The following is a 265,305-nucleotide window of genomic DNA, read 5'->3' on the forward strand; positions in this document are numbered from 1 at the left end:
TCCCATGGAAATCCCCCCAAATCCAGGTTGTTGCTGAGACAGTGGGTTGCTTTCTTCAAACTGACAGCTGGGCCATATTGCTGAGGACAACACCCAATAACACAGTGAACATAGAGAAGTTGAGCTGGAATCATCACCCCTATATTCTAGTGTCTTTGTTATTGGAAGGTATTTGGCATGCTAAAAAAGGACAAACATAAACACCAACCCAGTCATAAAACCTTTAGTTTACAATCTGTCCTGCCTGCAAGATATGTTAGGACAATGGCAGCACAGAATGTGTAGGAGTAACCAATCAGTGTCTGATTTGACTTAAGGTCCACTCCATGAGACAGAACCCATACCCAACACTGCTTGGGTGACCAAGAACCAAAGACTAGTCCAGAGACCAAGGGTAAAACCAAACACTACTTATCTATCTATCTATCTAACTATCTATCTATCTATCTATCTATCTATCTATCTATCTATATCTTACACACACACACACACACACACACACACACACACACAATTAGTCTTCAAAAAAAGCAAAATTGGATACCCATATCTTAGAGTCCAACTCCAGCATTTAAGGACTATGCAGGGCTTGGTAAAGAAGGGTGAGGCCACTTATCCTATGTGTGATCTTGAGAGTCTGTGCAAAACAGAACTTAGTTGAACCGGCTGCCTACGTATCAGGTTCTAAGCCAGCCAGGGCTACATAGTTTGACCCCATGGGAAACAATTTAAAAGTGTGTAAGTCAATGGAACACATTTTATTAAGTATACTTGAAGACAATTAGACTGAGCAGTAAGCTAATAACAGTTAGATAGGCTGATGTATAATTCTAGGATCTTAGAGTGAATTTGAGGACAGTTTGGTCCACATATTGAGCTCCAGGCTACATAGTGAGACCCTATTTTTTCTTTTGATAAGTTACTAGAAAGATAGGATGTTACCATCCTTCCACTCCAGAGTCTGAAGTAAACTGAACACAGATTTATCAGGCTGGTGATATGTATTTGCATGATATTGACAATGAATAAAAAAAAAACTTATGGAAACAACATAAGCAAAACAATAAAGGTAAATCTAAGCATACATTATGTAACAGTTTGTTCAGAGGTTGAAACATTCCATCTGGTAGGGAAGCCCCTTAAGCAAGAAAGTAAATTGCTCAAAATAGCTTCAGGAAGTCCCTGAAACTGACCAGATTTGCTAGGCCCCAGAATAAGCAATAAAGCCGCTAAAAATCACTCTCAAGTAAGCCAAGCTACAAAGACTTAGACTAGACCATCTCCCTGAAGAAGCAGAAGCCAGCCGAGTTGCCTGGAAGAGTTGTTAGAAAGGACATTCTACAACTTGTTGAGCTGTCTGCAGGCTGTGTAGCGCACTCTAGGTTTCCAACTTTTGTGAGCTGTCACCCATGGTAGAGTATGCTCTGGTGATGTAACTGTCTTTGAGTCATTTCTGCTTCTATAAGTAACTCCTTACCCATACGCCTGTGAGTTGTTAGGGCCTGTGAGAAGTCCCATAAAAGACCACCAGTTGCATGTGCCATCAGCAAGAGTATTTAATAAAAAAAATTCCAGTATGCTGGGGTCAAACCATCTAACAAAGTGGCAAATGGTGACCCAGAGAGAAACTCACAGGCTCCTTTTATGCAGGATTAGGGGAATTCCAGCTGTGGTTAAGTGGACTTTGAAGTGGTTGGGTATAGACTCTTACTGGTACAGGAATCACTTTATGATTGGCTCAGGACATCTGGTCAGCAACAGTGCTTGCAGTGTGAGGGGTCTGTCTGTTGTGTCAGGGGTCTGTCTGAATGAAAATAGCAAGAACAATTCCTGCTTGTGGCTAGGAAGGAACCTGATTGGCTACCAGACTGGATGTACTTCCTAAGGGTCTGGTTGAAACTACACAGGAGTCAACACAGGATAGTGTGGGATTATTGGGTAGAAGTCTTAACAAATTGGCTCCTGGGAAAATTTTTTTTTTAAAAAAGCAAAACAAAAAATCAACTGGCCTGGTTCGGGTCAGTCCTGTTATAAGAGATGACAGCCACTAATGAGTAACTCCAATAGAACTCACGGTTTACCACGTTGAATTTGGCTGGTATTTACTCTGGTCCATAGTGGGCTCCACATCTGGGGTAAGTAGATGTGTATGTTGCATCTCCCTGGAAAAATCTTGACACACAGCACCATAACAGTTATTTACCATAGCATAGATGTGGTGATTACCAGAGCACAGGAAGTCAAGAGCATCTGCTATAGTCTGTCACCATCATTAAGGATGTTGAGTTATGCTATGAATGCATGCAGCTTTAATTCTGTTCAACACTACCTACCAAAATAAATTTCATTGCCTTTGTTTTAAAGTATGTCTGTATGTATAAAACTATGTTTGTATGTCTGTACAAAAGTCACTGACTGAATGTGTTTCAATTTGTTTTCAATTAGAGAACTTTCTTGAACTTAAAATCAAATGTATGTCAGGTGTTATGTTGCATGCCTCTAATCCCAGCATGAGGGAGTAGGGTGGGTCTTATAAGCCAGCCCGGTCTATACAGTAAGACCCTGTCTCAAAAAACAAACAAACAAACAAAACAAAAACATAAATTGAACTAAATGTATTTATGGAGTCTCTAAGCCACGACTTAGTATGAAACACTGGTCAACCTAACCTACCACTCCCTGGAACCCTGTTAGCTACACAAGTTAAGAATTTTCTTCCTAGCACTAGTGCAGATTCAAATTGTGCAACGGACAAGAACAGTGTACATCCAGGCGTCAGCATCAAGGACATCCCAGAAGTCACGACTGTTATGACCTTCCTAATTTACAGATCCTGAAACAGCATATTATGTTTTTGAAAAGCATTTAATTACAGTAAAGATGATACATTAAGCCATTTTCTTGGCGTTATTTAAAATTAACAATTTGTGGCAGTTTCTTCCAGGATGAAAACCAACCAACCATAATGGAGGAACATCATTTTCCTTCACGGCCAGTGGCTTTTCTCCATATCAGACCTCTAGTGTGATGTCTAAAATTTGCCATTATTATTATCTTTTTTTTTGGGGGGGGTAGAGTGTCACTTTGTAGAGGTCCTGCCTAAAAATGACAGAAAGTATACATTGTAAAGAAAAATTAGGGCGCTAAGAAAAAGAAGAAAGAAATTGATTTCTGATTTACCCAGCTTCTTTTGCCATGGCTTCCCCTTCATGTTGGACTGGAGCCTCTTGAACCATAAGACCACATTAATCCCTTCTTCTTCTTCTTCTTCTTCTTCTTCTTCTTCTTCTTCTTCTTCTTCTTCTTCTTCTTCCTCTTCCTCCTCCTCCTCCTCCTCCTCCTCCTCCTCCTCCTCCTCCTCTTCTTCTTCTTCTTCTTCTTCTTCTTCTTCTTCTTCTTCTTCTTCCAGTCATCGGATGATGGTCGCTCCATCGTGCTCTTTATCGACAATCCAATGGTATCACTGAGCTCAGTGAAGAGACAAGCACCGAATGTCTGTGGTGCCTGCATGCCTGAGGGAGAAAAATCAGCTGAATGTCTAGCTTGCAGTTATGGATGCCATGGAAGTCATAAACTATTTGAACTATACACAAAAAGAGATTTTCATTGTGATTGTGGAAACAGCAAGTTACATTTGTAATGCAAATTATTTCCCCCAAAATCAAAGCTAAATTCTTGCAGTATGCACAATGACAACTTTTTGGGGTTATCCTGCATTTATAAGAGACTTTATCCTAGTCCTGAGACGAGGTTCTAGATGAGGTGATTCAGCATGCGGTCATTGAGGACCGGTTCCATAGCAGGTAACTCAGCGCCATTCCCCCTGAGAGTGAGGATTTCCAAGAGACGGTGTGCCAGGCTCATGTGAAATGCTCTTCTGTCTTGTGGGCTTATGCTGGCCACTTGGCAGTCACATGCATATCTGCTAAAGATGATGGGCTGCTGCTCAGTGTTGACAGGATGGGTGATCAAGGGTTTATCAAGCCTGAAAATGGAGTCACCAAGATAACACCCTCAAAGAGGATGTTCCAGAATAGGGAAGAAATGCAGACAAGGAAGCTAAAGCTGGGCAGAACAGCCAGCCCTGTACCAACTCTAGTTCTGAGTCTGGTCTCTAGACAGTGGTTAAGCATGGAAACACCAAAGCAAACCTTCAGGAACTGCAAGCTCGCAAGCTAAGCAGTTTGTAAAAGAAACATGCTGCCACCTACTGGCCTGTCAACTGTACAGCAGCTCTTGCACCTGCCAAGACTAAGAAAATGTGTGGCGAGCTAGATGTCCTGTTTCTGACAGACAAGAAGATACAGTTGGGCGTTTGAGTAACCAGGCAATGATAGAGGGACCCTTTAACGGAAACCCCTAGCAGCTTGGACAGACTCCATCACGTGCAGCTCCTTTGGGAATACAATGACTTGAAGACTGAACTTGAAGACTATCTGGAGAGACTTGCTGGTGAAGGCACGGTTGTTAAGAGAGGGGAAAACCAGCAGCTCTTTGAAGAATTTCAATCAAAAAAAGAGAAGGAGAGTGTGGACTGCAGTATCGGTAGCTAGCGTGGAGCGCAATGTTTTTTCATTCAGGTCCACAAAAATGCCACTGTTCTGCAAGAGACCGGTGTCACACTTGGTCCCCTTTCTGTCCTCCTGTGGCCTCAAGCTCTCTTCTCCTTCTCAACTGCCTTAGTGTTTATGCTGGTCTCCCAGTAAGCATCCTTGATAACTCAGCTAAATACACCACACATGTAGACGTCACATCTCCTGTCCAGGATACCCAGAGGGTTTTGCTTACATTTTAAGAAGTTCGGTTTGATCTTGAGAAAGCAAAATGCTTTCTTTTTTAGCAGTTTGTTCCATGACTCCCAGATGTGTGTCCACAGGCCTGTTGCCTCCTGAGTCCTTTGTGTCTTTCAGGTTCTCTTCCTGTCAGCAGAGCCTCTATAGGGCTGGTGGTGGGGGAGGAGAGCCCATACGCTCTGCCCACCATTATCACAGTGCCTTGGGTCAAAGCCTCCTTAGGCCTTCTGTATGAGTCCTCTCACTGCTTTCTGAGGTTCCATCATGGCTTAGAAGGGATTTGGGAACTTTTCTCCTGACCCACCTTCAGAGTACCAGGACAGATGTTCTGGAGTTGATGTCGGTGGTAGGCAGGGAAGTTGACTCATGGCAGGATTGAGGAGGCAAGCCTTTGTTCTGAATTTCATTGACGAGTTTAAAGTGAAATTTTGCCACCGTTCCTCTGGCTCAAATGACAGTGTTAGTTCTGTAGTGGCCCTAGGGTCTCCAGGGACCCCACCCATATCTGAGTCCCTTTGCTGCTGTTAAAAATAACCAGATCCCATGCTGTGACATGTGGGTGCTTTACAGAGTCCTCTGGTTTCTTACATTATCAGGACTATGTATACGCCTGTATTAAAAAGGAACCTAATTGGTTATCGTTCTCTTAGGCAAATATTTTTGGAACCCCAGTAAATTATTGTTCCCCTTGAATCTGTGCTGAAGGCAGAGATAATGATTGACCTTAGTGGTAGTGAGTGGAGCAGTGGTACTGCCCTGGAAGAGACTGAAGATTCCAGACAAAGCCTTCAGCTACACACGTGTTGAGTCTTTGTGTAAATCATGTACACAACCACTCCTCTGCTGATGGAAATCTGAAGAGCTTCACAGAATCGGGTATAAAACCCCACATTTGAGGGCAGTCTCTCAGATGGTGTGAAATCTCTTTGAAGCTCCCTCAGTCTCTGTGAAAAACATCTTTTGATTCACAGAGTCCTAAGGTGCACCCTCCAGAGAAACAAGGCCTTTCGTAATACACTGTGAGGTATATTAAAGGCATTTTAGGCCGTATGTTAGGGTGCATATTTGTGTGTGTGTTTATGTGTGTGTGAGTGTGTGAGTGTGTATGTGTGTGTGTGTGTGTGTGTGTGTGTGTGTGTGTGTAGAGGGCTCAGTTAAAAACTTACAGCTTGGGGATCTTCCAAGTCTGAGGGTATTTTAAACTTGAGAGCTGCACTTTCTGTGTGCCAGCATGTCCCCGAAGTTTTTATCTTCTCAGATGTCTGACTTGACTAGCCCAAAGTTCCTGTCTGCCTGTGACAGGTCGGAACCACGGCTCGCAGCCATGTTGGCAGCAGCAGAAGCTAGAGCGATCCATACTGAAGGGCTTGTCCAAGAAAGACTCTCCTCTGTGTTAACCACAAAACCTGTTGGTGCCTGTCCACAGCTGGTTTTCTTCCTGTCTGTATTGGCCGTCTCTTCTTGAAGAGATGGTTTGGGCCAACATGTGGCAGCTGATATTAATGTATATCTTATGCAAAACAAAAATGTGATACTAGTTGCTTTTAAGGAATTCCGGTACTGTATGATGAATTTCAAGTGAAATTCTACATTTTGTAGACATTATTATTGGACTTACATACTTTGATCAGGTTTCTATAAAATCCAGATAAAACCAATTACAAATTAACAATTTGTGGCAGCTTCTCCCAGGATGAAAACAAACCAACCATAGCGGAGGAACATCATTTTCCTTCAAGGTCAGTGACTTGCCTCCATATGAGGCCTCTAGTGTGGTGTTTAAAATTTGCTATTTTAATCTTTTTTTCCCCTTGAGACAAGGTGTCATTCTAGTAGAGGGGTTGCCTAAAAATTACAAAAAGTAAAGAAAAATTAGGGAACCACAAAAAGAAGACAGACAGACAGACAGAAGGAAAGAGAAAGAAAGAAAGAAGAGAGAAAGAGGGAGGGAGGGAGAGAGAGAGAGAGAGGAGAGAGAGAGAGGAGAGAGAGAGAGAGAGAGAGAGAGAGAGAGAGAGAGAGAGAGAGAGAGAGAGAGAGAGAGAGAGAGAGAGTGAGTTAAGGCAACAATAGGACTTGCCTTGCTTCATTAGCCTCTGTCTAATGGTCTCATGTTGGGGGCGGTTGTGCCACCTTGTGGTCATTGTATGCAACAACTACAATTAGGTTTCTGGCTGTTGGTTCAGTGCCTTTGCAGGAAAAACAGGGAGCCCTCTCTTAGACAAGTGAACATGGGAACATGGAATCCATGTTCCCCAGCCATGGTCACTCAGAATGGCTCCAGAATAAACCAGCTCTTACACCCTTTAAGGTGAGTGCTGGGCGTGGCGTGGGGGGTAGCCACCAGAGAAGACTGCTCAGACGTGGGTTTAAGCCAATAGAAAGTCTGTATTAGCCGGATGGCGACTATATTGGGTGTTCAGGAGCCCTGTGTAGCCCCAAGCCTTTCTCAGGATGAGCTTTTAAGCATGAACATCATGTTCCAGGCTGACATACTTCAGTTTACAAGAGCAGTTAACCAGAAGCAGAACTACAAAGCCCCAAAGCAAGGTTGGTACATTTAGAAACTTTCCTACAGCTATGGACGTTGATGGATTAGGCCTTTGTTTTTTGTTTTAGCAGGTGGTGCTATGTGCTGAGTCTTATGGCCTGAATGGTACTTCATCATGGTGTCAGTTGTGTTAAGGTCTGGGAGCCAGTTACAATAGAGATGTGGTTTCTATGTGTACAATTATGATGCCACAACATGGGACTTACAGGGCCATCCACTTTTTACCAAAGTGTGGAGGTGTCTGGAGGAGCACCACATGACCTGCAGTGGCCTCATGGGAAAATGCAACATTAATACCCTGTTTCTGGGTCAGAAGGAACTTCATTGGATCGACTAGGAAACTACACATGGTGGATTGGTCACTCCCTGTTTTGAGCTCTCTCTCACTTGCAAAAACCTGCAGGTTAACCCTGAGACTCAGTGGGAGAAGAGGGTCTTGCAAAGGCAGAAAAAGCTGATCCAAAAGCAGCACATAGAACTACTGACCCCAAATACAAATTCCCCTCCTCTCCTCTCCTCTCCCCTCCTCTCCTCTCCTCTCCTCTCCTCTCCTCTCCTCTTCTCTCTCTCTCTCTCTCTCTCTCTCTCTCTCTCTCTCTCTCTCACTCACACACACACACACACACACACACACACACACACACACACATACACAGGAAACAAGGTTTCCAAAAGGGAGATGTGGCTTCATGTGTGATAGTCATTGACTTGAAAGTATTTGGACAATCTAAACATTTACTACATCCAAACTGGTTTACTTTGCGTGTTTAACAAAATCCTGGGGGTAGGGTTGTTAAGGGTTAGGTGTTAAGGGTTACGGTTAAGCTTAGGGGTAGAGTTAGAGTCTGAAGGTTAGGGTAAGGGGTAGTGTCAGTATTAGGGTTAGAGATTAGAGCTTGGGGTTTAGGGTTAGGGTAAGCGCTAGGGTTAAACCAAGAATGAGGCTGACTGCATGGAACTACCTACATGGTTGTGGCTAGGATTGTGGTTAGGGCTTCGTGTTGGGGTTGGGTTAGCTTTAGAGAGATTCAGGGTTGGGATTAGAGTCAGAGGATTAAGATTAGACTTTGGGTGGGAGGGTTAGGGTTTGGTTTGGGGAGAATTGATGTCAAATCATATTATATGATTTTTATGTCGTTTAAGCATGTTCAACTCCAGCCAATTTCTTTTTTGTTAAGATTTCATTATTGGGGCTAGAGTGATGTCTCCGTGGTTAAGACCATTGCTGTTCTTACAGAGGACCCAGTTTCAGTTTTCAGCCCCAACATGGAGGCTCACCACTGTCTGTTGCACCAGGTAAGGGATCTGACTCTCTCCTTGGTGTTGGGAACAAAGCATTCTTGTAACACACATACATACATGCAAGCAAAACATTCATTCCCATAAAAGTAAAATTAAAAACTACATTGCCCGCACAATCCCAGTGCCTTCAGAAAGGAGCTTCTGGTGCTGGAGGCAGGAGTCAATGTCAGTTAAAGGTGATCTCAAAGCAGCAGTGAAAGGCCAGGATCATGAATGTTTGGGACCTTGTTGGGACAGTTCACCATGTTCAAGGAAGGACTAAGGCTGATGGCACCCACGGCTGATGGAGTTACCTACAGGGTTGTAAAATCAGTGAGATTTCATCTCACTTCTTGCCGTTTCCGCCCCCATACTCATGGTATTCATCCAACTCACCTCACTGTCCTAAAATCATACGTTCACCCCTGAAATATTGTGAGTTCAAGGTGTGTCTTATTCCTTGATGACAGCTCAGCATTTGAAGCTTGATCTTTGTTACAAGATGGGATATCTTTTGTTACAGCATATCTAAAACAAGGTTCATGGTTTTCTTCAGAGCAGAGAGAGTTCAGGATTTCCCAAAATGTTTCTTTCTTTTTTCTTTTTTCTTTTTTTTTTTTTTTTGAGATGGAGTTTCTCTATGTAACAGCCCTGTCTGTCCTGGACTCGCTCTGTAGATAAGGCTGGCCTCAAACTCAGAGATCCACCTACCTCTGCCTCCCAAGCGCTAAGATTATAGATGTGTGCCACCACCACCTAGGTATGTTTCCTATTCTTTCCAAGCATGATTGTAGCAGGTAACATTCACTAGAGCTGAAAGCAGAAATTAGGTTTTGTGTACTAGCTCCAAAGTTAGATTCCTTTGCAATTTGTAAATAAACAAAATGGTAAGAGTAACTGGGTGCCCAGGAAATAGAGATTTTTAAAAGCATAGAGGTAAGGATAATTTTACTTGAATATTTCACATTTTAGGGAATATTTTAACAGTGTTTGGCCTCTCAAGTGGTCAGTTGACGTTGAAGCCTAGCTTCCTTTTAAACCATCCAAATTGTCTTTATCTGTCTGTCTATTAATGCAATATCTCGAGAGATGGCTCAGCAATTAAGAGCATGTGTTGCTCTTCAAAGGACCAGAGTTCAATTCCTATCACCCATGCTGGGGGGCTCACAATTGCCTGCAACTCCAACTCCAGGGAATCCAACTAATCTGGCCTTCCTTAGACAACATCTGTACCCAGACACACACACACACACACACACACACACACACACACACACACACACACAATTAAAAATAATGAAAAACAAATATCTTTCCTCATTTAAAAATAATTCATTTCTGATTGATGTATTTGTGTATGTACATCAGTGTATTTTGTGGTTTGGTTCATGTATACATTAGGTAGTGATCAGCTCATATCTATCTTCCTAAACTGTGATTTCTCATAGTGAGTACGTTTCTAATTCCCCTCTCCTGACCTTGACACTAAAATGTTCTTCCAGCATGTTGCTGAAAGAGTTAAGGAGGTTGCAGGAATGTAGGCACGGCATTCATTTTATACAAAAATCACTTAAAGACATTGAAGCCAGCGTATTTTTAATTTAGGATTTACACAAATTGTTTCGACTTGTAATTTCCATTGCATCTCTCAATCACTCTAGCTTCTAAACCAGTTGTATTCTTTGTCATTTTATAAGTAAATTGAACAAGGCTAGACTCAGTGGTACACACTCACAGCCCTGGAACTTCTGAGGTGGGCAGAAGAGAATCACTTGAGTGCAAAGGTTCCAGATCAGTCTGGGCAACGCAGTCCAACCCTCATCTCATTAAATCGTTCAATACATAGACTCAGCACCAGTGCTGCTGCTAAAAGCCATCTCTCCCCTTGGAAAAGGGGAGCTGATCGGTCTAGTTCCAGCTTCCAGGGAAGTTGGATGAAGCCACAAGTGAGGGACGAGGTGGGTACAGCTCACGGCAGCACTGAGGCTGGATCCCACAGCCCTGAACAGAACCTGGAAGTCCCGCAGCACTGTGTACTAATCACTGTCTCTCCATCCGCCATCACCTCTTGCTGCTCAACAGCCTTCGCTCTGAATCATGAATTCATTGTTCCTTTGATTTTTTTTTTTTTGCTTGTGTGATTTTCTTATATCTGAGCGTGCACCTCAAAACAGCACACAATTGAGTTGCTCTACTGTCACTTTGTTGATGGGACAATAAGTTAACCGCGTCTTCAGCTGCTTTCCTTCTCCATTCTCTCACATGGGATTCTTATCTCTAAACACTAAAGTCTATGTCTTTACTTCGAGGTGTGTTTTCTATTTTTATTATTGTGTTTTATATTTTGGTCTTATTATTTCTTTCAACCAACAAGAAGCAATGTTTGATCACCTCTATTTTACAAACTTTTATTTGTTTAAGATTTTACTTTATTTGGGGTGTATGAATGTCTGCTGGCATGTATTTATGTGCACCACATGTGTGCTCTGTGTCCACAGACACCATAAGAGGGTGTTAGATGCCCCAGAACTGTAGTTACAGATAACTGTGAGTTCCATGTGGGAGCTGGAAGCCAAACCTGGTTCTGCAAAAACAGCAAGTGCTCTTAACGCTGCTGTGTCTCTCCATCACTAACGTCTCATAACACGTCTCTTTTGCAGGTGGGATGAAGAATCTTGAAGTGGAAGATGATTCTGGGTGATCCTGGTAGACCCTAATGTGATCACAGAAGTCTTTATAGAGGAAGGCAGAAAGGCCCAAGAGTGAGAAGGAGAAATGAGGAGAGAAGAAGGGAAGAAAACATGACATAGCATGAGGCCGAGGCCAAGGAATGTGAGCAGCTGCAGAAGCCGGAAACTCAAGGACATAGGTTCCCCACACGTATTCCAGAAGGAACCAGCTTTGCCAACACCTTGATTTTAGTCTGTAAAGCTCATTTTGGCATTCTGACCCCAAGAATTATAAAAATTTTAATTTGGAATATTTAAAAATCTTAATAGGAGACTAATATAGCAAGTGGCAAAGATAGGAAAGTTGGATAAAGTAAAATGGCTTCTTATTACAAATCCCTTTCTCTTCTGCTGAGGCTGTGTTCAGACAGAGTCTTCATAGAGTGAATGTATGTGACAAAATACATTTAACCACTCCAACATACTGAACATTCTAACTCCATCTACCTGACTTTGCTGTGCTCACAGCACATTAGGTTACCATTAGGAAAAGTCACCAAACACCATACACACAAACGCAGATATACATAGGAACAGATATATAAACATATACATGTACATATACATAGTTATACATATGTACACACATTAACATATACAAGTGCACATACACAAATATACACATGTAGACACATACACATGTATACACACAAACATAAACACACAGATGTAAACACATAAAGCACACATGTAAAGAACGCATAGATGCATGTACATAAAAATAAATATATGCATGTAAACACTTATAAACACACACATTTACACATACAAATATTAAAATTCACCCCTATGTAAATATATGTATGTTAACAGAAGTATTCACATGTACATGCACATAAATATATATGTATGCACACCTAAATATATATATGTACATCATAATTATAGCACATGTACACACACTTAAATATACATAAAAACACATCTATACAGATATAGATATACACATGAGCACACACAAAAATACACACATGTACACATACCTAAATACAAAGATGTATACACATATTAACATACATAAATAGACACAGGCAATACACATGGACATTTAAATATACACATATAAATACACAAATAAATATGCACATGTACATACATTGTTATAAACATGTACACAAATATTAACAAACATGTACACACAAACATACATATGTACACATACACCTAAACATACATATATACACACAAAATAGACATATACATGTACAAACCACAGAAATAGATATATACGTGCACACATACATATATACATGGACAATATAAATATACACAACAATTTAGTACATTATTGTCATGACAGGAAACATGGCAGCATGCATGCAGACATGGTGATGGAGAAGGAGCTGAGAGTTCTACCTCCGCATCTACAGGAAGAGAGGCACACTGGGCCTGGCTTGAGCTTCGGAGACCTCAACACATGCTCTCCCACCCCAATGACACATTTCCTCCAACAAGGCCACACCTCCTCCCTCTCAAGTAGTGTCACTCCTTGATGACTAAGCATTCAAATGTATGAGCCTATGGGGGCCATTCTTATTCAAACCAACACACATGTACACAAATGTATACACATAAATACATACACATAACAATAATTATACACATGAACATATGTGTATACATACATTAATAGACACATGTACACATATGTACACACAAAAATACACATATACACATGTGAGCATACTTAAATAGACATATGTATACAAATATATACATATACACAAAACATACATGAGGCTGGGTGGTGGTGGCTCACACCTTTAATCCCAGCTCTTTATGAGGTCAGCCTGGTCAACAGAGTGAGTTCCAGGACAGCCAGGGCTACATAGAGAAATGCTGTCTCAAAACCAAAACCAAATATAGATATACACATGTACACACATATACACACATTAACATCATTAACATTCACATGTAGACACACATAAACACACAGATGTACACACACATATATACACATGTACACATAGACAAACACACACATAAATTGTACATGTTCACACACAAATATACACACATAAATATAACATACATACAATATTAAACATACACATGTACATATATAACATACCTATGTACACAGATGTAAATATCCACACATATATATATACATAGATAAACACATATACATACAAATAACTATACAAATGTGCATACATATGAAGATAAACAAGTGTACAAATGTACATACACATAAAGACACACAAATATACAAATATACACACAGATTAGTATACACATATTCACACATAAATATATGCATGTGCACAAAAGTAACTATACCCATGTACATACATGTACACACATGTCATATACATGGGCATACTTAAATATATGCATGTATACACATAAAATACTCATGTACACACAAAAGTATATACATGTATACAAATATAAACATGTATCTGTGGAGGACAGGACAGAAAATTAAGGTTTTGGTCACTTTTATTTTCAGACTTCATAGGACGTCCTGTTGCTTATGCTGGCACAGCGTGTGACATGCTGACACAGTGTGAGACATGATGAGACAGCGTGAGGCACAGGCACTGAGCACCACTGTAAAGTGTCTTCCTCTTGTCCTCACTGTGGTACTTATGAGAAGATGGAGGACAGACCGCACCTGAACGTTTCCCAGGCGAGCGCCCTGGGTGGAACCTCCAGCTGCCTCCTCGAAAGCAAAGCATTTTGGGGGATGTTTGCAAGACCAAGAGCGGATCCAGCTGGAGGCAGCCAAAGGTGTGGACACTGAGAAAACCTCAAATTGCAGCACATGGGTCAAACATGGCGTCAAACATGGGGTCAACGTGTCCTAATCTCAGGCGCTCACCCTAAGAAGAGCAGGAAACAGTGGGGAGCAGAAGGCTGCTGGAGGTGACATGCTCTCAAGAACGAAGTCAGAGGAAACTGCTCACCTTGGAGAGAGGCCTTGGGATGAAACCACAGAGGTACGCTCTGACACACCTGACCGCCAAACACTCTAGGTACAACCTAACATTCAGGGTTTGTTAGCCACGCAGGGCTCTCCTGTCTTCAGGCCTGGTTTGTCTTGAGCAAATCCTGGACAACATGTGGGTCTCACCTGGGAGCCAGGCAAACCCTGTGCCCGAACAATCTTGACTCACAACATGGTTTCCTGCGCCGAGGACAGACATTGGGGCAAAGGCCACATCCTGATGTCAACACTGACTGGGATGTTCCTCGACCATCAAGGATCCTACACACATCTCAGGTCCAAGTGTGTGTGGGCTGAACCTTGTCAAGAACACACTATGGACTTAATGCTGTCCTGGCTGATATTTCAAGCTGTACCTTGAAATCATCTGTGCCCAGATCTGATCTTGACTTCAGGAGAAGACCACAAATTGTCCTTAACTGTGATCTACTCTAGATGCTGTACTCTAAGAAGGTAGCATCAGTCTTACCAAAAATGACTGGTTGTCTGAGACTGTTATCAGGATAAATGTCATATCCTAGTATTCATGACATCAGGTTAAGAGGTGAGTAGTGAACTGCCAATAGCCTGGGCCCACCTTAACTTTCAGAGTGTGTACATCCTACCAAGACTGAGCTGAGACCATATCCTTATCTCAAGGAAACCAGGAACATATCAGGCCCTAAATGGTAGCTTGTCCTCAACCTTCTCACAAAGCAGCTGGGGCTGTTCTCAAATTCAAGACTTTGTGTGCTATAACCTGTATCATTTCAGTGTATATAATGTCCTTACCTCAATGGAGCCAGGTCCATACCAGGGCTCACATGATGACCTTGTAGCATGCTCAACATCAAGGGTGGTTGGACTAGCCTGAAACAGTATGAGTACAGACCTGATCCTGAGCAGTACATGGTGGATTACATGGTGGATACATCTGCTCCAAAAGCTTGACACAATTGATCTTGAAAATGTCTTTGGTGAAGACTGACATCAGGACACAGGCTGCAGGGCACCACTGAGTGTTACCTTGGAGCACCATGTCAGTTGGGTCCACATTGACATTAAGGGTGGCACATCAATCTCCCTTCTTAAGGGTCAGCCATGTCTCGGCTCCACCATCCCTTCATGAAAGACAAAGCAGAATTCTGGAGGCAGAGAGAATGCAGCTCCAACCATAGGTGAACCATGAACTTGACAGAGAGCCCCAGATCACTGCAGAGTTAAGAGCACCCCAGACTGCATAACCTGAAGGTGCATGGGGACAAAGAGCTTGCATATTTGAGTATGGCAGGATCCTTCCTTCACACACACAGTCATTAGGAGCCCAAAACAACTCACAGAACAAGTAAGAGAAGCTTCTCCCATGAATCTATGCACCTCACAGCTGGGTGCTCTTTGCAAAAGCTACTAAAGATTCATCCACACTTTATCTACCCATTCATGTATTTACTTATGCATTGAGTACTTATTCACTATTAGTCTGTGAAAAGCTGAATGCATGGTCATTTTTAGAAAGCCTTAGGTTGAAGTACATGAGGTCAAGGTGTCCTCAACAGGATGGCTGCCTGCCATCGTAACATCCATGGTCTTTGCCTGAGAGCCATGCAGACACCACTGGGCTGGATTCAAAGCAGGACAAAGTGTCATGGTGGGTTTTGGCTGTTTTGTGTGGGTTGAACACGCCCTGAAATTGATCATTTGAATGACTCCTCAGTGAGAGGTACTTCTTATTTGGGACCTTAAATGGGGACACTGAGACATAGTGAGGTGCTGGATGTGTCCTGATCTAAGACAGCTCGCCCTAAGAAGAGCTGGAAACAGCAGGGATCAGAAGGCTGTTAGAGGGTGACATGTTGCTCCACAGAGTTAGAGGAAACCTTCTGCTCCCATGAGAGAGTCCTTGGGATGAAGCCACACAAGGTGTAGCTGGACCAGGACTCCAGCCTCCAGACCTGAGAAGGTGACGTTCTGCTTTTTCCATCCCTATATTTGACCATTATTCATAGTGTGGCCAGGACAGGTAGGCAAAGCATTTGTAGGTCCAGATGGCCTCTGTCCTAATAGTAGCAATCTCCTTGACTCAGAGGGTTGTCCCAATATAGGAACAACCATCAGTGTCACTGTAGCAGAAAACACCATCACAGCACTCTCCCTCTGAATTTCATATTTAATTTGTTTATATGTTATCATTTTAGGTATGTGTTGTATGCATGTTCATGTATGGGCTCCTGTCTGCATGCCCATGTCCATATGTGTAAAAGTGCACATAGATGCCATCCAAGATGTCACATGTCTTCCTGTGTCAACATGCACAAAATTGTTTTGTTTTGTTTTGAGATAGGATGATTGTATGTTCACGCTTTTTCTAATGAAACCAGATCACTATGTGTATAACCTCCCACTATGCTGGGACACTGGGCTCAGAACAGTGTGAAAGCTTCCTTGTTCCTCCTGTTACTTTTGTGCCCTGAGAAGCTAGGCTAAGACAGGAAAGACAGGAGCTCCCCCATGGGTCCATGATCTTTACGCCATGGGCTCCCTATGCATAGAGCTCATACTTTATTTCAGTCTGCATCCACACTTCATCTGTTTATTACCTGTGTACCTATCTGTTCATATCTGAGGTGCTGGTGCTTCAAGTTCAGGCATCCAGCTATCACGCTACACTAGGACTCTCCATGGATCCTCAGCAGAACTCAACACTGAACTCTAATGATGGAACATCTGCAATCTGCTCTGTACCCCAAATCCCAGATGCAGTAAACGGCACCCTCCAGGCTAACTGGCAACAACGGATCCTTGTTGGCAAAACCAACAGCTGAAGTGACTGGATAGTGTGTGGGCTCCTTCCACTGGAGCCAAGGAAGGGGTGTCACCACCTGTCTCCCTGTTCCTAGAGCCGAAGTGGTCTACTGTAGGAAGAGGACTGGACGTGAGGTGGTTCTCAGGGAAGAGTGTTCGAGCAGGATGCAGGCTACACCTGCAAGGTTCTCTGAGGACACTGATGATGGGCTGACTCAAAGGAAGGATGAGCAATGTAGGGTGGAACATGAAAGAGTGGACACCTTTAGAGATGCTCAGCGTGAGACAAGGGCAGTCCTCTGTGGCCTCATGGGTCATTGCCATGGTGAGATATGTGGCTGAGGATTGAGAGGGCACAGAGTCCACTGGAGTTGTCAGGGATACACAAGTAGGAGCAATTGTGTGGTGGGTAAGGAGGTCAGGGCTGTGTGGTGGTGAGTCAGGAGGTCGGGGCTGTGTGGTGGTGAGTCAGGAGGTCAGGGCTGTGTGGTGGTGAGTCAGGATTTCCCCTTTCCGGAATGAAGACCTAATTTAACCCCAGTGTGATGGACAGTGAGGAAGGAGCCTTAGAGGCTGAGTCACAATGAGGACTCAGAAGTATCTGTTATCTAACAGGACAGGGCAGTGCCTGTTTTAAGGAGAGATGGTGGCAACGTGGATCAGAGAGATGTGTGCCGAGGAACCAGGCATGGAAGGACACAGGGAGATGACATCCACAAGTTACCAGAGAAAGAGGCCGCAGAATGACCACACCTAGCCTGCACAACCTGAAAAGACTTTGGCTCCAGAGAGGTTGAAGATGAAGCTTTGCTGTGCTGCCCTGATCCAGGAACAACTGTGGGCTATGGAAGTCCACAGTGTCCAGGGCAGGTGGGAGATGCTTCACAGAGCTCTGTTGTTTGGAGAGGCCGAGGGACTTTGTTCTTTACAGCAGCGATCTTGTTGTTTGTGCCCATGGTTTGTCAAGAGTGTAACTGAAGGCAGGGACCCAGCAGTAGACCCCACTGCAGTGCTACACCTAAACCCTGTGCATTATTTATCCCATTTAAATTATATGTTACCTAGCTCTGGTGATTATATGTGGGTGTAGACGTCGAGGACATAGGCATTTGAGTGTGAGTATAAGCAATGGCCAGATATCAGTATCAGGTGACTGTTGTTCGAATCTTAGATGGTCTTTTAATAAAAAAAACCCAGAGCTAGATATCAGAGTGAAAGCTGAAAGATCAGAGAAGCAGAACAGCCAGCCACTAGTTCTTACCTCAGTTCTTACTTCTATGAAATTCTCAGCCTCAAGACAGTGAGTTCCTGTTTCCTCACACCTTATATACCTTTCTCTGCCTTGCCATATTACTTCCTGGGATTAAAGTCATGTGTGCTTCCCATGCAAAGTCATGAGATCTCAACTGTTGGGATTAAAAGTGTATTCCACCACTGCTTGGCTCAGTTTCTCTCCTATACTGGATCAATCTCACATAGATTGCAGACGGATCTCTGCCTCCCGAGTGATAGGATCAAAGGTGTGTGCCACTACGGCCTGACCTCTATGTCTAATCTAGTGGCTGGCTCTGTCCTCTGATCCTCAGGCAAGTTTATTAGGGTACATACTATATCACCACAGGTGATTTTCTCGATTCCATTTCTCCTTATTGTTTTGAGACGGGGTGACTCTGGGCTCAGCGCACTGCTACAGAGAACACTCTGGCACAGTAGCAGAGTCCCTGGGCTTGGGCAACGGGCTCAGCTCACTGTGGGGATGCATGGACACTCAGTGCTCCCCTCCGCCTTCATGAGGAAGCACAGCTGTGGTGGTAGCAGGGAGGAGCACAGCTGGGCTCTCTGTTGTGCTAGATGAGCTGTCCGACATGGAGCCTGTCATTACTTAAGTTTCAAATGGAATGGTGTTGACGGGCATGCCTATGGATCAAAGATTTCATTACCTCTATCCAGAAACCATAGATGGCAGCCTGGGAGTAAGGGAACCAAGCTGAGAAAGCCTCAGCTGACATGGCTGGGCAGAATGACGCTCGGAATTGTGAGAGACAGCTGAGGCACCGTCACCTGGCCTTCCCTCCCGTGGCTCAAGGTACTGACTGAGAGGAAGGTGTAGGCAGTTCCCAGGGAAGCAACTGAGACAAGTCATCGGCTAATAATTGCCTGAACCTCTTTTAGAGCCCTTGAAATCAGTAGTTAGAAAATGTGCATGGTCTATAGAAATTGGAATGCCTGGGCACCCTTTCAGATTCTCAGAATCAGTGATGTCAGGCCACTCTGACATAATAGTAAGGAGTCATTGCCATGGGAAAGCAGTAGGCCTTGGTGTGAGGGCAACACAGTGTCCACTGGGTTTGGCGGTACACCTGTTAAAAGTTGGGCAAGATGGCTGCTTGGTGGGCTGGGAGACTCACATACTTTCAGACTGAAAGCTACATCCATATTCCCTGTGATATACTGTTCATAAGTTGGCCTGAATGGGGTGATTGGTTCCTGGGATGTCTGTGATCTAACATGACAGGATTCCTGGTGAGATGTCAGAGCAGCAGAAATGCAAGAACATCTGCAGAGTGGCATGCCATATCAAGTCTCAGGGAGAGAGAGGCCTCTGGAGGAACCTGTCCATTCAGCACCTGGACTGAGAGTCAAGGCTCTGGCCCACAGAAGGTTGAAGACCAGCTATTTACACCACCCGCCAGTGACATGCCCTTCGGGAGCACATGCTCCCCGACACAGATAGGTTTGTTCATTGGGACCTTCCCTTGACCTTCTCTAGAGATGAAGTTTCCTGGCAACAACCATATTTATTCTACTCACAGAACCACTGGTCTTGAATGACTGATGCTAAAGATGTCACAGAAAACACACCAATCTGGCATGTACTTTCCATGCTTATACTTTTACTTATTGAACATGTGTTCATACATTGAGGACAATTCTGTGTGTACATGTGTATGTGTGTGTGTGTGTATGTGTGTGTGTGTGTGTGTGTGTGTGTGTGTCTGTTGTTTTCTTCCACTAATATTCACCTGTATTTGTTAGAAAAGGAGACATCAGCTGATACAGAGCCAGCACCTGACTCCTCTTTCCAAATTTAAGCAGGGTGAAGCTCTACTGTTATGCTGTTCTTCAGTGAGTGACAGTCTCAGAAGTCATCAGCGCCATGCGGGGTCAAGGAGATAAAACCTCAGGGCATCTTGCTTTCTGGAAAGTCCCATTTCAAGTTGTCTTTAATGATGGTGAAGGAACAGGTTAGAAGCCAAAATTTTCCATCAGTTCTGTACCCCAGACCCACGGTGCTGCCCCTGGTGGAAGGTATCTTGGCAGTCGGGAACCAAGGAGTACCACAAAGTTATACCGCACAACAAACCTCACACAAGAGATTTAGTGGGAGGGAAACACCCTGGAGAGAGTCTGCCTCTGCTCAGATGAGGCAGCAGAGAATCGAGCAGAAGGCGGGGGTTTTTATAGAGTTTCTTGGGAAGAGGGGGCATTTTCAGGGTTAAGCTTTCCAGGGTGGGGATTTATGGGATTTCAAGTCCAGACCTTGGGCTTTTTGCTCTATAGGGTGGGGACAGGGTCCAGCCATTAGGGCAGTTAGAGTGTTCTGTAGGTGGAACCTGGCAGTTGGAATCCTCACGGGAGGGACCTGGCCACTCATGTGCCTTGAGGGGCTTAGAGATAGAGCGCTGCAAGTCTCTTGACAAGAGAATGCTGGTAAACTGAGCAGCAGAAATGACAGCCCAAGATTTGAACTTTGTCCACTTGGGCTGAGTGTGTCCCGTCCCCACCAGCCTTCCTCATCTCCGAGGTGAAGTTCCCTGCTGGAGGACCACTGGATGTGAGTTGTTGCCAGGAAACGATTATAGTTGAAACCTTCAGATACTTCCCCCAAGTATGAGTCCAAAACATACCTGTGTTGGTGCCTAGACAGCCTTTAAGCTTCCCTGAGCAGAGTGGGGCCTGGCCTCTGTGACCTCACATAATGATGTCATAGTCACGTGTGTCCCCTGGACCTGTTGGAAGCACAAGTCCATTTTAGTGGTCTGTGATTCGAAACCAGAATAAAGTAAGTAGGTATCTCTTTCCAGTAAGTTGGTCTAGAAATTCTTTGTGGGAAGACCTGATATTAAATCAGTGATTGTACTTGGCAGGTAGCTTTCTTGAAAGGGGCTACTAAGGCATAGTTCATTGAGGGGTTTTTGAAGTACAACACATGTGAAATCTTGGGAAGATTTGCATTAGTAAGGACCAGGGGAACACCCTCACATTGTATGGCCATCTATGACACACATGGAAAGGATGCCATCTGCTGTTTTATTTTTGTCATAATGCTGCACCTTAATCTACAGATTTCAGCCTACAGTTGCAATTCCACAGTTACCAGCCTGCTTCACAAGCAGCAGCATGGCCGCTCTGGCTGCAGCCTGGCGGAAATTCTGTTCCTGCAGGCATGGGCCCTGTTGTTGCTGCTAAATGTAGCTTTAACGACGACATCTTCATCATTCTATTTATAAATAAGACTCAAGGGCTGGGGTGAAAACCCCTGAGCTCAGAGAGGCTGAGTAGCAACTAGCTAACCCTTTCTCCTTCCTGGTGTCTCTGAAAGGACCCATGCTTCTCCACCAAAGGAGAAAAAGCCATGGCACTCCAAATCCTTCCCTGCTACCTCCTGTGCCTCTCATCTCTCTTGGACACCCTCTGATGCTTTGATGCTCTAATTTCTGTCAACCAGTTTCTAACTCAGCCTCCTGACCCAAGGTTAATGTTATTTAGTCAATGCAAATGAAAACTTGGGGTCCACAGTGTGATTGAATATCCCCCAGCAACCATTGCTATGCTATGGAAAGAGCCATGTGAAGATCTATAAAAGCTGCATGTTCCTCACTCAACAAGACAGCCTCCAGACAAATGGAGGATTGGGCTCTGCTGTTTCTATAACTACCTGTGATATTCCCTCATGGTATCAGAAGGGAGGAAAAGTTGAATAGCACCCTGTTGGGACACCCTTTGGGGCTCTCTACTTGGAAACAATATGAGTTCATAAGGACTCTCCATGACAGTCAGTCACCTACAAAACAGGAAGACCTTTCCCAACCACCTCTCTCTCCTACTTATTTCATCTTTATGTTTGTTTAGTTTGTAATATTTCATCTTGACTGGGTGCTGTATGGGTTGGTGTCTGTTCACATTTCCCTGAGGACATGTCAATGTTCTGTGTGCATTTGAGATCCCAGTGAAGGACAATCAGGACTCTCCTCTATCAATATTCACCTGTTAATTTTTTTCCAGAAAGACTGAATGAAGATCAAGGTCAGTGACAAAAGAGCTTTGGGTAAATCTGGACTCAGAAGGACCCATAGCCTCAATCCTAAAGAGAAGAAGGTGGTGACAGTCCCAGGTGATCAAGGTACCCACACTAAACCCCAATCACAAAAGAACCTGGGTATAGCCATACAGTGAAAGTGGCCCAGGCTGAATGAATTCTGAAACAAACAAACAAACAAACAAACAAACAAACAAACAAAAACATGCTAACAACCTAAAGAGAAAGTAACCCAGAATCCAAAGATGTTAAGAAGTATGCTTGGGCATAAGGCTGAACCTGATGAAACCTGAGAATGAAGCCAGAACTTTAATAAGCATTGGCTTTACCTTCACCCAAAGAGGTCTAGGTTGAAACTAAGAATAAAAGTGTGCATAGAAAAAACATGAACTGAAAGAGGGCTGAGCCAAAACCTGACCCTGAATTGAGAAGAGAAGTATGAAATGAAAGATCCCCAGCCAAAGCAAGAAAAGGACAATGCCCAGGAATAACCCTTACCATAACTGAAGTTTGGGCCCAAACCAAGAAGAGAGGTTGGCCCAAGCCCAGCCCTGCTCCTCCAGAAGCCCAGGCACAAACCAAGAAGAGATGTGGGCCTGGGCTGTTTCTTCAAGTGAAAGAGGCCTGGGCCAAAGCAGGAAAAGGAGTGTGCCCAGGCCTAACCCTTTTTTTGACCAAAGCATGGGCCCATACCAAGAAGAGAAATGGGTCCAGGCCCATATGTGACCCTGAAGAAACAATGGACCAAAAAATGAGAAGCTGGCTCAGGTCAATCCCTCAAATGAAAGTGAGGAAAGTGAAATGCCTTGGGTAACTCTCACCATGAATAAACTTGGGCTCAAACCAAGAAGTCAGGTGAGTTTGGCCTACTCCTTTAAATGAAGGATGCCAAGACAAAACCAAGAAAATATGAATGCCTGGCCCTAATCCTTATTCTGAAGAAACCTGGGCACAAACTAAGAAAATGAGTGGGCCCTGGGCAATTACAGTCTCTGCATAAGTAATAGCTGAGACATTGTTTAGAGACTAGGCAAAACCAAAAGTGGAAATGTTACTGGGCCAACCACTGACCTTGCTGGAGATAGGCCCTATCTTAGTTAGTGTTTCTATTGCTGTGAAGAGATACCATGATCATAATAGCTCTTATAAAGAAAAACATTTAATTGGGGTAGCTCAGTTTCAGGGTTTCAGTCCATTATCATGGCAGGGAGCATGGTGGCATGCAGGTAGATGTGGTCCTGGAGTAGTAGCTGAGAGTCTTACAGCTTTCAGGCCACAGGAAGTTGACTGAGACACTGGGCAGTATACTGAGCATAGGAAACCTCAAGTTCACTCCACAGTGACAAACTTTCTTCATGAAGACCATATCTACTCCAGCAAAGCCACACCTAATGGCGCCATTCCCTGTGAGACTCTGGGGGCCAATTACATTCAAACAACCACAAGTCCAAAATCCTAAAATCAAAGGAGCCCCAGCCAATGCAATTAGAGAAATGGGCCAGACTAAATGTTGGCTCTGTGAAGCTCAGTTTTAAGAGGTAAACTAAAGGGAGCTTAGTCCAACCTCATATGAGAAATCTTCCTACTCCAAACATTGGCCTTGAAATAGCCAAGGACCAAGCTTTTTGCATAAAAGGAGTCCAGGTGAACCCAGACAAGAAATGTTCTTGACCATAAAACTAATTATCAGTAGAAACCTGCAACCCACTGTGCAGGAATTAAATTTATAAGTCCTTGATGCATCCTCACCAGAAGGGGGCCCAAACTACCACAGTCTTTGGTTTTAACATTTAATGCTGTGAAGACATCATGGTCACAGCAACTCTATATAAAGGAAAACATTTAATTGGAGCTGGCTTACAGTTTCAGAGGTTTGGTCTATTATTGTCATGGCAGAAAGCATGGTTGCAGTCAGGCAGACATGGTGCTGGAGAAGGGGCTGAGAGTTCTACATCTGAATCCATAGGCAGCAGGAAGAAACATTCCCACTAGGCCTGGCTTGAGCTTCTGAAACCTCAAAGCCCTCAGTGACATTCCCCTAACAAGGTGACACCTACTCCAACAAGGCCACATCACCAATAATGTCACTCTCTGAGTTTATGGGGGACCATTGGCCAGAACCTGGCTGTACTTCCCATCCTTCATGTCCTTATGTCTGTTCAAGAACCAGTCTGGGATCTTGTACTGTCATGGATTCTGCATGATGGTGATCACACGTTCCACCTCATCCTCTGTGAGTTCTCCAGCCCTCTTAGTGAGGTCAATGTCTGCTTTCCTCAACACCACATGAGCATATCTCCGCCTCACATCCTTAATGGCAGTGATGGCAAAGGCTACTTTCCACCGCCCATTGATGTTGGTGTTGAGTACTCGCAAAATGTGCTGGAACTTCTCAGGGATCACTAGAGACATGACGGCGGCACAATCTGCAGCGGGTAGGCCTCCTGTCAGATCACCACAGTCTTAATGGAGCCCAGTGTTCCCTTACTGATGAGCCCACACCTTCCCTTATGATGAGCACCTTGAGGTGCTTGAGGCTTTGATTTCACTGGATGCTTTACAATTAAACAAGGCCTCCAAGGAGACACACACCAGCATGCTCAATGAAAACTTAGACTCACAGGAGTTTCTGTACTTGGGACTGATATAAGCTGACATCCTAAGTATCAAATGTATGTATCACACACTATTTATCCCAGAGAACATCCTCATGACATGTGAGCCTTAAAGTCTCACCACAAGGAGCCAAGCTCTCACCGAAGTCACCAGTAAATATGGATTGTCCATAACATAAAGGGTGTTATAATGAGCCCTGTAATGGTCTATGACAAGTCTTAATCTTGACTTTGGTTTTCTTTTTTTTAAGAACAAACAAGTCTCAAATGTAACTCAGACACTAATATGTTTACTAAGACTCTTGGACTAATCCAAAATTATCTTATTTTAACTAATTGACATCTGGACTCATTCCATCCTTCAAGAAGAGGGCTTTGTTAATGATCTGATTATTAACACAGGTGCAAGGCCATAAACAGACCTAAAGGAACCTGGAAGTTCCTTGACCTTCAAGTAGCCAGAGCTCTTATATCATCAAGAGTGTGTGGTCTGCACCCTCTCTCCATACAACCCAGGGAACAATCTCTCTACAAATGAGCCAGGCCTTAAAGGGACCAAACTTCACCACCTTAATGACCAAAAGAAATGGACATATCCATGATCATGGCCTGTTCTGACACCAGACATTATCTTCAATTTATTTTGTTGGACAAACCAAACCCTCATTTGTGACCTAGGCCACACAATATTCACCAAGAAATCTTTACTCACCCACAACCAATTCTGTGCTGATGATTGACATTAGATCATAAGCCATGAACTTTCACCAATGCTAATCTGGCAGCTCCTTAGCCACCACGTAGCCTGAGATCATTTAAACTATAAAGATATGTGGGCAGCACCCTCTTTTCATCTAACCAAGGATTTTCCTCATTATAGTGGAACCAGGACCACACCTTGGCTTTCACAGTAAACCAGACTTGATCATCAAATAATTTAGAAACCTCAGGAATGAGGGTGTGTGGGCCATACCCAGTAGTTGTCCATGTCCAGTTCCTGGGTTAATTTGAGGAAATGCAGGACAAGTTAACCTCAACTGTGAGTTAGCCACCTTCCTCAACAAGGCTCAAATCACTGTAATGACAAGAATTGGAAATCTGATGAGAGACATCCACCCCCTTAAACTCAAGGGTCTGTGGGCTGCACCCTCCATTCTTCCAACCCAGGCAACCTCCTCACATCAGGTGTGTCATGATAACAGCATGGCTTTGGTGTAGTCTGGGCTACACATGGACATCCAAAGACAGGAGCACAACTTGGAGTCAAGGTTGTGTGGGTGGCACCCAGAAATCCTCTGTGCCCAGCTCTTATCTGGATTTCCAGAGACTGAGGATAACAAGTTAACCTTACCTGGGGCCTAGGCCACTGCCACTACTCCAGGAAGGCTGGATGCAGCTGGAGTATTCCTGTGTCCACCCAGCTCCTGCAGCTGCTCAGACACAATTAAATACACAGAGACTTATATTACTTATAAACTGTATGGCTGTGGCAGGCTTCTTGTTATCTAGTTCTTATATCTTAAATTAACCCATTTCTATAAATCTATACCTTGCCTCGTGGCTCATGGCTTACCAGTATCTTACATCATGTTTCTCATGGTGGTGGCTGGCAGCGTCTCCCTCTCCCTCAGCCTTCCACTTCCCAGAATTCTTCTCTCTCCTTGTCCTGCCTATACTTCCTGCCTGGAGACTTGCCAATCAGCACTTTATTTATCAATCAATCATCCATAGCAGCTGGACACCATTAACTCCAAGGGGTATAAATCTAATGAGTCACATAGGGAAAAGGCCATAACACCATAATGTGACATTAATGGTTGCCTGGCAGCTCCCTGACTGGTAAGTAGCCTGAGCAAGTTTAATTTCAAGAGTTTGTGGACCCTCTCTTCATATGTCCCAGGACAATCTTCATTACAAGAGAGACATGACCACACCATGGTCCTGCTGTACCTAAGGGCCCACATTAGTGACCAAACAAAATGGACATACCTAAGTACAAAGAATGGTTCAATTGTACCTGGACTTATCTTGACTTCAGTAAACACTTTCCCCAATCTAGACTCTGTTCAACACCAACAACAGAAATCATGTAACCAATACACAAGGTTTCCTAACCCAATGATTGGCTGCCAGGTGATAGCTATGTAAGTTTGTGAATCCTTGACCACCAAGAAGCTGAGACCAACCTCAAGTGTGTTTGGACCATACCCTCTCTTCATCCAACCCAGCCCACATCATCCGTTTAGAGTAGCCAGGGTGAAATCAGTCTTTCATGATGTCTGGGCCACAAATGACAATCCCACAATCTGCACAGTCTTTGGTATGAAGGATGTGTGGGGCATATCCTCTAGTCATGATTGACCATGTGCTATCTGTACTTCAAGAGATTCAGGACAAGTTGACCTCAAGTGTGAGTTAACCAACACAAAATCTTTAACAAGGATGGACCCACTATAGTAACAAGGGATGGTGATCTGATGAAGGAAATCTCACATGTTACCTTCAATATTTTTGGGCTACACTCACCTTTCATCCAAACCAGGAAACATTCTCAAATCAGAGGAGTCAAGACCACATTATAGCCTTCATGTAACCTGGGTCACACTTGAATATCAAATAACATGGGCATACCTTGGGATAAAGGGTATGTGAGCCACACCAAGGAATACTCCATACTCACATCTTTTCTGGACTACCATAAATCAAGAACAAGTTGACCTCAAGTGACCTAGGGCATATACACTACTCTAGAAAAGTTGGACCCACCTTAATGCCAAGAGGTGGTTATCTAACAGATGACCAAAGCTTGCCTGTCAGGAGGCAATTAAAAATGCAAATGCCACTTGTCAGGCCACTTTGGGACCCTTTAGAAATTAGGGCTCATGGCAAGGGAAAGCTATCAGAAGAACACTGGTAAGTTGCTTTGGGTGTGGAAAAAGCTTAAGGGCAAATAAGAAACCTGGGTTGTGCCTGAGATGCAAGAGGGAAACATTGGATTAATAAAAGTCTATCAAGGACAAGGCATCATTGAGAGAGCTCATGACAGTCTTAAGATGCAATCTGGGGAAAGCAGGAGACTAAGAGGGTACAGAGCTGTGATTGGCTATGGCTGAGTTTCCTATCAGACCCAGAAGGGCTGCTTGTGAACTGCAACTCATAGTGTCTGGGTTTCCTCCTGGAGCCAAGGATTCTTAAGATCTGTGGCTTATATCAGTGATAAGAACCTTGAGCCCCTGGGTTGAGAGACAGCTGAGAATTCTCAGGCCTCAGGACTGGGATTGTAAAAGCCTGAAAAAAGCTAGCAACTAAAGTCATGCAGTTTCTGTTTGCTGGATGAATAGAACGTTTTCTGAAAGGAGCTCTAACAGTTCAGTTACTATGGTAATCACCTTTTCCCTGAGGCAAGGTTCATGGGAAAGATGGTCATAAAATACCTCTTCAGGTGGGAGTGAAGTTTCAGCAACATTTGAATTGTTGCATTCAGGGGAACTGCAATGAATTTGGGTAAAGGGACTGCCCCACAAACAGTGACTGGCTGCTGCTGGGTGCACTTCCACTGGTTCTGGAATGTCTAGGAAGGCCCAGCAGGGAAGTTGGTTCAGGAGAGTATCATCATCCCAAGTGTTACAGCTCCCTAGCAGCAGCACTCACTGAATCCTGGGGTTGAGGAGCTGGATACAAAGACTCTAGAGCAGCTGACAAATTAGGCTCTAATTTCAAACTTTCAGGGGAACTATAAGACTGTTATTAGAACTGACTTTTCTGAGCTTTTGCAAACCAGAAATGAAACAGTTTTGAATTCACCTACAATTTTAACTGTGGTAACTCGTGATTTATGTACCCTCTGTCTTGATGGAAGAAAATGTAAATAGTTCTGTTAAGAAATCTCTTTTAGATATTTGTAAAGAAGTCCTAGAGAGAATTTGCTTTTGAATGTAAGTTTGTAAGAATTGTAACTATGTATAGTAATATTCATGCTAGTTTTAAATATGTATAGTAATGGTCACACTAGAATTATGTTAATATGTTGATATTAATGTGCCATGGTTTGGTGAAGCTAAGGGGGTCTTTAGGTTTGATGCAGTTGTATTCACAGTTTATTGATTTATTTGATGCATTTGCATCAAGAGTTTATTGACTTAAAAAAGGGCTTGGCACAGCTAAGGCTGTTATAGACATCTTAGACCCATTCATAAAGGACTTTTTTGGTCCATCTTGGTCATTCTCTACTCCTTTACTGGGCTGTGTGGCAGCTCTAGGGACTGTTGTGGTTGTTTCAACTACTCACAAGCTCTTAGTAGGGACCTGAGTCAGAGCTGAGTTAAACTCTATACTTCCTCTTGCCAGAGGCTGGTAGTCAGGGATGGTCAATGTTCTTCTTGCTAACTTCCAACGTAAGATAGAGTACGCTTGATGAAACATTTATCTCAAGGATGGGGAAGATTGACAAGGGAAGAAGAATGACCTAAAGCAGGCACAGTCTATCTGAGGAGCCTGAAGGGCCCTTTAATATATTAAGAAGGAGGAGCTGTGGAGACCCACAGAGATTTCCTAGTGAGATCTGAGCTTGCTTTATCCACTAGGGCTGCATAGGAGAATAATTGGATCATTGGCATGGTTACCAAGTGTTTGGAAGGGTCTGAACTTGGCTGTGTGGTATGCTTTGATTTAGCAAGGGGAGATCTTTTGCCTTGCCCCTTGATATTGTTATACAAAGCCCTTTTGAAAAGACAGAAGTGGCAGGTGGATTTTGATCCAGGTCCTCCTGAAAGTATCATGTGTTCTGTCTGTCTCCTAACTACTATCTTTCTATCTAAAAGTTTCTCATTTCTCTCTCCTCCTCATAGGAACCCTTTAAAAGGTGGAACCTAGCCTCTTACATCAAACAAAACCAAGCTCAAACTCAAATCTCTCCCTTCTACTTCCCGTGCTTCTCTATTCATCCCCCTGACTTCCTCTTACTCTCTCTGTTTTTTTTTTTTTTCTTGTTCACTTCCTGTCAACTGGTTGCTTGTTCTGCCTCTTGACCTATGGTTGACTTTATTTAATCCTGTTTACAATATTCAAGCAGACAGCTTTTGGATTAAAGGTGTTTGCTACGGCTGAGCCACACCACAACTAGAAACACGTTTTTTCAGTAAAGAACACAATCTTGGGGTTCACAGTGTGAGCAAATATCCTGCAACAGTGCATCATGTGATGTTTTGATGCATTGCATAATGTTCAAATAAGGCTAAACATTTATTTCCTCAAATTTTCATTTCTCTGTGGTACACATAATCAAAATTTTTTTCTACCCATTTTACAGAATATGTAATATGTTACCTTTATCTACTGTTACCTTACAATGTAATGAAACATCTGAAAGTACTTTTTCTATCTAAAAATAACATAGAATGCTTTTATTAACCTTCCTCTTCCCTAGCCCTCCCAGCCTCTGACAACTATTAATTTACTTAAAATTTCTAAGAGATTCACTTTTAGACTGCACATTTGTGATATTGTACAATATTTTTTATTTTAAATCTTTGTTATTTAAATTTTTTATTGAAGTTGGGCTCCGATGGTGTACACCTTTAATTACAGCAATCAGGAGGCAGAAGCATGCAGATCTTTGTGATTTGTAGGCCAGCATGGTGTACAGAGTGAGTTCCAGGACAGCCAGGGTTACACAGAAACCCTGTCTTGAAAAACTAAAAAAAAAAAAAAATTACTGAAAAAAATTTTACACTTCATCACTTGTCCAAATAGCCTCTCTCTCTCTCTCTCTCTCTCTCTCTCTCTCTCTCTCTCTCTCTCTGACAAAGACATCTTAATAAAATAAAGTGAGATAAAATAAAAGTAGAAAAGAACAGGACAAAGCAAACCTACATACTACCAACGAAAAAGCTCAAAAACAGTTATAAATGCAGAAACACACACTTAAATCCCATGAAACACAATCACAGAAACCATAATATGTATGCAAAAGGCCTATAAGGTTAAATAAAGCCCTTATAAAGTGTTATGCATCAAAGAACCTCCAAAATGCCATTGAGTTTGTTTTGTGTTGGCCATCTACCGCTAGGTATGGGGCCTGGCTTTAAGAGTGGTCTGTATACCCAGAGAGAATCCTCTGGAGAAAATTGATTTTTATTATGCAAACTGTTATCAATTGGAGATAGTTTCTGGGTTAGTGATGGAGGCTTGTGTCTACTTCTTCTCTCAGTGCTGGGAACCTATCTGGCCAGACCTGTCTAGGTCCTGGGTCTGCTGCTACAATCTCTGAGAGTTCATATGTATATGAACTTGTCCTGCTGTGTTTAGAAGATCTTGTTTCCTTGGTGTGCTCCATCCCCACTGGCTTTTAGAATCTTCCTACCTTCTCTTTTGAAGAGTTTCCTGAACCCTGAAGGGAAGTATTTAATAGACATCACAATTAGGAGTGAATGCTCCAAGGTCTTTCACTGTCTATGTGGGTCTCTGTATTTGTTCCTGTCTGCTTCAGGAAGAAGCTTTTCTGGTAATCTGAGCAAGGCATTGACCTGTGAATACAGCAGGATGTTGTTTTGAGTCATTTTATTGTTACACTCCTTTAGGAGAGAGTAGTATTTGGTTTTCCTCTAGGCCCCTGACCTATCTAGTCTCAGTCCTTGACCACCTTAGCAGTGTTAGGGATGGGTTCCATCTCCTGGAATGGGCCTTAAATACAATCAGATACTGGGTGGTTACTCACACAAACTTTGTGTCATTATTGCACTAGCCCATCTTGTAAGCAGGTCACCATTGTAGATCAAAGGGTTTGTAGCTTGGTTGATGTTTACCTTTCTCCTTTGGTAGCATGCAAAGTACCTTCCAGTAACATGAACATTAGTCAGTATGGGTTACATCTAACTGAGTTCTTGGCTAATGGGGTACCATAAGAAACATCAAACAACTTAGATATTGCTAAGGCTATAGGTTTCTTTCCACAAAATGATAGTAAGACCCCATTGTTGAAGATAACACCTACACAACTCATTGAAAACAGAGGAGTCAGAGCTGGTGCCTACCTACACTATGGGTGTATGGACTTATATCTAGGTCTTCAATTTGATTCTGTTGATCAAAGTGCCTGTTTTTAAGCCAATACCATGCTGTAATTATTACTATAACTCTGTAGTCCAATTTGATATTGAGGATGATGACATCTCCAGCAGTTTTATGTTTTGTTTTGTTTTTGTTTTGTTCAGGAGTGTTTTGGCTATCCTCGGTCTTTAGTGTTTCCATACGAAGCTAAAAACTGTCCTTTCAACTTCTGTGAAGAATTGTGTTGGAATTTTGATGGGGTATTGCATTGAATCTGTAGATTGCTTTTTAAAAAAATTATTTATTTATTTTACTATATTAATCCTATTGATCCATGAGCATGAGAGAGCTTTCCATTTTCTGATATTATCTTTGAATTCTTTATTCACTGTCTTAAATTTTTTATTATGCAAGTCTTTCACCTCCTTGCTTTCACTTGCCCTAGACGTTTTATTTTTTGAGGCTATTGTGAAAGATATTGTTTTCCTGATTTTTTCCCAGTCCAGTTGTCATAGGTATATAGGAAGACTACTGATTTTTATGCATTAATTTTGTACCTTCTGCTTTGCTGAAAGTTGTTATCAGCTGGGGGAGTTTCCCGGTGGAATGTTTTTTAGGGTCACTTATGTGTGAAATCATACCATGTGCAATTTAAGGTATTTTGACTTCTTTCCTTCCTATTTGCATCAACTTGATCTCTTTCAGTTGTCTTATTGCTCGAGGTAAAACTTTAAATACTGTATTGAATAAGTATGGAGAGAGTGGACAACTTGTCTTGTTCCTAGTGTTAGTGGAAACAGAGTTTCTCTCCATTTAGGTTGGTGCTAACTGTGGGCTTACTGTAAATTGCTTTTATTATGTTGAAGTATGTCCCTTTTATCTCTAGTTGCTCCAGGACTTTTATCAAGAAAGAATGTTGGATTTCTCAAAGGCCTTTTCTCCATCTAATGAGATGATCAGGTGGTTTTGTCTTTCAGTCTCTATAATTGATAATTACATTTATCAATTTACATATATTGAACTACCTCTGCATCTCTGGCATGAAGCCTACTTGATCATGGTGGATGATCTTTTGGATGTTTTTGTTTGCAAGTATTTTATTGAGAATTTTTGCATCTATGTTAATAAGGAAAATTGGTCTGTACATCTCTTTATTGGCTCTTTATGTGGTTTAGGTATCAGGGTAACTGTGGCATTTTAAAGAGAATTGTACAGTGCTCCTTTTGTTTCTATTTAGTTTCTATTTGACTAGTATTGGCGTTTAATTGTTCTTTGAAAGTCTAATCAACTTCTATACTAAAATCATCTTGCCTTGCACTGTTTTTGGTTGGAAAATTTTTAGTTACTGCTTCTATTTTAAACTTATAGGGGTGATAGGTCTGTTTAAATTACTTTTATGATCTTGATTTAACATTGGTAGGTAGTATATACCAAGAAAATGATTAATTTCTTTTAGATTTTCTAGTTTGGTGGATGTAGTAGTTTGAAAGAAAATGGCCCCCATAGGGAGTGGCACTATTAGGAGGTATAACCTTGTTGGAGTAGGGGTGGCCTTGTTGGAAGAAGTGTGTTATGGTGGGGGGCAGGTTTTGAGGTCTCATATGCTCAAGCTATGCTAAATATGACACATAATTGCTTCTGCTACCTGTGGATCAAGATGTAGAACTCTTAGCTCCTTCTCTGGCACCATGTCTGCTTACATGCTACCATATCCTATGAAGAATAATGGACTAAACCTCCAAAACTGTAATCCAGCCTTAACTAAATGTTTCCTTTATAAGAACTGCCATGGTCATGGTGTCTCTTCACAGCAATAGAAACCCCAACTAAGACAGAAGTTGGTACCAAGGTATTGCTATGATAGGCTGGACCATGCTTTTGTTTAGAGGAATGTGGACTTTGGGAATTTGGATTAGAAAAGCAGTTGAGGGCGGGTGGTGGTGGCACATGACTTTAATCCCAGCACTTGGGAGGCAGAAGCAGGCAGATCTCTGTGAATTCGAGGCTAGCCTGGTCTACCAAGTGAGTTCCAAGAAAGGCACAATGATACACAGAGAAACCCTGTCTCAAAAAACCGAGAGAGAGAGAGAGAGAGAGAGGGAGAGAGAGAGAGAGAGAGAGAGAGAGAGAGAGAGAGAGAGAAGCAGTTGAACAGTTTAAGTAGGGCTTAATGGGCCATACTGGTAGGAACATGGAAGACAGTGGTGCTGAGTGTGATTCAAAATGTGGGTCCCTGGCTCAAGATGTTTCAGAGGAGAAGAATGTTAGTATGCTGCCTAGAGATCATTCTTGTGATATTTTTGGTGAAGAATGTGGCTGTTTTTTGCCCTTGTCCAAAAAGTTTGTCTGAAGCTAAAGTGAAGAATTTTGGATTAATTTCATTGGTGGAGGAAATCTCAAAATAGCCTAGTATTGACTGTGTTCTGTAGTTATTACTATTTACTCTAATGAAGATTTATAATGAAAAGGAGCAGGCTGAGCAAGGGAAAATACAAAATGTACAATTTGAAGAGAAAAGGAGCACCAGGAAGTGGAATGGAACTAAGTTCCATATTCAAGGAGATAAACACATTAAAAAATGGAATAAAGGGAGTGATGACCTCAGGGCAAGACCCTAACCAGCTAAGCTTCCAATGTGTGAAAAGGGATTAAAGAAAAGCTCAGAGCTGGGTGTAGTTACACATACCTTTAATCCCAGCACTCAGAAGGCAGAGGCAGGTGAATCTCTGAGTTTGAGGCCAGCCTGGTCTACAGAGCAAGTTCCAGGACAGCTGAGCTCATCCAGTAAAGGTAACCATCAAAAACAGTGAAAACTGGTGAAGATGTAATTGAACAAGAGGGCCATGTTCTAGCCTCAGCAACCAGAATTTGGCAGCTTTAGTCACATGGTTCTGGCTATACAGTCAAGAATATAAGAAAGGGGCAATGGAATCTCCCTCCGTGACTAAGGAAAGCCACTGAGGCAAGGCATGTGTCAGAGATGTCCCTGAATGGAGGCCTAGAGAAGTCATTGTGTGTAGTTGTGAAGGTGAAGCCTGTATTGTATTGGAGACCCCAAGATGTTGGTGATGTCAGAGCCATGGGATACCTGCCAAAGAGAGCTGCTAACAGGGAGTGAAAGCAGCCCAAAAGAAAGAAGTGTGTTGCAGTCAAACAAAGCTGAAAGGAGTTGGAGATAGGCAGTGGTAGTTCACAACTTTAATCCCAGCACTTGGGAGGCAAAGGCAGGTGGATCTCTGTGAGTTCAAGGCCAGCCTGGTCTATAGAGCAAGTCCAGGACAGCCAGGGATACACAGAGAAACCCTGTCTCAAAAAAAGAAGGAAGAAAGAGAAAGAGATAAATAAATAAATAAATAAATAAATAAATAAATAAATAAAGGAAGGAAGGAAGGAAGGAAGGAAGAAAGAAAAGGAAGGAAGGAAGGAGGGAAAGAAGGAAGGAAGGAAGGAAGGAAGGAAGGAAGGAAGGAGGGAAAGAAGAAAGGCAGGAAGGCAGGAAGGAACTGGATATTTGAAGAGTGCTTTGACATCAGATATGGAGATGCGGAGTTTAGAATTTGTCCAGCTAGTTTTGGGTCTTGCTTTGGTCCAGTATTTTTTCTCTATGATCCCTTCCCTGTGTTTTGGAATGGTAATGTATATCCTGTGCCATTATATGTTGGAAGTATGTGATCTGCTTTTTGATTTTGATTTTACAGGGGATTGCAGTTAAGAGACTGCATGAATCTCAGAAGAGACTTTAGACTTTTAAATAAGTTTGAGACTATTATAGACTTGGGGATTTTTGAAGTTAGACTTCCATTTTTCCATTATGATATGGCCACAAGCCTGTGGGGGCCAGGGAGTGGAAAGAAAGAAAATGGCATCTATAGGGAGTGGCACTATTAGGAGGTCTGTCCTTGTGGGAGTGGGTGTGGCCTTGTTGGAGGAAGTGTGTCACTGTGTGGGGTGGGCTTTGAGGACTCCTATGCTCAAGCTGTGCCCAGTTTGGCTCACAGTTGCTTCTGCTGCCTTTGGATCAAGATGTAGAGCAGCTCCTTCTCCAGAGCACCATGTCTGCCCATACACTGCCGTGTCCTGCCATAATAATAATAGACTGAACCTCTGAAACTGTAAGCCAGCCCCAATTAAATGTTTTCCTTTATAAGTTTCCATGGTCATGGTGTCTCTTCACAGCAATAGAAACCCTCAGATAGTGGTGTACAGGTTTTTAAAGCATGTCTTTATTCTTCTCTGGGTTTCCTTTGTGTCTGTTTTTTTTTTTTTTTTTTTTTTTTTAATCCTTTTCTCTGGTCCCTAATTTTGTTAATTTGGATCTTTGCCCTCTGACTTGTAGTTAACTTGGGTTTGTCAATCTTATGATTTTCTCAAAGAACCTAGTTGTTTTACTGATTCCTTGTGTTATTTGTTTTTTTGTCTATTTGTTTCTATTTTATTGATTTCAGTCCTGAGTTTGATTTTTTTTTTTTTTTTTTGCCATCTACTCCTTTTGTGTATTACTACCTCTACTTTTTCTAGAGCTTTCAGGTGTGTCATTAAGTTACTAATGTGAGATATCTCCAATTCTTTAATGTAGGCACTTAGTCCCATGAACATCCCTCCTTGAACCGCCTTCATTGTGTCCTGTAAGTTTGGATATTGTCTATTAATTTCATTTTTATTAAGTTTATTTAATGTCTTTTGTAATTTCTATTTTGACTCATTTTTCATTCAGTAGTGATTTTTTTTTTTCAGTTTGCATGAGTCTGTAAGCTTTCTGTTGCTTCTGTTGTTGTTGATATCCAGCTTTAGTCTGTCGTGTTCAAATAGGATGCAGGGTGTTATTTCAATTTTCTTGTATCTCTTGAGACTTGCTTTGTGTCTAAGTATGTAGTCAGTTTTGGAGAAAGTTCCATGAGGTGCTTAGAAAAATGTATATTCTTTTGTGTTTAGGTGCTGTGGTGGTTTGAATAAGAATGTCCCCACCCCACCCCCAGCAACTCATATATTTGAATGCTTAGTCACTAGAGAGTGGAACTGTTTGAAAGGATTAGAAGAATTAGTTGTGGCCTTTTTGGAGGAAGAGTGTCCCAAGGGGTGGGTTTTGGTGTTTCAAAAGCCCATGCAAACCAAGTCTCTCTCCTTTTCTCAATCTCTCTCATCTCTTTCTGCCTATGGATCAGGAGTTAGCTCTCAGCTACTTCTCCAGTATCATGTCTGCCTGCATGCTGCCATGCTTCCTGCCATGATGATAATGGGCTAAATCTCTGAAACTGTAAGCCAGCCACAATTAAATGCTTAAAAAAAAAAAAAAAGAGGTGCCACTGGGCAGTGTTGGTGCAAGTCTTTAACCCCAGCACTTGGAAGGCAGAGGCACGAGGATCTCTGTGAGTTCAAGGCCAGCCTGGGCTACAAAGTGAGTTTCAGGAAAGGAGCAAAGCTACACAGAAAAACCTTGTCTTGAAAAACCAGAAAAGAAAAGAAAAAAAAAAAAAAGAGGTGCCTTGGTCATGCTATCTCTCCACAGCAACAGGACAGTTACTAAGACAGGTGAAACATTCCATAAACATCTGTTATGACCATTTGGTTTATGATGTCAATGAACTCCAGAATTTCTGTTTAGTTTCTGTCTGCATGACGAAAGAATGGGGTATTGAGGTGACCCACTATCACTGTGTGAATGTCAGTATGTGAGTTTAGCTGTTGCAGTGATTCTTTTTACGAATTTGGGTGCCCTTGTGTTTGGTGCATTGGTGTTTAGAGTTGTAGTATCTTCTTGGTGAAATTTTCCTTTGGTGAGGATAGAACTCATTTTTGTTTGAGGCCTATTTCATCAAATATTAAAATGGCTACACCCACTTGCTTTGTAGGTCCATTTGTTAGAATATTTTTTTCCTTCCTTTTACCGAGGTGATGTCTATCCTTAATGTTCGAGTGTGTTTCTTGGATGGAGCAGCAGAATGGATCCTGTTTTCATACCCGATTTGTTAGTCTGTGTCTTTATTGGGGAATTGAGACCATTGATGTTGATACTTATCAATGAGCGGTGTTTGCTGGTTCCCATTATTTTGTTTCTTGTGGGGTGGGTTCCCTGCTCTTCTTTTGATTTACTGGTCTGAGATTATTTGTTCCTTGTGTTTTTGTACAGGTGGCTAACCTCTTCAGTTGAAGTTTTTCCCTCCAGTATCTTCTGCAGAGATGGATTTGGAGATAGACACTGCTTAAATTTAGTTTTATCGTGGAATGTTTTTCTCTCTCCATCTATTGTGATTGAAAGTGTTGCTGGGTATAGTAGTTTGGATTGGTTGGTATCTTTGGTTTCTTAGAATTTTTAGAATATCCATTCAGGCCTTTCTGGCATTTAAGGTCTTTATTGAGAAGCTAGGTGTTATTCTAATGAGTCTGCTTTTATAACTTACTTGGTCTTTTCCTCTTGTAGCTTTAATATTCTTTCTTTGTTCTGTACATTTAGTGTTTTGATTATTATGTGTCATGGATAATATCTTTTCTGGTCCATTATATTTGGTGTTCTGTATGTTTCTTGTACCTTGATAGGCACCTTCTTCTTTAGGTTAGGGAAATTTTCTTCTGACTTTGTTGAAAATACTTTCTATGACTTTTACTTGGGTTTCTTCTCCTTCCTCTATTCCTGTTATTCATAGATCTAGTCTTTTCATAGTGTCCCAGGTTTCCTGGAGGTTTTACAACTGGATTTTTAATATTTAACATTTTCTTTAACTGAGGTATCCATTTCTTCTTCGTCTTCAATGCCTGAGATTTTCTCTTCTATTTCTTGTATTCTGTTGGTGAGACCTCTGAGGTTTTGGTTTGACTTTCTACATTTCTTATTTCCAGTTTTATCTTGGTTTGAGTTTTCTGTAGTGATTCCATTTCCACTTTCATGCCTTCAACAGTTTTCTTCATTTTATTCCACTGTTTGTTTTTCATTCACGGACTCATTCATGTGCTCTTTAAGGCCCGTGAGCATGTTCATCACAGCGATTTTGAAGTCCTTGTCTTGTGCTTCAGCTGTGTTGCATTTCTCAGGGTCTACTGCAGCAGGGTGGCTGGGCCCTAGTGAAGACATTGTCTTGGCTCTTACTTGTATTTTAACACTGGTGTGTAGGCATTTGGGTTTGGGATGATTGCAGTTGTAAGTGTTGATACCTGATCTTGTCTTTATTAAGTGGGTTTTCTGCTTCTTGGTTTTTGTTGCCCTCTCTGGATCTTAGAGAATGTGGTGGCTGTGGTTTGCCTGGTAGATGGTGTTTCCGAGCCTTTGCCAGGTGTGGCCACTGGGGGTTTTGTGTAGCAAGTGTTTCTAGGTATTGGAAACTGACAGGAAGGAGTGGGGATGGGCTGTGGGGGGGTGCTGAGGGGGCTCCAGGAAGGAGGAAAGCTGGGTGTGCCAAGATGATATAGCAGTCTCCTATGAACTGGGGCAGAGTAGGAGAGGCTACATCTGGTAGTCTGCTACAAAAGAAGGGACAAGACTGGGGGCCTGGAATTGGAAGACTGGAGAGAGAGTGATGATGCCTACCTGATTTCCATGGTGAGTATGGCTAGCAGGTTTCCCAGGAGTGCCTCCTGGTATTGGCACCCAAGACAAAGGGATCTCGTATGGGAGGGACACTGGAGAAGACTATCTGCTAGTCCCCTGGGGACGAGGGCAGAGAGGGCGCAGCAGACGGTCTGCTACTAGGTTGGGGATAATATTGAGGAATTGGAGGAGAGGGGGGGAGATGAAGATCAACCAAATGATTCTGAACTCTATTCTTCATAAGTATTAAAAGTTCTTACTGGCTCGTACTGTTCCAGATGCATTGTGGAAATCATAAATTTCCGGGAAATTTCTCAAGACGACAGAGAAAGGAGGGAAAATTGTCACTTCACTGTCTTTCTTTACCTCCCCTCCCTCCCTTTATTTTTTCCCCTGTTGGAAATAAGGTAATAACAAATTCAAAAGACTAGGGAAAGTGGAGCACTTTTTGTTATATAACTCTGGAGAACAGGACGAGAGTACAGGGAAAAAGTAAAAAATGGCCTCTGGTGTACTGATCTGGAGCTGGGCAGTGGTGTTTAAAATCTAACGATCAGAAGTTTCTGTCCTCTTCTCCTATAGGTCAGAAGTTGTATCCTCCCTGAACTCCTCATCTTATTGGTCTAGGACACAAAGCACTATTCAGTGAACAATTTGCAGCTTGAGGCAGCCAGCCCCCTTTTCCTACACTGGGCTCAGTCACATCAAACTTTCTAAATCTCAGAGTCTTGAGACAAGCAGGTGCTAGGAGCTAGCTAGAGGAGGGAGGGGCCAATACCTCCTGTTTGTACCTCTGATGAACCCTAAGCACACATCGTATAAAAAATGGAACACAACAATCTATTTCTTATACATTCCTTTCTTTTTATTGATAAAATCTCATATATCTCATGTTGGTCTTGAACTAATTCTGTAGCCAAGGGTAATCTTGAACTTCTTCTTTTTTTTTTTTTTTTCTCCTCAGAGACAGGGTTTCTCTGTGTAATAGTCTTGGCTGGCCCCAAACTTACAGAGATCCACCTGCCTTCCCAGTTAAAGGTGTGCACCACTACTGCCCAGCTGACCTTGAACTTTTGATCCTCTAACCTCCATCTCCACACCACAACGCTGGGATTATAAGCATGAGCCTCCATGCCCATCTTATGGAGTGCTGTAGATCCAAGGCAGAGCCTCATGTATGCTACATATGCATTCTAACAATTGAACCACACCCCAGCCCAGTGGAACAAAATGTGAGCACATGTAACTTTAGCCACTTAATATTTGACTAAGACACCAAAAATATATCCCAAAGAAAGCATCTTCAAAAAACGGTGCTGGGAAAACTTGATATCCGCATGCAGTAGAATTAAATTAGACCCATATTTATCATATTGCACAAAAACTGACTCCAAATGGATCAAATACCTAAACATGAAACTAGAAACACTGAAACTTCTAGAAGAAAACACAAGCAATACCTTATGTGGTATAGGAAAGGACTTTCTGAGTAAAACTCCATTTGCCCGAGAATTAAGCCCAACAATTGACAGCTGGGACTTTGTAAAACTAAAAGGCTTCTGAACACCTAAAGAAACAACCAACCCAGTGAAGAAGACCACAGAATGGGGGAGAGTCTTTGCCAGTTAAACACTGACAGAGGATTGATATCCAGAATATGAAAGAACTAAAGAAAATGACTCATTTGAAAATTCTCAAAAGAAGAGAAAAAAATAGCTAAGAAATATATATCTCCATGTTTATAATCCCTAGAAATGAGGGAAATTAAATGAAAACAACTTTGAGATTTAATCTTACCCAAGTCTTAGAAAGGCAAAGATCAATGAAACAGCTGACAGAATGGTGGAGGGCTTGCAGGGGAAGGAGAATTCTTCCTCACTGTTGGTGGGATTGCAAACTGGTACAGCCACTGTGCACATCAGTGTGGTGCATTCTCAGAGAACTAAGAATAGCACTACCATGTGACCCCACTATACCACTCCTTGGCATCTGCCCAAAGGACTTGGCATCCTACTGCACAGATGCTTGCTCAGGCCTGCTCATTGATGATGTGTTTACAATAGCCAGGAAATGGAAACAGCTTAAATGTCCTACAACTGATGAATGAATAATGGAAATGTGGCCCATATACATTATGAACTACTATTCATCTGTAAAGAAAAATGAAATAATAAACTTTGCAAATAAATGAATGGAACTAGAAAAGACCATATTGAATATGGTAACCAGAATTGAATTCTGATAACCCAGACCCAGAAAGACAAATGTTGTACCTCCCTTCTCACTGGAAGCCCCCACCTTCAAATCTACAGATGTGAGTATGGCCTATAATAACTACAGAAACCAGGAAAGGAAAATGGGACCACTGCCTGGATAAGGAGGATGAGGAGCAATAAAGAGGGGATAACACTGATCTGACTAGGGGAGGGAGGCTCTTTAGGGAGGGGAAGGGAAGTAAATACAGAAGGAAGAAGGTGGGAAAAGATATAATCAATCTCTGAAAAAGCCCCAAGGAACATACTATACAGTTTAAATGAGCTTTTCTCATCTAGGCTGATGGTATTCCCTTCAAGAGCTGAAGACTAAATAGAGACCTGACACCAGGCATGAGAAGCTCTCTTCTGAGTTGTTGTCCAGGGCTGTCCTGTACAGCCTATTGCTATTGCCCGTGGCTGCCTACCTAGAGGTGGAAGGTAAGTCCCTATTGCTGAAGACACTATGTACTTCAGAAAGAGGGCCTAGAAACCCCTGAATTGGAACTGACCTGAATGACCTCTCCATGAGGACTAGCTTTGATGGTACCAGAAGGTACCATGCAAGCTTCCAAAGGAAGGAGGCAACTAATAGTTCAATCCAGCTTTGAGAACTATGATCCACACTGATGACCAGCATGGCCGGAGAACCCTAAGGGCACAGTAGTGGTACACATACTTACTTTGGCGCTAACCAGAAGCTTTCTAGTTAGACTTAAGACTTGCTCAACAAAAAGGAAATCATGCCTGGCACGGAAACCTCGCCAACTAGGTTAGTGCTAGTGAAGTCATGGTTATTGGAGCAGAATCTAAAACCACTAGTTTAATAAATCAGCGCAATCTGTGACAACAATCTATAAACATTTGTCCTTATATCTGCAGATATGTGTGTCTTCATCCCTCACCAAATAAACTTTTCTTTGTAACAGATGGAGACCACTACAGAAAACCACAACCAATCAATATGCAGTTGTGGGGCCCAGTATCAATGGATACATCTACACAATACTCCGACATCGGAAGTTCAGGAAACACTCTGGAAGAGGGAGCAAAAAGATTGTCAGAGCTGGAGGACCAGGTAGTTACTATGAGATTGTGCCTCCTAGTAACATCAGAAAATATACCCATAAAGTATCACCAACGTGACTGTCCAAACGTGAGTTAAACAAGGACGACACTAATGGACATGCCAAAGTGGATGAGAAGAAGCCCACAAGGCCTCACTCAACCCTACAGAAAGAACTACAGGCAACTGAGGAAGGCTGGAAGTGGAAGAGGTGGTCCTCCCCAGGGAAGAGCACACCAATTGGTTGTCCAGTGTCAAATAGTCAGCCCTGAAAATATATGTGCAAGTGATATTATATGGACTTAGCAGGTTGTATTTAAGAATGTATATGTGTATCCATATACATATATGCATGCAATAGCAGTTAGTCAAAAAAGAGGTCATGAATTTGAAGGAGAGTGAGAAGGGATGTGTGTGTGTGTGTGTGTGTGTGTGTGTGTGTGTGTGTGTGTGTGTATAGAATGAGAGAGTTTGGAGAGAGGAAAGGGAGAACTGTTATAATTACCATCTAGAAGAAGTGGGAGCTCCCAGCTGCTGCTCCAGCCACCTTTTGCTATGTCTTCTCTCCACTGTCAGAGGCTCTAACTCTCTGGAACCGTGTGCTGTGGTTTCTCCATCAGACAGCCCAGTCTACCCAGTTCCGGCCTTTCTCTCTGTGGGTATACCTGCTCATTCTTCATTCCCTTACCACCCCAGTCAGGTCCAAGTCCTGGAGGCCATGCAAAGACCTAACATCTATATATCAGATCACCACCAAATTAACATTAAGTTCTATGGTAAGAAATGTGTGTAAGGACACTAGTCTGCTGGGAAGCTAAACTATAGACCTATTGTCTAATTGGAAAGCTGTAATAGGATAAAGGGATTTAGTTAAAATTCAAATGTGTCCATGTGTGCATTGAAACAAATTTTGAATTAGTTTTTATAAAATTAACAATTTTCCTTTTATTGACCCTTTGCCAGGACACTGCAGGCTGGCGAACTATTTGTTAAATAAATTAGGCGTGTAAAGGAGACAGACTAGAAGGTGGCTATGTAGCTTTTATTCATGACATTTGAATCCTTAAGCTCACACAAAAATTTATTTCATAAATATTCTTTAGATTTATCTAGCTCTTCTAATTGATTTAATTATGTTAGTCTGCCTTCTTGCAGTCAAACCCTTAACTGAATCACAAATGAAATGACAATATAGTTAACATTTTTCAGATGTACTTAAAAAAGAAACAGGAAAACTTTGAAAGCAGAATACTAGAAGCTAGTAAAATAGCTTGCTTCATTAGAAATGACTCACCCTCTATGTTACACAAATTTTTACGTATCACTGAAAATTTTTTACCCATATTTAATATTGCCCAGAGGAAAATAGCTTGTTATAAAAGTTTTTTTATAAACATTTTTAAAACCAGGAAAAAAACATTACTTCCAAAATATACTTTGTTTGGCTAATTCTAGACAGGAATCAAAGTCAAAATAATCAAAGCCAGAATGACATTATTATCCAAATGATGCCTTTGCCATTTCTTGAAGACATACTGTATTTCTTTTCCTTAGTGTAGTATCATTTAGGCTAAGAGATTGGAAATGATGTGCTTTCAGCAGCAACAACGGACTGGGTAAATGATGGGCTGGCATAAATCAAATTCCTTAATGTTTTCCAGTTAAGGAAAATTTCAACCAGATCCAGAGTGTTGTGATGAAAGATGTTAAAAAGTAGGAAGAAAGGAAGTTTGGAATTGCTCAACATAACCTGGTTAGCATTTCATACAGTCAACTAAAATAGGGAAGAAAATACAAAGATTTCTCTTATAGCAAGACTAGTGGAAACACAGCAGGGTCTGGAGGAGGCATGAGATACCTTATCAGATTCACAGTGTGCAGTGTCTATACCACAGACACAGGGAGAGCTTTGGAGGAGTTTCTAGCTCAACTATAGACATGCTTAATGGTAGAAAGGCAAACTTCTGAGAGGATGCCACAGCGGGGACGATTCTGAAGGAAGGCTGAAGGACCACTGGTTTAGTCTTCAGACATGAATGTGTAAACCATGTTCTTGTTAAGCATGTGCTGCTGCTGTACAGTCTTTGGACCTTCCAAACACAGGGCATGAGAAAAGCCTGGAGCTGGAGGGGACTATGTGGCCTGGGTTGGACAGAAGGTTGGACAGAAGTTTCAGTGGGTCACACAGAGGATTCTGTAGAACGTCTATACCTGAATACCTGTAAAAGGAGAACAGGTTCTACCTGGAATGTTGCTGGCATGATTGGGAGATAGGAAGAAGAAGTTAGGAATCTTTGAAGTTCCTTCCAATCATCCTAGCTCCGAGGAAAAGCACTAAGAAGACACTCAAGGAAGAGAAGATCAACAGTCTAAGAGGCAGAAAAAGAATCGAGATCAGTAATTTAATCCATCCCTTCCATTATTGTTTGAAGGAAGAGCTTTGTCCGGCTGCCACCAACTGGCTGAACCCAAAAGGAAGCCAGAGGCAAGGGGGGCCTGGAGGAGGTGCTGGTAGGTCACTTTGTGACAGAATTGGAAGGACTAATGTTCTGTTTCTTCAGTGCATCCCAAGTTCAAACCTTTACCCCAGAGGGCAGATTGGAAATATCTTATTAAGATGGTTGATATCAGTATCTATTAGGATAAAAATGTGTGGCTTGTGACCTCAGAGTGTGCTCAGGCTTGTGGATATGTTGTTTGTTTAAAATTATCAAGATCTAAGAAAAAAAACAAACAAACTTCATTCCTAATCATCTCTTTTGGAGAGGCACAACCTATTGTGAAGGTTAACATGTTTGCCTCCCAAAAATCATTAGTAGTCACCTCAACCTCAACAAGAATGTATGAATAGTCGGATACAGTGGTGCATGCCTTTAATCCCAGCGCTTAGAAAGCAGAGGCAGGATAATCTCTCTGAGTTCAAGGCCAGCCTGGTCTACAGAGTGAGTTTCAGGACAGCCAGCACTATGTAAAGAGACACTGTCTCATAATATATGAGCTGAGCTCAATGAGTAAACTAGGGGTCTGAATGGGAAGTCACTAAAGAAACACACACACACACACACACACACACACACACACACACACACACAGAGCACCCACTCACGCACCCACGCATGTACACGTGCATACACACATGCACACTTTACCTCTGGCTGTAGGCTCATATGCACTTCCATGAGCCAGCATTCTTTTTTTTTTTTTTTTTGGTATGTGGAGCTGAGGATCGAACCCAGGGCCTTGTGCTTGCTAGGCAAGCCCTCTACCACTGAGCTAAATCCCCAACCCAAGCCAGCATTCTTATGTATTGTTTGCAAATGAAAAATTCCTGCTCCTTTTCATCTTAAGTGGACAGGACAGACTCCTTTCATACTGCTTTACCTTCTACAGCAAAGGATTTAATGTTGGGGATTGCAGACTTCTGATAACATGAAGAAGTGAAGTATACACATTGAACTTCATATTCCACAAATGATGTGTGTGTTGAACCTCAGAGTTTAAAATGAATTATGGAACTTAATTGGCTCAGGCAGATAACCCCTGAGCCCACTGATTAATCTTCAATCAGACATTCACATTTTCTAACATGATGTAAAGGGAATACATCATCACTGTGAACATTCTTACCCTTGACATGTTATCCTAAATCTCAAAATGAGCAGAATATAATCCTCCAGAATGTGGGCATATCCAATAAACAAATCAGCTTAGGTTCTTTAGTAATGCCAGTCATAAGAGACCGAAGACACACACACACACACACTCTCACACACACACACACACACAGAGGAAATGATCATCTATTGGTGGACAATTAAATACAACGTGTAGTTTTTTATTATATCCTAGATTTTTTTAAAAGAAAAATCAACTACAAAGAATTTGCTGAGGCAGAATTTGAACATCCGTTTCAGGCTCTTGGAGCTGATGATGCTGAAGCTGGATGGGATAATGTTCTCATTGCTAACAGGAGGGCATGATAACATATTTTAAAACTTTAAGATGACTGTAATTTGGTTTTTTTGATGGTTCAGCCATGAGTGCATATACAGTGAGAAAGAAATGAGGCAATGTGCTCCTGACACTCGCGACATTTAGAGGACATAGGGCGCTCGGAATCTTTCAACTGCGAATTTTCCCAGAGTTCAAATAGATGTACAGGAACAAGGTTAGGAGACAGAAACAGGTCTGGAGCTGTCCTAGGGCTGCAAGTTTCTTCTAGTCACACACAGATGGATGGAAGACGAGGTCAGGCCAAAGGCTTAGAAACAGCCCAGGAAGATTTTTTCTTTAGAATTTGCCAAACAAAGTTCTGTAGAAATATGAACACCTTATACTTTAAAAAAGCAGAGCAATTGTCTAGACTTTCCTCCAAGAGCTGATTAGTGCAATTAACAATACAAGCCAGAGAAAAATCATTCTAAGAAGTTAAAAAAATATTTAGATTTTTTTTTTTTAAAGCTGGATAGAAATTCCACATACACAAACAATTGATAGAAAATAACTAGAAATAATTGCCAAATGCCTTCAGAGTCAGGCTTCCCCACAGGCTGAGCATTACTGGAATGTAGGTGCACACTCAACTTCCGACTGCATGAGTCCTGCAGTTGGTTGGGTGGCAAGGTACAAAGCAGCAGAGGCTCCCCAAGGCCATGGCCTGTCATTTCTCATTGCCACCATCCCGCTCACCCATGAAGTGTGTTACTACTGTGCATTGCCTAGGTCAGGAATTCAGGGCTTTGTCTCTCTGGACCCTTAGCCAGATACACTTGAAGGCCAAATTGCCTATCTTGGTCTCTAAGAGTTACTTAGGGAGAAAAGGGAAAGTTCCTGTAGATCAGAGAAGTAGCAGTGTTGGGTTTCATAAGACAACATCCATGAAACAGGAAGTAAGGGTTGTTCTAAGCATGGTTCCATCATATAGAACATCACTGTCCATACAGTCAGCCTTTTCATCATTAGGCAAATATGTCACACTTTCTAGGATTTTATGGCAGTCACAAATGGCTTTAACATATTATATATACTAAATAACATCAGACTAGCTTAGTCATCTTTTGTTATTACATTAACTGCAAGAATACATTCATATCTACTTCCCTCCACCAATAGATACTTCATTAAAATCAAATATCGTGGGAAGTATGAGTATTTCTTAGTCAATCTGTCAGAACCACAGTTTTGTGAATGAATCAGAGAAGGCAACATTTCATTTACGAAGGCTTCCAAAGGCAGGAGATAACACAGGATGGCTACTCTGCCTGCTGGAAGGAACACACTGAACAGATAGAAGAGAGACCTTAGCGACTGCAGCACACCCACTAGACAGAAATGAACTTTGTGTCATCATCTAACACGGGAGACGGAAGGACAATGTGGTGGGGAGAGAAACAGATACAGAGAGAGAGGGGAACACAGAGAGGGGGGAGAGGAGAAAGAGAGGAGAGAATACCGAGTGGAGATCATAGAGAAAAGAGAACGATAAAGAAATAGAGAGAGAATAGGTGGGGCAGGGAGGGAAACCAGGGATCAGACGAAGGGACAATGGGAAGGAGAGAAAACATCAGCTGAGTTCAGAAGCTCTGGGGTCAAGCTGGGCAGGCTACAAGACAATTGTATTTGATCCACATGTACCAAATACCAACTGTCTGGTCTTGTCACTGAAATCCTAGTACTGTGATATGTCTGGGTAGCCAGGACTCACTACCCCTCAGTGGAGAACAAACACTGCACTAATCTGGCTCAAGATCCCAGGGGTCATTTGTAACTTTATTTCTCTCTTCTGGGAAATGGGATCATATATCTTAATGGAAGAGTTTAGAAATGACAGTTAGAATCCATCCTGACCAGGGCAGAATCGTAATGCACCAGCTCATTTCCAGTCCCAGATTCTTCCCAATGGTTAGCATGTGAATGGTCTGCCTGGGACACAGATCACGCACCCCATCAGGTGGTCCCTGGTGAAACCGCCTGTGAGGGAAATGCCATGGAGGCTGCCAGGAGAACGCCCTCCCAGCTCCAAGCCCCATACAAGGTTAAGCCACAGGCCCAGAGGCGGGGTCTGCAGGGACTCAAGGAGAGGTGGGATAGGAGGTGAGACAGGAAAAGGTACTGCTTATATGGTAGTCCCCAAATTTGCTTGGTACTTAGAAAAATAAATGACAGAGAAGTTAATGACAGAAGTGGAAAAGAAGAATGATAAAAAACCTCTCAGTCTCAAAACCTGAATTCCAGTGAAGCCTAGGGGGCAGGTCACAGGCGGAAGTATGACGTGGGGGAAGTGCAGTGGTCTTTCCCACACTGTCCTCAGCCAAGGGGTCGAGGCTGGTCCTTCATGCTGCGGTCTGCCTGGCCCACAGCCCTGTCTAGCAGCACTTAGAGGTTTAAGAGCACACGAAGTGGGTTAGGAGACGTCTCTCAGAAGTCCATGTGGGGCTCCAGCTTAACTGCTTCTGGAAGTAGGGACCACTTCAGACAGGGAGGGCCACTTCCTGTCCCATGGGGACTCCCGGGAGAAACAGTGTTCCTTTCTTCCGGAAGATGAGGTGGAATGTTAGTGACACATCCTGGTTGTCATCTCTTTCTGGAAAGCAAGGAGAGAGGGGCTGTTAGGAGACAGTAAGCAGAGAATGATGGACATGCATGGGGGGCATTTACAGGCGCCTTTAAAGCAAAGGTTGCAAGCCTGAGCCGCCTTCCATTTAGTCTGTAGGCTTGAGTGAGCTCGCGCTCTCTCTTGTATTAAGACACTGTTTAAAATATTTTACTTTCTTGCCCAAAATCCAAATGACTTGTCTTTTCTGGAAGGAAAAAAAAAAAAAAAAAAAAAGCAAGATCTGGAGCCAACGAGCACTGGGAATTGAAGAATGGCCTCCTAGTTCATCCCCACCTCTTCCGGTTGTCTCTCCAGGGAGAGCTGAGAACCACTTGCCAACTGGTATGATAACAGTTTGGGTTGCTATTTTTAGACTAGAAAACATCTTCCATTTGACTAAGTTTCAATCAAAGATAGGGAAAATGAAGAATGCAATCTTGTACAAGTCAAGAAAAGCAGGAAGAGGAAAGGAAGAAATCCCAGAGTCTAGCTTGCAGTCCACCTATGCATGTAATGATACTTGCCTGGCTCTCGTGGGGATTTGTGAATCCCAAATGTGCCAGACTTTCTCCTTGAGACTCTGCACAGGCTGGCCCATTCCTATCCCATCTCATCTCTACCCTCTTTACCTGGCTAATGGCCATTCATCTTCCCAATTCAGACATGATGACATCAATTGGCTGAAAGACCTCCTACCCACCTTTGGAGGTGGTCATGCCTTTCACCTATGCACACCTTGACTTTTGTGTAAGGCGTACTGACTCTGGGTGTGTGGTAGTTTCCATGATAATGGCTCCCATAGGCTAATATGCTTGACTATTTTGTCCCAGTTGGTGGAACTATTTGGGAAGGATTAGGAGATGTGGACTGTGGCATGAATCTTAGAAGGTCTTATTAATAAAAACAAACCTGGAGCCAGGTACTGGGGTCAATGCTGGAAGATCAGAGAAGCAGAACAAGCCACAGCTGCCTCACCTTGCCAATTCCTCAGCTGATCCTATTTCCTCAGACTGGAGTCCTCATCCAGAATGAATCGCAGCTGAACTGCTGCTACTCACAGCCTGAAAGCTTAACCAGGCTCTAGGTCCTCATTCTTATGCCTTAACTACCTTTCTGCTTCCTGCCATCACTTCCTCAGATGAAAGGCTCTTGTTACCATGCCTGGCTGTTTCCAGTGTGGCCTTGAACTCACAGAGATCTAGGCAGATCTCTGCCTCTGGAATGCTAGGATTAAAGGCGTGTGTGCCACCATTTTCTGGCCTTTATCTAATGGCTCTTCTATTCTCTGACCCCAGATAAGTTTATTAGAGTGCACAATATTTTGGGGAATACAATACCACCACAGTGGACTTGTTGGAGAGGTGTCCCCACTAGACTGAGACTCACTAAATGGCAGGAAGAGAAAGCACTCATTGCAATTGTACACAGGCTTTCACCTTGGTTTGTCTCCTCAGTCTTTCTCATAATGCTGGCCCAAGGGAGTTCTTGCTTCACTTTAAGAACAGTGTGGGCTGCAGGCTGAAAAAAGAGCCTTGAGCTTGTCAGCATTTGGGGAAGATAAGACTAAGTAATTTTAATTAGATGAGTGAGTTCTGAGTTCCACTTGCTGCTGAACTGAGTCAGCTGCTCCATCTCTTGAATGCTGACCTGGATCATCCCAGACAATAAAACAGCAAACAGTGGAGTCAAAGGAGTTAGTGTGGGAGTGCCCCAGTGCTCAGAACACTGTTTGAAAACTATGCACACTGTGTGGGGTAAAGAAATAACACACAGTGTGAAATCTAGGTACTCTCACATTGCTTCCTAAACGTGGGCAATTTCCTACTGCATTACAGCCAGTAAACAAATGCATGTGCAGAACTCCTAATGATCATTTACTTGTGCTTACTAATTGGACCACATAGTAGGAGACAGGGCTCATGTTCTCAAGGACCTACAGTCTCCTAGGGAGGAAGAAATGTGGTGGATCACAAGCTGGAATAATGTCACTGCAAGTATTTCTTTACAGAGAAAGACTTGAAGCATGTTGGAACCTGGGTCAGACATGCTGAGTCTCACTTCTGCCTCCTTACTGTCCACCCTCAGGAATTCTAAGAGCATCTTGTTTCAGGTGAAATGTCTGTTTGGGGGGACATCTTCTGTAACTCCAAAAGAAGGCATAACCCTGTCTTCCCCCTGTAATAGCCACAGCACCCTTCTTCACCAGTGGAATAGTCTTATCGACTTCGTTTCTGCCTCCTGGATCATCCTGTGCAAGATCCTATAGAATCCGAGAGAGCAGGGCTGTGCCTGCTGTTTATTCTGGCATCACCAGTGCCTGGTAATCCTGCTTTAGGGAATGTTGGCTTAATTAAGCAATGCACAGGTCCCCAGTCTCTTCCCCTGTAAGATGTACTGTGACAGTCAGTAGACCAAGGGAAGGTTGAATGGATTCACATATGCGCAGACTCAATACATGTTAATTCCCCACTCTGATCTCTTCCTATAGAGATGGGGTTCAGAAGCACAAACCTGACAGCAGCCACTCAGTCCTTGCTGGCCAGTAGCCACCTGGGGAAGAGTTTTCTGTTGATAAATACCCTAGCACTGTGGGCGGGCGCTGAAGTTTAGAGGCAGGGGAGGCTGCCCAGCGGGAGCAGAGAAGTGAGATTAACTCAGGAAGCTGGATGTGAGCTGGAGCACAAAGCTCGTGACCACAGCAGGGGTGGACAGCAAGAATATAGACATGCAGAACGAGCCAGGCGCTTTCTTCGAGGAAAGGAAATTACTCAAGAGACGCCCAAGAAAAAGCTGCTGTTCCCGCCTCAGGTTTCCAGAGGCTCCCATGAACTGGGCACAGTGGTATAACAATGGTAATCCCAACAGTTGGGAGGTTGAGGCAGGAGGATTGTGAGTTTGAGGCTAGCCTGGGGTATAAACAAGGAAGGAAATGAAAACAAAACCAAGGGTTCTTGTATTTTGAGTTAGCATTTGACGACAGACTGTGCATTTGAGAGAGAGAAGAATTCCAAGAATAAACGTGACTGCAGTTGTATAATTAACCCTGTAATTACTGGCAATGGATCACTGCTCCAGGAAAGAGAGAAAGAGGCTTTTAACGAGAGCCCAGAAAGTGCTCAATGCTTTGGGGTGGCTGTGTCATGTGTACGCTGATCTCCCAGAGGGTAGCTGTCGCTCGACAGGAGAATCCTACTCTTGGAGCTGAACTGCTTTGTTCCAGGTGAACTGCAGCTTAGCCAGGGACGGGTGCTTCTAAACGGCTGAGGTCTCGACGGCCCGTACTCGCTGGTCTGCACGCACATCTGCAACCCTGGCTGGAGCCTTGAGAGATGGATGTGCGCTGCACTGACCAGGCAGGAGATTGAAAAGACAGGGCGACTTACCAAAGCCCCACGGAGAGAGGCAGGCGTGGGGCTCAAACTCAATCCTGTGTGAATGTGAAGGCCAGAACTTTCCACACAGCGCGGGGTTTCTGAGCCAGTAATAAATACATAAGCACTTGAATGATAACTTGGAAGTTAAGTGACTCATGTATTATAGATGGTGGCAGGCCATTTCTGAATTTTCCACCCGTCCTCATTCCCCCACCCTTGGAGCTGCAACCCTGCAGTTTCCTTGGTCCAAATCAGGCTATTGCGCCCCTTCCCACCCTCTTCTCCCCCCCCCCCCCCCACGGAAGGCTTGGTTCTCCCCGAGTCCCGGGCACGCCCACGACTGCAGGCTGCAGTGACATTTTCCTTTACCGTCACCCATGGGAACGGGTCAGAATACTGGTGTACTTTTCCTTCAGCTGGACTGACATCAGTTTGAATTAACATGAAACAATCAGCGTGAGGAACAGTCGTGTTTCTCAGTGTGTTTAAAACACGGAGGAGGTTTTGAAAAAAGTGGAGAGAGAAGGTGACCACATTCAGAGACCATATGGTCTTATCCAAGGCCCTGGAGTTAGGCTGTGAAGAGTTAGGGCTGGGGCTTTTCTCACCACAGTGGGAGCCCCCACGTGTGGAAGAAAAGCTGTTTCTGAGATGCCTCTTAAATTCCTGCAGGGAAGCAATGGTTGTGACCAGACCAGAGCTCACAAACTGAAAGATACTGTCCTTGCATCTGCTCCTTGAAAATCTACAGGCCTGGGCCGGCAAGACGGCCCAGCAGGCCAAAGTGCTTGCTTCCATACTGAAAACGTGAGTTGGAGACTCACATTGGTGGAAGAGAACCTGACTCTTCAAGTTCTCTGACCCCCACACGCACGCCACGCTCTCACATTGGTTTTTTTTTTTTCTTTCGAGACAGGGTTTCTCTGTGTAGCTTTGTGCCTTTTCCTGGAAATCACTTGGTAGCCCAGGCTGGCTTCGAACTCACAGAGATCCACCTGCCTCTGCCTCCCAAGTGCTGGAAATTAAAGGTGTGCGCCACCACTGCCCGGCTCACACATTGAATTTTTTAAAGTACAGGCTCCAAGGCTGTATTATACTATTTTGCCACTTGGTGGCGCCATCGAACCGTTTAAAGAAGCGTTCATCAGGCATCCTCATGACTTTCCTCACTGATCCCTCAGGCAGGATAACCAGCAGGGCATTCCTTCATTCCTTCCTCAAGGGGAGCGGGGAGCGGTCTCAGTATCTTCTGCTTTTTAAAGGAGACTTCTCTATGGCTGGTCATGCGAAATGCCATTGTATAAGGCAGGCCGCCAAAACCTGCAACATGCTTAGGTTTCTGCAGAGGGGCATTTTTCTGGCAGGTCTCTGGCAAGACACCGTCTTTGCCTTGTTTATGAAGAAATCGCGGCATTTGGAGGTTTGTTTGTTTGTTTGTTTAGTGACCCAGCTATTCCACTCCTGGGCACACACCCCACCAGAGACACAGGCACAGTCATGTTCCTCCTGCTCTATTCACAACAGCACGGAAATGGAACCAGATGCCCATTAGCAGAGGAAGGGACGACGGCAAGGGGCACATCTATGTACAAGTGGAATTTTATTCACCTGTAAAGAAAAATGGCACTTATGAAATTTGTAGGAAAATGGGTGGATTTGGGAAGTAATTAAGCATGTCAGAAAGATAAAAACTACATGTTCTTCTCATATGCAGTTCTTAGCCTGTAGTGTGTGTGTGTGTGTGTGTGTGTGTGTACAAATGTGGATAAAGTCTAAAAGACACCAGAGAAGGTAAAAATGGGTGATTCGGCAGTCAAGGGTGGGTAAAAAGGACACTTAGGCTGAATTCAACACCATACAAACAGCCAGGCCAGCCAGCTTCCCCAGGTCTCCACCTCCCGGGTACCTTGGGGTTTCTTACAGGGTGCTGCTTCTACCCAGTAAAAGGGCTCCATTCCTCTATGCCTAGCAAATTCTCACAGCTTACGTGATGCCCCAAAGCATTACTAGCTCCCTTCTGGGTCCCCATGGCCTGGCTTTCTGCTAGCTTTGGAATTCATTGCACAATTAGCCTTAATCTGAATTGTATTCTGTGCGCCTCTTAGTGTATATTGTTGTGTGATGGAGGATGTTTTTTCAAGTCACATGCAGTAAATATGATTTGAGGCAGTTATAAATAAAACCTATATTCAACATGAGTAGATAGCTGGGCAAATGAGATTATGTGTGTTTTGATGTTTTCAGTTTCTGATATTTTGTCCTTGGCGTAGTCTCTGGGTTTTTAGATACTTTTAATACTCATATTATTTCTTGCTTAAAAAAAAAAGCTCTAAAAGGGGAAATAGAGTAAGACACTCAATAGAAGTCACATTTAATTTTAGAAATGAAGTTTCAGTGCGTTTGCCTGGTTTTTGCAGGGGGGGTGGGGGTGGGGAAAGAGCCTGAGCTTTGTGTAAGTTATACAACGCCTTGTCTGATCTCCACTTTGAAAACTGAAAATGCCTCTGTTAAATAGCATTGTGAGGTGATTTTGACATCCATTGATCACATGTCTTCTATGACTTAAATATCATCATCATCATCATCATCATCATCATCATCATCATTTCACTGAAACAAAGTCTCCCTAAGTGGCCCCAATTGGTCTGGAAATTACCTGGACATCATGAGTCCCAAGCTAGCAGATAGCTCACTTGGAAATTGAGTTTACATGAAAGGGGTACCTCACCCTGTCCCCCCTCCTTCCCTACCTCCTGCCTGGGGATCAGAGATCCTGGCTACAGGCTCCTGATGTGAACCCCTCAATTCCCCAAAAGTGTAAGAGACCCCCCACTATGTGTTCTGTCTCTGGTGCTGGGGCCTCAGCTTTCCTTGGAGCTCCTGACATGCAGCTGCCACTCTGTCTGTCTGTCCATCCATGGTTATAACAACTCTTCTAAAATAACTCCTTCGTCCTCAGCAATGTGTCTTTTTTGAACCATCCACCTCATTCAAAACTTAAGCTAGAATCGACTGACCCCGAGCTGGAGCCACTGGCCCAAGTTCACCTAGCTTCCAAGTGGCTTTCAATCCAGACAGAGGTGACTGAAATACAAGCAAGCAGACCCTCTGCTCTTCCCATTATTCCACTTGGGGGAGATGCGGCTAACAACTTCAGTGGTAAAATGCCCAGGGACACAAGAGCAGCAGCATCTGGAAGCCAGGCTTTCTTTTCATCCACAGCGTTCTGCTGACTGCGGGCAACAAGGAATATTACCAATAGCGAAAGCAGCTAAGTCAGAGAAAGAGCAGAGATGGCAGAGAGGATCGTGGGTGCAGAGAGTCCAGCACGTGGCAACACTTGGGGCCGCAAACTGTGAAGGCGGCCTCGGAGCAGATGGCCCCTCCCCAGCTCACAGCCTGAGAAACTCCACGGCTTGCACCATGTCGTGTGAGAAGCCTACAATACAACAACGTTAGACTTGACCCAGAGGGAAAAGCTGTCAGCAAACTTGGGACCCACAGAGACGCCAGCCTCCGCCTCTCTCACACACTCCTGAAGTCACAGACACGGCACGGAATGGAAAAGGGGCCTGACACGCTGTGCCCCGTCTCCAGTGACAGATCTCAGTCAGCACATGGTGAACCTGATATGTGATGATGGCTGCCGAAACTATCTGACCCAAAAAAGCAAAGGCTGTGGGGGTGTGGTTTTCCTATCAGGCGCTTCCATGCTGACCATGTGGCAACACTGCCCGCACCCCAGCCCCTGGCCTATGCAGGTGTGGCCCCTTCTTCCCTCAGCGGTCTCAGAGGTCCAGTTCTGGGAAAAGGCCTGAGGTGTGCAGAAACACAGTGTAGACATTCTCACAGGACTGTGCTGGACTGCTGTGCAGACATTCCCACTGGACTGTGATAGACTGTTGTGTAGACATTCCCACTGGACTAGCTGGACTGCTGTGTAGACATTCCCACTGGACTGTGCTGGACTGCTGTGCAGACATTCCCACTGGACTGTGATAGACTGTTGTGTAGACATTCCCACTGGACTAGCTGGACTGCTGGGTAGACATTCCCACTGGACTAGCTGGACTGCTGGGTAGACATTCCCACTGGACTAGCTGGACTGCTGTGTAGACATTCCTACTGGACTGTTGTGTAGACATTTCCACTGGACTAGCTGGACTGCTGTGTAGACATTCCCACTGGACTGTGCTGGACTGCTGTGTAGACATTCCTACTGGACTGTTGTGTAGACATTCCCACTGGACTAGCTGGACTGCTGTGTAGACATTCCCACTGGACTAGCTGGACTGCTGGGTAGACATTCCTACTGGACTGTTGTATAGACATTCCCACTGGACTAGCTGGACTGCTGTGTAGACATTCTCACAGGACTGTGCTGGACTGCTGTGCAGACATTCCCACTGGACTAGCTGGACTGCTGTGTAGACATTCTCACAGGACTGTGCTGGACTGCTGTGCAGACATTCCCACTGGACTGTGCTGGACTGCTGTGTAGACATTCCTACTGGACTGTTGTGTAGACATTCCCACTGGACTAGCTGGACTGCTGGGTAGACATTCCCACTGGACTAGCTGGCCTGCTGTGTAGACATTCCCACTGGACTAGCTGGACTGTTGTAGTGACATGGAACCACATAACCTGCTGGGCGTTGGTAGTACACACTTTTATCCTAGCACCTTCCTTTAATCCCAGCAGAGGCAGGTGGATCTCTGTGAGTTCAAGGCCAAGCTAATTTACACAGTGAGTTCCAGACCAATTAGGGGTTATAATGAGACCTGTCTCAATAGCAAAACAAAATGAACCCCTTATCCTGGAAGAGTTCCATTCTGATGGCAAATGGGTGCTTTGGGTAGAGGGTAGGGTGTAAAGATGGCCTTTCATCTTACACAGTCCATTTCTTAGAGACTTGAAAGTCTCTACACTGTGTCCATATTATACTTGTTTACTTCGTTTATTATGCGCTATCCCTCCTCTTCCTCCCAAAAGCATGTGGACTAGAAACATGGACCATCTTGAAAATCCCATTTCCGCCATGGTATTATTCCTTTCCCTGCCTTATTGCCCATTGCTGCCCGGGTGAGGTCTCTACTAAGACTGACCTACTTTCTTCCTGAAGCTGGCTCCTGGCCACACCCACCCATCCATAGCCGGAGCGAGGTCCTTCCTGTCTGCAAACACAGCTAAGGGTGCATCTGACTATGTGAGAACCATGGGGACACTGGTGTGAAAGCACCACAGAGAACAGGCAGATGTGGTGGTGGGTGCTATAAAATCAGAATAGACTTGCTCTTAGCTCCAAAGACCCAGAGGCCTTGTTTTGTCATACTACATTGCAGCCATTCCAGTGTGCACCCCAGAGTAAGAAGCGGTGCTCTCTCCTCAGCCCCTGCTGGTTTCCTCAGCAGCACTGGCAAGGGTGGCACTGTGGAGGCCCAAAGAGATGGAAGAGCGGTCCCCACATGCCTTCCCGCTTTCCTGTGCGCTGTACTAGCAACTGCACACCTGGTCTGCAAGGACCTCAGTCTCTACATCCATCCTATTCCAGCGCCTGGCACGTGCGGGTTTCTGCACTTGTTCCTTTAGCATGGGACGCCCAGAACACTCCAGCTCATCCTTCCAAGCCCTGTTCAGGGGTCTTTGAAGCTTCCAAGACATCTAGACAGGAGACAGAGCAATTCTCCAGAAAGGGAAGAAGGTGGAGAAGAAGAAAGGGTGTCAGGGTTGCTAACCATGCCTCCTGGAAGCTCGTTCTCCCTCAGGTGCGTAGTAGAAATAAAGAGAGCTGGGTCAGAGGTTGGCTGCTGGCTGGAGTAACATACGCAGAGAAAAAAAGAAGTAAACAGGCAAAATATAAAACATCTCGAACAATTCCCCAGCCAGCTCCCTGCAGAACAGTGGGGCTGCTAAAGATGTAAGAGCTGAGAGACAGCCCCCACCCAGCCTGGAGGCAGGCAGAGGCTTGGTGGTGGGACCATAGCTGTCCCGATAAGGCTAGCTTCCATTTTTCCTGTGGTGATATTTTATTTGTATATTAATAAAGTTGCCTTGGGGTCAAGCAAGCCATAGCAGAAGCTGGGCGGTGGTGGTGCATGCCTTTAATCCCAGCACTTGGGAGGCAGAGCTAGGCAGATCTCTGTGTGTTTAAGGATACAGCCAGCATGGATACACATGCCTTTAATCTCAATACCAACCATAGAAGACCTGGAGATCTGTACAGACAGGCAGTGACGAGGAGGTCATATGGCTGGGTTTACAACCAATGAGAAGGCAGAACAGAAAGTCTATATAAAAGACAGGACACAGGAAGTAGGTCTCTTTCGGAGAGGAAAGACAGAGCAGCAGTGAAGGGTAAGGTTTTCAGCTCTCAGCTAGTGCTCTGACCTCCTGGCTTTTAACTCTGCAATTGGCTCTCTGTTTCTTATTTAACAAGACAGTTACATCTACAGAGGACTTCTTTTCCCACTTTCCAGAATCCAAGCAGCTGTGTGGACCAGGGGGAAATAACATTGGTCCTTGGGCAGATGCCCTTGGCAATTTCGGAAGCTAAGCTTTTCCCACCTCACTTCTGGGAACAGATGGGTGAGTCCATGGGACTTGCTTGTCCACCACGCTGGGTGAGTCGTGCCCCGCTGTTTTCATGATATGGAGTGAAGGCTGAAGGTCAGAAACTCTGCGAGCCACCTGGGCGAACGCAGATTCATCAGGGTGAATATGTCATTTCCTCCCCTGAGCTCAGAGATCTTCCTTCCGGCCCCCAAGCAGGCAGACTTTCTGGCGGGAAGCTTCTGTTCAATTGTGGTCAAACTGACCAGCAGGTAATACCAGATTATAAGGTCTATACATTTTGCACACAACTCTTTTTATAATGCAAGTGTGCCCACTGAACAAGAACTTGGGGGGTGGGGAACTCTAGTAGGAAGCTGACAGCAGTCACTCTAACATTGTACAGCTACACACTCACAGACCTCACTTTGTAACAGTGATGGGTGATGCATAAAGTGGTGTAAGAAAGACGGGGTGAACTGAGTGGTGGTGGTGGTACACACCTTTAATCCCAGCACTCAGGAGGCAGAGCCAGGCGGATCTCTGTGAATTTGAGACCAGGCTGGTCTACACGGCGAGATCCAGGACAGGCACCAAAACTACACGGAGAAACCCTGTCTTGGCAGCAGGGGTGGGGGTGGGGGGTGGGGGGTGCGGTGGAGGGGTGGAGGTGGGTGGGGGGGGGGTGGGGGGGAAAGAGAGAATGAATGATGGGGTGATGATACAAGGACCTGGCAAGCCAGCAAGCATCTTGTGTCCTCACCACACACATCTATCTTTCCCTATGTGCCAGACACTGTCTGTACTATACAGCATCACTCAGGATGTCACTGTGTGTGGTCTCCATCTCAACCCTGCAGAAAGAACCTAGGGTCAGCATTTTGGCATAATCACTTACACAGTCGTCAGGACAGCAAGTCTGAAACTTCCCAGTCTGTCCTTCTATGGTGTCCATCAGCTACATCCCCAGGCATCATGCCTTCTGAATCACCCGTTCAATTAGCATGTACTTTCCAGTGGAACCTGAATCAGTGGTCACACTACATCTGCACTAGCCACAGGGTGGGACCACTCCCAGGAGGCCCAAGGACAGGGTTGCTCCCTGGGGAGCGTCCCAAAGTCTGAGATGATTGAAGAAGGCAGGAGAATAGTCAGACTACAAAAATTAAAAAATGAAAAACAGAAAAGACCAAGAATAGATGAGATCCAGCCAGTGCATGAGAATTAAAATGTCCTCTCTGGTGCCTTGTAGAGATGTGGGTAGTGAATGAGCCAAACACAGAAAAAAGAACAATGTTGCAGGCCAGAGCTTCTTGACCGGAAAGGACAAATACTTATTTGATTAATTCTGTTCCTAGACACCCACAAAGGGTGTTCCTTCTGTGTAAAGGTGGGAATGAGCATGGACACATACATGCAGGCCCACAAACCCATACATGCATAAGTATGGACAGATAAACACCCCCTGCCACCCACCGAGAAGAGGTACTCATAACCGATACAAGAATGAAATTGCCAAGCCCTACAGACATTAAAAAGATGTCACTTTATGTAAACACAGTCAGTGCTCGGTTTAAACTGATTCACAGGAAGGAAGAGCTGCAGAATTCTGAAGTCTTCCCATGGAACCACGGGGTTACGGGAGCATGGCAGGGTGCCTCTGCCAGGAGAGCACAGGTTCCAGGCGTGATGACCGCCGCGCCAATGAAACGGGTCTTAGAATCCGCAGGAGAAAAGAGGCCCATGAGCATCATGCCCGTGGAAGATGACCTAGATTAGGTCAGGGTGATCCAGATTAGGTGAGCCTCTGGGGATGCCTTTGAGGGATTGTCCAGATTGGGTTAACTGAAGTGGGAGAACCCACCTGAACAGGAGAAGTCATCACCCTCTGCTTCCTGACTGAGGGTGACCGCCATGTACCCAGCTGCCATGACCCACCCTCCTACCTGGTGGACTACACCCTTGAACCCTTCTTTCCTTAGGTTAATTTTGTAGAGATTTCATCACAGCAATAGGACAAGGCGCTAATCCACTGATGTCATCAAGCTCTGTTCTCAAGGCCCCCCCCCCCCACCAAGTCTGTGACTTTCTCTGCAGATTCACCCACTGAGACACTATTGTTCCCTGACCAGGACAGGACAGCGACCCAGACACAATCTTTGCTCTGAGCAGTGCTACCTGTGATCCAGCCTAGCACAGAAGCTGCCCACTGTGGCTTTTATCTATTGCCCCCTCCCGTTCCCATTTGCTCAGTTTCTTCACGGTTCCCTAGAGGTCAGTGTTGTCTGGTGTTTATTCCTGCAGTCATGACAAGATGCCATCTTGGACCCTGTCCTGGAGCCATGGCAACTAGAACAGAACAATGCAGTGGCAACAAGGTCTATGTGGCAATAATGGAGCTACTGACCCAGGGAGGAGACCCCTGCCTGGGATCCTAGTTCTTACTCCCAGCTACAAGTTGGGGATGCTCAACTATACATAGGAGGCACTTCTAATTAAAGGCAGGACTCCGAGGTAGCTTTCCTAAATCTGCCATTCATGATGGTGTGGTACTTTGGAGCGATTCAACTGCTTGGCTGTCACTGATGCTCCTGTAAGTGACCCCTCACCCACGCTCTGTAAGAAAGCTCAATAACCTTAGCAAGTGTTAGCAAGCTGGACTTTGGTGAAAGAGTACTTTGGTTTGTCACTGGTTCCCTCCTGGGATGACTGGACATTTGTTTTTATCTCCCCGGGAAAAAGGAACACAAAATCCGGTGTCTGTCACAAGTCTAGTTTCCTCCTCCCACACCCCGAATTCACCCCCACAGCTGGATTGGCTCCTGCAGATGCGCAAAATGCCCCTCTGTTTTGAGGGGTAAACAGATTCTTGCATTGCTCAATGTTTACCTACAGGGCCTCCCAGCTCCCGGGAGCCGGACATAGGCATCATAATGCCTTCTCCTCTTTGCTTCCCTGGCCTCCCATCAGCATCCAGAAAGACACTGGAGGGAAGCAGACTTCCGCTCCCTGAGGGGCGGCTGCAGGCACTAGGATTTTCATGAATGGGATCAACTTTAATGAACTTCAAGAAGCCCTGGTCAGTCATTTTGGAAGTTTTCTGAACTTTCAGGGCATGGGTGCCTAAAGGGAGAATTTACCTCCCTTGGAAAAACAAAGAGAAGCCAGTCAGTGCCTTGAATGCATCACAGGATGGAGCTGGCTGCCACATAATAAGACCTGAATGTGTGCTCAATGAACTGTGGGGGATGGGCCTCTTCCTTGGCGAGCCTGTAATTTTGGAAGTTTGCAGTTTCTTAGCGGGGGCCCATGCCTTTGGCAGGCACAGTGTTGTTTAGACTGAGTAGAGGCCCAAACCAAACTGAAACTCCATCTTCATAAAGTACGGTTTGCAGCTACTTCTCAATTTGCTGCGGGGTTATTTCCCAATAAGCCCATCCTAATCTGTAAGCAAGGTGCAGATAACTTCACACATCTGACCTACTGAACATCTGGGTGAGCAACACAGTGCACTACAGAGGGCGTGATCTGTGTGCACTGTTGCTCACATGCGTGCAAGCACACACACACACTTGTGCAGAGTTGAGGCTCCCGCTGCCTAGCATCGAAAGAGACTATCCTATCACCAGCCTGGAGGAAGACCAAAACTCGGAATTCAGAGCATGGTTCCTAGCATAAAGCCAGGAAAATTCTAAGCTGACCCACTGCAGGTTATGACTAGTGGCAAATGCAATGTTTCAAGCTCCCTCCAAGGGCCTTTTGCTTGTTTTTATATGTGCAGTGTGTTGGCATGCATGTATACATGTTATGCATGTGTATGCATGTTTAGGGTTTCCTCATTCATTCTCCACATTATATATTGAAGCGGGCTCTCTTGCTGAAGCACAGCCTGCCATCTTGGCTGGAGTGGGATAGCCAGCCTGCTCTGGAGAGCCCCTGTTTCCACCTCTGCCTCCTACGTGCTGGGATGACAGCTGGCTGCCGTGCCCACCACATCTTTACGTGGGCCCTGAATCTGAACTGCGGGTCTTCACACTTCAACAAGTTCTTTAACCACTGAGCAGTCCCCACCCTGGAGCCTTGGGAGCCAATCACCATTTGGTCTGACATCTGGGCATTGATTCTCCTCTCTGTGGAGAGCCTGGAGAGGCCAGTGACTTGTCTGAGGTTACATGGTCAGAACTTGGCAGAGCAAGAATTTAAACCCGGATCATTCAGAGCTTATGGACAAGCTTCGGAAACCTGATTTCCCTCTATATTAGGGGCCAGGAAAACATAATGTGTGGCCCAAATCCAGTCCATGCCTGCTTTTATATGGCCTACCATGTAAGAATGTTTTTATTTTTTCAAATAGTGAAAAAAATTAAAGGACTGTTTCACGACATGTGATTATTATATGGAATTCAAATTTTTAAAAGATATATTTTTTTAGGTGTATAAGTGGTTTGCCTACATTTATGTAAATATGGCAGTGTGTGTGTGTGTGTGTGTGTGTGTGTGTGTGTGTGTGTGTGTGCAGTATCCATGGTGGCCAGAAGAGGGTTATGGATCCCCTGGAACTCCAGTTAGGCAGTTGTGAGTTGCCATGTGGGTGCTGCAGCTGAACCCCAGTCCTCTCAAGGAGCAGCCAGTGCTGCCGACAGCTGAGCCAACTCTCCAGCCCTTGGAATTCAAATTTTAATGTTCATGAATCAGGTTTCATGGGAACCCAACCATACCCAGGTATCTGTGATGTCTGAGACTGTATCCACGCCTCAGTAGGAGAGTGGAGACAGATACCACGTGGCCCACAAAGCCACAGCATTTCATTTGCAGATCATTCCAGAAGTTCACTGCTCAAACTCTGTTCCATGTTCCCACCAGCCCTGGGGAGACTTTGTGGCTTGTTATAAGCAGGTCCCCAACTTGTCTTTTCCAAATTAGCCTGGCAATAGATATCAAGTAGTTCTCTTGTCTGTAGAGACCAGTGAAGTCACCCCTGTAGGAACACACATCGGAAGCAGGAATGGAATGACCAGACATGTATTTGTGGCCTGCAGGCACCCATGGCTCAGAGAGTGTGGGACGGGCCCTATTCTCGGCCTCGCCACTAATGAACTATGAAAGTGAAATTATGTGTTCTAAAGTGTTAAATAATTTTTACTTGTGGCTTTGTTTGTTTTAGTTTTTTGTGCTATTACAAGGCTAGAAGACTTGTTAATAAGGAGGGGAAGTGAGTGGTATTGAGGTCACTGTTTTAGTCCCCACAGAAGAGAGAAAGCTGGCAGCATCAAATGCTTCAGTCCAAGAGAGAAAGAAACGACATTTCTCCTTTCCTCTCCACACATTTCTTCATCCCCCAACAAACAGTAGGAAGACTATACATCAACAATTTTCTGATTTAGTGTTTTAATACAGGGTCTTTCTATGTGAGCCAGGCTGACCTCGAATGCTTGGTCTTCCTGCCTCTGTCTCCTAAGTGCTGGGATTGTAAGAGTGTTCTACGTTGGGTCCTGAAGGGTCCCAGAGAGAGTCTGGTCAGTCAAGTGCCTGCCGTGAAATTGTGAAGACCTTAGTTCACATGCCTAGCATCCATGTAAAACTCTGGGAATGGTAGCACACTGTGGTAACTCCGGATTTGGAAGGCATGGGAACTGACCGGTATGATCCAGGTAGCTCACTGGTCAGCCAGTCCAGATGAATCCATGAGCTCCAGGTTCAGAGAAAAAAACCCGTCTCAAAAAATGAAGGTGCTGGGACTGAGGCGGGCTGGGGACACGACCCAGTATTGACAGCACAGGCTGCTCTTGCCGTCCCAGGATCGACAGCTCCAGATCAGGGGATGCAATGCCCACTTCTGTCCTCTGCAGGCACCAGACACCCAGCTGGCACCTGCAGGCACCAGACACACAGTCACACATGCAGGCAAAACACTCACATGCACAAAATTATTGCAAAAGTAAGACAGAGATAAAGAAGACACCCAATATTAATGTGTAGCTTCCACATGCACACACATGTACCCTCACACACGATACACACCCAGATGGATATAACACACACACACACACACACACACACACACACACACGCATACACAAGAAACCTATTGATTTTAAAACAAGGTATAGAGATGGATATCATAATGGTTGTACACCAGTGAGCATGAGTAATGAGTTTAATTCATTACACTGAACTATATATTTGAAAATAGTTAAGACATTATCTGATGCATACTTTACCACAAAACAATTGAAATAGATACTAATTTTGAAAAAAAATTCTAAAGTCTTCAAATATATATATATATATATATATATATATATAAATATATAAAATTTCATTAGCAAAACAAACAACAACAACAATCCCCAAGGAAGGATTTGAAGGTTTGTTGCTAAAAGGTGAGCATGTATATGTGTGTATATGGCGTGTGTGGAGTATATGTGTGTATATGGCGTGTGTGGTGTATATGTGTGTATATGGCGTGTGTGGAGTATATGTGTGTATATGGCGTGTGTGGAGTATATGTGTGTTTATATATATGCACATTTTTCAGAAAATATTCATGTTCTACCAAGTAACCCCTCTATTATTGTTTTAAGTTTTAGGAATGTTTTCAAGAATTCTGACAGTTAGAATGCAATACACCAAGCACTTTTGCAGCAGCAAAGAAACCAAAATAATTATGCCCGAGAACCTGTTATAACTCCAGTATCTCATATTGGTGTCACCAGAAGAAAAAATCTGCAGCCCTGAGCATCTCTTAGCCCTCTGCAGTGCACATGCAAAGGCTGTTGCACCCTGGAGGAAAAAAGTAGTGCTAACAAAAGTCAAAACCACAGCAGAAACCCAAGGTTAAAACAGAACTAAGGCACAGGCAGGTGCGCCAACCATAGTGAAAGTTTTCCTCTCCAATCTGGAGGCTGCAAAATTAAAGCCGAGTGTGGATATCCTCAAACATCTTTCTCTAATCCTATTTGCTAATGTTTTCCAAAGATTATTAAGATAAAACCCCTCAGCATGTGCTTTGAGTTGTCTGGTAATTTCCACCGGCTCCTGAGGGCAGAAGTGGTGTATGGGGCTCCTGAAGCCTCTTCTGTTTGGAATACACACAGCAACAGCAGCTGCTTATGGCCTGGGCCTGGCAGCCATGGGGTCAACTCTCTACGTGCCAATCGGCAACAACACTGGGCTTCTTAAGGGAAGCTGAGGACTAAGGAACAGCATGCTCCTTGTCCTCTGTCATCTGCAGCAATGCAGGCATTGCAGATCAGCAATGCAGGCATTGCAGATCAGCAATGGAGTTCTAGAATGAAACAGTGTGGTGTCTGCAGATACCAACGTAAACAAACAGCCATTGTCATGGTGCTTCATGTAAACCCTGTATACTCAGTCATCACAAGCCTTTACCACACCCACATCCCACACACACATGCAGACATTGGATCATCTTAGAAGTCATGGATTTTCGAGAGAAAACTCTAAAATTATTAACATTGTAAGTACAGATGCCAGGTATGTATTACCAAGTTGTAACAGGACAGAATTTGTTTTTGTCAACCACAGGCTCTCTTTGAGTAAGTGTGCAAATGGATGGCTCCCAAACAAACTGTCATCCTCGGAGTGAGTTCGGTCTGAGACCTCAAAATAGAATGACTACCTTCGTGAGTTGCTGCTACCTAAAATTCTGGAGCATTGACAGAAAATGGTGTGGTCTCAGTTTTCTTCAGTTTGGAGACAATGGGCTTTCGTGTCTAGAAGCCTCTAGTGGGAGCTGCACTGGAGACAGAGTATAGGGAAAGGTAACAACAACCTGTGTCATAGTGGTGCCGCAAACAGAGGGAATCTAGACTTTTCTCCCCCAATCCACGTGATTTACAAATTGTTTTAGCAACAGGAAGCATTTCTCCTACCATGAGTCTACACAGAGGCCATTCAATACTAAAAGGATGAGGCCGCTTGAACAGAAGAGGAGGTGAGGGCCCTAAATTGGACTCAGGCTTCACAGAGTGTAGCCAGAGAACTTGTGTGCTAAGAACTGTGATCTGGCTCATGCAGACCATGTCCTATATGGCAGTTTGGATGAGAACGGCCCCTAGAAGCTTTTAGGTTTCAGTACTTGGTCCCCAGTTGCTGGAACTGTTTGGGAAGCATTAGGTAGCCTTGTTGGAGGAGGCATGCCACTGAGGCTGAGCCTGGAGGTTTATAAGACTCATTCCCCATGCTTTTCTCTTTGTCTCAGAGTTGGGGCTCAACAAGTGAGTTCTTAGCTATTCCTTTGCTCCACCTAACTCTGACCCTCTGAAACTGTTAGTCAAACTAAATCCTTTCATCTGTAAGTTGTCTTGGTCAGAGTGTTTTATCACAGCAATAGAGAATTAACCAAGACATTCTACCATTTAAAAATATTTAAATTATTTTTTACAGTTTCAGATGTGTACAGAACACATCAGACCACTTTCACCACCTCCTCCCAAATCTCTCTCTCATGTTCATGTCCATTATTTTGGTTTGTGACTGACTGAGAATAACCAGGGCCATCTGTGTGACCACGGGTTTGGAGTTATCTACTGGAGCCTGGTGGGTACACAAGTAAAGACCGTGATTTCCCCTCCCCCAGAATCTATCAATAGTTAGTGATTCAGAGGTTAAGGGTAAGGCCCAGTGAGCCCTTCCTTGACTGACTGCCAATGGGCTGATTTTGTGGGCCCAGTGCAGGTCACTATAGTAGTTGTGAGTAAATGATGACAGTGGCCGTAATAAGTCTAGAGAATGACCATTCAACCTATTTTCTGGCTCTTACATATTCCCTCCTGTCTTATTATTATTTTACCAGATGATAAGGTAGGATCATTCACATGTTCACATAGTAGTAATCAAATTATGCTGAGGACGAAGCCTGGCCCCAAGTGCTCTGTTATTCCCAAGACTTGTATGAGGTGGGGAGATGTAGTGTAGGTGAGGACCAGAAGCTTTGAGGCCTGAGGATGGGCTATTAGGGTATGATTATGATAACTTTCTGGCAGCAGAAAGTAACTGAAACACCAGTTGGTCTAGACAAGGTATTGGGTGTAGGGTTGACTCTGAGGGAAGAGACAGAGAAAAGGAAAGTAAATGTTAAGTTTGAAAATAAGAGAGATGGGACCAGATATCCTCTTTTAAAAAGTGAATAGGCCCTCCTCAGGCTCAGATATCTTGCTGACCTCAGTTTTACTAAGTTTGGGAATAGTTGCTGTTAGTTCTCTAGTGGGATGCAGGTATTACCTGCACTCAAGGATCTAGGAGCTACTGAAAATACAGAATCATGACCAGCAAGTTCATTTGGTTCAGTTGGTAGAGTGCTTGCCTAGCATGCATGAAGTTCTGGGTTCCATCCCCAGAATGATATAACCTGGGTAGGGCAGCTCAAGTCTGTAATCCCAGCACTTGGAAGGTGGAGGCAGGAGGATCAGAAGCTTATGATCTTTCACGGTGGTGTTAAGGGAGATGTTTCAGTGGGCAGAGTGCTTGATATATAAGCATAATATAAGCCGAGCATGGTAGGGAGGGTACCGGGAGACAGGCAGGCCTGGGGGCTTACTAGCAAGTCTGTCTAGACAAAATGGTAAACTCTAGTTTTAGTGAAAGGCCTTGCCTCAAAAAACTAGACAGTGGTAGAGGAAGATGCTGGATATTCACACACAACCGCACCTGCACACGTGTGCACACCCTCCTTGCCTGCACTCACACACAAGATGATCCTCAGCTATCTAGGGAGTCTGAAGCCAATTACCCAGGCTTCATGAGATCCTGCCTCAAAAGCAAAACCAAAAACCACTCAGGAAGGCAGTATCATGAGCCCCATCTCCAGCCTTCTGCATCAGAATTCTTAACAGTGGCCCCATGCATCTGTCTTTTATAAGCTCCCCAGATGCTCTTACACAGGAAATGTTTGAAATTGCCGCACTCAGTCTCCCTGGTACTCACCCTTAAGGCTCCACTATGTCTGAGCCAGCTCTTGGAAATTCTGACTTAATAAATTGGAGATATTCCCAGGTGATGCACCATAGAAAGGTTTACAGCTATTGCCAGAGCCCAGGATAAGCCATCTGTAAACACCTGCATGCACACCTGGATCAGCTGTGGTGGATGAGAACTTTGAACCCAGGCCTTGGGGACATAATTCTCCTGTATGGCATACACTGGGGCTGACAGAGGGTGGAGACAATGAGAGCCCTGACCAGAGCTTAGCACCCTCTGATATTGTCCACAGAGGCCTTTCCAGCCAGGCGCTACAGTACCTGTCCATGGTGTCTGTTTTTAGCTCCGAAATATACATACACATGAGAGCCTGAAGCCGAACACACTGGAAAGTTCATTGCCAGAGGGTTCCTCTTGTCTTTGACTAACACGTGAACATTTCTGTTGTTATAACGAACCCAATCGTTTTCTAATCGTCCCTTAGAGATAAGATTTTACTCTTCTGTTAGTCTTGCTAACCACCCAGGAGGCAAGGACGTCAAAATCTCTGAGCAGAGGCCTGTCAAAACATTGTTCTTGTAAAGACTGAAGTTTTAAAAAACACGTTGGATGCGTTTACCGAGTATATTCTTAAAATAAAATTGATTCAGGCATATTTTATCTGCAGTAAAATGCTTCTATTTAAACATACAGTGTGATAAGTTTTGACAGGTGTTTGTTTCCCTGTAAACATGCAACCGTGCCACAATTAAAACATTTTTAGCATTCTTGAACATCCTGTTATGTCTGTGCCATCAATCCCCTGGCCCGAGTTGTGGCCCCGGCCAACCACTGATCCACATGACCTGACACTCTGCGTTAGACTATTCTGGAGTTTGGGGTAAAGGGACTCAAACTACATGTACTTGTGGTGTCTGGTTTCTTTGGCTCAGCACCATGTTCTAAAGATCTGCTGATAAGCATGAATTACCAGAGAATTTTCCTAACATCCACTGCCTCTTGTGCAAGCAAGCCTGCAGGATCCTACCTCAGTAGGAAGTGCAGCATTCTAGAACGGAAAGCAAGTTACTGTGCAATGAATGGGAAGTGAGATGGTGAGTTCTTTATGAATGGGAAGAGAGACAGTGAGTTCTTTATGAATGGGAAGTGAGGCGGTGAGTTCTTTATGAATGGGAAGTGAGGCGGTGAGTTCTTCACACCGGCGGTGCACCGAGACTGCAGAGAGATAACTGGACCTGAGGATTTCTAAAGCAATGTGCTCAGTGGGAGAAGAAAAGGGAAGGTCGAGGTTAATGGCAGACATCACCAGCTTACAGTTTATTAATAACTGTGACAGCTTAAAAATACATCCCCAAATTCTTCTCTTTAAGTGATGGGGCTTAAGTGTGAGCTGGGTTTGATCATTCACTGCTGATAAGCAGGAAAGGGTACCAAGGCCAGGTCCTCATCTCTGATACTAATCCATGGTGACTTTTGTCTTGGCTGCTCCATATAGGGGAAGAACAGTTGTTCCCAGGGAAGTGACAATTAAACCAAGACCTGCAGAGTGAACAGGACTTGGGAGGACATGATGCTGAGAGATTTGCATGTACAATAACTCACAGGTAAAGGCATGTAGCCCATGCAAAGGACTCTGGGAAATTCCTTTCAGATTCACACAGCTCTCTCTTCATCCAAATCCAACTGCATGCATTTATTTGCTTATTTTTCCATTTACACTCAAAGTCACAATGTAATGACATCTATTCATTCTAATGTGGAGGGCTAATATCAGTGAGTACCATGTTCCAGGCCTGTGCAATGGTTTAACCGTATATCTGACCTTAATGTGTGCAATTGTTTCATGGGAAGAGGTCCTCAAATCTCAAAGTGGGCCCACAAGAGTCCCTAGGTTAGGGACGCTCTGTAATCTTATCTTTGTGGTTTTCTTGCAGTGGGGCAGACGAGTGATGAGTGATGATCCAGAGTTATATTTCCTTAAGTAAAATCTTTCTTCATTCAAGTCCCAAGTTGATATTCACTTGACACTTTTTCGAGCCAAAGAATCTAGTCTTATCTGGCTGGGAAATTTGAACTAGAGCAGATCACACAAAGCAGCCAGCATCTGGCAGGCTTGTCTATGGGCATCGAGCCACACTGCCTATCCCATTTTCACATAAATGTTGAAGATGATGAATTAATCCCTGCTGTGACTGACATCTGCAGTAATTTCCAGCACCAAAGAACACAGAAGGGAAAAAAAAAGCAATAACTGTTTGATATCCCAGAAACCAATATTTCGAGCACTTCTCTGACACGGGAGATTTGATGGGAGACTCAGGGAGTTGCTGAGCACATGGTTTTGAGTTTCATCTACAAACGAGGAGAGAAGTGGCTTAGCAAAAACAAACAGACCATATTAGGAGCTTAAGGAACCAAATGGCTCACTGAGGCAACGTAGGGACAGTTCTGGGCACAGCTGAGAGCCATCGTGTAGGGAGAGGTAGTAACAGGTGCTGTTAGGAGTTAGTCTTGAGGACAGAAGCTGAGCCATCGATGCCTGATAGATTGTTCTGTTGCCGCGACAGTCATGGCAAGAGCCACTAGACACGTGTGCCCTCTGATCCCTTGAAATGTAGGTGTTACAAGTAAGGATATATAGCCATAGTCACCAATGGCTGGTGACTACTATGTTGCTCATGACATGTAAAGCAATGAACTAAAGAACATTCCTCTTTAAAACCACGAGCTGCTAGCTTCTCCTGGTTAGCTTTTAGTGTGAACCTGACACATTCAAAAGTCACTTGGGGAGAGAGAGTCTCAACTGAGACACTGCTTAGATCAGACTGGCCTGTGGCCCGAGTTTGTGAAGAAGTGTCTTTATTAATAATTGACATAGGAGGATCCAGACTACTGTGGGCGGCACCATCCTGTGGTGATATTGTGTTCCCCAAAATATTGTGCACCCTGATAAATTTATATGGGGTCAGAGAACAGAACAGCCACTAGATACAGAGGCCAGAAAATGGTGGCACACACACCTTTAATCCTAGCATTCCGAAGGCAGAGATCCATGTGGATCTCTGTGAGTTCAAAGCCACACTGGAAATAGCCAGGCATGGTGACTCCCGCCTTTAATGCCAGGAAGTGATGGCAGAAAGCAGAAAGGTATATAAGGTATGAAAACCAGCAACTAGCCTGGTTAAAAGCTTTTAGGCTTTTGAGCAGCAGTTGAGCTGAGAGCCATTCGGATGAGGACACAGACGCTTCCAATTTGAGGAAACAGAATCAGCTGAGCAATTGGCGAGGTGAGGAAGCTGTGGCTTGTTCTGCATCTCTCATCTTCCAGCATTCACCCCAATAACTGGCACTGGGTTTGTTTTTACTGATAAGACCTTTTAAGATTAGTGCTACACCATCCCTAGGCAGGTGAGCCTGGGCTGTATCAAAAAGCTAGCTAGCACGAGCCACAGGGAGTAGGCCAGAGATTTGCCTTCCTGCACGGTCTCTGCTTCAGTCCTTGCTTTCAGGTTCCTGTTTTGAATTCTTGCCCTGACTTCCCTCGGTGATGGACAGTTATGCTATGGATATCGCTCTGTACAAATAAAGTTCTGATTGGCCAGTGGCCAGGCAGGAAGTATAGGCAGGAGAAGAGAATTCTGGGAAGTAGAAGGTTGGAGAGAGACACTGCCAGCCACCGCCATGAGAAGCAACATGTAAAGACACTGGTAAGCCACAAGCCATGTGGCAAAGTATAGACTAACAGAAATGGGTTAATTTAAGATAGAAGAAGCAGATAGCAAGAAGCCTGCCATGGCCATACAGTTTCTAAACAATGTAAGTTTCTGTGTGCTTTCTTGGTTGGGTCTGAGAGACTGTGGGACTGGTGGGTGAGAGAGATTTGTCCTGACTGGGCCAGGCAGGAAAACTCTAACTACACAGTTACTAGGAAGTATACGTGGAAATAAGCCCTTTTCTTCCTAGGTTGCTTTGGGCCAGGATTTTGTCACAGCATCAGAAAGGAATCCAGGGCAAACTAGATGCATAATCCTCGTATTCAAGAGGCAGAGGCAGAAGGAACATGAGTTCCAGGTCAGCCTGAACTACAGAGTGAGACTCTAGCTGAAAAACATCAAGAAGCCAGCCAGCCAGCCCTCTGATTTTCTTAAAGAATGAAGACGGGGATCTTGTTTAATTATTACTGTGCTCAGCTTGGTGTCTGACATGCAGCTGTTGGTTAAAAAGCTTATTAGCAGACATTCAGTAGAAGTCAGATCACATAAGACACTGGAGTTAGTATTTCCCGAAGGGTCTTCATGGAGCCTTATACCCACAAATTGCTCTGTACCGAGCATGCATATTAGTGCATTAAAGAAAGCTGGCCAGCTCTGTAAAGTGTTTCCTATAACTCACTGTGGAACCTCCTCTTGCATAGTAACATTTGGCATCCTTTAGATCTAGCAGCTTCTGACAAGTACACTTTGGGAGATGCTGTAATAAGTCACAATGGAACTGAGAGGAAACCTTCTAGGTAGTTCCTAGAAGATAGGGACCCTTGTACAAATCAGTTGGTACATGTTTACCAGCTGGTGTAGAAGGTACCCTTTCCTAGCCCAAGCTAGAAGTAGTTGCTAAACCATTTCCATCCAGAGAACAGCAGCAGCAGGGCATGTGATTCCAGACACTGCCAGGCTGCTATCATGGACTGAGTAGGCCTACAGAACTGGAAGACCATTAGCATCTGAGAAGCAGAAGAAATCAAAAGCTTAAAAAAAAAATAGTTACAGGAATGTATTAGTGTTCAAAAAGATTTTTAATTTATATTTTAAGCCAAAAGTTTAAATACTGAGAATTTGTTGTGATTAGAAGATCATCCTCCATAAAAGGATGGGCTAATCTGAGATATGGGGTACTGTGAATCAGGCCTGGCATGCTTGCTGCAGGTAGGAAAGGAAAAATGATAAAACATGAATCTGATCGACACCAGGGTAGAGACAGCACCCTTAGTCACTCCTGGTTTTGTGTTTTGTTAATGTCTTAGTAAAGAGGGATGAGAATCAACAGCAATGAAGAATAATTTCGGCAAAATTTTCTGCAGCCATTGTACATACCCTTATGCTTAAACTTGATAAACTTTGCAGAGGTCAGCCCACGATTTAGATGAACTGTTTTTAACAAATCCCTTTTGTCCTCTTTAAAACTTGAAGTTGGAAACAACAACAGAGGTCTTTTCAGAGCAAGTGGAGGAATCTGAACCTTTTATTTTCATTTACTTTTAGTTAATGAGTTGGCCAGCTAGGAGAGAGGCCAGCTCTGTTCTTGGTCCTGGCACAGGGGCTGTGAGCAGCCTCAGTCTTTTGTGTTAAGGCCTCAGTGGCATAAGGATTGATTTTCTTTTCCTGATACATAAATGATTCATGCTTGTGATAGAAAGCCTGAAGAACCCAAGGAGTTATGTATAAAGAAGCAGCATTTTCTGTAACTCCATTAGGAGAAAACCACTGTTGTGGAGCTGGTGGCCTGCACCGATAGGTTCAGTACATGATGGGCAAAGGCAGGGAGAGCCTGAGTTTGCAGGCAGCCTAGGTACACAGCAAGACCCTATCTCAAAAATAAAACAAGTCTCCCCCAAAACCAAAGCCAAGTCTATCAAAGCAAATAATGATGAAAGAACTACTTGACCTTTTGCTCTTTCTTCCTTCTTTCTTTCGTTCTTTCTTTCTTTCTTTCTTTCCTTTCTTTCTTCCTTCCTTTCTCTCTCTTTCCTTCTTTTTTTCCTTCCTTCCTTCCTTCCTTCCTTCCTTCCTTTCTTTTTTTGTTTTTTGAGACAGGGTTTCCCTGTGTAGCTTTGAGCCTTTCCTGTAACTCACTTTGGAGATCAGGCTGGCCTCGAACTCACAGAGATCCGCCTGCCTCTGCCTCCCAAGTGCTGGGATTAAAAGCGTACGCCACCACCGCCCAGCCGTTCTGTTTCTTTTTAACTTTATGGACATGTGATTATTAGTGATTCTGGAGTATAGTTTCAAATCCTGTTTTTATTGTTGAATATCATATACCGATAATTCTTCAGTTTGCATCATTTTAATTCTAACAAAATAATTTAGGGTATAAAATAAACTAGACCCCATCTTACTCATGACTCGATTAAAAACAAAATGTGACACCTCCTTGCCCCCCCACCCACCCAAGATACCAACCACCTACCATCCTACAAACCAGAACGCAAAGCTCCCTGGATATCAAGAGGGAAGAAAAAATAGGTCTGGCAAAGATGTGTGACTGATTCTGCACAATGCAGTTAGTTGACAATAATTCTTTGCTATTTTTCAAAGACACTTGAATAAGTCTGCCAAAGCTCCTAAAATGTTCTCTGGCAGGCCTTCTGGCTCACCTCTGGGCACTTGGGTCGCCGTGAACAGATGGATGTCACCCTGCACACACACACACACACACACACACACACACACACACACACTCTCCTGCATGAATTCATGCACACATATACCTGTGTATCATCTGAATTAGCAAAGTCAGTTTCATGAAGGCAGACTCAGCTTTTCTCTGGGCCAAGTCTTTCTCTCTGCGGCCGTGGTGAGCTTCCAGGCAGAAAGGCCTCTCTAAACAAAGAGGGGAGGTCATCTTGGACAAGAGATGACAAGCCCGGTGATACACAATGCCAAAGATCAGAATCTCAGTCCATCAAGCCCTGTGTCACTCCAGAGTTGATGTCCTTTGAAAATGGGGAAACTGAGACCCAGAGGCATCACAAGCCTCACTGAGGGCCAAACAAGTAATGTGGTAACATGAGAGTGGAAATACAGCCCAGATTGTTGGCTGTGGCATTTCTCCTACAGTGGCTGTGTCCAAGGCTGAGAAGCCCAGAACCGCCTGACACGCGGCTGTCTGGAGGCTTCCATCCAGATGATGCTTGGAAAGAAAGGATCCTTTCAAAAGCCCCACAATGGCTCTTCATTGCCAGCTATTCAAGGAGCAGCTTGGCTCATGCAAAAGGCTCTGCTGCTTTTCACAGTGCTGACCTGATCTTGCCTTGCAGGCCAACCTTGGCCAGTGGACTCTGCCAGGAGAAGAGCAGGCCTGACCTGACCACCTCCTCAAGGGAAGAGGGTCAGCCCCTGCGTGCGTCCAGATGACTCATGGTTAGACTTTCATGAGACAAGGCTTTCTACAACCTTGGTCCTCACATTGTTTTTGACGCTCCCATGTTCATGTGGTAGTTTGGGTGCTGAAAACTATGAACAATTGTTAGGCAGCAGACACCTACCCGATAAGGATGGGCTGAGAGACCTGCTTTGGTGGAACTAAATGTCAAGAATGAGGGATGGTGAAGAATGTGGACCACATGTTGTCCTGTCTCAGGTAATGGTAATAAGCGTGAAGAGATAAAAGAATACATATATCAAGCTCCGTAGAGGGGCCAGCGAGATGGCTCAGCAGATGCCTGCCACCAAGCCTGACAGCCTGAGTTCGATGTCTGGACCCCATATGGTGGAAGGAGATAACCAGCTTCTGCCAAGCTGCCCTGCAGCCTCCCCATGGGTACTCTCCAGTCCCATCCTGTCAGACCCACAGAACCAGAATTTGTGCTTTAGCAAAGCTGACTCCTCTACACCATGGGGTCTGAAATAGAGAGTGAATTAAGGAATTAAGTCCTAATTTCAACAACGGTAATTCATGTAGCCAGGACCAGTCTCATACACACGCATTTCAAAACACCACCCCAGGAGGTGATGGTGCAGGTGGTGTGGGGACTACCCTCCTGTCTTAACTGAAGATCTCCTGGCCCCAGCACTTGGGGTAAACTTTGCTTTTATAGCCTGTACCTCCTGGATGCATCTTTACCTTTAGAGATAAGGAAATGGAGTCCTGGTGGGAGACTCGGACAGCCTTGGGCCAGGTCACCCAGGGGTCAGCACATTAGGATGAATGAGTTCCCTTGGTCACTAGTCTTTTCCTTAAGGTAGCCCCACCAGCTCTTCATTCACAGTTAGTACTGCGCTAACCCGTCCTCTTTGAATTTGCTTTTGTTTTTAGTGAAAGGCCATCAACACACTGAAAGCTTGCTAGTCTGGCTTGCTAATGATAATTCTGATTAGATCAGTTCTGTTAGCTGACTCCCAGGCAGCCAGGGCCAACAGCAGCAACCCACTTATTCAATCAAGGCCTGGCCCATTTTCCAATTATCAGCATCACTTGGGCACCCTTTCCTCCCACCGTGAACGTGCATGAATTTGGTCATCTTCAGGGGCTGCACGTACATGAGAGATGGATTATCTCATCATCCTGCCAGCCCCCTGCCAGAGAGCAAGCAGAATGTGTTTCTCTGGGTACCCTGGCTGCTGGCTGGCTGCAGAGGCTGAGTGAGGTCTCAGTGGGACCATAAGGCAAGCCCTGGAGGCAGAAAGTCCTGCTGGCCTTCACTGGACTGTCCAGGGTGACCTCTTCCCAGCTTTTGAATTCCAAATTGACTTCCTACTCAGAGGCCTGGCAATTGTCTTATTTCACCGGAGACCAAGGTTTTCCCAGGACATGGGACTTTCCTTGCTAAGATGCAGAGGGCAGACTACCTTGTCTTTGGTATTAGGATACTGAGTTGGTATGAGTGTACTCAACATTTCCTGGGTGAATCAATCTGTAATCTGGGGCAGAGAATAGCTAGATGATGTAGCCCTACAGTATGTTGTCAGGTCTACAGTTTAAACACATCCCTTCACTGCTCTGCATCTTAATTTGCTTTGAATCTCTATTATAAATCAGTCAGGATGACGCGTTAGTCCCAATAAATGAGTGGCTAAGTTCCAATTATGAAATAAGTGTAGTACCAAGGAAGAATGACTACATGTAATCCTTTTGAACAGAGGTACATCATCCTTAAACTACTCTGCCCAAATTAAGAAAAAATATCAAGTATTTATTATGTTCCAAACCATGGACAATTCAGGTGCACATCTTATTTACTGGCTGCCCTCACTGAACTGACAACCCCAAGGGAGAGACCAATACAAATAGAATTAAGTACGTTTGCTCTGAGGCCACCTAAGGAATCACTAGGATGGATGAAAGGCCATGAGGACCAGGAAAGGGAGAAGTCGGGTTTTCCTACTTACTGAGTACTAATTACCGTAAATTCATTATCTGACTTAATAGCTAACATTTCTTATGTACTTACTGTGTGCCTAATCTCTGATTTTTATAATTACATTATGGTTACTCCATGATGAGGAAATGACAGTTTCAAAAACTAAGTATCTTGTGAAAGGTTACAAGTTAGTGAGTGAAGGTTTGGGGTTTGAGCCCTGGGGCTGAGTCTTATGGCTGGCTCTGGGTGATACTGAGTCTCCTACCCTTGTGGGGTTCTGGATCCTCCAGATAATCCATGTGCCAGATGCTCAGCCAGCACTGCTCCAATGCAGTCAGGTGAACCTTGACCCAAAAGACTGTCATGGTAGATGCATGGAGGGGAAGACCCAGGTGAGGCTCCAAGTTCCACACTGTGGGATTCTAAGCGTGACTCTGGGAATGGCCCCCTAATGGTGGGGGACTTCCAGGAATGCTGCTTTGAAGGAAATTGGCTGAACAAATGCTGCCCTTTGGTCTCTAGCTGATTACCCTATGAAGAATGCATGACCAGAACCTGAAGGCAAAGTCCTGAGTATTCATCCTCTGGGGATGAAGAAGATACTCATAATTGTGTATTTTCTAGGCTGTGTTGTAAGTTCACCCCAAACATATCCTTCTTATACAAAACATAATCTCTGAGCGATTTGCTTTGAACATATGGAGTAGTAGACTGCACAAAATAAGAATACATGGATTTTGGGTCAGTGAGCTGGCTCAGTGGGTAAAGGCCTTTGCCACCAAGCTATATGTCCAGGTCCTGGGACCCTGTGATGGAAGGAGAGAACTGACTCCCACAGTTGTTGTCTACCCCCCCCACATGCACATGCACTTGTGTGCAGCTGCATGCACAGAGACAAATGCAAGTCTAAACCCAAGCACACCCCACACAATAAGTAAATGTAAGAAAATACTTGACAAATTTAAGTGTATTGATTTGATATGCTAGTTCTGATTGCAATATATGCTTTGTAACATTAATCAGTGAGCACAATGTCATCAGTACCAATCCACAAGTACAACACTCTTAGTGATGCCGGATATGCTAAGCAATTGAGCCTGGCATCATATGATTGTGGGTTTTTAAAATTATTTTATTTCTGTATGTGTGGGTATTTTCCCTGCATATATATCTGTGCACCATGTGCATACTTAGGGGCCACAAAAGCCAGAAGAGGTTGTCGAATTTCCTGGAGCTGGTGTTATAGACAGCTATGAGCTGCCATGAAGGTGCTGGAAATCCATCTGGGATCCTCTGGAAGAACAGTCAGTGCTCTGAAGAGCCCCTGTTGTTGCTATTTTGGGGACAGGTTCTCTCTACAGATCTCTGACTTGCTTGGAATGTCCATGTAGATCAGGTTAGACTCATCATTGCAGCCATCCTTCTGAGTATGCCTCTAGAGTGTTGGGATTATAGGCATTTATCACCATGCCTGGCCATCATAGGATCATTAAACTCAGAAACATTCACAGTATCCAATCCTGTGATTTACAGGTTTGAGCAAACACATAATTTCACATAATTATTTTAAGATTACTTACTACTTACTACAATTAATTTTCCTGTCACTATGATCAACAAAACAAAAATGTGGGAAGAAAACCATTTTAAGTACGAGTTAAAGAAGTACGAACTTGGGGTGGGGGCACCCACTGCTTCTCTTGTTACTTACACTGTTAACAATTCCTGGTGAGGATAATCATGTTTTTCTTCCAGGCCCCCAAAGAAGTTCTTTGTAGAATCCTGGCTTGTTCAGGGCCTGGCTGTGAGGCTGGGACTGCAAGGCAGCTCCTGGTACCACCAGGTACTCCAGCTCCTGGAGCCTTTCTTCAGTAACCGAATACAACAGCGAGGTTTTATATAGCAAAGAAAGGCTTTCTCTCCTTGCTGACTTGCCCCCAGCTTTACCCCACAATAGCCTTTATGCTTCTGTGCACAAAGGAGAACTCGACATTCAGCCCTATCCAGCTAATGTTTATGTGTTAACTCAGCAAAACGCAAAGTGTGAGTGTCTAGTAGAGCTCTTACTTCCGGTGGCCTTTGGGGACTTGTTCCCATTTACCTGGGTGTAACCCCGATGGGAACTGGACTCCATGGCACAGTGCTTCGCGTCTCTTCACTGACAAGGCCCCACTCTTTCCACTGCCCTTGACATTTTCTGAGATTGGCTTTATCAACAGTTTCCAGTATTTATACTACCCTGAGCTGTTTGTACAACCTTTCACTCTTCATGGTGGTTATTTACACTCAGCAGTCTTTGCACAGGGCAAACTAGTAAACCCACCACCACTGATGCCTTTAAGTTTCTTTCTGTGTGAGTCCTATAATGATGCCCAGAGATAACTCAGGGGCTGTCCCCCAAAGCTTTCTAAGAATCCAATGGAAAGAAGGTGAAGATGACCATCTCTCTTCATTAGCCAATGATGTGAGAGACATCTCAACTGTATGCAAAGTAAACTTCTTGGTGTGTATTCCATGGTGCAATTGTAGACCATGAATTAAACTCCTAAAGGTAACATAAGATCACCAACATCTTCTTTAATAATTATAGATACAGTATATGTATAGCTAATATGTCATTATTTGCTTGTTTGTTTATTACTGATTGATTTATTGATTTATTATATTTTGCTTCTTTAATCCCTGGGACCTTGCTAACTCCAAGAGGGACCCCCCCCGCCGTCCTACCCCTAGCTAGTTAATACCTGAGGTGGCAAATGGTTTACTCATGAGTTGTTCATACATAGCTAATATAAACCAGTCAGTCTAGAGCCCACAGCCAACCACCTCCCACATTAAGCTGTCAAACCAAAGACAGTGAGGCAAGGTAACAGAGGACTGGAACAGCCTGTGTGCCTTGAGCCTACTGAGATCCTTCAAATGAGTATACCTATGCCTGTTTCTCTGCCCACTTGGCTCCTCTCTGATCTGCTGCTTCTCCACACAGCTGGGCTCAGCTCTTATCATGGGGATATGTGACTATACCACAGTGTCTTTCCAGTGGTAGTCATGTGAACTGTTGACCTCAGGTACCCAAATCCTAATAAAACATCATTTCAGTTGTGCGGACAAAGATGGGTAAACAGTAGAGACACCTGGGCTCTGTACTTTGGTCAATATTCAAAAACACTTGTACAAAACTGCCAACTATATTTAGCAAAACTACACTTTAACTCTCTCAAGAGAAAAAAAAAAACCTCATGGTTTTAATATAAAGCCATGTATCCTATTGGGTACTCACTAGTGCCACTGGAGATAGCTGTGAGGCAAGCATCCACATTAGAGTGAACCTACAAAGGTTTTTGAGCGTCCTTGATTTCTCAAGCATATAGTAAAGCCAACAGTGAAAGGGACTTTTGAAGAAAATAAACCCAGGGGATGGAGGGATCGCCCAGTGGTTAAGAGCACCAGTTGCTCTTTCAGAGAACTCGGGTTCGATTCCCATCACCACACAGCAGCTCATAACCACTTGTAACTCCAGTTCCAGTGGATTTGAGACCCTCTTCTGGCTTCTACAGGTACTGCATGTACTACATGGTACACAAACACACACGCAGGGAAACACACATACACAAAATAAAAATAAATCTCTTTTAAAAACAATAAAATAGCAGACTCCACTCATCTGTATACAAAGCTATAGCTTACTCTCAAATGTTTTTAATCTCAAATGTTCTTAATCTCAAATGATAAACCCACAACGGCTTCACCCCAGGGGAGTCAGTAAAGAGAGCAAAATTCCCTATGATACAGAACTCTTCCTTAGCTTACTGTGTCCTTGGAAGTTTAACTTGACTTTCCATGCCTAGCAGCTGATATACAGTGAGTGTTAAATGTTCATTTACTGACTAAGAAAATAAATGTGTCTGACCATCACTGATTATAGTGATAGATCAAAAAAGTGTCTCAGACGGGCAGTGGTAGCACACGCCTTTAATCCTAGCACTGGAGAGGCAGAGGCAGGTGAATCTGAGTTTGAGGCCAGTCTGGGCTACAGATCAAGTTCCAGGACAGCCAGGGCTACACAGAGAAACCCTGTCACTGGGGAAAAAAAAAAAAAAGAAGTGTCTCTAAGAAACTGAGTAAATGATTTTTTCCCCCAGAGTTAAGCATTAAATCTAGCTTCCTTGGCCCAAATCATTATATAGGAATAATGTCACCACATTATCTCACCTCCTAGAGAGCAACTTAAGACAGTATTCTGGTTGCAGTAGACATTTGGATGCACCCTGGTCCTTTGCTGATCGAACGCTGTCTAATTCTGCAGCCCCTTCCTATACCAGCTTCCCACAGTTCTCACAGTGTACGGTGACATACTGCTGAGACACTTACCAAAGGCTCTAGCTCCTTGCGGTCTATGAGGTTCATCTCCGTGACAAAGTAATAGAAGTGTTTGTAGCAGGTGTTGACATGAGCCTCTGCACCCATCACAATGACCCGGTCAAAGTGGTGGATGTAGACATGGACGAAGACCCGAAACAGGCGGCACAGGATCTTCTTGCAGATCTGAAGGAAGTTCTTTGGGAAGGGAACACCTAGAGGAACAAGAAGAAAGAGCTATGAAGCCACTAGGAAGGATCTTTTCAAGAGGAGAGAAAGGGTGGCTGGGGATACGCTGTGGCGAGGGGGAAGAACTGGTGGTCCTTTCCACACAGGACCCAGGGGGAAAGGACTGTAGCAGATTGAAAAGCACCATCTCACTTCCAGGTCCAAGTGGGTGGCTACTCCACTCTAGCGACCAGTGGCCAGAAGGGACTGGAGGCTCAGAGATACCTGAACTTTGGATTTTTCAAGGTAATTTCAGAACTCTGGTGCTTTGTGTAAACCTGTTGTCTTTGAAAAAGGATAACAATCTGAAGTTCTGAAAATTCCTGCCACTGAAACAAAACATCTCTCTACATTAGACGCACCCCACAAAGCTGCCCCTTTGCAGATTTTGATTGAAAGTGTTTGATTGAAAGGTGTTGTCGCCAAGGTGGACAATTCACAGATTGCATGTGCGCCATCACTCGGCTCCATGTCTTTGAGGGGTTATGTTTTCATGGAGAGGAAGGGCAGGTGGCTGGAAGAGCCATTCAGAATTCCCCATCTGATGACCACAACTTCCAGCTGGGTGGAAGCAGCAGGTAGCAGAATGGCAAGGCCACTTCCCCTCTCCCTCTGAAAAGCTACTTTACACTCTTGCTATTGACCCTGCCTTTAATGGGAGGCCAGTTGTAAGGACTTCAAAGTTAAACAGACTTTGTTTGAATTCCTGGTTGGTCCTCTTTTCCAGCTCTATGACCAGGCCCAGTTATTTACTCTTTGGTTTCTTGGCTCTAAAGGAGGGGTCAGAGCAAGGCTTTCCTTGCACCGTAGGTGGGTGGGGGGTAATCACAACGTGCAAGATCTTCCTATAGTGCCTAGAACATAGCAGGAGCTCACATATGGGGCTGGACCCCATTTCTCTGCATCTAGCCACTGTTACAAGAAAAATTTACTTGTCCAGAAAAGACAGGTGTAACCACCAGCTTCCAGGTCACCATAGAGTTGTGACGTAAGGATGTCCCACGCCCTCAGAAGCCTGGGGTTTCGCTGTTCTTAGCTCTGCAGGGATCTGGGGCAGTTATCTGCCATGAGATGTTCTGTCGGATGAATCTCCCGGTATCCTTCTCCCTCCAGGACAGAATAGGAATCTGTCTGGCAGTCGGCTGTGATGGGATCTGCCTCTCCAGGTCCCTGCATGGATACCAGCTTTTCTTGAAAGTCAAAGGCAACACACTGAACAAGCCCAGGGAGAAAGTGGGTGCAGCATAGTGCCCAAATGATGTGGCATCCAGGAATGAGGTAAAACCAGAGCAAAGATGGGGTGGGGGCAGTGACTTGAGTTTTGGACCTTTCTCTGGTGAAATGAGGCCACTAAACCACCACTGAATGTTGACAGGGGGCCCGGAATCTTCCAAAGAGTGTCCTATACAGATGACTGGACTCCCTCTAAGACAAGCGAGGCATGCTGCAGAAGGTTGACTATGTTATCTTTACCTGTGAAATAGTTTTATTATTCCCATTTCACAGATGAGTAACACAGAGGCTCTGAGGCATGGGCTATTGTCTTACACAACAGTGGGGCTGGGATATCAAGTCAGCCAAATTCTAGAATCCAAAGTACAGGTACCTTGGCAGTTTGACTTGCCTTTGGGCCTGTGTGAGAGACACCGCTCAACAGCTCATCGTAATGAAGGATTTGAAATCCCTCTTTAACAGCACAGGGGCACAAACAAGGGTGATGGAGAGAGAAGGACGGGAGAAGAAGTCACAGCATCGGGCGGTGCCTTCCCAGGTACAGGTCAGCTAACAGGTACTTAGCTCCAATGGGGAGGAATGCTTTTAGAAGAAGGGAGCATTTCATAATGAAGAACAACTTTATCCAGCCTGCAGGGCGGGAAGTAAGAATCTGAAATCATTAACTACCTGGCATATTTTCCATAAGCTTTTCACGTGTATGTCTTGCATTGTGGTTAGCTCTACGAACAGTGGCCGTCTTTCATACTTCTATTTTTAAAAAGTATCTGGGACAAGTGAGGCAGGGAATGTATCATCAATCAAAACTGATAGAGAAAGGACAGTAGTTTTATTTCAGTAATATGTGAATCCAGCACCTCCTGCTTTGGAAAGGGGGAAAGCCCACAGCAGACATGAGAGCTTTTTGCCAGTCTTGGTATAGTTTTGACAAGGGATGCTGCTTACTGTTTTTGGTAGAAGGGAGAACTCTGTAGTGAAGAATGCTATCTAGCCTATAGAATAGGAAAATAATCTGAAATTCCTTTTTCTTAATCATTAACTAACTCCATTGTTCTTTCAATCTAGGTTTCCAGGTGGTGAAAGATAAGCTGCAGCCACTTACTCAGTCAGAAAGTTATGTAGGACAGTGTCTACCCAGTCTCCACTGCAGCAGACTGCATGTCTTAGGACAGTGTCTACCCAGTCTCCACTGCAGCAGACTGCATGTCTTAGGACAGTGTCTACCCAGTCTCCACTGCAGCAGACTGCATGTCTTAGGACAGTGTTCACCAACAGTCTCTGTTGCAGCAGACTGCATGTCTTAGGACAGTGTTCACCAACAGTCTCTGTTGCAGCAGACTGCATGTCTTAGGACAGTGTCCACTGCAGCAGACTGCATGCCTTAGGACAGTGTTCACTGCAGCAGACTGCATGTTTTAGGTGTTTGGAATTAAACTCTGATTAGTTTAATTCATGACAGTCATCCTGAAGAGGTAGATAAGAACTGAGAGAGAAAATGAGGAAGATAACCAGCAGATCTCTAAGTGATGTACAGTTGATAACTAAGTCTCAAGAGTATGCCTTTCCTCTGTCCTGCCCAGTCTACCTACCTCCTGTGACTCTCAGATTAAAGCTGGGAAATTTTAAGACTCCAAGGGGAAAACATATTCAGATGAGTGACCTACAAAGAAGTGACAGACCAGAACCCCCAGGACTTCAATGCCCTGGGGTCACGTGGCTTGCCTTGGTCTCTACAAATGGGCCAGTACTAAAACAGAATTAGTAACCCAAAGTAGGGCTAGAGTGAGATCAGATTCCAGAACCAGAGGAGGGAAACATGTCTGGGCAGAGGTCAGAATCCAAGGCACTCACTCAGGAGGTTCCAGCAGGACTCTGTTCCAGCCTGGGGAGGAGGCAGGCCAGGGACCTGGGGCAAGGGTGAGGTGGGTCTGAGGGCTGGGTGCTGACGAGACAGCTCCTCAGCTCCAGCTGCTGCTCCAGAGGTCTTGGTACTCTGTCAAGAGCCAGCATCTGAACAAAGCCTGCTGCGTTTATGAATTGTCTAACCACAAAGTTCTGCTCTCCAAGCCCCATTCAGCGAGAGAGCTAAACCCAGCACAGAATGTAACTTCTCAGGGGCCTGGGCAGACTTCCTTTCATCTCTGACTTAGTAAATCTCTTTTCTCCCCAAGAAAATTAAATAAAAATTCCATGAAATTCTGAGCTTTTAACCCATTTTTTTCTTGCTTGCTTTTTCTTTCCTCTCCCTTCCCTGCCACTGGGCCCGCAAACACCCATGAATATTTACTTTTCAGACTCTCCAAAGAAAAACAAATTTGTGGTTTGTGTGATTCCTCTTATCCTGTTATATAGACCAGAGTTGGGGGGAGGAGAGAGCGCTTCAGAGAAGGCAGAGGTTGACAAAGTTTCCAAAGCCGGGCAAGACTTAAAGGGGCAGTTTCTGAGCTGTGCCATGTTCATTTTTTCCCCTGGTGAGAAGAACCAACACTTGGCAATGAGAATGTGGCCTGTGGTCATGCTGGGCTGAAACCTGGGCTCTGGAGGCGCAGAGCAGAAGGACCTGTCTCTATGGACTTTGGAGAGTGCACCAAAACAACCTGCTGATTCCTCAACCCTTGGAGACACCTAGTCGATGACTGTTCTTCCCTCATCCGGCGTCAGGGCTATGACATCTGCTGCCTTTCTCCTGAGGTCTTCTTATGCAGGCCACAGACATGGCACAGCTATTAAGAACCCTGCTTTAGGACTATGCCCTACATAGGGGCTGCGTCAGTCTCCTCACAGAAGACTCCTTATTGCCCAGCATAGAGCCTGGGCAGGATGGATATGAAATACCTGTTTTGATTACTCTCCGAGTAGGGTGGAGCTCCTCTGTCATCAGCTGACAGTAACATCAAAGCTCAGAAAGGGAAAGGACCAACTCAGGGCTTCCAGAGCGTCCAGGGCTTGTGATGAAGGCTTTGAATGCAAGTGTGCAAATTCTAGAGACCACTGCTTTCCACCCTGCTGGGGAGCTTTACAGAGTTCTCACGGCTCCTTTTATTCCATCCAACTGGCAGGATCAGAGAAACAAACTTGTTAGAAAATGAAGGTGGAATATGGTAGGTAGCCTGGCTCTTACTTCTCCAAACCTAAGTGCCAGGGCTAGGGCACTGGTTAAACATCGGATTGGGCATTGATCATACCTGCGTCAGATTCCAGCTGTGGAACCTCCATGCTGCTCACCCTGGGGCAGGTTTGCTATTGTAACTTCCAGGAGGTCCAGTGTCCTTAGCTGAGGAATGTTGACATTGAAATGCGGGGCTGGAGCTCAGACAGACATACAGAGGCACACAGCAGACGGGGTCAGCTATTCCTATTGTTATAGACTGCTCTTCCTTGTCACAGCTGAGACGGTGCCAGGGGGCAAATGAAAGAGGGAAGACAAAGATGCCCTTTCCTCATGACAAAGAGTTCTCTGAAAAGTCGGTACAGAAGAAAACTGGTATGGGGCACAGCACGTGAGCTGTCCAAGGAGCTGGCCTTGGAAACCTAGTGACACAGGAAACCTAGTGCCCCAGTCCATTCTTCAGGGACCTCGATCTCACGTCAGTCACAACAACTGGAAATGTCCATCTCTGTCCTTTAAGCCGCCATGCAGACTGGAGGGCATCTGTGCTGTCCCTTTTGTCTTTGGAGTCCAGCAATAGGAGTGTGCATGTGAAAATCCCTAAACAAGTCACAAAAATCACTCATTTTTAATAGCTCGTGAATAAAAACAGTATCCCACACACGTGAGAAAAGAAAACAGACTTCTGGCAGCGCTGAGGACATACCATTTCCAGGACTCTTGCAAGACAAAACGCAGTTAGTTGGGTCGCACAGGGAAGAAACAAACACAGATGTTTCTTAAGACTTTACATCCCCTCCTCTTTGCTTACTCCCTCTTACTCTCCCTCCCCAGCCACATCGCCCTGCCTCCCAAAAACCATTCTAATCTACAGAAGCTTCGTGCTCGCTCTCCGTGATGCTGCGGCACACTCAGCTGTAGAGAAGAGTCCTTTCAGCAGATGTTTTGCGTTATCTCGATGTGCGCCTCAAGAAAGTGTCTGTTCGCCATGCCAAAGAAAACAATTGCGTGTAGCAGGACTTTGTTCCTCTGCCTAAAAAGAAAAACGTCCCCAAACAAGCTGACAGCTGCAAATGGTTAGAAATAAGCCGGCCACCCCTCTACTCTCCATCTCCCTTCCCCGGCCGGTCCCTTTGTGTTGCCCTCTAGTCTCTCACAGTGGTTGCCGCAGAAGAAAGGGAAAGATTAACATGTGATTATATGTTCTAAACAGATTATTAATTCGTTCAGACATGCTATTTTCCGGGCATAGAAAGTACTGTTTCAGCCACACAAAGGAGCAACTGTAAATGCAATATGCGGCTTCTGCTTCTCTGGCATCACAAGCCAGCTGCCACAGGCTGCCCCTCACCCACAGCTCCTGGATGGTTGCCTCTGTTCTCAGCTGTCACGGTATGAACACAGAGGTGCAAGCTGACAGAGGACGACCCAAGAAAACCAGAGTCCAGTATTCCTTACGGATGGACAATAAAGGCAATTGGGAAGAAAAGAAGAAAAGAAAGAGGGAGCGAAGGAGAGAGGGAGAGAGGGAGGCAAGCAGGCACTCAGGCTAACCTTAGTCATCTGGGACAAGAGTGGTGGCCTATGAATGTAATCCCAGTATTCAAATAGGACCAAGACACTTTTCTTGGAAGTGATATTTTGAGTATCTTCACAAAGAAAACTATCCTTTGCTCATTCATTATAGTCTTCGATTTTTTTTTTTTTGTTTTGTTTTTTGTTTTGTTTTGTTTTTATGAGACAGGGTTTCTCTGTGTAATTTTGCACCTTTCCTGGAACTCACATGGTAGCCCAGGCTGGCCTTGAATTCACAAAGATCCGCCTGCCTCTGCCTCCTGAGCACTGGGATGAAAGGCGTGCGCCACCACCGCCCGATTTTTGTGAAGGGTCATGAGTCTCACCTCTTGTCTGGACTATTTCTCATCTACAAACCACCCTTTAACCACAGGGCCCTTCCCCCAACCCTCCCAACCCCGTTCACGCTCTGCTTCCTGTAGCACCTCCTGCAAGGTGCATGCACCTTCCCCTCCCAGGCTCCCTTATTTTATTCCCACAGTTCTCTCTCCACCTGCGGGGGGGGGGGGGGGCTTCCTAATGTGCAAACCTAACCAGGAACTCAGTCTGTGTAGGACTCCAAGGCCACTAGCTTGCTGCTTCCCGGGTGGCAGTAAAGCTACTAAACATGATTTCCCACACATGCATCTCTCTATCTGCAAAGATTCTCCTGGATCTGACAGTCTGCAGCTGTAGATTCTCCTGGATCTGACAGTCTGCAGCTGCTATAGATTCACCTGGATCTGACAGTCTGCAGCTGTAGATTCACCTGGATTTTACGGTCTGCAGCTGTAGATTCACCTGGATCTGACAGTCTGCAGCTGTAGATTCACCTGTATCTGACAGTCTGCAGCTGTAGATTCACCTGGATTTTACGGTCTGCAGCTGTAGATTCACCTGGATCTGACAGTCTGCAGCTGTAGATTCACCTGGATCTGACAGTCTGCAGCTGTAGATTCACCTGGATCTGACAGTCTGCAGCTGTAGATTCACCTGGATCTGACAGTCTGCAGCTGTAGATTCACCTGGATCTGACAGTCTGCAGCTGTAGATTCACCTGGATCTCCCAGTCTGCAGCTGTAGATTCACCTGGATCTGACAGTCTGCAGCTGTAGATTCACCTGGATCTGACAGTCTGCAGCTGTAGATTCACCTGTATCTGACAGTCTGCAGCTGTAGATTCACCTGTATCTGACAGTCTGCAGCTGTAGATTCACCTGTATCTGACAGTCTGCAGCTGTAGATTCACCTGGATTTTACGGTCTGCAGCTGTAATGCAGCCATTAGGAGCCAAGATTCTCCCACGTGTGTCTGACTCCGGGTTTAGGTGGATCTCTTGTCACATACCAGAGTTCTGTTTGGAAGGCAATTACTTTTATATATAAATGTTTGCCTACATGTGTGTATGTACAGCATATGCACGCCTGGTATCCATGGAGGCCAAGAGAGGGCACTGGATCCTCTGGAACTGGAGTTAACTGAAGGTGGCGAGATGCCATGCAGAAGCTGGGAACTGAACTCAGGACCTCTGCAAGAACATCCAGTGCCCTTAACCACTGAGCCATCTCTTCACCACCAACCCTTCCCAAATACTTTTAAAAGAATGTATTAACGGTAGAAGCTGCGCTAGCACCATAGTGTCTGAGGAGTGTCATTGAGCTGGAGGTATAGGGAGCTGGGAGCTGCCTCACATGGATGCTGAGATTCGCACTCAATCTCTGCAAGAGCAGCGTGGGCTCTTAGCCTCTGAGCTGTCCCTGTAGTTCTCCATGGATTCTTGTCTGGCCACCTCCCATTTGTTATCCAAACTTCAACTAAACGGTTATTCCCTCCAGCATGGTCTCCTGGCTCCTACCCTCAGTCTAGTTACCTAACAACCTGTATTTCTTCTGCGATGGGACTTTAACACAGTATCTTATATTGTCTTTTTTTTTCCCTTTTTCCTGCCTTTGGTTGTTGTTTTTTTTCCCCCAGAAGACTATGACATTTGTAACATAAGAGAATATCTCTGTTCCAGGTTATATCCCTGTCAGCTACTGTACCCAGCATACGAAGGTTCTCAGGAAGTATTTATTGGGTAAATATAACTTATAACCCTCCTCACATTCACATGTCAAGTCTTCACTACCCCGCAATGACAGTATTGGCTGGGAGTGGTGACAAGATCAGCAGAGCAGCGATTTCATAGACGGTCTTAGCCCCTCCCTTAAGAAAGTCCCTGTAGCTGGATGTGGTGGTGCACGCCTTTAATCCTAGCACTCGGGAGGCAGAGGCAGGCACATCTCTGAGTTCCAGGACAACCAGGGCTACACAGAGAAGCCCTGTCTCAAAAAAACCTAAAAAGAAAAAGTAAGGAAAAAGAAACCCCCATGTGATGTCACAGCAGACCGCTGGCCACAAACGCGGCCCTCATCAGATCTGCATGTGCCACGCCTGGCTGGATTCCCAGCCTCTGCCACTGTGGACACAAAGACATGTTTACTAGCCCCAGTTTCCAGCTCTTCTGCTGCAGCCGCCTGAGTGGTGAGAAGTGAAACAGCTTCATGGGTGAGCAGGTAAGCTGGAGGAATATGCCGGTGACGAGCACTTATTGTTGCAATTCCCAGCTTTGGCCCTCAAGTCACACTCGGAGAATCATCACTAATGAAAATACCCCAGGAAACCGCTACAGACTCACGTACGTTAACCTTGTCACGTCTAAGGCAGTTGGCCGCGGTGAAAACTAACCCACATTTCTCTCTCAGTATCTCGGAGAAGTACATCTTTCACTCAGCTTTTCACTTCCTTCCACAATTCAGGCTTCACATGTATATTCAAGTGCCTATTTGTACCTAGACAGAAAAGCCTCTACATGCAGAAACTCTGGAGTTTCTAATGTTTGCAATGATACATACAGGGACACATAATGATGGAGGGGCAAGGGGGAAGATGGGGGAGTGGAAATAACTAATATTAGTAATTTATTCTGTGGTGTTAAGGACTGGACCCAGGGCCTTTGGATGTGCTGAGCAAGTTTGATCACACTGAAATATAATTTGACCTTCCATGGGAAGTGGGGAGGATCCAGAAAGATTGGTGAGTAGGCCCCAGTGTGAAAGAGAGCTTTCCAGATCCAAAAGGCAAGAAGTTAGTCTGAAGCTGGAACATAGCTATTGGGAATCTTTCCAGATGGAACAGGTCTAGGAAAGTTCAAGGCAGACTCATGGTGCACACAGACACACACTACAGGGCACAGGCTGAGACCGCCTGGTGTACACACTACAGGACACAGGCTGAGGGAGCCTGTGACCGCCTGGTGCACACTCACACACTACAGGACACAGGCTGAGGGAGGCTGTGACTGCCTGGTGTACACACACACTGCAGGACACAGGCTGAGGGAGGCTCTTTCCACCTGAGATAAAGCAGAGCCTAAGCAAGCAATGGTGTCTCTCAGTCTGCAGATGGGATCAATCAAGGTAAACAGGTGGGAAAGAGGAAACCAAAACCACCCTCTCCGATCTGACTGGGGGATCACAATTGGCCTAAATTCGGGAACTAAACTGTTAGTTTAACTAAGTGATTTGCTTGGATATGTTTTGAACCAAGAGTGACATATTAAGAAGATTTCAAAGATTATAAAGGAACACTAGTCAAGTGGGAGGCTGAAATGAGTTGGAGTGGTGTGTACTTGGATACTTGAAGGGAGAAGAACTAGAAATCTAGATCGTTAAGTATTGGTTAATATTTAAAAAAAAAAAAACCTTAAAAATATTCTTGGTATTTTATGTATCATCATTTACTTTTATATAATTGATTCAGCCTAGTTAAGTATAAGCTTTTGACCCTATTTTTAAAAAATAAATTAATATGGGGCTATGTAAGTAATAACAGCATGCAGGAAACAGAGGCAGAAGATTATGAACTCAAGGCTATCTTGGGCTACACAGAAAAACCCTGTCAAAACAAAAATAAAAACCCCCAACTCTTCTTGAGTTTGATTTCCCAGAACCCATGATGAAAAGAGAACCATCTCCTGGAGGTTTTCCTGTGACCTGCACACACACACACACACACACACACACACACACACACACACACACATTATATAATAATAATAAAAAAATAAGATTTCAACAGCAACATAACAGTTTGGGCATGAAAGGATCCAATGTAAAAGACCTCCCAAATGGCCAACATTAGAACCAGCAAAATCAATGCAGTGGCACTGGATTATAGCCCAAGGTATAAAATAAATATCCACAAAGCCATACTGATACAATACACAGTGGAAAAATAAATCAGGAGCTTGCAAAGTATCTGTGCTGCAAGAGTTGAAACAGTTTATGCAGATGCCATCTGGAGGCAGAAGAGCCCGGGAGTGTGTCCTGGGGGGTGACTTGCTTCCTGGAGAGTGTGGTCCGGAAGGGGTGTGACTTCACACAGGAGAAATCTGACAGACATGCCCCTGGTCAAGCCATCTCGGCCAACTCGAATGGGAGTTAACGTGGTTCATGGAGTATTCCTCTGATGTGATGTGATGAAAGCCACTCACTGGTGAAGTCTGTCACCCAAACCCATCAGGCCCACTATATGAAGACAAAAAACAAAACAAAACAAAACAAAAAACAACAAAACAAAACAAAACCCACCCAAACACAATAACAACAAAAAAGCAAACAAACTCAAATTAGAGAACATGTTACAAAATATTGGACCAATGCTCCTTCAGAGGTTGACGTTCGTCAGAGACAAGGAAGGTCTGCTCTGCCTGGGATTGTTCTTTTAAACTCTGATAAGTTATCTTTCCATGTATGCATGCACATATACACACATGGGCACATCTGCATCACAGCTCAGAGAAGTACAAGGAGACAAGACGACAGATGTAACAGGTAATTAGATAGAATTCAGAAACAAAAGGACTCCGGTGACAACCAGCAAACTTCAAATACAGAGTGGAGTGCGGGAGCAGCGAGGCTCCAGGCTTAGGTCTTCACCTGTGGCAAATGTGTGGCAACCTCATGAAAGATGTTACAATACGGAAAACCTGGTACCAGGTGGATGGATGCTCAGGCCTACACTTTGCGACTTTTCCATAGTTCTAAAACTGCTCCATATACATTTTAAAACACCCTATGAGTCAAAATAAGTGTTGATTCCAGGGGCTATGAGTTTATGCCCTTGTACATAAAATATATTTACTGATAAAAATATCTGATTGGAGCCAGGTGATGGTGGTGCACGCTTTTAGTCCCAGCACTTGTGAGGCAGAGGCAGGCAGATCTCTGTGAGTTTGAGGGCAGCCTGGTCTACAGAGCGAGTTCAGAACAGCCAGAGCTCCACAGAGAGATCCTGTCTTGAAAAATACAAACAAACAAAAATATCTGATTGGAACTAGTTTGGCAAGCCCATTATTCAATAATTATCCAGAATTTCTAGATGGCAGCAGAATATTAAACTAAAAGCAGGAGCCTTTGGAGTAGAGTCCTACTACAGCTTATCTCTGACTACGTATTGTTCTGCACAGAGAGATTTTGTCACCTGCTCAGGGATACTGGTACAGAACTGGAATTTCAACTCAGAGCTGGCCCACTCCAAAACATCCATTGCCCAAATGATATACCCTCTACCTCTCAAAACCCAAGGCAACACTTTAAAGTTTATTTCATCCTCAAGAGAGTATCTGTTGATAGCTTTTAAAAATTGCTACTGAAATAAATTTGTTATGTCAATTTGAAGGTCCTCATGAAACACCACTTTTGAGGAAAGTCTGAGAGTTCAGGAAACCTGTCTTTTGGAATTTGATGGAACAGGGATGAGAGAGGAGATATGAAAGGAGCCAGATGGCCGAAGAACTTGCTCCTTCATACTGAATAATAAACGCAGAGGTAAGATGTTGAAGGCAGCTGGCCAAGGTTAGTCAGCAGATGTGTTTACTTTGGACTACATAATGTGGAAATGTCGCCAAGTCTGAAGGAAAAGAGAGACAGGGTACAAAGGTCAAGAATGCTGGCTTCCTTCAGACCTGGAACAACTGGGGACTGATGTAGTTACATGACAACAGCTCATCCAGGCCTGTTACTGCAAATGGAAGATGCTGCACACACCTGGGCCGTCCCGTCCACTTCAGGTATTCGCTCTACCAGCCTGGCTTTCTTTTCTTGTAAACGTTTAATTATGTATATGACTTTGTGCATATGTGCATATGTGAACAGGTTTCATCAGAAGCCAGAAGATGGTGTAGGATCCTCTGGAGCTGGAGTTACAGGTGGTTGTAAGCCACCTGATGTGGGCACTGGGGTTGAACTTAGGTCCTCTGAAAGAGCAGTACATCCTCCACTACTGAGTTATCTCTACACACACACACACACACACACACACACACACACTCCAGAGAGAGAGAGAGAGAGAGAGAGAGAGAGAGAGAGAGAGGTCTATGTGTAGATGTGTGTGTGTTTGCATCTATGTAGATGCATGTATATGCAGGGGCCTGTGAAGGCCAGAAGAAGTTATTGGACCCCTGGATCTAGAGTTATAGGCTGTTGTTAGCTGCCCTGTGTAGATGCTGAGAACTAACCTCAGGCCCTTTGGAAGAAGAGGAAGCTCTCTTAACTGCTGAGCCATCTCTCCAGCTCCTGATTATTATTATTTTTTCTTCTTGTGGTTCTAAGGTGTTGAATCCTGAGCTGGGCAGATGGTAGACAAATGCTCTACCATTGAGCCACTAGACTGAATTCTTTAAAGGAAACAATGTCCGTGGATGCAAATTGACTGTAGCTGATGGCAGGCCCTTCTTTTAGACACGCAGGGAAGGAGGGTCTCTATTTACCTTATCCTTCAGTTCATTAATCTCACTATTGTGGAGACTCAATTCAAAACCATTTTGTTGTGTTTTATACAGCTAGGTGAGGCTTGATTGCATAGAAAATATCTATTGACCTTGCTGGAAAATAATTTCACTAGTAATGGTGCCTCATGTACCTCATACCTTCAGACTTCTCTGAAGCACCATTGAGCTCTTAGGAGACGGTTCCCTTTTCTCACACTGTATCTGAAACATCTGCAAACATCCCATTTGCATGATTTGTGAAGGCAACTCTAAGTATTATGGGCAGACTTCTAAGACCGATGAAGGTAAATGGGTTCGGAGCTTTTCAAGATCGGAATCGTTACCGATGCCTTCCCTTTAATCTGTACAGGCCATCCTCCAGTTACATATGCTGAACTTTCTATCACCTGCATATCTACACTGAGCTCCTGGATTTCCTTTGATATAGTTGATTTGATCTGTGATATAGTAACTGCAATGATGTTTTGTGATGTCTCACAGAAGCACTGTTAGCCAGGTGTACCCTCCCCCTACACCCCACATGGCCTCCCGCCTCCTCACCAAGGGAGACCCAAGCACAGCCAAAGTCTCCTTGCTCTCTACTCTCCGCTAGGTTCCCATGAAGTTTTCCCACACTTTCGGGTGCGAAGGCATAGCAGCATCCTTTGAGACCATAATTAAGAATCTTAAAATGTTTCTAGTTCTGAGAAATTTTCCAACTTACCAATCTACACTTCACTTTACAGCTATGTTTTGCGTAACATATTTATAAAAGTGGGTGACTGCCTAAATAATAGTAATTAAATATTTAATCAACTAATTCGTAAAACAAATTAATTAATAAGGTGTATTAATAATTATTACCATTTTGAGACGATATAACCCTGGCTGGACTGGAATTCACTGTGTAGGCCTCAAACTCAGAGAGATTTGCCTGCCTTTGCCTCACAAGTACTGGAATTAAAGGCATGTGCCACCATGCTTGACCTAAATTATTTTTTTTATTCTAAACACAATAATAATATTTTTGAAATGTTAGAAAAATTATATCAAGTATAAATTTCATTACTATCCATAATCCCACCAGGAAACAGCTACTGAGCAATATTTTTTTCTTTTTAATCTTTTTGTAGTATATACATGTATACACACATACATATGTAGTTCTCTAAAAATAAGATTAGCCTCCTATATTGAGTTTGTACCTTTCTATATGTAACATTCATTATATTGTAAGTATTAAATATTCCTTCAACAATGAGCCATTGCAAACTCATCATGCAATGATCACTCAGACAAGGTGGCTAAGTGACTCTGGGCATCTGTCAGTCTCTGACAACTCTCCTTGACTAGATTTATAAGGGTAGATTAAAATCCACTATTTATATAAACAGCTCATACACATTTTGTACAGTACTTCATGGTAGAACTGTCTGTTTTATAGACAATATTAGAATTTTCATCCTGCAGTGCCGACTCTCCCCTCACAACACTGAGTTCCCCGACAGTGTACATATGCCTCAGATGGAGAGACAGGGAGACAGGCCTAAGAAACTGGAGCTATTCACAGCATCCAGTCCTTGAGTCTGACAGTGGGTCTCGATGCTAACTGTTCATTCACATGATCAATGAGACAAAAGAACAAACTGAATGGCCGTGGCCCACGTTACAGTAGCCAAGTCTGAAAGCCCCGGTTTTGTATGCTGCCTGGTTCAGAAACACGAGCCCAGAGCAGTGACTTTTCAAGCATGGCCTCGCAGCACCAGCAATATCAAAGAACTTGTCAGAGCTGAGAGTTCTCAGGTCCTGATCAAGCAGCACTGCATCAAACACTCTGGAGCCAGAGCCCAGAGACTCGAGTTGTAAGATGTCTTCCAGTAATCCCCAGCCATCAGAGTGAAAAAAACACAAGCTTAGAATGTGCCTTTGTTCACACGTGGCCTAAAGAGATGCCTGCATAACCCGGCAAGGAGGATGGCTGGGGGTGGGGGTGGCGGGAGTGTCACAGAATCTGCTCACAGATTTGAGTCCAAATCCCTCATCTGTTGTTTTACTAGTGCCAAGACCCTGGGAAAATCATTCAGGCTCAGTTTCCCTGCACGGGACACAAATATTAACAGTATCTACTTCATTGGGTGGTTGGGATAAGTGAATGGAAATAAATAGAATAAAATAGTGCAAGGTGTGTTCCAAAATACTCGAGAACTTATGTGGATGGTAAGTTTGCTGTTATTGTCTTCAGAGAGCTGACCAGTGGCCAAGAGACCAGGAAGAAAGCTTCATAGATGGAGGAGACTGAACATCCAAAGCAGAGTTTTGCTTCCTAACTCCTCTTTAGGCCCTTCAGGGATGAGGCGGTAAGTCACTCATAGCATTGTCTTTGAACTGTGGCTAGGCTGACACCACAGGGCTAGAGCGTTGACGTGGTCACCTGGGCCTGAGCACAGCTGGGATGGGGAAGGGGAGAAATAGGAGGCGCCATCCTAACCCCTACACCAGCGGTCTCAAAACAGGAGCCACACAAGAAGTACCTGCAAGGATCTTGGGAGGTTCTTAAAACACACACTGATGGCCTACATCTCCAGAGCTTGGACCTAGTGTCTAAGAACCTGCACTTCAAGCAAGTCTTCGTGGAATGCTCACATAGATCAACCACATTCACTATTCTATATTGAAAACAGTGGCAGTTTGCAAACTGGAAAGGCAGCTGAGTCATGAACTATGAATGTTCAAGAAATGGAGAGCTGTTCTTTAAGACTTCAAGAACTATTCAGGTTCACCCCAGAATAAGACAGATCAGTTTTAGTCCTGTGTTTGGAAATGTTTTCACTGGAACTATAGGTCCCTGTGCAGAGGACTGGAGGGGCAGAGAAGATGGGTGAGGAGTTAGTTCATCAAGTCCCCAATCCACTGGCATCTCCTACCCAACCCCAAAAGTGGACATAGGCCAATTACTTAGAAGATTCAGAGTTAAACTCATTAGTTTAAACTCATTAGCAATAAAGATCTTCAGGTCAGAGACCAGACTTCAAGATCTTTGCATTGCATATCTTGTTCTGTCCCACACAATGAGTATAAGAGTCCTTGTTTCCAGAGTGGAAAACAACAGTGCCTAAGAACTGCTGGTACTAGATACCCACATTCTGAGATGAAGTAGAAAAACAAGGATGAATTCTCAATGTCATGAGTTAGAGAGGCCGCAGTCCCCATTCCAGCCCATAGCAAGCTCTTAGCATGTGCACAAATTTACTAGAAGGGATGCTTGGAGCAGATTCTACCCTGTGTCCTCAAGGTTAATTCTGGCTACTACACCTAACACAAGGTCTAAGGGACACAGCCTGGGTTTGGCCTGAGAACTATCAGAAGCAGATGTTAACCAAATGATTATGGGGGGAGGGGCTGGGAATGGGTATGTCCAAGTCTGTTCCCTTCTACCTGCCTTGGCTTATTCCTTGGTTTTTGGTTGTTTCCTAGCCCTCAGTCAGGTAGACTCTCTGATGCAGAACCACAGCCTGGGAATCCTGTGTCTGTGTGTCATGTGATTGGGTAGGAGCAGAGACTGTTCATGACTAAAGTGCAAGGAAAATGAAGTTCATCCCATAGGGAGACCGGGAGAAACCTGGAAGGACAGGGTTCAAGTATCTGAAAGATGGTCATTTGGAGGAGAAGAAAAATAGCAATCCAGTTTTCCAGAGTCACACAGCTAACAGGCGCTATAGAGGGTCTCAAGACACTGCTAAGCTTCTTCGCTTTCTTTGCCTTGCTCTGTCTGTTTCCTACAACTGGAGGCCAGCCTCTTCCATCTTTGGCCAATAGGAAGACAGACTTTGCACTGTTGTAGGTATACAAAGGAAATGCATTCCCCCAGGTGACAGTGATCTCTCTATGCCAGAAGGTGTCAAGAGGAAGATTGGAACAGGACAAATTCCTGACTTCAGAGTCACTGGGTCTTAGATACAGGCTGGGAATGAAGATTTTTAAAAGCACTGTTGGGGAATCCCTTGTGACATTAGGAAATTCTGGGGTCTCTTTCAACTCCAGAACGCTATGGCTGTACATTGTCCATGCTGGTGATAATAGCACCAACTGGGTGTTGACTATGACTCAGAACCAACAAATTACAAATTCTTCACAAGGACCCTACCCTAGGAAGGTACTATTACGGTCTCCATTTTGCAGATGAAGAAATGACAGAGAAGGCAAGTTTCCCATCCAAGGTTGTGCCACAAGTACCAGAGGCACCAGGGGTGCTAACTAACTGGCTGCAGATCTCTCCTAGCAACTGGACAGTAAGCTAGAGCACCTATAGAAAGTGGTCCAAAGCATCATACCCACAACACACTGTGAGCAGAAGCTGCCTGCCACTGTTCTCCCAAGTAACAGAACCGTCCAACAGACTCTTAGACCAGTAAGAACCACAAGAGTGTGAGAACTCTCAAGGCATTTGTTGTGTTATTTTTTGTTATTGCCTTTGTGGGGAGGGCAAGGTCAATCCCTATACCTTGCATGTTGTGTTCAAATATCAACCACTGTGAGGTCTAGAATCCTCACCAGGAGTGACATTTTAGTGTACAACCCTATGTCTTTGCTTCCTCTCTTGGGGCCAGTCTCAAGGTTCTATGAGGGCTCAACACAGACAACGAGATATTTCTCTATCATAAGTACTGAAGGCAAAGGGGACTGTTTCATGCCAAATACCTGATTACACTAAGGCTCTCAAGGAAGCTGATTGTGGGGAAAGTGGTGGGAACAGTGCAATCCTTTTGGTCTTGGTCTATCTCCCTCTATTCCCCCTTTTCTCCCTTTCTCCTTCTCCTCTCTCTCCCTCCCTTTTCCCCTTCCACCCACTCTATCTCTCCTTTCCCCCCTCAATTGAGAAAACCCAGAAAAGATAAACCAGTTACAAAAGACATCCTCATTTTTTCATAGTCCAAGGTAGTTAAATTTAACCTGTGTGTAAGACATAGCTAAAATCATCTGTGTAGAGCTAGAAGTTGAAGGACGAACCCCAGTTTGCTACCTGTGGTGGTTTGAATAGGTATGGCCCCCATAGACTTATATGTTTGAATGCTTGACCCATAGGGAGCAGCACTATTAGGAGGTGTGCCTTGTTGGAGGAAGTGCATCACTGTGGGAGTGGGCTTTGAGATCTCATATGCTTAAGCTATGCCCAGTGTGGGATACAGTTCACTTCCTGTTGCCTGTGGATCTAGATGTAGAACTCTCAGCTCCTTCTCCAGCACCATGTCTGCTTGCACACTGCCATGTTTTCTGCAATGATGCTAATGGACTAAACCCTGGCTGAGGGTTTCTACTACCTCTTCTAGGCTGATAGTCCAGTGAACTATGAACTTAGTTAACGTCTCAATTTCTGGTCCTTGAGCTGAAAGACTAGAGCTGTTGTGGGATCAGTGTGTCTCAAACCACTTATTGTAGCACCAAGATGCTGCTGAACTGGTAGGAGGCATGAGGGATGCTCCTCTCATCCTCTGTCAACAATCAATGCTCAAGTTGACAGAGTATAATTTGCAATCTCCTGGCCAAGGTAAATTACAAATGGACCTATTGTTTTATAAACCTGAGACTTAAGTGGATGGCTGTGGCCTCAGAGTATTGCTGCCCAGCCCAAGCCCACCCAAGGACTGCTAAACATCTTCCTTAGTGTTAGAGTATTCCCTGGGGCTAGAGTCCTTGAACTAACCTCTGGCTCTGCCCACAGACTAAGAAGCTGCCTCCATTTCCTGTCCACTCTGGGATCTGACAAGGACTCTCAGAGAACCAGAAACTCTGCCAAGTGCCTTTCTGAGACACAAGCTATACCAGACATGGATGGCAGAGGTCTGGGTGGAATCTGGGCCCCTCATATCAATGTCTGATTCATAACAGTATTAAATAGGCTTGCTTGTCAAGTATTGGCCCTGACTGTCCAGGACTCTGAAAGATAACATTCAGTTGTGAGGACAGGTTTGGTGAGTGTTCCATAGCCTGAAGCCTTGAAGTTAGAAAGCTCTGGGTTCTTGGGCCTCAGGGAGATAGTTCAGTAAACGCTTGCTGTGTGAGCCTGAAGACTTGAGTTCAATCTCCAGAAACAATGTGAAAAACAAACAAGAACATAAAACAGTGGCATGTGTCTGTAATACCAGGGCTAGGAAGGTGGAGACAGGCCAGAAAGTTGAGCCAGACTCCTGAGCTCTGGGTTGGCAGAGACACTTTCTCAAAATACAAAACAAACAAACAAGACCAAAACCAAAAACATGTAATGTGATTGCGGAAGACACCAGACTAGACCTTTGTCTTCTACATGCATGTATACTCTGCCACCCAACAGACACATGTCCGTACACACACACACACACACACACACACACACACACACAGAGAGAGAGAGAGAGAGAGAGAGAGAGAGAGAGAGAGAGAGAGAGAGAGAGAGAGAGAGAGAGAGAGAGATGCTCACGTGTGTGTGAGCATTCTATGCTTATAATTCTGCTTCCCTCATTCTCATTCTGGCTTTGGAGCCTGGTGCATGTTACCTCAGCTTTCTGAGTGCAGCTTCTTTTTCATGGTTCAGATGGCTGCAGAAATCACACCATGTGTGTTGACAGCTTAGCAGAGAGTCTAGCTTTGTACATGTTTGTATTTGTTCTTGCTGCTGCTGTTGAGGACTAGGTCAGCTCCTGGATTGTTCCTGGACTGCTTTACAATATGGTGAGTAAGAAAAGAAGTAGGAAAAAAAATCAAGAAAGAAAAAGAGAGAAAAAAAAAAAAGGTCAAGGCGCCCAGTCACTCTCACAGCTGTGGGACGCTTGCTCACTAGCTTCAGATTCCAGGCCAATCCTCGTTCTACACTTCCTGACTAAAGCCCCAGGCGCAACATAATAATACAGTGTGTGCTCAAGTTGGTTATTCCCAGTGCCCTGATTCACCGTTTCTCCCAGAAGCTAAAAAGTATATACGGCTTTCAAGAGATCCGAGCCAAGGCTTCCCTCATCTCCCCTCCACACTCCCATAGCTTATGGCAGACAAAAAACACCTAATAAATCAGTGCATATTATGAGTTCCTTTATGCTGACTCAGACAGACAACTTCTTGGCTCCTACCTGAGCTAAGAAAAGACAAGACTGAGAATTCCCTGGACCTTGCTTTCCTGAGTCATGATTAAATGAAAAAAAAATAAATAAATAAATGTGAATCTGCAGTGAGAGATGGCTCGCCAGCATGCCAGATGGAGAGGTCAGGCCCAGTGCTAGGCACCGTGAGCTATAATGACAATCAAACGCAGGAGGTGAGTCAGGAGGGATCAGTGGGTTTTAAACTGTATTCTCCAGGTTTTACAACAGTGCTTAAGGGGGTGTGGGGGTGGTGAGGTGTTGAAAATGTGGGGTCCTCCACCTGCCCACCTGCTCTCTCAAGCTACCCACTACACCTCTCCCTGTTCTATCTGTTCTCTGTGTTACCATGTATGGAGTGCGGCCAGGGCACTTAAGTTACTGATGGCTGTAAAGCCCTTGAGAATTTTTGAAGGCATTTTCTGCAGGACAGGCCTAGGATCTTATTAAGCATGCAAAGGCAGATGCCAATATTGATTGTCCTAATGGGTTCTGGCACAGGAAACACACTTAGAGTTAATTGCTGTCTGAACCCTTTTGAGCCAGCACAAGAGCTGGCCAGGCCTGGCACTTCCTCAAGCACCTACTTACAGGCACTGGGATAAAAGTCTAGCACCCTAAGGGGTGGGTGCTGCCCATCAAACATCTTAGAGAAGGGTGCCTTGTGGCCTGCACATGGCAAATGAAAAGGGTTTTCAGGCATGTCTGCGGCAGCTTGCACACCATGAGCTCTAGACACCTGGATGTCTTTACAAACATGTGCAAGAAGTGCATGGTGCATCCACCCTGCCGCCTTTCTTCAAGTGTGCATATGCTCACAGCATGGTGGCACCCAAGGATGAATGCAAAGTTGGAGTGCTTGCCTGTTACCACCACACTTGAAGCATAGCAAGTGCTCTTTCAATTTCTATATCTTCAACTGCGAAGCAGCAGCATTCACTGTTCTTAAGGAGCGAAGTTCAGAAAGGAACATATCTAGACAAAAGGGGAGGTTTGTACACATTCAGCTCCCCCCCACACCCCACAGGGTTTCTCTGTGTAGTCCTGGCTGTCCTGGAACTCGCTTTGTAGACCAGGCTGGCCTTGAACACACAGAGATCCGCCTGCTTCTGTCTCCAAGTGCTGGGATTAAAGACGTGTGCCACCGAGGCCTGGCTCACAGCCATTTTCAAAGTCACTGTGTTGTGGTAACTACCTGACACATTAAAGCATTTCTGGTCATTTTCATTTGTGATAAGTATCTTTTTTTTTAATTTTTGAGACAGGGTTTTTCTGTGTAGCCCTGGCTATCCTGGAACTCACTTTGTAGACCATCAGGCTTGCATGGAACTCACAGAGATCTACCTGCTTCTGCCTCCCCAGTGTGCCGCCACCACCCAGTAATCTTGCCATTCTTATAGACACATCTGAGAAGAATAATTCCACAGGGCAGAGGAAATTTCTGTTAACAGCAGTTACCCATTTGGGCGCCAGGTCTGGAAGTAACACTGAGTGTCAAACTGGGAGCCAAAACAGGCCGAGGGAGCTGCTTTGCTGATGGCACTTCCGTCTCAAGAGTAGCATGAAGAATTATTTATTTCCTTTCAGTTGCTAGGATGTATAAATACCAGAAACTTCTATCCTTTGAGAGATTCACCACATGGAAACTCTTTTCAAAGGAATTTATAAATCTATGCACGTAGCACACAAGGATCACATGCAGCCTCGAACTGGCTGTCATCACATTCTTGATGGCCCTGAAGGCTCAATCAGCCTGAGTTCCACAGATATTTTATTAGCTACAGGAATTATGTTTTGAAGGAAGACATCAGCTTATCTTTTCCAGGGAGCAAGGCAGCAGACAGAGTGGCAGCTCACAGCTCCTGTTACATCTCTTATCTGTGCACACTCCAGTTGTGGAGGATGGTTGGGGAAAGTGGGGGCTCTCAACCTACCCAGCCCTGAAAATTCAACACACCTGTAATCTCACAGCTGCCTGTGGCTGCCACTACAAGACAGATGCCTGTGTTGGCTTCCCCACAGTCTGGAAAGAGCAGTAGAATGTGGCACAGTTGCTTCTGGGTATCAAAAATATAATTACAAGCCTGGGAAAATGAATCATTGTCATTTAATGGAAATCTCTAGACTAAATGTGCTTGCTAACATAAACTGGACTTGGATGCCTCCATTGAACAGAATGAAAGGAAAGGGATGAATGAAAAATCTTAATTTAAAGTGTTTATTATCAATTCATACAGTGATTTGTGAATTCTATAGGAGTTCCTTTCTCCTCTTCCTCTTCCTCCTCCTCCTCTTCCCCTCCCCCTCTCCCCTACCTGGTTTTTTATGTAGCTAAGGTGGTTTCAAACTCACGATGTAACTGAAGCTAGCCTTGATCCCCTGATCCTCCTCTGTCCATCTCCCAAGTGCTAGGATTATAAGTCTGTGCCACCATTCAAAGCTTTCTATAGGAAATTCCCACAGAAAGAATTTTTTTATTGAAAGGATACTATAAATTCTTAAATATGTTGAAGGATGAAAAACGATGAATCAAAATCAAAATGTTTTACATGTGCTGCTGTAGCCCCCACCCCATATTACCTCTCACCAGGTGTCTACCCCTCCTTTGGAGACAGTAGAGGTAACAGCCTGGACCTGAAACAGCTCTGCTGCTTTACTCCTGTGTGATCTTGGGTAACTCCCTAGACTTCAGCAGCCTCAGCTTTAAAATGTGGTGATGACAGTTCCAAAGTCACAGGGAGGACTAAATGAGTGAATAGTTTTGAGACACTCACATAGTCTCATGTGAGTACATGTCACATTCACACACACACACACACACACACACACACACACACACTCAAATGAGCTGCTACAACTCCTATTATTAGCATGACATTCATTGGATTCTCCTGTCATACCCTTCCTCCTCCAGGATGTCCTCAAATCCCCCTATCAGCGACACTGATGGGAACATTTAAACCCAGAGATGCCATCATCAAGACATTCTAGGGTTTTGTTAATTGTTGACTTGGATTGACATCTTAAATGGCTTGAACCTCACCTGGGAAGTCCACTCTGAGAGGCTGGAAGAGACTACATTAAATGAGAAAAGGAGTCTTGGGGCAAGGGTTACTTCGTTACTTCAAAAGGGTTCAGATGCTAGAGGGGCCTCTGGGGTATGTGCTGCTCAAATGCAGGTGCTTTGCTCCCCAGATGTTGGTATAGGGAAGGAGAGATTATAGCACCTGTGAGTAGAGCTATAGCTGACTCTAAACACCCTACAATGCACATGACAGCACCCCTCCCCCATGAAACCCTGTGTTACACTTCGATAGAAGCCCATCACAGGGGCCTGGGAGGTGGTTCAGTGATTAAGAGCATACACTACTCTTTCAGAGGATCAAGAGTTCGGTTCCTAGTACCCACATCAAGCAGCTCATGACCACTTATTACTTCAGCTCTGGGAGATCTGACACCCTCTTCCAGCCTCTGCAGGAACCCATACCCCTACACATACATGTATACATATAGACACAGATACATATACACAAAAATAAATAAATGAACAAGCAAATTGTGCTGGCTAGTTTTATGTCAACTTGACACAAGCTAGAGTTATTTTGGAGAAGGGAACCTCAATTGAGAAAATGCCCTCAGCAGACTGGCCTATGAGCAAGCATGTGGTGCATTTTTTTTTTTTTTTTCTTTCTTGATGATTGATGGAGGGGAGGTCCATCCCGCAGGAGGTGACAGCACTCCTGAGCTGGTGGTCCTGGGTGCCTAAGAAATCAGACTGAATTTCAGAAGATTAGCACCCCTCCATGCCTGCTCCATCAGTTCCTGCCTCCTGCCTTGAGTTTTGCCCTAACTTTGCCGGAAGATGGGCTACAAGGACTAAACTGAAATAAACCTTTACCCCCCAACATGCTCTTTGTCATGGCATTTTATTATAGCATAGAAACCCTTAACTAAGACACATATACTCTCAAAGCAAAACACAAAAGGCCCACCACTCGCTCTTCATGTTGGATGTCCTAGTAATGTTGGCCACCCAAGAGCTAATCCAGCTTCCCAAAGCACCTCACCTACTTCTGAAATGGCTTGTGCAGGGTGCTTCTTCCGGAGTACAAGGGTTTATTAGAGTACACTCTCTGGAGACTGAAGACCTGCCATGGTCTTCCAACACCCATACAGTTCTCAGCTGAGCAAAGACCAGGAGGTTAACACCACCAGTCTTTTTAATTCACTCACTGAGGCATACATACATGGGAGGCCCTGAGCCCACAGAGATGTGCCTGTCTAAAAACCATCTGATTTCTTCCCCATCCTCTCTCTCCTACGCTTGTGACCCAGTGTTCCCCTTCTCAGTAGATCCCTTGACCATCGCTCCTACTGCTCAAGCTAGAGACCTAGGCGATGTCCTCCACTTCTGTTTTTAGTTTTTTTCTCTCCCTTTGAGATAGTCTCCCTCGGTAGGCCAGGCTGACCTTGAACCCAGGGCAATCCTCCTGCCTCAGCTTCCCATATGCTGGAATTACATTCCCGAGTCTGCACTCCTGGCCCCACTCCTTTTTCTACCCATCACATCCACACACAGGCAGATTCTGTCATTGATGTTAAATGCCCCCTCTCCTCTCTCCTGCCACTGTCCTCACCTGACAGAGTAGCATCTAAATCACCTCACTTGCATTCTTGACCATTGCTAGTTAATTCTCTACACAACGACATGAGTCATCATTTTAAGAATTATTAAAACCTATCATCCTTAATATCCTTTGATGGAACCCACTATTGCTTCAAATGAACTTCAAATCCATTACAATGTTCTGCAAAGCCTTGTGTTGGGTTCTAAATGATGGTCCTTTGCCAGCAGCACTACCTAGAACTGGTCTGAGGACCTTGAACTTTCTGGATCTGAGGCTCTGGGGTGGGGCGGCCATCAGGTATGTTTTTAGTACTCCTGACACATGCTGGAGCTTGAGAACCAAAGCTTGATGGCCTCGGATGCTGCCCATCCATCCATGCTCATGGTCTTTCCTTATTTGTCCTACTGAGTCCACCCCAGGCAAACAAACTTCCTGCCAGTTCTTTGTACAAGCCATGATCTCTTCTCAGGTCCTAGCTTATGATACCTCTGACCACTCCTGCAAGTATAGCTTTCTACCTCTCTATCTCTATGGCTAGAACCAGATGGTTTTCTAAAATCTCCAAATTCCCCATCACTAGACACCTGCTGTGTTTGTTTTCTAGCTTACTTGTTAGGCTTAGAATTCTTTACCTGTCGGTAGGAGTTAACAGGCTAAGGACCATGCCTCCTTTTTTCATTAATGTGTATACAACTGCTATGACAATGCTTGATGTAGACTAGTTATCAATAAATTAAAGGCAGGGACAGATTAACAACCTTAAGGTACTTTCTTTCAACCACAAGTAGAAAGAGAAAATGCATGGTTTGTGCTCTGACTCCAAATCTTTACGGGCTTTCTCCCTTAAGCCTGGGGATGGCCTCAGTCTTCATGCAAAGAGGAGGGGAGGGGGGTCTCTGCCGGACACTGCTAATGTTTCACAACCACTTCTTCCCACGCAAGACAGTTGTTAGTGAGGATCTAGAAGGTAACTCAGCAGTTGGACACAGAACAGGGCATGCCACTCAGTTTCAGGTGCCAGAGAGTGTTCTGATGTGGATGCTTGTGTGTCCGCTGAATTACGACCTTGAAATTGTCACCCCTAGGATGTGGCTGTAGTAGGCTGGGAGCCTTGAGAGATGGTTATGCCATGAGGGTGGGGCCTCATGAATGGACTACTCCCCTTATATGAGAGACCCTGAAGAAAGGGAGTCCCTCCTTGCTTTGAACCATGTGAAAATACAGGTTAGGCGGGGACAATACTCCAGTCACACTTCGTTCAACATTAATCATGTTTCAAGAAGCCAAGCAAGTGGTGGGCCTGGGCAAAGGGAGACATGTAGACAAATTCCACAAACAGCTGCCAACATGGCCCTCCGAGGAATCTTTAATTTTCTAGTTTGCATTTTAAGTGTTTTGTTTTCAAGCAGTTTTATATTGTCATGCATTAGCCTTCATAGCAACCCTATGAACATTGTCCTCACTTTCCATAAGAAGAAACCGAAGAGTTTTAAGCAGTCGTTTGCTCAAGATCATCCAGCCTGCCAATGCACAGGCAGAACTGGAAAGGAAGTCTTTGGAAATCCATAGTCTACACTCTATACTTCTATGCTAAGCCACTTTGCATAGAGAAAAAAGAAAACACAGAAGAAAGACCTTACACTGTCAGGGCGGGTTGTCTCTTTCCTCTTGAAGTGCAGTTGGCCACTTCAGGCTCATATTTGACTTCTAGAAGGTAGAAAATAAAAGCTTCCTGAAATACTTGGATCATTGGTCCCTCCAGATATGGCACCCCTGCTCTGCAGGAGTGGGGGCTGGGGGACTTTCTACATTGGAGCTTCTCTCAGAATGGGCTGGTCACTGTATTCCCTGAAGGGATATGCTCCTTCTTCAGCTGGTCTGCTGAATAGGATAGAGAGTAGTAGCCAAGAGTCCTGTCATCAGGCCTTCATGATCAGCCTGGTGAGTGGATGTCCTGGAATCGGCTCTATTAAAGCCCACTTTATTAGTTACGAACAAGAGCTAATAAAACATGTCAGGAAGTCTCTGTGAGCTGTAAAAACACTTCCAAAGGTCACTGCCAACACTCTGGACTTCAATGACTTTTTAAAGGAAAAGAAAACAAAAGCAGGGTGCTAGGATTTCAAAACACATAGTAGTGATCACAAATGGCCTAGAGGGGCTGACAGATCCATCCCACAGCAGCTGTTGAATGAATCAGGTCTAGGAGTCATGAAGAAAGGATCCAAAAACCTCAGTGTGGCAGAGAGGACAGTGGGAAGGGAAAGCAGGACATCCCAGGTTTGATCACAAATGAAGATGGTCATCATCCCTCAGTATCCTAGGAGACTATCTTCTGAACCTCTGCAGATCCTAAAGGCTGATAGTGTTCAAGTATCTTATAAAATGGCATCACATCTGCATGGATCCCATGAAGATCCTGTATGAAGTTCGAGTCACTCGTATATTACATATAATACCTAATATAATGCAAAAATTATGTAAATAGCTGTATTGTTTAAGGGAAATACCTGTGCATGTTCAAACAAGTGTAACTATTATTGATCTGACCACATTCTCCTCCACGACTAGATGAGTCTACTGATCCAGAAAGCTAACTGTGTTTGTTTTGCTTATTTACGTTTGATTGGAAGTCATCTATCAATAACAGTTATATCTACTTATACATCCATTGCCTACAATAGACCCCTTTACAAGCAACAGAGTATGTGGCACATAAATGATTAATTTCAGATTAACCACAGTGGATCAGACATTCTTCTTAATATATGATCTTTCATATTATAAAGGAAAATAAAGTTTAAAATTTTTTTCATTTTATTTTATGCATATGGATGTTTTGTCTGCAAGTACAACTGTGCACCATGTGAGCAGAGCCCGAGGTGTCTGAAAGAGGGTGTTGGATCCACTGGGACAGTTGTAAGCTGCCATATTTGTGTTGGGAATTGAAGCTGGGTCCTCTGGAAAAGGAGCCAGTGCTCTTAACTGCTGTTGACTGCAGTTCCACAGTTTAATTTTTAAGAGAAGACAAACATAGAAAGGAGGGGGAAAAAAATCACATCATTTTAAAGCTGGCACATGGTTTGATGCCTACTGTTTAATTCTTGTGTCAGGAGTCATACTTTGACATCTGGGTGTCTCAAGACAAGTGACTGCAAGCCACTGGTTCCACGGGGTTGGAAATGCGATAATCACTGAGGTTCCATTTACTATATTGTTCAGAGAGCCCAGAAGAGAAGATACAATAATATCTTTTATCCTGTATTAGGATAAAATTTGAGTCTTGAAATCTGTGCTTTGTTTTGGGGGTGATGGGTAGGTCACCTGAGGATCCCAAAGTCTTGCAGAAGTGGCAGGACTCCTGAATGGAGAGATGATGGCCAAGGGATGCAAAGCTTCAGTTAGACCAGAGGACTAAGCTCCACAGACCTGCTGCACAGCACAGTGGCCAACGATAATGGAAAGAACATTTGGAATTCCTAACAGAGCTTCGATAATTTTCTCGCTACAAAAATGCTAAGTAGGAGGCTGACGGATGTGGTAATGAACTAGATTTAAGCATTCCATGGATATGATGGTGTATAATCAAAATATATATAATTTTACTTGTTGATCAAGTAATTATCTTTTAAAAAGAGGTCACTATCCCAGGCAGAGTGAGGCAGGTTCTCGCCCGCCCGTCCTGGGGCACACTGCATGTGGCCGTCTCTCGACGTTTATTTCAGACCTCAGTAGGGAGTAAAGGTGAGTCAGCATGTGCTGGGATTAGTCAGTAACTGGAGACGCAGCCACAGGGCAGAGCCGCTCCTTCCATTCTGCATTCCTGTCTTTTCCTTCTCCTCCCCTATCTGTGATCAAGATGATAGAGGAATACAAGAGCCTGGGTGTGGAGCTCGGGATAGAACTCAGTGGCAGAGTCTGTGCCCAGCATGCCCAGAGTGCCTGGCTCTGGGTTCGATCCTGGAGTGGCTGGATCCCTCCAGGTTCCCTCTGGCTGCATCTTCACAAGGATAACATAGGACCTGTCTTGGGAACACTTGGAGGATTAAATGAGACAGGCACTTTCAGAAGTCAGGTGTTCCCAGCCTTTGTGCAGCGGGTCTGAGGATCCTGAGCACAAGGTTACTGGAGCACCCACGGGAGAGTAAGAAACATAGTTGAATTTTTTTCATTTTTGTATTTCCTTTTCTTTCTCCAAAATGGTAAACTGTACTTTCCCCCACTTCGGTTATGGTGCCAGGCAGTGGCGGCGCATGCCTTTAATCCGAGCGCGAGGGAGGCAGAGCCAGGCAGATCTCTGTGAGTTCGGGACCAGCCTGATCTATGGAGCGAGATCCAGGGTAGTCACCAAAACTACACAGAGAAACCTTGTCTCAAAGAAACAAAACAAAACAACAGTTACATTGAGGATATGAGTACATCAGTAGGACCAGATTCTCCTGTTTGTTGTTTTTGGTATCCTGCACTCCTCCCTCCTCTTCCTCTCTTCATGGTTTTCATCCCTTTGTCCCTGGAGTTCCAGCAAGCACGTCCATTTTACCCCACCCACCCTGGCGGATTCCAGTTCTCACACTTAAAATCCCTCTTTGGCTGATGCATTTTCTTCCTCCTCAGGTGACCAGTTCAGGAGGCCAGTTGTGATTGCTGGCTGCCACAGAGCCCTACCTGATACATACAGGGTTTTTTTTTCTTGCCTTTCTAGTCATGTTAGAGTTCTGTTTCATGGGAACAAATGCAATCTCCTCCACCAAACACAGTAGACGTCATCCACTCTGAGTGAGGATGTCACCTCTTTTCACTGGGCTCAGCTCTCCTCCTCCTCCTCACTGGCAGCACAGCTTGACGAAATTCAGTTACAATCAAGGCAGCCTGTGCCTGATGTTTTCTGAGCAGTAGCTGAGAGCGAGCCTAAGCCCCAAAGACTTGGCTATTGCAGCAGTAATGTGCTGGAGGCAGCCACCACCCACGCCAATACCCTCCATCTTAGAGTGAGGAAGAAAGAGATGAGGCTAATGCCTTGAGAGAGGCTGGACTGCCAGGGAAGGGTCATCATCTTGTTCAGCACTTAGAAAACATAATATTTGATACTGTTTCTAAGCAGTTTTTCTTTGTGAAGCAGAAAAGGATAGTGATTTCTATAAAATAGTCTCTGAATAAAACATCTAAAAACTGTTCAAAGTAAAGGGAATTTAGAGAGGTAAAGAGTCCAGGAAGAAGGCAGAGAATTCTGGGAAAATGTCTGATGCTATTTCCTTGCAGAGCTGAGACCTTCTCTAACGGAAACTTCCGGGTCGTGGTAGGCTGTGATGAGACACTGGGACTATGGGGCTCATGGAAGTGGGGTAGGTCACGGGGGAGGGGTCAAGACTGTCTATACATACTTCAGAAAGCAATTCCCAAGTAGACGAGTCGATAGCTCAATAGCAGCTGCACCCATCATTATAGAAAGCAAAGGATACATTGAGAGGAATAGAACAGTAGTGCCTGGAGGTGTCTCACTGCCCCCTAATTCTGAGTGGTTGTCAACCTCCCTTTGCTCGACCAGCGCAATCTGCAGCTGACACATCACTTCCCTTTGCAAAGTATACTTCTGCTGTAGCTTCTGGAACCCCCAGAAGACTCTCATAGTGATTTTTAAAAAAATGTTCCCTTTTGCAAATTACCTTCATGATTGGTTGTAACTCTTGTTTACAAACAGATGCATGGAATGCTGTAGACTTCCGATATACTTGAGAGCTAGCTTATCAAATCAGCTTACTTTTCAGGCTCAGTGAATGATTTTCCAGGCAAGTGCCCTTTAAGACGAGGCTTCTTCTCCACAGACAACCCACATGTGGGGCAGATAACTGTTAGTGTGAGAGGCTGTCCTGCATTGCAGGATGTTTCGTTAGATCTATCCACTAGATGGTCAGGGCACTGTCCCAAAGGTGACAGGAAAAGTGCCTTTAAACAAGCCAGTCACTGCAAAAGCCACTCTTGGTTGAGACTTTGTGCTTTAAGCCACTCACTGACTGCTCATTAGCTGCTCCTCTCTTTTTGACAGGTAATCCAGAGATAAATTTTATAGTACACCCCCAGCCTGTGTGCTAGCTGAGTGGAAATTACACAGACACCCCCCCCCCCCGGGAGGGGCCCTGCTGTCATATCCTTGCTTCATTGTTGAGAAACAGAAACCGGTGTCACACGGTGAGACAGAGATAGATGTGTCTCCTCAAATGTCTCCCCATTTACCATCTGGGCGGTGGCTCACCACCTCATCTGGGCCTTCTGCCTTGGCAGATATATGGTTTGACTCAGAGGGTTTCCCTGCCCAGAAAAAAAGAACTAACCAAGAGCATGGCTTTGTGCCTCAGACATCCTTCTCATAAAAATGAAGACAGTAATTCTGACCTTAAGGTTCTTGCTCGTAACTGGAGGATCTGGCAAGCATAAATATTTAGTGCAGAGTCTGGTATGGCACAGGTGTGCACAGTCAATGTGAGGTCCTTCGTTCTCTATTCATAAGGAATCTCAATTGGGGAGGGGATGATCTAATTAGAAAGTCAAGATGAATATAAAAAGAAGTGATGGGCTAGTGTGGCCATACACGTAGAGTTTGCTACTGAGTTTGAGGCTAGCCTGCTCTATATATCAAGTTCTAGGCTAGCCACGGCTACAAAGTGAGGACCCTGTCTTTAAAAAAAACAAAACAAAACAAAACAAAACAAAAAAATGAGGGAGGCATGGAAGAGGAAGCTGCTTATATAGCCACCCCCTGCAGTTGAAGAACAGAGAACAGCTGGTCAGAGGAAGAAGAAAGTTTCTTGGACTAGATGAAGAACAAACAACCATTCACCACTAGGGTGCATTTTCAAAGCGATTTGTGAATGTCTGGAATTAAGATATTTGAGAGAGCAATGACAAGTTATTCAAAGCTGCCTAAAATGTCTTCCACTTTTATCTCTCACCTCTGCTGAGAGTCAACTGGTTCGTGTGTGTGTGTGTGTGTGTGTGTGTGTGTGTGTGTGTGTGTGTATGCATGTCTGTGCACACGCATGCCCACATGCACACCCTTGCAAAGTGGCAGTCTCTTAGAGTTCCATCTAAATTTAGGGGAGGAAACGACTCTTTAAAATATTTAAAATTCTTCAGGAGAGGTCAAATAATTTAATCTTAACGGCGGGAGGAAAACTGTAAGAAAAGCAGCATCTGAAAGCCCACAGGAGATGCGTTACTATAATTTGCAAAAATTCCGTTCTCCCTCACCTTTCCTCCATAAACCCAAGATGCAAATTTATAGAGCTCCCAAAAGACCCTTCAGCCAAAGAGGCAGGTGCTTTATTTCAATTCCCAGCAGGGCTCTGAATTAATCATAGGAAGAAGGTACATCTCCTCTGCTAATAAGCTATTAAATAAGACAGCGTGTATGTGTCACACTGAGCAAGACAAGGGAGGAGGCCATGCAGCACAAAGTGGCAGGTGGAAACGCAGGCTGAGTTGTTAGGGACTGGGTGCCAGTGGGTTCCGCCAGCTCACTCTTCCATAGCTGTTATGTTAGGGAAAGAACTGGGAAGACAAGTTAGACTCCAAGGAACTTAGCTAGGAGGCAAGTCACTGAAGGACTGATTCAGAGTATTTTATTTGATAACTGTATCTTTACTGATGTGGCCTGGAGAACCTTCTGGGAATACAAATTTTGGAAACCACCTTATGTGCCTTTAAAAACCCATCCCCAATCAGAAGGACAGGATAAACACTCCTGAATTTGTAGATTCAACCTTATCTCTTTCCCAAGCCTCAGGCTTCCTTATTGACTGCCAACAGATCATCTCTGTCTCCATAGCATATGCATACAAAATTTGTTATGCTCCAAAATGAAATCATCTCTTGACTTGGTTGCTCCCAGATGTCAGGGTGACTCATGTGTTGACTTGCCTTCCCAGGAACAGGTGTGATACTACTTATATCATCAAGCTGTCTGTAGCATAAGCCTAACCTGAAGATGGCTGTCATTGTGGGTCAAAGGTACGGCCAGGGTCTGGGTGTAGAGACAAGCCTTCCAAATGCTACAAGAAATGTGTTATTACTCTACTCAGGTACTTACTTCTCTCACTTGCTTCCTTTTGCTTACTGTTGCGTTTTACCTTACCTGCTTGGGAACTTGTGTTTTGACTTCTATGTGACAAGTAACAAGTCTACTCCTGCTAGAGAAGTCACTAGGGCATACTGTGACAAAGCTTGATACCCTAGAACAGTGGTTCTCAACGTGTGGGTTGTGACATATCAGATATCCTGCATATCAGATATTTACATTATGATTCAGAACAGTAGCAAAATTACAGTTATGAAGTAGCAGTGAAATAATTTCATGGTTGGGGGTCACCACAACATGAGATGCAGTATTAGGAAGGTTGAGAACCCCTGCCATGACGAAACAGCGGTAGAATACTAGAGGCAAGCAGCCCAAGGGTGGGGACTGAATGCTCTTTTTTTCCCATAGGCCATGTGACCTCGCTTCTGAGCACTATCCCAGTCCCTGGAGGTCTTCTTTTCTCTTTCGCATTCCTTGAGATTACAGTCCCTTTCCACATGACAGAAAGGCAAGCCCTAAGAGCCATCTCACCCTGCACTCAATCACTTCAGCTCTTCTTCTGGGTGGCACATAAGTCACACAGTACAAGCCAGCCTACTGCTGGACTTGCCTCAGGTCAGGGTGGGTGGGCTCTTAGGGGCAGATGCCCTGCCACTTGGGACTGTGCATAGACAACAAGCAGATTATTGATTATTGGGGAGGGATCACTGCCAGCAAACAGTCTAAATATCTCTAAAAGGGTATGTCCCCTCCACCCTATTGGGGAAACCTGCCATATACACTTTTTCCTTACCCCTCACCACTGGAAGCTCTCCCAGCTTTCCACTCTACTAGCATCCAAGAGCCAAACACAGCACATCCAGATGCCAAAAATTAAATCCTCTTTATACGGTAATGAGAAGTTGAAACCATTAAAGGCACTTCAAACCAAGGGAAGCAAAGGCAACCACTGGGTAAACCCCATGGTGGCTACAGAACTCTAGTGCCCATCTGATAACAGACTCTGAAATACGAGCAACACAATACTCTGGGAGGCAAGCTTCATTCATCAGTGATATCACAGGACAGGTGGGATATCACAGGGCAGGTGGGCATACACTCTTCCAGCTTCCTCTACCCCCTTCCCATAGCCTGGTCCCTAATGAGCAGGTGCTGCTCTGCTGTAGATAGGATCCGTTCTGACACCTTGTATTTGTGGCCAGTGAAAGTGCACCCAAATTCTGTGCCAGTTTTCTCATCTAGAGAATGGAAATGATAGAAATCCTGCAGGGTTCTTGGGAATATTATCAGTGAATTTATAAAGCATATATCCCTAGGTCTGGCATATGTGTGTTGTAAACAAGCAGGAATTACTAGGTTCAGTTATATGAGGTTGATATTTCAGTAGGTCAAACTAATATTATACATCCTTCCCCTATCAGAGGAATTACCATTTTTATTATTGCCATGTATTTATGTATTTCTCCCACTAAAGAGTGAGCTCTTTGACAGCAGGCACAGACTTGGCAGATAGTTCGTATTTCACTATATCTGCTGAATGAATGAATGTTATGCTATGAGGAAGCTGGTGATGATGATGAGGAGGAGGAGGAGGATAATGGAGGTTGTCTTAGTTAGAGTTTCTATTGCTGTGAAGAGATACCATGGCCCTGACAACTCTTACAAAGGAAAACATTTAATTGGGGCAGGCTTACATCTTTGATCCATAGGCAACAGGAAGTGAGCTGAGTGTCACAATGGGAGCAGCTTGAGCAAAGGAGACCTCAAAGCCCACCTCTACAGTGACATACTTCCTCTAATAAAGCCACACCTCTAACAGTGCTACTCTCTTTGAGGGGCATTTTCTTTCAAACCACCACAGAGGTACTTCTAGGGATAACTGCAGAAAATATAGTCCTTTATCTCATTGTCTGGTGTATGTTATCAAATAACAAATGTGTTAAGGGAAAAGGTAAGTAATTTAATGAATATAGAAAGTCCAAAGAAACCATGAAGTCAATGAAAACTGCTATGAACCTGGTTTGGGGTTATTGCCATTCGCTTCATTTTCACTGTTCTAGAAGGCTGTTTGGCATTAGATGAAAGCATTAGAGTCCCTTTACTCCCATGGGTCTTCCAGGTAAATGAAAGACATGATGACAAGCCAGAACAATAAAGCGTTGTAGTGTGGAGACCCAAGCACCTGTTCACTACAGTCTGCCCAGGTACAGACAACAGCTGCCTTTGGGCAGGAAGACTCTCCTGAGGTACTGTGTGTGGCTCACAACACTCACCAGGCTTTGTTCTACGGACCTGTGAGGTTGACTCCCTGAGTCTCGCACCAAGCATTCAAGAAGGGAGAACGGTCCTAAAAATAGAAGTAAATAAAAGATCCTGTATATGGCTACCGGGAACTAAGAGAGGCTTAAGGGCATGGATTAAGCAAGAAAACAGAAGAATAAGGAGAGAATTATAGTGAAAAGGGAAGGTTTGGCCCTTCTATATGAGATGTTGACATTTCAACTCAGATTTAAAGACGGGGATATCTAGTTTTGACAACACGTGAGGAAGAGAACAATGTAAAAAGGCAAAACATTCATTTAAAATGGAAGCATTACTTCAAACTACTTAAACTTGAGAGATGGTAAATGTATACACACAGGGATAAGGGAGAAAGAATTGCCAAGGCCCACAAAGACCCACCAAAGTTACCTCTACCACCGCTCAATGCATATTAGCCCAGTGGTATCTGACAGTTCAGGGAAAAGATACGGCTAACCCATACTTTGCCAACTGAGTTTAGACTTCAAAACGGAGAGTCAGGGAACCAGACAGACAGAGGTTTGTGTGATTTCTCATAGTACTGGAGTGGGCCTTTTCAACTCCAGCTAGCGTTTACAGAAGTGTTACCACAGGATTATAATTACAGGGTTTGCTCAGTTACAAAGGGTCTGAGTCTTCCATCAAAGGAAGAAGGAATAAGTTACTCAAGTGTGTCCTTTCACACTTGCTGGTCAGTGGAAATCCAATGGCCTGCAGTGGCCTGAATAGCTAAAGCAGAAGCCCCCAGGCGCAGAGAGCCCGAGGGCTGAAGTTCTCATCTTCCTCCTACTTTGCTTGGAGAAGTGAGGGTCTGGGGAGGCAGCAAGTCTTGAGTTCTCACTGGGTCAGCTCTGCCATCCATGCAGACTTCCACCTGCTCCAGGGGACATGATAGGTCTCATCTTTCTTCAGATCATGAAACCAGGAGTTCGCAGGACCTCAAAATGAGGCCATCTTGGCACTGGGAAGTTGCCAGACTTCAGGGGGCATCTCTGGCAAGACAATGGGATTCTAAGAATGTCTGTTTATGACCAATATTGCTTCCTCTCAACTTTGTTCCCTCCCCCATCCAGGGCACAACTCTGAAACTTACACAGTACATCCTTTGATAATCTATTTCGTCTCTGGGACTTAGGACCTGGGACCCAGCCCTGATCCTGACATCCCCTCTTTGCTATGCTCACTGAGTACTTGCAGACATTTTCATCTCTAGAAGTTTTTGCTGGACACTCATCCTGGTACACAATACAACACAACAGCTCACAGTAGACATGGCACTTCTGAAAGAATACAGTGAGCAGAGAGGAGACTCTATTGGACTTCTATCTATTCCAAGAAAGCTTCACAGAAAAACACAACACAGGTGACCCAGCCTCTGGGATAATACATGTACAGTTTCTGAAATGACTCAACATGTTCTGCCAAGCTGACGAGACAGAGAAGCTGGGGATGAGAGCATTATCTTCCACCTCAAAGAAATCTGTCCCAGACCAGCCATCATCCATTCACTGGATACACAGCGGGTTAAATTAGGACTTAGTCTTGACTGGTACTGAGTACCATAGAATCTACATTTCTATACCTGGATAGGTGCATTTTACATTACTGTCTAGGCAGAGGGGAAAACAGAGCCTTGCCTTCTTGAAGTTAACTTCATTTTATACCTGAAACATTAGCATCCCGCTAACATTTAAGGCTAATTTTCCCAGTAACGAAGTGGTAGCTGTACTCATAGGCCCACCATCAGCCACCAGTCACTAACCATGACTTAGTGTCTTCCATGCAGCAACCTCACTGTGCCTATTCTGGTTAAGGTCCTGCTGTCTGGGCACTGAGAGTTTGAGAACAGCTTCCTCAATCTCCTCACTCTGCGTTTCCTCCAGAACTGTTGCCAGGGAGTTCACTGGCTCCAGGATGCTCGAGGCTTAATGGATTTTTGTAGCATTTCTTCTTCCTTCCTGCTACAAAGCCCTAGCTTAGCATGAAAGCCACCCAGATTCCTGAACCAGTACTGACTGCCTTTCAGAACTCTCCACCATGCTGCAGACCCATGCTCAGCATGGACCTGCTTAGCCACAAGTAACTCTGGGTGGTTTTGCATATGTAATCCTCATATGCCTTTGGCAGACCCCATTATTTTTCTTCCTGTGTTACAACTGAGGTTAGTAACTTAAGTCAGTTACATAGGCAGAGAGTGGTGGGCTGGAGTTCATGCATTCAACAGACTTTAACTTCTTACTGTGGTCAGTTACTGTTCCGGGGAATCAGGAAATATTTACGAACAGCACACCTAAAATGTGTTCCCACATGGAGTTGACTCTCCACTGGGGCTTGAGCCCAAAGCTCTTGCTGATTCTCAGCTCTTGAATCTCAGAGCTACTGTTCACAACCACACAGAAAGAAATCCTTCAGTGTTAGAAAATTTGGGGGCTGGGGAGATGGTTCAGTGACTGGAGCACAGGAATTATGCAAGTGTGAAATCCTGAGTTTAGGTCTCCTGAGCCCACATAGAGCCAGATGCTGTAGCATATGCCTGTAATCCCACTGCTCCTAGGGCCAGATGGAGAGTGGAGGCAGGAGAGTCCCTGGTTTACAGGCCAACTTGCGCAGATTGCCACAGCAACAACAAAACTCTTCCTCCAAGGTGGAAGGTAAGGACCTATACCTGAGGTTTTCCTCCAGCCTCCATAATGTATACACTGTGGCAAGTGCATGCCCATTCTCTCTGTCATCTCTGTCTCTCTTCTGCACATATGCACACACAGGCAAAAATAGAGAAAAAATTGAAAGTAACTGCACTGAGATACCAGTTCACATTTATTAGGATAGGTACAATAAAAAGTGGATAATAAATATTGGCAAAAATGTAGGAAACTGGAATCCTACGCACATTATGTTCAGTGATGTGACATGAAAATTGGCTTGGTGGTCCCTCAAAAATCAAATACAGAAGAATTGTGTGTTCCAATAATTCCACCTCTAGATACAAAGTCAAAATTGCAAGTGAGGACATGAACATATATTTGCATACCAAATACTCAACACAGTGTCACCTACAATTGCCTACAGGTGGCAATACTCCAGAGTCCATCAACAGATGAATGCATAAACAAAAACATGGTGTAGGTACACAATACAATGTCACTCAGTCATTGAAAAGGAAGAAAATCCTGACACTGGCTACGACTTGGATGGACTTTGAAATAATTATAATTAGGAAAGTAAGCCAGCACACAAGGGACAGACACTGTATGAGTCCTTTATATACAGTGTCCAGACCACACACACTTTTGGAGACAGAATGTAGACTAGAACAAGGCACGGAGCAGACAGGGATAAGTTGTGATTATTTAATGGGTATTGACTTTCAGTTTGGAGGTGATGAAAACATTCCAGGACTAGTGGTGATGACTAAACCATGATGCATTCAACATGTGAATTATACTCCTAAAACAGCACATCTCATGCAAAATGTATTTGACAATTAAGTAAATGAAAAATTTGATCACAGATGAAATTACCTCAAGAACAAGCCATCAGCACTCAATTACAACTCTATAGTGTCATTTAATTTCAAAATGAAGAAACATTTCTTCCCAAGACAGGGAAGATGAGGCTTGTGTAATCTTACCCCATCCTTTATTGAACAGGTCTTTCATTTCTGACTACAGCTGATAGTAAAATGTAGTGAATACAGCTTGATAAAAAGATGTATGGGGACATTGGAGCTGGCAAATTCAGACACCCAGTTCAATAGAACTTCTAAATGTGCCTATAAGAAAGCTGTAGCTGGCTAGGAAAATGCTTAGAGAGTAGGATTGTTATTGGCTTGAGTTTTTGGAAAATAATTTTTTAAGAGTCCAGTTGCAAGGCTGGGGGATGGCTCATTGGGCAAAGTGCTTGCTGCATAAACATGAGGACCCAGGTTTGATTCCCAGCACTCACAGAAAAGGCTAGGTGTGGCTTTTATGAACCAACAGGAGGGCTCTGGCTCTGGTGCATAAAAAAGAAAAGAAAACAAAACAAAAAATAAAGAGCAAAATCTAAAAAATAAAGAGATGAACAGTTGTGTGTGTGTGTGTGTGTGTGTGTGTGTGTGTGTGTGTGTGTGTGTTTTAAGGAAATGGAATTTTTTTTTGTATAAGGTTATGCTGGTAGATACATGATCATACACATTTCCCAGAACTCAGACCCACACATCATAAAGAATGAACTCTGTTGTAAACTATAGACACTAATTGACATGATGTGTCAAGTACCATTCAGAGCCTAATCCCATTGCTTTGGAGGCAGGGACAGGGAGATCCATGAGACTCTGTCGTCAGCCAGTCCAGCCTAATTGGTGATCTTCAGGATATTCAGGTGAGCTCAAAAACTAATGTAGAGAGCAATCCAAGAAGAAATTTTGTTTACCCCCCCACATATACGAACACACTCACGCTCACATTCACACACATCACCACACACATACACACTCACGCTGACACTCTACACATTCACACTCACACCCCCCCCCCCCCCACACACACACAGTTACTTTTGAGATGAATGCATGTTTTCCACCTTCCTGGAGTTAAACACAGGAAAGTGCTAACTCCAGGGGCCAACATCTGGTCAGGGCTTTGCATCTCCTTGATGCTCACTTGGACTTGCTGAGGTAAAGAAGGATGTCTGGCAGCTCTTAGACCCAGTAAGTCTCCCTGGAATCATCACCATACAGAACACTATTGTTTTCTTTAATTTTATTTAAAGTTCTTTTTCTGATTATAAAAGTAATGACATTCACTGCAGAAAATTTGGACGTGGAAACAAAAACGTGGAAACACACACAAAAAAATTGTTCATGGTCAGCTCAATAATACCCTGTATTTTAAAATAGTCTGCAAAACTATCAATGTTTACTAAGACTACAACATGTAGATGTATAAGTTAGCATTATGAATGAGAAAGGAGAACTAGGTAGAAACATGACTAAAGAAAATGTATTAGGAACTGGTCCTTTTGTCCTAAATGCATGGAATTATTATATGGATACTATGCTTAAAACGGGGGTTGCTATGGTTTTTAATTAAGGTGAGTATCAAGGACAGAACCTTGACCTTGCGGGAGGGAGTTTTCTGAGAACTGCTGGCCTTCCAGTGTACTTCTGTTAGGGAGAGAGCACATTGTTCTCCCAGGCTGCAGTCTGTGGCCTGGGGTTGGGAGCATGGGCACTGTTGCTGTGGTCAACTCTAACACTTTGTATAAATCCCATAGGAGGTTCAAAATTCCTAAGAAGACTCAATCTCATGAAAATGAGTGTTCTCCAGTTTTTACAGAAAGGTGCTTATGGATCTGTGCCCACCTGTGGGATTACACTGCTGATTGGATGCTAGTATGAGGACTTGCATGGACCAGAGAGCCTGGAGGTGTAGGGCAGCAACCTCAAAAGACACACAGAACCTATTTTAATGTTAGACTTCCCAATTGTCTGTTTCCCAGTTGGTTTTCCTAAGGATTTGGCAGAGATTTTCAAACATTTGAAGGAATAGAAGTGTGCTAGATGAACTAACAGGGGGCTCTTCCTCACCCTTAGTGCATAACAAAGAAGACAAAACACACAAATAGCTAAAATGAAAAAATAAGGAAATCCAGGTAATGGTGACACACACCTTTAAAGCCAGAATTTGGGAGGCAGAGGCAGGAGGATCTCCGTGAGTTCGGGGCCAGCCTGGTCCACAGAGCAAGTTCCAGGACAGCAAAGGCTACACAGAGGAACTCTGTCTCAAAGAACCAAAAAGAAAAAATAAAGAGATGAACAGAATGTGTTTTTATCTTTTTTAAGGAAGTGAAATTATTTTTGTATAATTCTAGACTGATAGATACATGACCATACACATGTCCCAAAATTTATGTCCAGAAAACAAAAAGAATGAACTCTATTGTGAACCACAGACACTAACTAGTTAACAAGACAAGTCAAATTTTGTTCAGTAATTTTAACAAGCATACCACACCAATGCAACACATTCCTAACAGGAAATGTGTACATGGGGAGAGGCACATGAAAACTCTTCACTATTCATTCACTTTTCTATAACTTCTCTACAAAGAATCTACTCATTGAATAAGAAAATGGAAATGCTTATAGTTTCCAAATCATTATTCCTGGTGGCATTTTACGTGGTCTTATCAAACTGAATGAGACAATTCACAGGGTGTGTGGCAAGATAATATGGGGTGCAATGATTATTTTTCTAAAAAGCCAGTCTTGTCTAGAAACCTGCCTTTTTCATTAAGAAGACACCAAAAAGTAGGGCCAGGTGTGGTGGTACATGGCTTTAATACCACCATAAAGGAGGCAGAGGGAGGTAGATCTCTGAATTTGAGGCCAGCTTGGTCTACGCGGTGAGTTTCTTGACAACCAAGGATATGTAGGGAGATCTTGTCTGAAACAACAACAACAAAACTAATGAAATAAATTAATAAAGGTAGCCCTAGCATAACCATCATCCAGAGTGATGTCTACAGGGAAGAGATGCGCTTCTCGGGCAGATCTCTCTCCATACCTAGAGGGAACAGGGCCATCTTAAAACTTCCTGGCAGGCCTCTCACAACGGGTGCAGGAATCTCATTATGATTTCCGGATTTCCCAGATTTCATAAACACTGCACCAAAAGCCAGTTTCCTTCTGGCTTCTGCACTTCTGGGACTTACCCTTTTTCTATGTCTTCTCAATTGCCTTCCTTTTGTTTTCTTCTTCCTTCTTCTTCCCATCATTCCTTGCTTGTTATGAAATTTAAGCTTGAAGCAAGACGGCTATCTTTACAGCTTCTCATCAGAAATGAAGCAAACACCCTTATCTCCCTCTGCCTGGAAAGAATGCAGACTGTTGGTGCTGAGGGTCTATGCCGAATCACCTCGGATGGAGATGAACTGGAATCACCTCGGATGGAGATGAACGGAGGGTGGTAACCTATCCTGCCTTAAACAGAAATCCTGTTCTTGATCAGTTACACCCAGTCACTAACAGCCTACAGCTAAGGAGGCTTCCAACCCCTTCAAAGACATGGCATCCTCTCTTGCAGTGCCATCTGTACATAACAGTCCATCCAGGGACAGAGCTGATTGAAGCATGGCCAAGGTGAGGGACCGTCGCTCTTCAGAGGGAATCCCCTAAGAAAGACTATCTTTAAAGAGTGAGCTTTCAACGCATAACATGAACTTCCAATCCGACACTAATACAATGATTACATGCCAATGTAAAACATCTAAAAACGCAATGACAACAGCAAAAACAGAAGAAATAGAAGAGACTACCAGAAGGGAGGAAGGAGTCCAAAGGAAGGGGGAAGGCAGGGATAAAAGAAGATAATGGTGGGAATGAGACAAAAAGCGCGTGTTTTCTTTCACATGCAGAACCTAGATTTGATAACATATGAGTATTTACATAAATCATGAAAGCAGATGGGCAGTGATTGAAGGTGTGGAGAGGACCAGCAAGCAGGGAGGAGGGGGGGGGAAGGGGGAGGGGAGAGGAGGGGGAGAGAGGGGGGAAGGCAGTGGGGAGGATACGAAGTACTATGTATAAAAATGTCTTCAAACCCATCATTTTGTAAGCAAGCTAAACAGTTAATAAGAATAAAACAGTAGCTTAAAAACCAGTTAGCTGTCTTTAGAGCCAGACACCAGAAAGCCACCCCAGCAAGTGACAGCGTTTCTAGATGTAACACAATCAGAGGCCCAGGTCAGCTCTGGCAGAAGAAGGAAGTCCTGGAAGAGGAAAGAAACCTCGCCCGGTCTCCTTTGTTCCATTCCCTAGCGGCAAAAAGCTCAAAGGTAAACCCTGGCCTAGCAGAGAAGTAGGGAGCCAAGGGGGAGAGATTATTCTTATCTCCAGAACGTTATCTTTACCTTGAGCTGGACTCTCGTGCTCAATTGGGACTCCGGGTGCCTTAAAGTCACACTATCACCTCAGGGTAATTAGAAAAGCTTTCAAAAATGTTAATAAATAAGGGAAGACAACCCCACTACACTTTCTAAAGCATAATCAGAAAACAAGACTGAAATTGTATCTGAGCTGGTTCAGTAATAGAACCAGTTTAGCTACACTGCTAAACTTGTTTTAAAAGATTATTTTGAAGAGGGTAGATTAGAGAAGGCAAGAGTGACCTCGAAATATTACAATTGTTGTTGCATAGGTCCACAGTGTTCCAACAGATGACTTCAGCAATGCAATGAAGAGAACAGAAGACTCTAACAGATGTTAGTTAGCAAGTACAAGCAACAGGTTTTGAAGGTGGGCTGGAAGCAAGTGAGGCAAGACAGGTATCAAGGATGTTTTTAGGTTTAGGGCCTGAGGAGTGGGCAGAAGTCTCAGACACAGCAGCGGCTATAAAGTTCTCTTGGGGAAGTGAGCTTGGCATAAAGAAGAAGGGCTCCTAGTCAATCGGGGCTTTAGGATGTTCCCAAGGCTATTTCAGCACAGTTCCTAACAGCTTTGGCTGCTTTGAGGTGTCTCAATGAACAGAAGTCAAGGCAAGAATCTGAGAGTTCAGAGACTGAAATGCATGTTGGCTAGAGTTAAATGTTCGTTTAGTTCAGGAACAAAGAATTCCATAATATTTCCACACAGTGCCTAGCTCTTCAGCACCTAGGTTCTGAGGGAGAAATACATGTGATCTTTCCCACTTGCTGTTTCCCAAAGGAAGGCCTTCACTTTTCTAAGCTGAATGTGTTTGTCTACCCTTGTCAACAGATGCCAACTTCAGCAAACACAGCCAGATGGCTTCCCAAGACCTGAGAGCAAGACTGAAGAAGCACCATCCTTGGGAACAAGCAGGGAACTACATTCATTTCTCAGTGTTCAGAGTACGAACATCTGTCTAAAAGGTAGCTGAGAATGGAAGCGGAGGGTGGGGGGTGGGGGTGGGGGTGTGAGAATAGGAGCAGGGGTGGCGGGTGGGAGTAGGGTGGGGGTGCGTATGAGCATCTATCCTTAAACTCAGGGCTGGTCAGTGGGATGACTGGAGACTCACATCTCACTTCAGCCAAACTAATGGGAGGATCTGGTTTAAGATGCCAGAGACTTATACAAAAGGCAGTTTTTCTTGCCTCTTACTCTTGAAGCTGTATGCCCCAACGGCCCCAGATTTGGTGATAAGGAGCCAGTTACACATGGTGTCTTTCAAAGTGTTGCCTCGCTACTTAAACCAGCAACACAAATATTTGGAGAGGTGTCAACAGTCAAAGGCCTATGGGCCTTCCAAGCAGCTGCGTTGTAGGAACTGCCATTCAGATCTTCAAAACGCTTATCTAAAATAAAGACAAAGTCTGTGAGAGCGTTTGGCTGAGCTGTTTGAACTGTGGGTTTAAGGAGCCTGGAATAAGGGAAAGGCTGGTGACCGTTTCCCAGGTACTATTTGTAAACACACAATGCCGTGTTTTCCTCCAGTGCGTGCCGCAAAGCGGCTTGAGTGTTCTCCTCTAGAGAAATCCTGAAAATTTATGAATTAGACTATGTCAATTTCTTTGGTTTGAAAATGGCTCTAAAATTATGCAACCGCAGAAACATTAAGAGGAGAAGCAGGGTGAGTGGCACATCACGTTCTTCACACTATTCTGCAGCTCAGCTGTAAGTCCGAAGTTACCACAGGTTCTAAAACACGATTTTTCAAAACTAGGAATTGGTTCTGCAGTCCCTGAGTTTTTGCTGCTATCATTCATCTTTGAAATATTCTTTTGTTCATGAAAGAAAAATTAATGTGATTTTTGAGTAGGCTTATTAAAACAACAACAACAACAAAACCCAAAGCATTGCATTGGATAGCGACTGAAACATCACAGCAATTGTCTTCAACCCGCCAGCAGAACACCATCCACTGTGTGAAAAAGACTCTCATGTTTCAATTCCAAGTGGAAAAGAACCTGGTGATTCAGAAGGATTTGGCTGTGCATCTGAAAACTTGCATGCTTTGGGGATAACCAACAAAATTCATCTACTCAACTAAAGAACCATGTTGCTGAAGAAAACAAAATTTCATCATGTTTTATTCTAAATTGCCAAACTCATGCATATCTGAACACAGAGTTTGGAGCACTATGTGTTTAGCTGATCCATGCAGCCAGAGAATCCTGTTTTATCCTTTGATACCACCCCTGGATTATTCATGGATAATCTTTTTTTTTTTTTTTTTTTTTTTTTGGTTTTGGTTTTTCGAGACAAGGTTTCTCTGTGTAGCTTTGCGTCTTTCCTGGAACTCACTTGGTAGCCCAGGCTGGCCACGAACTCACAGAGATCCGCCTGCCTCTGCCTCCTAAGTGCTGGGATTAAAGGCATGCACCACCACCGCCCAGCTACGGATAATCTTAAAGGGAGAAGCATTTAAATTTTGTTGATTTTAGAACTGGCCTTTACACGCCCCAAACTGAACTTGGGGTTAATATAATATTCTGATTGACAAAAACACTATGTAACTATATGTCCGTACTCATAATTCCAGCACTCAGGGATCTTAGGGATCAGTCAGCAGGAGCTATACAGAACGTGGTATATCAGAGGAAAACCTTCTGTTGGATTGAGTATTGGCAAATCTGGCAAAATGGCAGTAGTGCAGTCACCTCGGGGAACATTTAGTCTAACCCTCAGGTTTCTAGATTTTTTTTTTTTACAAGTTTAAAATGACTGGTGCTTAGTTTCCAAGTGCGGATGCTGGACTCTTGACAATCTAATTATGCTAAAGATATCCTGTCTATAAAACATATTACTAACAAATTAGGTATAATTTGAAGGATTCTGTGAAATGCCTGGAGTCATTTTTCTCTTCTGCAACACAAACGACAGCCGCCACCACCAGCCCCTGTCTCACTGTCAGAGGACAGAGGAAAGCTTAAAGGAAGACACACACCACGCCGCTTCCTTTAGTATGGGTGGACTTTGAAAGTGGGAGAGCAGAGGGGAGAAAGAAACTTTTATTAAGGCTTTAGGCACTTGGTATCTCTGAAATTATTATTATGGGATACAGGATGACGCTTTCAACATCAGCAGCCGGGATGAAAAGGCAGACTGCTTTAAATGGAGCAGTTATTTTGAGTGATCCCACTGACTGATTCCCTTCCCTAGAATGTTAGTGAAAGCCAGGGAAGTTTCTCCTGCTGAGTCTCCAGGGAAGAAGAAAGCAGTCAGGCCTGGGGGCTCTGACAGCAGCAAAGGAGTCCGGGCTGACGGAGTGTCTGCTAGGCACTTCTCATTTATGAAGGTATTCTCACAGTGTCCTGATTAGAAGCGTCTGCGGTGAGAAAATGGGACGGCCAGCAACAATCCCTGACCCAGAAGTCAACAAGAATGATTGAAACCGAACCATGAGCCCTTTCTCAAGCCATGCTGATGCTTCACTTTTTTATTCTTCTCTCATATAATACGTTCCCAACCACAGTTTCCCTCCCTCTGCCTCTCCCAGCCCCACCCCCAATTCCCCCATCCCCAAGGTTCACTCCCCAGCTTCATTTCCCTTCAGCAGAGCCGTGCTTCTTTTTTAATATATATATATATTTATTTATTTATTTATTAAAACTTTTCCATTTTACATACCAACCCCAGTTCCTCCTCCCTCCCCTTCTCCCGCCTCCTCACCTCCCTCCCACTCTACCCCCATCTACTCCTCAGAGTGGGTCAGGCCTCCCATGGTAGTCAACAAAGTCTGGCATACCAAGGTGACAGAGAGCCTAGCCCCTCCCCATTGTATCAAGGCTGATGAGCAAGGTATCCCACCACAGGGACTGGGCTCCAAAAAGCCAGTTCATGGAAGTTTGCTTCTTTTAAGAGATCTAGAAATGACTTCACCTTTCAGCTCAAAACCTGCCACGGGCTTTCTACCTAACTCAAAATAAAATAAAAAAAAAATTTTCACCCAAGACTTGACTTCCTCCAACCTCACCCACTTCAGCTGCAGGGCTCCCTTGCAGCTCCTCAAAGGTCATCCCACCTCAGGGCCCCCTGAGGGAAGTACCCTTCCTCTGTCCTCTGCCTCCAGGGTATCCTTAGGTATCAACTGTTCCCCTCCTAAAACATTCAGGTACTGCTCGGTCTCAGCACATTTCAGAGCTGCTTTTCTGCCCCTGCTGTGTAACTAACACCTTGGTTACTTCTTTGGTGCCAATCCCCACCTACTTCTATATTTGATTATGATCTTCTCCCCCAGAACCCCGACTCAGGTGCCAATGCAAAGAGAGAGGATTTAGTCTTCATTATTTTTGCTGCGTTCCTAGAAAGTGTTAGAACCTGACTGGGGTTCCATCAATATTTGTGGAGTAAATTAATGAATGAATATATTAATAAGTTACAAACGGAAAACTGTGAAGATCAAATATTCAATCCACCTTGTAGTGTTGATCTTCCTTCCTTCTGTCCGTCTGTCCTTCCTCCTTTCCTTCCTTCCTTCCTTTTCTTAAGATTTATTTTTTAGTATTTTAAAAAGTATATGTATGGGGTATATGCATGTGAGCTCAGGTGCTCAGGGAGGCCAGAGGTATCAATACATCCTTGGAGCTACAGTTATAGGTAGTGTGAACCACCTGATTGTGGGTGTTGGGAATCAAACTTCAGTCTTCTGGAAAATTACTGCATACTTTTTAATCTCTGGGCCATCTCTCTGCCCTTGCCTTCCTTCTTTAAAAAAAAAAAAAAAAAAATATTTGGAGAGAAAGTGTTTGAAAGTACTGGCTGCTCTTCCAGAGGGCCCTGGTTCAATTCCCAGCACCCAGTATGGCTCACAAGTATCTGTCACTCCAATCCCAGGAGAACCCAGTGCCCTCTTCTGGTTCCAAAGGGCAATGAAGTATATGGTACACAGATGTATGTGCCGCAAAATACCCGTACACAGAAAAATCAATAATTTTTAAAGGACTTTTTAACTTTTGTGTTTGTGGGGACAAATATCACGTGAGTGTGTGGGGTGGGGGGGGGGGTAGGGCAGAAGATGGTGTTGGAGCTCTGGAACTGGAGTGACTGGCAGTTGTGAACTTCCAGATATGGGTGCTGGAACTGAGCTCAGGGTTTCTGAAGGAACAATAAACACTCTTAACCACCAAGTCCTTGCCCAGTCCTAATTCTGCTCTCTCGGTAAAACTGGTTGGACAGTATCTCCATCTGCTTTCTTTACTATTACTTCCTGAGCTGATTTCCTTGATCGTCTCTACATTCAACTAAATCAAGCACTCACCATTTCATGCATAAATTACATTCAATACATTCAGCTTTTACTTCCTGAGCAGACTTTTGCAACATACGCATTTTGGAAGGGTAAAACATGCCCAACATCTAACTTGGTGCACTTCTCAAATTCTGCTGACACAGTGTGACAGAGATTGGCATGAGATGCACTGTAGAAGTTAATATAACCAGTGTCCTTGAGAAGCAGGACAGCTAGAGAGATTTTTATCTTCGTGTTTCCAGGCACTTTAAATATATACTTTTGTATCTTGTCAACTATTTCGGAGAGCAGTGGGCCTATGCCATTCAAGTTTTTATTGTATGATAATCCTTGTGACAGAATGGATATTAATGATGAATTTGGAGAATGTTAATGACTTTGAAAAGATCGTACATTGAAGACATAGTGTAGGACTGTTTGACACATATCTACCTCTAGTCCACTTTGCCTTTAATTTCCAGTTACAGGACCAAGTAGCCTGGAAGCCTTGTAATGGGATTAAAAACATAAATGATCAATCTTACAAATTAGTTTTGTCTTGAATCTAAAATTCTTTGTAAACATTATATATCTGCTATGTCTTGGTAAATTTAGAAAATAAGGGTTACTCTATTGTTATCTAGAAGGATGTTAGATACTAGATAAATGATCCCCATTAACATGAAATGTGAGAATTCTATACATCTGAGGTTTGGTTTGTATTCCAAGCAGAGAACCAGAAAGAGTCCTCCCCAGGAGTCAGGATACCCACAAACAGCTCTATCCAACAAACACTGCTAATCAGGATACCCACAAATGGCTCTCTCCAACAAATACTTCTAATATTAACTGTGTCTGGCACCAGCTGGACCAGTGACTCAGGGTCAGGCATTTGACTACTTTGTAAACCCTGGTCTCCTTATCTATAAATCAAGAGAAAATCTTGTTCTGTTGACTTTACATTATAGCTACGACCATTAAGAGGAAGCAAGAAATCGCTAAGCCATTGGTTATGATTAATATAATTATTGCAAGTGAATATACTAATTTCTCCTGTTCCATAAACAGCTTTGACCCTCCCCCCAACACACACTTGTAAGAGCGATGGATTCTTTATCTCTTTTTAAAAACTTATTTTCTCAAGCAAGCAACTATTGATATAACTGCCATTCTAAGCCACCCTTTGCACCTTCTCTGATCTCTGAGAAATGATGAGGTACTTAATGTGGAGTATTAAAAGAGAAAAGACAATGGGGTTGGATTTATGATTATTTAACTCTGCTGATTTCTTCAGAGATTAGTCATGACACTCATTATGCACGGAGTAACTTGTTTAATATTTGTTTTCACAAGAACAGAAGATACACACACTGTTGACCTTTTCAAACATGCTGTCTTTGCATGGCAGACACGACACTAAAGAAGAGTTTTTTAATGACAAGAGCTGTGCTCATCAGATGAACATATGAAACATTTAGCTAGAATGCTATATGCCAAGTGCTTTCTAGATGTTTTGTGGATTTTAATCCATTTAACCCTCATGACAACTATGCCCAGTCTGAAGTAAAGAGCTGAGGGCACAGAGAGGTCACTTTCTCAAAGTGACATAGCTAGCACATGGTGGAACTATAACACAGATCCAGGCAGGGTGGCTCAAGCGTCTGTACAGGTCTCTAGCCTCCTGACAGTTAATCGTCATCCATACTCCCGACAGTCCCCAGGTGTATGAATGAAGAAAAATGATGAAGGGTATTTAGAAATGTTTCTGTGGTTTCTTACATACACTAAGACTTAAGACAACACATCTGGAAGAAAAAGGGTTGTGTTGATTTAGAGGTTCATCTCAAACATCCCAATAGCCAGAAATGAATAAAGCCAGGTCTCACAGCCTGCTGGACTGATGTGGTTGAGCTTACACTGGAGAGGACAGGACAGGTCCTTGGGGGAGAGATTCAGGTAGAATCTATTTCTTTTTGTTGGTTTTCCAGCCTTTCATTCCTCACTTTTTGTTTTTGTTTTTTCAAGAGAGGGTTTCTCTTTGTAAAAACCCTGGATGTCCCAGATCTCACAGAGATCTGCCTGCCTCTGCCTCCCCAGTCCTGGGATTAAAGGAATGCACCACCACGCCTGGCTTATATTTTTTAAATGTAGATCAAAACTGAAAAGTATGGGGAAGATCAGCTCCTCCGTGATTCTTCAACCGCTGATTACAATGAATTACAATGATTACAGAGCTCACTGATGCTCTGAAGACCCCCACAAAGAAACTCCACAAAGGACAAATTCTGGTGCTAGGATTAATCAGACAGGGCAATTTGAAATGGTCAGAAAATCAAGAATATGCAAGACCAGAAAGCCCACTTGCCGATCAACATCTTCATATTCATCCTACGATTTGCCCTTGAATGGGCCATGATGGTTCAAATGATGCTTCCGTGGCAGCCCCATGTTCATATTCATGCTGTAGGAACAAGAGCATGCTTCTAATCTCCATTATCTCCCACGTGTTAAAAGCTTATCTCCAGGGTGGTTCTATTGGGATATGGTAGAATCATTAGTAGGTGACGCCTAGAGAGGTCCTGGGGTCACTGAGGGCATGGCCCTGTAACGGTACCTAGGGATCTGAGCCCCTTTCCTTTTGTTCTCCTTTTCTCCTTGGCTCATGGTACAAGAAGTTTTGCTGTAATTTGTTCCTGTCATGATGTGCTGTTCTATTACAGACTCCAAAGCAATGGATCCAGTAGATCACAAACTAGAACCTCAACACAGAGAGGCAGAACAAACCTCTTAAAAGCTTCTCGTCCTGGGTAACTTGTTACAGTGACAGAAAGCTGACTAAGACAACCTAGAACACTAGAAGTGGAACCCAGATCCTCAAAGGCCAGTTCTAATGCCTTCTAAAGACAGCTGCATCCATTCTAGGGTTTCTGAAATATGCCGTCAATTACTGATATGAAGACCGCTCCGTGGCACTCTATTATTTGCTTAAGTTAATCTTTGTTAGAGAAATCTCCTGCTTCAAAGTCACTGGAGGCAGACTTACTTTTAGCTCTCAGTATTTAGAATTGGGACCAAGCGCATTGATGTCCTTGCAGGGAAATGTAAGCGTCTTACACTCTGTTGAGTAAAGACTGTGCGTTAGCTTTGTGCCAGATAAAGAAACTTGTGACTTTTCAGACCTTTTCTTGACTTCAAAAGGGTTAATAGTAGATTACAGGCCTGAATTTATAACTCAAAGTCTAACCCAGTAGACACTATAAGTCTGGAAGAGGTCAAGGAAGGATGGAAGACAGAGCTCAGTGAGTTCGTCAGAAAGCCGGCTGGGTGTGAGCACACCGTTACCCCAAACTTGGGAGGCAGAGGCAGGCAGATTTCTGAGTTTGAGGCCAGAAGCATGGTCTGCTGAGCAAGTTCCAGGACAGCCAAGGCTACACAGAGAAACCCTGTCTCGAACCCCACCCCTACCACAAAAAGAAAGCCTATGAACCTACTGCCCATTCCCCTCCGTTCATTTCTCTTTTCCTAGTACCTTTTCCCTGAGGTCTTTTCAAATTTACTTCTTCCATACATTTTGTCATCTGCTCATCAGTCAAATCACAGAAGCCCAAAACATCCTCCTGGAAAATCGTAGGTGTCTCAGTCAGGGGTTTCTATCGCTGTAAAGAGACACCATGATCATGGCAACTCTTATAAAGGAAAATATTTAATTTGGGCTGGCTTACAGTTCAGAGATTTAGTTTATCATCACCATGGTAGGGAGCATGGCAGCACACAGGCAGACATGCTGCTAGACAAGGAGCTGGGAGCTCTACATCTGAATTGGCAGGCAACAGGAAGAGAGCAAGTGTCACTGGGCCTGGCTTGAGCTTCTGAAACTTCAAAGCCCACCCCCAGTGACACACCTCCTCCAACAAGGCCATGTCTACTCCAGCAAAGCCAAATGTCCTACTCTTTTTGAATAGTGCCACTCCCTATGAGCATATGGGGGACATTTTCATTCAAATCACCACATTAGGTAAGGAAGAGGGGTAGCTAGAAACTGACTTGTCCATTGGACATTAGACGGCATAGTCCAATTCATCCAGCAAATGAGGAAGGTGAGCAGCTTCTCTAGACTCTAGGGGGTAGCAACATTTACACCATCTTTACCATAGCGAAGCACTGTGCTAAGCCTTTGAATACAGGGTCTCACCCCATCCTCTTAGTAACTCTCAGGGGGCAGGTGTTAGCCACATCACCATGTTTCTATGGCAACACAGAGGCTTACTGAGGCCGGTGTCAGGACTAGGATTTCAACCTAGGTTGATATTACAGCCCACAGTTGGAACCTGTTGAATTTGGTATAAAGCTACCTACCCTGAGTGGTATTCAAAGCCCATTTTCTCAGTGTTAACAAGTTCCACATAGGAAGGGAAGAGAGAAAGCCGTATGCTTGCTGGTTGTTTTGTTTCCATTCGTACTTGGCGTAGGAGGGCAGGTAGGTACGCACTTTGCGGGGCAGTTTGAAGTGGTGTTAGGGCGGAATATAGTTTTCTAAGCCTGCATTGCCTGAGATGTCACATATGTTAGCAGAACTGATTCACACAGAGGGCCAGGCAGGTAACCTAACCACTGCAAGAGACTTCTGAAACCAACTGGAGAATGTCACTGCCGAGGCTTGCCATGGCATCTACTTTCCATCCAGACAGCTGCTGCTCCTTCTGCATCCAGACTCAGTGGCTGAGTTGAGAACACCCATGCCAGTCTCCCCCGTCTCAACTCAGACTCACAAAGGCATGGGAGGCGGTCCAGGTTTCCTGGGACTCCTTCCCCTCACTTGCTTTTTTTCTGTCTAGCATTCTTCTGCTTTGGAGCACTGGTTTAAACCAGAATAAACTCTCCTGGTGTGTATGTGTGTGTGTGTGTGTGTGTGTGTGTGTGTGTATACAAGGTGAAGTCATTACAAGCACAGAGAGGTGGGAGGAAATGGAATGAGCAGGATACTTATTTTTGCTTTCAGGGTCCCAGGCTTGTGCAGGCAAGATGGAATTTGCAAGCAGACACTGGATGATCCTAGGCACCGGACTTTGGTAGAGGAGGCTAAGTTTGCCAGGAGCAAGGACAGAGTGAGGGCAACAGGCTATCCTGAAAGCAGACCACAGCATTCTGGGGCAGGGAGTGCAGAAAGCCCCAGGGCCTGACCTCTCACTACTGTGCAGAAGAAGTTAGGCTCTTCGATGCTATCTCAAGATGATGCTAGTTCCAGTTCCTCCTCCTACCATGAATCTAGTGGCCTGGGTAAAACAGAGTTAATATCCAACAGAAGGAAAACTCATAGTACCTGGTGTCCAAAGAGCTTCTGGTTACAACTTAGGGAAATGGAAGGGCCAGCACTGGGGTATCGCTTCACTTGCAGACAATTCCCCTGTGGCTAGTGCGAAGCATTCTTTAATAGTGACCAGTCTGAAGAGAGGTGTCTGTACAGACAAGCAGTCTTTTTATAGCTAGCCACTTCATAGCTTAGTTACTCTAATAATGCCTTAAAGTCAATCTGAGCTGGCATGTCTTTTGACAAATAAGTGTATAAAAGCCGCATTGCCTAACGAATTTGAGCCATGGGTTTAATTTATCGTCTTGACTCTTCTCTACCCTACCCTCAGTTGCAAAGAATAAAAGGGATGTGCAGAATAATAAAAGTCCAATCCCTATTTTTCATCTTGTCTTGGATACAGTCGGCGTTTGTGTTTCAGTAACGGGAGGTGCGTCAGTTCCTCGTTGCTGCATCAAAACAACCAAGGAGAGCAGCGTTGGGAAGGAAGATTATCTTGGCTCACAGTTCTAGAGCACAGCCCATCAGGCAGAGGCAGCACAAGCTGTGGTTACTGGTTGCACTGTATCCATAGCCAGGAAGCAGAGAGAGAGAGAATGCTGGTGCTCAGCTCCCACCCCTCCACCCCCTTTATCCAGTCCAAGACTCCAGCTTGTGGAAGGGAGCTGCCTGTACTGATGGGGGTCCTTCTTCCTCCCTTCAACATTTCTAGAGAAACCTGATGTGTAGAAGTGTCCTCCATCTTGGAGAAAAACTCGTTTAAGATATGGACTACAAAAGGGGGATTAAACAACAGGATATTTTAAGACAGTTTACTTACAAAGAGGTGAAACATCAGGATAGTCTAAGAGGAAAATGAATATACTCCATCCTGCATGAAAGCTTGTTAAATCTTGAAAACTAGTTAGGACAGGAAGTAAACAACTCCAAACAACTTCAGGAAGTCCCTGAAACCAATCAGATTCACTAGGTGTCCCCTTCTCCAACAGTACATAAGCCATAAAAACTGCTGAGAAAACTCAGTTTCCAAGCCCAGCCTCGAAGAAGCAGAGACCAGTTGAATTGCCCAGAAGCAACCAAGACCAACAGAGCCACCTGGAAAGGACATTCCAGCTTATTGAGCTGCCTGCAGGCTGTGCAGTGTGTTCCAGGTCTCCGGCTGTGATGCGCTGTCATCTGTGTTGGAATGGGCTTTGGCAATACAGCTGCCTTTGAGTCATTTTCTGCTCCTGCAAGTAACCCCTGACCCATATTCCTACAAGTAACCCAAATAAAACTCTTTGGCTCACCAAGTTGGGCTCCCTATCTGAGAGAAATAAATGTTTGGTCACACTCAGGAATAGTGTCTCACAACAGCATCCTCACAGATTTGCCCAGCAGTTTGTCTCCTAGGCAGTTCTAGAACTTGCCAGGTAGGAAACCATAACAGGTAGAAAATGGATGTCTCTGGAATGTCGGCCTACCTGCCCCAATTTATTTTTCCTCGTGCCATGAGAAAGCCTCACATAGGCTGACCTATCCACTCTCTTGCTTTTCTGGTCCAGTCTTTGCTCCCCTAGATGCAGGTCATGTTCTTACCAGGCCTGCTAACTCAGCTCACTTAGCTCCACATTGCCTATTAAAATTGGTTGTTACCTTCCTGGACCTGGCCAGAGCCCAGCCCAGCAGGTCTAGCTCTACCAAACGGATCCCAGTGTCTTTTTATCCCTGATTTGGTCCAGTTTACTACCATGTGGATGGCAGTTGACACAATCCCTCCTGTGATAGAGCCACTGCCAACTGCGTATGCGTTCTATTTGATTGTAGTCTGTTTGTACATGCAGTATGTAGGGAGGCGTCACCACAAACCAGGCACTGTCAAAAGGGACAAACCAATGTCCTCATTATTAAGGGACTGTTGACCTAGCAAGCCATTGGTAGGTCATTTGCTGGGCATGGGATCACCAGAAGGTATTGTCAAAATTTACTTTCTTTCCTTGTAAATAATCCGAGGTGGGGCTTCCCAGCATATTTTTTTTTTTAACAATCTTCCAATTGGTCACAATGTATCATACTTGAAGTAGACAGTAAGCAGGGAATTTCATGGGCAGGTAGAGAGAGGTGAGAGTGGCCAAGCAGGCACCTCACTTTGGCAAGGGAGACTGTAGCTAAGAAGGAAAGGATGAGCAAGAGCTGGTCGGAACCCAGTGATTACGTCTGTTTGGAGACATGGAGGGCAGCAGAGGCAAAAGATAAACAAAGTAAAAACATTGTTTCCATGCTCCAAAGTCCCCAAACTTGAATTGAAGGAAACATTTTGCGACAATTTGCTGATGTGACTTAGTGACAGGGAGAATGACAATGTAAGAGACATGATGGCCACTGAGTGCATCCAAAAGAGCTGGCTTAATACTAGGCACCAGGGTTCTCGGCAACGTCCAAGGCTCCCACTTCCTCCTTAGTTCAATGCGGTAAACTCAAGGAGACTGTGGAAACTAGGACAGTGGTCATCAGTGCAGATAAAGGACTGCCTGGGCTGCTTGGCACTCTGACACTGACTCAAGTCCTGGGAGCTTTGCCAAACTGGGAAACAGCAGAAAGTTTTTCTTAGGAATATCAGGGCTGGGTCCTCTGTCCCTTCATGGGATGGGACAGTATGAGTTAAATTTAAGTATATCAGATGAAAGAAATGAAACGTGATATTCTGTTCACTTTCAGACTTTTGTCTTGATTCATATATGTATTAGGAATTCAAAGTGGTAACGTCTGTACAGGACAGTCATCATCTTTAGGAGACACCAGCATTAAATCTGGGTTATGGATGCCGTGACACACAGGAAAAGGCCCAGAGTAAGAGCTCAATGCCAGTCAGGCTTGGTAGCGGTTGATTGTAATCCCAGTAGTCAGGAAGCTGAGGGAGGAGGATTGTGGGTTCTACACTGTCATTGGCTACATAAAGAGTTCCCGGCCAGCCTGAGCTACATAGTGAGACCCTGTCTCAAAAATCAAGCTAGGGGGTGGAGAGACTGCTCAGTGGGCTGGGGTGTTTAATACACAAGCATGGGGACCTAAGTTTGGATTCCAGTACCCACATAAGAAGCCTGGTGTGAGCATACAGGTGTCTGACCCCAGCACTGTGGGGGATTAAGATAAGACGATCACTGGGGGTCTGTTACCTGCTTGCCCAGCTCCAGATTCAGTGAGAGACCCTGTGTCAAGGGAATAAGATTGTAAGGAATAGCACATCATTTTCTCCTCTGGCTTTCACACAAATATGTATACCTGCAGACACAGGTGAGAATATGACACATACATTACACTCACGCACATTCATATTCTCTCTCTCTCTCTCTCTCTCTCTCTCCACACACACACACACACACACACACACACACACACACACACCCCAAACCAAAGTAAATTAAACCTCAACAATTGGTATGGTTTACAACTCTCAAGACAACTCAAGGCGAATTATTTGGAAAGTCTAATTAAATTAAGGTAGTCAAAGTATTAATGCAAGCCACCCTTAGCCCCACACGGAAGCATGCCCATGGAGGAAGATGGAGAGTAGGTATCTCACAGCTGACATCAGCTGCTACCATTGCAAGGCAGCATCAGAACCAGGCAGACTGCCCTAATAGTATTCTAATCACAGAGTAATTCAGACTGAGAAGCTGGTAGGAAAAACTCCATCTTAAAGCCATTAAACAGAGTCAATTCTAAGAAACCAAACACCATTCATTTTCTTGGTTTGCTATGGCACTTGGTTAGTAGCAAAAGGAAGAGTCTGGGCTTGGCACTGGAGAGTTAGGATGTGGGAAAGGGAGCATGGGATTCTATGGCTGTTGCATGATGGGAATCGTAGGGTAGCCTACTGACGGCTCTCTAGGAATGTACTCAGTTCGAGGTCATGAACTCAAAGCTTCATAATACTGACTCCAACCTGATCACTCTGGACCCAGAACATGAAGGCCTTCCTTCTCTGAGGATTATAGTGAACTCAGGAGTTAGGGAAGAGTAGGAATGTACCAAGGCTCAGGTCTAAGATGGCCCAAAGCAGGAGACCAGAGCCTGCTGCCCAGTAGTGACCCCCAGAAGGCTCTCTGAAGCTTTTAGTTCTAACAGTTTCCTGAAGAGGCCCTGGGGGTGTCAATAATCTGGACACAGCTTCCCAGAGCTGTGGTACTTAAACTTACCAGCCCTTTTTGCCTCTCTGGATTTAAGGAGCCAGCGGTATTTTGTGAACATCCACATCCTTTGACAGGTACACCTTCTCACAATGGAAGTCAGAATGGCAAGCCTTCTGAGGCTAGCACCCGAATTCCCAGCCCATCCTTCTTGGGCGGCAAGGTCTCAGGAAGCTTCTCAGCCTCCTAGACTTGCAACAGAGAAAGCAGGCTCCAGAGGAAGGTGCATTTGGCGCTTTGGATTTCAGACTGTGCTCATGCAAGCCGGAGGAGCAAGCCTCCACAAAGTGAGGTGTGTGGAATGCACCCCACAACATATATTGGCCAAAGCTATTTACTTGCTTTATTTAAGATCCTATGTCCTTTTCAGTTGCTATTTGAATTTTTTTTTTTTTTTATAAAGCCAACAGGCTTGGAAACATGGAAAGAGTACATCTCCATCTATCCCATCATACCATAGTTTTTGCAGTTATAAAAATGACTGACAAGTTGAGGCTGAGGCTGAGGCAGCCTGTGTGTCCAGGTGGAACTCAAAGGAGGATGGAACATTCCAAAGCGGTCACCGTGAGACACAAAAGCTTGCTGAGCCACTTTTCTGGCCTGCAGAGAATTTTTGTGGTTGTTAAGTATTTTCTGTGAACACAGGCTTAGCTCCTGGTTCTTGCCATGGCAAAGCTCACCTTTTGAACTCTCCCCTTCACACCATTAACCTCATGAGTTCTGTTGCAGTTTGTTAAAGGCTTTCCAGGCTGCCAGTAAAAACAGAATTTCCCGGTAATGGATCAGATTTCACCTGACCCTCTTAAACCCCAACAAATTGGCTCGCGTTAATTTAGCCATTCCTAAAAAAGGTTCCTCCCGTTGGGCACGGCTGAGATTTTTGTATATAAAAAAAAAGAGGTAGAAAAATTGACTTCTGGGACCAGGAAAAATTCTTTTTTTTTTTTTTTCCAAAGGGAGAAATTTTTTATTTTAAAAAATGCTTTTTTACCCTTGCTCGCAAGGCCATTCTCTATCTATTCTCCAGGGAGGTGATGGTAGTTCACCCTAAGATTTAAAAATATACAAACAAACCCCATGAGTCACATTCAAAGAATCAAAAGTTAAACAAACAGCATTATTTGTCTCACTTAACTAGAGATGTTACATGTGGGCTTATTTTGGTGTTAAGTCACATTCCCAACTTCCAAGTTTGTCTAAGGCTTAAGTACTGAAGTTGAAAGGAAGCGAGAAAAAAATGGGGACTGAGACAGATGGACCCCCTTGGGCTTCACAAATTTCAGAGGGGATCCAAGGCCATCAAGAGGAGAGCTCTAAACTCTTTCTGGAAAAACAGGGCGTCCCTTGGGAGGGCCAGCTTGACCTCAAGTGACAACAGGCGTTAACTACTACAGATAGAACACCAGGCCACCAATAAATCTGTCTCCGAGAGCAAAGCACAGGACAGGTGGGGATACTTGCCCTGCCCCTTCTCACCCCGTCTTTTCCAGGTCTCTCTCTCCTCTCCTTTTAAAGTTGAGGGATCTGGGGCATGGGAGGTGTGAGGCTGGGAATCTAGAGGGTTCCGAAATGCAAAGCTCTAGAGAGAGCCCCAGAGGGAGAAGAGAACATTCTTTCCTGAATGACACTAAGCAGATTTAACTAAATTTATTCCTACAGAAAAGGTCAGTAAAGTCGTGCTTTTCCCATTAAAAGCTGTACACAACCAGTCAACATGAGAGACACACACAATCTCATGTACTGAAAGATCCCAGGCATGCTCAATGTGCTTGCTGCCCCACACCCCCGGCTTGCCCATGCAGCAGGTTGCTGGTGCACACCCACAGCAGATGAGCGGACAGTGTGCGCCTCACAGGGCACTGTGGGTTAGAATCCGGCCAAATGCACTTCTGAGGGCTCGGGAAAATGAAAAGCAGCTTGGAAACAAAGGTAATAGCTTAATATCCATTAGGAATGTGCTTCAGAAAAGCAAACAACATCAGACAACCAGCCACCGCTTCCAGAGAAATAAAGCAGGACTGGTACAGAGAAGAGAGAAAATAATTAAAGAGAAGAAGGCAACCTGTTATTAGCAGGGTCAAAGAAAAGCGTGGGCAATCCAAGGTTCCACTCCAGTCATTAATGTAAAATACTACGAACAACCAGCCAGAGAGGCGCGCTCTTACAACTCTATAACCTGCCTGTCTTCCTCCCTCCACTCCTCTGCTCCCCTCTTGCCTCCCCCCCCACTTTTTCCTTCCCATCTCTTCCTCTCCTTCTCCCAAACCCTCTCACTGAGTTTCTTTCCTGTGTGGCAGAGACAGTAATAACTCCATTGCAGGGTTATTGTCATATGGCATGTTAGAATAACCTGCAAAATTAGAAGTCTAATTAGTATCGCCATATTGGCAAGCTTTTATTTTCAATTGATTTATTTATTTGTTTATTTGTTGTGTGCACATGTGTGCAAACACATGTACTCCACAGCATGCCCATAGAGGTCAAAAGACAACTTTCAAGAGTTGCTTCTCCTCCATAGCGTGGCTCCTGGGAATGGAACTCAGATTATCAGGCAGCAAGTGCCTTTACATATATCTTGCTTGTCCCAGCATTTATTTGAATCCACCCCACCCCCCTTTTGAGAGGACGATGTCCATGAGGAGCACTTCAGCAAGGCCTCACCCAGTATTCATCATGAGGTAACCATCAATATGTTTCTTGAAACTAAACCGAGTCTCAGCCAGGAACTAAACCACAGAGTTCCGCCCCCTAACCCAGGTCTCACGCTCAGAGCAGGTGCGTGTGGTCACTGGCAAGCTTCCTCTGTAGTGGAATGCTGGAACTGCATGGACTCTGGTTCTTTTCTCATCCATTTTTCTCCAAAAACAGTTTGGGAAAAGCAGATTCATGTGAGATTCAAGTCACAGCTCCACATTATCCAGTATCCCCGGAGTGGATCAGTGCCTTTTTGCCTCTTCAAAAAAGTGTAGAAGTGTGTGGAGTGGGGAAGGGTTTGGGGGGGCTGCCACAAACTTAAGACTCCAAAAAGGAAGTAAAACAGGAATGGGAAAACCAAGCTATTTTTCCAAGTCTACTGAAAACAAAAATTACTCCCCAAGTACATTACATTCTCAATTTCTGGAGCACAGAGAAGATGTCAGAGCAGATTTAGAAAGACTTCTTCTCTTTGAGAATACTGTCCTTCCTTTAGAAAAAGTAGCATTTTCCTTTTAAAAGTATTTTTAATCAAATTTTCTGGTTTTCAACCAAGCATCCCCAAAGTTTTCAACCAGAAATCGTTCTGCTCCCATCCATCTCTTCCAGCTCCAAACACATTTCTACCTATGTCAGGCCTGAGTGATTGATAGCTAGCTAGACTGCCTTCACTTATCTTAAGCAGCAAGATGATTTTACACCCAGACTACATCACAGTCAGATGTTCAGTGGATACAGGGACATAAAACCCAACATAGACATCAGGGATGTGAGGGCTGGGGAGATGGCACAGTGGGAAAGAACACCTGAGTGTTGCTTTCTAGTATCCATGCAAACAGCCGGTATGCCAGAGGGTACCCGAAACCCCTGTGCTGGGGGATGGGGGTGGGGAGACAGAAGGATTGCTGGAGCTTGCTTGATAGCAGCCTAACTCCAGGTGCTGTGAGAGACCCTTTCTTAAGGTAATAAAGTAGAGTGATGGAGCAAGACACATTCTTCTGGCCTCCACTCTTACTGCACACGCATATCATACACACACACACACACACACACACACACACACACACACACACAGAGAGAGAGAGAGAGAGAGAGAGAGAGAGAGAGAGAGAGAGAGAGAGAGCTTTCTGCAATAAGCCAGCCCCATGCTTTCCACCTCTACCTTAAGTGAGAATTATGTCCCCCTATCCTTCACAGAACCAAGGATACTAAGTGAGCCTACAGAACACCACCCCTACCCTTTAAGCTAATCAAGTCATAAAAAATTCCCAGAAGCAAACAGTGAAGGGAAGTAACACGGTGAACTGTCAAGACCTTTAGAGTCACTGTGATTTATGGATGAGAATGGAGCCTTTCTGTGCACGCTGAAGGAACATGGGAGTTGTAATTTACAGTTTCGGGGCTGCAAGCTATAGCCGTAAACCCGCTAAGCTACCGAATCACTGTCAGGCTAACCTTTGCACGGTCTGCGGAGGCCAAGCAGCCTTTTCTTTGCAAATCAGAGTTCTCCACTAACCCCAGGCTCTTCTGGTTGAAGGACAGAGAAAGAGCCACATGGACCAACAGGAGCTAATGTAGATGGTTAGAAATACACAAGAAGCCAGGACTGTAGCCCCAGATCTGAGGGGGATGGAAAACTACTGGAAAGCCAAGGCTCAGGGTCAAAATTTAATGTCTTTGCAGATGCTTGGCAGCCCCACGTCATCTTCTGCAGATGACTTTCCTGTTCTGAAAACAGAGTGAGAGATTCTAGCCAGACTCGGATGGACTATTAATTGGACCAGACTATCTCAAGAGGGAAATGCTCCCTTCCATCTCTTTAAAACAGTTTGGTGCCCTTGTCAGTGTTTTGTCCTGTTGTCTGACTTGATCTATCAACACCCTACTCTCTACAGCACACCCTTCCCTTGCCTCCTATGACACCACACTTTATTGGTTTCTTGTGAGGTCTTTGACTCCATCCAAACCCCCTTACAAGTGACTCCACCTTCTCTACTCCACCATTAAATGTGCAGTCCCTAAGAGTTCTATTCTAGACCCTCTCTTTTTTAAAACGTATTTTAATTTATATAGAATTATATACGTTTCCCCCTCCTTTTCCCCTCCCCAGCTACCCTCTCCCCAATACCTCCCTTTCCTCACATCAATTTGCTAGTCTATTTTGCTTTGATTAGCATTGTTACATACAATAATAATGTATGCATGTGCACACACACACACACACACCCTGCTGAACATGTTTGTGTATACACACACACACACACACACACACACACACACACACACACACATATATATATATATCTTCATCAGGGCTGGCCACTCTGCATTGGACAACCAATAAGGGGGCTCCCTGGGGGAGGCTAATTCTCCACCCAGCAGTCACTAGTTGACTTTAGTTCTCTGACTGGGTATGTGACCCCATCAATTTTTCCTCCTTCCCCATTGGCATGTCCACTAACACTGCCACTGATCTAATCTTGTCTCTGCAGCCATTTTTAGGGAGAGACTGTTTCACAGCAGACTTGCGGGCATTCTGGCTCTGAAAAATCTTCCCTTCTCTCTCCTGCAATGTTCCCTGAGCCATGGAAGCTGCAGTGTATCTTCTGGTACCGGGCTCCCCACAATCCACCGATCTCCGCAGTGTGTGCGGTTGTGGTCTTCTGTGATGTAGACACTCTTTATTCACTAAAGTTCTTCAGTGATCTCAGCCATACTAGTGATTGGCACTTAGACCAGCTGAGACCTCTGTGCTGAGTGCCAGCCTTCCTTCTTGAAGGCCTCAAACTCAATTCACCCAAACTTCTGACTCCTGCTGTCCTTCACAAAATCCTTCCTCCCTAATTCTGAGCAGTAAGAAAAGGAAACAGCTGCTCAGGCTGGAAACCTAGAGTTACCCATTACTCCCTCTGTGACCTGAATATTCTTCGTTCCTTTCCTACCTTAGCCTCCTTATCCTGTCTCAGCCATGTGATTTCTCCACACTGGAGATCAGACTCTTTCTCCATCTTATCTGCAATGGACTCTTACTTAGCATTAAGGCTGGAATTCCAAAACATGACTGTAGGCGATGCCCACCCCATATATGCCTTTTGGAGTAGTGATTATTTGGGGATGGCTAGCTGGAGATACTGCAGATACAGGAGCAACACTCCAAAGTTACTTTGTATAAGAGAAACTGGCATCTGTAACGATAACCCCATGTGTGAGGATGTCTCTCTCTAACCAGGAAGAAGTGAATGCAGCTTGCACTGAGATATGTGGGAAGAACCTTACCCCAATTGCTCTGCTTTTCATGGCTCCTCCACAGTTTTTAATCTTTGTCTTAGCAGATAACAGCGTTTAAGCCTGAAGGATAAACTCTTTTTTCTTGGAGATTTCTGTGTTTCGCCCTTGTGTCGTGTGAGGGACACTTGATAATAAACTGAGTTTGATTTACACTTGTTAATCTGGCTTTTCTTCTAGGGAGTTCCAATTAGAAACTATGATAGGTTTGTTTTTATCTCCCTTACCCTGGTCTCTGCTTCCCTCCTCCTCCCAGTCTGTGCACAGAGCAATCCATTCAAAGTCAAGGCTTCTCTTGCCACATCCCTGCTCCTAGCACTGCAGACTGTAGCTCAGGCTTCTTGCTAGACCCCTGGCTCTACACACCCAGTCTGGCGGGGACAGTAAGGCCCCGCCCCTCTCTGGACTCTCCCTACCTCTTCCTCTCCCACAACGTGGCTCTCACAGATGTTTTGTCAGTTTTTCAAAGACGCTCCCCTTTTCTCACTTCAAGCCTATGCACATGTGCCTCTTGATTTGCCCAGAATCCCACTTCCCCCACTGTTTACCTAAATCATCATTTCTGAAGTGCCCCTCTCCAACACTTGGAGTGTGTGTGTGTGTGTGTGTGTGTGTGTGTGTGTGTGTGTGTGTGTGTGATTGTGGGTATATCTGTATATTGCCTCTGCCAAACTTCTCCACTTGCCTTTATGCTCATTTGCCACCTTGCACAAAGCATGTGGACCATGTAGCAGGCAGCATGCCTGTGTGGTAGGGGTTGCCTGACTGAGAAGCTGTTACTTGTTGTACAATAATAACTTCAGAAGGCTAGTTAAACATCAGCAGATGTGTTTCACATGTGGCAGTCACCAAGCTAGTGTGCAAAACACAGGAGGACAGTGTTAAACAAAGCAAACATGCCTTCTCATGGAACCTGCAGTCCTGTGGTGGAGTGAGATATCCCAAGGGAAGGAACCTTTTTTAGTGCAAGAATGTCACCTTTTCAGTGCTGAGGGAAACACCCAGGAGCCTGCTCAAGAGGGGCTCAGTAGGCCGGCGCAAGGGCCTAGGATTTTATTATAGATGCAATGGGAATACACTAAGGATTTTTTTGTTTGTTTGCTTTATCAGAGAATTAATTTGATCTGATTATGCATTAAAAATAATTATTGGCTATGTGGAAAATTGACCAATGAGTTGTGCCCCTCTTGGCACTAAGACCTCTTAGGAAAGTCGAATGGATCTGACACTGAAAACCTTGCCTGTATCAAGGCATTCCCTCACTTTAGTCCGTCTTGGTATTTTCAAACTACTGACAGCAACAGGTCTCCTTTCCCATCTTCACCAGACAGTAAAAGAGCCACGACTGGTTTCAACTTTATTTCTTTATATGTATGAGGTTCAAAGAATATCATAGATGTGATCCATTTGACAGATATGTAAGATAGAAACCAAACAGGCTATTTCTGAAAACTCCCTTGCTACAAAGTGCATAAGACTGTCACCAGAGCTCTGTACTCTGAAAGTCACTGGGGCACCTTACACCTGTCACACTCATTATTCATGAGCAGTGAGCTATTCAAGGAAGTTAGAGTCATCCTTGGGGTCACATCTGCTTGTTTACATTTAACATTCAGTTGTCTTACATTTAACTCATACATTACATTATCATTTATCTCCAAGGAAAGAAGAGGGCTCTAGGGTTTGCTGTTTGTTTTACTAATGCCATTATAAATACATTGGGGTGTCTTAGTCTAGAACCTTCTTCAGGTAAACAGCTGCTGCTGCTGCTGCATAGGAGAGGTTTCCATGGGAGGCAGTAAGGACTCCTGACAAATCCAAGAGGATGAGGCGGGTGCAGAGGCCGTTTTGATGAGAAGTGACTGAGGGAGCCAGAGTCCATGGGCAGAGTGCTGAGGCCAAAGAACAGGGCTTGGCTGATGGTCAGCATGGAGGCTCTGGCAGTGAGGTGAGGGAAAAGGCCAGGTCATGGGTCTAGATGCCAACAGTAAGGCTCCCAAACGAGGCAAATCTTTGATATACTTAATGTGCCTGTTTATTGGGCAATTTACAGAGCTCATTTTGATAATGTCTCCTTGACATCCTGCCTGGAAAAGGCTACAGTAGCCCCTGTTTAGTTCCTGTTTCTCATGAGCCAGCAGAGTGCCATAGCAACCTCTCACCTGCTAGATAAAACCAGGCAGAAGTCAGCCTCAGGGATCACTGTTGACGGTGCAGCCCTACCCCAGGTTATCCTAAAAGTCCACACAGCACAAAAAGCTAAAAATGCTTTCCCAAAGTAAAAGGGGGCCAAGAAGTCACCTTAGCATGAAAGCAAGAGACTGACCCTGCCTGTCTGTGGGGACTTTGGGCTTCGAGGGTCTATTTCTGGAGGCCTCAATGAGTGATCAATGTCTACAGCTTCTGACAGGGGAGAAGCCTACAGCAGCTGCTCAGGAGGACTACAGTCCTGTACACATCATTGCTAATACTAGCTGGTAAACATCACACATTTTCTACATGCAAAACTCTACTAAGACTTGGAGCTACCTAAGGAAACAGTTGACAGATTTGAGCAGTCAAAAGAAAGGCAGACTGAGACAGGACACTGGACTGAGGGCTAAAGTCAGAGGCATTGAGTTTTATCAGTTCTCTCGACTAAGAAGCCACCAGCATAACATGTAGCTAGTTGTCACGTCCTCATTGCTTTTAAAGTTATTTTCCTCATTTTCTTCCTAGCCAGTGAGATTTTTATTTTTAAAAGACACACCCCCCACACAATCAACCTCAGGCACATACACAGTTAGTGAACCATCTGTCTTGCCTTATTTAGTGGGAGGTTACATCGTTGTCAGAGACCTCCTAGGTTCATCAGAGCCTGAGTAAAAATCCATGTATTGAAGAAAAGCAAGAATGCTAAGTCATGACAAGGAATCTCTTACTTTACCCATGCAAGGTTTCTTGTTCAAGGACCTTATGTTCAGTGAGACACTAACCCTGCTTCTCAAATTATCCTTCCTTCTTGCACTCTTCATGCTGCTGCCCCTGAATATAGTCTGTGCATACACTTATGTTTGAGTTCTATACAAAGGCATGCAAGTACATGTCAAAAATACTCATATCCTAGATGTCCCGGGGAGAGTGAAAAACCGTAAGAGTATTGGGCATTGTGACCCATGCCTGGAATTCCAATGTTCATGAGGCTGACAGGAAGATGATGAGTTCAGTCCAGCCTGGACTATACCACAAGTTCAAGTCCAGCCTAGGGTACATGGTGAGACTCTGTCTCAAAACAGAAGTGACAAAAACAAATCCAACCAGCCAAACAAAAAATCCCCAGAGGAGTCTGAAACACCTGCTTCAGACCTTTAAAATATCCTGAGCCTCACTCAGTATTTTCATTGGGAAAATAGGCAAAATCTATTTTTCTTAAAATGTTGGGGGGCAGGGGAGGTCAGTGAGCATTGTACAACATCTAATCTGTAATATGAACTCAAGGGATGGTAAAACATCATTACTATGACAATTAGATAAAATGAAAGTTAACATAATCGTCTTAGCAAGACAAATATAAGATAGGCCTCTGACACTAGCCATCAAAACAGCTTTAATCAACAGAAGATGTTCTGTAAGCCCCATTCACAAAGGTCTGGAGAAAAACTCCTCTCTGTCCATCTGCAATATAAAGCAATGCAGCTACGTCTATCCAATGCTGAGAGTGTCTCCTGTCCATAGGGCCCGGTTAATGCTGAATTAAACTATCTGTGTTGATAGAGAGAGCAAGATCGCAGTTAATCCCATAAGGCAAATGCTGTACTTTCTAAGTCTTTCTTTCTTTTTTTCCCATGATAGCTAACTTACAGGGTTACCCTGATCTTGACTGATGGTTGACGTTCTACAAGAGTATGTGTTGCTTGTCAATGAGAGACACATGACTTCACTGAGCCAGATAGAAAGCTATCAGGAATGTAAATACATATTGCATAAAATTTGCAAGATGAGTAACAGTGGTGGTCTCTAATGTACTCTCTAATGTATAGTACAGTAATTACATCACAGTAATGCTATTTAAATTTTAATATGCTTCCAACATGGACATCAAGTACCAGCAATTAGTGTCTAGTCTGGACTTCTTGGTTCATTAGCTTAGTATGGATATGGTATAAAAGAAATCATAGAACTCGTATTTTTTTTCAGAGGCTAATTAGCATCTTTCTTTTGGTGGTCCAAAAATTGTCTGTGGTAGGGAGACACCATGATTACAGAGGTGAAAAGATGTCAGTACCGTTGAGTAAGTACCACACAATGTACATCCAAGAACAGTGCTTTTTAGTTGGTTTCGATTATCAGCATGAAGCACTAATGTTACTGCTTGTCCGAAGATACACTGTGAGATTCTCAGTGCAATCTTAATTTTGATTCTCTCTGTCAGTACTGTCAAGTGTATACCAGGCCGAAGACTGCCTCACTCACTCTACATACAGCTGAGACTGACAAGGTTGTGAGCCCCGGAGAGCCTTTATGGATCTTACACAGGAAGTTTTCAAGTTCAGGATCGTTTCCCTCCTTCCTTCCTCCCATTGTTTTTTTATTCTTGAAACAGGGTCTCACGAGGCCACAGCTGGCCTCAAACCCGCTCTGCAGCCTAGGAAGACCTTGTGCTCTTGACCCTCCCAAGAGCTGGGATGACAGGCCTATGCCACCATAGGCTTAGCTCAGGACCGCTATCTGTCTGGGTTGAAGAGGTCCTGCTTCTTCTTAAGTGGATCCTTGAGGGTCCTTTCAGAGTCCAATTCTCCCTTTTCCCACTGCATATCTGTGGTAGCCCAGCCTCAGAAAAACAGTGTCACGATAATCAGGACCACAGACAGGAAAACCAGACATGAAAGACTTAGTAAGTAAAATACTGCAACTCTTCCAGATTAAAAGAAGGTTTTGAGGGAAAAGTAAATTTTTTTTTTCATTAAAAAGCATCATTTATAGTGTGTTACTATGTTACTATAGAATGGGCTTACTATCTGTAATGAATTAATGTTTCGTTTCTAAACTTTTAAATTTTAACTTCTAATATGACAATTAATAAGTACACATGTGTTGGTTAATATTTCTCAACTGGACCCAAATCTAGACACACCTGAGAAGAGGGAGTCTCAACTGAGAATTATCTCCATCAGACTGACTGTGGGCAGGTCTGTGCGGCATTTCCTTGATTCATGATTGATGGGCGAGGGCACAGCCCACTGTGGGTAGTGCCACCCCTGGGCAGGTGGTTCTGGACTGTGGAAGAAAAGAAGCTGAACAAGCTACCAATGGCATCCCCATCCCGCAGTGGTCTCTGTCTCTGACTATTTTGGCTTCCCTGATGATAGATTATGTTGCCTGTAAGCCAGATAAACACTTTCTTCCACCAAGTTACTTTTGGTCATCTTGTTTCTTGTTTGTAGCAGTAGTAAGCAAGCCAGGAAAACATAGAACCTACATAAATATTTTAAGGATTTCCAATTGCTTTTGAATGTATGGAGACATTTAGAGACAAAAAATTGAGAACTAATGTTCTGAGCCTATCTCATTTAATTTTAAGTGTGTGTGAGTGTTAAGATACGTGTGTGTTGCAGCATCCGTGGAGATGTCAGAGGCCAACTTTCGAGAGTTAGTTCTCTCATCCCACCATAGTTTCTGGGAACTGAACTCAAGTTGCCAGGCTTGTACTGCAAGAGGTTTTATCCACTAGCATCTCACCACTCAGCTGCCTGCCTGCCCCCCTGCCTCCCTTCTGAAACATTACTCTACTGCTGAAGCTGGCCTCAAACTTGTGGGCATCCTCCTCAGCCTCTGGAAGGCTGAGCTTATGGGTGTGCACCACCATGCCAAGAACCTCATTTAAATTTTCATAAAAATTCTGATTCCCTTGCCTCCAGTCTTCAAATGTTACCGCCACCTAAAATGCTACCATGTATCATGTCTTCCCTATTTGCCAGTCATGTGCCTGTCTGCTCCAGATCTCAATCCTTCCTCTGCAAAATATGTTTTCCAAGACTCTTTGCCAAAGACAATGGGAGCCGTGTGCTGGACGCAGGAGAAGGACATCCAGTCCTCCCACGCCCCTACTCTGGGCTCAAGAAATACAGCACTTTCTCCTGGGTTCCACATCCAGCTGAATGGGCCTGCAGTGTGGTATCTGCCAGGCTGCACACAACACTTGCAGCTGTAGTAATAATCTCTCGCCCTGTGTCAACCTACTGGAAGTGGTTGGTGGCTTCCTGTTCTTTTGCCCAGGAGTTTTAACTTCTCGTGTAACTGTTTTGTTTCCCTCAGCACCTTTGCATGCATTCTCCAAGTGAATTCTTTTTACTATACTCTCTGGTGAGGGGTCTGTTCTCCTGCCTGAAACGTAAGCTTTTTACAAAGTCATGATATGATGGCTATTCTTGGTTGTTAACTTGACTACATCTGTAATTAAGTAAAATAAAAGAAAAAAAAATGGAAAGCACACCTGTGAGGGATTGTTGCTTAATTTGAAGTAGGGAGATCTACTTCTAATCTGGATTAAAGACACATGCCTTTAATTTGGGCCACACCTTCTGCTGGAAGTCTATGTAAGGATATGGAAGAAAGAAGCTTTTGCTCTTTGCCTGCTTGTTCTTGCCTTGGTAGTAAGTGCATTCCTTCACTGGCATTAAACTTCTCCAGGATTCTAGCTTCTACTGAAGACCAGCTGAGAGATCCAGCCAGTAGACTGAGCAATTTCTGGATTCTTGGACTTTCCATTCGTAGCCAACCATTGTTGGACTAGCTGGACCACAGCCTGCAAATCATTCTAATATATCCCCTTTATATGTGTGCATATACACATATGTATACATAAATGTATATGTTGTACACACACACATATATTCATTCTGTTAGTCCTGTTTTTCTAGAGAACCCTGACTAATACAGGGGATTTCCTGGTCTGTAATTCATTTTAATCATAAAACCAACAGATGTTAGTGTCATTATTATACATATGTAAAAATTGAGGCTCGGGGAGAATTAACTTGTCCCACAGAAGTGGGTCTCAGACTCTACTCTGAGTCAGAATTACCTGGAAAACTTCAAGACACAGACTTTTGGACTACCTCCAAATTTCTGATCCAAGAATTCTAGGATAAGGCATAACCTGCATTTCTCGAAAGTTCATAGGCAAAGCTGATGCCACTGGTCTGGGGAGACTGCTGAGGACCCCTGCTCTTGATAGGTTATATCGGTGGGCAGGAGGGTCCACCCTGCGTCAGATCTTCCCACTGAACTTTATAGGAGTGTTTGATTAGCTCAACGGTGGGCAAACAACCCGGAAACAGATAACTCGCTTTGAGATCAGAGTCCAGACCTGTGGCCAATCACTCCTCCAGTTCTCTCTCATGGTTTATAAGTTTTTTGTTCCAAATAATCCCTTCTTTTGCTAGTCTAACACTGAACCTTCTCAAGCTTTAAAGACGTGTCATGATCTGATAAAGAATTTGTCAGGGTGACAGGGCCACAGACAGACCGACCTGCATCTGTCTTGTACTGTTTTACAGATTTTCATCCTTTGGCCTTCTTACTAAGTAGTTTAAGTTAGGCCAGCCAGGCACTCTCAGTCCTCAATGTCCATTCTCTTGATAATCCACTCTAATATACACCTCCTTAGTTACGTCAAGGACTAGACACTAAGATTCCAAGACTTATCATCTGGGTCTTTGATAAGAAAATGACATTTCATTTTGGCTTTAGTATATACTTCCTGATCATGCCCAGAATTGTCTTTGTTAGCCATAGTAGTAGGCTGGACTTTAGGGGTACCAATATATGTATGCCTGGTCTTTTTCCTGAGTTGTTAAATGACCATCCTTTAAAAGCAGGAACTGTATATGTTTTGAGATATTGCTAATCAATGACAGCATTTCCCTTGAGTCTCATGTCAGGAAGGCACATAAAAAGACTCTAAGAGAACAAAGCCCGCACTTAATGCTCACATTAGGTGCTTAGTGTGCCCCATGTCACACAATTCTTAGCATGTTACAGATAGTGTATTTCTCTTATTGCCCCTTGCCCAGATGAAAAGGAAGGCTTAGAGAGGCTGAGGTCTAATAACACCTAAGAACAGGAGATTCTAGGAAACAGGCAAGCCCCCTAACCTGTAAGCTACTTCTGGAAAACAAAGAGAACACACCCTGCCTGGCTTTGACATCTACTGCCCACAGATGGTTCCCTAGGGATCTAGTGTCTGTTGTTGAAATCTTTGTGCATATTTCTCTCCAGAGACATGCAAAGGCAGTTGGCCTCAGGGTAGGCCTTTTTTGTTTCCACTGAGAAAGCCAATAATGAATGGTGTATCTGAAGGCCACAATAGGTAAACACTGGATAACTATCAACAGTTCCTAGTTCCTCCTCGGCCCCTGGTGGCTGGGGTAGGCTTGGGAATTGATAGGATGTGGAAGGAAGTCATCCTTGGGTATCATGGTGCTTGGGTTTCTCTGTGTTGTCTGTCACATGTTGCTATCATTAGGTACTAGGTTTCCATCACTTCAGTGGGACCAGGAGCCAGGCAGCATGGGCTGCTGCCAGCAGATCTAAAGGACACAGGAAATGGAAAACAAAAGAAGTGCTGACTACCGGCAGGCACTGCTCCCATAATTCCTCACTGTTCTCCACTGCTGGTCATCTGGGCTGGATGATGAGAAATACCAAGAGCCTGTGTTTCTTTGGAACAAACAACTTCAGTTTGTCTCTCCTTAAAGACATCCATTCTAATTTCTAAAGGCATGAACTCAGAATCAATTGGATACAAGACTAGAAGGAATTCATATGCTGAAAGAATATCTGACCAACTTTTCTTCCAATATTAATGAATTAGAAATGAAAATGGTAAAGGTTTTGCTACTAAGCCTGGCCACCTGAGTTTGATTGATCCTAGCAACCCACATAGTGGAAGGAGATAAATTAGTTAGCCTCTGACCCCCACAGATGTATCGTGCCACACACACACCATCATCCACCCATACACTCATGAATAAATAAATACATAAATGTGAAAAAATGAAACTATTAGCCAGGTCACAAAATAAATGCCACTTCCTCACAGTTTTGGGGCATGTTTCTTTCCTTTAATATCATCTGCCAATCAGTTTACACTTTCATGGGAATAATTCTTTCACTAATGGGCTACGGTATGTGGTGTGTTATGCTGGCTGCTGCATACCTCCCGTAACGGGAAGGGAGGTAGGATGGCTGTGAAATGCCTGTGCAGTTTGGTTGTGGACATTCCTGCTCCACGCTGTGAGAGCCAAGTATAGTCATCCAGCTTCACCAATGTTTACCTTTCCTACTGCTTCCGTAGACCAGACTAAAAGATGGTTGATCAACCATGTGGCCAAATGCTTGAGGGAACGGAGGAGTTTGCACCCTGTCTTCTCTCCCCTCCGTTTACCCCGTGAGTCTGTCTGATCACTGGGACTGTGTGAGGAAGCTCACTTTCCAGTCTCTCTTCTCTATGTCCCAACAGTGTGCCAGCTGTTTAACAGGCAGCATGCCACTGAATACCCTCAATGATTCTGTGGACTGGGTGCTTTCAGACATGATAGATGAAGAAGCAGCCTCAGAGAGACCTAACACTGGCTAGTAAAAGTTGCTACAGTTCAGACAGCTCCACTCTCAAACTGGTTCATCCTCCTACAGCATCATTTTTCTAGAAGACTCAAGGAAAAAGCTCATCACGTAAAAGAAAACATGGATAGAATTATTATCAATTAGAGTCTGAAATCAGCACGAGTATTTTAAGCTAACGCACAGACAAAGCCCTACCTGCACAGGTCCTCAAAGATGACACGTCCCAGCACACACACAGGTATTTTGAATACAAAGCTTGTAAACCACTTGCCACACATGGAAGTCTGAGGCAGGTTAATTTGACTTCTTTCAAAATGACAGTGTCATGTAAACCTCTCTATCTAGAGGACAGGTGGAACACTGGTGATGAGCAGAGGGAAGGCCTCTAGAGTCAGGGCCTTGCTGAGATGTCCCTTCCAACTTCAGGCTGCCTCTCCATATACCACTGATCTCCACAATGCACGCTTGATTTTGCCAGGGCTCCAACTAGCCAATGAACAGTGGGGTAAAGGCAGCAGATGCGCACATCCACACTCAGTTGAGTTTTAAGTCTCTGGCCTCCTCTTGAGTATCGTGTATCCCATCTCCCTTCCCTGCTGGTGCTGAGATGTAACAGTGTGTCACCTGAGATGCGGCCATTAAAATTACATAGCACAGGTAATGGAGAACTCTGTGCAAATCAGGTAATTAGCCCTGGTTTCCAGGGTAGTTTCCTGGCCCTCTGGGCTCCCTCTCTCCGTGTCTCTTAGCACACCTGGGAGCCCTTTTCTGAGGCATCTCATGGGATTTGTTGAGTGGGGGGTGGTTATTTAACACTGGCCTCATTAACTCAGCCACCAAGTCATCCTCAGTATTGGGTTCACCATGTGGGGGAAGGGATTGGTAACTCACAACAGGCCATCAGTTCTCTAATGGCTGATGGCCAGTTGCCGAAGAGTAGATTCAGCTGTCTCTGCATGTTGTCCATGAACAAACAACTGAACAAACTTGGGTGGCAACAGAATCTACAGGGGGCAAATTTTTTAAAGAAACAGGACCTTAGAATGCCTATCTGTGTTAAAGTACTCAGTATAATCATCTACAACAGGGCCCTGGCTATCCTCAAGTTTTTCCCTGTGACTGGTGATTCTGCCTCTGGACATCCCCAAAAAAGAACTCACAGGACAGTCAGGAGTAAGCCAAGAGTGTTGCTGATTCTTGGGAAAGAACACTAGTCATGAGATGCTAGCGTAGTTGAGAATATGGGTTTTAAAGTTGGGTTACCTTCGGGCCACAAGGTGCTCTAAATGTGTTACACATTTTTATGAAGTACTGTGCAAGTTACTTACTGCTTTTGAGTCTTAGTTTTCTCATATGAGAAATGGCAATTATATTCTAAGCCTTTCCATAATTTCCAGGTTAATGACAATGTACAACAGAAGCAGTAGGTATTAGAAAATAGCAGCTTTACTGCCATGCCTTCTTAACGGGCAAGCTCTTAGAGCCAAACAGTTTATCAGAGCCCAAAGGTCAGTCTTGTAGCCAAAGCTCTGGAAGTACTTGCCCATTCACAAGGCTGGTTGGGGGAAAGGGGATTCTACTGTTACAGTGATTAGCCTGTAAAACAGAAACAATGCCAACAGCCATAGACATGCTTGACAACACTTAGCCTCCTTCAGAGTTGTAATCCAAGCCTCCTTGCTTAGTTAGCACTGGCCATAATGAATAGACTGTCCTGGGTGTAAGTAGTGGGCTCTGTCCCTGCTTGTCTAGATAACCTGCACTCACCTTCTGCTGAGGTTAACTAATCTGACACTGAACACAGGCAGATCTAGTGCTCAGTTTTCTGTAAATCAAGTGGGAGACCCTGACGAGTGGCAGTTTCTCTAAAGATTTAGGTTCTCTGCTTGAAGCCATGAGTCGCTCTGACTCCTGGAGTTTTCCGAAGATTTGGGAGACTACCTGAAGGATTTGTGATCCTCATCACATCAGCAAAGACTGACAACGCCTGTAAATCTGCTGAGTCTACAAGTCTGTGTTAATATTCTGCAGACATTGTCTAGCAATTTCCATGAGTATGGTTGATAGTTGGGGAGTGGGGAGGGAAGAAAAAGGAGAGGGGAGAAGAAAAGAGGAAAAGAGAGTCAACCAACACAGACATATCTTCAGTACCTTGTATGCCCTGGGTTCTAATGTGATCCCTCACTCCCCCGCCATGTTGCCTCATTTGATCCTTAAAACAGCCTCATGAGGTCAGAATTAGAACAATGGTTTACAAACAGAGGGATGGAAATTTAGAGATAACAGCACACAGCAGCTTGTAAGCAGCAGACCGAGCTGATTAAAGCCAAACAGTACTTTCACCATACTGCAAATACATCCCATCCACACACATCCTGTCTGGCCAGTGTCATGTGGATTTATTCTTAAGTTTGAAAATATAAGTGCGACATGCAATTAAAAAAAATAAAAGGTTAAAATTCGAATGTTAATCATAAATTTAACTTCTCAAATCCTGAGTCTGAGATATTTTTTGCCGTGTATGTATTTTATTTATTTATTTAATTTTCCCATGATACTTTGGAAAATGATGAAATCATATGTAGGAACTAAACGGTGACGATGGCGGCACATGCCTCTGATCCTAGCACTTAGAGAAGGCAGGAAGATCAGGAGTTCCAGGCCAGCCTGGGATGCATAAGTTCCATACTAGCCTGACCTACATAGTTAGGCTCTGTTTCAAAAATCTAAAGGTGGCAGATGTAGCCCATTGATGGAATGTGTGACTAATATTCTGAGTTGGATCTCCAAAATAGGGATACAACTATGTCCACACTGTACTTAGAAAAATATGCAGAATGGCTTAGAATAACTAGACGGCTGGGCATTATGTAAATGGCCCAAGGACATGGACTCTGTCTGCTTTGCTCTCTGGGTAACTGAAGCAGGACCTAATCCCAAGCATACACAAACTAAACATGCACTGACTGGATGAGCAAATGAGTAATAGTCAATTGGCAGTCACAGGTCATTGCAGACCAAAGGAGGAGTTGGTCTGTGGCCAGGCTCAGAATGGACACAGGACATTTGCAGAACCTGAATGCATTTTCCAGACATCTCAGTGCTGATTTTTATTTTTATTTTTCTAAAACAGCAAAAGTCAAAGCCAATCACTTTAAAATTAAAACAAACAAAACAAAACAAAACAAAACCAAAAAAACAACCCAGACTTAGGAAATTTTCTCTGTCCTAATCCTCCTAAAACTATCAGTTGAGAATCTCCCAGCATGTGAACTAATGATACATCCATATAGACTTTAGGCCACTCTTGCTCAAACTGACTCCTAAATTACATGCCAGCTGTGTAGTCCAGAGAAAGTCCCTTAGGCTCCTGGCTACTAAAATGCAATAGTCACGCCATTGAGCTGTTGCAAGGACTAAGTAAGACTGGCAGTGGCAGCTACATGCAAGCATTTAGCGGGCTCTGCAGACACGAATTTGCTTTCCCTCTAACTTGAATCTTCCCTGCTGACTCCCATTTATTCTAAAACTGTCGATGTCAGTGAGATCACGTAATTGTGTCTTACACACTCTTATTCCACCTTTACAAAGACGTTTTCAAAACACATGAGTCAGAGGGTTCTAACTTTTTGTCTGAGTATCAGATCTACAATGTTCAATCCTGTTATATAACAGAAAAGCAGGGAAGTTGGAACTAGAACAGAGGAGACATTTTTGTAATTAGGCAACAGTATTTCTTTTAAGTCTGCGGCTTTCTGTTTTCTGTTTTGGTTGTATCTTTAAAAGAGGTAGAATCAAAGGGAGGTGGCCTTGTGTCTGCAGTTACTGCTGTTCTGAAATGAAGGCTTCAACCGAGACATCTGCTGGGTTTCTACCAAAGCAGACCAGAAGAGAGTTCAAGGGAGCGTGGAGGGGACTGTGGTTTACGAGGAGCCACATGTGTGTGTGCTCCCATCTGAAAAAGCTTGACTTCTGGCAGCCACGGGCTCCTAGTGACATCTCGAAACAGATGAAAGGCCTGCTTTCTTCAGTGTTTCAGTGGTGGAGATCAACAGCTGTTTACATCCCTCAATACCTAACTAAGGGTGAAGCCTTCACATCTGTCGGTGCTTTCCTGTTCTACTTCCTTGGATCGCAGTGGGAAGGAGGTTAAGTTTGAACCCTGCTCAGTTCCCACACAGGAACACTGCCATGTGCCCAGGATTCTAACTCTAAGCAGATCTCCCCGTGTCTCATCCTCCCAGGATCTCTGGTTTGCCTAAAGTTCTTTTATTTTATCCTGATACACATCTTGATCATTTCTCTGAGAATGACTCTTAACAACACAAAGATGAAAAGGGACTTAGAAAAAAGCTGGACTTAGAGGGAGGCTGAAGGGGAGACAGTGGAGTGCACTGGAGAAAGTGCTCCTAAAATAGGATCTTTTCAAAGAAAGCACCAATGCACTCCTAACACGACACGTTAGAAAAGCTCGAGAATGAAGCCAGGCAATAGAGAGCTTGCCTCGCAACCTGAGAACTGATTGTGTTCTATATGTAAAAACAAAACAAACAGAAAACCCAGAGTTTGATGGCACATGCTTATAATCCCAGTAATGTGGAAGCAGATATGGGTGAATACTTGAAGCTCATTGGCTGAGCCAGCCTGCTCTAACTGGTCAATTCCAGGTTAAGAGAGATCTTATATTAAACAAAGGTGAATAGCACCTGAGGAGTGATGTCTCAGGTTGTCCTACAACACAGGTACACACACACACACACACACACACACACACACACACACACACACACAGACATGAAAGCATGAAAGAAAGTGTCTTAGTTAGGGTTTCTACTGCTGTGAAGTGACACCATGGTCATGGCAATTCCTATGAATGAAAACATTTAAATTGGAATGAGTGGCCCACTTACAGTTTGAGAAGCTCAGCCCATTATCATCATGGCAGAGAGCATGGTGGCATGCAGGCAGACATGGTGCTGGCTACATCTTGATCAGAGGGCAAAAGGAAGTAGACTGTGACTCTGGGAGGTATCTTGAGCATAGGAAACTCAAAGCCCACCCCTACAGTGACACACTTCCTTCAGTAAGGCCTTACCCACTCCAATAAGCCACACCTCCTAATAGTACCCAATCCCTATGAGCTTATGGCGGTCAATATAGTGATATTTTATTTGTATTGAAATGTGATTTTATTTGTATGTTAATAAAGTTGCCTTGAGGTCATAACAAGCCAGAGCAGAAGCTGAGCGGTAGTGGGGCACGCCTTTAATCCCAGCACTTGGGAGGCAGAGCTAGGTAGATCTCTGTGTGTTCAAGGACACAGCCAGAATGGCAGACACATGCCTTTAATCTCAATACCAAACATAGAAGACCTGGAGGTCTGTACAGACGGGCAGTGATGAGGAGGTCATGTGGCTGGGTTTACAACCAATGAGAAAACAAAACAGAAAATCTATAAAAAAAGATAGGACACACAGAGGTAGCTCTCTGGCGGAGAGGAAGAACAGCAGAAGCAGTGAAGGGTAAGGTTTTCGGCTCTTGCTCTGACCTCGTGGTTTTTAACTCTGCAGTTGGTTCTGTGTTTCTTATTTAACAAGCCGGTTACATCTACAGGTCAATCCATTCAAACTATCACAGGAGGCCTCATGGAAACAAGTGCTAGGTAAATCCAGAAGTGGTGGTGTGGTTTGAACAGGTATGGTCCCCGTAGACCCATGTGTTTAAATGCTTGGCCCATAGGAAGTGGCACTATTAGGAGGTGTGGCCTTGCTGGAGGAAGTGTGTCACTATGGAGGTGGGCTTTGAGGTCTCATATATGCTCAAGTTACACCCAGTGTGTCACACTCTCCTTTTGCTACCTGTGGATCAATTTTAGAACTCTCAGCTCCTTCTCCAGCACAATGTCTGTCTGCATGCTGCTATGTCCCACCATGATGATAATGGACTAAACCTCTGAAACTGTAAGACACCACTATTAAATGTTTTCCTTTATAAGAATTGCTATAGTCATGGTGCCTTTTTACAGCAACAAAACCCTAAATAAGACAGGGGGCATCTCTGCATTGAACACTAGCATCATGCAATGGTGGAACTTCATAAAGATTACTTTTCTAGTCACTAATTCACTCAACATCATGAGGCTTCAGAACTCACTTATTCCTGAGATATTCAAATAGTACATATTGTATAGTTGTACAGAGGTTATATCATAATGAGTGGAAACCCACATACACACACACAATCTGGTATCTGATCTGGACCTCAAAGGAAACATACAAAAATCATTGGGGAAAGAGAGAGAGTATGGGTGACTATACTACAGAGAGAAGCAGATTGTTTCTCAGGAAAGAAAAGCATTATGAATGGTTACTTTCAAAACTGAAGGTTCATAAGGAATTCAATGGTTAAAAAAAAAAAAAAAAAAAAAAAAAAAAAAAACAACTCAAGCAATGGACAAAAGATAGGAGTGTGTGTCTTAGGGTTACCTTTGCTATGATCAAACACCAGGACCAAAGTAACTTAGGGAGGAAAGGGTTTATTTGGCTTACTTTATCCCACTTCACTGTTCATCATGGAAGGAAGTCAGGACAGGAACTCAAACGGCAGGAACCTGGAGGCAGAGTCCCAGGGAGAGGTGCTGCTTGCTGGCTTGCTCAGCTGTCTTCTTTTTCTTCTTTGAAGATTTATTTTATTTTATTTTATGTTTATGTGTATGGGTATTTTGCCTACATGCATATGCAGATATATAAAATTTCTGCACAACATGCATGCTTGGTGCCATGAATACCCTGGAACTGGAATTACAGACAGTTGTGAGCTGCCATGTAGGTGCTGGGAACTGAACCTAGGTCCTCTGGAAGAGAAGCCAGTGCTCTTAACTGCTGAGCCATCTCTCCAGTATCTCAGCTGTTTTCTTATGGAACCCAGGACCACCAGTCCAGGACTAAGCCCACCCATATGAGCTGGGCCTGCCTATATCAATCACTAGTTAAGAAAATGCCCTATAGCTTGTCTACAGCTGATCTGATAAAGGAATTTCTTAATTGAAATACCCTCCTCTCAGATGACTGGTTTGTGTCAAGTTGACTTAAAACTACCCAGCATGGTGGGCATTTCTCAACAGAAGACATGTAAGCAACAGACAGGCATAGGAGAAAAGAAGACATAAGGTATTATGTATGTAATCAGTAAATATCCAATGGATGCCTGAGTAAAGAAATGTAGCATGCATGCATAATGGAATGTTTTTCAGTCTTTAAAAAGAAGGAAATCAGGCCTGGAGAGAGAGAGATCTTGTGGAAAACTTGGGTTCTGTTAACTAGACTCTACGTGGCAGCTCACAACCACCCATAACTCCAGTTCCTGGGCATCTGTCCTTTTCTTCTGGTCTCTGTGGACTCCTGCACACATATGGTGCACATAAACTCATGCAGACTCATACACATAGAATAAGTAAGTCTTAAAGGCGATCTTAGCTAGGTGTGGTGACACGTGTTTATGATCCTATCACTTGGAAGGCTGAAGCAGTCCAGGCCAACTAGGGCTGTATAGTGAGTCCCAGGGCAACCTGGCCCACACATGGGGACTTGTCTCTACTCCACCTCATTCCCCCTCTCTCTCTCTCTCTCTCTCTCTCTCCAGTCATTTGTAATAAAATGAATCATGGATGAACTGAGTTGGGCACATAAAGGCAAATGTCATGCTATCTCACAGGTGGAATCTAAAAATGTTAAGTTCATAAGAATGGAGTGGAATGGAAGTTACCAGGGGCTAGTGAGAGATTTTGTTCAAAGGATACAAAATTTCAGTTAGAAAAGGAAAAAGAACAACTGTACAGTATAGTAACTGTACTTTTTGTTATCTGTTGTTAAGGTACAGGTTAAGTCTCATCTAAGAAATCCTCATTACTACTACTACGACGACGACTACTACTACTACTACTACTACTACTACTACTACTACTATTATTATTATTATTATTATTATTATTATTATTATTATTATTATTATTAGCAGGGCTATAGGATCAAACCCAGGGTCTTGGCCACGCTAGGCAATTGAACTATACTCCCAGCCTTCATCTAAGATCAGGGATCGGCATTTTGAATACAAGGCCCAGGTAATGTTGACAACTCTAATCTATATAGGTTAATATTTCCTTAAAACTAAAAAATGCTAGCTGGGCATGGTGACTCACGAATTTAATTCCAGCACTCAAGAGTGAAGCAGGTAGTTCTCTGTGTGTTAGAGGCCAGCCTTGCCTACTGTCAAGTGCCAAAACAGCCAGAGCTACATAGAGAGACCTTGTCTAAATAAATGGTAAATGCTAATGAATTCCATTTTAAAAAGAAAGGAAGTGCCACATCAAACTTAGAAACACACATACTGACAAAACTTTTCTTGGGGCTAGCAGATAAAGATACTTTCCCACAAGCCTGATAACTTGGTTCTGTCCTGGGATGCACAAGGTTGAAGGAGAGAACCAGTTCTTGCAAGTTGTCCTCTGACCTCCACACATGTACCTGGCATGCACACTTACACACATGCAGGCTGATAAAGTATTAAAAAAAAAAAAAACACTTTAGCTGGGAGGTGATGGAGCATGCTTTTAATCATAGCACTTGGGAGGCAGAGGCAGGCAGTTCTCTGTGAGTTTGAGGCCAACCTGGTCTACAGATAGAGTTCCAGGACAGCCAGGACTGTTTCACAGAGAAACCCTGTCTCAAAATCCCTCCTCCCCTGCAAAAGAAAACAAAAACAAAAACAAACAAACAAAAACCACGTAAAAGTAATCTTCTTGGAAATTCATAAAATGCACATTGACAGACTACCCTGTGCTGAAAGGAAAATACTCAGCTTCCTCAGAATTTCCCAAACTGATTTTTTCCCCCTCAGGAGGAATCCAGCTAAGATTCCTCAGAACATCAATGCTGTGGAGCAAAGAAACAGAGAATTCAGTTTGTATGGAGAATGATGAAGAAAACGCCTAGAAACGAAAGCAATAGAATTTTCTACGGAGAGCACAGAGACAGCCACTACTCCCCAGAACAAAGTCTAAAACCACCTCTGATGCTCTGTTCCCCAAACGGATGTCTGGAAGCTGTCAGCCTCTCAAGTAACCCAAGGGTGCTGTACTGAGATATTTGGTCTGCAACTCAACGTGGCAATGGCGACCACCAGCGGGCAGGAGTGCGCAGAGTTCAAAGCATCCAGAAGCCAACACCAGAAGGATGATGCCATCTCATTATTGTATGTTCTGCATATGATATTAACGGTTGTTCTGAAAAAGAAAATCCGGGCTGGAGAGATGGCTCAGAGGTTAAGAGCACCGACTGCTCTTCCAGAGGCCCTGAGTTCAATTCCCAGCACCCACATGGTGGCTCACAACCATCTGTAATGAGATCTTGTGCCCTCTTCTGGCCTTCAGGGATGCATGCAGGCAGAACACTGTATACATAATAAATAAATAAATCTTAAAAAAAAAAAAAAAGAAAGAAAAAGAAAATCCATCCCAGTGCAAGTAGCCTCTAATAGTAAAATGAAAGTTCACGAAGATAAGAATGAAGGATTTCCTACCCTCTGGATACGTGAAACACCTGCCCAGGGGAGTTTCTGGGAAACTCCTAGTCAATACGGCTTACCTTACCTCCTTTCTGGTAACAAGGGACAGGAGAGGGATGTCTGAGGGGACTAGACAGTTAAGACAAAGCCAGTACCTGACAAACCAGTTAATGTGTTGAATATTTCAAGATGCACCATACTGCGCCAACCAATTTATGTAGTTTTTTTTTTTTTTTCTAGTATAAACCTAATAACTTCCATACATCCCTTCTCAATTGGGGGACACCTCACCATCTACAGTGATTTCAACAGACTTCATCATGTGCGTTCATCATATGCCTCTATCTCAGCTCTCCCAATAGTACGATATTCACTCATCTTAGAAATGTTTCTGAGTATCTAGGCAGACTTCCAACATTGTGCTAAGCACTGGAGACCTGGCAATGGGAACAAGAGTACTCTTGTGCCTACTTAGCCCTGGATATAAAGCAATGAATTCCATAGTCAGCCGGTCCGTCCATCCATGGGAATCCAATAGCTAACAATGCAAAGAAGTAGGAAAAGGCTGAGTTTTGTGGTTGGAAGCCCAAAACAAGCCCAATTATCTGCATTTCAAATGTTCCAGTCTGTCTGGCAGGTAATGGAGTATGCCTAGTAGTGGTGGTGCACACCTTTAATCCCAGCACTCGGGAGGCAGAGCCAGGCAGATCTCTGTGAGTTCGAGGCCAGCCTGGTCTACAGAGTGAGATCCAGGACAGGCACCAAAACTACACAGAGAAACCCTGTCTCGAAAAACCAAAAAAAAAAAAAAGAAAGAAAGAAAGAAAGAAAAAGAAAAAAGAGTATGGCCTACAACTGCAGTACCTTGTGATTAGAGAGAGGCAAATGCCAGAATTTTTATTTCCCCGGGATATGAACCCTTGTGTGCTTGTTCCCCAAATAATCTGTAGATTCCCATAATGTGATTTTTAATCATGAAAGATTAATACCAACAGTAGTTATACCCCCAATCAATGCAACCTTGCATGTCAATTAGCCAAAAACTAAAAACCTTACCAGGCTGAGTAGATTTGGAGTCTAACCCTAAGAAAGCCGAGGAGATCCTAACATTTTCCCAAGACTCCCAAGCATGTGGAATGTATACCACTAAGAGTCCACAAAATCACAAATAGACAGACCGTAAATGACCTCTGTCTATTTCATCAGATTCATATATATTTCAGATATATAGCTGATGGAATTGGGGAAAACATTGACATGGGTGCTATCTAGTATTCAAAGACAGTGTAAGACTCCCATTGTGAAAGCTTTATCAACTCGGGATAGAACAGGACAAAACATTAAAAAAAAAAAAAAAAAAAAGCAAAAACCACAAATCAAATTTCGAGGTCCATTGTGCACTCACCAACACATGTTGGAAATATATCCTCATTGTTGATCTGGACTTCAATCCAATCCATAAGCAGGTTCATGTACTGGGGAGCCGGTAGTGCAGTTGGCTTCTTATACTTGAGGTCATCCTGCCATCGATACTCGTATTTGGGCCCCCCTGACATCACGGGGCAGGTCTGCTCAGTGCAGAACTCACAGATGGTGCCATAGATGAGGTTGATGCGATTGAAGAAGTCCACCACGTGCACAGCCACCCAGTCGTTCTGGTCCTCCCCGCTGGGCAGCTGCACCGCAGCTCTCAGGTCCACACCTGAGTTGAGGGATGCCTGAGCTCGTTTATGCAGCTCGAACCTCTGTGTGCCAGGTTCAAACTTCCTCTTGGGCCGGAAGGTCTTGTCCTTGTTGAACACTTGCTTCAGGGCTATGGACATGGTCTCCTCCTTGTCTTCCTTCCTTTTACAGGAAGCAAAAAGGCACTTGGGACTTTTCAGTGAGAGATCACAACCCAACAGAGTTTTCCACTGCCAGCCCTCAGGCCCCAGGCTTGCAGCCTATAGTTTCCTCTAGTTTAAATGGCTCCTTCTATCTTCCTCTTGAATGATCTCCAAGGGAACCTCATGTTCCTTCCTAAAGACAAAAAAGAAAAGGGAACTTGTGAGTGCTCAGTGTGCATGTAAGAACTAACAAAGAAGCTTGTGGCAGTGGCACACACCTTCAATCCCAGCACTCGGGAGGCAGAGCCAGGAGGATCTCTGTGAGTTTGAGGCCAGCCTGGGCTACCAAGTGAATTCCAGGACAGCCTCCAAAGCTACATAGAGAAACCCTGTCTCGAAAACCACACATAAAAAAGAACTAACAAAGGCTTAGGAGAATTTGCACCTTACATTACTGGCTGTGGTTAGTCCCTCTGGGTCTGAGTATGTGAATGTGGAGGTTAAGCTACTGCCTTGCCGGCTGCACTGGTACTGTGAGCTATGCAAACTAAGGGAGAAGAGATCCCGCCCTTCTTTTCTTTGTGGTCCCTGTCAAATCTTTGCTGGCTCTTCTCTGTGTGATCCTCAGCTAAGGGCTTTTCCAGGGTGCCAAGGAAGAGTATGTTGGCCAATGATTCAATTCTATCGCATATCTACTCCTTTTTGAAGACTAATGAGTAGGCATAGATTGTCTCTGACTTCCCAAATAGAGATGATGGGACCAGGTGGCTAAAAGGAACTGTGAAAGTCTGCATCCATTCAGTTTGTAAGAAGTGATGAAAGTGGACAACTTAAGCTCTGTATGGGTCATGTGTGATGCAGGAGAGAAGGCTGGACCACAGATGGGGGGTGGGATGAACAAGAGGAGAGGGCAAAGAGGAGGAGAAGGAGGAAGAATAGCAGGGGGGAATAGGGAGAGGAGGAGAAAGAGGAAGGAAGGAGGGTAAGGGAGAGGAGGAGGAAGAGGAGAGAAGGTAGAGGAGAGGAGCAGGAAGAGGAAGAGGAGGGAAGGTAGAGGAGAGGAGGAGGAAGAGGAAGGAAGGAAGGTAGAGGAGAGGAGGAGGAAGAGGAAGAGGAGGGAAGGAGGCCACTGCAACAGTGGCTATTGAAACAGAGAAGCAGAGCATACACTCAAGTTGCCATGGGGAGAAGAAGACCAGGAAGAAAGCAGCAGTAAGAGGGGGAAGTGGCTCCTTCAGTTCCACACAGTCTAGGAAATGGTCCCGACACTCCTGAAGCTTAGCTACACTTGGCACCCTTGGGATACAGTCTTCCAGGATTGCTCGAATAATCCCTGACTTTAATTCTGCTGACTTGGAGTCAGTTGCTCCTTTGCAGGGAGCCCTAACTCTGACGCAGTTGTCAGCTCTACAGTGCACAGCCTTTAAGTTCCTAACGTCACTCCCAGGAGCCCTTTGGAACGGAGCCATTCAACAGAACTTGCTCTGGCAATGGACATGTCAGATGTGCCTGTGGTCCAATGTGACACCCTCTATCCACATGCGTGTGACTTGGGAACTGAACTTTATAATTTATCTTACTTTCATTAACTTGAATTTATTTAGCCATACATGTCTAGTGGCTGCCACAAGGGACAGTGAAGCCTTGAAATCCCAATGTTGTCCATTATTCCATTTGACTCTCAGAACTCTGGGAAGATTTACTGATTCATGGAAGAGCATACACTCACAGAAAGTGCCACTCTTCACAGATCTCCAGGTGACAGGATTACTGGCTTGATAACATCTATAGATAGCAGGAGGCACAGGATGTTATCATATTTGGCACCAAACTTGGTTTGTTGGCCCCTTGTGAAGGCGCTTTCCACATGGCCCCAAACTCTGAACTGTGATGTATTTCATCCTGCCATTCCTACTGGTTCATGAAGCTCCCTACACAGAGTGATCTGTCCCGTTCTGTTCTTTACACACATCCCCCAGAAGCTGCCAATAAAGTTTGAGTTGAGGTGAAGGCTATCCTGTGGTAATAGGTCCATTTGAGCGGAACCATAGCAAAGTAAGCCGAGAGCTGAGGCCAGCCTCAGAACAGCCAGCACAAAACCTGTTACAGGGGATTGGCGGATGAGCTCTCTGAACTGCTTTACTGACACCCCGAAGGGGTTCTGCCACCCCCACATGTGAACAGGGCTTGGTTAAGTCATTGACACAGGAATATGTTCCTGAGGTATCTCTTCAAACTTGTAAACTTGCATGCACAGTCTTCATCATGGCATTTTCCATACAAAATTAGTTTCTGCTAATTCTTCCTGAGAGACTGGATTCCCTCCCGCAAATTTTGCTTTTTGCTCAACACAGCCATGGTCCTATTACCATGTGCTTCTTCTCCCTGGAATGCCACATCTGGGAAATGGAACTTTTTTCTCCTTCTTTTGTGGCATTAAGCATACACTCCCTGCTCCCACAAAAAGATCCAAGTGGAAAAAGATCACATGACACTCTGCCTGAGATCTTCTATGAAGTCATACTCCAGGGTACTCTGGACTATCAACTACATGGATATCAACATGAAAGTCTTCAAACTCTAGGGTGTGAACAGGTGAATCTCTTTTTAAGTGAAAACCTTTTAAGGGGCTGGGTTATAAGCTCAGTGGCAGAGCACTTACCCAGAATGCATGAGGCAGTAGATTCAATTAGAATGAAACAGAAAAAAAAAAGTGGGAGAGGGAAGGAAGGAGGGAGGGAAGATGGAAGGTGGGCTCCTTGAAGATTTAGTTTGCCTGAAAGGAGCCTGAAGAGACCTGAACCTTTAAAAGGTCATTACTAAAATAAATGCGTAAGTGAGAAGTTGGGAAAATGGAGAGGCAATGGTGAGACTTTCTCCTTCTTTTTCCTCACTAAATCAACAGCAGCTCCTCTCTGCAGCACAGCAGTGACAGGTGGCCTCCTCCCTTTAGCAAAGAAGACTGGTTCACAATGAGGGGCCCATCAACTACCATGGTCCTTAGGGCCATGCTCTTCCAATTCCATGACCCTCAGTACCTCTGATTCTGCGGCCTGTGTGGCCTATAGTGTCCATCTGATGGACACCATGTGCCAGGCTCTCATGGACACCATCAACAGATCTGTCTGACATTCCAGATGGAAACACATGAATAAGAACTTTCTCAGCTGGGCAATGTGATACACCCCTTTCACCCCAGCACTCGGGAGGCAGAATCTCTATAAGTCTGAGCTCTACAGAGTGACTTCCAGCAAAGCCAAGGCTACACAGAGAAAACCTGTCTCACACTCCCACCCCAAAAGAACTTTCTCATTAAATTCCCTGAAGTTTCAGGTGATTGGCACAAACATGTCAAAAAATAGTCAAACCTTGCTAGAATTTTGGTTATTTTTTTCCCCCTTTATTCTAATGATACTTAAGTAACAGATTTCAAGGTCTCAGTCTTTTTAACTGGAGGGACATTTATCCTAAACTTCAGTCAAGTTTAAAATCACTGCCTTGGGGTTGGGGAGATGGATCACTGGGTAAGAGTGCTTTCTAAGCAAGCATGAAGTCCTTAGATCTCCAACGTCCACTGAAAAGTCAGGGTGTGGCCAAGGGCATAAGCAACCTTACCTAGTGCTTCATGGGTAGGGAGGTAGGGGCGTAACAGGAAGATTGCTGGGGCTTGTTTGCCAAAAACTAAGGAGCTCCAGATTCCGTGAGAGACTGATGGAAAGTAAGAGCTGCCTTTTCCTGTTGGCTGTGTAAAGGCATTACATGGATGTGTAAATTCTCCCTCCGCCTCCCCGACCCCTCAGGTTTTGCCTTCTTGGCAGCTTTGGTGAAAGAGAAGCTTCTTCTTCTATTTTTTTTTTTTTTTTTCCTTTTTCCAAAGACAAGATTTCTCTATATAGCTCTGGCTGTCCTGGAACCCACTCTGTAGACCAGGCTGGCCTGCCTCTGCCTCCTGGGTGCTGGGATCGAAGGCGTGCACCACCACTGCCTGGCTAAAGAGAAGCATCCTTAGAATGTTTATTTCTCAAGTAAGTTCTTGAATCAGACGCTTGTGATTAAGCTCCACTCTGCTCTGGACCCTTCGCTTTCTAGTTCTCAACTCATTTCTCTGCCCCTGGGATGTACATGACGTTTCCTCACTGCAGCTGTTTCACTACCTATGGGCGTCTTCGGGTACAGTTAGTTCAAGCACCTCCCATCAAGGATCAAAGGGAGCACAGAGCACATGGCAGTACTAGCTCCATGCGACAGGAGTGCTGGTCTCCTGGCACCGACTCCACATTATCACACACACTGATGCGGTCAGACATGGGAATGCCTCTGCTGGTTCGATTCCAGGTGAGTTTCCCATATATAAAGACAAGGGGAATTGGGATGGATGAGAAAAGGTCCGCCACTCCTTGGAAGGCTAAACGAGTGCCTTTCTACGAATTTGTCAAGGTGTCAGAGCTATGTTGTTAGAGAGACCCAAGAGAGTTTTTAAAGTAAAAAGGGCAGGGTGGATGTCCCTGGGTCTCCTTTCCAGCCCCTGTCTCCATGGAGACCCTGTCCCTAGTGCATTCTTATCGACTCAATGGTCGCAGCTAGTCAGGCTTCTGACCTCAGATATTCAGGAAACTGGCCTGAGGACCAGAAGTTCAGGGCCAGCCTGACTAACTTAGCAAGTGCCTGTCTTAACAATTTTTTTTTTTTAAAAATAAAACAAATGAAAGGCTGGAGATGGAACTCAATGGTAGGGCACATTACCAACAAATCCAAAGGCCTGGGTTCAGTCCCTAGCACCATTATAAAAACTAGACAAGGGGTTGGGGATTTAGCTCAGTGGTAGTAGAGTGCTTGCCTAGCAAGCACAAGGCCCTAGGTTCAGTCCTCAGCTCTGGGGAAAAATAAATAAATAAAAAATAAAAACCAGACAAGACTCTCATAGTGCTTATTGCACATTAACATGGAAACCTGAGGTTCTGTTTAAACACATGTAGACACTTCAAGTTTGCACTTCAAACAGGCTCCGAATGATGTCGGGATCTACTGATCCATAAACAGAGGTTATACTGGGTATCAAAGCCTGATCTACACAAGGGGGCATGTAAGAAATGAAGACTCTTGGCTTTACCCCAGACCAGTAGATCTAAATCTGCACTTTAACAACATCTCAATAATAAATGCTTGAAGCCCTAGGTAGGACAGATGACTGGATGGACAACTGAAGGGCTGAAGACATAAACTTGTTCTTATGATTTTGTCAACAGTATGTTTCATAAACAGAGTCTGCAGTTGACTGTGCATGTGTTGAGGAAGAGTGAGAAGAGCCTACTGTTTGCAGCTCAATTGCTTTGCTTGTGGGGGTGGGGCTGTGGGGGGTTCTGATGTGGGTGGATCTGGATCGCAGGGCACCAAGCACCTCCGGGCCTCAGGGAAAACCTTTGGGTGATACCACGCAGAGAGTGGCTACTGCCACTATGGCCACATGCCAGAAGTTTCTTAGGTTGATAATGACATAGTGGTTATTCGCTGTCTCTGTCTAGTGTCCAGAAAAAAAAAAAAAGAACAAGTCATAAGTTTGGAGCCCTGGATAGAAACACGAAGAAAACTCTGTTATGAATAGCATCCATTATTATCCTGGTTTTCAATAACTATTTGAAGCCAATCTCTCATTTAATTGAAAAACATTTACTAAGGCCCCTTTATTCAGCAGACACAGGACTAGGTACCAAGAGTGCAGAATTAATTAAAATTTGGCCTCTGTGAAGACCGCACAATTTGGTGTTCAGTATGTGGTCAGTCTGAACTTTTGCTTTTCATGCTCCAAAGTCTAACACGCAAATGTGGACACAGAGTTAGGAATGAAAGAGGCACAAGGTCTTTGGAAAGAGAAAACCAGAAATCCAAACACACAGCACAAACTGACAGCAGCTCCATGTGTTCCCCATATTTTCTGCTTAATAGATCAACTTTAGCAATAAAACAAATGCACAATGAAAATATGTGGAGAGAACTCTGCCGGGCTCTGAGGGAATGTTGATGAGGTAACTAAGCAACGCTGGCAGGCATTGGTGAAGGAAGTTCTTATTTTTCTTTTCCTATTGATGTCTTCTGCCTCATTAGTTGAAAAATCAGAGTCCTTGCCAGGGATAAAGGAAGAAATGAAACAACTCCCCCACTGACTCTGGGGAAATGCCTCTTCGCAGGCAGCGACCACCTCTAAGAGACCATCCTTGTGAAGCAGAGGGTGACAGGGACCGAAAGAGCTGACTGATGGTAATGGTCGGAAGTATGTGGTGGGGGAGAAGACCAAAATGTCATCTTTGGGCTGGAGGACGTCTCTGGGCAGGAAAATTGGCTACAGAAAAGCCACAGGAAAAATGCCCTCCCAAACACCCCACACAAAGGAGGTACAATCTGGCCCTTGCCTTGCTGGGTTCCAAGAAGCTGGAATGGTGTCGGGCACAAACATCATGAATAGTTTGTTGAACACATGAGTAAACAACAGTGAATGAAAACCACTTTGCACTAAACCAGAACCACAAAAGCTAAACCAAACTGTAGCTCCTAAGCTGAGTCATTTGGGGATTTGACCTCGGCCTTGGAAAGCCCAGAATATACCAATTACTTAGGGATGTTTCATAGTGACATGCCAGTCTCCTTCAGAGACAGACACCTGTCCACTTCCCTTTCTGATGGGATCCTCCAGTCTTCAGTGATATTTCAAATCTAGTCTTAGAATTAAAGAACAAGTCTAGTATCATCTACCAGTATATTTTCCTCTCTGTGGCTGGGATAGTCTACAGAACTTTGCTCTTACACTGTCAATACTTGAATAAATTAGGTTTTAAGAGGTGGTGTGTGTCATGGCCCGGGTGGTGGTGGTGCACACCTTTAGTCCCAGCACTTGGGAGGCAGAGGCAGGTGGATCTCTGTGAGTTCGAGGCCAGGTTGGTCTACAGAGTAAATTCCAGGATAGCTAGGGCTACAAAGAAAAACTCTATCTCAAAAAAAAGAAAAAGAAAAAGAAAAAAAAAGAGGTGGTGTGTGTGTGTGTGTGTGTGTGTGTGTGTGTGTATGAGTACATGTGTGTGCCTGTGTGCTTGGAGGTTAGAGGAGGATGTCAAGTGTCCTGCTTTACCCTGTTCCTTCTTATTTGAGAGAGTTTTTCACTGAACCTGGAATGATGCTGTCAACCAGCACACCTCAGAGCTCCTCCTGTCTCCACAAGGCAGAGGGGGAGGGGTGGGGTGAGGAGGGGCGGAGATAGCAAAAGTGTTTTGAAACTTTAAAGCCCACCCTCAGCAACAAACCTGCTCCAACAAGGCCATACCATCTCATCCTTCCCAAACACTTCTACCAAATGGACACCAAGTATTCGAATATGTGAGCCCGTGGAGGCCATTCTCATTCATACCACCACAAGGAGTTCTGGGGACTTGAACTCAGATCCTTATACCTGCACAGCAAGTATTCTTATTTCCTGAACCATGCCTCAGCCCTGTGCATTTATAAATAAAATCGACGCCATCTGCTGTTTGGAGGCGCCTCCAAAGGATGTGCTGGCTGAGTCCTTTCTACCCACCCCTTTTATGTATCCTTGCCCTCCCGCACTCTCCACACAACACCAGCAAGTTGGAGATTCCTGCCTGAGAAGGAGCTTTGCTACCCCCACCCCTACTCCCAACACACTTTCTCAGCTCGGAGCTGTGTCATCGTGCACGTCTTTAGATCGGGTGAGAGAAACAGTGCTGCCTCCCTGTGATCTTCAGAGACACACGTGACTTCAGAAACCAGGGCTTCTAAACACAGGCGAAATCATCGGTAAGAGCGGGGCGGCCTTGAATAAACCTGGGCCATGACTCTCACTGCCCATCATCCTTAGCTCTTCAGTGGCCATTCATATTCCTTGATATTTCATCCCTTTATTTGTTTAGCCATCAGTACGGATATTCTAGCATTTGAGTATCGCACAAATGAAAGCATCCCATGCCAGCCTCCATGTTGCAGCAGCAGCAACCACAGGACTGGATCCGTGCCGGGCAGGTGGCTTAGAAACAACCCACCCATAATGATCCAAATGATTCACCATTCCCCAGACTTAGAAACAGCACTGTTCAGAAGAGGACCCAGTGCTGGAAAGAGAAGGAGTGAGGTATAAAGAAAAGAGGTTCAACACACTACACACCGTGGTCCACAGAAGGAAGACAGAATTTTATCTACTTGTTTTCTTAAATAAAGGCCTTGTGGATGGCAGTGTGGGGTGGGTGGGATTCCCAGAAAACGAGGAAGATGGGGAACCTTTGGTCCGACCTTAGATAGGCTTGATCCAACTTATCCCACTTTTAAGAATGAGTAGTGAAGGAAAATCACGGCAGAAGCTCAGCTGGCCAATTAGATTTTATAAAAGATATTCTGATGATTTTATTTATTTATTTTGTAAATTTTGTTTTTGAGGCAGGATCTCACTCTGTAGCTCTGGCTGGCCTTGAACTCAGAGATCCACCTGCATCTACCTCCCAAGTTCTAGGATTAAAGGAGAGCACCACTGTGCTCGGCACAGATTACTTGTTTGTTTGTTTGTTTGTTTAATGCATAGGAGTGTTGCTTTTTGCATCCTTTGTCTGCACACAGAAGATAGCATCAGATGCCATGGGACTTCAGTTATAGACGGTTGTGAGCCCACATGTGGGTGATGGGAATTGAAGTCAGGACCCCTGGAAGAGCAACCAGTGCTCCTAACTGCTGACCCACCTCTCCTGGCCCTAACGATTTTATTATCTTTTTAAAGAAAAGAGAAAAAGACAAAAGTTTCAAGTTGGTAAAACCTGTTATATTATTTCCACGTCTTTCAGTTCTCAGGAAAATACTCATTTTGTGGCTCTAAAAACCGTGATTTTTAAAACACGGCATCTACATTAGGCAAGGCAGGAGGAAAACAGGTGAGGAGGGCATGAAAGATAAAGGTGATATAATGGCTGAAATAAAAAACTAAGGCAGGCAAAAATATGCGAGCATTTTTACACTTTAAATTAGAGGTACTTAGCGGGTTTCGTGAGACAATCCAGAACCTCCTACAGATGAGGTGGAGCTCACTGTCGACTATCATTTCTCTCTTTGTCTTTGAAACAAGGACTGACAGATGTTTCTTGGAGCAGTACTACTTTCAAGCAAAAACGTTCAGACTTAAGAAAGTCAGTTCCTGTAACTGTCGACAGACGTCTGTACCCTTAGCCATCCTAAGTGAATTTGAGTCTCCGAGGCTGGAAAAGTTTTATTCCTGGCTTGAAGGGAGCTGATGTGTGACATCTGGAACCACTGCAAGAGATCTTTGAAGCGGGGTAGAGAAGCCACGGTGGGCGGGAAGACTGGAAATTGGAAAAAGCAGTTCTCATTTTCAAGAGAGCACAATGTTCAGCTGGAAAGGGCAGGGGAGGGTTAAAGCTGAGAGTATCCACAGGCAGTGTTTCAAACAGGTTTCAAAGAGGTCAAGGCCACAGCTTCTGCAGGTTGGTGGGAGACTTCCTCAAGGTGTGTTCATGTGTGCCCAACCTGTGGTCCACCTGACACATGCATTCCCAGCACCATTAGGAGTAACAACATGTATCACTGTATCAAAAGGCTTAACATTCCTGGTAGTGGATTTAGCATGTAACAGGTACTTTTAACAAGTGGTTACTGCTATCATTTGATTCACATCATGATGCACATTTTAATACAAAGTCTGGTTCTTACAGACTCAGACATAGGGGTCTATCTTAGGATCTGAAAATTCTGTCTACCAAAATCACTTATCAGTGAGTATCAGCCAGCATTGATTGAGGACTTACTGACTTATTAATTGTCACAATCCAATGCTCAGGTCTTATTATCAGTCCTGTTTTATACTTAAAAAAAAACCCCAACAACAGAAAGGCATAATATGCAAACTCTGTTGCATAAGCCAGGTATAGTGATATACTTTTCATTCCAGCCCTTGGAGGCAGAGACAATGAGTGACCTCTGTGAATACACTTCCTGCTCTATATAGTCCCAGGCCAGCCAGGGCCACCTACTGAGACACTGTCTGAAATGACAAACAACAATAGAAAGCCACAGGTCTTTGCCCCACAAGCCAGCTGAATGGTTCGAAAACAATGAGAACAGAGGTGTCTGGATGAGCAGGCAGAAGCAGGTGGAGCCCTGCATGGTGTCCTAGGATGCACAGTGGGAGCTGGAGTCCTGAACATTATTGGTCCTGAGTCAGCTGGCTACGACTCTGGACAAGGCGTCTTTACAAGCTTCTGCCCTGCCTTCCTTAAAGACAATGGGGTGGTTATCTTTCAAGGTATTGCGGAAATTAAGAGCTACTGTCTGTGGGAGCTTAAATGCATGGAAAGCGGCTTATGGCAGGCACAGTGACTGGTATTCAAGGGTATGAGACCCAACACTTGGAAGTGATATGTGTCACAGAAGGTGCTTTGGTGCGACACAGGTGTGTTCCAGGAATGGCAGGGAGGCAATGGGGACCCTGGGAAAGGATCAAAGAAAGAAATCACATGATTCCTTCTCACTTGATTTGGGTGGGCCTTTAATTATCAGGCCAAAGCAAAGAGTGTTGATCTGAGCCATATAACCTCAGTATTCTCCAACATTTCAAATACTTTTATGGGACCAGAGATGTGGATCAGTTAAGAACATATACTACTCTTGCAAAGAACCTAGGTTCAGTTCCTGACACCCAAAGCAGCAGGTAGCTCACAACCGCATGTCACTCCAGCTCCAGGGGAATCTGACACCCTCTGGCCAGCTCTGGTACTTGTGGTGCACATAAACTCACAGGCATACAGATATGCACAAACACACACATACACACACACACACACACACACATATTATGTGTGTGTATATATATGTATGTATATATATAAATTTATGCTGTCATTGTGAGGCTTTTCCATACTTTTTGTCTGTAATAAAATCCAGTGCTCACGGTGTGTCTCACGGTTTGGTATAGCGGAGCAAATTATACAGCTCATGTCCTCCCACTAATCTTCCAAAAACACTTCAGAGTTCAACCTCTTCACACAGAAAACTTTAAAATGATGTGCACTGTGCATAATTGTTCAGCACAACCCAGCTGCAATCTCCTGTTCTAGCAGGGACAGCTCCCTACGCTGCTTAAAAGAAGCTACCTTGTTATCAGAAAAGGGACTGTTGGAGGAAGAGGGCCTCAGCCTCAGAAACAGGAGACAAGGCAGTGGCCAGCACTGCACTCTCCTAGATGCAAACAGGTGGGAAGCAGATAAGCCTGAGTGAAAAGGGACACAAATAATTCATGGGCTATCTATTCTAGCCTCCGGAACATGTCCAAAACAAGTAAAACAAGGAAGAAAGTGGAGCCCAGCATGTCACTGCCAACTCTATGACAATCACAAAGGGCAGGGGATGGGGGGCACCAACCCTAATTTCAGAGCCACAAAGATGTGGGCTTGCATCCATGCTTTGTCTGTGGACTAGTTACTCTCCTGGGCGAACTGGTTACATGAGGTTCCGATACCTGTATCACAGTGTGTTTGGGGGACAGAGGAGGCAAGGTGAGTAAAGACAGGCAAGAGACAAGCATTAAATTTATTGACCCAGATGTCTCACTTTACCAGGTCTCAAGCTTCATGACATGTAGGAGCCCCAGACATCATCTGGTCTGTTCTTTGACTTAAATCCTGTAAGACTTCAGCATCTCGGCCTCCAATGCACCAAGTCTTGGACGATGCTGTGGGGCAGCATCCTTTGCTCACTTGAGGGTTTTATGAAGAAGAATTTCCCCTCAAAGCTGACTACTAGACTACCCCTGCCCTAGTGTTACCTCAGGGGAGAGGAAGACATTGTTCAGTTGCTAACTATGCGAATAATAAACTGGGCATGCTCAGCTGACTCAGCCTTACTTCCTCTGGAGAAGTGTCTACCTTCAGGAAGTAGGCTATTTCTTGCTGCCCAGTTCCCCAACACTTGAATGGAAGCAGCCACTTTCTCTACCACTCCAAGGAGAAATATAGGTACATTTGGGATTTGGTGGAGATTAATTTTTATAAGACTGGGAAGGTCTCCTTTTGTTGTTCTGTAGTTTAAATTAACATCTGCTTTCCTTATCAATGTCCTCAAAGCCAGGCAGAAAGCATTTCCTTGTTATGCCCCCCCCCCCCCCCCCCCCCGAGACTTGGTGTGAAGCTGTGCAGACTGGCTTTTCCACACCAAGTTAGCTGTTCTTCAGCAGAGACCTGTGGCAAAACTGAGGGAGGACTCTACGTCAGAACTTCCTCGTCTGTGGAAGCTCTGAGGTGGGTAGCCATCCTAGCATTGGCCTGGAAGTTCCAACTCCCACTGAGGCTTCGGTAATGGTCATGCCCACAAGGCGGGGTGGAGGGGGAAGCAGAAGACCCAGGATCAGGAGGAGGGCTCTCTCTTGGTTATGGGACGCTGGACGCAGGAGGTAGACTGAGCAGAGTTCTCCAGAGAACACTGCCAGACTGCGCCATACCTTTGCCAGACCCTACAACCTATCCCTTCATTTGTAAGTTACCCCACAAAATAAGCCTCCCTTTTAACTACGTGGAGTGGCCTTAATAATTTCACCAATAAAGCTCAGTCGCCTCACGATAGGAAGCACGGTTTTCTCATGAGTTTCCTTTGTTGAGAGATGACCTGGTCACAGGGTGCATTTATCCCAGATGCTGCCCAGCTGCCAACACTCTGGGTAGGAATTACCCAGAGCAGAGTACATCTTATCTGTGAGTTAACTCCAGGTCTCACAGGCCCAGGCTCTAGTATGTGACCTCTATCCGGCAACCTGATACCAGAAGGGAAGTGTTCTCCATGAGGACTGGGGAAACCTTCCAGCCATCCAGGTAAAGCCTCTTTTGCTTTGCCTCCGTTTTCTCAAAACTCTCTTTCTCAGCTCCAGTCATCGTGAAGAAGGAGGAAGAAAGAGGCAGAGAAAGAGGAAGAGGTGGCCAGTGCATGCTGCTCGTTTGTGGCCTGCAGCATCTGGTCCACTGCACGTATTCACCACCCACCCTCAGCATCTGGTCCACTCATGACTTCACACTCCACTATGCGCTCCACTTCCTGTGGCCAGTCACTCCTTAGATAATTCCAGCACAAGTACTTTACACAGGACAGCAAAACAGAACTTGGGAGTCTAACCTTTGTGGTTAAACCATCTATCTAAACGATCGCTGATCAAATACCAGGCAGATAAACAGTTCTCTCTCCCACCAACAGAAGAACCATGCTCCCATACTCATGATTCACAATCTACAAAAGAAACCCTTTCAGAAAACAGAGAACTCTTGCAAAGATCAGCAGCAGGGTCACTGGACATGCTGTTTTCCAGGTCAGTGTAAACAGCTGACATATTTTCATGTTGCAACATTCGGTAAGAAGTCAACCCCTCGGGACAAATGCACAGCTCTAAGACTTGAAAAACATTGGACAAGGGCTGGGAGATGGCTCCGTGGCCAAGAACATGTACGAGCATGAGGACCTTAGTTTGGATCTCCCAAACCCGTGTAAAAGCCAGATATGGCCACACACACTGGCAACCTCATCTCTGGGGAGTAGAGACAAGAGAGCCCATCACCGGGGCTCAGTGACCAACTAGCCTAGTGGAGAAGAAAAGAAAACAAGCATGGGGGTGGGGGGGGGACTGGCTCCTTCAGGTTCAGAAAGAGGCCCTGTGAGTGGTAGAGCAGGATAGAGAGATAGATCTCCTCGGGCCTCTCTGTCCATGTGCACCCCAACCCCATGTATCACACACACACATACACACCCCAAAACACCACTGCCAGCAAACCCTTAGGGTAGATCTTTGTACAGACCTTTCTGTGGAGTTGTAAATGACCTCTACCGGTGAGCCTGCGTGTTTCTCTCCGTCACTTCTGTTACTGCAAACTCGACAGTATGAATTGCTCTCCCTCAGGCTCTTTCTGCTGCATCTGCCTCCTCCCCTGGCCCCACAAGGTCTGTGCCTCGAAACAGCATCCTGATACTGGTCTCCCGCAAGCTCTGATCCTCGTACCCACTCCCACAAGCATGACAGGGAATCGTAACTGATAAGATTTTTGTAACAGGAAGGACTCGTGAAAACTTGCTTCATTCAATCCAACTTCTGAATTTGTGTAAAATAAAACCAAACCCACTTAATCCCCAGAAAAGTGAAATTTTAAAGGTCAGCAGTTATGACAGACCTGGGACTGAGAATTCAGCCTTCAGTGTTCTCACTCTGCATCTGAGCCTCTTAAGCACTTAAGGGGAGGGTGATGAGTAATACCCTTCAAAACTGCCCAGAGTAGCTTCTCGTTAGGTAAGAAGGTAAGCACCTATTGGCTGGCTGATTGATCGACTTACAGATTTCTTTTTAACCTCTGGTGCTTTTTAAGCCATTTAAAGCAACATAACTTTTCCCCTCCACTTAAATGAAGCCATACAGATATAAAAACACAGAAATTCTCCTCTGCAATGGAAGCACAGAGTCCAGCCCCTCCCAACCCTTATTCACATGCCTCCAAGGACCTGGAGGTTTGTCTTCGTCATCCAGATAACCTACCAGACCCCTGAAGTCCACCTGTTTGCCTCTGCCCTTGACCAGCCTCCAAGGCCTGTGGAGGTTCTGCCTCCTACCAAGGGCCTGTCTTCACCTCACGGTGAGGAAGTACTTCTTGGCTGCTTTGCCCTGAGCACTGCGTGTGTGCCTTTCCTCTACACCCAACAGCTCAAACCGTTCTCTTTCCTCACACCTAATGCCTCAACCTGTGGTTCATCTCTAATCAGATGCCACCCATCAGTCCCCACCCATCGAAGCAGTTTCAGCCACAACCTGCCTCTTGAGTGGACCCTTCCACGAACTGACCTTGTTCCAGGTCACCCTTTCATTGCTAATTCTTTTTTTTTTTTTGCCGGAGCTGAGGATCGAACCCAGGGCCACTGAGCTAAATGCCCAACCCCTCATTGCTAATTCTTAACCCTTGCTCCTGTAAATATCTGCATTTTGACTCTGTTCTTGAATTGTACTTTTCCCCCAAACCCGCCTCCATAAGCCCCGCCTCCACAAGCCCCGCCTCCATTTCTCCTTTCACTCTTTGCTTTTCTCCGCCACTGAGGACTTCGGTAGAGGGTGGTAGCTGCTGACTTTGAAATACGTAACCCCTGTTCACCCTGAACCAGTTTTCTGCCAACAAGTTTCCTTGGGCCTTGTTTCTAGACCCTCAGAAACACGGGGTTCACCTGAGGTACATGCTTAAAATACAGCCCTCTTAAGTCCTCCTCTCCCCGTCTCTGAATGTGTTGACTGGAATGCTTTCTAGTCCGTAAGAACTCTGAGTCAGGGGGCTGACACAGCAGGCCTGGGCCAAACTCAGACACAGGCGAGATGGAAACGTCATGTGACAGCCAAGTCCATGGACAGCGGGAGGGCTACCCTGAACCACGCTGAGAACTAAGTATGGTCTCCCCACTGCTGGTATGTCAGCTACACCACCCACGGAGGGGGCAGCTCAGTCCTTCCTTGTCCTCTGCATCGGCTGCATCAGCATCCTACAGACTGGATACTGGATTGTGCGCCTGAGATTTGCGCCCGGGGATGCTGGGATTTGATTCCCACAGCTGCTGGCTCTTGAGCTTATTACATCACATCATTAATCTTTGCCTTGCTCCTCTTTAAAACAGAGATAATGAAGGTACTTATCTCGTGTGTTCTGAGAATTAACATCATCCCAACAAAGCATTTGCACCCATCAGGCCCACTGTCAGTATGTAACAGCTTTAATTCTCGTCATTAACGTAATACTTAACCTCCTAAAATATAAGCGTCCAGGGTTGGGGATTCAGCTCAGTGGTAGAGTGCTTGCCTAGCAAGCACAAGGCCCTGGGTTCGATCCTCAGCTCCAAAAAAAGAGTGTCCTTCCTTCTAACCTACCTCAAAGGCAGACAGCAGAGGCTTCCCTTTTCCCTATCTCAGATCACACTCTCGTGGATACCTCGTGGATTTCAGTGTTGCTCAGTCAAGGTGGTAAGTGAGGGCAAGGCCAGCAGCTGGTCTCAAGCACTGCAGGCAAGCAGCACCCCTCAGGAACTGGAGAAGAGGGTGAGCCACCTTGTTCCCCCACTGGGGAGAGGAACAGCACCTTTCCAGTTGTACCCAATTGGCTGGCACCTCCTTTCAGCCACAGTGAGCAAGCCAACCAGTGGTCCACCAGGGTGAGAGCTAGGGGGCTGCCATGGCGACATGAGAGAAGCTGCCAGGTAGTTTTTGTTTACTGGACATTTGTGTTTATTATTTAAGATCGGGAATTCACACTTCCATGGCAGTACCAGCAAAGCTCATCCTGAGTCAAGGCATGCTTCTAAAATACGAAACATCTTAAATTTTGATTTTCTTATGTAACCAAGATGTGTAGACTTGCCAAAGAATGTTAAAAATAGGACCAAAAAAAAAAAAAAAATCAAAGAGGAAAAGTACCTCACAGTTTCTGCACTGACTGGCGTGGAAACAGTTGCCTCACAAAACCGAGGTAAAGACGAGGTTTCTCATTGTCTAGGAGAGGTGTTTTGGGTTTTCTCCTTTATTCCTTGGGTAGTTTTATTTGTTTTTCCCACACTACTTTTCAGTGACAAGTCAGAGAGTACCACCACTCTTCTGAAAAACACTAAAGGCTGCAAGAGGAGAGAAACGTCCTCAAAAGTCTCCAGAGGCTGCAGGAACTTTGCCAAGGGAAGTGTCTGCTTCGACAGAGCCACGGAAAACAACAGCCGCCAAAGACACGAGGCTCAGCCAAACCCTGCAGCGAGGACTCGCTTTATTTTGGGTCCAAGCAAGAGTCCAGGAAGCCACATGCATTGGCTTCTTTTCCATTTAAAATTCTCCATTCACCAATGTGTGGTGATGAGGGCATGCCTGCATTAGGGTACCCCATTGTTTGTTCTCAGAAAGAGGAGGTGAGAGGCAGAGTCCTAGGAAAGCACCCTGTGCCGAGCAAGGAGACTGAGGCAAGTGTTAGGCAATGGTTCATCCTCTCCCCCTCCTCTTCTTCCCTTCCCCCCTTCTCTTTCTCTCTCCAGAGTCTCAGAATGTAGCCCAGACTGGCCTGGAACTCAACAATGACCCACCTGCCCACCTCTGCCTCCCATGTGCTGGGATTAAAGGTAAGTGCCACCACACCTGGCCTTCTATTCTCTTTAACTGATAATGTCTTTTTTTTTTTTTTTAAATCTCTGAAAAGATGTCATAGGTTTCCATAAAAAATCTGATGACTGAAGCAGTTTTTGTACCAATTTTAGTCAATAAAAAAATTTCAAAGACCCAATATAAGCAAACGTGATGAATGACTTCAGAGTACCAGAAAGACAAATAAGATAGTCAGAGTTGGCATTAGGGGAGGAAAGTGTCTAAAAGCCACTTCAGCACATCTCAAATGCAGATCTTTGCAGAACCAAGCAAGATAGAAGCATCTGCAAACATGTATATTTTAAATCAGATAGCTAGTCCCAGATGCTACAGATTTTTCAGACTCTAAGAGATGATACAATGAGATGGTCCCTGTTTGTTCCCTTCCAATATACCCTATTCCATAGCAGCTTCTAGAAAAAGAAACCCTGACAGCGTAGGGCAGCATGGCCAAGGAGCCCGGATTTATGTCAGCTTTGAAAGGTTTCTACGCTTGGCTTCTGATTTCTTCAGGGAATGCAATCCCCACGACTCAGCTCGCTGTCTGAATACAGTGCACATTTTTCTCATCTAGCAGAGTAAGCTTGTGAAATATGAGGACAACCCGTCCTAGAGTCCGAGAGAGGCAAACGGGGGAGAGTAAGGTCATTCTGGGACACGAAGGGTTTAGAGAGCCTTGCTCTCTGGACAGCCCTTACAGGGCACAGACATGGAAGGGGCAAGGTTCTAGTTGGCAAGGCACCTAGAAAGGAGTGGCTTTCTTTTATTAATGAGGCCTCATTATGTAGTGCAGGCTGGCCTGGAACTTACTACATAGACCAGGCTAGCCGTGAACTCATAGAGATCCACCTGCCTTTACCTAAGAACTGGGGTTAAAGGTGTGTGTGTTGCCACAGTCAGCCAGAGTGGCTTCCTGAGCAACCATGGAGAGATGAAACAGACACCTTGAGACCTATGTTCTTAAACTCAACATTATCCAAAGGAGCCATGTGGCCTTTTGGTTTGCAGGGCCCAAACTGCAAAGCAGAAAGCAAAGGCAGAGTTTGTGGCAAGTTGTAGCTCCTCCTCCGCCTAACGTTAACCCTTATACAGGGATTGTTGATGAAAATTCCTGCCAAGACAGCCCCCCAACTTGATCAGAAGCCATTCAATACCCCCGAGCTCCACAGCTTGCAGATAATAGGAAGGAGATGGGGCAGCTTGCAGTTCATTTGGGAGGCTTCTAAGGGAGACCAAGCCCTCACGTGGGGTACATAATCTAACAGCCACAGCAAGTGATACCCACTGAATTTTACATACTCAAAATCCTAACCCTGGATGTGGCAGTGTTTGGAGGTGAGGCCTTTGGGAAGTAATCATGTCATAAGGGCTCCCCCTTCAGAAGTGGCTTCCTTATAAAAGGCATGCCAGAGAGCTCTGTTGCCCCTAAGAAGGCCCACATGAGAATGAAGCCACGTTAACACCCTAATCTTGAAACCAGAGAATTAAATTTCTGTTGTTCATAAGTCATCTGGCTGATAACACTTAGCTATAGCAGACTGAACTATGACCCATAGACATTGGGAATGACAATTCCCTTCTTTAAGTTTAGGATCGGGATATGTTTAGCTCTACAAAGCTCATATTGTGTGGGAAGAAAATGCAGGAATTCTTACACTTACCTGTATTTCTTCCAAGCACTTTGGAGTAAACAGAAGAGAGTCCTTTAGCAAAACTTAGTTTTGTGACTTAGGAGGAAACAAGATCGTGCCTCCCACTCCATGGACTCCAGGAAGCTCAAGAGCAATGAGACTCAGTGTGTCTCCCTTGACACCACCGGCCCACCTAACTCCCTGGCCAAGTCATGGATTTTTATTCCCCTTCTTCAAGGCCGGTGGAGTAAATCCAACCCAGAGCCAGTAAACAAGTAAATACAAGGATTTTTTTCATGGCCAGCCCAGGTCATCATAACCTAAACTAGCTACCAAGATGACAGGGATGGCATGTACTGGCTGACACTTTTCTATCATAAGACACATCACTATTTCCTGTTCGAAAACATTTTGGAGGGTTGGGAAAAAGGAAGCCAGGAAGTTGAGATGATTATGACAAAATCTGTCAAAGCCTCTTTCGAGGCCTCTCCCCCTCAGAGGAGGAAATAGCAGGGGAAAAAAAAAAACAATCAAAATGAACTGGATGTCTGGAATGAAACCTTTGTAAAGAAAGCTGATCTATACGAGACTTTTCTCTTAAGACTTAGGGTTTTATAGCTCTAAGGGTCACCTCAAACTTGCTTTGTCTAACAGCAGAGGATGACCTTGAGCTCCTGATCCTCCTCCTGCTTCCACTCCCCCAAGTGTTAGATTACAAATGTGTGCTAGCATGCCATCCAGAGGAAATCTTAAAATGTGCATGTGTGCATGGTGGTGCACTTACACATCTGGAGGTATGAGGCAGCCAGAGAATGGTGTGTCCTCCTCAATTATTCCTCCACCTTATTTTTTTATTTTATTTTTTTTGAGACAGGGTCTCTCACCAAACTCGGAACTCACCATTTTTGTTGGCAGCTGCCTAGGAGCCTCTGAGATCTGCCCTCCTTTGCTCCCCAGTGCTAGTATTACAGGTGGGCACAGCCAGGCTCAGCTTTTACCTTGGGGCTAGAGATCTGAACTCAGGTCCTTATCCTGTGCAGCAGGCATTTACCCTCAAAGTAAGTCCCCTATCCCTTAAAGCGCTTTTTGTTCCCTTGGCAAACCTATTGAAAACTAGGGTTATTGTTGTGGGCAGGTTTTAAGATGGAACTCAGTGATCTCTGCCCCTAGCATGTATACCCTAGTTAATCCTCTGTTTAGTGAATGTGGACCTAGTGACTTCCCTCTAGTGACTGAGTACCAGCAAGATGAAACACTTCGATGACTGGGCTGAAGGAACTGTGGCTTCTATTTTGTTCAAATACTCTTCCCCTCTTTCTTGCTTACTCTGAGGAAAAAAAAAAAAAGCTGTATGTTGTGGTTCTACCAAGAAACTCACATGGCAAAGGACTGACCAGTTAATGGGCAGTGTGGAATGGAGGTCCACTAGGAGCTGCATCCTGCTGGCGACCACTGAGGACATCAGAAGCAGCTTAAGAAGCTTCTCTCAAGCAACCCTAAACCCAAGAGTCAGCTAAGCTGTGCTATCACACTTGACCTGCGGAGATTTTGCAATGATTAGTGTTGCTCTCAAGCCAAGTTGGAGGACTACTTTTTTTCTGAAGCGGTAGTTGAACACGCCTATTTAAGCATCACTGATGACAGCCACACACCAGGAGGGAGACACCACAGAAGTCTGTCCGGAGCGAGCTGGTTCTAGAGTGGTGCAACCATTCAAGAAATACTGGCTAGCCCTCAAAATACAATGAGGTTAACACCTCTGCGGTGGTACTGAAAGAAGCCAATGAAAACTGGGGTGCAGGGTGGGGGGCAGCAGAAAACAAGATGCTACTTCTAAAACAGTCCATACCTGTGCACTCCAGACAAGCTCCTCACCTCACCCAGTTCCAGCCTCAGAAAGAATTCTAGTTGTTCTATACTAGCGAATATTTGTATATGTGTTTATAAACACACACACACACACACACACACACACACACACACACTCATTCCTGACTCTTCCCCTTCACACTGCTTATCCAGCCCTTCTACACATTACAGAGTCCACCCTTTTAGTTGACATCATATCTCACACGTTCATACCACCCACCACACTACTCTCTCCCTTCACGGATTCCATGATGGACTTCTCGGCATCTATCTTTCCTCTACAATTTGTTTCCAGACCAGGGTACTTTAGAAATATAAGTGAAATCAGGCGACTCCCCTCTCTGAACCCTGAAAGGCTTCCCACCATACTCAGAACAAAAGCCCGGGTCACTCTGTTAATTCGGGAAGCCTGTATACAGGCCCTACCCATCCCCGACGCCTCTCCTGCCTCTCTGGTTCTCCCTTTACTTGGTTCCTCTTCGCTGCCCTCTTCAATGTTTCCACAACACATAAATTCTGCTATCACTTCAGGCCTCTGTGACTTTGCCAGGGCCGCTGTGAACAGAGCCTCAAAAAGCACTTGGCTTCTAAAACGGAAAGGCACTGTCTCGGTTATGGAAATCTGAAATCCATGTGTTGGCAGGACTGCGCCCTCTCTGACGGTGCCAGGGAACATCTGACCTGTGCCTTCCTCCTTGCTTATGTGGTTTGCTGGCAATCCCCAGAGTCCCGTGATGGCTTGTAGACTCAGTGCTCTAATCTCTATTCTCATCTTCACCTGGTCTTCTCCTGAGCATATCTACCTTCAAATACCTCACTTCACTTAAGAGTAGAGACTCGACTCCAGTGGACCTCACCCTTATTTCCAAATAAAGGCACGTTCCAAGGTACTGCCAGTCAGGATTTCCCCTGGGGAAATAATCCGACCCCTAACAAGAGGCTTTGCAATCACTGTGCACTCTGCCTGAAAGGAAATCAGTGTGACTGCCACAGGAACGTGCCTTATAGTCTTCGAACTTGCAAGACGCCTAAGGGCCAGGAACAGCTACTGGGCTTCCCAGGGGCCACTCCTACAAGCGCACGACTTGGCATGGCAAGGACACCAAAGCAAAGCCGCTTGGGGGAGGGGGTGAAAACTCACCCAACAGGTGGCTTCAGCTCCGAGACCCTCCAAAAGCCTTGGCAAAATCCCAGGGCAGCACGACATGAGGATGCTTCCTGCTTCCGCTCAACTTCCCCCTGCTCACATTGCAGTCTGAATTCCCTGGTGTGTCAGCGGCCACTTCCCTCCCACATCCAGACAGCACATTCAGGAGGACTTTGCACTTCGCCGCATGCTCTTTAAGAGTCATTTTGAAATTCTTAGTTAATTTTTAATAAGGGGGTTTAACAGTTTCCTTGTGCACTGACCTCGGATCTTTTTTTTTTTTTTTTTTTTGGAGCTGACGATCGAACCCAGGGTCTTGCGCTTGCTAGGCAAGTGCTCTACCACTGAGCTAAATCGCCAGCCCTTTGGCCTCGGATCTTAACCACGAGGTTGCTGTTGTAGTTTGAACACCTGTTTTGGGAACCCCACTTTCTGTTCACTTTGTGCTTCATGGCTGTAGATGCAGCAAGCCCAGCACCCCCCCAACTCCTGGGGTCATGCTTTTCCCCACCACGATGGACTGTATACCCTCGAACTATAAGCCAGAATGAACCCTTCTGTTCTTACTGCTTCTAGTCAGGCATTTTATCACAGTGTTGAGAAAAGTCACTTTTAAAACTCGCTTGCATTGTTAATCCCATCTCGGTGCCTGCTTCTTGGAGCCCCTGAGGTAAATTAATCTCTCCAGTATCGGCATGATGCTTCATCTCCTCATGTAAGTCTCTGACTAAGGATCCTTTGCCATCCAAAATAAAATATACTCATCCAACCTGGTCCTTCTTGCTTCATTTCATAACTTCATCTGATTTTATGACATTTTTACTTACTATTATTATTTATGCCTTTCTTTCCAGGGGATCAAAGACTTTGAGTTGTTCATTCTTCCACTCTAATAACTACAGTAAAGCCAGGAACACAATAGGTAATTAATAGTTTGTGAATATGTTTACTTTATAAAGAAATCAATGGCAGACTGAACTCACCAGAATCCCCCTTCAATTCCAAACATATAAAATATAACCTAGGGTGGCCACCATCGTAAGAAAATACCTCATAAACTTAAAAAGCCAAAGAATAGCCCAGCTACTCTCAGCCCTTGGTTGAGACTGAAATACCCAAGGGAGGCCAGGTGATATTGCCCTTAGCCATCCATGCAAGGAAAACAGGCCCGAAGTACAAAACTACACCATCAGAATTCTGGAAATACTCCATCTACATGGAAGTAGAGCTAGAAAAACTACCACTGTCCTCCAGGAAGCAGGCTAAGTCTGTATCGTGTTTTGCCACAGTTTCATATTTAAATAAAAAGCACATCCAAAGATAGGAGGTCTTCTACCAAGTACCAAGCCAATGCCATGCATAAGCATGTCACCAAGATTTACACTGTTTAGATTGCACAAGAATCCTGAGCCAATATATCACCATAAAAATGTTCCCTGGACCAGAGAAACCTTTGTAGAAGCAAACTCAGATTGCTCAGTAGGAATATTTTCTTTATAGCTCAAGGTTCACAAGGCTCCCTCAAGATAAACCATCCCTACTGAACAAATCAGACAAAGATCTGAAAAAGTCAGAGAAGCCATGTCCACAGCAAGCCATACAAACAGCACCCCAAGAGCTGAGGCATGAGAAAAGCCATCATCTGTAAGACCTATACACTAATCATGCTTAAAATAAGTCCCTAATCAAAAAGAGAAAACATAAAAAGCACTATCCTCTATGAGAAATGAAAAAGAAGGAAGTAGAATTCTTTTATATTTGTATTTTTGCTTGATTTGATTACATTATGCTGATTTGCGGGCAGTGGGGTTACCTTGGGGGGTTTATGTCAGTGAGTCAGTGCATAGACGTGTGTGGAGAGGCAACATGAAGGAGTCAGTTCTCTCCTACACTGTGGGTTTCAAGGATCGATTAGGGTGGCAAGCACCTTTATCAGCGGAGTCATGTCGACTGCTCATAAACAGAACTTTAACAATTACAATACAAGCCAGGTACTGTAATCACACCTGTAATCCTAGCACTCTAGTCACTGAGACCGGAGTGTTGCCTTGAGTTTTAGAATAGTCTGAGCTACTTAGTGAATTCTAGGCTACAGACTGAAACCTTACCTAAAAATAAAGGAAAGAAAAAGAGGAAAAACACAACAGGAAAAGTTGCATGCATGTTGGCTGCAGTTGAAAAAAGAACGTTGTGGAAGATAGAACTAAAGAAAATATCTTAATGTTGCAGAAAGAGAAGAGAAAATATATGAAATGATAATTATAGGATGTAAAAATTAAATTCAAGGAAAATTAAAGCATAAATTTCAATTGAATTCCAGGAAGTAAAAGTGGCAATATTAAAATTGAAATGGTAATGGCTGAGAATTTTACAGAATTTAAGCAATATATATTGTTCTTTTTAAAAAATTAGTCCTTGCTGTTTTTTTAAAGTTATTTTAGTAATATATTTACTATGAATAAAAGAGTGATTTCACGCATCTGATTATATTCACTCCCTACTACTCTCCCTTAATGTGTTCTTTTAAGGTGTGTGTGTGTGTGTGTGTGTGTGTGTGCACGAGCACATCTGTATGTGCACACCTGTCTTTAGTGCCTAGAAGAGGCATCGGATTTCTTGGAGCTAGAGTTATGAGCAGTCATGAGCCACCACCATTCATGAATGCTGGGAACCAATCTTTGGTCCAGTGCAAGACAGCAAATGCTCTTAATCACTGAGGCAAATGCTCTTAATCACTCCAGCCCCTTAAAATGTGTTGAGTGAGAAAATCACACAAATAGAAAGCAGAATCTAAGCAACACACACACACACACACACACACACACACACACACACCCCATAGACTATTTAAAAAAAAAAAACTGCAGAAAGTGAAATCTAAAAAGAGAATCACAAAAACAGTAAGCAGAAGATAAATTGCTTACCTAATAACGGCATTCAGATTGTCAACTGACTTTACATCAGTGACTATAAGAGAATAACATTCAGAATGGCATAAGGACACCACCTCCTCCAGACCAATAAACTAGCTCATTGAGTGGGTGAAAGTGCCTGCTGCCAAGCCTAATATGAGTTGAATCCTCAGCCTACAAGGTGGGAGGAAAAAACTGACTTCTCATGTCCACAAACATACACACATATACACAAAATAAATAAGTGTAATAAAAGAAATTTAAAAACCTTTTTCCAAAGAATGTCATGACCAAACCACTCTCTGTACCCAACTAAATTATTGCTCCAAAGTGAGAAGAAATAAAATATACCCATACAAGCCAGGCATGGTGGCACATGCCTTTAATCCCAGCACTTGGGAGGCAGAGGCAGGCAGATCTCTGTGAGTTCAAGACCAGCCTGGTCTACAAAGCAAGATCCAAGACAGCCAAGGGTATACAGACGGACCCTGTCTTGAAAACAACAAAAATTTATATATATACCCATACCAAAATAATCAAGACCCCTGTGATATTAATAACCATCTATTTCAGGATAAAGTAAACTGAGAGAAAGTCAAATAATGGTGATCAAAACAGATACAAAATACATTGGTACATTTATAATCACCCCCACTGTTAAAAAAATACTCTTTTCCCAGATTGTCAGGGAGTTATAAACAACGTGTAGTTAAAATACAGGTAGCGGCAATGTGGAAGGACCATTAAGTTACAAGAGTCTAAGGTCCTTACACTGCTTGTCCGAGGAGGAACAAGTCTGAATAATATTTATAAATTGTGAACATGTGTATTATTATTTTAGGAGAAATGAAGAAGAGACAGGGGAGCAGAAATAGAATGTGTAACTCCCAAAAAGTGGAGGAGAGGGAAACACTCAAATCAGGCAGGTACATTAAATTAAAGGCAGGATGAATACACTGCTCAGAGATGCTCACTAAAATTGTAAAAACCTCCTCTAGGGGCCAGGGAGATGGCTCCACAGATGAGGTACTTGCCACCACATCTGACAATCTGAGTTCAATCCTTGGGACCTATATGGTGGAAGGAGGGAAATGACTCCTAGGGTTGTCCCCTGACCTCTACATAATGTCCTACTGGGCACAGCCTGCGTGTGCATCTATATGTGCACAAAACCAAGTTTTTATAATAAAAATAAATAAAAGGACTTGTAAAGAAGAGCTGCAGGAATGTGGAAAGTTAGGATAGTGAAATATAAGAAAAAGTTTAAGATATAATGAAGTAAAAAATAGACAATGAAACATGTGCATTAACTTTATAAAAGAAGAGATTCTAAGGACACATAGACGGAAAATTCATGAGAAATTAGGGCTAGGATTGGAGGCGCACATCTGAAGGGTGTGAGTCCAAAGGATGGAAAGGTGTAGATCACTTTAGAATTTATTGAGTGAAAGGTGCACACTCTCACTACTCAAGGAGTCTAAACAGGCCACTCAGCTTTCAGAGTGGTTCTGGAGGAAAACGGAGATGACAGACAAACCCACGTAGTTATAAGAAAACAAGAGGAGAAGAGCCTCGGGAAGGGTGCTGCAGAGGCGAGCCATAAAAGGCCCCGCAGAGGTGACTGAGACACAGCAGTAATGATAACAAATACAGATCAACTCAGTGCTCAGCCGAAAGACAGCCCCAAACTGAAGTGCCTTCCTGGGCAGAGGGGACCATGCCAATGAGTCAACAGTTAAGCAAAGGAGGCACGGGCTTAAAGAAAATGCTGCTGTTGTCTTCGGGATCCGGAATAGCAGGGCTGGGGGTGGGTGAGCCAGTGAGGGGACATAACGCAGCAAGGGCAGTTCCCACCTTCTGTTGCCACCAGCGACAAGGCAGCGTCATATCAGTCAACAAAACAGCAGTTCTGGACAAAACTGAAACCCACCAACAGGAAATCTGATTTTCAAACTATATTTTGAAACGCACCACAACACACACACACACACACACACACACACACACACACACACACACACGAGGCGGGGCAAGAGAGAAAATAGAAAAATTGTTAATAATTCAATCCACAGACGGAAGGGGACAAACACATGGGGAATTGCACAGTAACTAAAAATCTCAAGACGAAAACAACAAAAGGCAAATGAGAAGAGCCCGTGCGAACCTTGGCTACATGAATGGAAGCCATGTCTTCTGCTCAAGAGCCACTGGCAGCCTCACCCTGCAATTTCCACCCTGCTCAACCTTATCATTTGGCTGAGAGACCTAACATTACCGGATAGGAAAAATGCTGGATAATTCAAATGTAAAACACATGCAGCCCCAGTGGTCACTCCAAACCTAAAATAATGTCTGGAGGTCTGTTCTGCCAGTTCCGCTCACACCGAGTCTCCTCTGGGCCTTACTGGACACCCGGACTTCCCAAGCTGTTCGCAAAGCTCATGATCTTAAAGGCACCCTACAAGCTGGGAAGCATGGGAAAGAGAAGGAAGACAGGAAAAGAGAAATAGGAAGAAGGCGTGACGAACACTTCCGCATCTTACTTCATAGCCCTGGAGAAGCACTGATGTTGCAGGAGCTGGCTCAGACATCAGACGCAACAATCAAGAAGACGCTTACTTTTCTTCCGGCTTGATGTTGCTGCCAAGTCAAGCAGTTGGGGTGGGGACTGGCCCCTTTCAGGTGCTGGGGGCTGCCTTGCCAGGGGGCCTGCCCTAAACACTGGCTCATCGTCCCCTCTGCCCAGGAAGGCACTTCAGTTTGGGTCTGTCTTTCAGCTGAGCACTGAGTTGATCTGTATTTGTTATCATTACTGTTATGTCTCAGTCACCTCTGCGGGGCCTTTTATGCCTCGCTTCTGCAGCACCCTTCCCGAGGCTCTTCTCCTCTTGTTTTCTTATAACTACGTGGGTTTGTCTGTGGTCTCCTTTTTCCTCCAGAACCACTCTGAAAGCTGAGTGGCCTGTTAGACTCCTTGAGTAGTGAGAGTGTGCACCTTTCACTCAATAAATTCTAAAGTGATCTACACCTTTCCATCTTTCCGAATCGCACCCTTCAGATGTGCGCCTCTAATCCCAATCCTCACTTCTTGTGAATTTTCAGTCTACATGTCTTTAGGATCCTACAAGGACTTCTTTATAAAGTTAATACACATGTTCATTTAACTATCTTTTATTTCCTTCTGTCTTTATTTTTCTTTTATTTCAGTATTATATCTTTCTATATTCTTTTTTCTTTAAATTAAATTTTTTCATACAAAGTGTTTTATCATATTCTTTCCCCTCCCCCAACTCCTTCCAGATCATCCCACCTCCCTACCCAACCAACTATCCCACTTCATGTTCTCTTCCTCTCCTTTTCTCTTTCAAAAACCAAAAACAAGACAAAAAATGAAAAATAAAAATCAATGCAAAACAAAACAAAAATGCACACACACACACACAAACATGTATGTACAACAAAAAATGCATACATATAACACAAACAAACAAACAAAAAACCATGGAGTCTGTTTTGTGTTGGCCAACTACTCCTCAGCATGGGGCCTGTTGTGGAGTGTGATTGACATCCTCAATGTCACTCCATTGGCGAAAACTGATTTTCCTTTCCCAGCAAGTATCAATTGCAAATACCTTCTTAGTTGAGGGTGGGACTTTGCATGTACTTCCCTTCTCAGGGCTGGGTCTTTGATTTCAACCCATTCAGATCCTATGCAAAGTGTCATATCGCTGTGAATTCAGTGGATCAGTCCTGTTGTATTGGATGACATTTTTCCTTGGAGTCATCAATCACCTCTGGTTCTTTATGTTTTGCTTTGTTTTGTTTTTCAAGACAGGGTTTCTCTGTGTAGTTTTGGTGCCTTTCCTGGATCTCACTCTGTAGACTAGGTTGGCCTCGAACTCACAGAGATCTGCATGCCTCTGTCTCTGAGTGCTGGGATTAAAGGCATGCACCACCACCCCGATACCTCTAGCTCTTTTTATCTTCCATCTTCCTCTTCCACATAGATCCCTGAGCCTTGGGGCGGGGAGGGGGGTTTGATAGAGACATCCCATTTAGGCCTTAGTGTTCCAAAGTCTCTCACTCTCTGCACACTGTCTAGTTGTGGGTCTCTGTGTTAATTACCACCTACTGCAAGAAGAGGCTTCTCTGACGAGGGCTGAGTGAGGCACTAATCTATGGGTATAGTAGCAATATGTCATTAGGAGTCATTTACTGCTATCTTCCTTTAGCAGAACAATAGTGTTAGGCTTTCCCTTAGGGTCATGACCTCTCCAGTCTCAGGTCCTTGGCCACTTCAGCAGTGTCAGATAAGGGTTCCATCTCATGGGCCTTAAATCCAGCCATAACCTATGGTAAAGACAGACTGCTGAAGACACAACTTACTTAAGTCATTAAACATGGAGAAGTCGAGCTGGTGCCGAACTAGAAGCCTTACCCCTCCTGACCACTGTTCACAGTGCTGGAAGGTCCTTTGCAGATTACCGGAGGAGAAAGGTAATCATCCTTATCACCCAGCTACAAACTCTGAGACCTGCCTGCAAGATGTACTGGAGCAACAAGAAATGTTATGGTAGCAACCAACCACTTTTTGACCTTTCTACATTCTTGCAGCTATTCTTTACAAGTCCTATTATTTATTCTTAATGTTTTGTTACTACATTAAAAACTTTATTTTGTGTATATGCATGAGCACGCACAGGCCGGTGACCATCCTAAGACACTTGTGTGAAGGTCAGAATACAACTTGCAGGAATCATTTCTCTCCTTCCACTTTACTTTTACTTGTCACAAAAACAAAATAAAACAAGATTAAAACAAAATACAAAACCCAAACCTGTGGGTCTGAGGCATTGAACTCAAGTTGGCAGGCTAGATAGCACCTCCAGTTGAATCTTTTCTCAGTATGTACATAAAGATTTGATGGTTTAAAAGAGACTATTGTCTACATGGTACAAGAGAAATACCAGGAAATTTCCCAAGATTGAAATAAATGTCTACAAATATATGATTACTTCTTTGCTAAATCTATTATTCAAAGATATTTTAATAATATGAAATAATCCATAGGATAATGTTCGTATTTTTAAGAACTCTCGATTGTGTAACTCCTGAGAAACTTGAGCCAATAATAAATTGAATGTGATACTTACAGTCCAATGATTTCAAAAAGCAAATTATAAAATGCTTTGCATTGCCTGAGGCAAAAATTACACTTAATGTGGGGTGTGGGTAGATGCTGGTATGTTTGGAATGTGTGTGGGCAGAAGGGGACCTAGGGCCTCGGAAAGTCTCAAAGATCTGGTCCCCTTTGTGGTTTGAAGGTGTAGAGGTGCTGGAGAAGGCAGAGCAATGCCAGGCTAAGTGGGATGGTGGGGCGACCATGGGATCATAGCTGAGGGGTCCATGTTTAGCGCCTCACCCTCAATGAAATCTTCAATCAAGTTACAGAGGCAAGGAAATGCAGTCACTAGAGAAGGACCATGTTAACTTGCACGCCTGTCAGGACTGTCTAGGGAGTGAGCTGGAATCAGAGATGAGGAGTCTTTCATGCATGCTTGTATATACTGCGGAGGAAAGGGGGTTAAGGCTAGGAAAGTTCAGTCATAGAAAACCCTGATCTAAATAGGGCCTCCTGGAGCTTCCATGGAGGCCTCCTAGCCAGGTCCTTCTAGTTAGGTTAGCTGAGACTTACTCTGAAATGGAAACAAAACTGTAGAGGCAGAAAGACATAGGAAGCGAGCATTTCTCTCAGTGGAAAGTCCAGGAGAGTCCATCAACTTTACTTTTACTTGTCATAAAAACAAAATAAAACAAGATTAAAACAAAATACAAAACCCAAACCCCTGAAGAAAGTGGAAAGAATTGCTGCTATCCAATCATGCACTCACCCTCACCTTTCCACATGAAAGGGCCATGGAGACACCTCCCTGGGCAGCGGTCCCAGGAACTTTCCCTTGAGGTTGCTCCAGGCATTCCTGCTGCTTTTCAGGCCAGCTCACAGCTCCCCAGTCTGATTGCCCTGGGGCCCTATACCTGAACAGACCAACACCTCTGCCCCACTTGCCTGCTAGCTTGTGTAGGCCAGCTGTCTCTCTCCTCCTCCTCCTCCCTATCCCTCTCTCTCCACCTCCTCTTTCATACCTCAGGCTCCTAGGCTTCCTCAGACTTTTTCTGTAGGTACCAGGCAGGGGTTCCCTGCAGTGCCATCGAATGATTTCTATGCACACAATCAGGATGAGGTACCTGACTTGGAAGTGGACTCCGGGATATATAGTAACAGTGACCTTTAACCCTTAGTGAATGGAATGTGACGGATAATCTTTAACCTTGCCAACACATGAGCCATCCTGGAATATCAGCTTTGCGACACTTTTTTAAACAGACTACTCATCTAAGTCCCAGGCTGGTGGTTTCTATTGCCAGGTGGGCAGTTTCAGCTGGATAACTCATAGGTATTCAGTCTCACAAAGTGGCGATAAATTATCAGTAACAATAAGGAACATAGCAAGTCATTTGTCCACATCTCTTACTGCATCATAGCAATTTATTTAATCCTCAGAATACCTATGAGGCATTACTATTATTCCCAGGCTATAGATAAGGAAACTGAGAAAGGCTACCTAGTTTAGCCAAGATCGCTTAAACAGAAGGCAGCAGAGATGGGACTCCAGCGGTCAGTCTGCTTCCACAGCACAGTCCCCGCTGACCACAGCCAAGCTCCATCTCTCACAAAGCCAGCAGCTCTCTCCTCCTCCAATAGCAACGGTTTCCGGTTTGGAACAGCTGCTGATGCTTACTCTGCTTGGTATTTACCCTCTCTGTGCCTCACAACAACCTGGCAAGGTGGGAGATTAGGAAGTTCAGCTCACAGAAGCAGGAAAGGGGCTTGCCAGGTTAGAGGACTCTTCATCTCCTCTGTGGCCTCCATTCCCCATTTCCTTCCTAGACGGTAAGGCACCCCCAAACGCCACTCTCCCCAGCTAAGAGCTAGATCTGCGGCGGTCACACCCCCCTAAGCCTCAGCACTGCCTCCAGCACACTCCTGGGCAGCCATGCCTCAGTGACGGAGCCTCTGGATCGCCAGGGTAGTGGTCTTTTCTGAACCCCAGAGCTGCTGCCCTGCCTCAACTCTCTCCAGAATGCAAACTGCAGAGTTGCTGTGACATAGAATTTTTTTTTTCTCTGTGTGCTCTCTCAGTGCTTATTGAGTTGGATGCATTGAGAATATATTGATTTTGTGATAGGAAAACCTATTAAGAAGACACTATTTGATAATATAACCACCCTATGTATAAAATTGCTGTGATACTTGCAGAGCTCTTAAGTGCAAACTCACTGAGTAGACAGATAAGGCTTTTTTACATGAAGAGTCAAACATGTACCCTGAATTTGTCCACTATTTGTGACCTGTTGGATCAGGTTCAGTTTGCTGTGATGAAAACGGGTAGAACTCTTTTCTCAATGGAGTTTACAGTCCACTTGGGAAAAAAATAAACAAAAAATTAAACATGCTTGAATCCATACACATGCACATGATTTACAGTTACAAACGATGCCTTATGCTAAAAGTGACAAGAAAGCACTATGTCAGAGGACAAGGAGACAGAAACTTGTTTAGATGGTGGCCCCGGAAATGTGTCTTCAAATTTTTTAAAGATGATTTTTAGTCAAGTGCTTCTCTGTCTGTATGTGAGTCTGTACATGTCTGGAAGGATGCCCATGGAGAGCAGAGGGATCAGAGTCCCTGAGAACTGGAGTTCAGGCAGTTGTGAGCCACCTAGGTAGGAGCTGGAAACTGAATTTGCAAGAGCAGTCTATGCTGCTGAGCCATCTGTCCAGCCCTCTAGAAATGTGTTATGGAAGAGGGTAACTTTGCATCAGGACTAAAAGGTTTCAGGAAAACACCATCGTAAGTAAGACAAAGAGTGGACGTGCTTTCCCAGGGACACCTGACAAGTGAAATGTCTGGAGATGGGTACCCTGAACTCTTCTGAAATCTGGTAACACACAGCAGAAGCCCACAGCCTCAGCATCATTCCTTCACCACCTCTCGAGAGCTTTCAGTGTCTTCTAGTCATGCCCATCACCTTACATCCTACACACGTGCCACACGCTATAGCTCCGCTATGACGCACCCTCCCAAAGGACTCCTAAGATGAAGGGTCACCAAGTGGTAGACTGAATCAGTGAGACACGATTGCATCATGAGAGCTCTGGGGGAATCAGTGGCTTAATCTACAGAGAGATAAAAAATTGGAGAGGTGGTAGAAACTTTAGAAGATGGGACCGTATAAGAAGAAATGAGTTGTTAGGGGTATGTCTTTGAGGGAATATCTTGCATCTGACCCTGTCTGCTCACCTTGCTTCCAGACTGGCATAGGGTGGGCAACCCTGTCCACCCTTTTGACCAAAGCACAGAAACAAAGGAGACACTGATGTTGAACTGAAGAAGCCTTGAAACTGTAAGCTAGATAAATCTTTCCTTCTTTAAACTGCTTCTTTCAAGTATTTTGTCAGGGAGAGCTCTCCAACATGTTATATTTCCCACTAAAGTACTTAATTGCCACTATTAAAATAAATAACTCAGGTAGTTTAAAAAACCTTTTGACAAATGACTATGGTCAATATCTTAATTTGTTAGTGCTTTAATCAACTTATACAATCTATCTATCTATCATCTTTTTTTTTTTTTCTTCAGTTCTGGGGATATAGAACCCATGGATTGTGCACACTTGGCAAAGGCTGTACCACTGAACTATATTCTCGGAACTATTTCCCTCAATTTCACACACACACACACACACACACACACACACACACACACACACACACGCGAGTGAGAAAGAGCAGGCAGGTGAGAGAAAGAGAACACCTGAGCACAAGTGTCAGCAGTTTCTAGTTGTGTTTACACTTATTGCTTGTGTATAAATAAGGGAGCCCAACATTATTTTTTATAAAACATCAAAGTTTTATTTAATTAAATGAGTAAAGACTTTTCAAAAGAGATCTGGAACAAGAAAGCCTGGCAGTTCTAACTGTAGGAAATAAAATGGATGACTTCTGACTAATTCAAATCTGATGCTCCATTGACAGCACCTGGAGGTAGCCTACAGAAATGCTGCTGTGAGGGGGCCAGTCACATTCTGAATGAACACGCGGGGCTCAGGCATAACTGAAGCTAGCTAGTTCCAAGACATCCAAATTTCAGAGTTTGATATTTGGTTAAAATTTTTACCTAGCATTCAGGGTTCTGAGTGCTACCTAATTTCTTGTTCTGTATTAGCTCTGGTCTTCTAGAAGTAAGGAGAAACACACCCAGGACAGGGTGACTAACAGTGGTATTTTAAAGAATGTAATGCAAGAAAGAACATATGGATTTCTCGTTAGTCGAAAAGGTGAGAAAACAGGGCTTGCCTAGCCGTGTGTAAAGTGGAAAGAGGCTCGGAGAAGCTCGAGAGTCCTTAGTGCTGGGGCACAATTCTCTGTGACAAGTGTGTGCCAGCTTCCTTTTTACTGGAAATCAGTACAGCAAGCATTCTGGAGAGCTGGAGATGCTGCTCATCTGGAGATCAGGGAGCATACAGATTTCCCAATCAACACAGTAAAGACAGAGGTCTCATCTACCCGGAGATGTTTGTACATTCCAGGGTAATAAAGATAATGCAAGTGAGGATATGTAAGACCCCTCAGAAGGCAGGGATTTTCCACTCTTGTGATGTGCAGTTGTGAAACAGAGCCCTGTGTGTACAGAACTCACTTGGGCCCACATCAGCCCCATGAAATGTGGGGGATACGGGCGGCCTGATGAAAGCATGGTGGTGTGCTTTTTGCTGTGCTCTGAGTCACAAGCTGAGTAAATGCGTCTGCTTTCCCTGTTTTGTGACTGGCCGTCCAGGAGCTTCCCATGGAAAGTCACTGCTATGTCAGGGCTGTCTGACCACTGACCCTCAGACATCAAAGTGTGTGGACCTTGTCTTTTGTGTCTGCATTCCAAAGGCCCCACATGGTGATGGACTCTATACGTTCTCACCCTGAGACTACGGGACTTTACGCTGCCTGGGGCGTGTTTATCAGGGTTTCTGCCTCCCCATCTTTCAGGTTTGTCATGACTTCTTAGTACGCCCATTCTTCCACTTCTACGGCTGATACTTTTTATTTCTAGAGTTCAAGAGAAACAGTCTAGTGCAGGTCTATTGTACCAAGTCGTCTAAGTGGTCAGAGACTTGCAAACCAGACCAATCCCCATCCCTGCCAACATGGAGACTGGCTCCTGTGAGGCAGGTAACTGTCCCTGAGGACCACTCACCTCCTGTCTCAGCCTCACACTTGGCCTGCTGTCTTCTGCTCTGTGGTGCTGAGGCTTTTCTTCCAGGCCACCACACTGGTGGCTTCCTGTTTCGTGGCATCCATGGGAGGTAAAAGCGGGTGTGTTGACTGCATTTCTTTTTGCTTTTCCTAGTCCATCCTCCTCTTTTACTTGTGGTTTTCTTCCCCTGTCATTTAAGACTTTTCAGCTATGCATTAAAAACCCAGCAGAAGTCTTCTGTGTGGAAGGCAGCAGGTGCCCTAAACAACCCTTCTTCAGATCCATGCCCGGCAGTAACTAAGCCTGGGCTCTCGCTGTCAGAAGCAGCACACAGTTAACCCCTTCATCCTGAACTAAAGTCACACTTGCCTTGAATTTCTCCCTGTTCACACTAATCTCAGTTCTCTCTCCGTGGGAAGCGAGACTGTATTGCTGGTGCAGAACGCGGCACAAACTGGACGTGACAAGGCATGGACTTTGCTAATTAGGAGATAAAAGGCAAACTGTGGGTATGTGGGTGGAGCAGCCTTGGGGGTGGCATGCAGAGTGCTGGAGCTACATACATGTTGAAGCCTACACGCTAGCTGGAGGTAGGCCCCTGGAAAAGAAAATAACACACCACAAGGGGAAAGAGATTACATCCTTTTGCTCAGCAAGGCACTAGGGCTCAACAGCATCATGTGAGTAATTCTACCTATAGAACAAACTATGTTCTTAACTGCCATACAGATGAATCTCTAAAGTCAGGTAAGCTAAAGAAGGAGAAAAACTTAAAACTTGCTATTATATTCTTTATGGTTTTGCTCAAATATTAAACTAGTAGTAAAAAAAATATGTAGAAGGGCTGGAAAGATTGCTCAGCTGTTAACAGTACTTGTGGCTCTTCCAGAGGTCCTGGTTTCAGTTCCCAGCATCTGCATGTTGGCTCACAACCATGTGAAACTCCAGTTCCAGAGGCTCTGACAGCCCCGTCTCACCTCCACTGGCATCAGGCACACATGTGGTACACATATACATATGTAGGCAAAACACTAATGCACATAAAATTTTTTTTTAATCTAAAAAGTATATGTATATGAAAGCCAAGAACAGCAGCACATACCTATAACTCCATCTATTTGAGAGGCTGAGGCAGGAGGATTAGGAATTCAAGGTTAGCCTGAGCTACTTAAATTCTATCATCTATGTATCATCCTATCTATATCTATCATCTATCTGTCTATCATCTATCAGATCAATGCTTACTAACTACACGGTAGATGTTTATGGTGGAGAAGGAAACAGTGGAAAAGAACGGGGTTACCTGGGAGAGAGAGAGTGGGGGGGGAGGGAGAGCTACGGCAAACTGTTCACCTCTGCCAGATCTGAGTGGTGTGTACTTCTTTTCATCCCACACTATTTTCTAATTCTGTTTGTTTGGAACATTTCATGCTCTGAAGGGTCATGTTCTGAGAACGGGAGGGTAGACGGGTTCTCTAGGTCACACGCCTTCCTTTAAGCTCTGGCAGACGAGACTGACAGAGAACATCATAAAACGACATTCACTGAAATTTATCAGGGGTGAGGGGAGACACAAGCACACATCTGCTTCAAAAATTCCTTGCAAACGATCCCACCCATCTTCCACACTGAGTAGCCAGAATGGTCTCTCTAAAGCACAAACACAGTCAAAGGCTCAGCACCCTCCAGGTGCTCCACAACCTTCCCAGCACAGTTAAAGCACCTGGCCACAGCCTTGGGGGGTCTCTCTTGATCTCGACCCACTTATTTCTCTTTGAATTCAACTCTCCAGTCAGATATACTTCCTGGGCACCCCTAGGGCCAATTCTCTGACTCTAGGGCCTTGTGCATACTATTCCTGACCTGTGTACTTACTCCTCTGGACCCTCCTGACCTTGCCTGTGGCTCTCTTGCTCATTCTTCAGATCTGAGATTGGAGAAGTTTCGGGAAAAACTGTCCTGGCTTCCCTGGACACAGCTGAGGCATTCTACCTTTGTAACTTCCTCTTTGATAACTTTTGTTAAGATGAAGGCCAGCTTTCTGGTCTTCTCTTTCCCTAAAAGAGAGTGAAATCGATGTTAGAGAGCTGTATTTTACTGTCCGCTGCTTGCCTAGGACAATCGTAAGCCTGGTACCTAGGGACCTTTAGTAAAACATATATTCCTGAGTAAGATGAGCCAGTGGACAATGAGCGGATCTAGACATGGAACTAACCAGCTCTCCTAGTCTCTTCTAGTACAATGTCAAGAGACCCTGGACTCTCTTTATCTTCTGATGAATATAAAAGCTTTACTCCACAAATTTATGATCCCTTAATATGGTTACTTCCATTTAATTAATCAAACTCAGCAGGCCAACTTAATATAGCCACCAAGGAGGAAAGACAGTCCAAGACTAGGTGTCTTTGTTAGGGTTTCTATTGTGATAAAACTACACGATGAAAAGCAGGCAGGAAGGAAAGGGTTGATTTCATTGTATAGATTGTGGTCCATCCTCCAGCGAAGTCAGGCAAGAACTCAAGGCAGGAACCTAGAGGCAGGAATTGAATGATGCAGAGGCCATGGAGGAGTGCTGCTTATTGGCTTGCTCTCCATGTCATGCTTAGCCCACCTTCTTAGACATCCCAGGACTTCCTGCCTAGGGGATTGGGAGGTGGCACCACCCACAATGGGCATCACCCACGTCAACAACAAATTGAGAAAATGTCCTACAGACTTCCCTACAGGTCAGTCTGTTGGGGGCCGTTTTCTAAATTGAAGTTCTCTCTTCTCAGATGACTCTAGCCTATGTCCAGGTGACATAAAAAACAAGCCAGCACACTAGGTGAAAGAATAGCTTAACATTTAATAAACACATTAGAACGAACTAACACCCTTCTTCTGCCTACCAGGGTAAAATGGCATGGCAGATGGGCTTCTCACTTCACTAAAATGCTTGCCCTCCATGCTTCACAGACAAGCGTGGCTCACCACCTACTCAAGTCCTCTTCTTCAAGGTCTTTGTCCAGAAGAATTTCACACAGTGTTTTAACATCACGGGGCTCGATCCATCCCCTTATTGTACATTAATCCAATTCTGACATGTGAGGGAACTGACTGAGGTCAGTGCCTTCAGTGAGCAAACACAGAGGACATTTACAATGTACTAGGGCAATGGAGAAACAAAGAAGAGCGAGATACAGATCTTGGTGATAAAGGCACAGGGAACCATGTTTATGCGTCTCCACCCTACCCTCACATACTCATAATGAAATGCTGACGGCATCGTTCCTGCTTGCAGACTTGTGAGATTGCTCAGGGAGGAGGCAACAAATAACAGCATGGAAGAGAGGGGCTTCAACTTTCAATGGGAGATGAGATTTGAAACTGGTCATTAAAGATAAGCAAGAATTTGGTAGGAGATGAGGGAGAACACAGAGTCGGAAGAAACAGGACATGTAAAGGCTGTAGTGTGCCAGGGGCTGGGAGGAAGCAGTGGCAGGTCCATGAGAAGCCCTAAGATTCTACAGATCAACATCTCCAACCAGGTTTCTTCCACTTCAGGACTGATTTTCATGCCTTTATTTATTACCCGTAGCATGAACACATGTGAGATACAAACCATTTCTAATAAATGCCATCAAATGTTGTGGGGACAGTGAGTTAAAAGGTCAAAGGGAGGCCAGAAGATTGTCTATAAAAGCAAATCAGAAGGGCACAGGGCTAAAGAGATGGCTTGGTGGTTAAGAACACTGGCTGCTTCTGCAGAGGACCTAGGTTTGGTTCCTAGTACCCACACAGTGGCTCACAACCATCTGTAGCGTCAACTCCAGGGAATCTGACAATCTCTGCTGGACTCCTTGGACATTGTATACAGGTAGTGAACCTGTGTGTGTGTGTGTGTGTGTGTGTGTGTGTGTGTGTGTGTAGACAAACCACTCACACCTGTCAAATACAAATAGATAAATCCTTTAAAGGAAGAATTAAAATAAACAACCAGAACAAAAATGTTTATCAAAGCCCAAAACAGTATACCCCATGATCATTTTTCTTAAGTTTAGAAACTGACACACACCTAGGAGAGGAAGAAGACAATAAAATGGAAACACTAATTCTTCTGCATATGCCCTCAGCACAGGACTCACTTTTCAAATCTTCGCCCATAAAGTATTTCTTCATAAGTATAAGATAATCATACAGTGTGGATAAATTAATATGCAATCTACAAGTTACAGGGAACAAGATGTATTATAACTTCATTTGAGGCTATTATGGCTTCAAAATACAAATTAAATACCTTCATGATGAGGGTGTGGTGCCAGTTCCAAAGATTAGAGAAACTGAGATTGAGGTAAATTGTGCTGTTTATTAAGTTAGGAGTGGGTAGGATTTGGGCTGACAATCACAATAAATGGCATTTTGTTTCCCCAATTGCTCAAACTGTTTCCTTGTGGAGAGTGGGAGAAAGATCATACACCTGTACCTATCATTGTTTTACAAAATTCTAGAGTAGAAAGATAACTCCTTAAAGATGGACATGGACATTTCCTTTCCTTTCCTTTCCTTTCCTTTCCTTTTCTTTTTTTCTTTTCTGAGACAGGGTTTCTCTGTGTAACAGTTCTGGCTGTCCTGGCATCTGCTTTGTAGCCCAGGCTGACCTCGAACTCACAGAGATCCACCTGCCTCTGCCTCCTGATTAAAGGCATGCACCACCACCAGGTGACGTGGACATTTCCTATGGTAGGAGTGCCGTTCACATGATACCTGCAAGGCGCATCTTAAACTCCAGTCTGAGACACTCACACATTCCTCACTTCTCACATCAAACTGAAAATCCTTACAGCAGAGAAAAAAATTATTTTGCAAATAAGATTTGAAAGATGGGGGGGGGGGCAGTCCCTGGCATCTTAAGAGCAGATTCTGTTAAGATTGTAGACCTGTACATATACATTCTGTGCACATTTGCATGAGGAAAGATAAATGTTATTTTTTTTTAATTGATCAACAAGAATTCCTTGAGTAAAACATATTCCATAGTAAATAGGTCCAGGCCAAATACCTAACAAGAAATCTGCCCCACGGACCCCCAAATGAAGTGTACCTGAAGACTTCCAGAAAAACAATTCATATCTAGCATTACAAATTAGCAGATAAATGGGTTCAACTAACTATTTGCTTATACTGCATCTAGGAGCCGACAGCTGCCAGGCATCACACCAGCCCGTAGAGAACAGTGGGTGATTTGTATTGGAGCAGAAGATAATGAACTCCAGTTTCAGAGCTGTTTGGGGCTAAGGCACTAAATTTCCATCGTGCAACTGACAGATGAAAGGAAACGCAAAGCAAGCCTGCACGGGACAAGCCCTCCAACCTTTGAGAGTCTGTGTGGAGAGCACAGGGAAAAGAACATGCTTTGGAACCAAGCAAACCCAGGTTTCAACTCTTCCTGTGAAGCCTGGACACATCCCTCTACCTCTGATAACTTCTATTTTCTAATCTTCAAAATGGGGGTGCTTGTTCTTATCTTGCAAGTTGTAGAGAGAAATGAGTAAGATCACATGTTTACGTTGCTCAGCAGCGGCACCTGGCAAGCACTAGACATATCCTAAAGGAGGCTATTCTATAATTGCTACGTTCTTCCAGTCCTTGCCGATCAAGTTCTGCTATGTTTTCTAAGCACATGAGTTTGTAATATTCCCCCACCACATTCCATCTATACAAAGTTTTGACAGGGTGGCAAATTTTAGACCCTAAAGATCTTTTGAAGACATAAATTGTAGCCAGGAGTGGAACATGTCTGTAATCTCAGTGCAGTATGGGGAGAGAGATGCGGGCAGATCTCTTAGAGGAAGGCTAGCCTGATCTAAGAAGTCAGTTCTTATCTCCTATTAAACCAAAAAAATGTAAACTGTCACCCAGTGGGTCTGAACAGGGCCAAGAAGCTACATTTCTTTATTTTAATTTTAATTTTATGTATATGGCTACTTTCCTACATGTATGTCTGTGGACTACATGCTTGCCTGGTACCCATGGGAGGTCAGAAGAGGACCCTAGATCTCCTGGAACTGGAGTTACAGATGGTTGTGAGCCACCATATGGGTGCTGGGAATTGAACCCATGACCTCTGGAAGAGCAACAAGTCATCTAAACAGCCGAGCCAGCTCAAAAGCCCAATGAGTTACATGTCTAACTAAGGGAGCTGCTGCTGTTACTGAGCTGCTGTTGGCCAAACCTGAGAGGTGAGGCGCCAAGGTAAAGTAGTTGGAAAGGTTTTAAACAAACTTAGGGGGTAAGGGGATAGGAAGCAGGGTTAACCATGTGCATCCACAGGTACACTTCGCCACAGCATTCACAACAATCACACTGACTTAGAACCCCAGAGCTCCACAGGGTTGGGAGCCCTTTCTTACCCCCCCAAGGGGCTGCTACCCTAAGGTCAGATACTCCATGTAGGATACAAGTCAAGAAATGAAGGAGTGGATCCATGAATGTGAGGAATGAAGTTCTGGAAAACAGCTGTTGACTTTTGCATAAAAATATGAGCTCCAGCTTCATATTTATCAATTACTGAACTAGCTCCATGCACTACTGTGGCAGATGGACAGGTTAATTGCCTCTACACCTGAACCAATCTCTTTTGACTCACTCCCTAAATAATAAACCCATAAAATCAGCCCCATCTGAAATGAATCAGGGGAACCTCCACAAGAGTTACATGACCTCCGAATCAGTAATCTTCCTGTAGGTTTATAGGATCCAGGAATGCCTGCTGACCTGTGGACAACACCAAAACCATGTCAAGAGAACTGATGACCGCTAGAGTGAATGACCAAGGGCCAGGCATGACCCCATGTTCAGGAGGTAGAGCCAGGTGGGTTTCTATGAATCTGGGGCCAGCCAGTTCTGCACAGTGAGTTCCACTCTGGCTCAAAAATCTTAGAATTTGACCAGGATCTTAGAAGTGTCATCAATTTAAAGTCCAAGTTTCATTAGACCAACTCTAGGACACACTTATCATATCTGATCTACTTGCAGGGCATGACTCTTCTGGTGAGAGCATGGAGGTTTAGCTACTGGCAAGTCCCAAGCCTGTCTTCCCATGGCTCTTCTTTTGCAAATCGGGACACCTGGACAGTGGGGTACTGATTTCTCAACCTCTCCAGACATGCCGAAAAGTAGATTTACAAGGTAAAGGCTGAAAAATAACTGACTCATCCCTCAACAGAATATCAGGACTCCAGTAAACATGACACATCTCATTTGCAACAGGAGATCGGGAAGTATGTGTGTTTTAAAAACTTTAGTTCTGTTTTAAACAAGCCACACCACACAGGCAGACATTAGTCCTTGTAAGTAAAGGAATGTGTCCACTCTGAACTCCCCCTCAGCTTCAGGAGAACTTTCCAATCGTTCATTAATGAATGCTTACAGTGTCCCGGTGGCCTCATTATGCTGTTGTTATGAAGTCCTTATTTTCCTGATCCCAAGGGCTCTCATAGCAAATAGATGCTCCCTAGCAGCTGTTCCTGCTTTTTTTGCAGAATTATCCATTCGGCCATGTATGTTTATTCATACGTGACAGAAAACAAATGCTAATTCAAGGCATGGTTGAGATGGCCCCCACTATTTCCCCTCTTGAAAACATTTCCATAGCTGGCCACACTCTACTCTTTTTCCTCCTGTCCAAGGGACTCTATCAAGTGGTTGGGGCCTCACACAGTGTCATAGGAGACCCTGTCTCTCACAGCCTTGGTGGAGGTCACTTTGAAGTTCAAATACATCTTTGACTCCCAACTCATTCTAAGAATCTTTTCTCATGAAAAGCCCTGGGTTTCCACAAAGCTTATCTGCAGAACTTTATGCACCAATTTGCCGTACAAATTTGCAAAATTCAAACTCCCCCCCCCAAAAAAAAAATCATGGAATAGCCAAACAATAAATTTCTATGTGGACATATGAAAATCTCAATGAGAGGTCTTGATGTGGAAATAGTTATGATTTAGTATTGTGCACAAACAAGTGCCTGACGATGCAAAGCAGGCTCTGCCCGACTCTAAGTCATGCTGCTTCATTCTGACACTGTACAAAGCCACAAGCATGTCTGTCTGTGTTTCTGGCAGAGCATGCTCAGGACAGTATGCCTAAAATTTTCCTGGCTCCCTAAAAAAATATACTTACATATTTCCCTGGGACTCAGTAGCAATTATTGCTTACTGCTAATGAAGCGGTTTTTAAATTTCTTCTTTGTATGTTATTTAAATGTGGTAGTTTTACATTTTCTGCACTAAATATGTACAGCTTCCTAATTAGAATATAAATGTTTCCCGGGGGAAGGAGTTCTCTTATCAGCATGAAAGTAGTTTCCATACAGGTGGAACAAATTAATCACTAATTAGTAGAAAAATTAATGGAATTAAATAAATGGTAAATACAAAGTTAACTTGCCATACAGATTCGGCTTCAACGTCTCGCATTTAAACAAATCCTTCCCAGTAGAGTGTCTCGTAACTAGCTCCAATTTCTACTAGCTTGTTCTTTTCTCAATTGGTCCAATGAATCCTCATACATCAACAACAAACTCCAAGAGAGACAAGGAATGAGAAGTGCAAAGGGGGCTGGCCTTGATGCTCTGCAATATGGCAGCCATGAATATGAATGGAGGGAGCCTTGGGCAGAAGGATAATGGCAGAGAGAGATGCTATTCAGAGGACAGCTGCCGGCTCTCTCTGCCTGCGCGGTCTTTCTCCAGCTGCCCACCCCCTCCGCAGGGCCTTGACTCCCAGCCCAGAGGAAGGCTGCAGTGCAGCTTTCATGGTGTTCTCACAATCCAAAAGCAGAGAGGATAAAAGGCTGCCTGGTGGAAAGCTTGTGCTCCATAGAGTAACAACAGCGCTAAACGTGCTTAAAAACGCGGTGCTATTTTTCCCATCAATCACAGCAAACGCCAAGCGGCTCTCCAATCTACTGGGAGGCACAAGGGTGAGCGTGGTTTAATTGGCTCTGGGAATCTTATGAGCCGGCTGGCTAGACCTTTAATTAGAGGAGTTGCTGGATTGTGTGATGTCTGAATTAGGGAGGGGCAGACTGGTTCCGCCCTGGTCCTGGTTGTTTGCGAATTCACCTTTGAACAAACTTAAAAGGATTCACTCAGACTAAACGGAACGTTCAAGGTAACAGTACTCCATGTATTCATTCACAATCCCAGTCTCTCTGCATATGAATTAGATTTGACAACAGTTTATTTCCAATTCAGAATTTCTTATCTAGGCCAAAAGGAGAAGCTCTGAGCTACAGAAGGGGAATCTGAGACTCAAAAGCATTCAGCTGTCAGGTGGGTAAGCAGGCATTTGATGTGGGCACAGGCACCACTAAAACAGGGCTGTGTGGGGAGAAAGTTCTGATTTTGCTGGGTCTTGTAAATGTTCAAGAGTAACTCCATAGTTTGGTGTGACTCTGGGTTACAGGATGACAAAGAGGCAAAAATCAGTATCAGTACTTCCTATAAGAAAACAAAAATCTCTGAGGATCAGACTAGCCCTGTGGATACAGGGTTGACAACCTTGCCGTCAAAAGGAGCAAGGCCTTAACACAGGGCTTATTTTATTTTCTGTGTGTGACTATGCACATATGTATGTGTGTGGTGGGTGTATGTGCACATGTGTGCAGGGGCCCCAGGAGATGTCGGCTGGCCTACTTTATCACTCTCCACAGTCTCTCAGAATATCTGAAGCTAGGCTGGTGCCCAGCAAGCCCAAGTGATGATCCTCCTGTTTCTGCCCCCAGCATACATTGGAGCAGTGTATGTGTGGCCATGGCTGGCTTCTTATGTGGGATTTGAATACAGGTCCTCAGATGTAAGGGGCAAACACTCTTACCCACTGATGATCACTCCAGCCCCTGAAAACAGGACTTTTTTTTAAAAGAGCACCAAAATCATATATGCATAAGTCACCATTCAATATGTAGATGAGAAATAGAAACAGATCTTGAATTTGAATTCAAAACAGCCTTATCAATTTTCCTTCATTAAGTCCCTAAAATAATTTTGGATTGAAATAGTAATAATAAAGCACCAGGGCTTACGTTTCAAATATTTTACCCAAGGATTTAAAAGGCAAATGCATTTACTTCCACACCTCAGCTATTACAGATTTCTCTTTCATGTGTGAAAAGACGGAAGAACAAAGAAGCAACAGGATTAAACCCGAGGAAGAGGTTAGAACTCCAAAGTCCGGTCTCCTTGTGATTCAACAAGAAGCAAGCCTCGTAAAAACCCCTCTGGCCATGAAACAGCACCGTGGAACCATGTTGCTTTCATAGTAGTCCCAGCAAGCTCTTCTTTCATGTTGCATCACTACTACGAGATGAGTGAGACTCTGGGAGAACGCACTATTTCACTACCTATGGCAGCCTGGAGAGCAGCTAACTCCATCAGTCACTGATGTGAGCAGCAGATGACACCATGGCCAATGACCAATCTTGCCACTTTTTTCAAAGCATGTTAGTTAGTGGATTGGTGTTAGCCCTGAGTGGGGCGTCAGAGAAAGGACAACAGGATTCCTTGTTAGTGTTCCCACAGGCCTTCATGAGTGTCAGGAGCCTGAACAGGAGAAGGGTCTGAGAAAGGTCCTAAGGATGAGTTCTTTCATCCACCACAGGAATAGTGGGACCAGTATCTACCCATGTCTGCTTGTTTCTTATTGATTCCATAACAAACTTCCATAAACATAGACAACATGGTTTTTTTAATTTTATACATTGGAGGTCAGGACCTTAAAACAGGGCTGTGCTCCTCTGGGAGGCTGAGTGAAGAACCCATTGCTCTCCTTTTCTTGCTGCCAAAGGCTATGGGCTTCCTTGATCCATGGCCTTGAATCACACTAACCTCTGATTCTCTCACTATCCCAACTCTGATGACCTCCCATTTACAAAAACCTAGTGAATATGGCAGGCCCACCTCGATCATCCCAGGTGTCCATCTACTTCGGTATCTTCACAGGATCACATATGCAAAATCCCTTTTGACGTGCAAGTTGCATACCCTTGGGCTTGATGGATGAGAGCGGACAGCTTTGGTGGAATATGGCTCTGCCTTCCATACCCTATCTATCAGCTTTTCCTAAATGGCTGACACTCTCTGGACAATGTTCTGAATTTAACTGCAGGAAAGACAGACTGCTTGCCAGTATCTGTCTGTCTGCCTCTGTACCCACTGGAGATGGGTGGGCGCAAAAGAATGACTTAGCTTGGTGTTCTCAGGTCAGCTTTTCCTTGAGGGTATGTATCTCAATACATTCAGCCCTGGTTTCACTCTGCACTGGAAAATACCCCAGTACCAGAGTAACAGGGATACTGAGTCCATTGTCTTTCTCTTAGATTCTCACATCCTACAAACATACCAAAGGCTGGCGATGCTGTACAATAAAGGAAACCTGTCTGGCTTGCTGAACCCTGGGTTTTCTAAATGTGCTTTCTTATATTCATGGACACTTTGGGAATGCTGCCCTCCAACTCTGGACAGTTGTGGTGGTATTGTGTTCCCCAAAATATTGTGCACCCTAATAAACTTATCTGGGGTCAGAGAACAGAACAGCCACTAGATATAGAGGCCAGAAAATGGTGGCACACATGCCTTTAATCCTAGTATTCCAGAGGCAGAGATCCACCTGGATCCCTGTGAGTTCAATGCCTCACTGGAAACAGCCAGGTGTGGTAACAAGAGCCTTTAATCCCAGGAAGTGATGGCAGAAAGCAGAAGGGTATGTGAGGCATGAGGACCAGGAACTAGGCCGGTTAAGCTTGTAAGCTTTTAGCAACGGTTCAGCTGAGATTCATTCTGGATGAGGACTCAGAGGCTTCCAGTCTGAGGAAACAGGATCAGCTGAGGAATTGGCAAGGTGAGGCTGACTTTGGCTTGTTCTGCTTCTCTGATCTTCCAGCTTTACCCTAATACCTGGCTTCAGGTTTGATTTTATTAATAAAATCTTTTACGATTCGTGCTACAGATAGTGTCATGAAAACAGCTCTGTGGAAAGTCGTGCTACAGATAGTGTCATGAAAACAGCTCTGTGGAAAGTCTGCAGACCTCCCAGTTCCCTGAAAAGTCAGTTTCCTGTCAGTCCATACCACCCATTAGACTGGCTTCTTCTCTCATCAGCCCTGAGCTGCTGATGCATGTTGACACACATGAGCCAAGTGTATGAAGTCATACTCTTCAGGTACCTCAGCACCGCCTGGAGATTCATTTCTGGGAAAGACTGTGCCCTGCCACCACCCCACCCCCCAGCCCCTTTCTCCCTGAATCTGGCTCTCCATGCTAATTTTAAAAGTCCAACAGGAAATGGTATGTCATCGAAAAGACCCAGAAGCTTTCACTGCCACTTATTCATCAAATCCAATACTTGCGCAGACTGCCTAGCGAAACTGACACTCCCGATCCCCCCCCAAATATTGTTTCTTCTTTCAGAAAATAGACTGCTATTGTCAAAACAGATAGACAAGAAAGTATTGCCTTGTGTTGGTGCAGTCCAGGCTGCAGCCAGGGTCTCTCTCCACTGCAGTGGGATGCTGGGTTCATATGGTCTTTCTTAGGCATCATTAGAGGCGTTCGAACAACAGAACCTGAGCCAAAAAGAAACTTAGAAACCATTCATTTCATTTCCTTTTATAATCCTTCCTTCACTACACCTAATTTAAAAGCTCTTAATTCAGGTTTTGCATATTTTATAAACATCACCTGCCCTTAAGGATCAGGTGATTTGCAGAGCCTAATGCAGATGATGGGCCTCATCTCTGTGTCTGAATCTCTCCTCTCCTCTGTCCAGGGTTTTCATCACAATAATACTTATTATGATGTCAATACTTATTGCATGCATCCATATTCCACGTGGCAAGCACTGTGCCAAACCCTATAATTATGCCATCTTATTTGAGCTTGCCCACAGTCAGGCAGTCCTGCTGCTTTATAGGCAAACAGCCACTTCCTGAATTTTACTGTATTGACTGGCACTGAGCGTGTCCCACGCTTGACCATGTACTCAACACCTTCCACTTTTACCCTCACCTCTCCAACTAGATGCTGTTACCCCTCTTTGAGATGAAGAAGCAGAGGCTTCTGCATGCTAAGATATTGTCATGGTGACAGAGCTAGTATGTGGCAGGGCCGGAACGAACACTGAGGAATCTCCTATTCATCTTTGCTTCTTCCTCTATGCTTTCTTTCCAGGCAGGGACTCCCACTGGCTCCCAGTGGCTCTGGGCATCCTGAATTCACAGAGCACTTTTTTCTCATCACCTTTCTCTGGTTATTTGTCACCTTCTCTTCGCTGGATAGATGTTACCTTCTCTTCGCTGAGCATCCCTTGTACTTTGTTTGCAGCGTTTGCTCTGTCAATGCAAACACATAAAGAACAAATCTTGTATCAACTGGAACTTGAATGAAAATCTACTTTGTTTCGAGGCAGGGTCTCTCTATGTAGCCATGGCAGGTCAGACTCCCTATGTAGATCAAGCAGGCCTCAAACTCACCGAGATCCACCTGCTTCTGCCTCTCCAATGCTAGGATTAAAGGTGTGTGCTACCCAGCTCAGCTGAAAAATCTGTTTTTGATGCAGGGTTCCCAGGTCTCAGTTGTTTATTTCTAGAAGCAATTGTTCAATGCTTTTCAGTACAAGGAATTAAACTGATTTTATTTTTTGTTTTGTTTCTCAAACTTTTGCCTTGCAGCCACCATAGGAGACAGCCACTGTTTCGGTTCCCTCAGATCTAGGGTGAGGCCAAGGTGGAAAGGACCTCTACCAGTCAGAGTTATAGCTCCAAAACCTAGCAAAGCATCCAGAACACAGCAGATGCTGAAAAATCATCTTTCGAATGATGACCAGTTAAAAGCTCATGCCCTTTCTTAGTTGAGAAGCTAATGGCAATTACGGTTGTGGGTGAGGGAGAGTGGAGAGTCAGTTTTCTTAAAGGCTTGTGGTGATTTGAACGAGAAAGGCTCATACACTTGAATGTTTGGTCTCCAGTTGGTAGAAGCCTGTGGAAAACACTAGGAGGTGTGGCCTTGTTGGAGGAGACTTGTCATTAGCAGCCAGCCAGCTTTGAGGTTTCAAAAGCCCATACCATTCCCAGGATCTGCCTCTTATTTGAAGATCAAGACATGAGCTCTCAGCTCCTGTTCCAGCTCCATGCCTGCCTTCCTGATGTCATGCTCCCCGCCATGATGGTCATGGACTCTAACCCTCTGGGACTGTAAGCCCCAAATTAAAGGCTTTCTTTTCTAAATTACCTTGGCCAAGGTGGGTTTTTTGGTTTTGGTTTTGGTTTTGGTTTTTTTGTTGTTGTTTTGGGTTTTTTGTTTTTGTTTTTTTGTTTTGTTTTGTTTTGGTTTGGTTTGGTTTGGTTTGGTTTGATTTTTTGAGACAGGGTTTCTCTGTGTAGCTTTGCGCCTTTCCTGGAACTCACTTGGTAGCCCATGCTGGCCTCGAACTCACAGAGATCTGCCTGCCACTGCCTCCCGAGTGCTGGGGTAAAGGCCTGTGCCACCACCACCCAGCTAGGTGTTTTATCACAGCAATAGAAAAGGGGTCCAGCCTCTGAGAGGCTGCCTATGATCCAGTGGATGGTCCCACTCCAGTGCACACACCAGCAACACTAAACAGACTCTGGGGGGAAAGGGGCATGTGAAGTTGGGAGGGCAAAATGGTTGTAGGAGGTAGGGGAGAGGGGAGGTAATGGGCAATAGATTTAATCAACTCACATTGTGTACATGTATGAAATCCTCATACAACTGAAAAACATTTTTTAAAGTCATGTCCTTGTGAGGACACTGGTCACTCATATGTGTATAGACAAACATGCAGGTAAAAACACTCATACACATAATAAAACATTTTTAAGATAAGCTATGTCCTGCCAGTTGTGGTAAATGACAGCAATCCTAGCACTCTGAAAATTGGAACAGGAAGATCAGGGACTGAGGGGTAAAAGTATAGGGACTGCCCAAGAATCCCTGTCAGGCTATTAGGGAATAGGAGAAAATCTAGCAACCATCAAAGGTTTCTGAACACAGGATGACCCAAAATTAGCCTAAAACCAAATACACAATGAATCTGAGATGCTGCTGGTGGCACTCAATCATCCTGCATGACTTGGTTGCAGCCTTGGTTCTGAGCACAGCATGCTCACTTTGCACTGTGCTTGACGTTGAGCCACACAATGCCAACAAACACCACCTTCTCCTGGAGTCCCCCCACACTCCAGAGCACTGTGTGCCATGAACTGCACGGCATGTGTTGTGCAGAAACACAGTGATTTAACTCTATAAAACAAGGTCTTTTAACATTTTCTTGCCATCATTCCTCAGTCTACAAATATTACATTGGCATCCCTTTGATTCGATTGTGTTAGATTTGATTTGTTTAAAATGCTATTTGAATTGCTGACTTGAGTTTCACAGAAAACTTGTTAAGATAAATTTTGGGGTTGAAATTAGAACAGAATGGCTAACGATTTCTGAAATGGCCCTAAACATTCTTCAGCCATATGGTGCTGTGTATTTATGTGAAACGGTATCAACTTAAGATAGTCTTCATAGTATAGAATCAAATATTTGCCCAAGATTTAATTCTTTATGTAAAATGAACACATCCATCCTATCAGTGTAAATATGCTTCCATCTCTAATAACTACAATGCTATATGTAAAGATTTCAGTTGCATGCCTACTTTATATTTCTGTATACCTGGAGTTGTGCAAAGATTTCTTGGGCAAGCAAGGTCACAAGTGAAAAACATTTAAGAAGCCTTGCTCTAGACAGACTCAGTGGCCTGTGTTGGAGAATGCAAGAAATCAAGATGTTTATTCCTACATTTTGAAGGCCATGTCTCTAAAAATAAATTAATATAATAAAAGTATGTTACATTATTAGCTCCTACAGGACACATGAAGAGGATGGTAATCAGATGCCTCCCCTAAATGTAAACAGAAAATCAAACGGAACCCCAGATGGACAGGCTGGAAATGATACAGAGCTTGAGTTTGCCACTAAAAACAGAATCCAAGTCTCCTAAAATCCTAATCTTTCTATCACTCCAGCAAAAGCAAAGGGCTCCAGTTCCATGTGATTCAGGACGCCTGCCTGTTACATAGACAAAGTCTGACCTTGGATTAGTAAGGACGGGCACCCTCTGTGCACTGGTATGATGATAAGACGGGTGGTGAATGTGATACAGATCTGCATCTGTATACTGTGTCCCAGAGCCTCAGGCCCAGTCTATGGAAATGCCACCACCACTGTCAGGTGACAAGTCAACTTATTTTCTGATTTTCCTAATGCTCATTATTCACATAACAAATTTATTTGCCCAATAAAATTACAAATAGATTCATATATTAAGAAATATTCTTTCTCCACCCCATCTATGAGCTGCTGGAGTATGGGAAGGGGCCTGACCTGCAGACCCAAAAATGCAGGATCTCCACAGCACAGGGCAACAACTCCAAGAGGAGTCCTTCCTAATGAGGGCCCAGCATGGACAGTGAAGCAGAAACCAGAGGCCTCGAACCAGACCAGTGACTCTTTGCAATGACCACGTGTAAGTAAAGATATATGGACAAAGGGGTCACTTATTGCGTGACTCACTGTGTCACACTGCAGCTTCCAAGACAAGGCTTTTAACTTTTCCTTTCTCTTTTCTTTTTTCTCTTAAATTTTATTTTATTGGGGGGGGGGGGGTGTTGCAGGGGTGGAGGGTGGATGCAAAGGGACAGGGGAATGAATGGGATCAAGATTCGTGATGTGAAAGACACATAGAGTAAATAAATAAATAGAAAGTAATACACAAACAAACGAATAAATACTGTTTCCTAGTCAGGTGTAGTCAGGCAGTACCAGCATTCTAGAGGCAGAGGCAAGCAGATCTCTGTAAGTTCAAGGCCAGGCTGGTCTATATAGTGAGTTCCAGGATAGTCAGAGCTACATAGTGAGACTGTGTCAACACACACACACACACACACACCATGGTTTCATATGACTGAAACCCAGCAGGGCACACTCCCAATCCTGTAGCTCCATGTCCGATGTTAGAGGCTTGGATGGTTCCACTCCTCCAGCTTTACGACTGAAACACACCTGTTTCCCTTGGGATGGTTCTATGCCCCGTAGGCAGCTCTCTCTCCTTGGCAGATATCTCATGACTCCAGCACCTGTAACATCTTGGGGTCTCCAATGCATTCCTGGCTTCATCTTCATGCAATGACCTCTTTTGGGACTCCATGCAGGGACCCCCCCCAGCCTGGCTAGGCAGCTCTCCTGAGCCTTGGAGGAAAGTTCTACCAACCCTTTACCCTTTCATGCTTTGGGGGAGCAGGAAATACCTCGGGCCTTTCATTTTTACAAGCTGGAAACTTAGCTGGACAGGGTCTTGCCCTCAGGGCACCGCTCCCTTTATTCCATTTTGGGTCAGGCTTTTTCAAAATCTTCTTATCTCTTTCAACGTAAGCCTTGTCTCAAACATTAAATTTCCTGATGTTGCTTCTCTCTTCAAACCACACATTTTGTATTTCTTTTTGCCCACATGCACTTTTTTCCCACTGTAGAACTGTATAAGCGTGATAACTAATAACTACAAGGCAGAGACAATACTAGACTGTCTGAAAATCTATTCCACCAAATAAAATCAGTTCATTACTTTACAATTTAGCCTCAAATAGACTCTTAGGACATGGGCAAAAGGCAGCCACATTCTTTGCCAAAATACCCTAGAATAGTCTCTAGATCAGTTGCTAATACTGTTTTCCTTTGAAACCTTTGGTGCCAGTCCTCCATAACCCTCATTGCTCCAGGCTCCTGCTGGGAGAGCCCATCAAGTGCCACTTACAGTGTCCAACCACTTGTCTAGACCAAAATCCCCAAGACGCCCACATTCCTCCAAAAACCAGCAGGCTCAGGCCTGTCCAAGCAGTAGCCTCCTACCTGGTAACAGCTTCTGTTTCAGATCTTCTGTTTTAGATCAGCAAAGACGCAGGATGTGAAATCAACATAGAAGAATCAGTGGCTTTTCTGTATACTAAAAATAAACTTGCTGAGAAAGAAATATAAGAAAAAAACATCCCATTCACAATAGCTTCAAAAATTCAAAACAAAACAACATCATCTACAACGAAAAGCATGGGAATAAGCCTAAGCAAAAGCATTAAAGGGTCTACAGTGGAAACATTAAGATTCTGGAGAAAGAAACTAAAGAGCCATTAGACAGTGGAAAGACTTCCTAAGTTACTACACAGATAGAATTAATATTTTGAAAATGGCTATATTACCAAGAGGAATCTATAAATTCTAAGCAATCCCCATCAAAATTCCACTGATGCTCTTCACAACACTGTAAAGACAAAACTAATAAAATTAACATGGAAACACAAAGGACCCCTCACAGCCAAAGCAAACCAAAGCCAAAACAGCGCTGCTGCAGGGCAGCGCAATGTCTGACCTCAAATTATACCAAAGAACCATAGTGACGAAAGCGGCATGGTGTGGCCACGGACAAACACGCAGAGCAACAACAGATCAGAATTCCCAGAAATAAACCTAAACAGTCATTTCTGACAAATATGCACATACATGCACTGGAAAGAGGACAGCCTCTTCAACAGATGGTCCTGGGGAAACTAGATATCCACATCCAGAAGAAGAATAAAGTTAGATCCATATCTCTCCTTACCAAAAACAAACAAACAAACAAACAAAATAAAACAAACAAACAAAAAAAACCCAAACAACAACAACAAAAACCAAAATCAGTTCAAAATGGGTCTGTGACCTTGATATAAAACCTCAATACTCTGACTAGAGGGAAAATGCCTTTGGATACGGGCAAGAACTTTCTGAACAACACTTCAGTAGCACAACAAATAACCCCAAGAATGGACAAAGGAGATTTTTATGAAATTAAAACTCCTTCATAGCAAAGGAAGCTATTGGCATGGAGAGAAGGCAGCCTACAAAATAGGAAAACATTTTGTCTGTTATATTCCAAATGGAGCGTTAATATTGGAAGAATCGCCAAACTTCAGCAAAGCAAAGCACCCGAATCTTCAGATTGGTCAGCCAGTTTGTGAACCGAGCAGACAGTTCTCAAAAGAAGAAACACAAACACCCATGGAGTACTTTTTAAAATCCTTAGCAGGGAAATGCAAGTGAAAACTCTCTTGCCATTCCATTGTACCTGAGTTAGAGTGGGCTTTAGCTGGAGCTAAAGGAGGCTGGAAAGATGGTTCAGTAGTTAGAGCGTGCACTGTTCTTCCAAAGTCGTCAGTTCGCTCTCTGGCACCAACATGGGTGTGTCACAACTGCCGGTGATTCTGAAGTGTTTGGACTCCAATGGCAGACCCCTCCACAAATCACACAATTAAAAACATTAACAAACAAATGACACACGTGTTGGGAAATGTGAGGAACGGGCAACTGGTGAGAATGGAAGCTGGTGCAGCCATGAAGAAAAGTACAAGGACCATACGACTCAGCTCATGGGCATACACCCCAAGTTCTACCACAGACATACTTTCACATCTACACGCTTCATAATATGTAGGAAATGGAAACAGCCTACTGTCCATCAACAGCGGAATGGATAATGAAAATAAACACAAGAAATTTTATTCAGCCGCAAAGAAAAATGAAATTATGACATTTGCTGGCAAATGGATGGAATTAGAAATTATTGTATTGATCGATGTATTCTAGACTCGGAAAGTCAAGGACCGCAGTTTTTCTATCATATGCAGATGCTAGATTGTTATTTTCCTATGTGCATGTATGTGTGGGTTCAGGTTGTGAAGCTACGGCATGGACCGTGGAAGGAGAAAAAGAGGTCCTGAGGGAAGTGAGAAGAGCAGAGAGGGGACAGAACACAGGTGACACAAAAGTGGAACGGAGAGTACTTTGAGGAGGGCGGGGACAAGCCAGGAGGGACATGGATTTGAGACAGGTGGGGAGGACGGTCAACAAAAGCAAGAGATGTATGAAAATTCGAAACCCATTATATAAAGAGAGAACGTGAAGAAGGGAGGGAGGAAGGAGGGAGGAAAGGAGAGAAGGAGAAGGGAAAAACGGGCAGGAGTTAAGGAGGGAGGGAGAAAGAAAAGCTGTGCACCCTCCTCTGTTTTAACCCCCTGCTGCTCCTGAGCATGCACACAACTTATTTCTGCAGAAGGATGCCCAAAGTCCTTGCAGAGACCTTCACCAGCTCGGGCTCTTGGCTGTTCTCACAGGGGTGGCAGTCCCTATGCCTTCTGCCACAGCAGAAGTGAATCCCAGCTACTCCCTGGAACCATGCATGAGGTCTCACATGCATGAGGTTGGGTCTCACACAGGTCCCAGCATCCTACTGAGCTCATAAGAAAGGCCCTGGGCTGCCAAGAGAGAAGGGGCCCATTGTACTCAACTCATTTTGTTTAAGCCAGGAAGACTGTAAAATTCTTTCTTATAAAAATGTTATTTTTGACAGGGGAGCGTTGTCATGCTGTTAGGTGACAATTTTTCTTTTAATTAAGAAAAAACAAAGCATGGCATATTCAAGACATTTTTTGCTTAATAATAACAGCCTGACAGAGAACCACACACACTAGTTTTGTGTGACTTTGGCCAAGTTATGTAACCTTTGGCAGCTGCGTTTTTTTCAACTATTAAAACAGCCATCTTGCAGAATTTTTTGTTATAATAATGCAAGCACACTAGCAGCACTATTCCTGGGTGCCACAGTGCTAACAAGAATGTTCCCAAAGGGGTCTCTCAGTCCCTGCCCACCTGTCTCAGTGCTATGATGAAACACCATGACCAAATGCAACTTGGAGAGGAAATGGTTTGTTCTGCTTATACTCCTACATCTCTGCTCCTCACTGAAGGAGTCAGGGCAGGAACTCACACAGGGCAGGAACCCAAAGGCAGGAGCTGGTGCAGAGGCCGTGAAGGAGTGCTGCTTACTGTTGCTCCCCATGCCTTGCCAGCCCAGGGATAATCCCAACAACAAAGGCCTGGGCCCTCCCCCATTTGTTGTTATTAAGAAAATGCTCTACAGGCCTCATATTATAGAGGCATTTTCTCAATTGAGGTTCCCTCCTCTCAGATGAGTCTAGCATCTGTCAAGGTGACAGAAGACCAGCCAGTACACCACCTCTACCTCTCTTTCTGACTACTATGGTGCTAGGCATCAAACCCAAGGCCTTGTGCATGAGCTACGTGGCCATGGAGTCTAGCACTTTTTTCCATTTATTTATTTATGTATTTATTCCTTCTTTCCTTTCTTGTTGGTAACTTTAATTATTTTTAAATTGACAAAATGAAGTTGTATGTTTTTATCATTTATGTCTCATGACACCCCTGACCTGCACCAACTCACATCCCTGTCTGCATATTTTGACTGCCAGGCATTGATAGAGATGGGCTAATAGCTCACCAAGCTACTTTCTTCCTTCCCCATTCAGGTAACTAAATGTCCTAGAACTCCTTGCACTTAGCTGTAAGTTCTAGCCAAGGGGATGTGACTAGCAGTGATACCCACTTACTGAGGTCTAACCTCGTGTCTCTCAGCCATACACACTTCACCTACCCTGCCTCTTCCCTCTGCTTGACAAGCAAAAATGGGAAGATGTGGAAGATGATGGAGCCACAAGACAGAGTGGCTCTGTGTCTGATCACTGCTTGGAGGAAAGCGAACTGCAGCTCAGTTTTCTGCTCAGAATTCAGACAAGCTAGAACTGCTCCTACTACTTTTGAAGCATTCTCTGGTTCAGAGTGTTTTGTTTTGTTTTTACAATAGCTAGTAAATGAAATCCTGGGATTTTCAAAGAATGTCATCAGATTATATATAAACATAATTAATCAGTGTGCCAAATCAGATCCCTGCTCACAAAATATGCTCCAAGACTAAGATGTCATTGGAAAGTAGGTCTTCTTTATTTCTTTATAGATTTGTTTATTTTCATTTTATGTGTATGAGGGTTTTGCTCGCATGTTGGTATGTGCACTGGGTACACGTCTGGTGCCCTTGGATGTCAGAAGAGGGTTCTGGATCCCCTGGAAGAGGAGTTACAGATGGCTGTGAGCTACCACATGGGTACTGGGAACTGAACCAGGGTTCTTATGCAACAAGTGTTTTACCACTGAGCCATCTCTCCAGCCCCTGTAGACTAGGTTTTACTTCAGTTAACTTATACAATGTGCCAAAAGCTTAGGAAAACAATGAAAGTCTGCTTTAATATATGGAAACTTCATTCCAGTTGATGTCTCTGTGACGCAAAGAAAACCTCTACAGCTTAACTCCAGGTAAATGGAGGTCTTGCCCTGCCCCATGAGCAGCAGTGTTCCATGAGAGTGTAGTGTGACTTAGAGGGTTAGTGCAGAGACATTTGTGAGTTTTTTTTTTTTAATCAAATTGGCGAAAATTGGTGTTGTTAGATATACTCATTTATATTTAGTAACAAATAAGGATCATGTTCTTTTCTTTTACGAATTTTTTAAATTTATTTAACCTGTATGGATATTTGTCAGCATGTATGCCAGTCCATCACATATATGCCTGGTGTCTGAGGATATCAGAACAGGACAATGGATCTTTTGGAACTGGTGTTACAGATAGGTGTAAGCCTCTGTGTGGATGCTGGGTATTGAACCTGGATCCTCCAGAAGAGCAGCCAGTGCTCTTAACCACTGAGCCATCTCTCCAGCTCAGGATCATGTTCTTAACTTAAGCAATTATATGATTTCTTAATTGTGTGATTATATTCCATTATGACTTGATGGAAGAGTGTTATCCATGGCTGAAGTACATCCGAAACATCTTATTTAAATATTAAGATATACAAGGCTATGCATTTGTTTTCTCTTTACCTAAGAACTACACCAAGGGATAGTCTCAGGAACTGAAGCCTGAAGCCAAACATGTAGAAATTCAAGCCCCAACTCCAACCTAAGATGAATTAAGTAAATTATTTATGATAATGCCTAAGGTATAAGACACCAAATCAAACTTGAGGTCATCCAGCTAAAGATCTCAAGCTCCCTGAGATTACTTTTGTCTTTTTAGAAAATAATCATGCTAATTTGGTTAAGGTCTGTCATAAAGGAATATTAATAATCGATGGCCCTTCTGGAAACCCTCCTTGGTTTCACAGAAGTTAACTTGGACCAAACTCATCACAGGAACTTAATAAAAACATGCCTCCAACTACACTTTGTACCTCTGCTCCTGTCTCTATCTGAACCCCTCAGAGCTCACCTGGTCCACTGGAAAGCTGTTCAGTTTGGTCTCCTCACTTCCTTGTGTGCTCCAAGTATCCTTACACACAGCTCCTCAAAGCATCTCTCTAGAACACATGCCACATCATACCAGTAGCTCTCTTGCTCAAAACTCCTTCCCCGTATTTTCATTGGTCTTACAGTAAAACAGGAACCCTACTTGCCTTGCCATGCCCCACCCAGTGCCAGCTATTCTGGTACCTGCCCCGTTTTCTTCCTTCCCATCATCTACTCTCCTTTGCATAAATACCCCAACTTCTTTCCCTCAACACCTTAACTTCCTGTTCTCTTTGCCCCAAATACTTTCCTTGCAGCTCTTTACAGGGCTGATTTATCTTCCTCTTCATGTCTCAGATTACATATCCCTTCACCCCATTAGCCTCTTGCCCTGCTTATTTCCTTCATAACATTTATAAGACCCTATGATTTTGTGTTTACAGTCTGAAATCAGGTATTTATGATGGCACGAACCTCCAGCCAGTACTCTTTCTCTCTTTAACACCTTGATCAGACATCATACCCCCAAAGAAGGATGGATACGTGGATGAAATGTGTCAGCAATATATATTTCAACTTCAATGACTTAGCAACTGGGACCATCCATGAGAAACTCTATTACCATATTTGGCAATAATTGTCACTGCCCTGTCCTGCTGTACAAGGAGAGCCCAACTGTACAATCTTAACTGCATGTCACCTGGGAATATAAAACTGTCTGAGGACATTCACATGGCCCTTTTCACACTGAGCTTTACTCTTAACAACAACGAAAATACAGAATTGGTAATCCTAAGACGTATGTCAAATTTTAAGTAGTTACAGTGTTTGGAGACATGAAGCTGTTCTGGCTTTGAACTGTAAGTCAGGCAACTTGTCAGAACGCGAGAGAGACAGAGACAGACAGACAGGCAGGCAGGCAGACAGACAGACAGACAGACAGACACACACACACACACACACACACACACACACCAGAGGAAGAGAGAGAGAGAGAGAGAGAGAGAGAGAGAGAGAGAGAGAGAGAGAGAGAGATGAGAGAGACTGTTGTATCCAAGACTATTCCTTGGAAGGCACTATTCACATCAAACCCACGAAGTTCAGCATGATTTCAGCTTTGTTTATGGCCCCGCTCACTCTAACAGGGTCTGACTAAATGGTAGAGATTGGTGCCTACAAGTTATTTCCTTCACAGTTCCTGGTGCCTCTAATGGGAAATGCAGGCTTGGATCAGACACTGGAAATGTAAGGTAAGTCTCCTTACACTAAGTGCCCCTGAGAATGCCAATGTGTGAGCGCAGTTTTCCCTACTTCAGATGACAAAGAAATGCTACCCCACTCCAGTGAACCTCTGAACTCCCTTCTATAGTTGAGGTGAAGACACCTTGGCTCAGCCCTGCTTGACCCCTAAATAGTACTGTGACCTTAAGGAAGTCACTACACACACACACACACACACACACACACACACACACACCAGTTCACCTCAAGGGTTTTTGTCTAAATGCCCTCCATTGCTATACTCCATGACTAAGAGTCAGTGCTCACGGGGGCGAAGGGTAGAGCATGGGAGGGGGTGGGAATGGCAACAGCACACACCTTTAATCGCAGCACTCAGGAAGCAGAGGCAGTGGATCTCTGGTCTACAGTGTGAGTTCCAGGACAGCCAGAGCTGTTCCCTGTCTAGGGAAACCAAACCAAACCAAACAACAACAACAACAACAAAAGTCTGCTTCAGTACTACCTCAGGTCAGGAGTGTTACCAGGAAGAAAAGACCCCCTTCTCCACTCCTGCTGGGACCAAATTACCCCCCACCCACCCACCCAACACTCCTCCCAGTGCTACCACTGCTCCAAGAAAAAGAAGTTGTGTGATTTGCATCTGATGATGGTGGTTTAAAGAAAGCTCCCAGGACTTTTTCTACAAAGCCTCTTTGCCCTTCATTAATGACCAGAAACAGGACCACAAGCAAGCCAACAGTGATTAAGAGAGGATGGTGCCTCATCTACAGACCAAGCATCTTCCTGTCCATTACTCAGCCCACCATTGGATTTCTCAACTACCAGCACACTCAGATGTACATCTTCATCCACTGGGATCCACTGTGGAAAGGGAAAGATTATTCTGGTAGGTCACATATTTCACCACTCTCCTCTGAAAGTCTTACTGCCCCCCAGGGCATCCCAGTGAAGACAACAAGGGGAATGAGGAAGTAGATGGAAGCTCTTGTGACAATCCCCAAATCAACATCATCTTCATTAATGGTGCATATTTATTTACTTATATTCAAACATTATAAATTTATTTTGTCAAGGACCATCTTCTAACGTTCATATCATTCTTATGTAGGAAGCTGTAATGATGCATAGTCTTCAGCAGCATTGCAAAAGAGAGCTGACGTTGACAAGTCTAAAGAGCCTCCCAAGTGATGACATGATAAACCATAGCTACTGAGAACACTGATACAGATACTTGGAGAAGTGGAAGAAAGGTCTTTCTTACTTTTGTCCTTACAAGTTAATATCCAACCAGACTTGAGAAACACAGGAAATCCCATGGACCTTTTTATTCTACAAACAGCTGGAGTCATGATTACAAAACTGTGTAAGTCACATTTCTAGTCTGGAAGACATGAATCAACCCAAAAATATGAACCCAAGATATCACTGGAGTTACCAAAGTGTTTATGACTTAGCTAGCCTTGGGCAATTCAAAGATGCAGCATTAAAAATAGCAATGGCAGACACTTTAGCCACCATCCATCAAGTCCTCAATCACCCACAATACCTGACTTTCCTCCTTACCCCTAAACAAAAAGGAAATCAAGGTTTAATGCTCCATCATTGAACTGTATGTTCTGGGCCTCATTTTTATGAAGAACTTTCCATCTATATTTTAAAAACATTACCTGCAGATGAGAGCATGTAGTTCTACAGATGAGGTGTCAATGTTATCACAATTTTGATAATCCCGTTTTAGCAGTTTAAGTAGCACAGGGTCTCCTATCCCCACCTGTGGAGGTGGTCCAGATCTCTCACTTTCTTCTTTTATTTTATAAAAAAATAATTTATTTATCTTTATCATATGTGCATTGGCATTTTCACTGCATGCATGTCTGTATGAGGGTGTCAGATCTTGGAGTTATAGACAGCTGTTAGCTGCCATTGGGGCGCTGGGAATCAAACCTGGGTCCACTAGAAGAGCAGTTGGTGCTCCTAACCCCCGAGTCATCTCTGCAGCCCCCAGCTCTCTCACTTTCTGTGGTTTCTGCAGGCCATTCAAAAGGCAGCAACCGAAAGGCACAAAACTACACAGAGAAACCCTGTCTCAAAAAAACAAACAAAAAAAAGTAACAACCAACCAACAGCTGCTACACCTGCCATCATAGACCTGTGCTCAGACAGGAGAAAGACATGACCAAGGCTGCAGAGAAGACTGATGACTACCCCTATCCCGGGGTAGGGGGAGCATGATGAGAAGCCAAGCTTTCATGATGAGAGATGCTTTCTAGCGTCACTTTCCCCAAAGGGATTGAAGTTTCACAATGTGCCAATATTGTGACTGGTGTAGTAGTTGACCCTTTCTACCTTTAAGGCAGCACAACAGAAGAAGGCATGGAGGACCCTGTGAGGGGCCAACCAGGAAGGGACGGCAGTGGGCATGGTCCAGCAGAGTTCACAGAGCTGCTCTGGAATAAACACCCTACACAGTCCTCACTGTAAGGAAGCATATGCCCTAAAGTTTAATTACCTCCAAAACAGTACAACTGGGATGACTCACGCTCAGTAACAAAGATGATCAACACGTTGTCCAAACTGGAAGCTTGTCCTTTCATAGGAAGCAATAAATCTTCACAACCCGTGTGCCCCTGAGGGAAACCCAAACTAGCTTGTCTCCCCTGAAATGCCTCATTCCTCTATTTTTGTCTGACACATTCCTTCTTGTTCATTAGTGTCAGCCTTCTAATCCGAAGGGACTTCACACAGTTCAACTGATAACAAGATAGACACTGTTGTGTTCCCTTTGATGAAAACAGCACTACACATTAAAAACTACCTCAGAGCATGCTGGGAAATAAGGACAGGTATCATGGGCACAGAGTTAACATGTCAACGCACATCCTGCTAATGAAAGAGTGGACAGCTGTGACAGACATGTATAGAAAAAAAATGTTTCCTCAATAGCCTTTTCAATGATTCTGAGGTACATTCAGATGGCCTGGTGATCCAAAAATGTTTCTTATTAGGGTAATTAGCAATTACACTGTTGTTTGCATCTGTCCATAAATGATGCCAACATTGAGAAATGAAGCTAAATACAGCTCTAGGGAGATGAAGAGAAGGCAGAGGAAAGAGTTCTTGAAGGAGGAGTGTCAGATCAATGGGAGCTCTGTCAGAGGTCAATGGGAGCTCTTAGGGTCAGTAAGGTTGCCAGATAAAATAAAGATAGTAAATTAAATTTGGATTTTAGGTTAATGGGAGAAAGGGTTTTCTCTTAGTGCAGGTATATCAGAAATATTGCAGGAATATTCCTTAGGTTTATTTGCTAAATTAGGTAATCCTAATGGCCAGAGAGAGGGAGGGCATACATGCCAACCACTTTTCTTCTTTGTCATGAATACTATCAAGATTAGCACCAATTGACATTTAAAGCACCTGGAGAATGAGATCTACCCACAGTTACATGCCCATAATTGTAAGTTCTCTGACATCAGGTAGTACACTGTATTCCTTCTTCTCTACGACCTGGGTCATGAGTCACACGTGACAAACACTTAAAATGAAGTTTTGAATAAATAAGGATACAAAATGAATGGGAGGGAATCTGGGGGGGGGGGAAGAGCTTAAAAATAACAAAGCCACTCATGGGGGGGAGGCAGAGGGGGATGGGAGTGGGGGAACGACACAGGGAACTTCCACATCTGTTGTAATCTGCTTCACCTATGGGAAGAAATGATGCCTCATTGTAGCACAGCAGCTGCACAAGGGCTGAAGTGTCCTAAGCAAGTGCAAAGAACATGGAGCACCACAGTGAAGTGGAGTGACCGGAGGAATGTTTTAACCTAGAGATCAACACTTACACAATCATTTATTTCAAGAACTTACAATTAAGGAAGGCAAGGCCGTGCAAAAGCCCCATCTGATCGGCAGCTCCACCTGGAACTGCTTGAACTAGAAGTTTTCGGTGGAAATGATACAAGCCTTGTAAGAAAGCGGGGGCCTTCAGAGGGGCTGTGCACTTTATCGACACTGTGTGCACGTTTGATCACAGATGTTTGTAGACACGCGCAAACGTGTTATTGTGTAAAGAGCTACGAGATCAGTACATTGATCTCCCATAGAATTCTCCATTGTCCACAGCAACAGACTTTAGGGAAATGTCCTCTGTTAGTAGAAATGTTGAAGCTTATTGATTCTGTTTCACTTTCTCTTAAAGATGTTTGCTTTTTAAATAAGAAAACACGTGCTGACCACAGAAAACTTTAAAATAGGCAAATAAAAATAAAAGAATAAAAATCACTAAATTTGCCAATCAGAGATAAGATGCAAATATTTTAGAATATATGCCTCCCGGGTCTTCTTTTCTGTCCATGTTTGCAAATATCCACATTTAACAAAAATGGAACTAGATACATCCTACCAAGAAAGCTTTTGTTTGTTTGTTTGTGGTTTGTTGTTGTGTTGTTTTGTTTTGTTTCTCTGTGTAGACCCAGCTGTCCTGGTACTCCCTCTGCAGACCAGGCTTACCAGACTCAGAGATCCACCTGCCTCAGCCTCCAGAGTGCCAAGATTAAAGGCGTGCATCACCATTGCCAGACCAAGAACGTTTCTTTTAAGAAACAAAATAATGTCACCCAACTGACCAAATATATTCCAACATAACTTTTAGTATTTGCACAGAAATTTTCTCCTGATGCTTTACTTAACCAAGTACTGCTTCCCTCGGTTAACAACCAGATCTTTAATGATATCATTATTCTTGGGCAAGAGGATGGAGAAAGTCTAAGAGAAAGAATTACTGAGTCAAAGATACTGCAGAGTGTAAAAGATTTTGATCAGTGTCATCATTATGTCCTCTATGACAATCAAATGATTAAAATCAATGTATAGTCTCATATAAAAGAGCCCCCTTTCCTGATTTTATTTTTGACAACCAGCCATGCAAAGAAACTGTCCGTGAAATTAGAATTTATGTAGATAAAGTATAGAGAGAAATATCTGTAATATTTCCTGTTTCCAAGAACCCAGTCCATAACAACCAACAGTTTAAGAAAGTCATCCACAATAAGCTTTTGATGCAACCAAATGATTAAGAAGAATTTAAGCCAGAATTTCAATCACAGTCTACTTGTTGTAGAATTCTAGTTGCTTCCCATTTCAACAGAATACCACTGAAAATTCATTAGTTTCTTTTTTTTACAAAAAGAAAATAAGCTAGGGTCCTTTAAAGTCACAGTATTTCACATTCTTAAAGAAAGGAGTCCATTTCCTCTTAAAGGAAGGTCATAATCAAAGAAGATTATTTAGTCAAACAAAGTAAGCATCATTTGCAGCTAGAGTTTTCCTGGTCCTGCCTGGCCCACAGTCAGGACAAATCTCTTACCTGAGCAATATCCACAGCAACCACTGATGGTAGGTAGACAACCATCATAGCACAGTCAGAGGAACCTAGGTATGAGTTAGCTGGCTGAAATGGGTGACCTTCTACCCAAATGCCTTCTGGGTGAAAAACATGCAGAGCAAACAAACTACTTCACAGATTCCAGAACCACCAAGTAAGAAGGGAAGACAATGAAGTAAAAGTTTTTAAATACTATAGCTAATCTAAATCTGTATCTAAACTGTATAAAAAAGAAATTGTATGACACTACACCAGAGAAACAAATGAAGCAGAAAAAATATTCTCAAATATACAACCCACCAGAAGACTGCTAAGATATGAGCATATGAAATGCAACCCAGAGATGACTATAATGAAAGGAAAGGGCAGTTGAAAAATATTAATTTCTAATGTCAACAGAAAACTAACCCACCTTCATCCGGTATTTTCTAAAGCTATGCTAAGTTGACAAACTCGACTGTGTCATCCCTTTTGACATTGAGAACAATAAAGAAAGAAAGAGAGAGAGAGGAAGGAAGGAAGGAAGAAGAAATATCTAAATACAGAAGCTTAATTTGTCAAGATTGGGAAAAGTTAAATTATGTTCTTGCTAGTGAACTAGTCATTAGTAATCACAGTCATTTGGTTAATGACTAATTCAACTAAATTAGAAATTTGTCTATAGGATCAGGTACAAAAATATATTTTTCAGAAGGATCATTATGTCTTTGATATGAGTTGAATGTTTGGTTTTTTTTTTTTCCTAGTGTTGGGAACTGAACTTGGAGACTTACAAATGCCTAGCAAACATCCCACTACTAAGCTACACCCCACCCCTGTGTGTCAGTTTTGTTTTGATGTGTCTTATTCAGTGCTGGGATGGGTCAGCTAGGAACCTAAAGTAATGCTTTGCTCACTTAAAAAAAAAAATGCCTGGAGGCAAAGGACTTGGGAATCTAAGTGGGAAAACTCCTCCCACTGAAGATAAACAGGTATATAACCCCATGAAAGGGTAGCTAAGACAACACTATCAATCCTGGGTGTTATAGATGTTTTACTTTGGAAAAAATGCAGAGCACCAAAGCTGAGATGACTCCAGAGCGTTTATGGCCAGTGGTCCTTGTGGCTCTATTCATCACGCCCATCCAGTCTCTGAACTGTGTTTATCTGGATAACACCACCTTGGAAAGTGTGAAACTTCTGGGCAGCATTATCCGCTCTCCCCTTAAAATGTCTAAAAGAAATCAAAGATTTTGAGTTCCCTAAAGAAATTCTTCCACACATCCAGCATGTGGAAAGGGACATGAAGGAGGCCTTCTATCTTATATCGATTAAGGCACTAAATATTTTCAGTCAGGATAGCTACATCTCCCACGTGACAAGGGAGCAGCTACAGCACATCAGAATGGGACTTTTTGAACAAGTGCAGCAAGCGCTAGACTGCTTTATGGATGAGGAGAAGGAGGACAGTAAGACAGAACACCCCCGACCAAAGTACCCCCAGAGGGTCTACCTGGAACTGAGCAAGTATTTCATCAAAATCAAGAAGTTCCTGGGGGATAAGAAATACAGTTTCTGTGCCTGGGAGATTGTCGGAGCAGAAGTGAGAAGATGTTTCATGATATTTTACAACTTCAAAAGACTACTCAAAATACAATCAGGTATGTTTGCAGATTTGCATTTCCCTCCATAGTTTCCTCATCTGTGTTGTGTGTGATGTGGCTGTGTCATCGATTAGACTGGTACTCTGTGTAATATTTCCTGTCTCTGAGGCTTGACCTTGGCACATTAGCCACATCCACCTCTTTAAGAAGAGACAATGCTAGCCATGTTAACGGCTGGGTAGCCCCAGGAATTTTCTTAAAAAGTACTGAAGACAGGTTGAAAAGAGTAAGGTTTCCTTTTCTTCTCTCTCTTCCACTTTCCTTTGACCATTTTCTATCGGCTTTCCTCTACATCTAAGAAAGTTACAAGACAGTAGTTAGCAGACAGGAAGCAGAGAAGGTTTGAAAAAGTAACATTTCAACAAATCATCTCTCTGGCTGCCAAGGTTGTTTCTTCTACAAAAGTTTATCACATCAACTGTCTACACTCAATCTATAGACTCAAAATCTTTCATTTTTTACTTCTTTGCTAGAGGGAAAAAAATGTTGAGTTTATCAGTTTGGTTTCTTTGAAATGATCCAGTTTAAAGTTGTTGCTTTAAAAGTCAAGGTGCATAGTGAAATGTGGGTGGATAGTTCAATCAGTGATCTGTAAGCTCCTCCTTAATGCTTGGGAGCCTGTGACTCTAATGCAGCAGATGTATCATGCCTAGAGAATATTGTTTGGTTTCTATATCTAAAGGTATAGAAAAGGCAACGGATGTAGCTCAATGGTAGGATGAACTTGTCTAGCATGCCTAAGACACTTGGATGGAATCCTCAGAACTGCAGTGGGGGGTTAGAGGAAGGCATAGAAAACACTGGAGAACTTGGGGACAGCCTCTCCTAGTGAGTGGTTTTCTTTGTGTGTGCACCTAAAGTGAACATCTGGAGTAGTATTATGGGAGAATTTTGCATTCATGTTCAATTTTCCCAGTTGGAAAGCTACTTGCTGTCATTTAAGTGAATTAGCCATTCTAACAATACCTGATACTTTAATGGCTTTTATCTTTTTGAAGTTATTTTGTATCAAGATTGTCTAGCTTCTTTAAGTAACTCTCCTGGTTTTACTCACCATCTGACTGAATGAATTTTCTCTTCCCACTCCCATCAATTTCAGAGTCATCCTCCTTCAGGCAAGCACGTAGATAGAAACTGACTACTCAAGCACACTCGGGAACCCTCTACGCTAAGGCAGTCACCAGCATGCTGCTGCACTCTTCAGACTCAGGACTTTCCGAGTGCAAGGTTCCAGACAGTACACTCAAAGAAAGTCCTATGGCAAAACGAAGGATGAATTTCAGTGGAAGAGTTAGAAGAAATGTTATATTAAAAATACACAAAAAGGGGTGGTGGTGGAGATTTAGCTCAGTGGTAAAGTGCTTGCCTAGCAAGCACGAGGCCCTGGGTTCGATCCTCAGCTTTAAAAAAAAAAAAAAAAAAAAAAAAAGGTGTGGACTATGGCATTTAGGTTACCAGCAAAGGAACCAGACAATAAAATGAGTTAATACTCTAATTTTGCTATTGTTATGAATCTTAATGTAAATCTCTAATATACAACAACACCAAAGGGGTTGAGACCCACAGGTTGAGAACCACCACTTTAAGAGCCTCATACTACTCATACTAGGGATCAAAACCTTGCCAGCAGCTTGTAATCTCCCAGTTGTTCTTTAAATGAGATAATATGAATCCTTCCAGTAATATATTTAAAAATATTAAGAAACCCTGCATTGCACATAGGCTTTTCTCCTCCATGGAGAGCTGTGATTATTATTAATATAGCCAAAAGTCTCTTCTCTCTAAAAATAGTAAATAAATGCTTGTCTAAAAACAAACAAACAAACAAAAAAAACAAGTTACAATCTATTTGGTATAACAGCTCATCAATAATGTCGTTTTAGATTGAGATCATGGCGGGGGTGGGGGGGAGGCAGGGCATGCAATGCAAACAGGAACAGACACAGTATTTTCTCTGACACCTTTGCCTCATCTCTATGACAGCTCTATGGAGGCGGCAGCAGCTACTGTAGTGAATTAGAGCTGCTGCCCTGCCCTGCACTGGCCTGCCCTGGCCCTGTGTTTGCTCTGTGCCAGGGAAGAGAGCTGGCTAAGTGGGTGGGAATGTTGTTCAGTGGTAGAGCACATGCACAGTTGTGTGAGGCCCAACCCTTCAAGAAAAGGAGGAGAAAAGGAGAAAGAAGTAGCCCAGAAAGCGAAAGCTTTCCAGTCAGGATAGACTGTTTGAAGGAGAGGACATTCAAGTCAGAACCACACTCTTTTTATGGAGTACATCTTATCAAAAGAGACCAACCCCACCAAAAAGTAAGGACACAAACAACATAAATGTTAGTGGACAATAGAAAAAGTGTTTTCCCCTCATTTTTGGTTTAAACAGTGCTCAGAGAGGCAGCCATAAAAGATTTCCCCCCCTTTAACATAACAGAAACGGAAAACAATGATAATGCTGAGGGTGGGTAGAGTATAGATTCTCTTAGACATTGCTGGGGAGACAGCAAACTGGCATGGGCTTACTATGGGCAATATTGCAATCTTCAATTGCCTGAAAAGTGTATCAATCCTGCTATGTCTCCAGACACGTATTCCAAGGAAATAATCGGATAAGACTGCAGTTCACTGGAGCTTGGCATATATAATAGTTTTTAACTTTTCACCTATGAATTTTCTGTTTTTCCTACGATAAGTTTTTGGAGAAGTCTTTTGGTTCTAAAATTAAAGAAACAGAACACACTTATTTTCCTCTATGATGATTGTGTTTTCCCTCCTGGCAGGCTGGGCCAAGCCTTGACTTTAATGATGCCTGTGGTAGGTACTCCCTGAGCAAACAGAACCTAAGCAGATCTTCAGCTGGTACTGTTTGTTACTCTGCTGCTACTGTCAAATTTCAAAGAAATTTGATCTTGTGGGCCCTTGCCTTTATAAAACGTTTGGACAGTGTGTTGAGCACTTTAGAAAAATTTCTGGTTTTCCTTTCAGGGACTCACCAGTAAGACGCGCGAAAAGTTTCTCCATATTGTTTCTCTTGAGTTAACAGTTTCTCAGGGAACTTTTAAGTTAGTAAAGGGCAAACCAGACTTGCGCAAGGCCCAGAACTTAAAAGGCATGAAGGAGGGCTGGGGTGTATGTGGCTCCGAACAGCGCACTTGCTTAACATGCTGAGGCCCCATCCGGAGCAAGGGCATTGGGCAGGTACATAGGTCACAGGCGGCCCTGAGTTGGAGTGGGGGAGGGCCGGAAAATCACATTTCCTAGAAGGACTTAAGGCAGAGAATCCACGGGAAAATTTGGGCAATGGCGACCAAGGCTGGCCAGAGGCACCGGTCCCAACAGGTGCATACAATCAAACCTGCTCTAGCCGACTCTCCCTCCGGAAACCGTTCCATTCAGGTTCCCGCCGGTTTGGGAGTTAACTTTGCTCTTGCCAAGATCTATCTTTCTTTTCTTTTTCTTTCTTTCCTCCCTCCCTCCCTTCCTTCCTTCCTTCCTTCCTTCCTTTCTCTTTCTTTTTCTTTCTTTCTCCTTCTTTCCTTCTTTAACTTTTTTTAAAAATTTATTCTTTGTGTCTTTCACATCATGCATCTCGATCCCATTCATCTCCCCATCCCTTCAAGATTTCTTAATAAATAATCCACAGTCGTTAACAGCACTACGTGTAGGCGCCCAGTTTATTCCGGGGAAACCAGACCTCCCATAGTCTAACAGGCACCCCCCTCTGGAGAACCGGGGCCTACCCCAAACCACCTGTTCTCAGTGCTCCGGTCGCATCTGCCATCAGTACTGCGTAGTTGTGGCCTGCTTTTTCTACGTCGCTGGGAGAAATTTGGGACTTAAACTTGGAGCCTTAGATTAAGTCAAAAGTCCACGAACATTTCACAGCTAGTCAGGACACCACTATTTCCAGGCAGTCTTTAGCCTTCCCAGGTTATCTCAGTCTCCACTGGTCAATGGCCTGCCCCTGAGCCCTTGAGAATCTGCCACCCCTGGACTTTCCGTCCAGATGAGGTGCCAGCCCGCGCCCATCGCCCAGGCTGTGGACCATCCACACGCGCTTAGCTAGCCATTGGAATTCCTTCGGACCCTCCCGAAGATCTCCTGGCTTTCGAGAACTTCGCTGCCACTCTCTCGACCCCACACCCGTCTCGGATTCGCTGGGGATAAGATCTAAGAAATGCGCCCTGGGCCACAAGCAGCCTGGGAGGCGGGGTTAGGAACAACTTTCCCTCCGCCCTCTAACCGCAAAGCAAGGGTGGGGCGGCCTAGCCTTGTCCCGATCCCCCTCCTTCTTCCCCGGCGGGGATCCCTGACCCGAGTCCGCGCCGAGGCCGGCGCGGAAGGCCCGCGAGCGGCGAAAGGGGCTTTCCTCTCCGCCGCAGCCCCACCAGATGTTAGAGGCGTAACAATAGTAGAACCGCAGAGAAACAAAAGGCCATTCACCGAGTAGATGAGGTTGGCTCGGTCGCCCTGTCTCCACCGGGAAGACTTACAGAGGGGTCTGAAAGGGGGTTGGGAGGGATCCTGAGTGGTCTAGAGCCTCTGCGACGCTCCAGGAGGCGGGAGCCATTCTTTACCACTAACCACCCAACCCTGGGGGTCCAGTGGCGGGGAGGAGAAACCAAAGGAAAGTTTTAGTTTTCACCTTCTCTGGTGCAGGAAAGGGAGGGGCTGCGATTCCAGATGTTTGACAGTTGTTGGCCCAGAAGTTGAGCAAGATTTATTTGTTTTTAATACCCTCCCTTCATGAGGCATCAGTAGCCTGGGGACAACCCGAGACGGTGAGCTGTAGCCCCACGCAGCCCCACGCAGGGTTCCTGGAGCCCGGGCGCGTCCCCTTGCACAGATGCACGTTCGTAAAAGTTTCCCTTCCCGCCGCCTCAGGCCAACGCGCACCCTACCCGCATCTGCGATTCAGAAAGGGTTCGGGGCGAGATTTGCACCCTGAAAGGGGGTAGGTAGGGTGAGTGTTTCAAATCAAAGCCAAGGATCCCTGGGTGGGAACTGGACTCAACGTCCCAGCCCGGGAAGTGCGTACCCGGAGACATAGAGAAGCCAAGGAGCCCGCACGGGTCTAAACCAGACTCTAACCCCGGAAGCTCGCGGAGGAGGGATGAGGACCGGCGTCCGCGCGGTTGATCCGCTCCAGGTGTGCCCCGCACCGCGGTCCTCCTGGGCACAACCCGGAGCTGGAAGCTGCGGGACTGCGCCTCCTCCCCGCTCTTGGAAGGGTTACTTACCGAGAGGTTTTCACCTTCAGCCTAGGGCCCGCGGTCGTCCTCCGCGCGGGCGGTTGCGGCTGGAGCGGTAGAAAAGGAGTGAGCTCCTCCAGCCGGAGCAGCGACGCTTGGCAGATCCACGCGAGGGGCTTTCTGGCCAGCACGCGCGACTCCAGACGCAGCCGCGGCGGCTCTGAAGCGGCCCCCACATGCACCGAGCGCGCCGCGCAGCCCGCCAGGGCGCCACTGCAATTCATGGGCTCAGAGCGGAGTCCCCTGGCGGCCTCCTCTGGAAAGGCAGCTCCGTGGAGGCCAGAGGAGTCCTGTTGCCTTTAGGATTCTCTCTTCTCCACAAGGGCCTGAGACAATGTGCAGTCTAAGAAGTTTCTCTACTTTGATCCGCTAGCCAGCGTGGCTAGGAAAAAAATGCCAGACTAGAAAGACTGTCCCGGTTGAGCTTTGTGAACTTGACACAAATCTAGGAAGAGGGGATCTTAACTGAGGAAAATACGTCCATAAGATAGCCTGTTTACCGGTAAGTCTGTCCGGCATTTTCTTGATTAATGATAGGCGTTGGAGGGCCCAGCCCACTGTGGGTGGTACCAATTTGGGGCAGGTAGTCCTAGGGTGTATAAGAAAGGTTGAGCAAGCCATGAGAAGCAAGCCAGTGAGCAGTGTTCCTCCATGGCTTCTGCTTCAGTTCCTGTTTCCAGGTAACTGCCTTGAGTTCCTGTCCTGACTTCCCTTTATGATGTACCACGATCAGAATGCATAAGCCACATAAACCCTTTCCTCCCCAACTTGCTTTTGGTCGTGCTGTTTTATTACGGCAGAAACCCTAACTAAAGTGCACGAAAGCGTTTTCCAAGGCACCCAGAAAGGGTCAAAGGACTCACTTAGCCTTCTTCACAATTTTCTGACTGTTGTAAAATGCCTTGGACTGCCTGACACACCTTAGAAAGTAGCTTTAAATATGAGAAAAATGCTGGAAGCCATACCTACCTCTCAGGGTGGTTGTTAGGAGTAAACCAGTTATAAGAAGTATTCTTAGTTTGTGGTAAGGGTCTTCGAACATGAGCTGACTCTCTGGGGAAGAAAGTGAATTTATCTACATGTCTTTAATTCTCATATATAACATCTTAATGCATACTGATTGGGTAGGCATGAAATGACTTTATTAGGTATTGCATTCATAATTGCAACTACACATTTGAAAGAGTAGAGGTAAATTAGGTGTGTGTGTGTGTGTGTGTGTGTGTGTGTGTGTGTGTGTGTGTGTATTCCATACCTCATGGCTACCAGCTTTTCCATCACAAGTGTCTCTATGCGTGATGCCTTTCTAGGCTCACAGAGATGTTTGGGAAGCTCCTGCCTCAAGGCCTTAGTACTTGCTGTGACCTCTGCCTGGATTTCCCCGTCACGTCACGGCGGAGAGACTGCCTTTTCTCTCTAGCTCTTTGCTCAGAAGCCTTCCCTTCTTACCTCATTTATATGTCCTTACTGTCTTCTCTACCCACATGGCCTGCTCCAGTTTCCTCCATGCAATGAATTGCCGTCAGACACACTAAACTCTGTGTTTTGTTCACTCCACGTTCGTTTTCTACGGGGAAAATAAGTCAGAAACTTCAAGGCTAAAAACAATATGAGCAGGGTTGGAGAGATGGCTCAGGAGTTAAGAGTACTTGCGACTAGGTAACAAGGAAGACCCTAAGAGGGAGGCATGGATTGCCTTGGGAAGGGGAAACAGAGGAGATCTCCATGAGTAAAGTAGGGATGGAGGGGCAGTAGAGGGGAGGGGATGGGGGATGAGAACATGAGGGAATGGGATAGTCAAGCTGGGTGAGGATGGAGTGGGAGAGCAATGAAAGAGATATCCTGATAGAGGGAGACATCATGGGTAAAGGGTGCTAGGGAAATTCCCAGGAATCCACAAGGGTGACCCAGCTTAGACTACTAGCAATAGTGGAGAGGGTGCCTGAGCTAGTTTACCCCAGTAATCAGATGGTGACTACACTAACTGTCATTAGAACCTTCATCCAGTAACTGATGGAAGCAGATGCAGAGATCTACAGCCAAGCACCGGGCCGACTCCAGGAGTCCAGTCAAAGAGACGGAAGAGGGACTCTATGAGCAATGGGGGTCAAAATCATGATGGGGAAATCTAAAAAGACAGGCTTGTAGGAACTCAGGAACTTTAGACTGACAGCCGTGGAACCTGCATAGGACCGGACTAGGCCCTCTGCATATGGGAGACAGCTATGTAGCTTGATCTATTTCAGGGGCCCCTGGCAGTGGGATCAGGATCTATCCCTGGTGCCTGAGCTGGCTTTTTGGAGCCCATTACCTATGGTGGGACACCTTGCACAGACTTGATGCAGGGGGGAGGGGTTTGGTCCTTCCTCAACTGAATGTACCGGTCTTTGCTGACTCCACATGGGAGGCCTTACCCTTTTGGAAGAGAGGATGAGTGGATGAGGGAAGACTGTAGGAGAGCGGGAGGAGGGGTAGAAGGGGATCTGTGGTTGATATGTAAAATGAATTAAAAAAAATTTTTTTTTATAAAAACAAAGAGTGCTTGCTGCTCCCCCAGAGGACCGGAATTTGGTTCCCAGCACAGTCTGCAGTTCACCATCACCCATAACTCCAGTTTCAGCAGATCAGACCCCCCTCCACCACCCCCACCCCCACCCCCGCTTCTGACCTCCACAGACCCCTGCATGCACACAGTGCACATAAACTCGTGCAGGCACACATACATGAACATCATAATAAATGTTTTTTAATATATAAAATCTTATGTGATGAAAGCACGGTCCAGCCAGGTTTCTCTACCCAGGTGAAGGTCAGCTGTTTAGCAAACTCAGTCCCAACTGCAGCTGAATTCCCCTTTGCCATGTAATATAGCCACAGGTTATAAATGTATGCTATGTAATGGGGGAGGGTGCTATTGTGTCGACAAACACCAACTTACTGTTTTCTAGCAGAAGGGATGTAAACAGGGACTTTTGCCTATCACGTTCATTGCTGTGTGCCTAGGCTGTTCCACTTAGCGAGCAGGTCCTTCAAAGTGCATATGCTGAAGTCGTAGCTCTCAAGGAGAGGTGTGGCTTTGAGGACTGAAGGAGTCTTGAGGACTCTCTAATATCGGATTAGTGGCCGAGGAAGAAAGACCACGTGGAAGACTATAATGAGAAACAGAAAGTGGTAGGGGAGTAAAAGAGAGAGTAGAGTGTATTTTCTCCACTAAGCAAGGACACAGCAAGAAGGGAGCCATCCGCAGTCCACAAAGAGGCCCCTCACTAGACAGCAACCTTGCTGCCTTCCAGACCCCAGCCTCCAAAACTGCTGTCTCAGGATGTTGTCTCCACCACCTGGTCTATGGTATTGATATGGCATCCCAAGCAGACCAACGTAACAGCCAATAGATACTCATTAAGTTAATCAGTGAAAAGACTTGATTGTAAGCATTGCCATATCTAATCCCTACCACACACCCAAAGTGTGGCAAGTATTTGCTGAGCACTTTATTGGAATATCCCATTTAATTTTCACAAGATATGTATACGCTAGGTACAGGTGAGTGAGTATAAGTTTTAAAGCGGAGGTAACTTGCCTAAGGTCAAGATTTAGAAAACAGTATAGGCAGTGTGACTTCAGCAATGGCTGTAACCCTCATGATTCTACTGTCACGGGGCAAAGGGCAGCCCTGGATCCTGTCCTAAAGGTGCTTATAATCTAATAAGAATGGCAAGAGAATACAAAAGCGGCAATACAAAGAAGACTATGCAGAGGGTTGGGATAGAAAAAAAAAATGACCAGAAGTGTCTACAGTGTTTGGAGAAAGGTAACTGACCATGGAAAGGATTATGCAGTTCTTAGGGATGGGGCAGTTGAGCTGAGCTTGGAAATGGTAGGCATGGCTGGAGTTAAGCAGAGACGGAGGAAGGCAGAGAAAAATTGAACTATGCTCAGAATCTAGTTGTTTGGAGAACTGGTCATGTAGTTACATAATAAGGACTGGGATCCCAAACACTAGACTGAAGACCTAAGGAGAGCTCACAAGATTTGGGAACAGTTAGTGGGGAAAAGTCACTGGAAGCAATTGCTAACAGTTGATCTGAAGCTGTAACTCAAAAAGTGAGAAGTACAAGAGAAAAATCAACTTCTTGCTGGGTAAACATTGTCAAAAGACAATAGCTATCATTTTCAACTTTTTTTATTTTATTTTGCATTATGGGTGTTTTGCCTGCATGTGTGTCTGTGCACCACATGCATACAGTGCTCCTGGAGGACAAAAAAATGTGTCAGATCTCCCAGGACAGATGGGAGTGTCCATGTGGGTGTTGAGGATTGAACCTGAGTCCCCTGGAACCGCAGCCAATATACTTTACCACTGAGCCATTGCTCCAGCCTCTACTTCAGTCATTTTAAAAGGGTAATCTTTAGCCCATAATTCAGGGTTTAAAGCACAATTTGGTATACCTTAAATCAGTGCTTCTTAATCTTCCTAATGCTGAGACCCTTTAATATAGTTCCTCACGTTATAGTGACCCCCAACTACAAAATTATTTTCATTGCTACTTCATAACTGTAATTTTGCTACTGTTATGAATCATAATGTAAATATCTGATAGGATATTTGATATGCGACCCCTATGAAAGGGTCATTCAAGACCCTCAAAGGGGTCTTGATCCACAGTTAAGAACTGCTGCCTTAGATGTGTAAGGTTTGAAAAGAACAACTATTGGCAGTGCCAGTAACTAGCCTATTCCTGAACTTTGGGCATATGCGTTGGTTAGTTTCTGTTATCAACTTGATACAACCTGGAGTCACCTGGAAAGAAATCTCAGTATTGTCTGGATCAGAGTGGCCTGTGACCACGTCTATAAGAAACTGTCTTGACTGATGGTTGATGTGGGAGGACACTGTCCACTGTGGGCGACACCATTCCTAGGTCTGAGCTGTGTCAGAAAGCTACCTGAGCATGAGGCAGTCAATGAGATAGTAAGCATTGTTCCTCCACAGTTTCTGCTTTAGTTCCTGCTTGAATTCCTGCCTTGACTTCCTTCCGTGATGGACTGTGGTCAGGAAGTGTAAGCTGAAATGAAACCCTTTCTTCTCCACGTTGATTTTGGTCATGGTATTTATCACCGCAACAGAAGGCAAGCTAGAACAGCAAGCATGAGTTCTATCATTTCCTTTTCGTGGAGAAAGAAACCGGCTGGGATGACAAGTGACTTGTCGTTACACTACACGAGTAGACTGGAACCTGAGTCCAGCTCTTAGGCCCATCATTGTGCCATGTGTCTTGACATGTGAAGAGGCCACAGATGCATTTTTATCTGAATTTATGACATGGCCAGCTTTGGGGCTGCTTCAGAGAGTCCTCACGAGGTTTGCACAGATTGTAACTAAGAAATTTGAGACAGGGAGAGGACCTGTGGATCTTAACAAAGCTCTTACAGGGAGAGCAGCAGGAACAGGCTCACCTCACCTGAAAGACTCCAGAGAGACAAGATGGTGTGTCAACTAAGGGGTCACCTTCCAGGGTCAGAGGGACAGAGTGGTGAGCAGAACCTGGCTGAATCTCAGCAAGCTGAGATTTAAATTGTGATAGCACTGTGGGGGTTGTATGGATTTGATAGAGACGCACATCACATGCTCAGCGATTGCCTGTCCCCGTCTGTCACCAGCTCTTCTCAGCACAGTCCCCTCTTCCACAGGGAAAGTAAGAGACTCCAACACCTGTTCCAGCCGCATTGAATCTAGACGGTTCACTGTCCCTTGGGACGCCGTCTTCTGTAGTGACAACGAAAAGAGAGCCTTTTCAAGCAGCCTGGTGCCAGTTAAAGAAACTTCAGTTGCCTCATCCCGGTCAGCACAAGATAATCTCTAAGCTTTCTGACTTACACATTTTTTGTTTTGTTTTGTTTTAAGATTATTTATTTATTTATTTGTTTGTTTGTTTGTTACACACCGTTCTGCCCACATATATACCTACACACCAGAAGAGGGCACCAGATCTCACTACAGATGGTTGTGAGCCACCATGTGGTTGCTGGGAATTGAACTCAGGACCTCTGGGAGAGCAATCAATGCTCTTAAACTCTGAGCCATCTCTCCAGGCCCCGACTTACACACTTTTAATGAAAGGAAATGACATACTGGTCTTCAATGGTGTTTGAGGAAAATCTGAAAAAGATTCTGTTACCAAACCACTTCCTTTCCGAGACCCCCAAAAGAACAAAAGGTATTGGGAAAGTATCACCATGACAACCTCCTAACAGTCAGATGAAGGCAGAGGAAAGGTAAAGAGCATGCTTGCTTCATCATGGACTGCAACGGACCCATGGTCAAACTGCTTGAACAGCAGTTTTTTTCATACATGTGTTTGCTTAGAATTTGATTTCCCAGTGGTGCTGTGTTCAGAGGACATTAATTAAAATTGTTCCAGGTAGTTAATAACAAACAGCAAGCCTTCTCAAGAATGTTTAGCTCAAGCAGAGAGAGTTCACAAATCTAGGTGATCACCTGGCAAGTATGCAACAGCAAGGCCACATTTATTCCTTATCTTCTTTCACTCTGTTTTCAAGACCCTTGACTGAGCACAAGGCTCAAGAGATTAATCTCCCTGTTTTATGGGAGCATCTGTGAGAACAGAATTTATGGTAATGAACTCTGGGTCACAGAAGTAAGTGTGCATAGCTCCTCCTGAGCACTGCAGTAATGGCGATGCAAACGTGAGGTAATGTATGATTAGTGTGCATGGTTTGAAGTGGCTTAAATGGATTGATGTATATTACCTAAAGCATATTTTCTGCCAGCACAATTGTTAGCATTTAACAATGACGCTAGATGCCTGTGGTAATCTTGGTCAGTGAGTGAGATTTCTATGTCACTGTTTGCCAATAACCAAGGCAGTATCCTGCATACCCATACTACCCCATCTACTCCAGTGCCTCCCCCACCAAAAGCTTTTTGGTTAATGATGTAGGAGTATGGTGTACTTTTCCTTTAAACATTCCTTCCTTTGAGAGGTTTGTTTGCCAACCACCCCTCTTTCACCCACCTTCAATTTCCCCATTCCTTAGGGTATTATTGAAAGAACACACTGATGCTCACTTCCTTCACTTTCCCCATCTTACATCATAAGGGGTTCAGCTGAACTGTGTCAAGACCTATCAACAAGACTACTCAGCTGACCCAAGGACTCATGAGCAATAAAACCTAAGTGGTTGTACTAGTTTATTTATTTATTAGTAAAACTATGGCTCTGGTGTAGTTACTGCATTTTGTTGTCAGTTTGATGCCTGGTTCCTAAGAAGCACCCAATAAATGTTTGCCTAACTAGATTTAACTGGCAGATAAATTAATGTCTACCCCCAGAGGCTTGATTAAATATATGTAGTGTAGTTTGACAACAGACCCCTGAGCAGTCATTAAAATATATGAATAGCCGTGTGTGGGGCATACACACCCGTGATAGGAGAATTACTTGAGCACAGGAATTTGAGGCTAGCCCATGCAGCACAGAGAGACTCTGTTATGATTTGAGTCTACATGTCCCTCTTGGGCTCAGGTGTTTGAACCCTTAGTGCCCAGATGGTAGCGCTGTTTGGGGAGGCTGTGGAAGGTTTAAGACACGGGGCCTCGTTTGCAGAAATAGGTCTCTAGGGCCAGGTTATACTTGTGTTGGGTTCTGGGCTCCTTCCTCTGCTTCCTGTTCCCTGAGCTCTGGGGAGCCTTCCCAGCATCCTCTTCTCACCAGTCACTGTGCGGGCCCTTCTCAGCCCAAAGACGCTGCTCCTCACTTCAGCTCTCTATGCCAGGTATTGATTTGTTCACAGTGACCAAAAGGCAGACCTTGTATAAAAGTAATTAACCATCCATCAATCAAGCAATTAAAAAACAAACAAAACCACAAGGGGCTGGTGAGATGGCTCTTGCTGTTCTTTCAGAGGACCCGTGTCCAGATCATAACAACATACATCATTCACACACACACACACACACACACACACACACACACACACACACAAATAAATCTTAAAATAAAATTACAAAATACTAAAACCTCAAATAAATAAATAAAAGAATAAAAACCTAGTGAACTAATGGTTGAGGCTCTGTGCATTTTTCTGTATATACATCCTACATCAACAAAGTATGTTACTAAGCAGCATCTATTGTATGATTCTAGTTTTGCTACTTAAAAATGCTACACTGTTACTAGATAGATAAGGACAAGTACATACATGATATTGATAAAAAAAATTTTTTGGGGGGGTAATAGAAATTTAGGTAATTTTATCTTTTTCTTGTACTTCTTTATCTAAAAAACTTTCAATTAGGGTTAAACCAGGTAATGGCACTTGGCGCCAAGTCTGATGGCCTGACAATGTGGAAATCATATGATGAAAGGAGAGAACCAACTCCCGCAGCTTGTCCTTTGACTTCCACATGTATCCCACATCACTGAACGTGTGTGTGTGCACACTTTTGTGTGTGTGTATGTGTGTGTACGCACACATAGTAAATAAATAAAAATGCAATTAGAAATCTTGAAAGCTTTCAATTATACTTTTACAGTAATTAATTTAAAAAGTTTTTATGAAATCTTTTTGGTCCAAGACACCTAGTATGAGCTATCCTGATAGTCTATTTCCTGTTTCTGTTCCTAAAGCACTGGCTACTTCTCTGAGGGAGGCACATGGGAAGAGGGCCACACAACCAGGCTTTGTTTGACACCACATGAATGTGCTGAGTACTCCCATTGTTCCTAAAGAGCTCTGTTTTGAAGCTCAGTGCAGGCTACATTCAGTGCCTGGGTGGAAATCTGTGATTCCGCTGGCACTGCAGAAACTATTGTAAATAAACCCCTGCCTCCCGACATTGGTGTGACCACAGGGGTAGGGGCTGTCTTCATTAGGGTTTCTGTTGCTTGACAGAACACCATGACCAAAAGCAACTTGGAGGAGCAAGAGTTTGGGTACACTTCCAGGTAACTTTCTATCACTGAAGGAAGTCAGGGCAGGGACCCGCAGGCTGGAATTGAGGCAGAAACCATGGAGGAGTGTTGCCTACAGGTTTGCCTGCTTTCCTATAGCACCCAGAACCACCAGCCCAGCGGTAAGACTGCCAATAGTGAGCTGGGCCCTCCCATGTCATCAGTCAGGAAAATGTACCATACGCTTGGCCACAAGCCAATCTGGCAGGGGCATTTTATCTGTTGAGGTTCTTGCTTCCAACATGACTCTGGCTTGTATCAAGCTGATATAAAACTAGCCAGCACAGGGGCCTATCCAGGTGTCATTAACCAGAGGCCTGTCAACCCCTCCTTTCTCCCCACTCAAGCCCTGCCTCTTACTTTGTGTTAATGACTGGTGTCTGCCAGTAAGCCTTCCCTATAACCCCCCTGGCAGGAACACGCTGCTCCAGACCATGCATGCAGCTCCGCAGTGACTTCAGACCTCCTTCTCCACTTTCAGGCACAATGTCTGTCATCATCCAGGTGAGACCAACTGAAGAAGCCCTCCCTCCTGGGATTTAATACATCACCCATCCAGTTTACCAACTAAGAGTGGTGCACACTGGAACTCTCTCACCAATCTCAAACACGGGGAAACCCACCACTAATACTGGAAAAGAAAAGAATACGAAAACACAAACAGGGGGAGCACAAGCAGAAAACGTTAATAACTGTGATGGTTTGAGAGAAAAATGGCCCCCAAAGGGAGTGGCACTATTAGGAGGAGGTGTGGCCTTGTTGGAGGAAGTGTGTCACTGTGGGGGCGGGCTTTGAGCTCTCTTTCGATCAAGCTTCCCTCAGTGTGACTTTCAGTCAACTTCCTGTTGTCTGTAAGATGTAGCACTCTCAGCTCCAGTACACATCTGCCTGCCGGCACGCCACCATGCTCTCTGTCGTGATGTTAATGGACTGCACCTCTGATACTATAAGCGAGCTACTTCAAATAAATGTTTTCTTCCCACAAGTTGCCGTGGTCTGGTATTTCTTCACAGCAATAGAAAACTAAGACAATGACATTGTTGGAGCTTCTATATTTAGTAGCACGTGGGAACAACTGAAAGTCAAATATCCTATTGTTTTGTTATTCTGAGTAGGATGCCTATAACTTGCTATGGAAAGAATTCAAATGCTTGTAGAAGATCCATTAAGTAAAGAGTTGGAGAGACACCCCCCCCCCAAGGCCATCTGCCTTAGCATCTACTGTAGTTCTAAAGGCTTTGTTGATAGAGGGTAGAGAAGCAATGCTTATTGAGCACCTACTAGGTGTCAGGGCTTGCCCTGAGCATTGTCACATACAATCCAATCTTCCCAATGACTTTGGATGGTAGGTATCATTATCTACTTTTTGGAGTTTGGGAAATTTGCTCCAGGTTTACCCTGCAATTCTTTGGTGCTGAGGCTCATGACTTTGTGTCTTCTCCCATCCACCAGCCCTATAAGACTGTTATGAGTGTTTGGGGAGTAGAGCCTGTACACAGCGCTCAACACATCTGTAATTCCAGTGCATTCATGAAATGGCTGTCTTCCAAGATCTTGAGGGCACATCAGACATCATTTCACTGTCTGTTGCAAGACTGTTTCCACAGCTGCAGGAGCTTGTTCAACCCAGGAGCAAGCATAGTGGCTGCTGCAGTGAGGGAGGCTAGCGCCCCTGGGACAATCCAGAGGGGATCAGAGTCAGTAAGCGGACAAGGCATCTTTCCGTTTTCTAAAGACCAAAGAAAATTAACTCCACTCGCATGAAGTGGCCACTTGCCAAATTCATTTGAGACAAATTTATTCAGCCCAAACCCTCGGTTTTTTCCTCTATGTTCCAATCAGCCTGATCTCCCAATTCCTAGAGTTGCTTCCCAGATAAGCAACCTGCACTCTAGTCATCATTGTTCAGGTTGCTTTGATGGTTAATCCAAATCAACAGACTTAGGACTCCTGGAAATAAACAGTATCTTGTGCTCTGACTAGTCTGCTGCTGTGGGGACTATTGAGAAACAAGTCTAGTCTCTGGAGAAGAAAGGCCCTGGGACAGAGGCCAGTGTAAGCTGGGGACTCTTCTAAGAAACACTCCCTACACAGAACTTCTTTGAGAAAATACTCAAGAATGTAGACTCAACATGCCTGGAAGGAAACAGAACAGTGTTGACTGCTTTTCTCTTCTGAGTGAATTTTCAATGGAAGCTCACCGATCCTCCTTGTTTATGCTACCCAACAGTCTTGGCCAGCCCCTCAAGGAATCTCAGTTCCTGTCACTGCAAATAAGGCAAAGCCTCTTGAAGTTGGCTAGAAGATGATTAGCTATCACTTTCCACCTGGAAGGAAGCATAGCATGTTAGGTTGTGGTATGGCCAGTGCAATTGTGATGGTTGGTCTTGAATGTCAACTGTTCAAGAGGCTGCTACTGGTGAACTGTGTCTCTGTGTGTCTATGGGATGTTTCCAGGGAGGGTTGATATTTAGGAATGTAACTTGGGGGAAGAGAGGGAAGACCTGCATGCATGTGGATGGTACCTTCCAAGGAGCTGGAAGAAGTTGGAGGAAGGTGGCTTGTGGGTGAATTGCAAGCATGATCCTTTTATAAGTCATAGTATGTATGCCTGCTGTTATCATCTGCCACCATCACACTCAGGCTTCTTTGGAGTGTGATGGGCCAATACTAGCAATTCTCCAGAGAGCTTCCAGGCTGTCAGCACTGGCCTTGTATGGTTGAAGTGTCCACCAGTCTCTGGTTCTCCAGCATGCTGTTTGGAATTATTGGATTACCCAGCCCTTCCTTATTAGGTAAGACAATTCAGTAACTCACCTTTTATAATATATATTCTATTGATTCTGTTCCTCTAGAGAACCCAGTCTAATACAATGGAGGAATGTTTTCTAATCAGCTGGGTAACTTGGTTTGCTAGTCAATTTTTGCAATGGGAACAAACAACCCCTTATGATGGTTGATTTTGTGTATCAGCTTGACCGAGATAAGGGTTGCTCAGATAGCTAGTTAAACATTAACTCTGCATGTGTCTGTGAGGACATTTCAGGACTGATGAGCACTTGAATCAGTCTTTGATCCAAGTTCTCCCTCACCAATGTGTGAGGGCATCATAGTGTAGAGACGAAAAGAGGCCACGGAGAAACTTGCTATCTCTTCTGCTGCAAGGATATCCCAACTTCCTCATCCTGGTACATCAGAGCATTGGGTTCCTAGGCACATGGATTGGGGGATTTATACTGACTGCATCTCCATCCCTACCAAACACACACCCATCAGCCATTAGGCTGAAATACATCATGGTCTTCCCTACATCTTTAGCTTGAAAATGGCAGACTGAATTACTCAGCCCCTGGAAACATGTGTCTCAATTTCCATGATTTCCACAATAAATGTCTTTAAAGGTATCTATATATTATCTCTTATTGGCTCTGCTTCTGTGTAGAGCCATGACTATAGCTCTCTGAACTCCCCAACTTAGTGGCATAAAAGTGTGATATGCATATCTTAATATCTTGATGGTAATGGGACTAGGGCTCTGCCCCAGCAGCTCCTATGCAGGATTTAGTCTGTCATGGTCACCATGGAAAGAGCTCATACTCCCCAACTGGCTCTGGATGCCTCCTCAACCCCCAACAAAAAGTGATATTTGTTGTTCATGTTACATTTGCCACAAAGAGTCATGTCATGATGATTCTTCTGTAAGGGGACATGCAATCCAACTTCCAGCTTGACAAAAGGAGAAAAGCTGAGTGTCATAGTCAGTGTTCTATTGCTGTGAAGAGACATGGCCACAGTAACTCTTAGAAAGGAAAGCATTTAATTAGTGCTTGCTTATACTTTCAGGGGTTTATTCCATTATTCTGAGGCACACAGGTAGACACGGTAATGGAAAAGGAGCTATATCCTGATCCACAGGCAGCAGGAAGAAAGGGAGCCATTGGGCCTGGCTTGGGCTTTTGAAACCTCAAAACCCAACCCCTAGGGATACGCTTCCTTCAACAAGGCCACAATGACTCCAACAAAGCCATACTTTCCCAAGTAGTGCCACTCCCAAATGACTAAACATTCCAATATATGACTCTATGCGGATCATTCCTTTATTTTTTATTTATTTATTTATTTTTGGTTTTTCGAGATAGGGTTTCTCTGTGTAGCTTTGTGCCTTTCCTGGATCTTGCTCTGTAGACTAGGCTGGCCTTGAACTCAAAAAGATCTGCCTGGCTCTGTGTCCCGAGTGCTGGGATTAAAGGCATTCACCACCACTGCCTGGTGGATCATTCTTATTCAAACTGCATACTGAGTGTTTGTGGAAAGTGTCCAGCATGACTGTGCAGCCCTTTAACCTATGCTCTGGTGTTCTGTGTACCCTGGGTATAGACACTTAAGGAGGCTGCTATGAAAGTTAAATGCAAAATTATCTATAAAGGACTTGACACTCAGCCATTATTCAGTACCTGAATAATGTACATGCTGTTAACTTGACTATGAGTTTTTTTTTTTTTTTCATACCTTAAACACAGTATCAAGATTTACCCTAATCTTTCCAACAATTATGGGGTATTGCAAATGCTTCAGAGGGTTCTAGCCTTTAAAAAAAACAACTGTGCCTTTTCTCTAAATCTCTCCCAAGTTTTGTTCATTCTAAGACATGAAATTGGCAAAGTGCTTCCCACCTAAAAGGGAGCTGAATACCACTGGAGAATGAGAAAATACTTTGAAGGAGAACTTTACAAATAAAAATTATAATTGCACTTCTTATATATAGCAAGTATTATTCTAGTACCTAAACTCAGTGTAAGTTCATTAGAACAGTATGGGCTTCATTAGAAAGAACATAGTATCATAATGCTTGAAAAACTAGGACTGGGTATGTGGTTATTATAATAGTGTGGGCTCTGTTGGCCAAGTATGTTATTACAGTTTCAATGGAGCCATTATCTTGTTAACAGAACACATGGTGAAACCTGCAGGGGCTTCCTGTGACTTCATGAGAGTGCCCACACTCTGGCTTTCCCTAGGGAATGTGCAAGTTGTCATGCCCTCTTGCAGCCCTCAGCACCCTTGCAGCCGGTTGGCAAAGCCAGCATGTGCATGTCTAGTCCTAAGATTCTCTGTCCTGCTGTCGATGCCTCTGCCCCCCTCGTTCCCGGCCACTGACCCTAGTTTCAGAAGGTGTTCATTAGTTTTGCAGAATTTGGGCCAGGGACTCTTAGTGTTCAGCAAGTGATTCAGTTCATGTAGGCCCTGCGGCTGTTTACATTCTCAGGCACTGCTGTTGCAAAACTCCAAAGTTTATTTTATGTAGTGAGGTTATTTTTGCCAGATGAATTCATTTGGTCAAGTTATTTTTAAGATTTTTTTTTTTTTTCTTAGCTCCCTAGAGAAGGGCTAGAGTCCTCTTTGTGAGTCTAGGCAAAAAAAAAAAAAAAAAAAAAAAAAAAAAAAAGGAAGGAAGAAAGAAAGAGGCAGAGTCTATTTGATGGAAGTAAGAAAAAAAAAGTCTTGTTGAAGTGGATTAAAGGTTCTTCGCATTGAACAAAAACACTTCTGTGCAGAATGAGGGGTGGGGGTGGGGGTGAAGGGGTGGGGGGGGGGACGGACACTCCATGGTGCTGATTACGGTGGCTTGATTCTGATGCTTCTAAAGGTGTGCAAATGCATCTCAAGCTGCTGCAACAGATGTGCTTGGTGGGGGGAGCTCAACTGGATATTTATCCAGAAGGAACACCTAAGATGACCAACTGAGAGGTCCCAGTCAGCATCAGGGAGACCATTGAGAGCCAACAGGAAGCCAGGGCACACACTGTGCACCCCATGTGGGGTCAAAAGGCTTGAAATGACTCATCAAACTACTGTGCAAATAAATATCTTTAACAACTGATTTTCACATAGAAACTGCAACAATTTCTTTTTATTATTTTTTAAAATGTGCGTGTGTGTGTGTGTGTGTGTGTGTGTGTGTGTGTGTGTGTGTGTGTGTTTGCACATGAGTGCCCTGCCTGAGGAAGCAGACGCGTCAGATCCACCTTAAACTGACCTTACAGGCAATTGTGAGCCCCAGACGTGGGTGCTAGAACTGAACTTCAGATCTCTGCAAGAGCAGGACACATTCTTAATTGAGCCCTAATAATGTAAACATTTGATATGTTTATTTGTGTCTAGGGATGGGGGTGGGGTACACAGCACAATGGTGTCAGTTCTCTCCTTCTACTTTGTGAGTCTGGGCATATAACTCAGGCTGTTGGGCTTACCGGCAAGCATCTTTTCTCACTGGGCCATCTTGCGGGCCCCACAAATAACACTTTTGCAAGATTAGCAAGGCCCTTGTACAAGGATGACCTGCAGATCTGTGGCTTGTTCCATATGAGGGAAAAATAACTTTCTCCCCACCTCTTTGACAGCTTCATATGTTATGCTCAGATCGCGGGGACCCGCATGTAAAAGCAAAGGGCCTTTATTCTCCTCAAGCTCTCTGTCTGTCCAGCGGTGAGAGCAGAGAGCCCTGAGCTCAGGTAGGGCAGAGTTTTTATCATAGCAGAGGTTGGGGTGAAGGGATTTCCAGGGTCCAGGACCCTGATTGGCTGACATTTGTCTAGAGGTATCTGTAAAACCGAAATAGGTTGTGTGCTAGATTCAGGGACATCTGGCCACCTTATCTAATGGTTGGAATGTTTGGGATGTCAGGTACTTCCTCATCCCTGGGTGGATCCCTGGGTGGTGTCAGCTTAAGGCTTCTCCTGGATCTCGTGTTGCCTGCCAGTAAGCCTGTCACAGAAGCTGCGTCTAGGCCCCTAAGCCTGTCATGGCTGCTGTGTGGTCAAGCTGTTTTGGGGCTCCAAGACACTGATCCACTCCTACCTCTACCTTCCTATGCCCCTCAACACATTTCCTCCCCACGTTCATGCCCTCTCCTTTTTTCTTTTTTTGTGAGACGTGATCATAGGTATTCCAGGTTGGCCTTGAAATCACGAAGTAACAGAGGATGACCCAGAACTTCTGGATCTCCTGCCTCCGCCTCCCCAGTTCTAGGACATAGGTGTGTATCACTATGTCTGATTTATGCTGTGTTAAGGATTCCATCTGGGGCCTTTGCATGCTAGGCAAGCACTCCCCAAATTACATACCCTGCCCAAATAATAACATGTAGAACATAGAGTTGTGTCTTCTGTATGTTTTAAAGATACTCCTTTAAAAACCTGATGGTAGTTTTTTAAAATTCCTGAATGGGAGTCCACACACTTACTTCTAATTCTTAGGAGACAGAGGCAGAGGCAGAAGCAGAGAGATCTCTCTGAGTTCCAGCCCAGCCTGGTCAACATAGCAGGTTCTATACCAGCTAGGACTACATAATGAGACCCTGTCTTGGAGAAAAAAAAAAAAAAAAAAAGAAATTCATGGTTATGGACAAAACCACTATCTGGAAAAATGCATATAAATGTAAGATTTTGTTAACAAATTTAGTGATATCATTGTGATGACTGTCTTAGTTTAGGTTTCTGTTGCTGTGAGGTATAGTGATATTTTATTTGTATTGAAATGTGATTTTATTTGTATGTCAATAAAGTTGCCTTGAGGTCAGAGCAAGCCAGAGCAGAAGCCGAGCAGTAGTGGGGCACGCCTTTAATCCCAGCACTTGGGAGGCAGAGCTAGGCGGATCTCTGTGTGTTCAAGGACACAGCCAGCATGGCAGACACACGCCTTTAATCTCAATACCAACCATAGACGACCTGGAGGTCTGTACAAACATGCAGTGACAAGGAGGTCATGTGGCTGGGTTTACAACCAATGAGAAAACAGAACAGAAAGTCTTTAAATAGACAGGACGCACAGAAGTAGGTCTCTTGCGGAGAGGAAGAACCACAGAAGCAGTGAAGGGTAAGGTTTTCCGCTTTTGCTCTGACCTCGTGGTTTAACTCTGCAATCTGTTCTGTGTTTCTTATTTAACAAGCAGGATACATCTACAGTGAGGAGACACCATGACATGACAACTCTTATAAAGGAAAACATTTAATTGGGGCTGGCTTACAGTTCCAGAGGTTTAGTTCATTATCGGCAGGGCAGGAAACATCGAAGCATGCAGGCACACATGGTTCTGGAGGAGGAGCTGAGAGTTCCACATCTTGATCCACAGGCATCAGGAGACTGTGCGCCACACTGGGCATAGCTTAAGAATATAAGACCTCAAAGCCTATTCCCACAGTGACACACATCCTCCAACAAGGCCACACTCCTAATAGTGCCACTCCCTATGGGCCAAGCATTCGATCACAGATCACATGAGTCTATGGAAGCCATTGATATTCAAAACACCACAATGACATACAGGAACTGCTGGGGAGATCCATAAATCCCTTCACCTGAGAATTTACGGAGATTTTGACCTAGATTAATATATGGTACATACACAGTACTCATTCACTTGTTCAGAACTTTCTGGGGACTCAGGGATGTGTAAGACAAGGGCTCAATCATGTGCAGCTCACAGTCTGGTGGGAGACAAACACAGAGCAACAGTGCATTGTAGTGAGTCAAAAAGCTAAGCTGTAACTACAAGCACAGAAATTAAAAAGAACCATGAGTGCAGGACAATTAATTTATTCAGTATTTAATCAGGTTATTATTATGCAACAGGCAATTAGGTATTAGAGCACATGAAGTTTAAAATCTAGAATGTTCTACATCCAATGTTGTGGAAACTCTGGAAGATTCACTTAAGGTCAACCCTGATGGACACAAGACATGCATGTAGCTCATGAAGGGGGGAATATTTTAGGTAGTAACGTCAACATGTGAACAGGTTTAGTGATAGAGCAGGGTGTGATGGGACTCTGGCCAGCTCAACTATGGGGAGCATGGCTCTGGCAGGCCAGGCCTTTCTCCCATTCTCTATGCCTTTATGCTATCTAAAAACCATTAAATTATATTCCTAAAGCAGCCACCAAGGTCTGTCTATTCCCTAATTTGGCCTCTTCCTGACACTGACTACCAAAATCAAGTCAAAAGCCCCCTCTGCCTCATCTAATTAACTTGTGCAATTAAACCTAGGGTGAGACACTTTGCTCAGCCTTGATGCAGGGGGGAGGGGCTTGCACCTGCCTCAGTTGAAAGTACCAGGCTCTGCTGACTCCCCATGAGAAGCCTTACCTCTTTGGAGGAGGTAATGGGGAGTGGGTTGGGGGATAACCATGGGGGGGGGAGTGGAGCGGAAGGAGGGATGAGAGGGGGATCTGTGGTTGGTATGTAAAATGAATAAGAATTTTCTTAATAAAGAAAAATTTTAAAAAATAAAATTAAACACCTCATCCTAACATGGGTTTTCCTCCTTACCTCCATAAAAAGCCGTTTTCCTATGTGCCACGGCTGCCTCTCCTTTATCCAGAGGCAGTCCTTTGTCCCTCTGGGATAAACATCCCTGACCCTTTCCCTTGTCCCCTTCCCCTTCTCCCTCAACCCCATTCCTGTACCAATGCATCCTAGCCCGGTCTAATGCAGACCTCCCTTTTGTCTCCTTAGGAGTTACACCTGCAAGGTCATTTGCTGCTGTTTTCTTCCAGAAATCAGTCACTTTAACTTTTCTTTCTTGCTTAATAAGGATCTCTCTGTGAAAACAGGTGTTTGGGTGTGGTTTGTGCCTAATCCCGGTCCAGGAGGGAGCCCCCGCTGTACAGAAGTCCCCTTCAGGGTGAGTTGGGGGAAAAGCTACAAATAGTTAAGTGAATCAGTGATGAGGAACAGTTGAGAGGGTGCTGGCTCAGAGCCCAAAGGCACATGCTTCATGGATTGTGGGCTTTATTGGGGTCAAAGGTTGTAACTGAGGGCAAAAAACAAAAACCTAAACAACCAAATGAAGAGATCAGTGTCTTTTTGTTTGTTTGTTGTTGTTGTTTGGGGGTTTTTGTTGTTTGGTTGGTTTTTGCAAGAGGGTTTCTCTGTGTAGCTTTTGGAGTCTGTCCTAGAACTCACTTTGTAGACCAGGCTGGCCTTGAACTCACGAGTGCTGGAATTACAGGTGTGCATCACCACCGCCCGGGCAAGATCAGTGTCCTAAGGCCCCAGGGATGGCTCAGTGGGTAAAAGTGCTTGCTTTGCAAGACCGGTGGCCTGAGTTTGAGTCCCAGCACCCGTATTGGGGGGAAAAAGCTAGGTACAATTGTTTGCATCTGTAGTCTCAGTTTCTACCACAGAACAAGAGGCAGAGACGTGTGTTTATTATCTAAAATATCTTGAGCAAGCTAACCTGGAGCATGCAGCTCCCAGCCTGGCAGAAACAAGCAACGATTCCTGTCTCAACAAGGTGGGAGGAGGGAATGAACTCCTAAAAGTGGTCCTCTGATCTCCACACGTGCACTGTGGCACCCACACATCAATGGTCATCTCTGTCTCTGTCTCTCTCACATACAAAGTACAGCAGCAGTAGTAGTGGTAGTGACTATTACAAAGGTCACCTGCCTTCTGTGGAAAAATAAATGGGGTATGGAGTGGACAAGGGAGACAGGGAGGGTCGTAGGTGAAATTAAGGTTGGCCAGAAGGAAAGAAACTGCCAAGTTATGCAGAATGACTGGCAGGAGAGACGGAGAGTTGGGAGCACAAAAGTTGTGCACTCCCAGCTAAGCACTAGAAAATTCAGTGATGTTAAACATGCAGAATTGTCTCTTCAATGGAAGACCCTGTTTCTACCCAGAGGCTTGGAATGGAGATGGCTAATAGCCTAGGTGCTCCTTCTGCTATCTGTATGGCCAGGGGCTCTCCCAGGCCCCCACAAGCAGGACCAGAAATACTTAATAATGTAGGTCACCTCTGTGCTTTCTGTATGGCAACCCACAACCAGGACCATAGGTAGTGGATAGCCTGGATGACATCTGTGCTATTGGTATGACCGAGATCACACCAGATCCTTACCTAGGCCCATAAAATAACATATAAAATCAATCTATAGAGCCCATCTATATGGGAGGGAGAGGTCACATGTACTTTGAAGATGTCTTAAGCTTTATTGTGCACACAGGATTGAGTTATCACCAGGAAACTTTTTTCCAAACTGTACCATACTTAAATATGCCTAAAATAAACACCCGAAGTCAAACTCTAGGAGTTTGAATAAACACCGGCAACTGAGTTGTGTTGAACTGGACTTCCTCCTCACCTCACATGGATCATTACTTTGCTGGCCCTCGTGTTTGCAGAGACCCCGACATGGAATGCAGTAGACATATCTGAGGAATAGTTAGCCTCTGGATACTACCTGACACACACTCACTCACTTTTCCAGTGATTTTTGCCTAAGGAAATGCTCTGTACTGTGTGGTGAGGCAGCCGTGGGATCAGGCCAGCAAAATCATCTTGCTGCTGAGGTGTATGTGTTGCGTAGAATCAAGGGGAAAGACTAGCTATGATTTAATTATCAGACACAGGAGCTGTACATTAAGCTGCTCGATAATGATAATGATGGGAATGATAATGGTGCTCTATAGCGGTTGCCTTCCAGGCATTTCGTATGCATCAGACCACTCACTCTTCAAGCAACCCTATGACTTAGGCTCTAGTCTTACTGGTACAGGATAGAAAGGATATAGCATAGATTGTTTAAATACCTTGGGTAAGGTCACTCCCTGAGGAAGTACAGACATTTGAAAGTCTCATTTCAAGGACCGCTACTCTCAACAATTCTATTTGTCTATTATAACAAACAGAAATATACCCCTTTCTATAACTCAGTAGGAACATCAATAATGACTTTCTCCAATTTGTTCTGGCATTCTGAAGAAGCACAATACAAAGGTTCTACTCCACTTAGTCTCCAGAAAAGTCTTAGGAGGGGCACAAGAGTCAAAACGCTATGCTTTTTCATCAGATTCTGGCTCCAAAGAACAGAAAAGGGAGAAAAAACAAACAATGGTGTTTTTAAACAATGACTGATGTTTTCTTTGAGCCATAAGGGAATTTAAAAACTTGACAAACCCATTCAGCTTTCAAAGCATTCCACATTCCCCACCCACAAGCAAATGCCAGAAGCTGCCAGTTTGAGCCAACTCTGAGTTCAGGAACAATTTTCTAAATACTGGATCAGATTTCTTCAAAGTCCATACACCACACATGAATACTCCCATTGTCTCTAATTGGCCTGATGAAATGTGCTTAGCAATTTATCAGCTGATTAATTAATCTACAAAGGACATTTCGGCAAGAGATGAGATAGTAAGGTACAAATGCAAACTAGAAAATGATAGGGCATTACTACTTCAGAAAGATTAAAATCATTGCCCAAGATCTTTGAAATTTTAGAGTTAGGTTTTGTACAGTCTCCAATTCAATGGAGGATTTTCTGGGAAGGGGAAGTCTCTGATTACACAAAGAAAGCAATTCCTCAATTTGAAGGCGAGTTTTCTTTTTGGAGAAGAAAAGGAAAATGCTGATTACAATTACTATATCCACTCAACTCATGTTCACTGGACCCTGTACCTAGACCCACGCAAGGCACTCAAATACAAAAACTGTAAAGTATAGATCTTGTCATCCAGCATGTCTGGGGAAAAGGACACGTAAAGTGTATTAAAGTGACAAAAGAATGTGTACGAGGGACCTGGGGAAGCAAGGCTGGAGGGGTGAGCCCAGACCGTGTTCTGAGGACTTTTGGACTTAGTCTATAAGTGATGGAGAGACATTAAGCAGAACAGGTAATCAGACAACATTAGAAAAGACTGTGCTATTATCAGTAAGAATGGGCTAGAAGAGAAGGAAACATCAAAGGTAGACTGAGTTCTACTCTTCATAAAAATCATTCCAGAATGTTCTGATGTCTCTCCTTTTCTGTTCTCCAATCCTTTTCCTCTTGCTCCAAAACATAAGCAATTTATTTTTAAAAAGATTGTGTGTGTGTGTATGTGTGTGTGTGTGTGTGTGTATGTGTGTGTGTGTGTGTGTCTGTACATGCACACAGGTGCCCACAAAAGCCAGAAGAGGGCACCAGATCTGCTGACACTGGCTGTTGTAAGCTGCTCTATGTGCGTGCTGAGAGCCAGACTCCAGTCCTTGGCAGAAGCAGCAAGAGCTCTTAACTCTGAGCCGTCTGTGCAGCCCCATATCTTACTTTCTAAAAGTGCTACTTCATTTTCAGGCTTTTGAGGTTTCTCCAGTATCTATCATCGGTCTATAATTGAATTTCTCTGTAGTCAGATATCATAATTGCTATGGATTGAATCCTTTTACATGTATGGAGACTTGATATGGTCTACCTGAGTACACGTATGTATATGTGTGTAGGTATATGTTATTAGTATTAGTTATGTTTCTACTGCTATGATAAAACACCACGACCAAGGCTAATACCCCAGCTGACCAGAACCACAGATTTTTAATTCAAAAATATCCCTTGAACAGCCCTTGCAGAGTTTGTGATTCCCTCTGAAACTTCACAAGCCAGACCTCCATCGTCTGCACTGCTCTCAATTAAGTTGAACACTCAATGAATGGCTTTTCCAGCCCAAAGCTCCACCACCCTCCCCAAGCACATGGTCAGGTTTGTCACAGCAACATCCCACAAATCTGGTACCAAGTTTTGTCTTAGGTTTCTATTGCTATGATAAAACACCATAAGCAAAAGCAACTTGGGGAGGAAAGGGTTTATTTGGTTTGCATATCCTGGGTCACCATCCCTTGAAGGAAGCCAGTGCAGGAACTCATGGCAGGAACTGAGGCAGAAACCACCAAAGACCAACTGCTTCCTGGCTTAATCCTCATGGTTTTCTCAGCCTGCTTGCTTATGTAGTGCAGCAGCATCTGCTCAAAGGTGGCACAACCCACAGCGGGTTGGGCCCTCACACATCAAGAAAATGACCCACAGACTTGCCGAGGCCATCTGATGAAGGCATTTTCTCAATTGAGGTCCCCTTTTCCCAGGTAACTAGCTTGTATCAAGTTGACAAAAATCTAACCAGGACAGGTATGGAAGTTTTAGGAAGAGAGACCTAGCTGGAGGAACCAGGTCACTGGAGAGCATGGTGTCGAAGGTATATTTTGTCCTTGGCCCCTTCTCTTTCTGCATCCTGGCTGCTAGGAGATACATTCTAGAGGGCCCACAGATAAGCACTGGAGAAACCAGGAATGTTAACCACATAAGGTTGTTTCCTCCATGGAGGAAATGTATACCTGTTTCCCACCCAGAAGGCTGGGGGTGGTTGTTGTTAATCACCTGGTGACCTTTGCTGTCCGCAGGGCCAGACCTCATCCTGAGCCTCCAGAATGTTTATCCTAGACTCTTCTTCCCTAGACCATTATCTTTGTTTCTCAGTCAATAGAACCCATCCTTAGAGGAGACATCATGTGTACTTCATAGCCTGCTGACTTTTCCACTGTCTCCATCAGAGACTATAACAGATTCTAGGCCCTTAAGCTATAGAAACATGTTCATGGCAGAGGAGACATGTATGTTGCTAAAGAGGTTTGATGAAGTCATGGCTTAAGCTTTATTCTACACATGGGATTGGAATAACTGTTACCAGGAAACATTTTTCTAAAATTGTACTGTACTTAAATATGTCTAAAATAAAGTGGCTTTGGTGTCAGACTCATGCTGAATGGAGCTTCTTTCTTGTCTCAGGTGGTCAGTTTCTCTGCCGGCAGGAAGGCTTGCAGGGATCACCACAATCAAGAGTTTTACTCCTCTGTCCACTCCCAAGCACGATGCTCTGTCTTACCACAGGTGCAGGAACAACAGACCAAGTGACTATGGACTAGGTATGTATTTCCTTGTGTAAGCTGACTGTTCTCGGGGGTTCTGTCACAGTACTGGGATGCTGACTAACAGAATGTAAATTACTATGGCTGGTATGGAGAAAACACTCAACATGGGGGCTGGAGACAAGGCTCTGGATAAAGTGACTGCTATGCATGTGCAAGGACTGCAACTCAGATCCTCAGCACCCGTATAAGAAAAGCTGGGCAGGCACCCCAAAATCCCAGGGTCTAGACTAGCTGAATCTGCAAGCTCCGGGTTCAGCAAAAGACCCAGGGTCAGTAAACAAAGTGGACGGTCACTGAGGAAGATATTCAGTGTCAACCTGTCCCCCACACGAATGTGCCATTTGTGTATGTACATACTCATATAATTATACCTATACATAGGAGAATATACATATATGTATACACACATACACACACACACACACACACACACACACACCCCTAAAAATGGACCTTCCAGATGATCCATCAATCCAATTTCTGGAGATATCACCAAAGGAAGTGAAATAGAGCCAAAGAGATAACTGCCTGTCATATTTATTGGGGCCCTATTCATGGAAGCTAAGAAATCCGATAGACATTACCCTAGACATCAGTCTTGATGCCATTTGTCTTAGTTAGGGTTTCTATCGTTGGGAAGAGACAGCATGACCACGGCAACTCTTAAAAAGGAAAACACTTAATTGGGGTGGCTCACTTACAGTTTCAGAGGTTCAGTCCATTATCATCATGTCGGGAAGCGTGGAGGTGTGCAGGCAAATGTGGTGCTGAAGAAGTAGCTGAGAGTCCAACATCTTGCAGGCAACAGGAAGTGGACTGAGACACTGAGTGAAACTTAAGCAAAAGATCTCAAAGCTCACCTCCACATGACACACTTCCTCCAACAAGACCACACCTCCCAATAGTGCTGATTCCTTTAGGGGCCATTTTCTTTCCAAGCACCAGACCATTCAACAGATGAATAAAGAAAATATGATATATACAGACAGATGTGTTCTTGGTTATAATGCAGAATGAAACCCTGTTATTTGTAGTGAAATGGAGAATATCACGTGAAGTGAAATAACAGAGAAAGATAAGGGCTGAGGGTTTCCTCTCACACATGGACCTATAGACTGAAGGTAGAGTTAACAGAAGTTGGAAAGAGTGGGGAGCAAGAACAAAAGGAGGTTGGTTTGACCACAGCATGCTTTGTGCATGTACAGAAACACTAGTGAATTTGTACACAAAATTACTGCATGCTAATGACAATTTAAAAGCTTACATTATAATAAACAGCAATTTTGAAAAGAGCCTCAGAAAAGCTCAAGAACATAGACTTGATTTTTTTTTCCATGCCCTTCTATTGAACAATGGTGAGTACTCACTATGGGGAGGAACTTCGCTTGATGCTGTGTGCTCAGAAATGACTTTAACAGCTGGGGAAGAGAATCGAATGTGAGCAATTATTGGGTGTGAGTCAAGCTGTAGCTTTCTCTCATCTAAAATGACAGCTATGGTGACGGTAGACTGAGACCATCCTGTGGGGAAGAGATGTTAACTGAGGCCAGTTACACTCCTCAGTACTTCAAGCCATATTCAGCAGATTGGGAGAAAGAGCAATTTGTGCAATTCCACAACTGTTAGTGTAACGTAAGAGTGAGAGTCACTATTTTTCTGTTGAACTCTCAGTATTTTTATATGGTTTTGCTTCCTGATGTAAGGATCCTACACTATTCCATGGTGCTAGGAGTCAAGGCCAGGGCATGTTGTGAGCACTCCAGCCCTGAGCTGCATTCTGGCCCCCTTCTTTGAGAATCTTAACGCTGCAGCAAATCTCTCAGCTCAACTGCTCTACTTATGAATAGGATTCTTCTCTTGGAGTGAAAACGTCAATCTCATTTCTTTCCATATAAAAGCAACTGAAAGTGTTTTCTTCAGCCTTTGTATTTTGAGTTGGACACCTGTACCAATGACTTGAAAAGAATCAATCAGCTTAGATTATATTAATATCACAGTAATAGGAATTTTAAAACTGTGTGTGTGCATATGTTTGAGTACACATACACCATGGTGCATTTTATAGGTCAGGGGACAGGCTGTGGAAGTTCTTCCTTTCACATGTGGGTCTGTGATTGAACTCAGGTGGTCACATTTGGCAACAGGCACCTTTACCAACTGAACTATCTCTTCAGCCTCAGTAAAAATTTTTTCAAAGGAGAATTTAAGAATCATTTTGTATGTGAAATATTAATGTATGATGGGAAAAAAATCACAATTCCATACTGGAAGTTAAGAGGAAAGCTTTTTTAGACAGGGTCATGT

At 44.2% G+C, this 265,305-nt stretch overlaps 2 protein-coding genes and 2 pseudogenes across 2 annotated transcripts; 2 read left to right on the top strand and 2 right to left on the bottom strand.

Annotated features, from left to right (window-relative positions):
* The first annotated feature begins 580 nt into the window (after window positions 1-580).
* Window positions 581-4,553, top strand: LOC118577860 (annotated as a pseudogene).
* Window positions 4,554-24,508: 19,955 nt separating this feature from the next.
* Window positions 24,509-24,825, bottom strand: LOC118577861 (annotated as a pseudogene).
* Window positions 24,826-46,192: 21,367 nt separating this feature from the next.
* On the bottom strand, window positions 46,193-239,487 carry Mob3b (MOB kinase activator 3B). Its single transcript, XM_036179808.1, has 4 exons — window positions 239,275-239,487; window positions 167,045-167,658; window positions 82,819-83,021; window positions 46,193-49,493 (listed from the first exon to the last, which is right to left on the bottom strand). The coding sequence occupies exons 2-4, from the start codon at window positions 167,460-167,462 to the stop codon at window positions 49,464-49,466; spliced, it is 651 nt and encodes a 216-aa protein (XP_036035701.1). The 5' UTR covers window positions 167,463-167,658; window positions 239,275-239,487; the 3' UTR covers window positions 46,193-49,463.
* Ifnk (interferon kappa) lies at window positions 233,469-237,033 on the top strand. The gene is given in 3 exon segments (XM_036178535.1): window positions 233,469-233,590; window positions 233,592-234,040; window positions 237,020-237,033. Coding segments are annotated over 3 exon segments (585 nt in total).
* Window positions 239,488-265,305: the final 25,818 nt, after the last annotated feature.

Source organism: Onychomys torridus, chromosome 2 (genome assembly GCF_903995425.1).
Source record: "Onychomys torridus chromosome 2, mOncTor1.1, whole genome shotgun sequence".
Lineage (NCBI taxonomy): Eukaryota > Metazoa > Chordata > Mammalia > Rodentia > Cricetidae > Onychomys > Onychomys torridus.

Excerpts from the sequence above, each read along its gene's own strand:
- Mob3b (XM_036179808.1), bottom strand. The coding sequence starts at position 167,462 with ATGTCCATAGCCCTGAAGCAAGTGTTCAACAAGGACAAGACCTTCCGG. Across the intron at positions 83,022-167,044 it reads TATATTTCCAACATGTGTTG|GTGTTCCCTTCCCAAAGAAC; the intron begins GTGAGTGCACAA and ends TTGTTCCTCTAG. Across the intron at positions 49,494-82,818 it reads GCAAGGAGCTAGAGCCTTTG|AAAGAGATGACAACCAGGAT; the intron begins GTAAGTGTCTCA and ends CTTGCTTTCCAG.